This window comes from Heterodontus francisci, chromosome 18 (genome assembly GCF_036365525.1).
Source record: "Heterodontus francisci isolate sHetFra1 chromosome 18, sHetFra1.hap1, whole genome shotgun sequence".
NCBI lineage: Eukaryota > Metazoa > Chordata > Chondrichthyes > Heterodontiformes > Heterodontidae > Heterodontus > Heterodontus francisci.
The window spans coordinates 75231768-75518309 of NC_090388.1; the positions used below are offsets into that span (position 1 = coordinate 75231768).

General features: G+C 44.8%; 1 protein-coding gene across 4 annotated transcripts; it reads right to left on the bottom strand.

Annotated features, from left to right (window-relative positions):
* Positions 1–2223: 2223 nt before the first annotated feature.
* On the bottom strand, positions 2224–238937 carry tmtc1 (transmembrane O-mannosyltransferase targeting cadherins 1). 4 transcript variants are annotated; one of them, XM_068051004.1, is made up of 21 exons: positions 238507–238937; positions 219911–220088; positions 213468–213541; positions 212036–212212; positions 173687–173768; positions 159163–159266; positions 156593–156782; positions 125229–125350; positions 110477–110644; positions 105827–105940; positions 104873–105016; positions 74066–74174; positions 61769–61871; positions 56608–56743; positions 47251–47395; positions 43501–43638; positions 39635–39757; positions 37071–37148; positions 36251–36408; positions 9706–9873; positions 2224–2415 (listed from the first exon to the last, which is right to left on the bottom strand). In XM_068051004.1, exons 1-20 carry the CDS (start codon positions 238797–238799, stop codon positions 9828–9830), a joined length of 2682 nt encoding a protein of 893 aa, XP_067907105.1. In that variant the 5' UTR covers positions 238800–238937; the 3' UTR covers positions 2224–2415; positions 9706–9827. The 4 variants fall into 4 exon arrangements, with proteins under 4 accessions (XP_067907105.1, XP_067907106.1, XP_067907107.1 ...); XM_068051005.1 differs by lacking the exon at positions 2224–2415 and adding an exon at positions 6227–6401; XM_068051006.1 differs by lacking the exon at positions 2224–2415 and adding an exon at positions 12194–12248 and having other exon boundaries at positions 9819–9873; positions 238507–238936.
* Positions 238938–286542: the final 47605 nt, after the last annotated feature.

Sequence of the window (286542 nt, forward strand, 5' to 3'; positions counted from 1 at the left end):
TACTTGTATTTTTATATCTGTCAGGACGACTACTGTGAGATCGCCCTCTCATACTACTGAAGGCTCTTTCTCTGGTAAGTGAGAACACATGGGAATTTGAGGTACAAGGTACCTCGTTTACTTCTATCAGCTACTCAGATTCGGAGATTTTGTAATTAATCTTGATTAATAGTGAGGAATGAACCTGAATAGTTTAATTGCCATGTTTTATACCATCATCAACCTTACCATGGCCTTTCCATTCGCTGTGACCCTCTCTTTTATAATACACAAAATCTCCTAAATTCAATTCTGTCTTAGATGGTCTTATACTATGCTTCCGAGCTCTCCAAATTTTCTCCAAGACCTCAGCCTTGATGAAGGACCATCTCCCTGCATGTAAAACATTCAAATGTGCAGAAAAAATGGAACTAATTGTAGTACCTTCTAGAGCAGAAGGACTATCGCACAGCACAGAAGGCAATTTGGGATTTCGCCTATATTCTAGTTGATAGGGACTATACAATCCAACCATCTGAAGCGAATTCTTTGCATGAGCTGCCCATGCCAGGGTGATGTCAACTTACAGGTTGAATGCTCAGCTAAAACGTTATGCATCATTTCGTCAATCACTGCATGATTCCTTTCACTGAGTCCATTGCTGAAAGGTATTCATGACGATAATGTACATGTTTTCATGATATCTCTGAACTTGTCATTATCAAATTCCCCTCCATTATCAGTCAGAAACTTCGCTGGTGTCCCAAGTCCAATCCCTATCCATTTCTCCATGATTTTATCTATAATAACCCTTTTATCCTCCCTAAGTATTATAGTAGAAAAACGAAATCTGGTCATCGGGTCTGTAAAATGTATAATGAAAATATTTATTTCTTTGTCCTATACCTTTAAATCCATGGCAACTACCTCTTTAAAGTCACGTGCCAATGGAAGGCTTACAATAGGATGTGGAGGTGCCCTCTGATACTTTTTACAGATTTCACACTTCTCACAAAATCTCTTCTATTAACTTCTGTTACAACCAGGTGTGAAAGGTGTCTAAGGGTCTGTTACTGTCTTCACCTAGTTATTGTAACAGGGTTTAATTTTAAATACACTGTGTTTTGAGCTCCCCTTTTTGTGAATCTTTGTTCACAGTTTTCCAATTATAAGACAAAGAAACCAATTCACACAGGCTTTCTCAGGTTTAAAGAAGAAAGATGAAATGTTATTAAAACTTAAAACTTAACTCTAATATGGTTCACGCCTACGGATATATGACGCGCCCACACTAGCATGCACACGTGATATACACATGCAGATAGGAACAGAAAAGAGAAGAAAAAAATAAGGTGGAACAGTTTGAGGCAATATCTTGTTACGGTGCTCCGAGCTCACTGTTTCGTCCTTTTGTAAGTCGTCTTGCTTTTTGTTGGGGCCCAGTAGTCTTCCTAAAACTTTGTTTATGTAGGAAACTTTTCTGTCTTTGAGCTTCACAAGTTTTTACAAGAATCAGTTCCGTGGGAAAGAGATTGAAGCAGGCAGGAGAGAGATCTTCTTGCTTCAGTTCCAGGAGAGATCTTTACTCCATGAGCACATGGCTTTGTCTCTGTTCCAATTCCTTTGTTGGGAGTTCAAATTCAAAAAAACTCCCAGGTTGCCTAGCAGGTTAGTCATGTGACTAGCTCCTTGTATGAAACAGTCTCTCCTGCGAGGTTTGTGGATATTACCTTAGCAGTCTCTGGAATGCTAGCTCCCCTCACCTTCAACATCTGGTAATCAAAAGTTTATTGTTGGTTGAATGAGTCAGGGCATAGCCCTTTATCCCTTGTTCCAACACTGTCAGTTACCATGGATTGTAATTTTAAATTTTAATGCTCATGTGGCGAAATCATGTGTGCCTCAATCTTGGCAGGTGGGGGGTTTGCCTGACACCTCATATACCTTCAGCCATACCTGCATCCTTTAGCAGGATTTTTAATCTTTGACAAGTAGGGTGAGAAAATTGTCTACGTAACTTTAACACAATTTGCTTTTTTTTCTATCTGACTTTTATTCACCTGATGCCATTGATACTTGTCTTACACGCTGATGAGAAACATCAGGTTTTGTTAAGTGGATACAATAGTGTCCTGACCGGGTAAACTGCAGATCCACTGACTTTCCAAAAATAAATAGCTTATCACGCTCCACATCACCATTATATTGATACCTGCGCCCAGTATCTGGACCATTTCAAAATCTGGCGATCATTGAGTCCTCTATTCATTGCGTTACCACAGAATGTCCCATTTGTTACACCAAGGCTGCAGGAATTGACAGCTTCCCCAGGAATAGTTTCAAGGCAGCATGCATCTGATCCAGGGTCTCCCTCTCTGAGAACTGACCACCAGTTAGAACCAGGAGCATGTCCATATGCGACACCTGAGCATAATCCTGCAATTTAAACAGCAGCCATGAACCAGGAATTGCCAAACTGAATTTCCTCAATCTTTTATACAGTCTGTTAAAGTCCATGATATACTCCTCCATTGAATGACCATCTGTTTTCCAAAATCTATAAAAGTCTGATCATGCTTCATAGGCATTTAATAGATCATCTTATAAATGTCATCCAAGAACTCTAATAGAAGATCCAAACCTTCATCAAATGATGTACATTCAGCTCACAAAATATTTTACTTCTGATTTTACTTCTTGTAGGAAGTGACAATGCCAAGGCCATACCATGCTTTCTCTTTGGTAGGACGTAACCCATATTCACATATCCACTTCACTCTTCCATTGGTCATATGGTTCAGACTCTGAGAACATTGGAGGGTAATCATACCCTGACAATTTACACTTGCTTTCTGCCATTTCTCACAATGGCTACTAGGATTGTAGCCTTCTTTCTGATTTTTTTTTCAGTTTCCAAATTTCACCTTTAGGCAGCCTTTCACTGCCACCATTCTGGAAAGCCAGTTGGTGAAGGATAGAACTGGAGCCAATCTTTACTCAGTCTTACACTTATTTACAGAGTGAAACATTACAGGCATATATCTCCTAACTCAACCAGACCACAGTTTCAATAAGTGTCTCATCATATGTACACAAATGAAACCACAATTAATGCCCACCACCTGCATACAATTAAACACAATTATTATGCAATTAACAACATGGAGGTCCAAAATGACAGTGCTGGTGCCAAATTAGCAATGTCATAATCTGCCTGCTCTGCTTGCTCCTAGCGGATGTTAGGTGCGGATGCACTATTCGCTTTACCGGTATAGTGTTGGGTTCACCACTTGTCAGAAATGTACATGCATGTCACGGATGCCATGTTGGATGGAACCTTAATAACCCTCTTAGTGTCAAAAAATGGATGCTACCATGCCCAATTTTGCCACCTTTGTTTTCTTTTAAAAATAGGACTTTGTACCCAGTCAAAAAAGTAACCACGATGAAAAGAGAAAATTTTAAAAAAATTATTCATTCATGCGATGTGGGCATCACTGGCATGCCCTGCATTTATTGTCCATCCCTAATTGCCATTCAGAAGTTGGTAGTGAGCCGCTTTTTTGTGGTGCATGTACACCACCGTTCTGTTAGGTAGGAAGTTCCAGGATTTTGACCCAGTCACAATGATGGAACGGCAATATATTAACACGATTGATAACGGTTACTACATAAAGCTGCACACGGCAGCACTTCATATTAATAAAGCACACTGCAAGCTGCAGTGACCACAGGGTTGGTGTTTGACTGCACTGCGTGACAGAGGGCTAAATGGAGGCATGAGTGACATCTCTTGGCAGCCAATTAAATAGAAACAGAGACTTGGAGGCTGCATAGTTTAACTGACTTGTTAGTAATGTTGTTTGATGTTGTATAATGCACTCGTCATTTTACAGTGGTACAGTACTGTGAAGGGTGATCATTTGTCCTTCATGTATTGGGGGTCTTAAGCACAATTATGCATTTCTAGTTGTCTGATGCAGGGAAGTTGAAAATAGAAAAGATTTTATAGAATACAAAAAATGAGGCTGCACACAAAACAATGTTCAAGTATTTAATGATGCCCTGCACCTTGGAGAAGGCTGCAATCCTTGCAAACTCTTCCACTTGCTCTGCCTGCATCTGTCTAACACTAGGAATTGAGATAAAGTTATCTCTTCTTGCATGGAGGGCCTCAGTGAACTCCCTTATGCAGCAATGTATTGCAAACTATGAGGTATTGCTAATATCTCCAGCAGAAGCCTGGAAGGAGCCAGTGACATCAAGCTCATAATCATGGTCACCTTCACAGCCACTGACAATGCATTCCTTGCCCTTCTCTGAGGTTGGAGTTGTGGCTGCAACAGTTAGCAGATTTCAATGAAGCAAAGAAGTCTTAAACATTGGATGTCACCGAAGTTCAGGTGGAAAACTGCCGATTCTCTGTCGATATGCTTTATATCTGGTAGCACCCGTTTTTGGACACCAGGAAGGCTCGTAAGGTTCCAAAATGCCGTCCGCGACATGCACCCACTGCGGATTTTATTTAGCATTCTGTTCCAGTGTCTGCAGTAAGTTTTTGATATTGAAGTTGACACTTAATGAACAAGATGATTATTATGCATTTCAATTGGAAAACCAATGGTAGTTATTTTTTTTAAAAGGCACCACCCAGCCTGCATTTCTCTTTACGACAATTAGAACTTGTATTTATGTAGCACCTTTAAAGTATTAAAATGTCCTGAGGTGCTTCACAGGAGCACTGCAAAACAAAATTTGACACCGAGTCGCATAAGGAGGTCTTTGAGCAGATGACCAGAAGCTTGGTCAAAGAGGTAGGTTTAAAAGAGCATCTTAAAGGAGAAAAGAGAGATAGAGAGGCAGGGAGGTTTCGGGAGGGAATGCCAGAGTTTAAGGCCTCAGCAGCTGAAGTCATGACCATCACTGATGGAGTGATTAAAATTGAGAATGCTCAAGAGGCCAGAATTAGAGGAGCACAGATACCTCAGAGGGTTGTAGGGCTGGAGGAGATTATACAAATAGGGAGGGGCAAGGCCATGGAGGGATTCAAAAACAAAGATGAGAATTTTAAAACCAAGACATTGCTTAATGTAGGTCAGCGAGCACTGGGGTGGTAGGTGAATGGGACTTGGTGTGTTAGGACACAGGCAACAGAGCTTTGGTTGACCTCAAATTTATGGAGGGTAGAATGTGGGAGGCCAGCAAGGCGTGAGTTGGAATAGTCAAGTCTAGAGGTAACAAAGGCATGAATGAGGGTTTCAGCAGCAGAAAAGCAGGGGAGGAGTCGGGCGATATTATGGAAGTGGAAATAGGTAGATTTAGTAATAGTAATAGTATTGATATGCGGTCAGAATCTCAACTTGGGGTCAAATATGACACCAAGATTGAGAACAGTCTGGTTCAGCGTCAGACAGTAGTCACCAGGAAGCGGGCTGCAGTCAGTGGTTAGGGAGTGTAGTTTCTGGTGGGGAACAAAGGCAATAGCTTAAGTCTTCCTCATATTTAATTAAAGGAAATTTCTGCTCATCCAGTACTGGATGTTGGATAAGCTGTCTGACAATTTAGAGAAGATGGAGGAGTTGAGAGAAGTGGTGGTGAGGTAGAGCTGGGTGTCGTCAGCATACATGTGAAAGCTAATACTCTGCTTTTAGATGATGTCGCCAAGGGGCAGCATGTAGATGCGAAATAGGAGGGGCCCAGGATAGATCCTTGGGGCCTCCAGAGGTAAGGTGCGGGAGCAAGAAGAGAAACCATTGCAGGTAATACTCTGGCTATGATTAGGTAGATCAATATGTAACCTAGTGAGTGCAGTTTCACCCAGCTGGACAATGTGGAGAGGCATTGGAGGAGGATGGTGTGGTTAATTGTGTCAAAGGCTGCAGACAAGAGGACAAGGAGGGATTGTTTACCTTTGTCACAGCCTCATAGAATGTCATTTGTGAATTTGATAAGAGCCGTTTCAGTTCTGTTGAAACCCCATTGGAGGGATTCAAACATGGCATCCGGGGCTGATAGGCACGGAATTAGGAGGCGACAACACACATTCAAGGACATTGGAGAGGAAAGGGAATTTTGAGATGATACAGTAGTTTGCAAGAACAGAGATCAAAGGCTGGCTTTTTGAGGAGAGGGGTGATGACAGCAGATTTGAAGGAGAGGGGGACAGTACCTTAGGAGAGAGAACCGTTAACAATATCATTACACAGGAATGTAGACAGTTGTGTCTCCCACATTGTTACATATTTAATAATGACAGCCACTGTTACCCAGTTTTCAACTCAATTAAATTTTAACATTGTGGTAAAAGGTCCCAGCATTATATTTCAAACTACATTTATGGCTCCTCAGTTGTCTGGGTGGGAAAATCCATTTTAAAAGGGTCCATGTGTAGCTGCCAGTACCAGTTAGGCCTGCTGGTGGTGCTGTGAAAGGACACATTGGCTTCATTAATAGAGGAATAGAGTACAAAAGCAAAGAAGTTATGTTAAACTTGTATAAAACAGTGTTTCAGTCTAAACTGGAGTATTGCATCCAGTTCTGGGCGCCACACTTTAGGAAAGATGTGAAGGCATTGGAGAGTACAAAAAAGATTCAAGAGAATGGTTCCAGGGATGAGGAACTTCAGTTAGGTGGACAGATTGGAGAAGTTAGGAATGTTTTCCTTGGAGAAGAGAAGGTTGAGAGGAAATGTAATAGAGGTGTTCAAAATCATGAGGGGTCTGGACAGGATAGATAGGGAAAAGCTATTCCCATTAGTGGAAGGATCGAGAACAAGAGGGCACAGATTTAAGCTAATTGGCAAAAGAAGCAATGACGACATGAGGAAAAACTTGTTCATGCAGTGAATGGTTAGGATCTGGAATGCACTGCCTGAGAGCGTAGTGGAGGCAAATTCAATCGAGGCATTCAAGAGGGAATTGGATTGATATCTGAAAAGGAAGAATGTGCAGGGTTACAGGGCAACGGCCACGGAGTGGCATTAGGTAAATTGCTCTTTTGAAGAGCCAGCACAGACATGATGGGCTGAATGGTCTCCTTCTGTGCTGTAAAAATTCTGTGATTCTGTAATTCAAACATAAATTGGATAGATTTCTTTCAGAAAATAATATTATTGGATACACTATGGAAGTACTTTAAAACATTATATATGGTAGGGGTAGCACGCTTGGCCAGAATAGGTGAATTTGGACCATGATTCCCAAAGTTCGCCACTGAGTTTTTCCTCGCGTCATGTCTGGGACTGTTGTAGACTAATTGATGGGGATTGATTGCAAGGATTAGTCAAAAACTTCATTATCATTGTACCATTTGACTACTAGGAGGTGCAAGGCGAAGTAGATGGACCTTCGTCTTTGTCTAGCAATTCCTATATCACATTCCATTAATTCCAAGAACCAACACAGGTTTAATGTTTTTACTGATATAACTTATTGTGCACCACAATCCTTCCTAAAATATGAATGGGTATAATGCTCAGTAGTATTTGGGAGGCATCCAAGATTAAATGTAGTTTTGGATATAAAAGTAAACAACATGAGAACTTTAAAAAAAATCAGCAGCACTCCTGTGCCAAGATATTTTACTGGCTCCATGCAGTCTCTGGTTTGGTCCTTATCTAGGTTCTGTCTGGAGCCCCAACAGCTGAACTAACAGCCTCTATACATAAAAAAGATTGACTGTGGCTTGCCCTGGAACCTACCCATCTTCTGCAGAGTGTTTTTTAATGTCACCACTTCCCACTCCACCATTTGAGAAGCTTCCCAGAAATTAACCTCCCTCCCCCTTCTCCACCCAGAGACTTTGCCAGTTGCACAGATCTCCAGCCAACTCCCTTCTCCTCCTGATGTGGGTTGTCAACTATTGACTGCACCCTTCCTTCATGCATCCCACGTGCAGTGTCCCACAATGCCTCATGCCCAACCTCCACATCCCATGAGATTATTTGCAGATCCACGCCCAACCCTCCACATTCACTTGTCCTTTCCTCTTCCTCTATCTCCTCCTCCAGATTTTGCCCTCACCCCCTCCCCTTACCCCTCTTTCCCTTTTGTCTCTCCACCTCCTCTCCTTCATCCTTCCCTCGCCCTCCTTTCCCACCCAACCTCCCTTTCCCTCCATTCCTTAGTGACAGTGAGCACCAGTCTGAGCAGCATAACATCAGTGGGGCATTTACATACTGCACAGCTCTTTCTGATAAATTTTAATATGCATTCACAGGTCGCTCTCTCTCAGTGATGTAAAATGGATGCCTGGATTTCTGACAAATGATCCAGCTTTGGGCAGGTCAGTACAGCAAGTTAGATTTTGGAAAATCGAGTTCCTGGTGGCCAAGCAGCCTTGGTGATTTTAACTGCCTGCACACACCTGGTTTCCAACAGACATGATAGGGTTAAAATCTGCTCCTCTTATTTTGAAAGCTCAATCGAAAAAGATCTTCTGAAGGTTGCCTTGATTTGAAGGAGATTTTAAATGATTCTGTAGCTACTTTGTGAAGCCTTTCATGCGGTAATTGTGGCTCAGAGACAAGACATTAAAGCCATTTCAGACATTCTGGGATGCAATTAATCTACATTGTGTAGAACAGTACTTGTAGATAAAAATGAGCAAACACTGAATACCATCAGGATTTATCCAGTGCTCAACAAATCATCGGTGTAAAGTGCAAAGAGCAGTGGGAAATTGCAGAACTGTCAACATCAGGGAGATGTTTAGGATGACATTTCATGTTCATTAAGTAGGAATAAAGTTGGCTGCAAGCATATTGAAATGTATACAGCAACATGTAACAAAATAAGATACATTGCTAAACTGATCACAAATAAATCCGTATGCGTGCCAATTGGGAGCTTTGCATTGGACAACCCTGGTTATGGTATTAGTCAAACTAACCAGCATCTTTGTGTACATTTAGTCAATATAAAGGTATACAAAATTATGAGAGACATAGATAGGGTAGATAGAGAGAAACTTTTTCCCTTAGCGGAGATGTCAATAACCAGCAGGCATAGATTTAAGGTAAGGGGCAGGAGGTTTAGAGGGGATTTGAGGAAAACATTTTTCACCCAGAGGGTGGTTGGAATCTGGAACACACTGCCTGAAGGGGTGGTAGAGGCAGGAACACTCACAACATTTAAGAAATATTTAGATGAGCACTTGAAACGCCAGAGCATACAAGGCTACCGGCCAAGTGCTAGAAAATGGCATTAGAATAGATAGGCTTGAGGGCCAGCATGGACACGATGGGCCAAAGGGCCTATTTCTGTGCTGTATAACTCTATAACTGTATGACTCTAATTTAGTGGGAATAGGGTTGAGGGAGCAGGAGGTGGGTCTCATGACAAGATAAGCTTGGAGGGGGCATAATATGAGATAGAGAGAAAGTAGAGAAAAATGTGAGTTCAGGGTTGGGGCAGTGAGGAACTTTAGAGGAACTTCATCCTAGTGAGCTAGTGGAAAGAAGGGCCCTGGCTGAGGCAGCTGATCAGTTGGTCGTGATCTTAGTTTAGAGGAGGTGATGGTATAGTGGTAATGTCACTGGAGGCCTGGGCTAATGCTCTGGGGACATGGGTTCAAATCCCATCTCAACAGATGGTAAAATTTGAATTCAATTAATAAATCTACAATTAAAAAGCTAGTCTAATGGTGACCATGAAACCACTGTCAATTACTGTAAAAACCTATCTGGGTCACTAATGTCCTCTGGGGAAGGAAGTCTGCCTTTCTTACCTGGTCTGGCCTACATGTGGCTCCAGGCCCAGAGCAATGTGGTTGACTTTTAAATGCCCTCTGAAATGACTTAGCAAGCCACTCAGTTAGAAGGCAGCTCGCTACCACCTTCTCAAGGGCAATTAGGGATAGGCAATAAATGCTGGTCTAGTCAACAACGCCCACATCCTATGAACAAAAAAAAAAGCTCAGGGTTAATTCATTAAGTCATAATTCACAACAAATGTACTTTTCCTTAAGAAATAAAAACTCCATGGGAATAGTGATTCACTCATTACTAATAAGAGCAGTTAAAAAGAGTATAAGATTAAAGAAAGAGGCTTACAATGTTGCCAAAAATAGGAAGTCTGAGGATTGAGAAAATATTTTGTCCAGCCAAACATAACCAAGAAATTAATGGAGCTGCGATGAAGAAAATAACTGAGTGATTAAAATGTCCAGCAGTGGCTGTCAGTTGTAAACAATCTCAAACTGACTGAGAAGTGTGGGGCACGGATACAGATAAAAGAGTTTGTGCCATCTAGTGATATTAGAAACATTTAAATCAGACCTCAGCTACAGAAGAACCACATTGGCTACCCTGCCCAAGATGATGGAGTTTTGTTTGGTGATGTACGAATATCAAAATGAATACATGATAAAGTCACAAGAACATAAGAATTAGGAGCAGGCGTAGGCCATTCAGCCCCTCGAGCCTGTTCTGCCATTCAGTAAGATCATGGCTGATCTGACAGTGGCCTCAACTCTATTTTCCTGTCTGCCCCCTTAATAACCCCAACTCCCTTGTCGATCAAATGTCTATCTAACTCAGCCTTGAATATATTCAATGATCCAGCCTCCACTGCTCTTTGGGGAAAATAATTCTACGGACTAATGACCCTCTAAGAGAAAAAAATTCTCCTCATCTCCATCTTAAATGGGGGACCCCTAATTTTTAAACTGTGTCCCCTAGTTCTAGACTCCCCCACAAGGGGAAACATCCTCTCAGCATCCACCCTGTCAAATCCCCTCAGGATGTTATATCTTTCAATAAGATCACCTCACATTCTTCTAAATTCCAATGACTACAGGCCCAACGTGCTCAACCTATCCTCAGAAGATAACACCTTCATCCCCGGAATCAGTCGAGTGAATCTTCTCTGTACTGCTTGAAATGCACATTTTCACATTTTCCCACATTATACTCCAGCTACCAAATTTTTGCCTTCTCACTTAACCTATCTAAATCCCTCTGTAGACTATTTATGTCCTCTTGACAGCTTACTTTCCTACCTATCTTTGTATCATCAGCAAATTTAGCTACTGTACATTCGGTCCCTTTATCCAAATCATTGATGTAGATTGTAAATCGTTCAGGCCCCTGTGGCACACCGCTAGTAACAGCTTGCCAACCCAAAAATGACCCATTTATCCCTACTCTCTGCTTCCTCTTAACTAACTAATCCTCTGTCCATGCTATATCCAAGTTATAAAGCCTAACAGACCATGTACAAAACTCGTTGCCTTGGGCCAATGCATTTAATCTCTGCAGATTAACGGCTGTGCAAAATTTCTCTATTTTAACAAAACCTTACAACATACAAGTAAACCAAGAAGTTATGGTTAGATGGCCTTGAGCTTTGGTTTCAAGAGCCTGTGGCCTCAAAACTCCAAGAATCTGTTCTTCTGGTGCAAGTGCAGCAGGCGGAACCCCTGTTCATCCTAGCAGTAAATCCCAGGGACGGAATCATTTGCATGGCCAGAGTGGGCATGCCAGTAGCATCCACCCTGAACCACTAGCTACAATGCCAGAATGGTGACATATTGCCCCAAGTGGAGAGGAGGCCCAGTGAGACCCTTTGAATCCTCTGCTGTCATTGGACCAAACAGGGCTCTTTGCGAAGGGTCTGATTACCTTTCCCTCGTAAAGATTTGGGGACTGTTAAGCTCCTCAGCTGGTCCCACACCAGTGTTCAGCTGGTATATGGCCTACAAAGGGCATCAAGGCCAGAATTTCCCAGGTCACCCAGGGACTACATACTCATGAACCCTTAACAATGGTGGAGGATTCGCCCCCTAGCCCCATAACCATCAATCCCCACCACACTTGGAATTTAAAAGGCCAGTGGCGGGATCACAACATCAAATGTCTGCCTACCAGGTAGAAATGAGATCTTCCACCTTTTTCAGCCCCAAGAATTTCAGACCCTGTGTGTTTAGGAGGAAAGGATGCTGAGGGCAACTGCAAAAATTGTAAGTAGCTGATAAAAAGGTAAGCTAAGGATCCCTCTTCAGGTGACAGAAATGCTGAAGGGATGGTATATTTAGATACATTTCACATATCATCGCCCTGTTCTGACAAAGGGTTAGACCTGAAACGTTAACTGTTTCTCCTTCAGCAGATGCTTTCTGGCCTGCTGAGTATCTCCAGCATTTTCTGTTTTCATTAAAGTCAAATGGCTGCCTTTTCCTATTTTTATGACTGTTTTAAACACTAAAAGTATCCAACCTTGAAAACGTATCCTCTTTTGAAAACACCCAAATTGGGTCAATTCCTGAGAAAGCTGTTGAAGAATAAATGGAGAATATTAGCATTTTGCAAATTGGTATTAGCCTATTTTATATCTCGATACTTCATTTGGAAATATAAATGGAGAGAGATGTAAAAGGAGATACCAACTGGTTCTCACCCAGTTCAAGAACTACCCCAATAGCTTTAGCTTTCCTTTAATTTATTGACTCATTATCCCTACGGATTTACTTTGGGGGAATTTTAACCACAAAAATACAGCCGGTTTGGGTCAGGTGGGTGGTGTGAATTAAAGTCTTAAAAGTCAGAATTCTGACCCAAACCCGCCTCCAACCTGCCCACTTCTGGCTTAATCTGGGGCGGGAAGGTAGGCGGGCGACCGCCTCGCTCCAAGGAGGTGGGTTCGCAATTTAAATATTATAATGAGGCTGTGAGATTCATTGTTATTCAGTTTAAAAAAATTTAACTGTGAATGACCGAGTTTCCTGAGCCTCGGAATTCCAGGCAGTTACATCCAGGCAAGGACTGCGGATCCAGATGAGTTCCTTTAAAGTTACCAGCTGAGTCCAGCATTCCCAACAGGGCAACCCTCATAATCTGGCACCCTCCCCACACTTTCCACATGAGGCCTTCAACCTTCCCCCACTACCCCCAAGACCTCTGATCCCCTCCCAGGCCTCTGACCTCATCCCCACTTAGGCATCCAAACCTCCTCATGCCACCTCCAGGGCTCTGACCACCCCCCTGAGGCCTACGACCCTCTCCCCAAGACTACCAGTTGGCCTTCAATCCCTCACCGCACCGCATCCCCCGGGCCTTGGACAGATCTGCTAACTCTCGTGCATAGATTAGTGAAGACAAATGTAGGTCCCTTACAGTCAGAAATGAGGGAAATTATAATGGGGAACAAAGAAATGGCAGAACAATTAAACACATACTTTGGTTCTGTCTTCACAAAGGAGGACACAAATAACCTCCCAGAAATGTTAGGGAACCAAGGGTCTAATGAGAGGGAGGAACTGAAGGAAATCAGTATTAGTAAAAAATAGTGCCAGGGAAATTAATGGGGTTAAAGGCTGACAAATCCCCAGGGCCTGACAATCTACATTCCAGAGTACTAAAAGAAGTGGCCCTGGAAATAGTGGATGCATTGGTGGTCATCTTCCAAAATTCTATAGACTCTGGAGCAGTTCTGACAGATTGGAGGGTGGCAAATGTAACCCCACTATTTAAAAAAGGAGGGAGAGATAAAACAGGGAATTACAGACCAGTTAGTCTTACATCAATAGTGGGGAAAATGCTTGAGACTATTGTAAAGGATGTGATAGCAAGAAGACCTGGAAAGTATAAATGAGATTGGACAAAGTCAGCGTGGGTTTACGAAAGGGAAATCATGCTTAACAAATCTACTGGAGTTTTTTTGAGGATGGAACTAATAGAATAGATAAGGGAGAACCAGTGTATGTGGTGTATTAGGATTTTCAGAAGGCTTTTGATAAGGTCCCACATAAGAGGTTAGTGTGTAAAATTAAAGCACACGGGATTGGGGGTAATATACTGGCATGGATTGAGAATTGGTTAACAGACAGGAAACGTAGAGTAGGAATAAACAGGTCTTTTTCCGGGTGGCAGGCATGTGACTAGTGGGGTACCGCAGGGATCAGTGCTTGGGCCCCAGCTATTCACAATATATATTAATGACTTGGGTGATGGAACTAAATGTAACATTTCCAAGTTTGCAGATGACACAAAGCTGGGGTGAGGGTGGGGAGATGTGAGCTGTCAGGAGGATGCAAAGAGACTCCAATGTGATTTGGACAAGTTGAGTGAGTGGGCAAATGCATGGCAGATGCAGTACAACGTGGATACATGTGAGGTTATCCACTTTGGTTGTAAAAACAGAAAGGCAGATTATTATTTGAATGGTGACAGATTGGGAAAGGGGGAGGTGCAATGAGACCTGGGTGTCCTTGTAAACCAGTTGCTGAAAGCAAGCATTCAGGTGTAGCAAGCAGTCAGGAAGGCAAATGGTATATTGGCCTTCATTGCAAGAGGATTTGAGTACAGGAGCAAGGATGTATTACTGCAGTTATACAGGGCCTTGGTGAGACCACATATGGAGTACTGTGTGCAGTTTTGTTCTCCTTATCTGAGGAAGGATGTTCTTGCCATGGAGGGAGTGCAAAGAAAGATTTACTAGGCTGATTCCTGGGATGACAGGATTGACATATGAGGAGAGATTGGGTCGACTAGGCCTATATTCACCAGAGTTTAGAAGAATGAGAGAGGATCTCATAGAAATCTATAAAATTCTAACAGGATTAGACAGGCTAGATGCAGGGAGGATGTTCCCGATGGCTGGGGTGTCCAGAACCAGGGGTCACAGTCTCAGGATACGGGGTATGTCATTGAGAACTGAGATGAGGAGAAATTTCTTCACTCAGAAGGTGCTGAACCTGTGGAATTCTCTACCGAAGAAGGCAGTGGAGGCCAAGTCATTAAATATATTCAAGAAGGAGGTAGATATATTTCTCAATGCCAAAGGGATCAAGGGATATGGGGAGAAAGCGAGAACAGGGTACTGAACTGGATGATCAGCCATGATCTTTTTTGAATGGCAGAGCAGGCCCGAAAGGCCGAATGGCCGACTGCTCCTATTTTCTATGTTTCTATGAATTGATCGCACGAGATGCAATTTCTCAGTCAAATTCAACCTCTCTCACAATCTCGCAAGAGGGCTCTGAAATCTCAGAATTCTTTATTAGTTCTTCTGCACATGCACACCCATTTTGAACAAAGACCAAAGAACAGTACAGCACAGGAACAGGCCATTCGGCCGTCCAATCCTGTGCCAATCTTGATGCCTATCTAAACTAAAACCTTCTGCACTTCCAGGGACCGTATCCCTCTATTCCCATCCTATTCATGTATTTGTCAAGATGCCTCTTAAACGTCTCTATCGAGACTGCTTCCACCACCTCCCCCGGCAGCAAGTTCCAGGCACTCACCACCCTCTGTGCAAAGAACTTGACTCGCACATCCCCTCTAAACTTTGCCCCTCGCACCTTAAACCTATGTCCCCTAGTAACTGACTCTGCCACCCTGGGAAAAAGCTTCTGACTATCCACTCTGTCCATGCCACTCATAACTTTGTAAACCTCTATCATGTCGCCCCTCCACCTCTGTCGTTCCAGTGAAAACAATCCGAGTTTATCCAACCTTTCCTCATAGCTAATACCCTCCAGACCAGGCAACATCCTGGTAAACCTCCTCTGTACCCTCTCCAAAGCCTCCACATCCTTCTGGTAGTGTGGCGACCAAAATTGTACGCAATATTCCAAGTGTGACCTAATTAAGGTTCTGTACAGCTGTAGCATGACTTGCCAATTTTTATACTCTATGCCCCAACCAATGAAGGCAAGCATGCCGTATGCCTTCTTGACTGCCTTATCCACCTGCGTTGCCACTTTCAGTGACCCTGTGGACCCGTATGCCCAGATCTCTCTGCCTGTCAATACTCCTAAGGGTTTTGCCATTTACTGTATACTTTCCACCTGTATTAGACCTTCCAAAATGCATTACCTCACATTTGTCTGGATTAAATTCCCTCTGTCATTTCTCCGCCCAAGTCTCCAACCGATCTATATCCTGCTGTATCTTCTGACAATCCTCATCACTATCCGCAACTCCACCAACCATTGTGTTGTACGCAAACTTACTAATCAGACCAGCTACATTTTCCTCCAAATCATTTACATATACTACAAACAGCAATCGTCCCAGCACTGATCCCTGCGGAACACCACTAGTCACATCCCTCCATTCAGAAAAGCGCCCTTCCACTGCTACCTTCTGTCTTCTATGACCGAGCCAGTTCTGTATCCATCTTGCCAGCTCACGTGTGATCCTGTGTGACTTCATTTTTTGTACCAGTCTGCCATGAGGGGCCTTGTCAAAGGCTTTACTGAAGTCCATGTAGACAACATCCACTGCCCTTCCTTCATCACTCATCTTCGTCACTTCCTTGGACACATGCGCATTCGATCGATCACACAAGGTATGAGCCTGGACTCAGGACAGCCAACTGCCGAAGAAACAGCAAATGCGACCTTTGCTGAGCTTAGAGCCTGAAGTTACCACAGATGTAAGGGCTAGCATTGGAATTTGACAAACTCAGACTGGGATAAATCATTGTGAATTGTAGCTCCATGATTTAATAAGCCTTGGGATACCTTCAGCAATGAAACTCCCATTGTATAAAGATACCAAATACTTCTCTCATCACTGGTCACATAGGTTGCCTCATGGTACCTAAATGCTGTGATCTATAGTTCAGGATCTTCAAAATCTAATCCTGTATCTGATCAATTTTGTAAGAACCATTTTAACCATTATCCTGTTCTTGCCAAACATATAGTTGGGATTATTATGTGGCACCAAAATCATATAAACTGCAATCCATTATATATTTCAGGAAGTGTTTCAGGTGCCAGGTTGTAGTATTTAAACTTTTGTATCTCCTTGTCTTTTATTTGCAATGCATATTTTTGTATTTTAAAAATGTATATTCTTTTTTCTTTTTTTTCTTTCTTTTGGGCCTCCTTATCTCGAGAGACAATGGATACGCGCCTGGAGGTGGTCAGTGGTTTGTGAAGCAGCGCCTGGAGTGGCTATAAAGGCCAATTCTGGAGTGACAGACTCTTCCACAGGTGCTGCAGAGAAAATTGGTTGACAGGGCTGTTACGCAGTTGGCTCTCCCCTTGTGCTTCTGACTTTTTTCCTGCCAACTACTAAGTCTCTTCGACTTGCCACGCTTTAGCCCCGCCTTTATGGCTGCCCGCCAGCTCTGGCGAATGCTGGCAACTGACTCCCACGACTTGTGATCAATGTCACACGATTTCATGTCGCGTTTGCAGACGTCTTTATAACGGAGACATGGACGGCCGGTGGGTCTGATACCAGTGGCGAGCTCGCTGTACAATGTGTCTTTGGGGATCCTGCCATCTTCCATGCGGCTCACATGGCCAAGCCATCTCAAGCACCGCTGACTCAGTAGTGTGTATAAGCTGGGGGTGTTGGCCGCTTCAAGGACTTCTGTGTTGGAGATATAGTCCTGCCACCTGATGCCAAGTATTCTCCGAAGGCAGCGAAGATGGAATGAATTGAGACGTCGCTCTTGGCTGGCATACGTTGTCCAGGCCTCGCTGCCGTAGAGCAAGGTACTGAGGACACAGGCCTGATACACTCGGACTTTTGTGTTCCGTGTCAGTGCGCCATTTTCCCACACTCTCTTGGCCAGTCTGAACATAGCAGTGGAAGCCTTACCCATGCGCTTGTTGATTTCTGCATCTAGAGACAGGTTACTGGTAATAGTTGAGCCTAGGTAGGTGAACTCTTGAACCACTTCCAGAGCGTGGTCGCCAATATTGATGGATGGAGCATTTCTGACATCCTGCCCCATGATGTTCGTTTTCTTGAGGCTGATGGTTAGGCCAAATTCATTGCAGGCAGACGCAAACTTGTCGATGAGACTCTGCAGGCATTCTTCAGTGTGAGATGTTAAAGCAGCATCGTCAGCAAAGAGGAGTTCTCTGATGAGGACTTTCCGTACTTTGGACTTCGCTCTTAGACGGGCAAGGTTGAACAACCTGCCCCCTGATCTTGTGTGGAGGAAAATTCCTTCTTCAGAGGATTTGAACGCATGTGAAAGCAGCAGGGAGAAGAAAATCCCAAAAAGTGTGGGTGCGAGAACACAGCCCTGTTTCACACCACTCAGGATAGGAAAGGGCTCTGATGAGGAGCCACCATGTTGAATTGTGCCTTTCATATTGTCATGGAATGAGGTGATGATACTTAGTAGCTTTGGTGGACATCCGATCTTTTCTAGTAGTCTGAAGAGACCACGTCTGCTGACGAGGTCAAAGGCTTTGGTGAGATCAATGAAAGCAATGTAGAGGGGCATCTGTTGTTCACGGCATTTCTCCTGTATCTGACGAAGGGAGAACAGCATGTCAATAGTCGATCTCTCTGCACGAAAGCCACACTGTGCCTCAGGGTAGACGCGCTCGGCCAGCTTCTGGAGCCTGTTCAGAGCGACTCGAGCAAAGACTTTCCCCACTATGCTGAGCAGGGAGATTCCACGGTAGTTGTTGCAGTCACCGCGGTCACCTTTGTTTTTATAGAGGGTGATGATGTTGGCATCGCGCATGTCCTGGGGTACTGCTCCCTCGTCCCAGCACAGGCATAGCAGTTCATGTAGTGCTGAGAGTATAGCAGGCTTGGCACTCTTGATTATTTCAGGGGTAATGCTGTCCTTCCCAGGGGCTTTTCCGCTGGCTAGGGAATCAATGGCATCACTGAGTTCCGATTTGGTTGGCTGTATGTCCAGCTCATCCATGACTGGTAGAGGCTGGGCTGCATTGAGGGCAGTCTCAGTGACAGCATTCTCCCTGGAGTACAGTTCTAGGTAGTGCTCAACCCAGCGGTCCATCTGTTTGCGTTGGTCAGTGATTATGTCCCCCGATTTAGATTTGAGGGGGGTGATCTTCTTGATGGTTGGCCCAAGAGCTCTCTTCATGCCATCATACATTCCTCTGATGTTTCCGGTGTCTGAGGCCAGCTGAATATGACTGCATAGGTGTTGCCAGTAGTCGTTTGCGCAACGCCTAGCTGTTCTTTGTGCAGTACTTCTGGCTGCTTTAAGTGCTGCGGATGTTAAATCGCTGGGGGCTTTCTTGTAGTTCAAAAGTGCAATGCGCTTAGCGGCTATGACAGGTTCCAGCTCTTCATTATGAGATTGAAACCAGTCTGCATTTCTCTTCGCACTTTTGCCGTAGGTGGTCAAAGCTGACTCATAGATGGCGTCTCTGATGTGGGCCCACTTGGTCTCAGCATCCCCTGTGGGAGTGTTTTGAAGGGCTGTTACAAGTGAATTTAGAAATTTTTGTAACAGCTGTGGGTGAGAAATTCTGCTCGTGTTGATGCGCGGGTGGCCCTTCTGCTTGGAATGATGCAACTTCTTTGGTCTGAGTCTAACCTTGCTGCACACCAGGGAGTGGTCGGTGTCGCAGTCCGCACTGTGGAAGCTGCGTGTGATTTGAACACTGTTTAAGGCGGCTCGCCTTGTGACAATGAGGTCTAGCTGGTGCCAACGACGTGATCTTGGGTGCCTCCATGAAACCTGGTGACAGGGTTTAGTGTGAAAGAACGAGTTGGTGATGCAGAGGTTATGATAGGTACACAACTCAAGCAGTCTCTGCCCGTTCTCATTCATCCTTCCAACGCCATAGCGCCCAAGGCAGGAGGGCCATGAGTCATGGTCGGCCCCAACCCTGGCATTAAAGTCCCCCAGCAGGAATAGGTGTTCAGTGTTGGGGATGCTGCTAATGATGTTATGGAGTTGTTCATAGAACTGGTCTTTAGCTTCAGGTGCGGAACAGAGTGTTGGAGCATAGATGCTGAGTAGGTGTACTGGACCAGAGGTGGTGAGCAGTCGGATGGACAGTATGCGTTCCGAGCCATTTGAGGGAGGCTCTATCATGCTGAGCAAGGAGTTTCTGATGGCGAAGCCCACTCCATGCTGTCTTGGTTCTTCAGGATCCCTGCCCTGCCAGAAGAAGGTGTAGTCTTGCTCTGCTAGAGAGCCACTCGCGGGGAGGCGAGTCTCCTGAAGTGCTGCAATGTCCACATTGAGTCTACTGAGCTCGTTGTTAATGATGGCGGTCTTCCGAGAATCGTTGATTTGTGTAAGGTCTTCCGACAGGCCAGGACACATAGTTCTGACGTTCCAGCTTGCAAAGCGAAGGGCTGGTACCTTCTTTCCTTTTTTCATGTTGTTTGGTGCGGTGTATCAGTCCACCTTTCGGGCAATGACCCTGAGCTCCAAGCACCCATTGAAGCAACAAATAATGTTTTTCCATGAGTTGTGTCAGGTGTAGTCACCTGTAGCAACATCAGTTTCCTTCAACCACTTTTCAGACTCTGCTCGTACAGCACATGCCTGGATATGACCACCTCAGCGGGGTTAATTAAAGCTTCTGCCACAAGGACTGGGATAACAGGGAAAGGGCTTGCACTGATGCAGCGCATTAACTTGAAGTAGTTCACAATCTATTACTTGCTGAATTTAAGTCTTCCTTTTTAATGTGGGTAAATATGGTGGCCAATTGGGCACAGCAAAGTCACACCCCCATCAACTGAGAGAACTGAATGGATGTTGGTATTGCTAGAGAGAAGAATGTTGACCAGATGAACTCCCCTGTGCTTCTTCGAAAACAGGACTGGCACAAGACCGTCATGTTGACCTGAGCAGATCTCATCAGAAAGACAGCACACCATTCCCAAATATTGTGTGGACGTATAAGCCAAGTTTTCAAAATTTGTAGTGCTACACATGCGCCAATTGTGGCTTCTTAATAGTTGCACTACTGTGATTCAAGCTCCAGGTAACACAGGCAGCAACCAGCTTCCCGCCCTAGGCTTGGTAAAGCAATGTGTTTTGGCAGGTCTCACTTCTGCCTTCCTCTGTAGTCAGCTGTTTGGAGTCTAGGCCCAGGCGCGATGGGAGCAATCAAGTTTGTATGCTCTGTCCTGAAATAGGTGCGCAGAAGGACTGATATGTCTTGCAAGTTGTCACTCCAACTGGTTTTAGGAAGCTTTCAGCTATAGAACTGTCAATAAAAATAGAATATATCACAGAAACCTACCTCATTCACCAACTCCACAAACTAGAGATACTAGGCTGGAAAACATGACCCTCTGTGCGAAAATTAATTCCACCCTTGGGAGTGGCTGGGAAGCAGGGGGTGGGTGCATAGAATCGGGAGGGAAGGCAGTGGGTGGAGTGCCCATCGCCTTCCCTTTGGCCTTCCTGCCCCGAAGCCAATTGAGGCCCTTTAGTGCCCAATTAATAGCCACTTAAGGACCTCATCCTGCCACTGCTGGTATTCTACCTGCAGCGGAGGGGCCCTATGCTACTTGGGTAGACCACCCAGTAAAAGCTGGTGACCTCCTTGAGGGCTTGGTGCAGTGGGGTGGGGGGAGGGGCCTCCTGATCAGGCACCCTATGGCCCATGGAGGACCCCATGGTGGCAAGGGACTCCCCCTTCGAAAAGGCCCCCACTTCCCTCAACAACGACCCCCTCACACCACGCCCCCAACCACACCGGGGCCTGACTGAACCTGGTGAACCCTACAAACTTACTTTCATTCCGGGACTGCCTCCAGTGTTACTGTTCATGGTTACTGCTCCCAGTGCTGCTGCTGGGACTGAAGAGCTGCCAGCCATCCAATTGGCTGGCAGCTCTTGGAGGCGAGACCGCCCCCTTCAAGGGACAGAAGCCACAACACCAGGCAGTTAACTGCCTGATGGGCCTGCAATCGCATCGGGGCTTCTGAAAATGGCCGCGGTGGGGTTGCCTTCGGCTTTCCAGCTGGTGAATGGGGCCACTGCTGCGATCATTAAAATCAGCCCTCTGTCTGTTGAGGCAAAATGCACCACAGGTAGGATTTTTAAAACGTTTTTGTAAAGCGTTTTCAGATGCAGTAATGTAGTTTTTTTTTAAAGCGCTCTGACCTTTTAGAGATTAATTAAGCCACTAATGAGGTTTATAAACCAACTGTCAATCTATTTTGGTTTATGTTTGAAAAAAAACCTCATGATTTTTATACCAAACCTCTTGATTTTTAAGAGTTTGTCACTTAATTTATGAGACAGTGGGATTGACATGTCTGCTCCAACCCCTTTCACACGCCTCCAATTCCCTTTCCAGACCTCTGATTCTCCCTCCAGACCTCCAAGCCCCCCCTCCACCCCACCCCCACCTCCAATCCCCCTTTCCAGGCCTCCAATTTCCACCTTCGCCATCCACCCCAACCAAGGCCTCCAACCTCCCTACTCCCAGGAGCCTGGAATAGGCAGCCCCCCAAGATTGCACCCTCACACCTACCACAATTGACCACCCCCAGAATGGACCCTCCCTCTCCAAGATCACCCATTCCCCCATGTATGGACCTACCTAGTCCTGCAGCCTCCAATGACCTTTACCCTGTCCGGCTACACATGGTGTGAGAGAACCCCAACTTCCAGGTTTTACGTCCCTTACTGACACCCAAGATCACCCTACATCCCTTCCTTCCCCATCCCCCACCACTCCCAACAGATCAGGATATCAGCCTGGGATATTCATTTAGGCTTCAATAAGGCTCCATCTCTGATAAATTGTCGGATGGAAGCATTCAAACATTAATGAATCTGTACCAATTGTCATTAGTCTAGACTCTAGTATCATAAAACTTATCAATAAAATCTCAGGCTGAAAAATCTTGTTATGTGTTAAGATTAAATGCAAGAATGAGATAGGGTTATAAGATTAGCCACGTTCCGTTGAACTGCTTTGATGTTCCAATGTGAAATGAGTCAGGACATAATCCCAGGCCTCTATCTGGATGAAATCCATCAGTCAATAGATCATGGCTAAACCATTTTGTGATGTAAAGAGGTTGGCCATAAAGTAGTTCAACCCTGAGGGTGTGGTAAGCGCAGAGTGCACTTGGGTTCCTATGATCAATGGTGAACTCCAATATGTTCAGGTCAAGAGTTGTAAGATATGTTGTACCTTTTAGCCTGGAAATCCTTTCTACTGAATCTATGCAGCAGCTGCAGATCCAAACATCCCTTCAACTGCTACTTTGGGAAGTTGGCAAAAGGACATGCCCCGATTGGCACTACAGGACACTGTGCCCATAGAAGGGCAATTTGTAATGCATGGGAGGAAAGCAAATGTTGTGTGCCAACACTCAGAGAAACTGGGAGCAGATGAGGAAGCAGAATGTGGCATCCTGATAATAAATCCGCCAAAGTAAGGCAGCACAACCTTTCTCCATACCATGTGGCAAAGTGCCCTCTCGACCAGTAACATCTCAACTGTGGCTGCATACAAATCCATCAGGCAACCTTGCGAATTGTTCAAGGCTTTGCATACCTGGTGGTCCTGGTGTAGGCTACTGCAACTTAAACCTGAAATTTTGTCACTGGTAAATCTGTAAATGTGTACCCATAAATAAATAAAGACTTTCATTTATATAGTACCTTTCACAAACTCAGGACATCCCAAAGTGCTTTCCAGCCAATGAAATGTTTTTGAAGTGTACCCACTGTGGCAATGTAGGAAACAGCAGCAAATCCGAGCACAATAAGCTCCCACAAATGAAAAAAATAACCAGATCATGTTTTTGGTGTTTTTTGAGGGATAAATATTGGCCAGGATTCACGAAGAACTCCTCTGTTCTTCTAAATAGCCCCGTAAATGTAATGTCAACCTGAGAGGACAGAGGAGGCCTCAGTTTGGTATCTTATCCAAAAGACAGTACCTTCAACAGTGCAGCACTCCCTTAGTACTGCGTAGAATGTCAGTATGGATTATGTGTTCAAGTCTCTGGCAGGGAATTTGAACCTGCAACATTCTATTGCAGAAGCTGGAGTGCTACCACTGAACCATGTCTGACAACAGAAAGCAGACTTCCTTGAAAGTCTAGGTGCAGGATGCACCAGCTTACATGCACAAAATGGGATAGATGAAGGATGAGCACTTGAGTGTCACACTTTATGTTCTTCAAACTTCTCAAGGCTATTTTCAGGAGACAGTAGTGTTGTGGTAGTGTCACTGAACTGGTAATCCAGAGGCCCAGGTTAGTGCTCTGGGAATGTGGGCTCAAATCTCACCATAGCAGCTGGTGCAATTTGAATTCAATTAATTAATAACAAAAATCTGGAATTGAAAGCTAGTCTCAGTAATGGTGCCAAAAAACTATCGTCAATCGTTGTAAAAACCCATCTGGTTCACTAATGTCCTTTAGGGAAGGAAATCTGCTGTTCTTACCTGGTCTGGCCTACATGTGACTCTAGACCCACAACAATGTGGTTGACTCTTAACTGCCCTCTGAATGGCCTAGGAAGCCACTCAGTTATCAAGGGCAATTGGGGATGTGCAACGAATGCTGGCCTTGCCAGCAATGTCCACATCGCATGAAAGAATAAAGAAAAGGCAAAGTAAAGCTGAAGGGAACAAACCTGTACAGGATGTATAACAACTATATGTAGCACTGAGTCCTTTTGCAGAAGTGATGCCAGAAATCAAAGGATGCATAATGCAGAGGCACTGGGGCAGAGTGAAGCTGTAGGCCTCCCCCCATCTCAGGGTTAATACCATCCCTTTTCTGTTACTGTTCGTCTCTTAGTTCACTCACAGGATCATGATACATTGTGTCTTGCCACGTAAGCACTGTTTGAAGGGATGGCTTCCAGCCCGAGCAAGCCTTTTGCAACAAACTCCTCATTGAGTACTTTATGCTAGAGCACTTTCGACCAACCTGAAAGTAGCACATGGTGTGAATTGAACAGGGAACCAACAAAAGGAGGCCCAATCTCTTTCCAAGCTCCTGCACACCCATTCTACACAGGTAGGAATGATCCCACCAACCAAAAACCCCATCCTTTGTAGTGCTTTTAATGTAGCAAAACATCCCAAGGTGCTTCAAAAAGGAGGAGGGATGAAGGCAACAAACTCAAAGCAGGAACAAGGTGACAAGTTGGGGGAGGTTGCACAGTTACATCTTTCAAAAGCTTTTGAAGGTGGGAGAGAGATCTAGCAAAGGTTTGGAAAGAGCTTTGCGAGAATATTCCTCCATTGGTAGGAAAATAAATCTCGTACATGTCGTACAGTAAAGACACCTCTAAAATTCCCACCACACCACAGTGTCTGGGAACAAAAAGGACAGAACTTGCATTTATATAGCTCATTTCATGACCTGAGGCCATCCCCAAAGTGCTTCACAGCCAATGAAGTACTTTTGTGAAGTGTAGTCACTGTTGTAATGTAGGAAACATGGCAGCCAATTTGCATACAGCCAGAACCCACCAACAGCAATGCAGTGAAAGATCAGATTATCTGTTTTAGATGCTGCTTGTGTGTCTTGGAAAGGGAAGGGATAAGCAAAACAGAGGGCATGCTGGAGTTGCAGAGAGAGATAAGGCAAAATCTGGCAGAGCTGCCAGACGATGGAGGAGTCCATCCATGCCATGACTGCTGCCATGTCTCAGGCTTAAGAGCACAGGTTGGCGACCCTCATGGACAACCAGATCCCACAAATCCAGAACTAGGGGGTCACTGTTTAAAAATAAAGGGTCACCCATTTAAGACAGAGGTGAGGAGAAATTTTTTTTCACAGAATGTTGTGAGTCTTTGGAACTCTCTTCCTCAAAAGGCAGTGGAAGCAGAGTCTTGGAATATTTTTAAGGTAGAGGTAGATATATTCTTGATAAGCGAGGAGGTGAAAGGTTATTGGGGGTAGGTGGGAATGTGGATTTGAGGTTACAATCAAATCAGCCATGATCTTGTTGAATGGTGAGGCAGGCTTGACGGTCTGAGTGGCTTACTCCTAATTCATATGTAGACCTGTGCTGACCTGCACACCATCGCCTCGGCCATGAGCTTGATGCAGCAGTGGCAAGGCAAGAGAAGCCTGGATACTTCTGCAGTTCCTGGTCATAGAGTCATACAGCACTGAAACAGGCCCTTTGGCCCACCGAGTCTGTGCCAACCATCAACCACCCATTTATACTAATCCTACATTAATTCCATATTCCCTACCTTCCCTCAATTCTCCTACCACCTACCTACACTAGGGGCAATTTACAATGGCCAATTTACCTATCAACCTGCAAGTCTTTGGCACGTGGGAGGAAACCCACACAGGTCACAGGGAGAACTTGCAAACTCCGCACAGGCAGTACCCAGAACCGAACCCGGGTCGCTGGAGGCTGCGGTTCTAGCCACTGTGCCACCATTGGTCCTTCTCTGGTGAGCAGGGAGGCTCAAGACAGTCTTCAAAGGGAGAAAGACAGGCTGACAGCCACATGTGGGGGCTGCCCTCAGGGTCCTCTGAGTGTGGACACTGGTTCCTCAGCCACTCCACCAGTGAGCCCAGCTCTAGCAGCTGCGATGCCTGAGGAGAGTACTGCACCAGTCCAGGACACCCCCCAACCCAGGCGCCCGGAACCTTCCAGGCCTTAGCCAGCCAGAGGATGCCCACAAAAATCATTATGGGCCAAGGAACAGCCTGCCTTCAGCCCAGCAGCTGCCACTCCACCATGTAGGAGCACCCATAAACAGATTAAAAAGAGCACACAGCAGAACTTTGGGTTTCATTGGTGTACCACATACACTTTGTGTTAAATAATTGAGAGATCCTATGTTCAAATAATTAGGCTTCATTGTCTTAAAGTCATGTACCATTATGCCTTAGTAGTGAGATGTTAACCTCACCCTTCCCCCTGAGGGTTATGCCAATGTGACCACAGCCCTCTTTAACATGCAAATATGATGACAGCCCTGGTTAACATGCTCTCCTATGGGCTCAAGCACACATTGCATCAGCTTGCAAGACAGGGACCACAAATGGAAAAGACACAACAGAGTTCAGGTATTTAAGGTGAGCCTTTATTTCACTCTGTGACTGGACACCAGGATGGCTGCAAACGAGCCATTGTGAGGTTGTCTCTTGCCTTCTTTGTGTGTTGCTCTACCCATCTGGCCTCCTGCTTTGGCACCACAGGATGTGCCATTTCTGTTGGTGGAGTCGCTGATGGACCTCAGAGCCTAACCTTGGTGATGGCCCAGCCTCTGGTCCTGCAGTGTGAGCAACAGACCCATCACACCCCAGCATGCCAACCCTATACTGATCCACCGATCCTCAACCCCCCAAACGCACATTTCAGCACCTTGTAGAGCCCCCGGTACCCCAGACCCCATTGCAGAGCCTGCACAATGCAGTCCCACATTGTCCTCCAAACTCCTCTCTTCCCCTAAACAGCAGTGCTCAAGGATGCCTACCCATCGCACCAATGTGGCCTCTCACCTCTGTGCCACCAGGTTTCACTGGTCTTGAATCCGGAGGCACGTGAGTGCCTCCCACTGTCCACAGAATCACTCACCAATCATTAAATTGCTTTTAATAATATTTAAATACATGTAAATCAGCATTTCAGCAATTTTAAAATAGGTTCCCATGGCATTGCGGCGACAATGCGCATTGTGCTTTCCCGCCACTGACAAAATCTGGAACCAATATCACAATGCTGGATTTCCGAGTAGATATCTACATTGTAATTCTCCGGCTCCCCCCACCCCCATTCCCGTTCTTGATGGCTGCACAAAATTCAGCCCATAGAGTGCAAAAGCCAGAAAGTTAGACTAAATCTAAACTCCTAGATGAAGTATTGTGTCCATTTCCGAGCACCACGTTTCAGGATGGATGTGAAGAGATTTACTAGAATGGTTCCAGGGATGAGAGATTAGTTATGTGAATTGACTGGAAAAGCTGGGTTTGTTCTGAGAGCAGAGAATGCTAAGATGAGAGTTGATAGAGGTGTTTAAAATCATGAAGGGTTTCGATAGATTAAATAAAGAGAACTGTTTCCAATGGCTGGAGTCAATAACGAGTGGGCAAAGACTTCATGTGATTGGCAAAACAAAATGCAAGAAAGAGGAAAAACGTTTTTACACAATGAATGGTTAGCATTTGGAACAAACTGCACGATAGGGTGGTGGAAACAGGTTCAATAATAGCCTTCAAAATACTTACAGGAGAAAATTTGATACGGGAAAGAACAAACAAGTGGGACTAACTGGATTGCTCTTCAAAAGACCTGGAACAGACTCCATCAGCCAAATATCTTCCTTTTATCTGTACTATTCTATGATTCTAGGAGGAGGCCCTCTGGACTTGTTCTACCATTTTATTAGTAATGGCATCTCTCCATCTTTTTAATCCTGATACCTGACCATTTCTCCCTATCCCTTCATACCCTTGCTTTCCAATTACGTATCTATCCCCATTCGATCAATCTATTCTGCAGCTTTGGCCATTATATTCGCACAGCCCTGTGTGTGAAAACATTTATCCTGGGCTTGTTAAGATTATGTTTCCTTGTCTTGGATCCGTTTACTTTAATGTCTTGTGGCCAAAATGCTTCTCCCCAGTTAGTCTAATGAAAAGAATCTTGAAATTAGTACACTTGTGGTCCTTTTTAAAAAAAAAATTACACCTCCATTAGGTTTTGCAAGCCCTCCATTCTATTTTGTTCCTACAGCATTGGTTTCCATGTGATCCTTGACTTTTGACTGATCTTTTTTACCCAATCTGCAATATCCCAGCTCTTGCTCCATTCTGTTGATTTTTGAGTTCAAGTTATTTCACCTGAAGTCTACTGTAATCAAGGTAACTGTGGAGGAAGATTTTCTATGGCTCTAATAAAATGGGCCTCTTTCTGTGCCTTAAACATTCTATGATTCTATCATCACAACTCATTTGCATCCTTAGCAGGCTGAAAATCCCTGATTTCCTCAGTACTGACTCTCTTGACATTGGGGATCAATCTCCTGGCTCTTCTCTGTCAGTGCTTGAACACCTCTTTGGTCCCTTGGCAACCAGCACTGGATGCGGTGTTAAAGGTGTGGCCTGACTAAAGTTGGATCTACTATCCTACACTCGATTATTCTAATGGTCTACCATCACCCATCCTCCATAAACTTCAGCTCATTCAAAACTCTGCTGCCTGGATTCAAACTTGCACCAAGTCCCATTTACCTATCAGTGACCTATATTGGCTCCCAATTTACCAATGCCTCCATTTCGAAATTCTCATTCTCGTGTTCAAATTCCTCCATGTCGTCACCCTCCCCTATCTCTGTAATCACCTCCAGCATTACAACCTGCTGTGTTCCCCCAACTGTAGTATCCCAATTTCCTTTGCCCACCCCATTGGCAGCTATACCTTCAGTTGTCTAGGCCCCAAGTTCAGGGATTTCCTCCCTAACCCTCTCCATCTCCTTTAAGATGCTCCTCAAAAGCTACCTCTCAACAATCCTAATATCTCCTTCTTTGGCTCAGTGTCAATTTATGGTAGATTACATTCCTGTGAAGTGCTTAGGGATTTTAATTGTGCTAAGGCACTATATAAATGCAAGTTGTTGTTGTTGTCTGACTTATATTCTTCTGTTTTGACAATGTAGTTCATCATCCTATTGGCTCTTATTGCCCTTGATGCATTTAGCACCTCAGTTACAGCATGTTATACTCTCAGTGGCACTGCATGATAGAAGGCATACTGAGAGAATCTACCAAAAGAACATCGAAATAGTTATGTTTTATGGGCTTATAGCTTTATAAGGAACTGTCTTATGTATTCTTGAAACCGTTGTGTACAAGTGACCATCAAATAGAACATTGATTATCTGCATGATTTGAATAATTAGGCAAATTGCCCAAAATGTTGGAGGAGAATTTTAATATGGGTAAATGAAAGATAAAGAATTTAATCTGTTGGTCTTTACTGCTTATTAATTTACAGTTGAAAAATTCATAGTTGAAGCCATGGTTTGATGATATTGGCTCCACCACTTTCCAAAGTCAAGGGGACAAGAAATATGTTCAATAAGCCAATTACAATTATATTAGTTTCTGTACAACCTGATCTCCCCCCACTACGAGCATACTACAATGACCCAGATATCAGGTGTACAGAGGTACATTCCAGTTTAGAGGGAAAGAGGGCTTATAGAAGTGGGCTTTGGAGCTAAGTATGAAAAAAGTTTCTGAAGCAGCAGCCGCTGATCTGTTCTCCTGTTCTACTCACTGTGACTTATAAAATTAGCATGCTTGCCTCTGAGTCATGAAGGTTGTAGGTTCAAGTCCCATGCCAGAGACTTGAGCACATAATCTTGGTCAGCACAGAACTGCAGTAGTGAGGGAGTCATTAAACTGAGGCCCTATCTGCTCTGTCAGATGAATGTAAAAGATCCCATGGCACTATTTCAAAAAATACTTAGGTTCTCCTGGTGGCTGGCCAACATTTATCTCTAAAACAGCCTATTTTCTCATGTAAATTTGAGGTCATTCAAAACTCTGCTGCCCATATCCTTATTTATGCCAAGTCCCGTTCACCCAGCACCCCTGTGCTCATTGACCTACATTGGCTCCTGGCCAAGCAATGTCTTGATTTTAAAATTCTTATCCTTCTTTTCAAGTCCCTGCATGGCCTCACCTCTCCTTATCTCTGTAATCTCCTCAAGCCCCACAACCCTCAAAGATATCTGCATGCATCTATTTCTAGCCTCTTGAGCATCCCCTATTTTAATTGCTCTGCCACTGCTGGCTATGCCTTCAGCTGCCTAGGCCCTAAGCTCTGGAACGCCCTCCCTAAAGAATTCCGTCTCTCTATCCTCCTTTAAGATGCTCATCAAAACCTACCTCTTTAACCAAGCTTTTGGCCATCTACCTTAATATCGGCTTATTTGGTTCGGTGTTGAATTTTGCTTTATAACACTGCTGTGAAGCATCTTGGTGTGGTTTAGTATGTTAAAGGTGCTAAATAAATACAAGTTGTTGTTGTATCTCATTGCTGTTTGTGGGACCTTGTTGTGCACAAATTAACTGCCACATTTCTTACAACTGTGCCTGCACTTCGAAAAGTACTTCATTGGCTGTAAAATGCCTTGGGATGTCCTGAAGTCGTAACAGGCCCAAGAACCAAGAACTGGTCAACATGAAACTAAGTGATTTAGAGCTTTATGTGAATTGCCACAATGCGATTATCTGAAAATGATTTATGCCTCATCGTTGCGAAGTTTACACTGCTGCAAGAGCCACAAAGCCACTTAAGAACATCGGAATTGCTCGACGAGAAAAGATCAAGCTCCCTCTAGTTCGTCTTCTACTATCCTGGTAGTCGCATCATATGGCAATAATGGAAGTGTTGTCTAATCATAGTAATCAGCCTTATCAATTAATCTATGACAGACCCAGATGTATGCGAATTGGCTGTCATGTTTCCCTACATTATAACAGCAACTACACTTCCAAAGAACTTTGTGCACCTTGGGACATTCTGAGGTTGTGAAAGAGGTTAAATGCAAGTTCTTGCTTTCCTTTCTAATACAGAACAACACCATTTTTTATTGGAAGAATCACTTTGGTATGCCACTATGTGTCAAGGATTTTATTTTCACTTTACTATTCCAAAAATCAGAACAAGGTTATCAGCAGAGATGTACAGGTGTGATGTCAGAAAGGAAACTTCAATAATTACACATGCAACCTAATTCATACCAATTTGTAGCACTGAATTAAAGGATTTATTGGGCTGGGTGCTTCCTTAGCACATTGCAGTGGGTATTTGGTCTTGTTAATCATAGAAGACATTGCATGTAGCCTTATTGTCTACCTGCATACCATGTTGAGAGAGAAAAACACAGAATTCACTTCAATGGATTGGTGCCTGATGGCAAGACTTTATAGGACATCAAATAAGAGTTTCGGTACTGAAGTTATCCTTCATTCAAACCTACACACAATGGGAGTAGACAGACGAATGAACAGTTTCACTGTTCAAGGTATAATGTACATTCATGACATTAACTGCAAACACTTTGTAAATTAAGGAAATGGAATGAACACGGTTTTATGGGAAAATCTATTCATGCCAAAGCAGTTCATATAGAATGCCCTGTGCAATCTCCAGTCTCTTTCAAATCTGGTGAGATTATCAATAAATATTAGCAACTTGTTATCAGCAGTGAGACAGAGTTCAGTGCTTGAACACTAAGATAGGTTCCGGTTTTTGCATAGTGAAATAGGGCCCACTGTGACAGAGCCTAGAGACTGAACACTGGGATAAGGTCCAGAGGTATAGGATCCAGAGACTGAACAGTAGAATAGGGTCCAATGGTCGAATAGTGAGAAAGAACAGAAGAAATAGGAGCAGGAGTAGCCATCAGGCCCCTTAAGCCTGCACAACCATCCAATAGGATCATAGCTGAACTTCTACATCAACTCCACTTTCCCACCCTAACCCCATATCCCTTGATTCCCTTAGTGCCCGAAAATCTATCGATCTCAGTCTTGAATATATTCATCAACTGAGCATCCAGAACTATCTGGGTAGACAATTCCTAAGATTCGCAACCTTTGAGTGAAGAAATTTCTCCTCATCTCAGTCTGAAATGACCAACCGCTTATTCTGAGACTACGATCTCTAGTTCTAGGCTCTCCAGCCAGAGGAAATAGCATCTCAGTATCTACCCTATCATGTCCTCAAAGAATTTGATACATTTCAATGTGATCATTCTTCAAACTCCAGAGATTATTGGCCCATTCTACTCAATCCTTCCTTGTAGAACAGTCATCCCATCCCAGAAGTCAAACTGGTAAACATTTGTTGCACCCCCCTCTGAGGCAAGTATATCCTTCCTTTGGTATGGAGACCAAAACTATACACAGTACTCCAGGGGTGATCTCACCAAAGCCCTATATAATTGCAGCAAGATCTCCTCACTCTTATTCTCCAGCCCTCTTGCAATAAAGGTCAACATACCATTTGCCTTCCTAATTGCTTGCTGTACCTGCATATTAACTTTCCCTGATTCATATACAAGAACATCCAAATTCCTCTGAATACCAACACTTACTGGTCTCTCACCTTTTAAAAAGTATTCTGCTTTTCCACTATTCCTACCAATGTGGATAGTTTCACACTTTCCCACATTATACATTATCTGCTCATTCTTGCCCAATCACGTTATCGGTCTATATCCCTTTGCAGCCTCTTTACATCTTCTTCACAGCTTACTCTCCCACCTAAGGGTCAGTGATTGAACAGATTTTTGCCACAAATTAAGAAACTATCTACTTTGGAATGTAAGTTAATTGAGATATTGACTGAGAACAGCAATGGTTTATAATTATGAAGTTCACCACATCAGGTAAATTCAACATGGTGTCACAATTAGCTTTGCATTGTTTTCATAAAATTTGATTTCTAGAAGTCTTTCACCTAATGGATTTAAACACAATCTTTGTAATAATATTATAGTGCATCACACTCCCAATTGATGGACAGAAACAGGCAAATTCCTGTAGAATTCCTGGGAAATGCAGTGAATTAGACACAAACATTTCACTTTTATGAATCAGGTATAAATTTCCGGACCGATGGGATGTTTGCCACCCACAGACGTCTCACATGAAATGAGACTTAGCTATTCCATTCCAGTTCCCAGAGAACCTTCACATAATCCTCAGTTAAAACCTGTGATGCTTCTCATTTCAAATTTATAAAATGTTTGCATTTAGAATCAACAGGCTCAATGCACATTTAATGTATATAATGCACACCAAGACTTCAATATCTTCTTTATATCTTGCAATAATAACATATTATAGCTTTAATACTTGTTATTCATAAATAAATTATAGATTTTATGTAAAAATAGAGATACTTAAAAACTTGTTTGCAGTAGAACTGCAGTTTGGATGGCAGGAATCAGAGGTCACAACCTTTTTTTTTATTAGAGATACAGCACTGAAACAGGCCCTTCGGCCCACCGAGTCTGTGCCGACCATCAACCACCCATTTATACTAATCCTACACTAATCCCATATTCCTACCACATCCCCACCTGTCCCTATATTTCCCTACCACCTACCTATACTAGTGGCAATTTATAATTTTTGATTATATAAGAAATCTAAACCCTGCATGAACCCACAATAGTCATTTGTTTGCCCACCAAATGATTAATTTTTCAATTGTTGCCATTTTGGTCTTAACACAATGTTAAGATTTCGAGTTGTGCTTTTGTAAAAATGCCAGATTTGATACCTGAAAGACTGGCGTGGATTTATAGAACAGAACGGGAGTCTGAAGTGCGAAGAGAACACGATGGGGTCTGTGTGGGGAATAGGTGGGTGGCTGGGTAGGCTGGTTGAGCGAGGGAGGGAGGCTACAGGGACATGCAGAAACTGGCATGGTCCACCTCAGGCATTAATCAGGGAATGACTTCTGCAGTGTCACAGTGCCTGGAGTAAGCTGTGCCAGCATGTTCAATTACAATGAATCGCAAGCACAATTAAGGTCTGGAATGTACTGCCTGAGTGTGTGGTGGAGGCAGGTTCAACTAAAGCATTCAAAAGGGAATCAAACTGTTAACTGCAAAGGCAGAATGTGCAGGGTTATGGGGAGAAGGTGGGGGAATAGCATTAAGTGAATTGCTCATTCGGAGAGTCGATGCAGACACAATGGGCCGATGGTACAGCACCATGTGCTGTAACAATTCTGTGATTCTGTGAAACCCTATTTAAAAGGGCTGTCATAGACTGAGGATTGTTACCATGGAAATTATGTAAGATCATGTCAGATCCTAATTATTATATCGCCAGCACTTTAGGGAGATGTGAAAACAAAGTTTCCTTAACAATGAGATGTTCCTAATGCTCTAATATCTAAAAGAAGCCAATTAGCAATGATCTTTTCCCCCTTTAAAAAACTAATTCTGCTAATTTTCTCCACTCCCCTCTGGAAGCTGCTGACCACTTGCCTAGGCACAATTCTACAGGTGCTTTCCACAAATCTTGCCCAATGGACATTTATTCAAAGAGTAAGCAACAGTTAGCTTTTCATCCACTTGGCATCGAGAAAGAGCCCAATCCAACCCTCCCATTCACACGCTTCTAGTGGGGTCAGCGGAGAGCAATCAGGAATGTAAAAGTCAGATTTTTCCCATCTTGACCAGGGCTGCTGAAGCTCCAGACATTGACCGGGTCTCTGCCTTGAAGAGAAATAGTTTTGCCCTTTAATTTTAAGTACCTAGAGGACAATATAACCCATTCGTGACAATGTTGTCAATTATTTCTTTAAAATAATAAATAATATTTCTTTGTACGCATTCTGTTACAGAGACCTCAAAATGACGGGGTAACTTGTGAAAAATCTATAATATTGCTGATATCACTAAAAGAATGGACATCAGGGACCATGGTCCCATTTATTGCACAATGAACAGATCAGGACAGCTGTTCAGCTCCTCGTTGCTCATTCAGAATGGCCCTACAGTTCCTTCATCAGGTTATCCAATCCTTTCCTCAACAATTCCAGGGTTTTCCCCTTCAGTGCCCTATCTGGAAATAGAACCCTCTCTTGTTTCTGATATCAATCTTAAATTTATCTCCTCCTGTGTAGACAGTGAGCTCAGTGGGTTCTACGACTTGCAATGCCATCTGTCCTAGTGCTGATGTCAAACCAAAGTCCCCATCACAACGCAACCCGTGGCTAAGATCTTCACAGAGCCTGCACAGGAAGCAGACCCTTTGAGTCTTACTATTTTTATCATCCCGCCTATCAACATGCCCCTTTCTGCTTACATGGGCTTGTTATCTGCCTCACTATTCGATGACGAATCTTACTCCTAACATTTCTCCTGTGTTGACTTTCCCTGACAAGAAACAATCTTGATTTTCTGAGGATAAACGCAGACACACTGTACATTGTGATTTATATCGGATGACTTTTGTAAGTAATGTTGCACTCCTAACAAGCTTCAAGGCTGCATGCTACTCATTTTTGTACACGCACAAATGTCCAGTTGGTCTATACAAAAGGAGTAGAAAGACCCACACTCTTGTTGATCAGCTTGCTTTGACACAAACTGGAGCGAAGAGACCTACAGTGGAATTCTTTGTTTTAACTAGCTTCTGACTATTCGATTTTGTTTGATAAATAATAATTTATTTTTTGGTAAACATTGGGACTAATAAATTAAGTTTTGGCAGACTTTGCCATGCACAAAACATAAGAAACATTGCAGGAAGGGCTAAAGTGGATGGTATTGGTTTGGTTCCTTGGGATCAATGGTGGCTGCTTCAAGTCATTTTGGACAGCACCAAATAAAGAAAGGAGTTAAGTAAATGAACCCAAGAGGCCGGAGAAGTTGAAATTCACAGTCGCACTGCAAATTTTTGAGCGTTGATAAGTCACACCAACTTCTGGCTATAAGACCACATTCATGATCAACACTTCTTGGTTATCTTCACAGTAGGAAGATTCTTTTGTTACTTCAGTCGCCCGGGACTCTACGAGAACCAAATTACTTTCCCCTTTTTTTACGTCATGTGAAAGTTGAGAGCAAGCCATTCCTCTGTCACCTTGTGCTTGGTTCATGAGGGCTCTGGTCACCCCTCCTCTCGCCTTGCAATCTCTTCTCTAAACGGTCCAGTTTGCCGAGGTTTTCTCGCAGAATCTTGCTATTCGGCACAAGCTCTAGGGCTTTCTCGTAGTACGCACGTGCTGCTTTGTAGTCACCCTGCGAGATTAGGACATCAAGATGGGCATTAAATGAAGCCACAGATTAGGAACCAAGCACACACATACAAGGAGAAATTGTAGTCAGGCAGGTATTGCAAGCAGCTAGTAGGCCCGATGTAAGAAAATTATATATATAGTTGGTGATCTACTTGACTTCCAGTCTCAAGCTTTTACCCAATATCACCTGCTGTCACATCCTAAATATAAAAGCCTACCTTTGATGTTCAGCCAGGGTTCTCACACATTTAACTTATTGCACACACAGCACTGTCGGTTCAACATCATCTAAAACTGTCCCTTTATAAAATCTCAACCAGAGAAGCTGCTGATGCTGAAACTACCAGGCTGGTGCTGGAGGGGGTCCTCCCCTGACGTTAAGACTGAGGTAGATTATTGGCCAGAGTAGAAGCTTCACTCGGCATCTAGCCAAGCTGTATCGCATTTCCTCTAACTCATAAGCATCCACATTCGCACACACGCATACACAAAGTAACGCACACAAAGAAAATCTGCATTTGACACCTATTCAACAGGCTTTCAAGACAACAGAATGACTGATGGGGGACTTGCCGTTTGCAAAGCACCCATATTTGATGCAGTTTTATTCAGTCAATTAAGTAGCATTGCCAAGTTGAGGTAAAGGACACTTTTTCTGCTGACCTTTATGTGCCGGATCCCTCCCATGTTCATCCAAGCCTGCGACAGATCTGGGCTCAACTCCACCGCCTGCTTATAGCTCTGGGCATTTAAAACAAAAAAAACATACAGAACCCATTTCAGAAACAGCAAAATATTCAACACCAGGAAACGTTTTGAAACCCTTTTCTGCTCACAAATATGGGAGAACAGCAAAACCGTGAAAACTTGCTTCCCCTTTTCCATGTAATACAACAGTGTAGCTATTGCCAATTTTTCAGATTTACACAGTTACCTGCATAATGGTTTATTGGACTATAAGGCTTAAACTTTAGGCTGATAATTAGGGATGCTGATCTTTTTCTTTTGTTAATACTCTTTCCTCCCTCTCTGTCAGCTCATGCTGGGGAACTCCCTCTGGTCCGTCACCCACCTGCCCTTGTGTGAGTGTAGAAAGGGCTGTGCAACTGCTTGGGGCATCACAACTAGGCCTGACCTGCACCTTAACCAATGCTTCCACATATTCACGTACTAGCAGGGATAACTAGATAGTGACCGGAAGCATGAAAAGTTTGCTCTTCCTAAGGGTTCAGTCAGGGCAATTGTCCCCACTTTGACGGCCAATTCAGAGTAGGTTTCTCTTGCGTCACCGAGAAATTATCCTTTAGTAAGTTGACAGTCTTGGCTGAGTGGTAGGCCTCGGGCCTCTGAGATCAGAAGATCAAGGATTCAAATCCCATTCCAGTGACTTCAACATAATATCTACGCTGACACTCTCATGCAATCTTGAGTGAGTGCAGCACTGTTGGAAGTGCCATTACTTTGGATGAGATGTTTAACCGAGGCCCTGCCTGCACTCAGGTGGACATAAAAGATCCTATGGTATGATTCGAAGAAGAGCAGGAGTCCACCCTGTGCCCCGGCCAATATTTATCTCTCAAACAACATCACTAAAACAGATTACATGGTCATTATCACACTGCTATTTGTGGAAGCTTGCTGTGTGCAAATTGCCTGCCATGTTTCCTACATTCCAACAGTGACTACACTTCAAAAAGTACTTAATTGGCTGTAAAACACTTTGGAATGTTCAGAGATCATGCAAGGTGCTATATAAATGCAAGTTTTTTTCAGTAATAACAGCATTGTGTACATAGGATTTCATTCCTGAGGCTGTTTCATTGGGCTGGATTTTGTGTAGGATTCAGGCCTCCTGGCGCCAGGCCGAAAAGGTGGGGGGAAACCACCCCCCCCACCCCACCCCCCCGTCTGCCTTTATGTGCCTGCCCCATCAAATCGATCCTCTGGTCTTTTTTTCATCAAAGTTTCACGAGGCTGGAACCCTGTCCCTTTAAAAATGGGGATCCCACCTCCATGAGCTGCTCAGCACTATCGGAAGTGCCACTTGAAGCGATGACCACTACTGGTACTGCAGAGGCCTCAGACTCAGGCCCAGCAGTGGAACCCCGGACAAGAGGTAGGTGATGCAGGGTCGCCGCAGACAGTCCAGAAGGCCCAGGTGAGAGGGTGGTCCATGCAGTCCACCCGGGAGGGGGGGGCCCTCTGTGGGCCACAAATTGCCCACGGAGGAGGGATCACCCCCCCCCCCCCCCCACCCCCCCACACAGGATGCACCTTGTGTTACAAGGCAACTTCCCTGCGTGGTGGAGGCCCCACCCGCCACTGGTAAGACCCCAGCGGCAACAGCAAGAGGCCCTTCATTGCCTGTTAATGGGCCTCAATTGGCCTCTGGGCGGGACAGCCGTTGTCAGCCTATCCTGCCCCCAGGAAGATCATTTGGTGATGGGCAGGCGATGGGTTCTCCGACACCTGCCACCTATCACGATACTCTGTACACCCCCTGCCTCCAACCCCACCTCAGGGGGGCCCATAAAATCCTGACCACTGTGTCTACTATATCTGCAAAGATTAAAATGGCTTCACAGTTCCCAAGATGGCTTATCTGGTGCAGGCAACTGAACCCCATGGACAAAAAAGGTCCCAGGCCCAAATCTCAGTTAACGGACTTCAGTGAAGGGTAATGTTAGAGGCGGCAGGGATTTAAAAAAAAAAGACTTGCTTGGTTTAATGTCTCATCTGAAAGATGGTAATTCCAACAGCACAGTACTCCCTCAGTACTACACTGGAGTGTCAACCTTGATTTTTGAATTCAAGTCCTGGAGTGACTCAGAGGAGGGAAAGCTACCAACCGAGCCACGGCTGACCAAGTACCCACACCAAACCTGCATTAGAGCAAGATCTGCCTAACAATTGACAGTGACACCTAATGAAAAGTGTGCAGCTTTGAATGATGAGTGCGGACAGGAGTGAACACAGCTGTAGTGCCCTTCATGGCCTAATAGCCATCCAACATCTTAGAACCCCACGGGTTGGATAGCAGCCTACACTTTTTGAGTTAACTTTTTCAGGACAAGAGAGGGGGAAAGCACTGGGAAAAAAAAACTTTTAGCAAAAAAAAAAGGAGCAGTTTTAATACATTTTATGTATTGTACATTTGAGATCCAACTAATAATAATGTAACTTTCTATCAGAGTCTGAACAGCATTTCAAGGTGAAATAAACGGCACCTCAAATGCCACATCCAGCCGATTCAGCTCCCTCAAAAGATTTCCTTCTGAAAAATAAAGTTCCGCAAGGATTTTTGGGTCTTTGGGCTTCATTTGGACGGCCCTTTTTACAGCTTCAAGTGCCTGGTGTGAAAGAATAAGAGATTGTGAGCACTCATTCATTTGTCATCTAAGAATTGAGAAAATACAAAATCAACTGTACAATAAAGAATCCAAATTCTAAACACACACAGGCACACACACAAACAGACACACACAGGCACACACATAAACAGACACACACAGGCACACACACAAACAGACACACACAGGCACACACACAGGCATGCATAAACAGACACACACACAAACAGACACACACACAAACAGACACACACACAAACAGACACACACAGGCACACACATAAACAGACACACACAGGCACACACACAAACAGACACACACAGGCACACACACAGGCATGCATAAACAGACACACACAGGCACACACAAACAGACACACACAGGCATGCATAAACAGACACACACAGGCACACACACACAGGCATGCATAAACAGACACACACAGGCACACACACAGGCACACACACAAACAGACACACACAGGCACACACACAAACAGACACACACAGGCATGCATAAACAGACACACACAGGCACACACACAAACAGACAGACACAGGCATGCACACAGACACACACACAAACAGACACACATAGGCACGCATAAACAGACACACACAGGCACACACATAAACAGACACACACAGGCACACACACAAACAGACACACATAGGCACGCATAAACAGACACACACAGGCACACACACAAACAGACACACACAGGCACACATGCATAAAGACAGATGCAAACTCACATGGAGACACACACATGCACCCTTGCAGACATACACACACACAAACAACAATAATAACTGAACTGCTGAAAACTGAAGTTTTCAAAGACATCTATTTATTTTCATCAGGATAACAAAGGGTGTTTCTTGACACACTCCACAGAGTTCATGACTGTAATTATTTTTCTCATCCTCCAGACAGGGTTTGCCCCTCACGTTTGGCGGGACTGAGAGTTCCAAAAGTATTGAGAACCCCCAGCCTCTTCCTCAAGTGGCTCTGTGGTGAGTATCAGCAGGCTATTTGGCCATGGAAGGAGAGATCCCACAGCCAAGCCCCATGTCAGCACTGCAGCCTCACAGCTCCAGGGACCCGGGTTCAATTCTGGGTACTGCCTGTGCGGAGTTTGCAAGTTCTCCCTGTGACCGCGTGAGTTTTCGCCGGGTGCTCCGGTTTTCTCCCACCACCAAAGGCTTGCAGGTGATAGGTAAATTGGCCATTGTAAATTGCCCCTTGTGCAGGTAAGTGGTAGGGAATATGGGATTACTGTCTTCTTCTTCTTTGGCCTCCTTATCTCGAGAGACAATTGGTAAGCGCCTGGAGGTGGTCAGTGGTGTGTGGAGCAGTGCCTGGAGTGGCTATAACGGCCAATTCTAGAGTGACAGGCTCTTCCACAGGTGCTGCAGAAAATTTGTTTGTCGGGGCTGTTACACAGTTGGCTCTCCCCTTGCGCTTCTGTCTTTTTTCCTGCCAACTGCTAAGTCTCTTCGACTTGCCACACTTTAGCCCCGCCTTTATGGCTGCCCGCCAGCTCTGGCGAACGCTGGCAACTGACTCCCACGACTTGTGATCAATGTCACAGGACTTCATGTCGCGTTTGCAGACGTCTTTAAAGCGGAGACATGGACGGCCGGTGGGTCTGATACCAGTGGCGAGCTCGCTGTACAATGTGTCTTTGGGGGTCCTGCCATCTTCCATGCGGCTCACATGGCCAAGCCATCTCATGCACCGCTGACTCAGTAGTCTGTATAAGCTGGGGATGTTGGCCGCCTCAAGGACTTCTGTGTTGGAGATACGGTCCTGCCACCTGATGCCAAGTATTCTCCGGAGGCAGCGAAGATGGAATGAATTGAGATGTCGCTCTTGGCTGACATACGTTGTCCAGGCCTCGCTGCCATAGAGCAAGGTACTGAGGACACAGGCTTGATACACTCGGACTTTTGTGTTCCGTGTCAGTGCGCCATTTTCCCACACTCTCTTGGCCAGTCTGGACATAGCAGTGGAAGCCTTTCCCATGCGCTTGTTGATTTCTGCATCTAGAGACAGGTTACTGGTGATAGTTGAGCCTAGGTAGGTGAACTCTTGAACCACTTCCAGAGCGTGGTCGCCAATATTGATGGATGGAGCATTTCTGATGTCCTGCCCCATGATGTTCGTTTTCTTGAGGCTGATGGTTAGGCCAAATTCGTGGCAGGCAGCTGCAAACCTGTCGATGAGACTCTGCAGGCACTCTTCAGTGTGAGATGTTAAAGCAGCATCGTCAGCAAAGAGGAGTTCCCTGATGAGGACTTTCCGTACTTTGGACTTCGCTCTTAGACGGGCAAGGTTGAACAACCTGCCATCTGATCTTGTGTGGAGGAAAATTCCTTCTTCAGAGGACTTGACCGCATGTGAGAGCAGCAGGGAGAAGAAGATCCCAAACAGTGTAAGTGCGAGAACACAGCCCTGTTTCACGCCACTCAGGATAGGAAAGGGGTCTGATGAGGAGCCACCATGTTGAATTGTGCCTTTCATATTGTCATGGAATGAGGTGATGATACTTAGTAGCTTTGGTGGGCATCCAATCTTTTCTAGTAGTCTGAAGAGACCACGTCTGCTGACGAGGTCAAAGGCTTTGGTGAGATCAATGAAAGCAATGTAGAGGAGCATCCGTTGTTCGCGGCATTTCTCCTGTATCTGACGAAGGGAGAACAGCATGTCAACGGTCGATCTCTCTGCACGAAAGCCACACTGTGCCTCAGGGTAGATGCGCTCGGCCAGCTTCTGGAGCCTGTTTAAAGCGACTCGAGCAAAGACTTTCCCCGCTATGCTGAGCAGGGAGATTTCACGGTAGTTGTTGCAGTCACCGCGGTCACCTTTGTTTTTATAGAGGGTGATGATATTGGCATTGCGCATGTCCTGAGGTACTGCTCCCTCGTCCCAGCACAGGCATAGCAGTTCATGTAGTGCTGAGAGTATAGCAGGCTTGGCACTCTTGATTATTTCAGGGGTAATGCTGTCCTTCCCAGGGGCTTTTCTGCTGGCTAGAGAATCAATGGCATCACTGAGATTAGGGATTACTGTAGGGTTAGTATAAATGGGTGGTTCTTGGTCGGCACAGACTCGGTGGGCCGAAGGGCCAGTTTCAGTGCTGTATCTCTAAATAAATAGATGTCCAGACATGCCCACTTTCAGAAGGGGATCAAAGGCGATGAAAAGCAGGAACCCTTAATTTTGGAATTGAGGCCGAAACCAAGTATTGCACCATAGCTACCATCCCAACTGACAAAAAGGATAGTACAATATTATAATTAACATCTCCTACTTGTGGAGGAGACAAAAACTAGGGCTATAAAAATAAACCTATAGGAAATTCAGGAGAAACTTCTTTACCCAGAGAGTGGCTTGAATGTGGAACTGGCTACCACATGGAGTGGTTGAGTTGAATAGCATAGATGCATTTCAGGGGAAGCTAGACAAGTACGTGAGGAGATCAAGGAAAGGAGGATATGCTGATAGGGCGAATAGGGTGGGAAAAGGCTCATGTGGAGCAGAAATGCCAGCATTAACCCTAACAGCCTGTTTCTGTGCTGTAAACGCAATGTAAAGTTTATGTAAAACGCAGGATCTCATTACATTTTCATAAAAACACTGAAAAAGCTGTAGAGGCTGTTCACCTCATTTCATAAGCTGGCAAGCAAGTGTGTGCTACGATACCCTTGGAAATGTTTTAATAAGGATTGGCTCTTACCTCTTTCAAGTTGCCCCTTTTGCTATAGATAACAGACAAGAGGCGTTGACACTCCAGGCAGTCACTCCTTTCACTCGCTACTTGGTTAATGAGTCGCTCAGCTTCGCTGGCTCTGCCAGCCACAGACAGGACCTGGGCCTAACAAACATGTTAAGGAGACGGGAGTCAATGTGCAACATTCCTGACTTGGAAAGTAGTGCAAGTGTTGGTAACAGCCTTTGGCAAACTCAGGCAGCAACTACACAGGCAAAAGAGAGTAATTATGAGATCTACAACAGGGTTCATGGTTTGACCAGTCCTGAGTATGAACTACAACAACAAAGGTGGCCTATTTCAAGGCTTTGCAATCTGACCCACACTGACTCTAGCACTGGGATGCACTTCTGCTCAGGAATCAACTTCATACAACAAACACTTGGTATAATTTAAAAAGAAAAGAAAAGCAAAGCTTTCACTTACACAGCACCTGAATGTAGTAAAATGCCCAAAGTCACTTCTCAGGCATCAGACAAAATTCGACACCAAGCCACATAGAGATAGTAGGATGCGGACTTGGTCCAAAGAGGTAGGTTTTAAGGAGTGACCTAGAGGAGGAGATGGGGTAGACATGTGGAAATATTTATGGGGGAATTCCAGAACTGAGGACCTTATTTTTTGTCTTTGATTTTTGAATTTGAGAAAACTGGTTCCAAGATTTTTGAAATAAGCATTTTGATCAATTAAACTGTGAGGTTTTTTATCTCTTCTTATACCCACAGACCTCTGATTTATTACAACTGAAAGCATTTGGATTGTATCTCACAAATTGGTAGGTTCAGTTACTGATTTTATTGGTGCATGGGAACATAGGAATTGCGAGACAAAGAAAGACTAAAGTCCATCATCTAGGTCCCCTCTTCTACCATCCTGGTAGTCACATGATACAATGATAAGCCAAGCGATCAATCTCTCTCAATTGGTCTCCAACAGACACAGATATGTGGTGGACAGCTTTGGTAACCACAGATCCAAAGCCATCTGTTGCACCCTAGCACATTACACTCACCACATGCCATGTCTCAAATTATTCACGTGCGGTATCCCAAATTGTTATTTTCTGAAATGATCTGAATGCATCAACATTTTCTGCTCCTGCCATCTCCCTAGGGAGCCTGTTCCATAGATTAGCCTGAAATTTTAACTCTGTAAGTGGATAGGTTTTGAATGAGTTAAAATCTCACCCAATGTTTTCACAGATTAGTTTTGAATTTACCCTCCCCCTCCCCAAGTCTATTGTAGGCCATGTCCTCTGGATATACTGTTCTGGACAAAATGAAACAGTGTGTCATGATCTATCTTAGCTCATCCCTTTCGAATCTTAAAAACAGTAAACTGTCACTTCTCAACCTGATTTCCACTGAGAACATGTTCTAGTCACATAATTGCTCCTCAGAGACTAACCTTTCCATCCCCTCAATCATTCCAGGTGCTCTCTTCTGTATTTCTTTCAATAGCTACAGTATCTTTACTCTGGTGACCAGGACAGTAAACAGCATTCCAAGTGCGGTCACACCAATAATTTATAAAACGATCTTCTTTAAAAAAAAAGAACTTCATCTGATTTGCTTTACTCAATACATTGCCCAAAAATTTATTGTCAGTCAGTACTCCCAAATCTCTTATCTTCCTTACACTTTATTTTCTTTCCATTAAAGTGATTGTCCTTTTTGGGAAGTTTCATTCTCATGTGAAGCACTTTGCATTTCTCTCCACAGAATTCCATCAGCTGCCAGTCTGTTAAATTCCCAAGTATATTCAAATCCTCCTGTAGCTTATCCTATTCAGCTTTGGGAGAAATTGCTGGTCATGTTTGATTGGTTGAATCTTTTCATGCTTTATTTATTCCTTTGAGATTTTGCTGCTGAGTTCTGATTTGTTGCTGTTTGATAAATGAGCAAATCATAGAGGTGCAATGTCCAAGTGGGAGCCAATTAGAATTGTGCAATGGGAGAAGTGCAGCATTACAAACAGGAAATGCCACCATTTTGTATTACGTAGTTGTCCTTCAGCACAGCTCATGAGCAGTCAGAGGATATGCTGGTTTTGATCTTCTGTGGTGTTGCTCATAGCTTGTGAGAACATGCCCTGTTCGGAGGAGGAATTATGGGTTTGGAAGGGGTGTGGAAACAGTTAAGGGAGCTGAGCAGTTGTGGGGGTAGTGAATTGTTTGGGAAGTACAGTGAGTGAGTGATTGAGGGAGGAAAGTAGTGTGTACTCGGGGTACAGGCAGGAGAAGAGAAAGTGAGGGGTCAAGGAAGATAGAGAATATTAGTGATGGAGAGGTCCTTGGGAATTAGGGTGATGAGGACTTGAGATGAGCATGAGAATTAAGGTTGTGACTAAGGCAGGGCAAGTGAACATTTAGGAATAGTGAGTGGGGAGTGATTAATTAGTATTTAGAAGGAGGGCAGTGAAGTTGAAGTTTGAGTGATGGGAATGAGGCTGTTGAGGGGGTGAGTGAGCAGGTGAAAGGAAGGCAGGTGCACTTGGAAGGAGTGCATATTTCAGGTGGCCAGCAGCGCCACTGGGAGTGATGGCCACTGCTGGTATAGCAGAGGCCTCAGGCCCAGGCAAAGCAGTGGAACCCTGGAACAGAGGTAGGTGAGGCGGGGTCACTGGGGCCAGCCCAGAAGGCTCTGGTAAGAGGGGGTGGGGGAGGGGAGTCCTAGGTGGTAAAGTTGTTCCCAATGGGGGTCCTCCATGGGCAAGAAATTGCCCACAAAGGAGGGTCCACCATTGCACCCCCCCCCCCCCCCCCAACGCCTCATTTTAAAAGGTGTCCTCCCCATGTAGCGGAGGCCCCAAATCCCAGTGGCGGCATGAAAAGGGTCTTAATTGGCCACTTAAGGGCCTCAATTGGCCTCTGGGCGTGAAGGCCATCGTCAGCCTTTCCTGAGAAGGTCGCTGGGCGATGGGGAGGCAACGGGCCCTCCGTCCCCCTCCTCAGCACCACCCTTCACAATTCTCTGTGTCCCCCACCTTCAACCCTGCCTCAGGGGGACCCATAAAGTCTCGGCTGATGTCTACCTGGCTGGCTGGCATTGCTGTGCCATGAGCTAAAAAAAAATGTAATAACTTGTTTTCAAATCATTGTTTTAAAAAAAAACTCATAAGTAAGCAGAAGTCAATAGAAAAGAAAATCGAGCAGGCTGCATAAGACGAGCTCCAGATTTGCAACTGCCTGGTTTGCGTTATTGTCCAAAATCAATTTCCCCCAGCAGTCTTTTACCCCAGTTGTGGGATAGCTCTGCGCTCCTTAATGCATCGTGGAAACTTCTGCACAAGCTCAGACAATGCCATCTACCTGAAGCAACAGAATGATGGCAGGGTTACCAACTCTGGTTGGACCTATTCCTGGAGTTTCATCACTGACCTCTCTCCAATCACCAAGCACACTCTAACAACCTTTCTTCCCATCCCCAAAAAGTGTTCAAAGAAAATTTTAAAAAGCTTTTTTAACCCTCCGATAACTTTTCTCCTGAGTTACTCACAGTACTGTCAAGACGATTAATTGTTGATACCTGGAGAATCCTGGAGGTGTGGCTACATTAAGTGATAGCTCTGCAGACAATATTAACTTCAAGCCTAGGCTTTTAGGAAGAGATTCACGCCTTAATCTAATAACATTAACAAGGCTATCCAAAGGCTGAAATGTATTTTACAGGTTCAGAGTAAGTTTCACATTCATGTTTCCTTCTGCATTGTACATACCACCGCCAGCTGTATTTCGCTGTTTGTGGGCTGCATTGTGATGGCCTCTTTGTAGATACGCAAGGCCTCCTCGTACCTCCCTGTGTTGTAATACAGAGCCCCCAGTGGAGACAAGACATCCACAGTCCTGGTCACATCTAGTGCTCTGTAAACAATAATAGAACAGCTTCAACATGTGGACAAACTCTCTGATACATCTTTTCTATCAATATCTGAGGCATCCATCTCAGGACAACAGTCTGGTTGTCAGCAGGAGAGGGAGCAAAGCACAGCAAGCTACCAGCTTGGCTGCCTCCCGGTCCCGCCCCAGTTCAAGGGTCAAACCGTTCAAGTGGGACTTATTATGGAAGTCACTGTGAGGGCAGTAGGCTGGAAATAGCCACTTTAACCATCGCAGATTTGAGTGAGGGGCCTACCATCGATGGTCAAGACCTTTGTGTTCAGAACAAGCAAGACTCACCAAAGCAGTGGGTTTCATTTTTTCCGAATGTTCTTAATTGTCAAGGTTTCTTATGGAAAACTGGAGTCAAATCGCCCTTTTTCCTGCTGTGTTGTAAACAGAAACATTCAGCAGGCCAGGCAAGCTCTGCAGAGAGCAGACAAGTTGGAGAAATTACAGCATTTACAAAAGGGACTGAAAGGTGGCGGAGAAAGGATGCACACACACAGGCCAAGAAATACAATCAAAAACACAGACCAGACACAGCAAGGTATGTGGACATCTTAAAAAGATATGGATAGGCAGAAAAAAGGACTTGCATTTATATCGCACTGTTCACAACCATAGGACATCTCAAAGCGCTTTACAGCCAATGAAGTACTTTTGAAGTGGTCACTGTTGTTACGTGGGAAATGCGGTAGTTAATTTCCGCACAGCAAGCTCCCACAAAACAGCAAGGTGATCATAACCAGATAAACTGTTTTTCTAATGCTGATCGAGGGATAAATAGTGGCCAATACACTGGGGGTAACTCTCCTGTTCTTACTAGAAATAGTGCTGTTATGAGCTCACAGGACAACAGTCCTGCTTGTACTGTGTCTTAATTGAACTGCCTGCTGATGGATGCCTGCAGTGAGCGCCTCATTGTAGAGGTCACATGACTACAGCAAGCCAGGAGGCACATTAGTACAGTATTGCATTTCTATCCCAAACATCCCCCTTTCACACAAAAAAAATAAAAATTGCATGTATTATCATTGACACTGAGTTGCCCAAATTACCCACTATGCACACAACTGTTCTCATGCATTAGCAGTTCATTATTCTTGTCAGTCTCCACATATGCATTGCACACAGTCTTTAAATCCTGCCGATCTCTTAATGATGTTCGTGCAGGTTGTCATTGGCTGTTCATCTGGGTGATTTTCCTTCTCCGTGGTGTGTCATTCCTCTGTCCCTTGTTGCCACGGTAACTGTTGTTCAATTTCTATTGTTGGGGATGCTGTGGACTTCTGGGACTGATGGTTGATGTATGGTCTGCGCAGATGGTGAGTTTACATCTTTCTGATTGGCCGTCTGCAGTGACGGAACAGCTTCTCCAGTGGTGTGTGTGTCTCTGCGGTTGCGACGGTATATCCAGTTGTTCACTTCCACTGCATACGATAGAGGTGACAACTACTCTACGCTGGTCCCAAGTTGCCACTTGGGCTGACTCTTTGTTGAGAGCATTGGAAGTTTGTACCCTGACTAGCTCTCCAATGCTCAATTCTGGCAATGGTTTGGCAGTTTTGTCAAAATGAAATTTGGCTTTCTGCCGTTTCACTTTGATTTTGTCACTCACGCCTTCATGAAGCAGCTGAATTCTTCAATCGTGAACTGAGGGCGATTGTTGGTCATCACAACGTCTGGAATGCCGCAATGATCAAACTGTGCTTTCAGGCATTCTAAAATCTCACCGGTAGTCATTGAAATCAGTTGGTCTACTTCCCAGTAGTCAGAATAGTAGTCTACAGTGACAAGATAATCAGTTCCTGTGAGAGCGAAGAGGTCTACTCCCAGCTTCATCCAAGGTCTGTCTGGGATGTCATGTGTCATCAGCGGCTCTTTAGCTTGCTTAGCTTGGTACTCGTTACATGCACTGCACTAGCTGATGGGGTCCTTGATTTCATTGCCCATGTTTGGCCAAGAGAGCACTTCTCTTGCCTGCCTCAGACTCTACTCAATTCCTTGGTGGCTTGCATGGATGTGCTTTAGCATCTCTCCTCTCAACTCCTTAGAAATAATGACTCTATTTCCTTAGTGCACGATGCCATCTTGGGCTGCCAATTCATCTCCATATGCCCAATACGTTCTTGTAACCACTGGAGTGTCCTTGATGCTTTCAGGCCATCCTTTCATCACTACTTCTTGCACCACTTGGAGAGTTGCATCTTGCTGGGTAGTTCGCTTGATTTGAGCAAGGCACGTGTCAGTCAGATTCAGTGTCTCTACTGGGTTGATAACTTCCAGAGCATGTCGAGCTGCAGCTTCACATTGGATCTGGACGATTTCACACTCTGTTGTAGCATCCTCTACTTTCTTCATAGGGAGTGCTGCTCTCAACAGCATGTCAGCGATGTACATCTGTTTTCCTTGCTTTTATGTTACATCCAGATGATATCTCTGTAACCGGAGTAACATACATTGCAGACACTTTGGAGCAGATAGTAGCAGCTTGAGGAAAATGCTTTGAAGCGGCTTGTGGTCAAGACTCGACTGTCACTTTGTCTCTTCCAAGTAGGTATTGATGAAAATGTTCACAAGCAAAGACAATGGCCAGGCACTCTCTTGATCTCAGTGAAGTGTTGTTCCGTTTGCATTAATGCCCTGGATGCAAATGAAATCAGTTGTTCTTGCTGCTTTAGGGTTGCTCCAAGTCCTGTCTCACTGGCATCACAGTGACGTTGCTGTCACTAGTTGCTTAATTTTAGTGAACGCTGCTTCTTGTTCTGTGTCCTTGCACGTCCTTGGCAGTGAGTTGGCATAATGGTTACACTCTGACAAATTGGGCAAGAATTTTGCTGAATAGTTGACTAATCTAACAAATCGATGCACTGCTTTTACATCTGTTGGTTGCCGCATTGCGGCTACCGCTCTCTCACATTTTCAGAATCTGCGCGAAGACCTTTTGCTGTCAGTACGTGACCTATGTACTTGACTTCGGGCATCTTTAATTGCAATTTTTTTTCTTGTTCAGCTTCAGGTTCATTTGGCGAGCTCTGTCCAGCAGTCGCACTAGATTTTGATCATGGTCGCCAATGGCTTCTACCATTGAGTCTCCACATCCATAAACTAACAGTTCATCCACTATAGCTTCCACTCCAGGAAGATCACTATCTCATGCTGTCTGCGTGATACTCCTCTGGAGCCATGGAAATGCCAAATTACATGCCCAACCATCTGTATCTCCTGAACAGCGTCCAGAATATAGTTAGAAAGCTGCTGCTTTCATCCAGCTTCGCTTGCCAGTAACCATCCTTCGCATCTAGGGTAGTGAAGATTTTTGCCTTTGCAAGTTGTGGCAAAATTCCTTCAATGCTTGGCATGGGGTAGTGAGATCTCTTCAGAGCTTTATTTAGATCCTTTGAGTGGATGCATACTCTCAGCTTTCCAGGTTGTTTCACTGCTACCATGCTGTTAATCCATTCTGTAGGGGTTGACACTTTCTTGATTATTCCCTTCTTTTCCAACTCTTGTCTTTCAGGCTGGCCTTGAGGGCAGCTGGAACTTTCCTCCACAGATGGTGAATTGGTCTTACCTTCTCATCTACTTCGAGATGATATTCTCCAGGAAGACATCCTGAACCTGTAAATACATCATTGTACTCCTCTAGGATCTGTTCTGCAGTCAATAGTTTAGTGTGCTGCGACACATTGCAAATCTCTTTTTGCACATTGAGGGTTACCAGTCCAAGCTTTAGACCTGCTCCGGCTGAGATGAGTGGCTTTTCCTTGCTGTCTATGATCTGGAACTCCAGATCTTCATTCTTAGTCATTGCATTGGGCTCTCAGAGTAACTTGTCCTCTTGGCACTAGTATGGTGCCATCATATAGCCTCAACCTTACCTTCGATGGCTTCATTTGTGGATCGCCATGTTGACCCACTTCACATAGGTCTCTGAAGGTCATGATGTTGCATGATGCACCAGTGTCTGACAATTTATGTTGACTTCATGTTCTCCTTCTACAGTCATCATTCCAATGGTCACAAACCATTCATCACCTATCGAATGAACCAACCTGTTGTATGGTGTATAGTGATTCGTCAGAATCTTTGCCTGATATCTTTCTAGTGGCCATCTGTACCTGCTTGTTGTGCTTCCTTCTAGCCAAACACTTGTGTGCAAAAATAATTCAGCTTCTTGCAGTGAGAACACTGCTTTCCCCACACTGCACATGCCTTCTTTTCCTTTGTGTGATGTCCTTTGCAGTATTTGCATCCTGCTCTGTGTCAATGATCTTTCTGCCCTTTCGGCCTGGAATGTCTATCAGCATTACGCAAGGCCTGGTCTGTTCTGCCATGAATATGCTCGAGCTGCTGATTTACAACCTCAGCACTTCTGCACATGTTGATCGCTTTCCTGAGAGTAAGTTTCTCCCCTCTCAGTAGACGTGATCTCACTGCTGCACTTTTTGTGCCTAATGCAATCCTATCTTTAATTAAATCATCTTTGAGTTTTGCAAATTCACAAGATTCTGTGAGCTGTGTTATTGCAGTCACATACTGATCAATGGACTCTTTTTCACCTTGGACCCTGATATTGAGCACATACCGTTCAGAAGTTACGTTCACTTGGGGTTCAAAGCGTACCTTCAAGGCGTTCAAAATTTCTGCAGTCCATTTTTTTTTGTTCTTCGAAGAAATTTATGGTGGAATACAGTTTGTAACAGTCTCTCCCCAACAGTGATAAAAGTGTAGCTACTCGGGTTTGTTAATTAAATCTGTCACAATTTTGTAATTTTGCCATTGCGAGTTGAAAAACTCCCAGTCCTACTTCATAGCACTTTTCATTTCGATTGACGCTGGGAGAGGAAGATTTGCAGCCATTGTATCTTACCCAGTGCTTTCAACACTTCTGTTCCTTTTCTATGGCTTCCTGTCGCTTTTAGCAGCTTTCATCACTTCTGCACATTCCTGTGTTCCTCTTTTAGTAGCCATGTTTCTTTACAGCGCTTCAACACTCAATCTCAGCTCCACTCTGACACCATGTTACGAGCTCACAGGACAACAGTCTTGCTTGTACTGTGTCTTTATTGAATTGCCTGCTGATGGATGCCTGCAGTGAGTGCCTCATGGTAGAGGTTACATTACTACAGCAAGCCAGGAGGCACATTGGTGCAGTATTGCATTTCTATCGGAAACAAGTGCTGTGGGATCTTTTATGTCCACCTGGGAGGGCAGACGGGGTCTTGATTTAAGGTCTCATTTAAAAGATGCACTTATGACAATGCAGTACTCCCTCAGTACTGTACTGGAGTGTCAGACCAGATTGTTGCACTTAAGCCCTGGAGTGGGACTTGAACCCATAACCTTATGACTCAGCAGGTGAGAGTGCCACCAACTGAGCCACAGCAGGTAAGAACAGGAAACGTTTTATTCTTTGCTCTCTTGCTTTACGTCTTCTATGCTCATTTCACTTCTGCCATTTAACTATCTCCAGTTCTTCACTTAAGCACTTTGTCTGTGTGTGTGGGGTGTGTGCGCTGGGTGAGTGTGTGATGTGTTTGTGGTGAGTATGTGCTGTGTGTGTTGTGATGGGTATTTGCTGTGTGATATGTGTGGTTTGAGTGTGATGGGCGCCTCCCCCTTCCCTTTCAGTCCTTTGCTTAGTGCTGTCCACCTGCCATTTCTTCCCATTCTGTGGAAGGGGCCCAACTGATCTGTTAACTGCTTCGCAGTTGGTGACTGACCTGCTGAGTGTTTGCAGCATTGCCCATTTGTTCAGATTTCCAGCCATTGCAGCAGTTTGCTTTTGTTTGTTTTCCTACTTATTTTTCTTCAACAGCTTGGCTTCCATTAGTCAGTATAAACCCAGAAGGAGTTTAATGAACCAGCACCCCTTTCAAGAATCGTACTATTACCTTTTCAGTGTTTATCTATTGCTGTGGGTTTTTAAAAATCTCTCTCATTTCCTTTCTCTCCCACGTGGCCATGCTCTAGTACCTAGGCCATGAGGACATCCTTTATCTTTGGGCCCTGACAATGAGTGCCAGCATGTGACAGGGCCTGACCCTGTCCTCTGCTGCTGTCCGCATGAGTCTGGACCCTGGCCAGTTTTATCCCTGCACCAGGGCACTGAGGCTAATTGTAACAATTCCTTGGCTGAGATAAGTGAATGCAGCATTGATTGTGGACCTAAAGCTGAGACACTCCTGACCTGTTTGGGCCAGAGAAATTGAGGGAGTGGGGGAGCCTTGTATTTTAAAGAAATTTGTTTTGGAATGACAATGTTGTGGATACCAACAGGGAACTCATCGCCAGGAATTTCCTCCAAAGAGCAATGGAAATTGATAACGCCATTCTAATTCACTCCTTTCTGAAAGCACTGGCTAAATGTTTAGTTTAGTTTAGTTTAGAGATACAGCACTGAAACAGGCCCTTCAGCCCACCGAGTCTGTGCCGATCATCAACCACCCATTTATACTAATCCTACACTAATACCATATTCCTACCACGTCCTCACCTGTCCCTATATTTCCCTACCACCTACCTATACTAGGGGCAATTTATAATGGCCAATTTACCAATCAACCTGCAAGTCTTTGGCTTGTGGGAGGAAACCGGAGCACCCGGAGGAAACCCACGCAGACACAGGGAGAACTTGCAAACTCCACACAGGCAGTACCCAGAATTGAACCCGGGTCGCTGGAGCTGTGAGGCTGCGGTGCTAACCACTGCGCCACTGTGTCGCCCGCGGCAGTTATGAATGGAATTGGTGTCAGCATACAGTTGGAGGCAATTGAATTGCGTGTGGAAATGGTGTTCCATCCGTGAGGAGCACTGACAGGCCCAACGAAGGAAGACTAGTCCTAGAATGGGTGAGGTTATGAAAGTCCGAAGAGGTTCTTTCCTACTGTTTGGGGGGATCGGGAGAAACTCTGGAATTTTGTCTTCAGAAATAATAAAAGGGGCTGGATCGAGCTTGTGTTGCAGAGGTTGTCAAAGGTAGAGAAGCAGAATTGTGTCAGTGTTTGGCAAATACAAAAATAATTGTTTGCCAAACTCTTCTGATCAAAGAAAGCAGCTACTGAAAACACTTGCTGTGTTTATATCACATGATAGGCTGATGAGCAGAAACACAGTGTCTGGAACTTCAGTGTCTGGAAAGTATCCCAAGTTCTGTCAGTTTGCTGGTAACATTACTTGAAAGAATTTTCATTTTTTTGTCAACAATTATATGACTCCCTGAAGCTAGTGTTTCATATTCCTTCTTTGTGTTTGATGTATCCTACCTATGGCTCTTTCACAATATCATAGCTACACAGACTGAAAACTCTGAAAATGATGGCTCCTTCAGTAAATGAGGCATCTGTACCAGTAGATCCCAGGTTCAGTTCCTGGTCCATGCCAATTTAGTTGATCTAAGCCAGTCTAGCTTCTCCTAGGGAATGATCCCCTGCGGGCACCCAGTCCAAATGGAGGGTGCTACTTGGTTAATCGACTGCAGAGAGCATCATGGCAGAGACTGACCCTGTCCTCACCCAGCCTTCCAACAACTTAGTAAAAAGAAAATCCTGAGAATTGCATGTATTCACATCTGACTGTAAATACACATAAGCCAAGGCTACATTTATTGCCCATCATCAGCTGCATTGAGGTGGTGGTACAGGACCTTCTTGTTTTGTAGGGATTGTTTTGAATAACTGAGAGATTCATTGGGCTACTTCAAAGGAGTCACACTAACACAGTCTTTAAAGATGCTGACCGACTGATCTGTTGTGTATTTCGTGTTCTTGTGTTTCATATTAAATAGGTGCTGTCTCCTCACTACCCAAATCACCTGTAGGCCCAGTCCAGGTGGCAATCTCCCTTCTGTGAAGAACATTTGTGAACCAGTTGGGTTTTTATGACACTTTGGCAATTTCCATAGCCTTTATTTTGATGTAAGCCAGTGAATTACCAGATTTATTGAATTCAATTTCACCACCTGAAATGGTAGGTTTTGAACTCATGAGCACCAGGCCTGAACCATAAGCACTAGGCTACCATAGCCTACAAAGGTTTCATTATCACTGTAATTTATAAAGGTTCCCAAAAAACTGCGCATCAAATTTGTCGTGACAGTTCCGTCCAAGGGTTTTTATCTGAAACATTAAGCTTTTCCCGTACAGATACTGCAGTGTATTTCCAGCACTTTTCATTGTTGTTTTATATTTCCAAGGGCCTGCAGTTTCGGAGCACTGTCCTATTTAGAATCCTGTCAGGAGGCTTGTTCTAAGCAAACCCCATGAAATTTTGCTGTACTTTTGGTGCACTAATTCTGCGCTATCTTTAAAAAAAAAAGAGGTGACATTTTTTGGTGCTCATCCAGGCGAGGAAGGTTTGTGGGACACTTGCATTTCAGGCTTTGCTATCAGCCACTCCAGGTCAGGGTTAGATTCAGAGTCAAGCTTCCTCTGCTCTGATGCCATGCCTCTGTCCCCCCCCACCAAACTCAGGGCAGAATCCTTTGCTGTACTAATGTGGCAGTTTTGTATGAAAAGAATGCCAGCACCGTCAAATGAATGATGGATAATTTGCATTTATATCGTGCCTTTCATGACTTCAGGGCTTCCTAAAGTGCTTTACAGCCAATGAAGAACTTCTGAAGTGTAGTCAGTGTTGTAATGTCAGAAACACAGCTGCCAATTTGCACAAAGCAAGCTCCCGTAAAGAGCAATGTGATAATGACCAGATAATCTGCTTTTTCGTGATGTTTGTTGAGAGATAAATATTGGCCAGATCACCAGGGAGAACTCCCCTGTTCTTGTTTGAATTGTGCTGTGGGATCTTTTACACCCACCTGAGAGGGCAGACAGAGCTTCAGTTTAACGTCTCACTCACCATATAGCCAATAGACAGTTTAACCTCTTGCAACATTTCAATTTCCTCGCAACCACACTCTTGTTCCTCGGGTGACAATTCAATACAAACGAAGGGGCAGTTTTGTACTGTGACCCCTGTCCACCCAGAGGCTGCTCAAATCTCATGCCTGACCCTTAAACCCAGCCAACACGAGAGGATTTTCACCCCACCCTCTGATTCTAAGCAAGGTCAACCAACCACACTAACTGAAATGCCAACCAGAAGCTGATTCAAAATCCCAAATGGATAGAAGTGAATTTTCCCCATGTTTCTGCCAGAATTTCACTGACATCGCAGTTTGTTGGCACCCTTACCGTTTGTACCAGGTTTCGGCCTCCTTGTTCTTGTTAGCTGAACGCAGCAGTCTACCGAGATTCACCATAGCAACGTAATGTTTGGGATTTAGCCGAATGGCATGCATGTAATGGCCTGAGGCTCCATTCCCATCTCCTGCAAAATGCAATAAATTCCAAAGATCAGCAGATAGGCAAAAACAGTTCTTATGATGTGGAATGTACTGCCTGAGAGAGTGGTGGAAGCAGATTCAATTGTAATTGTCAATATAGAATTGGATAAATCATTGAAAAAGAACCATTTGCAGGGCGAAGGGGAAAGAGCAGGTCATTGGGACTAATTGGATAGCTCTTTCAAAGAACCGATATAGGCACAATGGGATGGATGGCTTCCTTCTGTGCTGACTATTGACGTGATTCAGCCAAGCTTTTTAGGAGAAGGGTCAATAACCTTTCAGCAGAACTGACATCAACCTGAAAAATGTTAACTGTTTCTCTCCACAAATGCTGCCTGACCTGCTGTGTGTTTCCAAGAAATCATGGTGTTTTGGAAGGTTTGTAATCCAACTTGAACTAAATGCAAATCTTCCATAACAAACATGCAGAGAACCTCCAACAGCTCTATCAAGGGGCCTTTTAGTTCAGTTTGGCCATTCTCCCAGCTGAAAGGATTGCACACAATGAGCTCACATTTTGATGTACCAACATACTGTGCCAAGAACCCTGATTGTGATTTTATGATTTAGATTCTTTGTTCAGTGAATTCCTAGTTGTTGCTGGATTATTGGGAGGGAAGAGCTGAGAGAACCTGAATACCTCCCTACAAGCCACTTCAGGGCACTTTCACTTCAAAGTTAGAAATTGAGCCATTCACAGAGGGGTCTGGTAGCAGGCTTGCACTCTCTCCCTTTGGGTACATGTCTTAGGACGTTAAAAAGAAGCAGAGGCCTCTTCAGAAGTGTGGGCAAGGAAGTATGTTAAAACGTCACCACTTCTGTTAGATATTGGACTTTCACCACTTGGACCCGGGTTCAAAATCCAGCCCAGGCCAATGGGATGTAAGTCTCCAGTCTTCTGGCTGCAAGGGTCTTATGTGAAATGGGTTTGGCCAAGGTCAAACCAGCTTGAAGCTAACATGGGCCCACTGCCCAAAAATGGTATCAAATGGAACATAAGAAATAGGAGCAGTAGGCCATTAGGACCATTGAGTCTGTTCCACCACTCAATAAGATCATGGCTGATCCGATTGTGACCTTAAATCCACTTTCCTGCCTGCCCCCCATAACTCTCGACTCCCTTGTAGATCAAAAATCTGTCTAACTCAGCCTTGAATATATTCAATGACCCAGCCTCCACTGATCTCTGGGGAAGTAAATTCCAAAGATTAACAACCCTCAGAGAACAAATTCCTCTTCATTTCTATCTTAAAAAGGAGACCCCATATTTTGAAACTGTGGCCCCCAGTTCTAAATTCCTCCATGAGGGGAAACATCCTTTCAGCATCCCCTCAGAATCTTATATGTTTCAGTAAGATCACCTCTCATTCTTCTAAACTCCAATGAGTATAGGCCCAACCTGCTCAACCTTTCCTCATAAGACAACCCCTTCATCTCAGGAATCAGCCTAGTGAACCTTCTCTGAATTGTTTCCAATGCAAGTATATCCGCTTAAGTAAGGAGACCAAAACTGCAGTACTGTAGATGCGGTTTTAAAAATGCCCTGTACAATTGTCGCAAGACTTCCCTACTTTTATACTCTATCCCCCTTGCAATAAATGCCAACATTCCATTTGCCTTCCTAATTACTTGCTGTATCTGCAAGCTAACTTTGTGATTCATGCACAAGTACACCCAGATCCCTCTGTACAGCAGTATTCTGCAGTCTCTCTCCATGTAAATATTCTGCTTTTCTATTTTCCCTGACAAAGTGGACAACCTCACATTTTCCCACATACTTCATCTGCCACTTAACCTATCTTAATCCCTTTGCAGACTTGTTGTGTTCTTCTCAACTTGCATTCCTACCTAACTTTGCATAGTCCACAAATTTAGCTACAATACACTCAGTCCTTTCATCCACATCATTAATATAGATTATAAATAGTTGGGGCCCCAGCACTGATCCCAGTGGCACTCCACTAGTTACAGTTTGCCAACCTGAAAATGCCCCATTTAATCTCGACTCTCTATTTCCTGTAAGTTTGCCAATCCTTTATCAACGCTCAGATATTACCCCCAATACCATGAGCTCTTATCTTGTGTAGTAACCTTTTATGTGGCATCTTATTGAATGCCTTTGGAAATGCAAATACACTAAACCTACTGGTTCCCCTTTATCCACTCTGCTTGTTACATCCTCAAAGAACTCTAATAAATTTGTCAAACACAATTTCCCTTTCATAAAACCATGTTGACTCTGCTTAATTATGTTGTGATTTTCTAAATGTCCTGCTACTACTTCCTTGATAATGGATTCTAGCATTTTCCCAATGGCAGACATTAGGCTAACTGGTCTATAGTTTCCTGCTTTCTGTCACCATCACGCCTTCCACCTGCCCCATGCCCTTTCTTGAATAGGGGCGTTACATTTACAGTTTTCCAATCCACTGGGACCTTTCCAGAATCTAGGGAATTTTGAAAGATTACAACCTGTGCATCCACTATCTCTGCAGCCAGTTCTTTTAAGACCCTGGGATGCATGCCACCAGGTTCAGGAGAATTGTCAGCCTTTAGTCCCATTAGTTTTCCGAGTACTTTTTCTCTAGTGATAGTGATTGTTTTAGGTTCCTCCCTCCCTTTTGCCTCTTACTTTTCTGCTATTCTTGGGATGCTTTCTGTGTCTTCTACTGTGAAGACAGATACAAAATAATTGTTCAAAGTCTCTGCCATTTCCTTGTTTCCCATTATTAATTCCACAGTCTTATCCTCTAAGGGACCAACACTTACTTTAGCTACTCTTCTCCTTTTTATATATTTGTAGAAGATTTTACTATCTATTTTTTATTTCTTGCTAGTTTATTCTAATTTCTCCCTTGTTTTGATCATTATCTGTTGGTTTCTAAAATTTTCCCAATCTTCTGACCTACCACTAATCTTCGCAGCATTGGACACCTTTTCTTTCAGTTTGATACAATCGTTAACTTCCTTGGTGCATCCTTCTCGTAGACAATGGACAACCTCACTCATGAATCACTGATGTGGGAATTGGAACAATATAACACTGGTACAGTAAGGACTGGTCTCCAGAAGGTATAACCAAGACATATTGGAATAGAGGAGTGATTGCTTTCAAGGGGCTTGTCGACACTCACTCTCTAGCTTCCCACGTGACGATTGGTGACTTGAGCAAGATACTGGAGCAGGTCTGCAGAATACCTCATCTTCAGACAAGGAGTGAAGACAAGTCCCACCCGATGATAATCCCATTTGGTACGTGTGTTACAACCGAGGTGGGAGGAGTGCACTGTTTTTTCTAGTTCCACTTCTCCACAGGTCACAACATATATTTTTTTAAATGTTTACCCAGTTACTGATGCAGTCAATCATATACTCTACTCTTTAGCCCAGAATAAAATACACCAACCAGGTTTCTTTAATAAACAAAATTATCAGTTTATTCAAGAATAAGACTTAACTAGTAACGCAAAGTATTAACACATAGATTGAAATATGAAAGTTCCCTTTTTTAAATCTCCCACGCATAAACACTGAAAAAAATACAGAAATTCTCTCTGCAGAGGTCTGTTACAAAAAAAAACAGAAGAATACTTTAGCCAAATACTTGCTAATTCTTGAAAAAAAAATGGAAAGATGTCAGTTGTCCCTTTTTGGTCTGGTGTCCCAAATACATGTAGACGGCTGTCACTGGGATCTTTTTAGAACAGTTCTTTTCAGGCGACGTTGTGGATCAGTTTGGCAGGCTTTCCAGGAGAAATGCAGCATCAGTTTCTTTATTTCTTGCACTTGATTCTCAGGAAGTTCTCAGAGATGGAAGAAGATGAGTTGATTGTGGCTGGTCTCTTGGCTGGTTTTCTCCAACTGCCTTCAAAACAGTTCACACCCCAACACACTGTCCAAATCAAAACTAAAAACAATGGGCTGACTTTTACCAGCCCCCCCAAAGTTGGGGACTGGGGATGGGGGGGGGGGATCTGGAAAATTCTTCTGGCAGAGGCTGCCACGGGCCTCCACGCCAGAAAAGCCCTGCCCCATTTTTTGATGGCAGCGAGGCCTTGGGGCAGCCCTACAACTGGGCGAAAAAACCTCATTAACAAATTACCTTTCCGTGACAGCCATCCCATGCCAATATTCCGGCAGGTGGCCAGATGTCCCACGCCTTCGGATCTCCGTTGGAGATCTGAGGCGGGACACTGGTGGGGAGGGGGGAGCAGTGAAGTTTACAGGGTGGCTGTGGGGGGGGGGGGCGGGGGGTGTGCAGGGAAAACTGTCAATTTGCTGAGGAGATGGTGGGAAGGGGTTGAAGGGCAAAGATCTGTACGTTTGGGGGTGACAGGTCAGGACTGGCAAAACAGTGTTTTCGGGTGGGAAATTAAAAACTTGTTAGGTCATTAGGGGGGGTGGAAGAGGGGCTTCATTTTTTTTGATTGGGAAAATTGAAGACAGTTGCATTTCACTTTAACTATGTAAATTCCTTGTAAGGGCTTGAAGCCCTTAAAAAATGGTACCAGCACCTGCGCGGTGGCACCGGATGCCATTGCCGGGGACAGATCTCCCACCCCCTCAACATCATTGGGGGCGGCCGTTCTGTTCCCTCCATGTAAATGAGCCGCCATGCGAAATATCACGGCGTCTCCATGGTGCCCGTCTTGCAGAGATCAACGGTGAGCTTTTAAAATTGAGAATAATATCTCAAGAGTCAAGCCTCCTAACCCCTATAAATCTTGACCTGTCACTTCTCTGTAAACATTTTCCCCAGGTCACCAAGGTTTATGTTGTTTATTGCTTAAAGCACATGACTTCCAGCAAGGCTGTTTTTAAATAACATCTCAGTGTCCTTTCAATTAACTAACAACAACAAAGCAAAGTCCACCTTCTATGAAATTTTCAGCCTTCTAATGAATCCAACTCCGCAATTTAAATACAAGTCCTCAAAAACATATACTTAACAAAAAATATAGAAGCGCTTTCATAACATGTCAGATAATAATGATTCCATTGCTTACCTCTGTCAACTAAGAAGACACCATAGTTGTTGTGTAGGTCTGAGTTCTCGGGACAGTTTTCAATGCCTCTCACATATATGTCATCAGCCTCTCCAAATCGCTCCTTTCAAAAGATGGTGAGGGGGCAGGTGGGAAAGTCATCATTATTTTACAACACTTAACATGATCCATAGATTATAAGCTTCCATCTTTTCCAACTGTTCAGCTAGTTAAGACAATGACTAGCCTGGGTAGATTGCAAACTCATTCCCTGGTCTGTACTCAGTAAGCACTACCTCAAGTTAAGTAGCGAGAATATTATATTTAGGCTCAGGCTGGGTACAGCCCTGGGTAAGGGAGGGGAAATTCTCACTCCTAATCCTCACCCTGATTGAAAGTGCACCTGGATGTCTTCCGAAGACAAGACTGGATGAGACTGTGAGCTCCCTCGTGATGAAATAGCTGCACTAGGGCCACAGCCTCAAAAGAGCACCATTTCCCCAGTACCTTCCATATTCTTGCTATCTGAGTAAAATTGCCAACTTTAGTAATACAGGGATAGGCACCAAGATGTTGCACCATCTTGCACCAACAGACATTTGACAAAATTATTGACTCAGCCACGGACATGGGAGCAATTAATCTGTGTATAAATTGTATAGCCAACCTTATGCCATCAAAACATAGTCCGATTTAAAACACATTTCTCCCTATTTAGTGAGATAGTTGGCATTGTTTTTGCTGGAACAGGTAGTCAATGTTTGCCCGCACACTTGAGAGATGCAGAGAATTCGGATAGATGTCCATCTGTCAGGAGTGATTTTGATCTCTTTCTCCTCTCTCCTCTGTGTACAGCCCTCTCCCCCGTGTCCCACTCTCTCTACCCCTGCTCCCCTCTCCCCCTCCCTCTGCACCCCTCACTGCTCTCTCTCTCTCTCCTCACCCCACCTCCCTCTCTGCCTATAAAAAAAACAACTTGCTCTGGCTCAAAGCAGTCTTACTTTCCAGTTCTATCATTTGTTCCTGTGCAGACACAGACAGGGAGCAGCTGATTGACAGCTCCATTCTTCCCAGCGAGTCCCGCCTCCCCTGCGCCATAATTGGACAGAGGTCCGCGAGCCAGCAAACCGTCTGCGCTTTTGATTGGAGGGCCGGATACAAAACTTTGGTGGGCTGTTGGAACTAGCCCGTGCCCCAATCCTTTGAAATTACTTTCGCTCCTGATAATTATAAATGTCTTGCTCCAAGCCTTTAAACTTGTTCTCAAATTTTTTCCACAGACACTGATGTCCGAGTACAGACACATTGACGACTCCTGGTAATGAATTAAGTTGAAGAAACTTGCCAAGCTCACTTCACATGAGACTCTTACAACTTAAAGTTGCTAACTTTGGTTGGACACATTCCTGGAGATTTCATCACAACCTCCCTCCTGCAACTAACCCGCCCCCTGCACGCTTACCCATTGGCTGCCTGACAAGTCTATGCTTTTGGCGCTCTGCCTTCTGACCTGATAGGAAAGCAAACAGACTCTTTTGTTACTTAACTGAATGATTTATGTTTTATTCAGGCAACAGTTTTATTCCTATCTTCAACATTTTTTTTAGCTAATAAATGGGCTTAGTATCCACAGAGTGTCATTCTAACAGGAATACATGATATCCAGGTAATAATAAGTGCCAGAATCAGAACAGCCAGCCTGAACCCGGACACCGATTAACTAGTACATTGTTGCCTGCAGTAGCAACGTCTAGTGCCACTGTAGGCAAGTACAGACAACTCCCACCAAAGGCACATGCGTTGGATTCACCATCTCCTCCACCTAACCCTACAGGCCAGTACAGCTCTGCACAAGCCTGCTCTTGAAATCGGGGCGAGCCACTGCCGATATCGCAGCTCCCAGCCAGGACTTCCGACCAGGAATGAGCAGGAATTCATGCCTAGGATGTGGGCATCGCTGGCAAGGCTGTCAGTTACTGCCCCATTCCCAAATGCCCTGCACAATTGTGTGGCTCAGCAGGCTGCTCCAGGGGCAAGTTAAGAGTCAACCATAATAAAAACAAAATACTGCAGATGCTGGAAATCTGAAATAAAAACAAAAAAGTGCTGGAAATACTCAGCAGGTCTGGCAGCATTTAAGAGTCAGCCATGTTGGTTGAGGGACTGGAGTCAGATAGTTTGGACTGGGCGAGGATAACAGGCTTCCTTCCCCGAAAGCAATGCCCATGAAAATCTTTTCCTGAACCAAATCAGCCCCAATGTTTATAAAATGGGCTTTAGAATTTGCATGTGATTCATAGAGAGAATGGATATAATCTGAGTGACAACTGCAGTAGAGGAAATGGGTGCTACTCAGGACCATGCACAGTACTGCCTACTATAGAGTCATCACCCCCTCCTCAAAAAAAAACCCTTCCATCCTTACAAACTACAGCCTCCAACCTTCCTTTCCTCTCCAAAGTCTTTGAATGTGTTGTCAACTCCCAAATCTGTGCCCATCTTTCCTGGAACTCCATGTCTGAATCCCTCCAATCAGGTTTCCACCCGCCACCTTACTGAAATGGCTCTTAGCAAAGTCACAAATGATATCCAATGTGACTGTGACAAAGCTAAACTATCCCTCCTCTTCCTGTTTGACCTGCCTGCGGCCTTTGAGATGGTTGATCACCTAACTGTCCTCCAGCACCTTTTCATTGTCACTCAGCTGGATGGGACTGCACTTGTCTAGTTCCATTCTTATCTATCTAATTGTAGCCAGAGGATTAGCTGCATTGGCTTCCCTTCCCACTCTTGCACTGTTATCTCTGGTATCCCTCAAGGATCTATCTTTGGCTCCCTTCTATTTCTCTTCTACATGCTGCCCCTTGGTGACATCATACAAAAACACATCAGTTCTCACATGTACACTGACGACACCCAGCTCTACCTCACCACCACCTTTCTTAACTCCTCCACTGCCTCGAAATTATTGACTGCTCATCTGACATTCAGTATTGGATGAGCAGAGTTTTCCTCCAATTAAGTATTGGAAGAATGAAGCCATTGGTTTTGGGCCCCACCACAAACTTTGCTCCCTAGCCACTGACTCCATCCCTCTCCCCTAGCAACTGACAGAGGCTGAACCAGACTGTTTGCAACCTTGGAGTCATATTTGACACGCCAAAACTAAGACCGCCTATTTCCCCCTTCATAACATTATCTGACTCCGCCCCTGCCTCAACTCATCTGCTGCTGAAACCCTTGTCCATGCCTTTGTTACCTCTAAACTTGACTATTCCAATGCACTCCTGGCCTCTCTCCCATGTTCTAGCTTCCATAGACCTGAGGACATCCAAAATACTGCTACCCACATCCTAACTCACACCAAATCCTATTGACCCATCACCCCTGTGCTCACTGACCTACACTGTCTTCCAGTTAAGCAACGCCTCAATTTTAAAACTCTCATCCTTGCTTTCAAATTCCTCCATGGCCTCACCCCTCCCTATCTCTGTATTCTTCTACAGCCCCACAACCCTCCAAGATCTCTGCACTCCTCCAATTCTAGCCTCTTGAGCATCCCTAATATTCATCATTCCACTATGTCTTCAGCATCTTAGAGCCAAAGCTCTGGAATTCCCTCCATAAACAAGTCTGCCTCTCTACCTTGCTTTCCTGCTTCAAGACACTCCTTAGAACTTAGTTCTTTGACCAAGCTTTTGGCCATTTGCCCTAATATCTCATTATGATGCTCGGTATCATATTTTAGAAGGCTCCTTGGGACACTATTACGTTAAAGCCACAATATAAATACAAGTTGTTGTTGTAACAATCCAACTGTCCCACTCCAGTTGATGTATTTATACCTGAGCATCTTGCACCCTTGGTAAGCACAATCCATATACTACAATTTCAAATCACTGCAATGTAATAATTATTTGTAACACTTTAAACAAATTCCCTATCACCTCCAATGGTAGGACTGAATTTTCATGGGCACCGGAAAACCAGTTTTCTTACACATGCAGTTTTATTTCATAACGTGAATGATTAGATGTCTTGGGCTAAAGCAGTCTCAACCCATTTGCAAATTCTGCATTAGAAATCAAGATGATGGAAAAGCCTCAGAGAAGTGAGTTTAATATTTGAGTTTTACTCTGAATCAGTGCAGAAGAAATCACAGCTGACCTATGGTGTTTGTTCACACTCAAGGTGTGGCGAAGCATATAATGGGCAATCGATACCTACCACCCATTTTCCACCAACATCCAAAGTTCAAACCAACCCTATAGTTTCTAACAAAGTGGGGGGTGGGCAGCCACCAAATGACAAACCCACAGGCACTAAGACAAATTGTTGGTGCCCTTGCGTGTCTTTGGCTGAGATTAGCACAGACCAGGACTGTAATCTGAGGTCTTCCAAACTTTATCACTCCTCCCTATCTCTGTAACTTCCACCAGTCCAATATCCTTTCTCCAACCCTGGCCTCTTGTGCATCCCCCACTTTCTTCACCCCACCACTGGCAGATGTGCCTACACCCTAAGTTGTGGAATTCCCTCTCTAAACCCACCGAAACTCAAGGGATTGATCCACCGCTTTAACTTGTAGAAGTGAAGCTTCTGATCTATGCACATGAGGTTTATTTCACTCCTGAGACAGCAAACAGCAATAAATAAAGCTTTTCAATATATCACTGAAAGTACTCCTGAAAAACAAACTCAAAATTGCAACAGGACATAGATGAACTAGCAGAATGGGCAAACAAGTGGCAGATGGAATTTAATACAGCGAAGTGTGAGGTGATGCATTTTGGCAGAAGGGATAGGGAGAGGCAATATAAACTTAATGGCACAGTTCTAAAGATTATGCAAGGGTGCAGTTACCTTGGGGTTCATGTGCATAGATCTTTGAAGGTGGCAGGACATATTGAGAATATAATTAGCAAAGCATATGGGATCTTAGGCTTCTTAAATTGAGGTATTGAGTACAAAATAGAGAATTGGTTAGCTAACAGGAAACAGAGATTAGGCATAAATGGGTCATTTTTGGATTGACAAGCTGAGATGAGTGGAGTGCTTACAGGGATCAGTACTGGGACCTCAACTATTTACAATTTATATCAATAGCTTGCATGACGGGACCGAAAGTATGGTTGCTAAATTTTCTGATGACACAAAGATAGGTAGGAAAGTAAGCTGTCGAGAGGATATAAGAAGTCTGCAAAGGGATACAGATAGGTTAAGTGAACGGGCAAAAATTTGGCAGATGGAGTTTAATGTGGGAAAATTTGAACTTAATCGCTTTGGCAGGAAGGATAGCAAAGCAGCATATTATTTAAATAGAGAGATTGCAGAACTCTGAGGTACAGTGGGATCTGGATGGCCTGGTACATGAATCACAAAAGGTTGGTATGCAGATACAGCAAGTGATTAGGAAGGCAAATGGAATGTTGTCGTTTAATGCAAGGGGAATGGAATATAAAAGTCTGGATAAAAACAAGAAATGCTGGAAATACTCAGCAGGTCTGGCAGCATCTGTGGGGAGAGAAGCAGAGTTAACGTTTCAGGTTAGTGACCCTTCTTCAGAACTGGCAAATCTCTCTCAATTCTACAACCATCTTCCTTTGCACTAGGTATGATTCCAACCAGCGGAGAGTTTTCCCCCTGATTCCTATTGACTCCAGTTTTACTAGGGCTCCTCGGTCAAATGCTGCCTTGGTGTCAAGGGGAGTCACTCTCACCTCATCTCTTGAGTTCAGCTCTTTTGTCCACCTTTGAACCAAGGCTGTAGTGAGGTCAGGAGCTGAGTGGCCCTGGCGGAACCCAAACCGAGCATCACTGAGCAGGTTATTGCTAAGGAACTGCTGCTTGATTGCACTGTCAATGACACCTTCCATCACTTAACTGATGATTGAGAGTAGACTGATGGGGTGGTAATTGGCTGGGTTGGATTTGTCCTGCTTTTTGTATACAGGACATACCTGGGCAATTTTCCACATTGCCAGGTAGATGCCAGTGTTGTAGCTGTACTGGAACATCTGGCTAGGGGCGCGGCAAGTTCTGGAGCACAGGTCTGCAGTACTTTTGCCGGAATCTTGTCAGGGCCCATAGCCTTTGCAATATCCAGTGCCTTCAGTCATTGCTTGATATCACGCGGAGTGAATTGAATTGGCTGAAGACTGGCATCTGTGATGCTGGAGACTTCAGGAAGGGGGCTGAGATGGATCATCTACTCAGCACTTCTGGCTGAAGATTGTTGCAAATGCTTCAGCCTTATCTTTTGCACTGATGTGCTGAGCTCCTCCATCATTGAGGATGGGGATACTTGTGGAGCCACCTCCTCCTGTTAGTTGTTTAATTGTCCACCACCACGACTGGATTTGGCAGAACTGCAGAGCTTAGATCTGATGCATTGGTTATGGGATCGCTTAGCTCTGTCTATCACATGCTGCTTATGCTGTTTGGCATGCAAGTAGTCCTGGGTTGTACTTTACCAGGTTGACACTGCATTTTGAGGTATGCCTGGTGCTGCTCCTGGCATGCCATCCTGCACTCTTCATTGAACCAGGGTTGGTCTCCTGGCTTGATGGTAATGGTAGAGTGGGGGTTATGCCGGGCCATGAGGTTACAGATTGTGGTTGAGTACAATTCTGCTGCTGCTGATGGCCCACAGCGCCTCATGGATGCCCAGTTTTGCATTGCTAGATCTGTTCGAAATCTATCCCATTTAGCACAGTGGTAGTGCCACACAACACGATGGAGGGTATCCTCAATGTGAAGATGGGACTTTGTCTCCACAAGGACTGTGTGGTGGTCACTCCTACCAATACCGTCATGGACAGATGCATCTGCAGCAGGCAGATTAGTGAGAATGAGGTCAAATATGTTTTCCCCTCACCAACTGCCGTAGACCCAGTCTAACAGCTATGTCTTTTAGGACTCGGCCAGCTCAGTCAGTAGTGGTGCTACCGAGCCACTCTTGGTACATTCTGCGCCCTTGCTACTCTCAGTGCTTCCTCCAAGTGGTGTTCAACATGGAGGAGTACTGATTCATCAGCTGGGAGGCGGGGGGTGCGGTCGGTGGTAATCAGCAGGAGGTTTCCTTGCTCATGTTTGACCTGAAGCCATGAAACTTCATGGGGTCCAGAGTCGATGTTGAGGACTCCCAGGGCAACTCCCTCCCGACTGTATACCACTGTGCCATCACCACTGGTGGGTCTGTCCTGCCGTTGGGACAGGACATACCTGGGGATGACGATGGCAGTGTCTGGGACATTGTCTGTCAGGTATGATTCCGTGAGAATGACTATGTCAGGCTGTTGCTTGACTAGTCTGTGGGACAGCTCTCCCAACTTTAGCACAATCCCCCAGATGTTAGTAAGGAGGACTTTGCAGGGTCGACAGGACTGGGTTTGCCGTTGACATTTCCAGTGCATCGGACGATGTCAAATGATCCATCTGGTTTCATTCCTTATTGACTTTTTAGTGGTTAGGTACAACTGAGTGGCTTGCTCGGCCATTTCTGAGGGCATGTAAAAGTCAACCACATTGCTGTGGGTCTGGAGTCACATGTAGGCCAGACCAGGTAAGGACAGCAGATTTCCTTCCCTAAAGTACATCAGTGAACCAGATGGGTTTTTGCAACAATTGACAATGGTTTCATGGCCATCATTAGACTAGCTTTTAATTCCAGATTTTTTTTTTTTATTAATTGAATTCAAATTCCACCTACTGCCATGGTGGGGTTCAAACCCATGTCCCCAGAGGAATACACTGGGTCTCTGGGTTACGAGTCCAGTGAATTCTTAACTCAGAAGGAAGTCAAAGGGTATCGGGGTAGGCGGGAAAGTGGAGTTGAGGCCACAATCAGATCAGCCATGATCTTATTAAATGGCAGAGCAGGCTTGAAGGGGCAGAACGGCCTACTCCTGCTCCAAATTCGTATGCTTGTACAAAAGCAGGGAAGTTATGCTGAACCTTTATAAAACTCTGGTTAGGGCACAACTAAAGTATTGTGTCCAGTTCTAGTCACCACACTTTAGGAAGGATGTGCAGGTGCTTGAGAAGGTACAGAGGAGATTCACCAGATTTGTTCCAGGGATGAGAGATTTTAGCTACAAGTGTAGGTTGCAGAAGCTGGGCCTGGTCTCCTTGGAGGGGAGATTTGGTAGAGGTGTACAAGACTGTGACAGGTTTAGATAAGGTAGACAAAGAAAAGCTGTTCCCATTAGGTGATGGTACAAGGACTAGGGAACACAGATTTAAGTTTTAAGGCAAGACATGTGGGGAAATATGAAGAACTTTTTTTACACAGCGAATGATAATGATTTGGAACTCGCTGCCCACAAGGGTGGTGGAAGCAGAGACAATCAATGACTTCAAAAGGAAACTGGATGGCCATTTAAAGAAAATAAACTTGCAGCGCTACGAGGATTGAGCGGAGGAGTGGGACTGACTGGATAGCTCTGTGGGAGATGGCATGGACTTGATGGACCAAATGGCCTCCTTCTGTGCCGTAAATAACTCTAAGACTCTAAATGTGTTATTAATAAGACTAGAGTAGAATTTAAGATTGGGAGCCACTCTTAAATATATTGGTTTAGATATTAAGCAGAGTAGGTCTGGAATAACTTTAGAGAATGTTACTCCCATCATGGTTAATCATGCTAAGTTATCATAGAAAGATGGTGATACATCTAAAGACGAGACAGGGCTACTGCAAAGCTTGATTGGTCAATTAAACCGGTTGTGCACTCAGACTAGACCTGATGCTAGTGTTCATCTGTTGGAGTTAAGTACTATGATGAAACACCCAAAAGTAGAGAAATGTTTTAAGGGCAAATAAAACATTAAAAAAACTGAAGAAATGCGTACTTAAATTCCCATCCTTAGGTGACCCAAAGAATATGAAACTAGTCATTTTTAGTGATGCTTCACATGCTAATCTTGCTGATGGGTATTTGGTTTCATAACATTTTTGATGGGTTTAAGTGCGAAATGTTGTCCAACAGCTTGGGAAGCTAAGAAAATAAAAAGGGTTGTTGGAAGTACTTTAGCTGTGGAAACACTGGCTCTTGGAGGCAGTGGATATGGGGTTCTATTTGTCAAATATTTTAGGTGATATTCTGTTCTAGGGGTGTACTGAAGATAAGATACCTATTGAATGTTATGTAGATAATCGTTCTACATGCAAGTCAACTATCTGACTGTTTTATGAGAAGAAATGCTTGTACAATGGAATTGTTATGGGTCCTAGTGGAGGGGCATCTCACAATGTAATGCTTTATACTGAATATGAAATTCATTGATTTGTTTTGAAATGTTTGTGCATGTTAAACTCGAAGTTTTATTTAAAGAAAAAGAAGGAAACATGTTAATTGGGTTCAATCATATGCAGGTGGAGGGATGTACCTGAGTATATGTAAGGAGACACTTATTGAAATTGGGTGAAGGCTTCAGTGAGGAACTGCATATTTGTAATAAAAACAGAAAATGCTGGAAATACTCAGCAGGTCTGGCATCAGAACTTCTGATAAAAGGTCACAGACCTGAAGCACTAACTTCGCTTCTCTTTCCACCGATGCTGCCAGACCTGCCAGGTATTTCAGCATTTTCTGTTTTTATTTCAGATTTCCAGCATCCTCAGTGTTTTGCTTTTATTTGCATGTTTGTAATCTTTTTTAGTTTGTAAAATGCAAGACTGAGTAAAGACTGACTCCAGCATAATCCTTCAACAACAAGCTCTCTGGAATATAACAAAAGATGCTATATAAATGCAAGTTGTTCTGTGTCTCAGTATTGTACCAAAGGTATCTTCCCCCACTTGACCAATAGGTGGAGCCATGTTTCATAGTATTGGCGTGAACCATCTGAGCTTGTGCCTGGAGTCAAAAAGTGTCAGTCACGTTAAAGCTGCCCTTTCAGGCAACATTTGAATCTATTCCCACCACCCTTTCAGCCAGTGCAGTCCAGATTAAAAGAATCTGCTGCTTAAAAAAAGTCTTCTAGTTCTTTTGCCAATTAATTTAATTTGCGTCCTCTGGTTACATACCCACCTGCCAGTGGAAACAGTTTCTCCTTATTTATTCTATCAAAACCCCATATAAGTTTGAACACCTCTATTAAATCTCCCATTAACCTTCTCTGTCAATCCAGCTTTTCTAGTCTCTACACATATAAATAATGATGACAGTACTCAAGCACTCCACTAAAATGCAGCTCTCGAAGAGAAAACAGACAAATAAAGCCAGCAGCCCAAGGACCTCATCAGGTAGCACAAAGCATCAAATTTACCTAGGGCTGTTAAAGCTTTATGGGCCACATCGGTACATATCGTATAACTTCAAGAACTGCACATGCAGTTTAAATGCATGTCCCACTGAATTGCGTAGCTTACAAGCTGCTGATACTAACAAGTCTTATTGTCCCGAGTTGGGATTTATCCACTAAAACAGCCTTTTCCAAACTTCCAGGCCTACAAGGTTCGCAGGGCAAAACAGCCAATCTCAGTACAGGTATGAGCAGATTTCCACAAGTAACGAGGCCCAGACTGAAAGAGCTCAGGTGTTGCACAGGGTTGGCCCAAAGCATGAGGATCCCTGACTTCACTGACATTAAGAAATAATTTACTGTCAGTGTATCTGCATAAAATCAAGACACTGAGAGCACACAATTCCACCAGAGCACACACACGCAGTAATAAACTTGTATATTCACAGATTATTAAGACAGGTTGACAGTATGGGTGCCACCATATCCAATGGCCTGACAGTAGATTAACAGGATAAGTGGTTCCATAAGATAAATCAGTCTGGGTCAGTGAATCTGGGGTCAAAGAGGTGGTTTATGCTGGTGCCTCAGGAGGAGCTTGGTGACAAATATAAACCCTACCAACAGAAGCAGAGACTACTATATTTTTCCTTGATGTAGCCAGAAGGACATTGATCTGGGAAAGATCTGGTGGCCATAAATAAAAGTGAAAATTGCTGCTTTGAAACAACTTATGCAAGTAAAGTTCTGTACTTTCTGCTCCTGAAGTATCAGAGTGGCCAACATTTGGAATCATCTTCCAGTTGGTGAGTGAGAACAAACACCTTCAATTCATTCTAGGTCCAATTGGACAATGTGCTGAGGGCGGCACAGTGGCGCAGTGGTTAGCACCGCAGCCTCACAGCTCCAGGTACCCGGGTTCGATTCTGGGTACTGCCTGTGTGGAGTTTGCAAGTTCTCCCTGTGTCTGCGTGGGTTTTCTCCGGGTGCTCCGGTTTCCTCCCACAAGCCAAAAGACTTGCAGGTTGATAGGTAAATTGGCCATTATAAATTGTCACTAGTTTAAGCAGGTGATAGGGACAGGTGGGGATGTTTGGTAGGAATATGGGATTAGTGTAGGATTAGTATAAATGGGTGGTTGATGGTCGGCACAGACTCGGTGGGCCGAAGGGCCTGTTTCAGTGCTGTATCTCTGATCTGATCTGATCCAAACCAAGTTGATTTTTCTTAGATGAATGAGCTAAGGGGGGGGGGGGGGGGGGGCCCATTCATTGGTACCTTAATTTCTGATCCTTGTAGGAAAATAAATGCTGCGATTTCACAAAACCAGGGGCCTCTGAAAATTCAGGAAAGGTTTCGTCTTGAAGTCGTTCTGAATAGAAAGGGATTATAACGAACAAAAATGGAGGAAGGGAACTGTGAGAGCCGAGGAAAGCAGTGGCAAGGCTGGGCACACATGCAAAAGAAATGGCCATTTGTTTCATAGCTCATGGTGATAAATTCTTGGTGTATAAATTTAAAGTTATCAGAAACACACAGTCCTCTTTGAGTGACATGGGGAAAATGGCGGAGGAAGAGGTGGGGAAGGGAAAGTAATCAGAGTGTCTTTGGAGTTGCAATGGTTCAAATATTCTACATCTGAAGATTAAGGATTGGAACAATAGTCAACCCTATCTGGCAGACTTGCTACTCTGAGTCCTGAGCCAGGTAGCACAGGCACTGTTGACAATCGACCAGACAACCTGCATGCCTATGTCCTAACAGATTGGACAAGCAGCAGAAAGCTTACCCGTGTTCTGTGCTGGGCAGGCTGTACGGTTTTAGCTGGTTACATTTCAGTAGCACTCACATGCATACAAGGGGCTTCCTAAGCCTTGGCCACGTTGGGTGTGTCCCTATGGAGGAGTAAGTGCATGTACATAATGGGCAAACAGAATTTCTACTAGTGTGGGTTTCTCAAGAACTTGGCTGGGAGACTTGTGGGCAGAGTGACGTGTTCCCAACACAAATAAACAAATCAGAAACAAGATAATCAATAAACTCTCTGCTCCAATTGCACCATGAGCTCACCTGTTCAGCCAGTAGAGCTGCAAGGCTGGAGTAGGCGTCTGCAAACTGGGGACCAAATCTAACAGAGTCACGTAGTAACTGCTCAGCCTCAGCCACTTTCTTCTGCGATCTGCAAGATACGAAATGCTTTGTAAGAGGTTTGCCTTCATCAGTATCATCAGGTGTATGTATCTTTTTAGCGAGCAGTGTGAGCACCACTGTTCAGGTTCCTGCTAGTCCACAGGACTGGGTTTAAAGTAGGTGCTGGGCATCCAACCCTTGACAGACACTAAACTACTTACGTTCCCATAGCACTCTTCATACACTTAAGAACTGGTTTTCAATTTTGAAGTCATAAGAGAGTATTGGAACAAGAATAAGAGAATGTGCAAGAGATAGTGAGAGTGAGGGGGGCACAGAATGGGGGAAGAAAGAGGGGATGAGGGAGGAGGGATGGAGTAGGAGGCTCCAGAGTAAACAGTGAACCCCACATTAGGCTACAGTCAGAGACACCCTTCTCAATTATTAGCACAGGAGTCATGACGGTTGTTTTCCATCTTACAAGGGGGAATATTTAAGCTCTGAATGTTACCTTAAGTTTGATGTTTCTCTTTGTTACTATTTACTTATTTATTTACTGTTAACTTGGATTTGATTTAGAACATGGTGGCAATATCAGCAATCTGTAGGGGTGCTCCTTAGTTATCATTACACTAAGGCTCTATCCCAGATCTCTTTAGCCAAACAGGGGATTGTTTAACGGGGACCTATGATCTCACATTACTGGGGAGAGAGCTGTCCAATAAGATCATCATTACTAAATAAGAATTTGTTACATCAGATCTATCCTTCAGATGAAATGCTGCTGTCAATTAATTACATCAACCGGTCCAGGAACTGAAATAACAATGATATTGACATCAACATGGATCCACCCTGCAGCTCCGGTCGATTTCAGTGAGCTGTCATTCTTCTTGTGTAAAGTAGACATTAGAGACTGTCACTGAAGAAATTGCTTCACAGTCTCAGGCCACTTCTCTTTCAAGACTCAACCAATGATTTTTACAATGGCTTTGATCTGTCATTTAAACAGTTGAAGAAATGGCACCTTATTATTTCAACTGTTAGGTGTATCTGCAATGATTCCTGAGAGACTCATCCACTGGCACCAGTGGAAGTCTTGGCTCCAGTAACAGCTATTTTAATATGAAAATATAACTCTTTTTTTGGAAATACAAAGCTTATTGGTCTGTGCATCAAATTGCATCTGGTCTCACTTGCTGAATCCCCATCAACATCCTGGGGGTTACCATTGACCAGAATCTGAACTGAAGTGGCCATATGAGCAGGTCAGAGGTAGGGAATCCTGCGGCGAGTAACTCACCTCTTGACTCCCCAAAGCCTGTCCACCATCCATAAGGCACAAGTCTGGATGGGTGCAGCTCCGACAACACTCAAGAAGCTCGACACCATCCAGGACAAAGCAAACCACTTGATTGGCACCCCATCCATAAACATTCACTCTCTCCACCATCAACCTACACTGCAGCAACATGCCAAGCCTCCTTCAACAGCTTCCGCGACTTCTACCACCTAGAAGGACAAGAGCAGCAGATGCATGGGAACACCACCACCTACAAGTTCCCCTCCAAGCCTCACACCATCCTGACTTGGAACTATATCACCGTTCCTTCATTGGTGCTGGGTCAAAATCCTGGGACTCCCTTCCTAACGGCACTGTGGGTGTACTAACGCCCCAACGACTGCACCAGTTGAAGAAGGCAGCTCACCACCACCTTCTCAAGGACAGTTAGGGATGGGCAATAATTGCAGGCCTAGCCAGTGACGCCCACATCCCATGAACGAATAAGAAAAAACTATTTTGTCTCTGCACCTGGTTATCAATTTGTTGCTGATTTGACTACATCAACTTTATCAACTCTTGACTTTAAATTTAGTTTTACCCACATTATGGCTTCTTTCTACTACCAACATATTTCAAAGTCTAGCTATCTTGATCTAGCACGTAGCTTTGCTGCCTATGTTTCCCCGTTTCCATTCACGTGCACATTTTGGTTCTCGCTCGAGACCCAAGCACATCACTTCTATTTCTCCTTTTCTCGCCAGTTTCCTTTTTCCTCTTTACCCCTCCCCGCCATCATGCCTCCTTTCTTTTCTCTGCTGTCAGGTAATCAATCCTCACAAATCCCTATTCTTCAGTACTCATCATCTTTCCTAGTCTCATGCTGCCAACCCAGGCTCCACTTCCTCGTAAATAGTCCCGCTGTGCCTCTCATGGCATCTTCTGAAAGTGCCACCGAGGTACTCATTGCTGCCTCCTTGCGAGCAGCAACCCCGATTGCCTCATCCCAATCTCTCTATGCCCTTCATGCCCTTCTGCCAGGGCTAATCTTGCCAACCTCCTTGCCATCTCTCATTCTGTCATCACTCCCAGCTCCGTCCCTGTGGAATCTGCCAGTATATCGGCTATCATTGTTTCTCGCTGTATCTCCCTTCAAAATGTACGTTCACTTGACATCCATGAGCTTATTGTGGATGATGACATTGACATCAAGGTCCTTGGCAGAAACATGGTTGAGGGGTGATACCTTTCCCCTTAATCAAACTTCCCCACCTGGCTATACTTTCCAGTATTTGCCCCACTCAAACCGCTGTGGTGGAGGTGTAGCCTGTATCTTTAAATCACACCCTTGGTCTGACTATTCTGGCAAATTCTCCTCCTTTGAGCATCTCACTTTGTTCCACCCTTCACATCCCTCATTTAAAATCTTTGTTCTGTACCACCCACCCAAATATCACTCCAAGATTCTCCCTTATATATCTTCTCTGCTTTCCTCCTTTTGGCTCTGCTCTGAATGACTTCTCATCCTCAGGATTTCAGCTACCATCTCAACTCTTCTTGCTTCCATCCTCTGAGTTTTACTACCCTCCTTTCCTCCCTAAATATCTCCCTCCATATAAACTCCCCTACCCATATTCACAGACATATCATCTCATGTGACCTTGCTACTCTTGCCATCACTGACCAGGCAATCTCTGATTATTTCCTTGTATCATTCTCTACTCCACATTCCCCTTTTCCCTCCCAAGCCCACCACATATCCATACCATTACCAAGAATGGCCACTTCCATTTCTGACACATTGCTGAACTCCAACCCTGTTTCAGCTCCTATGCTGCTGAAAATCTCATCCCTGCCTTTTTACCTCTAATCTTGACTATTCCAATCCTTTCCTGGCCAGCCTCCCATCTTCCACCCTACATAAACTTGAGTTCCTCATATCTGAACTCACTCCAAATCTCATCCATCCATCACCCCTGTGCTTGCTGACCTTCATATGCTGGCTCCTCTTTTGGAAATGACTCCATTTTAAAATCCATCATGCTTATTTTCAAACCTCTCCACTGCCTCACCCCTTCCTATCTGTGCCGCTTCCTTAAGCCCTACAAGCCTTCAAGATCTCTGTGCACCACCAATTCTAGCCTCTTGTACATCCCTGATGTTACTGGCAGCTGTGCTTTCAGCTGCCTGGGCCTCAAGCTCTGGACTTCCCTCCCTAAACCTCTCCTCCTCTCTACCACTCTCTCCTCTTTTAAGATGCTCCTTACAACCAACCTCTTTGGTCATCTGTCCTGATTTGTCCTTCTGTGACTTGGTGTCTAAAATGTCATTTTTTAAATTAATATCGCTCATTAAGCGTCTTGAGACATTTACTACAATAAATGTGCTATATGAATGCAAGTTGTTGTTGTTAGTATATCTGTTTGGCAATTTATAGCCTAGGCCAAGGTCTGCAGTGCAGTGTTTGTTCTATCACTTTCCAAAGTCAAGGAGATCACAAATGGAAACCAGGTATGAATAACAATACAGCGCCAAGTGAAACCCCTGGACTTGCTACAATGACTCAGATATTGGGGAAGTAATGGCTGGAATGCAAGGCAAGGAAGATATCAAAGGTCAAAGCTCAAAAAAATGACGCATTTCAAAGATTAGGGGGCATGATGTCAGAGAACAGACACCAATTATGAAATGGAGGGACTTCGGAATGATCTGGTGATATGGGAGAAGAGGGTGAGAATTGCAGCAAGTAGCTTGTTGAGATCATGGAGATAGAGTGAGGCAAGGCCACACAGGGATACAAATACAAGGCTAAGGATCCTGAAATCAGCCAAGCCAAATAGGCCAAGGAGCAACGCTTCTATGTTTTGCACATGTTTCAAGTAAAAAGCATTTTAATTAAAATAGACAGAAACAGGCCAATTCAATGCTTGTCAACCTTTATCCTCCATGCGAACTAGAGGACTACTAAACTGCAACACAGCTCCAAGATGCAGCGCCAGAATTATAAAGCAGACGATCTATTTAGAATCCGAAGTCAACTAAAGATTGAGGTGAATCCAAAGTGTATGTGGTCTTCGAAACATCGCTTACTAGTTTTCTGTTAACAGCAAACTGTTTGGCATAAGCTGAGAGAGGGACTGAGGGGTGAAGTGGATTACGGCACCGCCCTTTGATGTCAGGTGATGTTGTTGACTGGCACTAAGCGACAATTTTGATTAATGATCAGTGGAAGCTTCCCCCTGCATCTAGCTCTGAGAAGTACTTGACAAAAGTGGAGTCTATTTTACCCCCTCAGTGGCATCTCTTTTCTTGAGAAACAAAAATCATAAAATATTAATTTGAGAAAGAGCTGATGTTATGAGAAACTTTTGTTCCAAAAACAATGCACCTGACTGGTGTGACATCCAAAGCATACCCACACAGTTGTTATATATACTAAAGGTAAGTCATGGCACTAAAAGTAAGTCATGGCAGGAGAGCTCGTACCTGTGATATGCTCCTCCTGCGCTTTGTGGGAAATCAGGGACGCTTCAAGTGTCCCTGACGACCGTGTGCAGGAAGTGTATCCTTCTGCAGCTACTGGCTACCCGCATTACGGAGATGGAGCTGCAGGTGGATTCACTGTGGAGCATCCACGATGCTGAGATCGTCGTGGATATCACGTTTAGTGAGGTGGTCATACCGCAGGCAAATGCTGCAAAGGCAGAAAGGGAATGGGTGACCACCAGGCAGAGTAAAGGCAGGTAGTGCAGGAGTTCCCTGTGGTTATCCCCCTCTCTAACAGATCTACTACTTCGGACATTGTTGGGGGAGATGGCTCAGGGGAAAGCAGCAAGAGCCTAGTTCATGCACCATGGGTGACTCTGCTGCACAGGAGGGGAGGAAGAAGAGTCACAGGGCTATAGTGATAGGGGATTCAATCATAAGGGGAACAGACAGGCCTCTTTGTGGCCGCAAGAGAGACTCCAGGATGGTATGTTGCCTCCTTGGCGCTAGGATGAAGGATTTCTGAGCAGCTGCAGGGCAGACTGAGGAGAAAGGGTGAGCAGACAATTGTTGTGGTAGATATTGGTACCAATGACATAACTAAGAATGTAGGATGAGGTCCTACAAGCTGAATATAGGGAGTTAGGATGTAAATTAAAAATTAGGACCTTAATGGTCCTAGTGAGAGCAAAAATAACAGGATATATCAGGTATATCAGATGGCTGGAGAAATGGTGTAGGGGGAGGGATTCAGATTCCTGAAACATTGGGGAAGGTGGAACCAGTACAAGCTGGACGGGTTGCATCTGGGCAGGACAGGGGTCAATTTCCTCGGGGGGGGGTTGCTAGTGCTGTGAGGGAGGCTTTAAAACTAGAATGGCAGGGGGATGGGTAACTGAGCAGGGAGACAGAGGAGTGGGAAACAAGGATAGAAATGAAAGACAGAAAGATAAGCAAAAGTGGATGGCAGAAAAAACAAGGGCGAGAAACAAATGGGGCCATAGTGCAAAATAAAGCTAAGATGACTAACAATGTTAAATAGACAAGTCTAAAGGCATTGTGTCTTAATGCGCAGAGCATTCGCAATAAAGTAGATGAATTAACAGCACAAATAGATATAAACAGTTATGATATAGTTGCGATTACAGAGACATGGCTGCAGGGTGACCAAGGATGGGAACTAAACATCCAAGGGGATTCAATATTTAGTAAGGACAGGCAAAAAAGGGAAAGGAGGTTGGATAGCATTGTTAGTAAAGGAGGAAATCAATGCAAGTGAGGAAGGATATTGGCTCGGAAAATCATGATGTGGAATCTGTATGGGTGGAGCTAAGAAACACCAAGGGGCAGAAAACATTGGTGGGGGTTGTCTATAGGCCCCCACACAGTAGTAGAGATGTAGGGGATGGCATTAAACACGAAATTAGAGACGCATGCAAGAAGGGTACAACAGTAATCATGGGTGACTTTAATCTAAATATAGATTGGTCAAACCAAATTAGCAATAATACTGTAGAGGAGGATTTCCTGGAGTGTGTACGTGACAGTTTTTTAGACCAATACGTTGAGGAACCAACTAGAGAACAGGCTATCCTAGACTGGGTATTGTGCAATGAGAAAGGATTAATAAACAACCTTGTTGTGCGGGGTCCCTTGGGAACAGCGACCATAACAAGATAGAATTCTTCATTAAGATGGAGAGTGAAGTAGTCGAATCCGAAACTAGGGTCCTGAATCTAAATAAAGGAAACTACGAAGGTATGAGGCGCGAGTTGGCCATGGTAGATTGGGGAACTTTACGAAAAGGGTTGATGGTGGATAGGCAATGGATAATATTTAAAGAACATGTGCATGAATTACAACAATTATTCATTCCTGTCTGGCGCAAAAATAAAGTGGGCTCTACCGTGGCTTACAAACGAAATTAGGGATAGTTTTGGATCCAAATAGGAGGCATATAAAATTGCCAGAAAAAGCAGCAAGTCTGAGGATTCGGAGCAGTTTAGAATTCAGCAAAGGAGGACAAAGAAGTAGATTAGGCGGGGGAAAATAGAGTATGCAAGTAAACTTGCGGGGAACATAAAAACTGACTGTAAAAGCTACTATAAATATGTGAAGAGAAAAAAAAGATTAGTGAAGACAAATCTAGGTCCCTTACAGTCAGAAATGGGGGAAATTATAATGGGGAACAAAGAACTGGCAGAACAATTAAACACATACTTTGGTTCTGTCTTCACAAAGGAGGACACAAATGCCTCCCAGAAATGTTAGGGAACCAAGGGTCTAATGAAAGGGAGGAACTGAAGGAAATCAGTATCAGTAAAAAAAATAGTGCTAGGGAAATTAATGGGGTTAATTTAAGGCTGACAAATCCCCAGGGCCTGACAATCTACATACCAGAGTACTAAAGGAAGTGGCCCTGGAAATAGTGGATGCTTTGGTGGTCATCTTCCAAAATTCTAGACTCTGGAGCAGTTCCTGCAGATTGGAGGGTGGCAAATGTAACCCCACTATTTATAAAAGGAGGGAGAGAAAAAAAAATGGAATTACAGACCAGTTAGCCTTACATCAGTAGTGGGGAAAATGCTTGAGTCTATTATAAAAGGATGCACTAGCAAAATACCTGGAAAGTATAAACGGGATTGGACAAAGTCAGCATGGGTTTACGAAAGGGAAATCATGCTTAACAAATTTACTGGAGTTTTTTTGAGGATGTAACTAGTAGAATAGATAAGGAAGAACCAGTGGATGTGGTGTATTTGGATTTTCAGAAGGCTTTTGATAAGGTCCCACATAAGAGGTTAGTGAGCAAAATTAAAGCATATGGGAATGGGGGTAATATACTGGCATGGATTGAGAATTGGTTGACATACAGGAAACAGACAGTAGGAATAAACGGGTCTTTTTCCAGGTGGCAAGCAGTGACTAATGGGGTACTGCAGGGATCAGTGCTTGGGCCCCAGCTATTCACAATATATATTAATGACTTGGGTGAGGAAACTAAATGTAACATTTCCAAGTTTGCAGACAACACAAAGCTGGGGGGGAATGTGAGCTCTGAGGATGATGCAAAGGGGGCTCCAATGTGATTTGGACAAGTTGAGTGAGTGCAAATGCATGGCAGATGCAGCATAACGTGGATAAAAGTGAGGTTATCCACTTTGGTTGTAAAAACAGAAAGGCAGATTATTATCTGAATGGTGACAGATTGGGAAAGGGGGAGGTGCAACGAGACCTGGGTGTCCTTGTACACCAGTCGCTGAAAGCAAGCATTCAGGTGCAGCAAGCAGTTAGCAAGGCGAATGGTATGTTGGACTTCATTGCAAGAGGATTTGAATACAGGAGCAAGGATGTCTTACTGCAGTTATACAGGGCCTTGGTGAGACCACATCTGGAGTATTGTGTGCAGTTTTGGTCTCCTTATCTGAGGAAGGATGTTCTTGCCATGGTGGGAGTGCAAAGAAGATTTACTAGGCTGATTCCTGGGATTGCAGGAATGACTTATGAAGAGAGATTGGGTTGACTAGGCCTATATTCACTAGAGTTGAGAAGAATGAGAGAGGATCTCATAGAAACCTACAAAATTCTAACAGGACTAGACAGGCTAGATGCAGGGAGGATGTTCCTGATGGCTGGGGAATCCAGAACCAGGGGTCACAGTCTCAGGATACTGGGTATGTCATTTAGAATCAAAATGAGGAGAAATTTCTTCACTCAGAGGGTGGTGAACCTATGGAATTCTCTGCTGCAGAAGGCAGTGGACGCCAAGTCATTAAATATATTCAAGGAGGTAGATATATTTCTTAATGCCAAAGGGATCAAGGGATATGGGGAGAAAGCGGGAATAGGGTACTGAATTAGATGATCAGCCATGATCTTTTTTGAATGGTGGAGTAGGCCCGAAGGGTCGAATGGCCTACTCCTGCTCCTATTTTCTACGTTTCTATTAAACATTGTAATGCTTTGGTGATAGCCTTGCAGTCACACTTTTACAGCTCTATTGAGCCCCCGTCCCTCCACCATTGGTTACAAGTCTTCACCCATCACAGCCTTCTGCTCCCCAAATCTCTAACAGTTTACTCATCCGCACCTCTTTGGGACTCCATTGGTAACTGGCCTGACCTCCTGATCAGTGACCAATTCCCACCTGGTTAACCTTATGAAGCACTCTGGAGATAGTCATCTACTTTACAAAGGGCTGACCTGCTCCAAGTTAGTATGGGATGGAACTTAGCAAGCAGTGCACTTTTTGACTCAGGAGCCAACTGTGAAATACAGGCCAGCTTATGTAATGGTGTGAGTTATATACAAGGTGCCAGTGTAAATAATCCTTCCACCCCCACATATCCTCCTTCACTTCTCCCAGCCTTGACATTCAGGTCAGTGATCTCCGTTTATGGAGAAACAGGAATCCAAATGATACCCCCTCACTTTAAACTTGGCAGTTGGACGTTTCTTATTTCAAATAGCAAATTTCCCTCAAAGGTGGTGCTAGGGTCTCCACTGACAAAAACACAACTCAATGCAAGTGCTCTTGATTTGTCCTGTGTTATCATATTGTTCCACTGTCCAGGGCAATTTAAGTTGCATTACTAGCTAGAGCAGATGCAAGGAATTTTACTTTGCTTTGTCAGCAATTGGAATAGCATCATTAAGAGGCTAATGTTGAAACATTCCCAATTCGATATAAATTTCTCTATTTTTAAATTCTCATGTGGATTTCCCAAACCTAGCTGCCCTGAGGTTGTGGGGGTGGACCACCCTCCTGACCTGCTACAGTCCGTATTGTTATTCTTTGGACCAGTTTGAATGGCTTGCAAGGCAACTACAGAGAGCAGTTCAGAGTCAACCACGTTGGTGTTGGACTGGAGTTACTTATAGGCCAGAGCAAGTAAAGACACCAGGGTTTCCTTCCTGAAGGACAATAGTGAATCAGGTTTACACACCAATCTGACCACTATACACTGGATAATTTTTAACTGATGCCAGCTTTAATATTTCCAGATACTGCAATGCCTGCCCTCCTGCCAAACACACTCGGCAAAACTGGGAAAGGCTGTAATGCAGCTCAGCGCGGATTGGTTTTTACTGAAAAAGGCAGGTTTTAGTTTATTGGGAGAGGAGGAGGAGAGTTGGCGAGCATAGCCACACCTGATGGAAAGGAGCCAGGTTTGCATGCAGACTCAAGACTCAACAACTGGAATCATTCCAAGCTAGGCTTCGAGTCCCATGGACCTGGTGAACTGACACAAAGCTGGAGGGAGGGTCATTGTGTAGCATATTTTACACCTTGCAAGGGAGGAAAACAGAAAATCCTGTCAACACACAGCAGGTATCTGAAAGACGGAAATAAACATACTGGGTTGGGCAATGCAACAAAATCATTTGGCATTTTTAATTCAGTTTTCCCACTCTGTTTCCATTTAAGAGAGAGAACAATCCATCGCCCACATCCCATTCAAAACACTACACACAGCTGCATACATTCATGGTATGTTTTCATGCAGACAGGATTCACAGACGACACATGTCCTTCTGTGATCATCTGGATCATACGCTTTGTGGCGTATTTGCCACGTAGGTTGCCTTGAATGAGTGGCAAAACTGGCCTCATCTGGGAGACAGGATTCCTGAAAATTCGAGCACTATCTGATTCTTCATTGTGCGAATGCTGAGTTCATTATGCACCCTACTTTAATTTAATTCTAATTCCCCTCCCCTTCTCTTATGAAGCTACAGTTGCCAACACTCCAGCATTCTCCTGGCATCTCCAGGAACTGTGAACAAACGGGACACAAGTCATTAAAAACAAAACTTTTTTTCTTCTCATTTTCTTTGAATGCTTTTGTTTATTATGTATAAAAATATTGGAGATGGGGAAAACAGGCTGTTTGATGGACAATCTCGAATCATCCAACTGTGTAACAAAAGAAGCTTTTCCCTTCCCAATTAGTGCAGGAAGGTGATGAACTGCAAGGATGGACATGTTGCCGACCAATGGCGGAGGTGGAGCAGTTGGAGGTGGGACATTCACTCAAAGCTGTTAAACTACAACTGAAGCACTGTTCCATATGTGGCAGCATCTCACTTTTCAAGTGAGAGATCATAGCCAAGCCGGTCCCGGTCTTCACCAGGTGTCCTCACCCACAATATGGACTTTGAGTATGGGGTCATATTTTAAGTAAAAAGAACTTCCTCCCCTTGGCTTTACTTCCCCTTGAACTGAGTGATAATAAGGCTCTTGTTCCCCGATTTAGAACATTTACTGGCAACTCTTGTGGTACATTAATGGTTTGCAACACATCTGCTTTTCACAAGTTCAGATTCCCAAAGTAAGGCTAGCCACAAATGGTTTGTGTATCCCAGCAACCAATTGATCTGGCTGGTTGCGTGCTTGAGCTGATGACAAACTATGCAAACATAACGCAATCAGGACTATACTGCAGGCTGTTAAGAATGGGCTTTTAAGGATGTTATATTTTTATATCAAAAAAGCATAAGAATTCAATGAGATCTGACAGATGTAAGACAGAGCCTTTATTACAATGCTACTTTGTTGCTGCAGAAGGCAAGAGGTGTTAGTACCAAGGATTGAAGCACTTTTCCATTTTCATAGAATCATAGAATGGTTACAGCAAAGGTGGCGGCCATTCGGCCTGTCATGTCCATGCCTGCAACAGCAATTCACCTAGTCCCACTCCCCTGCCTTTTCCCCATGGCCTGGGAATTTCCTTTTGAAGTCGATCACTATCCTCCTCACAGTTCACAACACTTCAAAGTTGCGTGTCATCCGCAAATCTTGAAATTGTGCTTTGCACACCAAAGTCTAGGTTATTAATATACTTCAAGAAAAACAGTGGTCCTAGTACCGACCCTGGTATATATCTTCCTCCAGTCCGAAAAACAATTGTTCACCACTACTGTTTCCTGTCACTCAGCCTGCTTTGTATCCATACTGCCATTGTCCCTTTTATTCCATGGGCTCTAACTTTGCTGAAATGCATGCTATGTTGCACTTTATCAAATGCCTTTTGGAAGTCCATGTACACCACATCAACTGCATTACGTTTATCAACCCTCTGTTACCTCATCAAAAGACTCAATTTAGTTAAACATGAGTTGCTCTTAAATTCATGCTGACTTTCCTTAATTAACCCACATTTGTCCAAGTGACTGTTAATTTTGTCTTGATTATCATTTCTAAAAGCTTTCCCACCACCAAGGTTAAACTGACTGGCCTGTATTTGCTGGGCTTGTCCTTACAGCTCCTTTTTGAACAAGTGTGTAATAATTGCAATTCTCCAGTCCTGTGGCACAACGGCTGTATCTAAGAAAGATTAGAAGATTATGGCCAGTGTCTCTGCAATTTCCACTCTTATTTCCCTCAGTATCCTCAGATGCATCCCATCCAGTCCTGGTGACTTATCAACTTTAAATACAGCCACACATTCGAATAACTCCTCTATCAATTTTTAACCCATCCAGCGTCTCAACTGCCTCCTCTTTCACTATGACTTTGGCAACATCTTCTTCCTTGGTAGTGACAGATGCAAAGTACTCTTTTAGTATCTCAGCCATGCCCCTGCCTCCATGCATAAATCTTTTTGGTCCCTAATCAGCCCCACTCCTTTTACCACCTTTTTACTATTTATCGAAGACTTTTGGATTCCCTCTTACCCTCTAATGGTAGCTGCCAGTCTCTTCTCATAGTCTTTTTGTTGCTCTTATTTCTTTTTTCACCTCCCCTCTGAACATTCTATATGCAGCCTGGTTTTCACATGTATTGTTCGTCTGACATCTGTCATACACATCCTTTTTCTGCTTCATCTTACTCTCTATCTCTTTTGTCATCCAGGGAGCTCCAGCTGTGTTTGTCCTCCCGTACCCCATCGTGGGAACGTACCTCGGCTTTACCCGAATTATCTCCTCTTTAAAGGCAGCCCATTGCTCCCATGATAGTTTTGCTTGCCAATATTTGATTCCAATTCGCCTGGTCTAGATCTGTTCTCACCCCATCGAAATCAACCCTCCCCCAATTAATTATTTTTACTCTGAATTGCTCCTTGTCCATTTCCTAAACTAAACCTTATGATGCTATGATCATTGTCTTAAATATTCCCCTACTGATACCTGATCCAACTGTCCCCGCTCATTCTCTCGAACCAGATCCAGCAATGCCTCCTTTATTGTTGGAGGTAAAACATACTGATCTTGAAGATTTTCCCAAACAAACTTCCGAAACTCGTTCCCCTCTCTGCCCTTTATTCTATTACTATCCCAGTCTATATTGGGATAATTGAAGTCCACCATTCAAACTACACTATAGTTTTTGCACTGCTCTGTAATGTCCTTGCAAATTTGATCCTTTATATTTTTCCCACTAGTTGGTGGACGATAGAATACACAATTGTGTAATGGTGCCTCTATTGTTTCTTAGCTCTAACCAAATTGATTCTGTCCTTGCCCCAGCTAGGCCATTCTCTCTCTCCAGCACAGTAATATTTTCCTTTATCAATACTGCCACCCCTCCTCCTTTCTTTCCTTCCCTATCTCTCCTGAACACCTTCTATCCAGCAATATTTAGCACCCAGTCCTGCCGTTTTCTGAGACAGGTCTCAGTTATCGCCACAAGATCATATTCCTATGTGGTTATCTGCGCTTGCAGCTCACCAACCATATTTACCACACTCCATTCACATACAAGCACAGTAAACCTAATTTAGACCTTACTGCATTCTCTCTTAATCTGACTCCAGCTATCCGCCTCTCCCAATTCTTTGTGCACCTTGTTTTGACTCTCTGATGTTACCAACCCCCTGCCAAATTAGTTTAAACATTCCCCAATAGCACTAGCAAACCACCCCGCAAGGACATTGGTCCTGGCTTTGTTCAGGTGTAACCTGTCCAGTCTGTGCAGGTCCATCTTGCCCAGAGCTGGTCCCAATGTCCCAGGAATCCAAAGCCCTCGCTCCCGCACCATCTATCCAGCCACATGTTCATCTGTTCCATCTTCCTACTTTTACACTCACTAGTGCATGGCACCAGGAGTAATCCAGAGATTACTACCTTTGAGGTACTGCTTCCTAGTTTCTTTCCTAAAATCTGCCTGCAGGGCCTCATCCCTCTTTCTAATTATTTTGTTGGTACCAATATGTACCACGACTGCTGGCTGTTCATCCTTCCCCCTCAGTGTTCTGCAGATGCTCAGTAACATCCTTGACCCTGGCACCAGGGAGGCAACATAACATCCTGGATTTATGTCTGTGGCTGCAGAAATGGCTATTTGTTCCCCAACTATCGAATCCCCGATTACTATTGCTTTTCCAACCTCCCTGCTACTCCCTTGTATAGCTGAACCAGCCATGGTGCCATGGACTTCACTCTGGCTGCACTCCCCAGAGGAACCATCACTCTCACCAGTATTCAGAACTGAATGCCAGTTGGAGAGAGAGATGCATTCAGGGGACTCCTGCACTACCTGCCTGGTCCTCCTGACTGTTTGGTGGTCATCTATTCCCTCGCTGCCTGCACACCCTTTAGCTGTAGGGTGACCATATTCAGAAAAGTGCTATCCGCAAAACTCTCAACCTTGCGGATGCACTGCAGTGATGCCAGCTGCTGCTCCAACTCCGAAACCCGGAGTTTCAACTGCTACAGCCTCAACTCCAGTTCCACCCTTCCATTTTCCTCACTAACCATCTTGAGGCCTCTCTTGCATGAGGTTTCCAATTTAGGCCCATGCCCAAAGTGAACTACACCAAGACTAATAGCTGGAAGAAGAGGAGGAGTGGAGTATTTTCTCTGCTTCAGCCTCATTTGCAGTGTGGGAACTTGCACTTAAATAGTGCCATGAATGTAAAAGCAAAACAGTCCAAAGGTACTTAGCAGAGGCTCAATGCAAAAAAATGAATGCCGAGCAAGTGGTGTGGAAAAGGGAGAGGGAGTGCAAAAAATGCCAGGGTCAGAGGAACGGGGATTTTGAGGGGAGAAGGAAAAGAGTTGAGGGGCTGAAGGGAGTACAGAGATGAGGAGGGGCTGAGACCATGAAGGGATTTAAACTCAAGGATGAAACTCGAGGCAGTGGAAACCAGAAGCCAACGTTGGTCAGTAAGGACAGGAATGATGGATGAGTGGAACATAAGATATGGGCCACAGACATTTGGAGGAATTGAAGTCTACAGTATGGAAGGCTGGTCAGGAGAGAATTGGAATAGTCGAGTGTGAAGTGATAAAAGCATGGTAAGGGTTTCAGCAGAAAATGGTCTGAAATAGAAGTAGAATTGTTGATGTTATGGAGGTCGATATAGGCAGTATTTGCGATGGATAGGTGTGACCAGAAGTTCAGCCTCGAGTTGATTAGGACATTAACCATGTAAACAGTCTGATCAACCTGAAACAGCAGCTGGCGTTGGACGGGGGGGGTGAAACCAATTACAAGAATGCAGAGTTTGTGGCTTGGGCTGAAGATGATGGCTTCAAACTTTCCAATGTTGAGTTGGAAGAAAACACTTTAGTCAGCCAAATCAGACAACACAGAGGCTGTGGAGCAGACATAAGAGGTGGAGGAGAGGGAGAACAGGGTGTCATCAGTCTTATATGTTTGCTGACGTCACCAAAAAGCAGCATGTTAATGAGAAAGGGGGGGGGGGGGGAAAGATAGTTGGGGGACTCCCGACATAATATAGTGTGAGAAGAGAAGCAACTATTGGAGATGCTCTCGTTACAATCAATTAGAGAATAGAGTAAAAAAAACTCTCCCTTATGTTGCATTGCCTGCAATTCCTTTCCCCTGTCCAAACATAGACACACATCATGGGAAACCTGAGCTCAAATATTAGAAGAACAAGTCAATGATGTGCCAAGTTCTCAGCTGCAGGCTCTGACTCAACAGTTTCATTCATCCAGTTACTGCAAACAGAGGAAACACACCCCAGTTTATCTAGGCTGTATTTGAGATTGGCCCCAGTAATGTAAAGCCAGAGTTTCACCCACTGCACCATACAGTCCCTGTTTCTTTTATTCATTCATGGGATGTGACAAGGCCAGCATTTATTGCCCATCGCTAATTACCCTTGAGAAGGTGGTGGTGAGGCACCTTCTTGAACTGCTGCAGCCCACATGGTGTAGGGACATCTGCAGTTCTGTTAGGGAGTTCCAGGATTTTGACCCAGTGGCAGTGAAGGAACAGTGATATAGTTCCAAGTCAGGATGGTGTGTGGCTTGGAGGGGAACTTGCAGGTGGTGGTGTTCCCATGCGTCCGCTGCCCTTATTCTTCTATATGGTGCAGGTTGTAGGTTTGGAAGGTGCTCGGTTATTACTATGGAGGTTTTTATGATTGTGACAGATGCTGCTAAACATCGCCAACAGCAAGGAAAAAAACTACTTAATAAGCAGTCTAAATCAAGTTATAATTCTGCATTAAAATCATAAACAGATGGACCTCACAGCAATACTGGATTGCAATTGGCTGTGAATCAGTCCATGCGCAATATCACCTTCACGAGGGATTCCTCATACTTTCTGGGCAAAGTCCTAAAAGCTTTTCTTATTTCCCTCTCTCCTCCTGAATCTGCTAATTCACATGGAGTAACGATAACACAGATTTCAGGTGCGTGAAGGCATCAGCCATGACGTCACAGGAAAGCTGGAAGGTGATTGGTTGGTGAGTCACTGCTATTAGGGAATAGCTCTAAATAGCTGGGTAGGTAAATAAGGTAAGAAAGCTTTTTTTTCCATATATAGTAAGTAGTGTTTTTTTTTTGAGGGAGTTCTGTAGTAATGAGGACCAGGGAAGAAGGGACCTAGAGTAATTGATATTATTTGATATTAAGATGTTCCAAAAGATTTAATTTAAAGGGTTAAGTCATGGCAGGAGAGCTCAAAGCTGTGGTGTGCTCCTCGTGCTCCATGTCGGAAGCCGGGGACATTTCCAGTGCCGGGGACCAGCATGTATGCAGGAAGTGTCTCCAGCTGCAGCTCCTGCAAGCCCGGGTTTCGGAGCTGGAGCGGCAGCTGGGGACATTGTGGAGCATCCACGAGGTGGAGTGTATCGTGGATAGCACATATAGAGAGGTGGTCACACCGCTGGCTCAGACTCCACAGGCAGGAGGGGAATGGGTGACCACCAGGCAGAGCAAGTGGACTAGGCAGGCAGTTCAGGAATCTCCTGTGGCTATTTCCCTGCAAAACAGATATACTGCTTTCGATACTGTTGGTGGGAATGGCCTCTCAGGGGAACGCAGCAACAGCCCAATTCGTTGCACCACGGTTGGCTCCGCTGCACAGGGGAGTAGTAAAAAGTGTGGGAATGCAATAGTTATAGGGGATTCAATTGTAAGGGGAATAGATAGGTGTTTCTGTGGCCGCAAAAGAGACTCCAGGATGGTATAATAAAAGCAAAATACTGCGGATGCTGGAAATCTGAAACAAAAACAAGAAATGCTGGAATCACTCAGCAGGTCTGGCAGCATCTGTAGAAAGAGAAGCAGAGTTAACGTTTCGGGTCAGTGATCCTTCTTCGGAACTTGGAGAACAGTGGTAGAATCGGGCAGAGTCAGCACAGATTTACGAAAGGGAAATCATGCTTGACAAATCTACTAGAATTCTTCGAGGATGTAACCAGTAGAGTTGATGAGGGGGAGCCAGTGGATGTGGTTCCAGCATTTCTTGTTTCTATTTGCTGAGCGGTTCCAGCATTTCTTGTTTTTATTTCAGATTTCCAGCATCCGCAGTATTTTGCTTTTATTTTAGTGGTTTATTTGGACTTTCAGAAGGCTTTCGACAAAGTCCCACATAAGAGATTAGCGTGTAAAATTAAAGCGCATGGGATTGGGGGTAATGTATTGCGATGGATAGAAAATTGGTTGGCAGACAGGAAACAAAGAGCAGGGATAAATGGGTATTTTTCCGAATGGCAGGCAGTGACTAGTGGGGTACCACAGGGATCGGTGCTAGGACCCCAGCTATTCACAAAATACATTAATGATTTAGATGAGGAAACTAAATGTAATATCTCCAAATCTGCAGATGACACAAAACTGGGTGGGAGGGTGAGTTGTGAGGAGGATGCAGAGAGGCTTCAGGGTGATTTGGACAAGTTGAGTGAGTGGGCTAATGCATGGCAGATACAGTATAATGTGGATAAATGTGAGGTTGTCCACTTTGGTAGCAAAAACAGGAAGGCAGATTATCTAAATGGCTATAAACTGAGAGAGGGGAATATGCAGCGAGACCTGTGTGTTCTCGTACACCAGTCGCTGAAGGTAAGTATGCAGGTGCAACAGGTGGTAAAAAAGGCAAATAGTATGTTGGCCTTCATAGTGAGAGGATTCGAGTACAGAAGCAGGGATGTCTTGCTGCAATTATACAGGGCCTTGGTGAGGCCACACCTGGAATATTGTGTGCAGCTTTGGTCTCCTTATCTGAGGAAGGATGTTCTTGCAATAGAGGGAGTGCAGCGAAGGTTTACCAGACTGATTTCTGGGATGGCAGGACTGACATATGAGGAGAGGTTGAGTCGGTTAGGATTATATTCGCTGGAGTTCAGAAGAGTGAGGGGGATCTTATAGAAACCTGTAAAACTCTAACAGGACTTGACAGGGGAGATGCAGGAAGGATGTTCCTAATGGTGGGGGAGTCCAGAACTAAGGATACGGGGTAAATCTGTCAGGACTGAGATGAGGAGAAATTTCTTCACCCAGAGAGTGGTGAGCCTGTGGAATTTGCTACCACAAAAAGCAGTTGAGGCCAAAACATTGTATGTTTTCAAGAAGGAGTTGATATAGCTCTTGGGTCTAAAGGGATCAAAGGATATGGGGAGAAAGTGGGAATAGGTTACTGAGTTGGATGATCAGCCATGATCATAATGAATGGTGGAGCAGGCTCGAAGGGCCAAATGGCCTACTCCTGCTCCTATTTTCTATGTTTCTTTGACTGCATGCATCCAATATGATTTGCTTTTATGTAGAGCTGCAAAACACCATGTTACGACTGCCATAGATATGGACTTACATTGGGGCGGGGGTGGGAATGGGGAATGCCAAATAAAGAACAGTGGAAAAGTAATCGGAGAGGAGGGATTACAGGATGCTAATACACTGCTGCTCTCTCAAAATTGGACCAGTTAAGTTAAATCACATGTCGGGGGCTTCTCCACACCAGAATCAGCCTCTCTTGCTCAACCACGAGAGGTTCTTATATCATCTTCAACAACATGTATTAATATAGTGCCTCTAATGTTGAAAGGCACCCGAAGGCGTTTCACAGAAGCATATGGATAAAAAATGGACACCAAGGAAAAGAAAGGTATTAGCTGGGTGACCAAATCCTGGTTGAAGAGGCAATTTGAAGCTCAAGGAATGTCTTCAAGCAGGAGAGAGAAGGAGCTTAGGGAGCTTAGGCAGGGCCCTGTTGGCTGAAGGTAGCAATGCCAATGGTGTGGCAAAAAGAGTGTGGGAGGCACAAGAGGCCAGAATCCCTTGGGAAATTTCACAATCATGGCTGCCGCTCCTGTGGCTATGGAAACCAACTGCTAGTATTGTGGGCTGGATTTCACCAATGAAACACAACTGAATGGGCATTAGCTGATGCAACATGGAAAGGTGCTGCTGGCCACTAATGGGGCCAGGATAGGGCTGCATTGCCCAATGATAGCTGTTCAGCTCCAAAGCTGCAGAAATTAGGAGGAGTCATTCGGTGCCTCAAGCCTCTTCTCCCATTCAATTACGCTATGGTTGATCTGTATCTCAACTGCACATACCCGACTTTGCTCCATATCCCTGGATGCCCTTACCGAACAAAAATCTATCAATCCCGGTCCTGAAAATTTCAATTGACCCAGCATGCACAGTCTTTTGGGTACAGTGTTCCAGTTCCATTATTCAATGTGAGAAAAAGTGCTGCCTGATTTCACTCCTGAATAGCCTGGCTCTAATTTGAAAATCATGACCCCTTCTTGATTCCCTATTAGAGAAAACAGTTTTGCCGTATCTACCCTACTGGATCCCTTTATCATTTTAAACACCATAATTAGATCCCCCTTAAATTTCCTAATCAGGTTTATGCAACCTGTGCTCATAATTTGATCCTTTAAGCCTGGAATCATTCTGGTAAATCTGCAGAGTGCCCACTTCAAGACCAATATGTCATTCCCGAGGTTCAGTGCCCAAAAATCAATACTCCAGATACAGTCTGACCAAGGCTCTGAACATATGAAACATCACTTCCAATTTCCGTGCACATTGGTCAGACAAAGGCCTTTTCTGTGCAACTTTGACACTAGTTCATGGTATTTGCATCCCAAAGTTTATTCTTTTCCTTCCGGCTCTGCAAGTTCTTCCATTGAGTCATAGCCAGCAGGAAAGACCCAAGGTCCATCCATGGCTTGTGCCCAGTTGGTTGCTGTCAGTCTGGGTAGTAGCGGGGGCACTAAAGTTGGCCTCAGTGCCCCTGGGGTAGGGCAGGGTTTCTGCTGATGACAGCTACCCAGTAATCCAATAAATGTGTGCGTGGATGTTGAGTGAGCATCAACAGCACTGGGCTCAGCCCTGATACTCCCCATCCCACTGCTCAACACTCTGCCAGCACTCACCGTCAAAGCTCACACACGAACAGCAGCCAGCTGGGTGAGGTGGCGGTGGGCACCTAACCCTCATGGAATGGTACGCCAGAAAATTATCATTGCCTACAGGAGGGGACAGGCAGACAGGGGAGAGTACTGGCAAAAATATTTGCTATTCATTTTGACAACCAGATCAAATTCACCACTGATGAGACTCTGGCTATAAACAGGACACAGAACAACTGTCCCAAGAGACACTCATAGGCAGCGCTCCACTGTTATTTATTCAGTACAAGTCTGTGTCAGCTACGTCAGGCTTCACCACAAATGAAGCAGCTTTAGAACATCAGCCTCAACAGAACAAGTGAAAGCTCACATCCAGTTGTAGTCTGCAGATGTTCCAAAGTTGCTGCATTCATGGGATTTTGGGGTAGGGCGGGGCGAGTTTGGGGGCAGGGCTGAAAGGTGGGGGGGGGGGGGTTGGGGATCGACAGGACCTGAATGTGTCTGAGTGATCAGCATGGGCATGGTACCCAAGGTGTAGTCTAACCAAAGCACTGTACAGTTTCAGCTTGGCATCCACTAATTTTGCTCTATAGCCATATAGATCAGCGTTCGAGTTGCCCTGATAGTTGCTGCTCCACAGAGACTGGTCATGTTGAGTGTCAAGCGCAAAAGCCCCTGGTTCTCCTTGATCCCTTAGCTATTTCAGCATTATTCACAAATCTCTTGTATTGACTATTTTTCTTCATACTTTACACGGATCTCGTTTCATCTGCTATTTATCTGCCAACTTAAAAAGATTTGCCTTTATACAGCATCATTCACAGCTTCAGGATGTTCCCAAGTGCTCTACAGCCAATGAACTCCGTTATGAAGTGTAGTCAATGTTGTAGTGTAGGAAACACAGCAGCCAATTTGCATAAAGCAAGTTCCCACAAACAGCAAATGAAATAAATGGCAAGCTCATCTGTTTCAGTGATACTGGTTGGGGGATACCGCCGCTATCTACCCTGCTCCTCCTCTTTAGTGGTGGGAGGGCTTCAATGTCCTTCTGAGAGAGTTGACGGGGTCTCGGTTTAATGTCCCATCTGACAGTGCAGCATTCCCTCAGTACTGCACTGGAGTGCCAGCCTGGATTATATGCGCAAGGTCTGGAGTGGGAATTGAACTGTACTGACTCAGAGGCAGCAGTGTTACCCATTGACTCACAGGTGACGCCTGTGGGGACAGGGGGGAGGGTAAAACCATCCAGGGAACAAGCAGTATAAATACTTGCTTTGTTAGCACAGGACGTTGTAGATAAACACCAACAAAAATGCGATTTCAATGCTAAGTCTCTAACATCTGTTGCCCTTCTGTAAAGATGTACAAATAGCCAGGGTGACAAGGGACTGTTTTGTGGGCTGTTAGCCGCTTTTCAGTGAATGAAATGAGTGGGTGACTGGAGAATGCTGGAATCAATTCGAGCACCTGAACAAACAAAACAACAAGCAGAAAATCTGCTGTGGGCCATGTTCAAAATGTAAGCAGAAGCTGGGAATAAAAAGCCAGCCTAGAGTCTTCTCTAAATAAAACATTCCAAGAGCAAAACAACTTCTTTCATATTTGTTTCTTCTCTAGCAAGGTTTGCTCCTCTGCTCCTCCTCCGGGTTACAATTCAAAATGAGCCCAATGCCTTGGTGCCCAAGAGGGTCCTATTCAGGTAAGTCCTGATGGTAAATGTTGAACTGGCATTTTGGCCTTGAAACGCAGCCACACATGCGCTTCTGGCGTGGACCAACGAGAAGCGATCAGAAGCAGAAAATTTGCTGATTTTAACCCCCACTGTCTGTCTGTCACTGTTCATATTTTCAAATCCCAGAGTCAAACAACTCCCTAAAATAGCAGTAAAGATGGAAGGAATTCTGTTGACAGCAGCATTTTGGACACCCTCAAGCTAAGGACAGTATAAAGACGGTCTATAAATTGGGTACAAGTTTAAAGCAGAATGTCTCTGGCCTCTAGCACATTCCTGAACATAAATAAATTTCGGCCTTCCATATCTTGCCTCCCATGAGCCAACACTTCTACCCCCTTCAGTCACTATACGCTATGTTCATTCAGATTCTCCAGCCACATCACAGTAAAGGTCAATGGACAGTCAGTACCATAAACTCTGGCATAGTGATTCATACCACTTTACACACTCATCGTCAGGTGTCCTGAAAATCCATGTGTATCCATGCTGGCTGAGGTACCCACCAGAGTTTGGCTGAGGGGCTCAGACTGAGGGTAGGGTTTGAATCAGTTGCTAACTACTGTAAAAGCCACATTACTGAACAGAAGGCTAAAAGGAACAGAAACCAGCTGTGAGTCCACAAATATTTCAGTGGATGTACAATGAAAAAATAATGATCACTTTCATTTACCTGGTAGATAGAGAGAAAGCATTTCCTCTGGTGAGGTCCAGAACAAGGGACATGATCTTAAAATTAGAACTAGGCCATTCAGGGGTGATGTCAAGAAGCACATTTTTCATACAAAGGTTTGTGGAAAACAAACTTTCTCAACAAAAAGCTGTTGGGGCTATTCTGGCTGGGAGACTTAAACGTCCATCATGAGGAATGACTCGGTAGCACTACTATTGATCGAGCTGGCCGAGTCCTGAAGGATATAGCTTCCAGACTGCGCCTGTGCTGGTGAGAGAACCAAAAGTAGGATAAAACCTATTTATCTCAGCCTCACAACTCGACCTGTTGCAACTGCATCTCACCATGAGAATATTGGTAGGAGTGTCCTTGTGGAGACGAAGTCCCATCTGCACACTGAGGTCACCCTCCATTGTGTTATGTGGCACTACCACCATGCTAAATAGGATAGATTCAGCACAGATCAAGCAGCTCAAAACTGGGCATCCATGGGCCATCAGTAGCAGCAGAATTGTATTCCACCACAATCCGTAACCTCATGGCACGACAAATCCCTCATTCTACCATTACCATCAAACCACGGGACCATCGCACTTTCAATGAGGAGTGTAAGAGAGCATGCCAGGAGCAGCACCAGGCGTACCTAAAAATGAGATGCCAACCTGGTGAAGCAACAACACGGGACTACATGCATGATAAACAGCAGAAGCAGCATGCTGTACACAGAGCTAAATGATCCCACAACCAATGGATCAGATCTAAGCTCTGGAGCCCTGCCACATCCAGTTATGAATGGTGTTGGACAATTAAACAACTAACTGGAGGAGGAGGCTCCCCAAATATCCCCATTCTCAAAGATGGAGGAGACCAGCACATCAGTGCAAAAGAAAAGACTGAAGCACTTGCAACCATCTTCAGCCAGAAGTGCAGAGTGGATGATTCATCTCGGCCTCCTCCTGAGGTCCCCGACATCACAGATGCCAGTCTTCAGCCAATTTGATTCACTCCGCCTGATATCAAGAAACAGCTGAAGGCACTGGATACTGCAAAGGCTATGGGTACTGCCAACATCCTGGCTGTGGTACTGAAGACTTGATCTGCAGAATTAGCTGCGCCCCTAGCCAAGCTATTCCAGTACAGCTACAACACTGGCATCTGTCTGACAATGTGGAAAATTGCCCTGCTATGTCCTGTCCATAGAAAGCAGGACAAATGCAATTCAGCCAATTACCGCCCATCAATCTCCTCTCAATCATCAGCAAATTGATGGAAGGTATCATTGACAGTGCTAACAAACAGCACTTACTCAGCAATAACCTGCTCACTGATGCTCAGTTTGTTTTCTGCCAGGATCACTCAGCTCCAAACCTCATTACAGCCTTCGTCCAAACATTCACAGAAGAGCTGAACTCAAGAGGTGAGATGAGAGTGACTGCCCTTGACAACAAGACTGCATTTGAGCGAGTGTGGTTTCAAGGAGCCCTAGTAAAATTGAAGTCAACGGGAATCAGGGGGAAAACTCTCCACTTGTTGGAGTCATACCTAGCTCAAAGAAAGATGACTGTGGTTGTTGGAGGCCAATCATCTAAGCCTGAGGACATCACTGCAGGAGTTCATCAGGGTATGTCTTTAGCTGCTTCATCAATGACTTTCCCTCCATCATAAGGCCAGAAGTGGGAATGTTCGCTGATGATTACACAGTGTTCAGTTCCATTCATGACTCCTTGGATAATGAAGCAGTCCCTGCCCTCATGTAGCAAGACCTGGACAACATTCGGGCTTGGAACGATAACAGGTAAGTAATATTTGCACCACACAAATGCCAGGCAATGAACATCTCCAACAAAAGAGAGTCTAACCATCTCCACCTGACATTCAATGGCATTACAATTGTCAAATTCCCCAGCATCAATATCCTGGAGGGGGGGGGTGGGGGGTGGTCACCATTAACCAGAAACAGGACAGCCATACAAATACAGTAGCTACAAGTGCAGATCAGAGGCTGGGCATCCTACGAGTAACTCACCTCCTGACTCCTCAAAGCCTGTCCGCCATCTCCAAGGCACAAGTTTTGAATGTGATGGAATACTCTCCACTTTCCTGGATGAGTGCAGCTCTAACAACACCATGAAGCTCAACACCATCGAGGACAGAGCAGCCCGCTTGACCATCACCTCATCCACCATCTTAAACATTCACTCCCTCCATGACTAAAGCGCAGTGGCAGCAATGTGTACCATCTACAAGATGCAGTGCAACCCACCAAGACTTCTTCGGCAGCACTTCCCAAAACTGTGACCTCTACCACCCAGAAAGACAAGGGCAACAGGCACATGGGAACACCACCACCTCCACGTTCCCCATCATCCTGACTTGGAAATATATTGACGTTCCTTCACTGTTGCTGGGTGAAACTCCTGGAACTCCTTATCTAACAGCACTATGGGTATGCCTACACCACATGGACTGCATTTGTTCAAGAAGTGGGTCACCACCACCTTCTCAAGGACAATTAGGGATGGTAATAAATGCCGGCCTTGCCACGATGTTCACATCTCATGAATGAATAAATATAAAATTGAAAACTTCAACACTGAGATTGGCAGATTTTTGTTTGGTCCAGGTATTAAGGGGTTGTAACCAAGGCAGGTAAATGGAGTTAAGATCCAGATCTTTCATGATCTAACTGAATGGCAGAACAAGCTCAAGAGGCTGAATGGCCGATGCATGCTTCCACGTTCTTAAATGGCCTGGTTGCGTTTTACTTTTTATCCAATTTTGTCTCGTAAGTCTGCTTAGCTCTGATCTTAAAACAGCATGACAATTTTCATTTCCCATATCAGGGCTCCTTGTGCCTCGCAACCACTACTCACAGTTCATATAGGAATGAGTGACACTGCTGAGAAACAGTCACACTGTAAAAATGAAATGACACCATCGGCAAAATGACATATAGTTTCTCCTTTAGGGAACCTGAGCATAGAGACAGAAATGTTATTAGCTGATGCTGCAAATGGATAGACCACAAAGGCAAGCACAACCTGTATAAAAGTTCTTATATCTTACACATCCTTTGGATCTAATTTCAATCTAGCAATGTTATAAGAACCCAATATAATGCTTCCTCCAATGTATTTTGGATGCCTGGTGACACTCTTTAAACTTCCTTCAAGCCCGAGGTGTCCAACTCTGAGTGTGAAGACCTACGGAACCAGCTCCACACATCAGCGGCTGGGGAGAGGAGGCAGTTAAGCTGATGGCACATTGTAAAACTCCAGAAATTGAATTCTTTACATTCAAGAAAGAAAGAACTTGCATTTATATAGTGCCATTAACAATCTCAAGATGTCCCAAAATGCTTTACAGCCAGTTAAGTACTTTTGACGTGTAGTCACTGCTGTAATGTAGAAAACATGGCAGCCAATTTGCACACAGCAAGATCCCACAAATAGAATTGGAATAATTATCAAATAATCTGTTTTAAGTGATGTAGGCTGAAGGATAGATATTGGACAAGATGCCAGGATGAAGTCCCCTGTTCTTCAAATTTATTCCATGGGACCTTTTACAAGGCTCTGAGAGGGCAGATGGGGCCTCAATTTCATCTGAAAGACAGGTAGGAGAAGCACAAGTCTGCATCAGAGGCCACTCCTCCAAGGTACAACTGCCTTAATTCCAAGTATACTCAGGGGCTGATCATGATTTCCTACACAGGCCCAGCAAAAACCTAACACAACAAACTAGCAGCAGTCTCCAGGCAGACCTCAGTCCAAGATAAAAAAAAATAATTCCCCAGGATAGCAAAGAAACACAATAGACGCCCAGAGGAGTTGTAGCTTTTCTGTTAATTACTACCTTTAGAAAGGAGCTGAATGATTAGCTGCTGAGAATGGGTTTGAGGGCTTGGAGCACTAATAGTGCTGTTTTTTATTTAGAGAGATAGGAGAAATTCATTATCAATTCGTACTGGGAGCAACTATGTGAGTGGTGCCTGTACACCATAGGAGATATCTCACTAACAATTGGGATTTGGAGCTCAAAGGGCTGGGTTTTATTTACAAGTTGATTCTATAACCATGGCACCTCCAGATAAAAAGAAGGTAGTTTCTCTGATGGCCTAACACAGCACTGCATGGCATAACAATGAGTTGCACAAACTGGAAGATCCTAGTTCAATCCCTGGTCTGTACTAAGTTTATTGATTGGTTCCGGGACACCAGTTGGAGCCGGAGGCTTCAAAGAAAAGACAGCCATGATTTCTATCTCTGAGTTGCTGTCTCATGACCCGGGTGCAAGTTCGATGAGACGAGAAACGGGCTCTGGCAAGCTACTCGCCAAAGCTCATCATCAATACAGAATGGCAAGAGGGTTGTTGGGGTCTGTGGAACTGTACCCAGCTTGAGTGAGCAGAGGACGGGTAAAACTGGTAGCTGACATGGTTCAGCAACAGCCATTGTTTGTGAAGCCAAGGTGCCCAAGATATTGCTCCTCAATGAAGTTGAAATCTCCCTGAAGACCCACTATGGGTATGTACTCCTGTACAGTGTCCTCCTCCTTCAGCTGCTCCTCAATATCTCCGCTCTCTCCTGCTTTACCCTCCTCATCCACCAGTCCCAAAGGCAACCCTATCAGACCATCCATGACTGCAGTAAAATTTGACTGTTTCTTAACTGGGGTAGAGATCGTATCATATAGATGATCAGTATATTTATAGATAGCACTTGATCCATGAGATCTCCTGGACTGGGTTTGATCATCTGAGGAAGTTGTAGAGGAATTTTCCCTAGCATTTTTCCCTTATTTATTGTCCTGGGTTTTCTTTCTCTGTGTTTTTGCCTCTTCCAGGAGATTATATGGCAATGAATGGGAGGCAAGGAAGTTTTTAGTCATGATGTTCCAACCATTATGAGTGTGGGCCAGGTTTGATGGACCAGCTCGCAAGCCTTATTCTGCCTGCCAATTTTGTATGTTTATAGCCTGTGTGTACTGGATGAGCCTTTTAAATAGCACTGTTGTAAGGACCTTCCTGCCTGTTAGTGCCATAGGTTGCTGGGCTAGTTTATCACATGGCGTTGGGACAGACCTATATCACAAAAGATTTCCTACAACAAGGGTAAGCCACTAATTTGAATACTTTAGCGACATAAGTAGTTCTGGCTTGCACCCTGGACGCCTACAGAGCAGCCTGATCCAATATAGTGGGCAGTGCACAATACTGGATGCTTAGATGCTCTTTTGCACCTGAAACTCGGCACAGTGGCGCAGTGGTTAGCCCTGCAGCCTCACAGCTCCAGCGACCCAGGTTCAATTCTGGGTACTGCCTGTGTGGAGTTTGCAAGTTCTCCCTGTGTCTGCATGGGTTTCCTCCGGGTGCTCCGGTTTCCTCCCACATGCCAAAGACTTGCAGGTTGATAGGCGAATTGGCCATTATAAATTGCCCCTAGTATAGGTAGGTGGTAGGGAAATATAGGGACAGGTGGGGATGTGGTAGGAATATGGGATTAGTGTAGGATTAGTATAAATGGGTGGTTGATGGTTGGCACAGACTCGGTGGGCCGAAGGGCCTGTTTCAGTGCTGTATCTCTAAACTAAACAAAAATTCCTAGGTCTGAGTGTCATCTGTCTCCAAATGCACAGCCAGGACATTAGTATACCTTTATAGTAAGGAGTTAGATAATGTGCCCTTATACTCAACCATGTATCTCAATATCCTGTTAGCTTTTTAATTGTTTTGTTACACAGCATATAAATTGAAAGCAACAGGTTTATATTTTCTCAGACCTTTACTAAGAAATCTCCCTTTATAAATCATTTCTCTTGCACCTCACCATTTCTCATTTACAGCCCCATTTCCCTTCTGGTTGCAATCTTCGTCTAGCCCACTTGGATCCCTCAATTCCATCTCTGCCTCTTTTTTTAAACTGCACTTTGCAGATCAAATCATTTCCCCCCAATAGCTTATGGCACTCAGTTTCCTTTGTTGAGACAGCAGTTTTAAACACCATCTTGACTTGGAACTATATTGACGTTCCTTCACTGTTGCTGGGTCAAAATCCTGGAACTTGCTTCCTAACAGCTCTGTGGGTGTGCCTACCTCACATGGACTGCAGCGGTTCAGGAAGGCAGCTCAACACCACCTTCTCAAGGGCAATTAGGGATGGGAAATAAATGCTGGCCTTGTCAGCTATGCCCACATCCCATGAATGAATAAAAACTCAGCCTGCATTTACATCGAAACAGCAATAGGCCATTCAGCTCGAGACTCTTCTGCCATTCCTTTAGATCATGACTAAACTGTACCTCAACTCCATTTACCAGTCTTGTGCACAATGAACGCTTTTGTCAGTGTACCTGCAGAGACATCAGCTTGTAACATTTTCCCCCATATATGTGGAAGGAATTCAATTTTCCCTTCTCCATGCTCCAGCAATGGAATTTTACACGAAGGCTCCAGACTGTTCTCTGTCATGGCTACTGCACTTTGAAGGCTGATAAGATGAGGCAATTTGTATTCAGTCAATGAGAAAAAACAAACACAACTGTGAAGAGGAACTGAAGTGAGGAGGCAGAAGCAGTCTTCGTGCCAGTATATATTACACACTAGTGAGATCCAAATTACATGACAGAAAATAGCTAGTCAATAAGCAATAGTGACAGGCCCAACATCAGCAATACCTGTGCTAACAAATCCGACCTGATTTTTCAATCGGAATTTCTGACAAACACCCTGAGATCTCACTATGCTTGGGTGGGTGCACCTTGGAACACACAATGAAAGTCCAACATCATAAAATCATTCAGAACAGAAAGAGGCCATTCGGCTCATTGTGTCTGTGCTAACTCTTTGAAAGAGTTATCCAATTAGTCTTATTCCCCCTGCTCTTTTCCCACAGCCCTGTAAATTTTTCTTTTTCATGTTTGTATTCAATTCCCTTTTGAAAGTTATTATGACATCTGCTTCCACCACCTTTTCAGGCAGTGCCTTCCAGATCATAACAACTCGCTACATAAAAAAAAATACTTATCTCCCCCTCTGGTTCTTTTGTGAGTCTATTGTCTGCCCACCACAAACACAAAGACTGGCAGTAACAAGTAACTACCAGCCAGTGCCATAAAGTAAAATGGCAGCACACAATGGGTGCTCTCCAAAGTTTGCACTGCACATGGGCAGGCACAATGTCTTCCTTCATGTGGAACATGCCCACACGCGTGCAGTAACTGTCCAAATTTCAGAGGCAATCGGAGTCTTGATGACCAAGTATAACTTTGCCTGCTCATGTGAGTTGCCACTGCTGGAGTGCTTTTATGGGCAAATACAGTCGTGCAATATCATATAAAGTGCAAGGCACACTGACGCTCTGAGTTTCAGAACTAGAGTGTTGCTAACTGCTGCTAGTAATAACACCACTCGCATGAGTGAAGAGCTAAAGGTTGGCACACTTCATACCATCCTTACTACTGTAGAACGAGGACAACCAAATTGTCAGATAATTCTGCCAAAACCATCTTTATTCTATTTCCTCAACAACAAACTGGGATTTCACAATACACAGCCTTCAAACTCTCAGGATCTCACTGTTGCTGAACATGAGCAAGTTTTGGGGGAACCAGTGGAGTGGAAGCTGCTCCTTGATGGAGCATTGGGAACTCAATTCTAAAGAAAACTACCTCTAGAAAAAATTGTCATGATCTATCTGGCTTGCAATGGATTCAGTTCGCAAAGGGTCAAATGTTCAGAGGCACTGATTATCCAGGATATTTATTCAAATCACTGGTTGGATCATCAGGGAAAGTTATCAGTTAACCAGCTTGCATATTCATCTAACAGCCCCCATCTTACGTCATTGTTGCATTAGAAATTAGACAATAAAGAAATGGCCAGTTAGTGAGGAATGTGAAGCCCACTTGCAGGAATGACCAGTGACGACGAAATGTTAATGCAGATACAAAGTTTGTCACTGCGATGTTCCAAAACCCTTAGGAGCACACGTCAAATCTTTGTACTTACTTCAACAGGTTCCCCAGATTGAAGAGCGCACGGTTATGCTGAGGGTTCAATTCCAAAGCCTGTCTATAATGGACTTCCGCCTCAGACATGTCCTTGGTCAATGTGCCAAGGTTGTTCAGTGCGCTGGCGTGATGTGGGTACAACCTGGAAGAAAACAGATTGAAGATCCCAACAGGGAACATAAGAAATTCATTATCAGATACAACACAAAAACGTCACGGGAAATTTATGAATAATGACATGTGCAGACATTTAATCTGCATCATTACCTATTCAAAGAAGAGCACTTCCATTCTCCTGGCCCTCTGACTAATATTTCTCCCTCAGCAACGCCGCTAAAAATAGATTAACTGCTGAGTCATCTCCATTGCTGTTTGCAGGACTGTACCCTGCACAAAATAGCTGCCGTGTTTGGCCTACATAACAAGAGTGACTGCCCTTCAAAAATAATTCAACTGTTAAGTGCTTTTGGGCATCCTGAGTTCTTGATAAAGTGGGAGAGAAATTTAAGTCTTTCTCTTTTCTCCAAGGTTTTGATCTCTATGTTTTCTCCAAACTTTCCCTTTCTCCCTCTTATCTGCAACCAGACCTGTGTTACACTGTCTGTCTGGTATGCCACATATGCTAGACCTAAAACCAATCTTTTGATAACCAGACACAAAGCAGAAAACAAGACAGAGTAAGTAATACTCTGCTCTGCATCTGCTAAATGGCACCAGGCCACCTCATTCCTAAACAGAAAAAGGTGTAGCTATGGTAACTTTTATACTGCCCTTCATCAGGAAGCACAAAGGAATTGGACTATGGCCAGGCAGTCGCTCTACACGACAGACTTTGAACACTGAGCCAAGCCTCTTCAGCAGGAGACTGTCCTTTTGTTCCAGGAAATGTTTCAGGTCTGCAGACCAAGGGTTAAGCAAATAGAGCAAGGAAAACACGGACCTCGCTGCTTACCTCAGTGCTGTTTTGTAATGATAAACTGCTTCATCATGGCGACCGTAGTCTTTCAGAAAGTTGGCATAGTTGTAGTGCACCTTGGCATTAAGGGGTAAAGTATAAACTCCAGACCTGTAGAGACAGACAGGGAAAAAAACCCAACCAGAATTACAGCCTCAGAGTGATTTTTGGTGTGGACACAAGCTAACACCTCAATTTTTTCCTGTAAATTATTTTAAAGATATTTTTTAAGGTTTGAAGGCAACATCTTGGACACCTTCACTATTCTCTTCCCCTTCTTCCTGTTTTACCTTATTCACCATACATTACTACTGCAACATCAGTGGTCTGGAATTTATACTTCTGCTGCCGTAATCGATGGTGGACGAAAACAATGGTGGCCCACACGTGCTTTAAGTGCAACGGCTCCTTTGAATAGCCGGGGCAGACCGCCCACCCCGATGACATGGAAGGGGTGGGGGGGGGGGGGGGGGGGGGGGAGTGGGGGTTCATCCCCAGCAATGGCGTCAGCTGCCTTTGCACAGGTGCTGACACCATTTTTAAAGGGATTTGAGCCCTACCATTACATTCGAATATTTAAAGACACATTGATGTAAAACTGATGTTAAAAAATTAAATAAATTTATCTTGCCCCTCTCCCAACACCCCCAATAACCAGAGAATTAATTACCTGCCCTCTCTGCCACCAAAACACTTACCTTGTGCTCCTGACCTTCCTCCCCCCCCCCCAAAAGTTCATAAACGTTACACTCTAATCCTTCTCACCATCCCCTACACCAATGATATGACTTTGATGCTGCTCCCCACACCCCTCCCGCACTGAGAAAGGTACCTGCACCCCCTCCCTGCAAGTGTTCCGCCTCGGATCCCCGGATGGGGATCCGAAGGCGCAGGAGTGCCGGCCACAGTCTAATTTCCTTTCAAAATATCGCACTGGGACAGACAGTGGGAGCGTAAAGGTACTTAATTTGCTTATTTAAATTAATTTACATATTTAAATGGGGATCCCGTCGCCGAGCGGTGGTGGGGCCGCCACGAGGCCTCACCGCCACCGGCAAGATCGGGCCAGGCCTTCCCAACGTTGAGGCCCATGGCAGGCCTCTCCAGGAGGCATTTTCCGGCCTGCCACAACCCCTGATATCGGGGGGGGGGGGTGGGGGGGGGTGGTCTGTAAAATTCAGCCCAGTGTGTGTGCACCAATGAGCAACGTTATCCAGAAAAGGCAGCAGCAATAAATAAATGACAGCTTTGGTAATTAACGGGGTCATCTTTGCAGATCCTCCATCTTCTTATGAGAAAGACCCATCCAAAATCTTACGATGTGAAGCACAGTCCAACTGTTTGGGGATGAGTGTGTAAGAAAGAACATGGAGGGCTTACACCATGTTGCCGACATTGCATGAACAAAGAAGGAATTCATTTGAGCCATCCCAGTGGTTCAGAGATGAGGTCTCCATTCCAAAGCATTCAGATCATGGCAGTCCCAGGGTTCAATCCCCAGTTTGAGCTGAGTCACCTGACCTCAGTTGGGGCTGCTGTGGAGATGCAGCAATTGGTCGCAGCTCCTTTGGGTTAGGGAGGACAAAGGTGGCCAAGGATCCCATTCCTCTTCCTGCTTGAGGTCTACATGTGGGTGTGAACACCAGGTGTGAACCTCATACAGTCTCCCGCAGCTGTCAATGCTTAAATGAAGAACTGAAGGAGCCTACGCTTTTCAGAAGTGATGAGAAAGGGAGAAAATTATAGGGAAGAAGCTGCAGAGGCCATACTTAAGTGTGCACTACTTCTTTAAAATTACAGTTTTACTTTCAATGAAAAACATTACCTGCATATACAATGTTGTAAGATGGACATAAACAGGCTGTCAGGCCTATTAAATCTGGCCATTGATTTTCCCCACATGGCCCATCCAGTCCAATCCCACTCTCCTGCGCACTCCCCATATCTTTTAATACTCTTTTTCAAGCAACAGTCTAATTTCCTTTCAAAAGAATGTATGGACTCTGCTTCAATGAGGTCGCACGGCAGAGAATTCTACCATCTAACCATCCTCTATGTAAAGGCAATATTTTCCTTAAGCTTCTTTGTAATGCTTTTTGTGATTGTCGTAAATTCAAGCACTCTTGTTAGTGCCTCAGTGACCAGTGGAAACAGCTCATCAACTGTTTACCTGATCCCCATCTTTCACAATCTCTCTCTGGTCACTCTCTTAACCTTCTTACCCAAAACTGGAAATTATCTCTCCACCTTCAACTCCTTCCTCCCTGCTGAGTTCTCTGCTCTGCAACAAGACGTGTGTGAAGGTCACTGCCTCCAGATCCTACATCTTAACTGTCCCAGTGCCAGCCTACCCTCATTTACTTACTTAACTGCTTACTGTTGGGGACATCAAGACAAGGTCAAGATCAGGAGAAAAGAGGTCATGTCCTGTTCCATAACTTTTACATCACTGACTGGGTTATGTTGCAGTCCATCACTTTTCGAGCATTTGGACTTCTGCCTTTTACGCTTACAAATCCTATTTTCTTATTTTTGCCATATCGCACACCTAGATATAAACACAATTCCACAGCCGAGTTTTCTTTTTGGCGACTTAATTGGGACACTTTAAAACCAGACAGGTGTGGTCACAGTGCAGGCAGCTATTCTTCTGTCTCTCTGATGCCTGCTGGCACTTCTAGAATTTTCTGCCATAGGTGACTGCGAAACATGAATACCAAGTACAGGTTTATGACAGGGAAAAGCTTGTACAACACACTCCCAATCAGCATGAGATGTGAGCATCGCTGGCAAGGCCAGCATTTGTTGCTCAGTCCAAATTGCCCTTGAGAAGGTGGTGGTGAGCTGCCTTCTTGAACCGCTGCAGTCCATCTGGTGTAGGTACACAGTGCTGTTAGGGAGGGAGTTCCAGGATTTTGACCAAGTGCAGTGAACGAATGGCGCTACAGTTCCAAATCAGGATAGTGTGTGACTTGAAGGGAAACTTGCAGGTGGTGTTCCCATGTGTCTACTGCTCTTGTTTTCTAGGTGGTAGAGGTTGCAGGTTTGGAAAGTGCTCTGTCAATACTGTGGAGGTTTTACAATAGTGACAGATGCTGGTACAAACTGCTGCCACTGGACGCCGACGGTGGAGGGAGCGAGTGTTGAAGGTGGTGGATGGGGTGCCGATCAAGAGGGCTGTTTTGTCCTGGATGGTGTCGAGCTTCTTGAATGTTGTTGGAGCTGCACTCATCCAGGTAAGTGGAGAGGATTCCATCACACTCCTGACTTGTGCCTTGTAGATGGTGGACAGACTTTGGGGAGTCAGGAGGTGAGTTACTCATCACAGAATTCCCTTCCTCTGACCTGCTCTTGTAGCCACAGTATTTATGTAACTGGTCCAGTTCAGTTTCTGGTCAATGGTAATCCCCAAGATGTTGATGGTGGGGGATTCGGCAATGATAATGCCATTGAATGTCAAGGGGAGATTGTTAGATCCTGAATGTCATCCAGGTCTTGCTGCATGTGGACACCAACTACTTCAGTATCTGAGGAGTGGCGAATGATACTGAACACTGTACAACAGATCATAGTCATAGAGTCATACAGCACTGAAACAGGCCCTTTAGCCCACCGAGTCTGTGCCAACCATCAACCACCCACTTATACTAATCCTACATTAATCCTATATTCCCTACCACATCCCCACCTTCCCTCAATCCTCCTCCACCTACCTACACTAGGGGCAATTTACAATGGCCAATTTACCTATCAACCTGCAAGTCTTTGGCTGTGGGAGGAAACCGGAGCACCCGGCGGAAACCCACAAGGTCACAGGGAGAACTTGCAAACTCCACACAGGCAGTACCCAGAATTGAACCCGGGTCGCTGGAGCTGTGAGGCTGCGCTGCTAACCACTGAGCCACTGTGCTGCCCTAATCATCAGCGAACATCCCCACTTCTGACCTAATGTTAGAAGGAAGGTCATTGATGAAGCAACTGAAGATGGTTGGGCCTAGGGCACTACCCTGAGGAACTCCTGCAGCAATATCCTGAGGCTTAGGTGATTGGCTTCCAACAACCACAACCATCTTCCTTTGTGTTAGGTATGGCTCCAACCAGTGGAGAATTTTCCCCCAATTCCCATTGGTGTCCAGCTGAGGAGGAAATGGGGGGAATTGGGGGGCGGGGGATCAAATTATATGAAAGTAAATTTTCCTCTATGCTATGTTATGACACGAGCTGCAGCTATGCTCCCCCCGGCTTAGGCAACAGTGAAGCCGCACAAATGCCACCAGTACCATCCTACCTACATCCAAATCAGCCCAACTCTGGAAGATCTGCTGTGTTCAAAGCAGGGCACACTAACAGACAGAAATCCCAGCCGACAAATTTCCAGTGGGAATCATGGCATGAAGGACAATCAAGCCGCAAGTAGCTGAATGGGTTTGGAGGCAAGTTCACTCTTTTGGATCATAGATCTCACTGCTACCATTTCACCCTCTGTTAAAAAATCTCCGCTTAAACTATATCTTTATTAGTGTGCTCCCTCTGTAAAAGCACATCCACTCAAAAAAGGCCAAATTTCCCTGTGCTCGTCTCCTTTGTGGAGAGGTCCAGGTAACATGTTGGCTCTTTAACAGTCAAGCCTGATCAGCCCCCTCTCACCTGAACAGAGATTCTCTGGAGAGCCACACCTCATTCTGCTTCAGGGTCTTCCAGAAGAACAGTCCCAGAACAAGCAAGGTGGATACGGTGATGACGCTAGCTCCCCATTTACTGAGAACTCCACACAATCGGTTCAAGCCATGGACGACAAGGATGCAGTATCCCATACTGAAGTTAAAAGGGGGAAAAAACACATGACAATACTGGAAAATGAGGCCCCCCCCCCAAAATATGTCACAACTTCTAACAACGTTTACATTTTACAACAACAACCTGCATTTATATAAAGCCTTTAACGTAGATAAACCACCCAGGGTGGTTCACACAAGCATAATTGAATTTAAATGGATGACAAGTCAAAGAATGAGCTGTTAAAAGCAATGATGAAAAGCTTGGTCAAAGAGATGGGTTTTAAGGAGGGGGAATGGCGGAGAGGCAGTGAGGATTCGAAAGGGATATAAACTGTAATTGAAAGCACATACTGAAATAGTCTATGAAAGCATAGAAAGTGCTTCACTTGCAGACATGCACTGATGAATCAAACTGTGAATTACAAAGCCACACAGAGCCAAGGCCGGATTTCTTCAAAAAAGTTGCACGCGTGTACAAAACAGATCTTCCAGAGTATGCAGAAGAATGAATCGCGCGTGAAAGTGAAAAATGGTGTTGTAAAAGGAGCATGATATTTAGCATCACCGCCCCTGTTAATGAGAGGTGAAATCGCCAGAAATCCTGCTCATGACTGCCATCTGGGAATTCTGCTCGAAGGACACAAGGATGGATGTTGGTGGAGGGCAAAAGCAAGTTCAACCCGGATATCTCTCCACTATCGTAGTGTAGCTCAATATCTGTCCTCATGGATGGACAATGGTCAGCCATGAAATCAGGCCCCAGCCTGAGACACATCCCTCAGGAAAGGAGGGGAAAGTAAACACCCATTTTCATTACTAAATCATTCAGAAACATTCAACAGTTCCATGCTACCACCCAATTAAAATATTAACCATTAGAAACTGACTGCAGAACATTTACAAGTAATACAGATTTGGAATGAAACTGGCAAGTGGCCAACATTGTCAAACCTACAGGGGCTCAAGGGGAATGAAGTCCGGAGAAGAAGCTTCTTATTCCAAGTACACATCTATTTTATGGGATAATATAACATGCTCAGTCGAATTTGGTCACGTTTTGGAACAACACCAGTGGACAGCCTCAGGTCTGGTATACCTCCCTAAGAGGCCACTCCGGTACAGTCACTGACAGGAACTATCGAGTTGTATCCCAGATTAGCTCCACAGCAAAAAGCTCCAGGCCCCATCATCATGTCAATGAAAAGAAAGACATACGTTTATATAGCACTTTTCCCGACCACCGGATGTCTCAACGCACTTTACAGATAGTAAAGTACTTTTTGAAGTGTAGTCACTGTTGTGATGCAGCCAATTTGCTCACAGCAAGCTCCCCCAAACAGCAATGTGATAATGACCAGATAATCTATTTTTGAGATGTCGATTGAGGGTTAAATATCAGCCAGGGCACCAAGGATAACTCCCCTGCTCTTCTTCAAAACGGTACCATGGGATCTTTTACATCCACCCAAGCAAGCAGATGGGGCCTCAAATTAATGTTGCATCTGAAAGATAGCATCTCCGACAGTGCAGCACTCCCTCAGTACTGCACTGGAGCGTCAGCTTGAATTTTGCGCTCAAGCCCTGGAGTGGGACTTCAACCTGGAGAGTTCCCAACTGAGCCACGGTTGAAATTCCTTTAAAACTTAAAAGCCACCACACCCCAGGAAGTGACAACAACAGCCAGTGACATCAGCAGAGCGGCCCAACAGGGAGCAAGCAATGACAGGATCCATGGCAACAGCAACAATTTTACCAGAATGCCTCATAAAATTCAGTGATGTCAATTATTTCACCTAGAATGAGAATTAAGAAAGAACCTACATTTTTACAGCACCATTTATGATCTCAGCCCTTCCCAAAATGCTTCACATCCAATGCAAACAGCAATGGGATTAATAAATTTGTTTAGATGTGGTTGATTGAGGGAGGAATGTTGGTAAAGACACCAGGAGAACTCCCCTGCTCTTCTTCGAATATTGCCATGGGATCTTTAAAATCCGCCTCAACAGACAGATCATGCATTGGTTTAATGTCTCATCTGAAGTGCAGCACTCCCTCAATGTTGCAATAGAAAGTCGGCCTATACTACATGTTCAAGTCCTGGATGGGGATTGAAGTCCATGGTCTCAGTGTATGAAGTGAGCACCATCACTGAGCCAAGCTACCACACTGAAAAACAGTACTCATTTGAGACTCTCCTCCTATATCCTTTAAGATTATGAGTGTGTTTCCTGTCCTTATCTTCTCTCTAGTCACTTTTAATGAAATGCTTTTTTAAAAATTGCATTTCATTCTGCTGGGTGTGGAGGTGTCATGCAGGCCCCCACCTGCCAAGAATGAGGCATATTAATTTTGTCATATGAACATTGATTTTAAACTGTTGTTGGTGTGAAGAAATGACTTGTTTGAAGATCACCAGACACTGGGCTGGAAGGACATTTGCATACTAAATGATGCTGCTTGTGGAGACAAAGGACTATTCCCTGCTCCAATTAACCCAAATGGATTTTGATCACTGGACATTGAAGGTGTAAGGAAGTGCATTCCAGGCCCTGCTAAGATGATACAATCCACAGAGCCAGGACCAGCTAGTCACATGACTAACTGGCTGGTCCAGGTTTTTTGAACTAGCCACAGGACAGTTTGAATTCAGGAGGCAGTGTGCAACTGAAGCTGGAACAAGGAAGCCCCTCTCTCTCTCTCGCTTTCTCACGAGCCACCGGACCCACAGAAGACACATAAACCTCAAGAGAGAAAAGACTCCTACATCGGAACAAGCTGAAGTGTGAACTGGGCCCCAACGAACTGCAAGACTTACCGATAACCAAAGACTCCACATTGAACTTAAAGGGCTGTAACTACCAGATATTGCTTCAAACTTTTCCCCTTTATAGCTTCTACTTTTTCTGTCTCTATCTGCGCGTGTGTTTATCGTGTATGCATGCTAGCTTGGTCACTTTACATATTCGTAGTCGTTAACTGGATTAGAGTTTAAGATTAATAAACTTCTACCTTTCTTTGTTTAAATCTAAGGAAACCTGGTTGATTTCTTTGCCTTACAATTGGAGCAGTGAACAAGGATTCACCGAGGGGGAGCTAAAAACACAGTGTTTTCAAATTAAACCTGTTACGGTTAACCAGGCACAGGCTGAGAGGGAACCCCTAGACCCCTTCTCACCTGGTCGTAACAGAAATATGGGGACAACTGTCCTGGATTTGACCCACAGACAAACGATAGAAATTGGAAGTGGGAAGTCAAATTGATCCCAAACAAAAAGAGAAAAGATTTCAATACAGGTTTTCTTATGGTTGTGTGTGCTAGAATACTAACATGCCTGCGACGGAACCTAGTAGCTGTCCAAGCCAGGGGAAAGTAACTTGAGATAAGTTAAATGCACTGTCTATTGAGGAGTTGAGGGAAATGGCTGAGCAGTGTGGGATCACTGAATATGGAAAGGCTAAGAAGTCTGCACTCCTAAGACTAGTGGTCAACCATTTTTCCCTTGAATCTGAAGAAGCAGCACCAGGGTTAGAAATAGACCCAGATGGGGTACTGCTAGCAGATACAACTGGAAAAATAGGAAACTTGAATTAGAAGAGAAAGAGAGAGAGAGACAGAGAGAAAGAAAGAAAGAGAGAGAGACAGGAGATAGAGAAAGAGAGGAGAGAGAGAAAGAAAGAACCTTCCAGAAAGAATGCAAAAAGAGAGAGGTGAAGCAGCTTGAGTTAACTAGGGAGCGACAGAGTAACCCCAGTGAAAGCATGGCCAATATGGAGGAGCGTAATTCAGGGCTGGCTACAGAATTGTTAAAACTCCCAAATGATCCCAAAATTCAGTGAGGGAGACGTGGAGGCATTTTTTGTGTCTTTTGAAAACTGGCAAGGCAGTTAAAGTGGCCAGCTAAGGCTTGGACTCTGTTGTTACAGAGCAAATTAGAAGGAAACGCCCATGAGGTTTATTCGGTGTTGCCAGATAAGAGTTCATCAGATTATGAACTGACAAAAAATGCTACCCTTGGGGCATGAGTTAGTACTGGAAGCCTATCGTCAAAAGTTTAGAACCCTCAAGAAGCAAGCTGATCAAACTTACCTGGAGTTTGAGAGAAATAAGCAGCTGGCTTTTGACCAGTGGCTGAGGGCTCTTAAAGTACAGCTCAGCTATGAAAATCTCACAGAAGTAATTTTGTTAGAGCAATTTAAAAACTCTTTTCCACTCTCCATAAAGATACATGTGGAGGCTCATAAAGCCCGGCAGGCAGCAGTCCTGGCCAATGAGTTTGCTTTCATTTACAAGTCAGTTTCCAAGGGGAGAACCTTTCCTAATCACCCCCACAAATCGGAAAAGGACAAAGGGTGGGAAGATGTTAGAAGCCCAAGCAGTCCTGGGAGGTGAAAGAAAAGCAGGAGACACAGGGGGCCCTCCTCCAGCCAAAAAGGAAGGTGCTGTGAGCGACAGTGAGACCCAGAGACCTGTTGGCTTCCATTGTAATAAAGCAGGGCATTTCAGAGCTGACTGCTAGAAACTAAAGGGAAAACCTGTAGGGTTAATTAGGGTACACCCACTCAGTGAAGAACAGAACCTGATGGAAAGCATAGCAGAACTAACTGTTGCCTTAACTTCCGTAAGAGTGAGACCCAAGAAGCTTAATGATGCAAGTGCAGGAAAATTTAATAGGATTCCTGAAGGTTATAAGGGCAAGCAAGCCCATAGTAATTCTCAGGGACATAGGAGCCACTAGATCCCTTTTGCTGGGAAAAGGCCTGACCTTTCCCCTAGAGAGTGCAGTAAACAGCAGAATGGTGGCGAATGGTATTGGAGGGCAGTGTATGCCTGTACACCGGGTGCACTTGGAGTGTGACCTAGTTTCGGGACCGGTGACCATAGGGATTGTCGCTAGTTTGACAGTGGACGGGGTTGACCTGCTCCTTGGTAATGATCTGGTGGGGATGAAGGTGATAGCTTCCCCATGGGTGAAAGAGAGACCGCAGGAGGTCAGAGAGACAGGGCAGTGGCAGGAGACGGTCCCCTGCAGTTTCCCTGAATGTGTAATGAGCAAGGCCATGATCAAACCAGCTCCCCCAGAGGAGACTGAATTGGCACTGCAGGGAAATGACCACGAGGTCTGTCTGTCTGAGACTTTCTTTGGAAAGTTAGAAGACGCAAGGAATGAGTTAAATGGATTTTCCCTAGCTAAGGCTCAGCGAGCCGACCCAGTATTGAGAGAGTTAGCAAAGGCTGCCCAGTCTGAAATTGAAGCAGAGGGAATCCCTGATTGCTACTATTTGAAGAATGAGGTACTGATGAGGAAATGGAGTTCTCCTCACAGACCTGAAAGCAAGGAGTGGACAGTGGTTCACCAGTTAGTGGTGCCACAGAGGTACCGGAGAGAAATATTAAGATTGGCCCATGAGATTACAATGGCTGTACATGTCAGTTTACGAAAAACTGAAGCCCTAAGAAAGCAGTTTGACTGTCACAAACTCCACAAAGATGTGATGGAGTACTGTAGGAGTTGCTACATGTGCCAAGCTGAGGGGGAACCCCAACCTACAGTGAAATCTGCACCCCTAAGTCCTGTATCAGTGTTTGGAGGACCCTCCAGCAGAGGGCTGGTAAACTGTAAGGGACCCCTGCCGAAAACAAAAGGGGACAGGCAGGCACCAGGTTAGAAAGGAACAGGGAAAAGGCGACCAGGAGGGCAGGTTAAAGAAATCCGGGAAGAATCCCAGATGAAAACCCCTACAGTCCGGTCAGTCAACCCCGAAATATTTGAAAAGTTAGACCCCTCATCCTGCTATGTAAATGCAGGAAGTAGAAGCACCCCACCAGAGTTGCTAACAGCATTTACAGGAACCTGCAGAGACAAAGAAAGTCCTCAAGAGGGCAGAGAAACCATGAGGGTGATGTCTCACCTAGCTGAAGTGCCACAGGGGAGTGCAGCAGAATCTGGACGAATACCTGCAAGCAGGAGTGTTCCAGAGGACAAAGGGAAGATTAGCAAAGAATCCTCCCCCACAGTCAGAAAAAAAGGGAACCAGCCATTCCCTAAGGTGAAAAGCTCTTGCATGACTCATCAAAGCACTGAAACAGAGTTCAGAATAGAACCGCCCACTGCCGCCGCCCCTGAGCAGAATTCCAACCTAGGGCTAATTAAATCTAACCATCGCCACCACCCACCAGCCACCACCCCCACCCCAGTCCTCAACAAGAACAAGGACATCTTAGGCAGTCATAGAAATGTGCAAACTGAAAAAAAGAACTTCCCCAAAAACCACGTTTATTGAGATGCCAAAAAGGCGGTTTAAAGCAGCAATGTTACTCAGAAAAGTCAGGTTGTAACAATTGTTCAGGTTCTAAATGAATGAGAGAGATGCATGTGTGTTTCCTGTCCTTATCTTCTCTCTAGTCACTTTTAATGAAATGCTTTTTTAAAAATTGCATTTCATTCTGCTGGGTGTGGAGGTGTCATGCAGGCCCCCACCTGCCAAGAATGAGGCATATTAATTTTGTCATATGAACATTGATTTTAAACTGTTGTTGGTGTGAAGAAATGACTTGTTTGAAGATCACCAGACACTGGGCTGGAAGGACATTTGCATACTAAGAGATGCTGCTTGTGGAGACAAAGGACTATTGCCTGCTCCGATTAACCCAAATGGATTGTGATCACCAGACATTGAAGGTGTAACGAAGCATATTCCAGGCCCTGCTAAAATGATACAATCCACAAAGGCAGGACTGGTTAAACCAGCTGGTCACATGACTAACTGGCTGGTCCAGGTTTTTTGAACTAGCCACAGAACAGTTTGAATTCAGAAAGCAGTGTGCAACTGAAGCTGAAACAAGGAAGCCTCTCTCTCTCTCCCTTTCTCTCAAGCCACCGAACCCACGGAAGACACGTAAACCTCAAGAAAGAAAAGATTCCTACATCGGAGCAAGTTGAAGTGTGAACTGGGCCCCAACGAATTGCAAGACTTACCGGCAACCAAAGACTCCACATTGAACTTAAAGGACTGTAACTACCAGATATTGCCTCAAACTTTTCCCCTTTATTCCTTCTACTTTTTCTGTCTCTATCTGTGTGTGTGTTTATCGTGTATGCATGCTAGCTTGGACGTGTTACATATTCGTAGTTGTTAACCGGATTAGAGTTTAAGATTAATAAACTTCTACCTTTCTTGTTTAAATCTAAGGAAACCTGTTTAATTTCTTTGCCTTACAATTGGAGCAGTGAACAAGGATTCACTGAAGGGGAGCTACAAACACAGTGTTCTCAAATTAAACCCTGTTACGGTTAAACCAGGCACAGGCTGAGAGGGAACCTCTAGACCCCTTCTCACCTGGTCGTAACAAAGACAATATTGTACTGTGAAATGGTCCTGGAAGATTTGAAGACTGTACATTTCTTTATCAGCAGTATGGAAGATTTCTAGCAAAGTCAGTTATGTGAAATCAGTAAATTTGCTGTATGATACTGATTAGGGAACCACCACATCTGGGTCACAGTAAACATCAAAATCTGTACTACAGATCTTGGACTACCCGTGAACATCACCAATGCTGGTTTGCTATTCCACACTCCACTACTCCAATCCTCTCCCATCACCCATTCTTCATTCCCCATAAACTTCAGCTCATCCAAAACTCTATGCCCATATTCTAATTCGCATCAAGTCCCATTCACCCATGTTACCCTGCGCTCATCAACCTACATCGGCTCCTCATCCAACAACACCTCAATTTTAACATTCTCATGTTCAAATAACTCTATGGCCTTTTCCTCTTTATCTCTATATTCTCCTCCAACAACAACTTGCATTTATATGGCACATGTAACGTAGTAAAATGTCCTAAGGCACTTCACAACAGCGATTTCAATAAGAACATTGACATTTTTGACTTTAAGCCACATGAGATACTTTACCAAAAGCTTGATCAAAGAAGTAGGTTTTAAGAAGCATCTTAGGAGAGAGAGAGAGAGAGAGAGAGATATTTTGGGAGTGAATTCCAGAGCTTGGGGCCAAGGCAGCTGAAAGCATGGCCGCTAAAGGCATCATGATTAAAATCACTCTAAGGCCAAAATTGGAAGAGTGCGGAGATCTAGAAGGCTCGTAGGCTCGAGATATAGGGAGTGGTGAGGCCATGGAGAGATTTGAAAAGAAGGATGAGCATTTTAAAATGGAGGTATTGGACTGGGAGCCAGTGAAGGTCGACAAGGACAGGGATGATGGGTGGATGAGATATGGAGCAAGATACAGACAGCAGAGTTTTATATGAGCACAAGTTCATGGAGGGTGGAAGATGGGAGGTCAGCCAGAACAGCACTGGGATAGTCAAGTCTAGAGAAGGAGCAGGAGGTGGGTCTCACAGAAAGATAAGGTCATAGAAAGCACTGCAGGAGATGGGATAGAATCTAGGGAAAGATGTGAGTTCAGAGCTTGGACAGCAGGGAACATTTAGGGAAATTTGTCCCGATGGGCTAGGGGAAAGGAGGAAAGTGGCAGAAGCAGCAGAATGGATGGTTTGCTCTTTGTGGCAAAAAAGTCCATGAATTCCTCGCACTTATTGTCGGAGGTTAGAGTAGAGGAGGCAGGGAAGGGCGGTTTAAGACGACAGTTTGTGGTGAAGAGAAGCCGTAGATTACCTTTGCAATCGTTTGAGTATTGAGAAGATTTAGTGATAGAGAGCACAATCCAATAATATAAAATCAAAATACTGCAGATGCTGGAAATCTGAAATAAAAACAAGAAATGCTGGAAATACTCAGCAGGTCTGGCAGCGTCTGTGCAGAGAGAAGCAGAGTTGATGTTTCAGGTCAGTGACTCTTCTTTAGAACTCAATCCAATAATGTTTGAAGCGGTCCAGCCAGATTTGGCGATAGATGGCTAAATCAGTTGCTTGCCAAAGATGTTCAAATCTGTGTCCCTCGGATCTAAGGAAACAGAGATTGTGGGGTGGTGGGGGTATATCAGAGGAATCACTCGGGTGAGAGAGAAATAATTCAAATGGGACAAGGACATTAAAGATGGTGGAGAGGCTGTGATTTACCAAATCAGTAGCTGCAGAAACGACACAATGAATTGTAGGCCAAAATTTAGATCATTGGGAATTTGAAAGTGCTGTGCTAAGTAACTTGAGGGAAAGCTTTTTCCAGAGGTGGACACAGGAAGAAGTGGGTTGGAAGGAGGATGGGGAATATGATTAGAGAGTGATGCAAGAAAATGATCAGGGATTACCTTATCCCGCAGCCCAAAAACCCGACTCAAATCATGCGTTCCTCCAACTCTGCCCTCTTATGCATTCACCAATTCCTTCCCCCACTATTGGTGGCTGTGCCTTGATCCGTCTACATCATAAGCTTTGTAATTTCCACTATCTCTTCCTATGCACTGCATTTTAAAACCTACCTCTTTGATCAAGCTTTTGGTCACCGGTGCTAATGTCTCCTTCTTTTAGTGTCTGTCAGTTTTTGTCTGCTTATAACCCTGCGAGGTGACTTGGGAGTTTTTACTTTGTTAAAAGTGCTTTATAAATGCACGTCATTGTTGCACTGGGCAATATACAAAGGTTTAAACTGGGTGTAAGTGTACTCCACATACTGACATACAAAAGGTGGTATTAGAGTACAAAAGCCTGGAAGTTATGCTAAACATATATAAAACATTAGTTCAGCCCCAGCTGAAGTATTGTGGCCAATTTTGGGCGCCACAGTTGAGATAGGACATGAAAGCTTTGGAAAGGGGATAGAAGAGATTTACTGGAATGGTTCCAGGGTTGAGGGATTTCAGCTACATTGACAAGAGTGGAGAAGCTATGGTTGTTCTTCTTAGAGTAGAGGAGGCCAAAAGGAGATTTGATATAGATGTTTAAAATTCTGAAGGGTTTAGACAAATTAAACAGAAGGCACAGTTGTAAGGTAATTTGCAAAAGAACCAGACATGAGGAAAAACTTTTTTACACAACGAGTGGTTAGGATTTGGAATACACTGCCTGATAGGGTAGTGAAAACAGATTCAATAGTCACCTTCAAAAAGGGAATTGGATAAATGCTTGAAGGAAGAAAAAGATTGCAGGTTATTGGAAAAGAGCAAGTCAGATGGATGGCTCTTCGAAAGAGCCGGCATGGACTCGATGGGCCAAATGACCTCCTTCTGAGCTGTACTCTTCTATAATTCTATAAGCCCAGTGCAAATGACTGTCCTCTCCCCAATGGAGTGCAGACTGTTGGACCTTGGAATGAACAGAATCCACCAGCCGACCTTCCATTAAGGGTTCACTGTGGGATTGTGACTATATTTTTGGACATCAAGCAGCAGGTAACAACTTTCAATTCTTTAGGTAATGGTCTCCCATGGAGCTCCCTATAAGCGTCAACTTCCCTCCAACAAGTGATTCTTTTCACAAAAATCTTCAGGTGTTACTTTGATTACCCCAAAACTATTATTGGCAAGTAGCCTGCAACATTTGAAGTACTCTGCTATCACGGTAGGAATATTCCTCACTATATAATAGTACTCCAAGCCTCGAAACAAGTAAACTACAACAGTAATGGTCAAAGGTGAAGGCCCAACTGACTGCTGGATTGCTTTGTACTGTCATTGTCCCAATCTTCTACTTATCAATAATTCAACATTTGGCAGATTGTGACTGTCCAACCAGTCAGTCGCTTCAGGATAATGGAGTTAGCACATATAATGTCACATCCTTCAGAAGGTCAGTGGTAACCATAGCAACAGTGCAGATTTGTGGACTTAAGTTTAGAGAACTGTCATGTACCTTCAGATGGCTAACTGATGAATATCATGGGTGCAACCTGGCAGAATTTGCCTAACCATCCATTCTCGTGGCTGCAAGAGGTGACGTGGGGTGGAGGTGAGGGGCAAGATTTCAAAAAGCTCCTGTTTGGGTAAAAAGAACAAAGTGATTCCTGACAATGCAGTGGCTCACTGACACATGCGCAGCTACATCTTGCCAGGGCTAAGTGACACATGCGTGGGATGACATCATCGCGCAGTGCCAACGTCATCGCATATCCGCGCCTGGTCCGTCTTCGCACATGTGCGATAAAGCGTCATCGGGTATCCAGCCCCTCACTCGGCTGGAGGGAGCAGCTGAATGGGAGACTTTGAGACTGAAGCTCTCCCCCCTCAGCAACTCGCTCCAGGCCTCGACGCTTCTTCCCCTCAGCCGCTCGCTCCAGACCTCACTGCTTCCCCCCACTCCCCTGGCCGCTTGTTCCTCACTTCGCACCACCCTGCTCTCCTGTCACTCGCTCCCCGTACCCCCCTCCCCCTCCAGCCGCTAGCTCTAGGCCGCGCCGCTTCCCTCCTCTCGGCCACTAGCTCCCACGTCACCTCTTGTGGCCCGCCTTGCTTTATCGGGTGGCGCATGGAGAACGATCAAATGTGGGAACGAATGGGTGAGAGAAGGGAAGAGGCACAGCCTAGAGCTAGTGGCTGGAGGGGCGGAGGTGTGCGGGAAGCGAGCAGCCAGAGAGTGGGGAACAATTGGCCAGGGCAGTGGGGGGAGCAGCGAGGTCTGGAGTAGTGAGGTCTGGAGTGAGCGGCTGATGGGGGGTAAGCGGCCGGGGGGAAGAGGGGGAGAAAGCTAGTTGCTGAGGGGGGAGAGTAGCCAGTGGGGCAGGAGCTAGTAGCTGCATTTGGGTGAAATCAGTCTTGTTCAGTCATAGAAACGAATCATAATAATGAATTGGCAGTGCATTTTATACTCTGCCCGATTTTCTTTTTCATCGATCAGGGTGCCAATTCACTATCTTCCAATGGAAAATCAATCATAAAATTCCTTTTGTATTTAATAAGATTACTGGAATATTAAATGGATCTGAGGATTATAGTTAGTATCCTGTAACTACATAGTAGCATATTACTGGGCTTCCACCCAACTTAATGTAAGGTTAGTTTGCTGGAACAATCTAGCCAGAAGCATTTCCTGTGATAAATTGAGCAGCGCCATCTTTAATCCTGGCAGCTGCCTGAACGTCGCAGACACTGAGGTTCCAGCTGAAGAGCCTGCATTTGCGCATGTGCAAGTACTGCGCCACCTAGTGGTTGCGTTGTCAGCAAACGCAGCCTAAAAAGAAATCAGGAGAGACAGGAAGGCTCATTCTGCCAAGTGCTCAAGCATCATTCATCATTAGAAGCAGGAGACATCTGTGAAACAGCAAAGTTAAAGATTTATGTACTCAAATCTTTGAAGAAGACAGGTCAAGTTGAGAAACTCTTTTAAAAGGCATATGGGATCATTGGCTTTATTAATAGAGGAACGGAGTACAAAAGCAAAGGAAGTTATTCTAAACCTTTGTAAAACACTGACCAGACCTCAGCTGGAGTACAGTGTTCAATTCTGGGCACCACACACTTTCGAAAGGATGTCAAGGCTGTGGAGAGGGTGCAGAGATTTATTAAAATGATACCAGGGTGGGGAACTTCGAGTAATTAGAGAAAGACTAGAAAAGTTGGGATTATTCTCCTTCGAACGTAGAAGGTCAAGGGAAATTTAACAAAGGTGTTCAAAATTACAAGAGGTTTTGATAGACTAGATAGAAAGAAAGTGTTTCCAATAGCAATGGGGGTCAGTATTCAAAGCATACTGATTTAAGGTAACTGGCAAAAGTATCAGAGGGGAGAATACAATAATTTTTATACGTAGTCAATTGTTAGGATCTTGAATGTGCTGCCTGAAAGAGTGTTGGATGCAGATGCAATAGTAACTTTCAAAAGTGAATTGGATATCTACTTGAAAAGGAAAGATTTGCAGGATTATTGGCAAAACGCAGGGAAGTGGGATGAATTGCATAGCTCTTTCAAGTAGCTGGCATGGGAATGCTGGGTTGAATGGCCTCTTTCTGAGCTATATTATTCTATGATTCCATAACTATTAGGCCAGACAATGGTCTTGAAACTGTTAACTAAAGGTACTAGAGGCACTCGAAAGGAGATCTGTGACCTTAGAGTTATATCCTTCCTTTTACTGTGTGCAAGGTTTCTGTTGCATGGTTAATAGGTCTTAGCCACGACTTTCTTAGTGAAGTCGGATGACCGCCTGTTTGCCTTTGATTCCAGGCTGTAAGAGGGTAGATGTTCTCATGATGGACAGATTAAGCATTTTAAGAAAATAATGAAAGGGAACTGAGAGAATCAGCTGGGGAATTCTGGGATCAGCACATTTGGCAGTGGAATTCAGAGACTGTGCATTGAAGGGGGAAAGGACAGAATAAGGATGAAGACAAGGTGGCAATCACGTAGCAACAGTGTGCTCACAGCTCCACGCTTTGGGCTTATGGTCCATTCAAGAGCTCATCCGAGGAGACAGGCTACTCCCCAGGTTCTCAATTGATTGCTGTTCCAACAGGCAAACGACCACTAGAATGAAGCCTGTGCTTCCAAATTACTAAAAGCTAGTGCACAGAGGTAAAAATTAATCAAAAAGGCTAGTGGAATTGCAGGCTTTATCTTGAGGGAGCTGGAACATAAAGGAGAGGAAAGTAGGCTTCAGCTATACACTGTCTTGGTCAGACCCCATCTGGAATATGCGTTTGGGCACCACACCTCATGGAAGTTATATTGGCCTGGGAGGGAGTACAGTGTGGATTCACCAGAATGACAACAGGGCTCAAAGGGTTAAATTATGAGGACAAGTTGCATAAACTTAGCTTGTAGTTTCTTGAATTTGGAAGGACGAAGGGTAATCAAATCGAGGTATTCAAAATAATAAAATGATTCAACAGAGTAGATACGAGAAACTATTTCCTCTGGTGGGGAATCCAGATCACGAGGGCATAATTTTAAAATTGGAGCAAGATCGTTCAGGACTAAAATCAGGAAACACTTGTGCACACAAACTGTAGTAGAAATCTGGAACTCTCCTGAAAAGGTTTTGGGTGCTGGGTAATTGAAATGTTCAAGACTGAGACTGATGGATTTTTGTTGGGTAAGGGTATCAAGTGATTCTGGAGAAAGGGAAGGTAAATGGATTTGAGGTATAGACCCACCACGATCGAACTGAATGGCAGAACAGGCTCAAGGGGCTTACTGGTCTACTCCTGTTCCTATGCCTCCAATTTCTGCTGTGAGAATCCACAAGGAATTGAGTGCCAGACACCATCAGAGTCATGGAATTCACCTCCTTTATAATTTAAAACCTAGGAACAAAAGTAGGCCATTTAACCCCTCGAGCATGTCTGCCATTTAATAAGATCATGGCTGACCTTTGACCTAACTCCATATGCCCTGCTGTTACCTTCTGCCAACTCCGTGCAGTCACACTGACATTCAGTAATCAGCACAATTGACCATGGGGCATGCAAAACAGATGACAAAGTCATTGTAAACCAAACCCTGCAGTTCCTTTGAAACAACTCTAGAAACGCCACCCCACCCCCACCCTGCTATCCGCCCTCCCATGTTGTCACTGTGAATCTTTCGCCAAACACTATTGCCACTGTGTTGACTGATGTGGAAATACCTTGACAAGGTTTGAATAATCTCTCCGTCACATCGGACAGCTCGGGTCACACACAAGTGGCATTGGGTAACCAGAGGCCTGTTCCCTCATGGCTCGTTATATGGAACGCGTCAACAACTCATCAGGTGGTCCTTACCTGGGCATGTACAGCACCCGCTCCGCCACCACGAACCCCACTCTGAAAAAGAGGTTGCTGGCGGGAATGAATGGGAAGACCAGGAACAGCAAACCCACTAAAACCTCTCTGTGCTTCAGTTTCTGCAGAGGGAGGGGGGAAAGAGGAGAAAAAACTGTCAATTCATTGATAAATTTGAGAACTAGTGTGTAAAAATAAAGATGCAGCACATCAATTTATTCAAATAAATCAAATACAGTCTTCTTTGTAAAACAGTTACTGTTAAACTCCAGATTAACAGTCACATCATCACAATGAAAGATGATTTTAAGGTAAATACTACCTCAGTGAGATGATTGATGCAGTCTCGGAACACCATGGAGGCAGACGAGGAAGTCAGTGCTGATAACTTACACCTGAAGCCGGCTTAAAAAAGTTATGAGGAACTTGCATAAGCCTGGTTTGTATTCCCTTGAATTTAGCAGGTTGAGGGGTGATCTAATTGAAGTGTTTCAAATGATACAGGGTTTCAATAGACTAGATGGAATGAAACTATTTCGTCTGGTGAGGGAGTCAGATCAAGGTTGGGGCCTCAGATTAAATTATGTGCTTAAATCTCTAGAGTTGAGCTTGAACCCATAGCCGATGATTCAGTGCTACCACTGTGCCAATGCTGGCAATCCTAAAAAGGCTTTGCTTCTGTTTGGTTGGTCCACAAACCTGTCAGATCCCTCTCTTTGAAGACAAGACTCTCAACTACATTCATAATCCAGACAACCCATTGCAATGCCTCCAAAGGTTTCTGTCCCAACAACCAAAGTGTACCAATATATTCTCCTGTAATGTATAAACTCTAAAATGACTTCACATCATACACATATTCTTTTACCTGAGTAAGAAATACAAACAGAATATGAATCATGGCAATTTGGACAAATTACTGAGGATGAACTGTACCTTGAACTGCATGTGAAGACAGAATTGGCGGTAGTGGGGCAATAATTATAAACTGTCATGACAAGTGCTATGCTGAATGATGATTTTTTAATCCATCGCTTGGAAACCTAAATTAAGCTTTAAAAAAGAAACAGGAGACAAAAAAATCTGATAAAAGACCATTGCTAGCAGCTAAAATGGCCACTGCAATTTGCATCTAAATACACTACATACCAATGTATTGAGGTGGAGACGTAGGTCTGGTAAATCTCCCACCAGAACAATGGCTTGTGAATTTTGAATGAGCTACCTGCCTTGCCTTCATTAACAAGGCATTAAAGGCAACCGTGGAATATTAACACTGGTGGAGATGAGTCACTCAATGGGTAATAGAGACAATGGGACCTGACAGAGATTGGGAGTTCTTAGACCTGATCCAATTAAATTGCAAAAGAGAGAATACACTGGGCAATCATGTGAAAGTCTCTCCATCTGTGAGAAAACCTGCAGTTCCTCCTCTCTCAGGCAGACAAGCACCTAAGTTTGACCATGTAGAATCCAAGTGGGGTGTGTCTTTCTCTCTCTCGGCGACCTGGCAAGTTTGAACGCTGCCTGCTGGCTGCAAAACATCCAAGCCTATCACTGTTGCCGACAGAGACCCTGGGCAGAAAACCATCTGCATCACTGTCTCCAAGAAAACCCTGAACCAGTTGGCAACCTCTACCAGCCAGAAGCTTCAGCACCACGAGCCAGAAGACAACTGAATTACCAGACTCTACAGATTGTATATTCCTTTGTATTGTTCCGGACTCTAATCCAACCAATCTATTCTTCTTCACTCTGTAACCTATTTGTGAGGTACCATAAATTAACCTTTTTCTTGTTTAAACTCAAGAAAACCTGTCCGATTGGTTCTTTTATGATCATAGCACATAAAGGTTAAACACTCAGTGAATTGGTAAGCACATCCACTGTTTGAAAGAAACAAACCCTGTTGCGGTCAAACAAGGAGAGGGGCAAGAGGGGAGCCTTTCAACTCCTCTTCACCTGATCGTAACAAAACTATAACTGCTTTTATTGAATTAAACTTTAACATTGGGCTGAACAACTGGACTACTAGTCCAGTATCATAGCCATTATACTACCATGACAGTTTTAATACTGCATGCCTATCACTGAAGCCTTTGCCCTCACCTAGAAAAACCATTAACTTGAATTGAAGTATTCTTCTGGTGAGGCTGAGGGGTTAAGAGCATTCAGTTAGTGCAGAGAATACCCTGCTGTAATGCACACAGTCAAAAAACAATTATTTTCTGAACTGCAGCCATGATTGCTAATGACACAGCAACAAAATCCAAACTGCATCTACCAAATTAATTTCGCCCACCCCTGCCACTGCCAAAAAAACAACTAGCTCATGTCAAAACTTGGGCACATTGGAGCAATGGTTTTTGGAGAGCAGCACCATTCTCTTCATGGCAGCAGCTGACGGACCCTCAAAAACACGGCAGTCCGGGACCAGATAAGCCAGGCAGGATTTAATATTTCAAACTGCAACCTAGGGGCGATAATGTAGTGATTATGTTACTAAACTAGTAATCCAGAGTCCTGGACTAATAATCCAGAGAACACAAATTCAAATTCCACCATGACAGTTTGAAAATATTAATTCAGTAAAACCTCAGTACCAATGACCATGAAGCGGTCATCAAAAATCCAACTAACTCACTAATGTTCTTCAGGAAAGGAAACCTGCTCTCCTTGATGGTCTGGCCTTTGTGACCCTAGTCCCACCAAATTATAGTTGACTCTTAACTGCCCTCTGAAATGGTCTCGCAACAAGGACAACTTGCATTTATGTAGTGCCTTGAATGTAGTAAAATATCCCAAGGCTCTTCAAAGAAGTGCTATCAAACATAGTTTGATACCGAACCACATAAGGAGATATTAGGACTGGTGGCCAAACGTTTGATCAAAAATGCAGGCTTTAAGAGCGTCTCACAGGAGAAGCGAGGGAGAGAGACAGACAGCGCGGTTTAGAGAGGTAATTCAAGAGCTTAGGGCCAAGAGAGAGAGTGGAAAGGGGGAGGTCATGGAGGGATTTGAACACAAGGCTGAGAATTTTAAATCTGAGTTGTTGTCGAACTGGAAGCCAATGCAGTCAGTGAGCACAGTGGTGACTGTCAAACAGGATTTGGTACAAATAAGTCACTCCATTGTATCAAACCATTACAGCAGAGTAAGGAAGTGCCACACCACCACCTTCTTAGGACAATTAGGGATAGGCAATAAATGCCAGCCTTGCATGCAACGCCACATTCCAAAAATTTTTTTTTTTTAATTTTCTGCTTTTACACAAACCTTCAGGTTGTGACCAGCTCCAGCTCCAGGATTTTGTTGTCTCCGTTAATTGACTGTTAAGGATACGACAAAGGAACTAAGGAAATTGTGATATCTGCAGCAAATATTTTTTCTTCCTATCTATATGTCACATCATGCCAAGAACAGAAGGACATAAATTTAAGATGATCACCAACAGAACACAGTGAGAGGTTCAGGGACTTCCTTTTTGAGATATGCAGAAGAATGTAGTTAGAATAGGGGGTGCCCTACCAGAAACCAGTGGTGGAAGCAGTATCCATAACAAGGAAGCTGAGAAACATTTGAAAAGAGATAGTGGAATAGTGATAATGTCACAGGACAAGCAATCCAGAAGCCCAGACTAATGCTCTGGGGACACAGGTTCAAAACCCACTGTTATGACCAGGTAAGGAAGGGTCTCAGGCTCACCTCTCGCTCCTTCTCTGGTTTGGCCATATCAGGGTTTATCTTTTTAAACACAGTGATTTTAGCTTACGACCTCAGTGAGCCCTTGCTCACTGCACTCCAACTGCAACTGCAAAAGAACTAATCAGACAGGTTTTCTTGGGTTTAAACAAGAAAGAGGTAAGTTTACTTACCTTATGACTCTAAACCGGTTAAAATTACTAAAATACGCGACGCATCCATGCTCACATACATAAGAGAGGCACACATACACAAATAGATAGAGGTGAAGAAAAAACTGGGAGGTTGAAGTAGAGTTGGTAATAAATGGAAAACAGATACTGTTCTTAATGTCCTGGATATAATGTCCTCAACTGAAGTTAAGGTCTTGGAGTCCTCACTGAGGCCACGTGCACAATTCCAGGCTTGTTTCTTTGGTACCAGAAGGCCGAAGAGAGGCTTTGTCTGTAGTCTTGAAGTGTAGAAGCTGCCACTGTGGTTTTCCTGGGACTTTGCTGGAGAGAAAGAGAGAGATGTCCTCCCCTTGAGGTTCAGAATTGCAGTCTGTGCATAATTCTGTGAGGCATAATTCAAAAGCCTAAGTCTTACACCAACAGATAAGTCAATGTGACCATCTCTTTGTTTGAAACAGCAGCTTCCAGAAGGTTGTTGGATTTCGGAGTCTTTCAGACATAGTCGGTGAGGGGTGGAGTTTGACTCTTACCAAGTCAAAGTGGTGTCGATGTCTTTTGATTACCCCCATTGTCAAAACCGATCTTGCGAATTGAATCAGGGATCACTCCCATTGTCTCTCTATTCATCTGTCTCTCAGCCAGCCCTTGTCCTCTCAGAATGCAAATGTGCAACCATTTTTTCAGCTGTTCAGTTCTGCTTTTTTTTCTTTTAAAAAAGTCATTTCTAGTGTCCAGTAAAAGATTCAAGCACTGTTCCATATGACAAAATTAATATGCTTCCATTTGGCAGGTGTGATTTCCGTCACACCCACCATAACAGCTGGTGGAATTTAAATGACAACGGCACAACCAGCCCTGTCAACCTTGCAAAGTCCTCCTACCATCTGGGGGTTTGTGCCAAATTTGGGAGAGCTGCGTGCTGAGGTTCTATCTGTCCCCGGTGTTGCGAAGGATGGGCCTGGTCACATTGCCGCGGAACGCACCGTGCAGTTGGGCGGCGCCGTACCACCTATCCTTCGTGGAGCAGTTTCTGTGGGAAAACACCTTTGACCACCGGTCCATCAGGCAGTGGTCTGCACGGAATGTCCTCAAGGCCCTACGGGAAAAGGAAACGGTGGATCCTGTCGGATGGTTCCCCGAGCAGACCGTCAAAGTCATTTGGCGGAATGCCTCATCACCAGAACTTTCAAACAAGCACCAAGACGTAGCTTGGCTGGTGGTGAGAAGGGCCCTCCCCGTCAGATCCTTCATGCACACCCGAAGTCTCGCCCCCTCCGCACAGTGCCCCCGCGTTGGCTGTGGTGGGGAAGAGACGGTCGCCCACCTCCTCCTGGAATGTGCCTTTGCAAAGCAGGTGTGGAAAGAGATGCAGTGGTATTTGTCAAGGTTCATCCCAAGCAGCTCTGTAACACAGGAGTCTGTGCTCTACGGGCTGTTCCCAGGGACGCACACCGAGACAAACATCAACTGCTGCTGGAGGACTATCAATTCGGTGAAAGACGCCCTTTGGTCTGCCCGAAACTTGCTGGTCTTCCAGCGCAAAGAGTTGTCCACCACCGAATGTTGCAGACTGGCACATTCCAAGGTCCAGGACTACGTGCTGAGGGACGCACTAAAGCTTGGGGCAGCCGCAGCAAAGGCTCAATGGGGAAAGACCACAGTGTAAGGTTCCCCCACCAAGCTGGACTGAGGGGCTGGATCAATGGGAAACCCCTCGAACTGTATCGTTAATATTCTCAATTGCTGTAAATGTAAAACTGTAATTGACATGACAATTGTGAAACGGAAGGGTTGTGAAGAAACTCATGACAGTATTGAAGGAAACTGATCTCCCTTGCAATGTTTGTATTTTTTGGTGCTGTTTGGAAACTGTTTGGCAATGTAATTTTTACAGATTTTTATGAATAAAGTATATTTTGGAAAAAAAAAAAATTTGGGAGAGCTGTTCCACAGACTAGTCAAGCAACAGCCTAACAGTCATACTCACAGAACATATTAATACCTTACAATGTTTGGGCGGCACAGTGGCGCAGTGGTTAGCACCGCAGTCTCACAGCTCCAGCGACCCGGGTTCGATTCTGGGTGCTGCCTGTGCGGAGTTTGCAAGTTCTCCCTGTGACCGCGTGGGTTTCTGCCGGGTGCTCCGGTTTCCTCCCACAGCCAAAGACTTGCAGGTTGATAGGTAAATTGGCCATTATAAATTGCTCCTAGTATAGGTAGGTGGTAAGGGACTTGAGGGAAGGTGGGGATGTGGTAGGAACATGGGATTAATGTAGGATTAGTATAAATGGGTGGTTGATGGTCGGCACAGACTCGGTGGGCCGAAGGGCCTGTTTCAGTGCTGTATCTCTAAATAAATAAATAAATAATAAATGTCCCAGACACCACCATCACTGGGTATGTCCTATCCCACCAACAGAACAGACCCACTAGAGGTGGCGGTACAGTGGTATATAGGTGGGAGGGAGTTGCCCTGGAGTCCTCAACATTGACTCCAGACCCCATTAAGTCTCATGGCATCAGGTCAAACATTGGCATGGAAACCTCCTGCTGATTACCATCTACTGCCACCCCACCCCTCCATCATCAGCTGATGAATCAGTACTCCGCCATGTTGATCACCACTTGGAGGAAGCCCTGAGGGTAGGAAGGGCACATAATGTACTCTGGATGGGGGACTTCATTGTCCATTACCAAGAATGACTTGGTAACACCACTGCTGACCGAGCTGGCCGAGTCCTAAAACATAGCTCCTAGACTGGGTTTGTGGTACGTGGTGAGGGAACCAACAAGAGGGAGAAACCTACTTGACCTCCACCTCACCAATCTACCTGTCGTGGATGCATCTGTCCATGACAGTATTGGTAGCAGTGACCACCGCACAGCCCTTGTGGAGACAAAGTCCCAATTTCACATTGAGGACACCCTCCATTGTGCTGTGTAGCACTACCACCGTGCTAAATGGGATAGATTTCGAACAGATCTAGCAACTCAAAACTGGGCCATCAGCAGCAGCAGAATTGTATTCCACACAATCTGTAACCTCACAGCCCGGCATTACCATCAAGCTGAGTGACCAACCTTGGTTCAATGAAGAGTGCAGGAGGGCATTCCCGGAGCAACACCAGGCATGCCTAATAATGAGGTGTCAACCTGGTAAAGCTACAACACAGGACTGCATGTATGCCAAACAGCGGAACAGCACTCAAGAGGTTCAACACCACCCAGGACAAAGCAGCCTGCTTCATTGGCATCCCATCCACAAACGCACAGTGGCAGCAATGTGTTCCATCGACATGATGCACTGCAGCAACTCATCAAGACTCCGTCGACAGCGCCTTCCAAATCTGCAACTTCTACAAACTAGAAGGACAAGGGCAGCAGATGCATGGGAACACCACCAACTGAAAGCTCCCCTCCAAGCCACAAACATCCTGACTTGGAACTATACTGCTGCTCCTTCACTGTCGCTAGGTCAAAATCCTGGAACTCCCTTCCTAACAGCACTGTGGGTGTACTTATACCTAATGGACTGCAGCAGTTCAAGAAGGCAGCTCACCTCCACTTTCTCAAGGGCAATTAGGGACAGGCAATAAATGCTGGCATAGCCAGTGACACCCACATCCTGAGAAAGAATGTTTTTAAATGTTCGCTGGGCATTGGAGTGAGATTGAGCAGATAGCTCTCTTGGAGAGCAAAGGCATATTGACCAGAACAGTCTGTACTGTAAAACTTGAATGATTCTATGCCCATATCCAGTTACTTAGTGTACACATTCCAAAACAGTGCAATAAGATTTCATCATCTCTGAGCTCAGTTTCATTGAGCAACAGCAGTAAATGTCTCAAGGTTGAAGATATTTATTTTTGGATGAATATCTATTTTCACGTTATGTTTTTTGCAGAAGTCACCCGCCAACCACGACCGGTCTCGGTGACAGCTCCATCAATCATTTATATTTGGCAATCTGCTTGGCATTAAAATCTTCAGGTTCAGTTCAGCCAGACTTGGCAGTTAGCCTCAACTATTGGTGGAGACCGTGAGATGTTTGTTATCATTTCAGCAGGTATAGCTCCCAGTAACTGGCTCTTATTACAGGAGCAGTGCAAAGCCTCTTGGTGAGGTGCTGGCATTGAAGCTTGAAGATTCGATTTCAGCTCGAGAGACTCCGCAGATCCGTTATTGACATTCTTGGGCTAGCTCTTGAAGATTTAAGATGTACCCCGTCACAGTTCATCAGTGGCGTTCGTCCACAATCAATTAAACTGACAGAATTACAGCTGCCTTTTGAGACTGTGGTCGCCTGGGATGGGGTTGATTTAAGAGTGAATACTGCATTAAACAGAGGCACTTTGGTACAGCCTTCAGTGCTAAGCCATATTTCAAGTATCTGCAGCATTTACTACTGGACAGTTCTGTTTGCCTCTGGATAATGGAAATATTGTCTTCCTGATACTGGTTTGGTTTATTTGGCGTACACACCACCGCCCACCCACCATTGGTTGTATCATGCCCATCCACATTCCCCACATTCAAAAGCCTCCTTAACCCGTACCTCTCTGACTAGGCATTCAGTCACCTCTTCTCCCCATTCCCCAGAGTCCCACTTCCCTTTCTCGCTCAGATCGTTCAAACTGGGGAGGCGGTGGCATAGTGATATTGTCACTAAACTAATAACCCAGAGCCCTAGGTTTGTGGACTGGGGACATAGATTCAAATCCCACCACAGCAAATGATAGAATTTGAATTCAATTAATAAATCTGGAATTAAAAAGCTAGTTTAGTGATGACCATGAAACTATTGCCGAATGTCATAAAAACCCATCTGGTCAACTAATGTCCTTTAGAATTAGAATTAGAATTAGAATATTACAGCGCAGTACAGGCCCTTCGGCCCTCGATGTTGCGCCGATCATCTGACCTACACTATTCCATTTACATCCATATGTCTATCCAATGACCACTTAAATGCACTTAAAGTTGGCGAGTCTACTACTGTTGCAGGCAGGGCGTTCCACGCCCCTACTACTCTCTGCGTAAAGAAACTACCTCTGACATCTGTCCTATATCTTTCACCCCTCAACTTAAAGCTATGTCCCCTCGTGTTTGCCATCCTCATCCGAGGAAAAAGACTCTCACTATCCACCCTATCTAACCCTCTGATTATCTTGTATGTCTCTATTAAGTCACCTCTCCTCCTCCTTCTCTCTAACGAAAACAACCCCAAGTCCCTCAGCCTTTCCTCGTAAGACCTTCCTTCCGTACCAGGCAACATCCTAGTAAATCTCCTCTGCACCCTTTCCAAAGCTTCCACATCCTTCCTATAATGCGGTGACCAGAACTGCACGCAATACTCAAGGTGCGGCCTCACCAGAGTTTTGTACAGCTGCATCATGACCTCGTGGCTCCGAAACTCGATCCCCCTACTAATAAAGGCTAACACACCATATGCCTTCTTAACAGCCCTATTAACCTGGGTAGCAACTTTCAGGGATTTATGTACCTGGATACCAAGATCTCTCTGCTCATCTACACTACCAAGAATCTTCCCATTAGCCCAGTACTCTGCATTGCTGTTACTCCTTCCAAAGTGAATCACCTCACACTTCTCCGCATTAAACTCCATTTGCCATCTCTCAGCCCAGCTCTGCAGCCTATCTATGTCCCTCTGTACCCTACAACACCCTTCGACACTATCCACAACTCCACCGACCTTCGTGTCATCCGCAAATTTACTAACCCACCCTTCTACACCCTCATCCAGGTCGTTTATAAAAATGACAAACAGCAGTGGCCCCAAAACAGAACCTTGCGGTACACCACTAGTAACTAAACTCCAGGATGAACATTTGCCATCAACCACCACCCTCTGTCTTCTTTCAGCTAGCCAATTTCTGATCCAAAGCTCTAAATCACCTTCAACCCCATACTTCCGTATTTTCTGCAATAGCCTACCGTGGGGAACCTTATCAAACGCCTTACTGAAATCCATATACACCACATCCACGGCTTTACCCTCATCCACCTGTTTGGTCACCTTCTCGAAAAACTCAATAAGGTTTGTGAGGCACGACCTACCTTTCACAAAACCGTGCTGACTATCGCAAATGAACTTATTCTTTTCAAGATGATTATAAATCCTGTCTCTTATAACCTTTTCCAACATTTTACCCACAACCGAAGTAAGGCTCACAGGTCTATAATTACCAGAGCTGTCTCTACTCCCCTTCTTGAACAAGGGGACAACATTTGCTATCCTCCAGTCCTCCGGCACTACTCCTGTCGACAATGACGACATAAAGATCAACAACAACGGCTCTGCAATCTCCTCCCTGGCTTCCCAGAGAATCCTAGGATAAATCCCATCTGGCCCAGGGGACTTATCTATTTTCACTCTTTCCAAAATTGCTAACACCTCCTCCTTGTGAATCTCAATCCCATCTAGCCTAGTAGGCTGTATCTCAGTAATCTCCTCGGCAACATTTTCTTTTTCTACTGTAAATACTGACGAAAAATATTCATTTAACGCTTCCCCTATCTCCTCTGATTCCGCACACAACTTCCCACTACTATCCTTGATTGGCCCTGTTCTAACTCTTATCATTCGTTTATTCCTGATATACCTATAGAAAGCCTTAGGGTTTTCTTTGATCCTATCCGCCAATGACTTCTCGTGTCCTCTCCTTGCTCTTCTTAGCCCTCCCTTTAGATCCTTCCTGGCTAGCTTGTAACTCTCAAGCGCCCTAACTGAGCCTTCACGTCTCATCCTAACATAAGCCGCCCTCTTCCTCTTGACAAGCGCTTCAACTTCTTGAGTAAACCACGGCTCCCTCGCTCGACAACTTCCTCCCTGCCTGACAGGTACATACTTATCAAGGACACGCATTAGCTGCTCCTTGAATAAGCTCCACATTTCGTTTGTGCCCATCCCCTGCAGTTTCCTTCCCCATCCTACACATCCTAAATCTTGCCTAATCGCGTCATAATTTCCTTTCCCCCAGCTATAATTCTTGCCCTGCGGTATATACCTGTCCCTGCCCATCGCTAAGGTAAACCTAACCGAATTGTGATCACTATCGCCAAAGTGCTCACCTACATCTAAATCGAACACCTGGCCGGGTTCATTACCCAGTACCAAATCCAATGTGGCATCGCCCCTGGTTGGCCTGTCCACATACTGTGTCAGAAAACCCTCCTGCACACACTGGACAAAAACAGACCCATCTAAAGTACTCGAACTATAGTAGTTCCAGTCAATATTTGGAAAGTTAAAGTCCCCCATAACCACTACCCTGTTACTCTCGCTCCTGTCGAGAATCATCTTCGCTATCCTTTCCTCTACATCTCTGGAACTATTCGGAGGTCTATAGAAAACTCCCAACAGGGTGACCTCTCCTCTCCTGTTTCTAACCTCGGCCCATACTACCTCAGTAGACGAGTCCTCAAACGACCTTTCTGCCGCTGTAATACTTTCCTTGATTAACAATGCCACACCCCCCCCTCTTTTACCCTCTTCTCTGTTCTTACTGAAACATCTAAATCCCGGAACCTGCAACATCCATTCCTGCCCCTGCTCTACCCATGTCTCTGAAATGGCCACAACATCAGGATCCCAGGTACCAACCCATGCTGCAAGCTCACCCACCTTATTCCGGATGCTCCTGGCGTTGAAGTAGACACACTTTAAACCAAGTTCTTGCTTGCCAGTGCCCTCTTGCGTCCCTGTAACCTTATCCCCTACCTCACTACTCTCAACAGCCTGTACACTGGAACTACAATTTAGGTTCCCATTCCCCTGCTGATTTAGTTTAAACCCCCCCGAAGAGCACTAACAAATCTCCCCCCCAGGATATTGGTACCCCTCTGGTTCAGGTGAAGACCATCCTGTTTGTAGAGGTCCCACCTACCCCAGAAAGAGCCCCAATTATCCAGGAAACCAAAACCCTCCCTCCTACACCATCCCTGCAGCCACGTGTTCAACTCCTCTCTCTCCCTATTCCTCTCTTCGCTAGCACGTGGCACAGGCAACAACCCAGAGATAACAACTCTGGTTGTTCTCGCTCTAAGCTTCCACCCTAGCTCCCTGAATTTCTGCCTTAAATCCCCATCTCTCTTCCTACCTATGTCGTTGGTGCCTATGTGGACCACGACTTGGGGGTGCTCCCCCTCCCCCTTAAGGATCCCAAAAACACGATCGGAGACATCACGTACCCTGGCACCTGGGAGGCAACACACCAACCGTGAGTCTCTCTCGTTCCCACAGAACCTCCTATCTGTTCCCCTAACTATGGAGTCCCCAATGACTAATGCTCTGCTCTGCTTCCCTTTTCCCTTCTGAGCAACAGGGACAGAATCTGTGCCAGAGACCTGCACCCCATTGCTTACCCCTGGTAAGTCGTCCCCCCCAACAGTAATCTGCTGTCCTTACCTGGTCTGACCTACATGTGACTCCAGACCCATAGCAATGTGGCTGACCCTTAAATGGCCTAGCAACTCACTCAGTTCAAGGGCAACTATGGATGGGTAATAAATGCTGGTCTAGCCAGTGATGGTCACATCCCACGACCGAATAAAAAAAAATCTTCCTGTAAAGCATCTGGGAAGGTTGGTTCACAAGAAAGATGCCAAGTAAGTGCAAGTGGTTGTTATTTACTCAGCCTAATAGAAGCTCTGTCCTTTTAAGAAATGAGGAGTAGACCATTCAACCCCTCAAGCCTGCACTGTCATTCAATACCCCATCATGGCTGATCCTTGGCCTCAACTTTCTCCACCTTCCTGCCCATTCCTGGAGCTGAGCTTCACTGGTCCCTCAACGCCATGGGTTGCAGCACGGGGGCCGGTAAAATGCTGCGGAGAGAGGCCCGCCTCAACCCATGGTATTGAGAAGGACCCGCTGAAAATTACTGGCGGCGGGGGGCCTTGGTGCAGCCCCCTAGCTGCAAGGTGGCGGCACCGCAGTTAGCATATGGTAAACGGTACTTACCTTAGCTGATAATGCAGCTCGCCACCTCTCCACTGACACTTCCTGATTTTGCAATGAACGGCCGACCATCACGGGCCGTCCCATTCACGATTGGAAAAGCCGGCGAGTCCACAGAGGCAGAAGGTTTCATGGCAGAAGGTAAGTTTTTTTTCAGGGGTCTCACTCTGCATTCCTAAAGGGAGGGGGGAGAGGGCATTACAGGGGTCTCACTCTGCATGCTGGAAGGGAGGAAGGAGGGGGGGATACACAGGGATCTCACTCTGCATTCCTAAAGGGAGGGGGTCTGGGACTACTGGAGGGAAAGCTCTGCTGGTATGAAGGGAGGTACCGTGTACCATCCCTCCGTTAACAGTGTACGCTCTGTGTTTGTTTGTGTTTGTGAGGGAATAATGGCACACTAGGCACCCTGTGTCAGGGGAGGGTGCCAGAAAGGGCAGGAGCTTTAAGGTTTTATGGATGGTGGGGGCAATCATTCAGCTGATAGAATCTTGATTTGGTCATGCTGTGCAACTCTGAGTGTTGGCCAAGATGGGCAGTGCCATGGCACACCACATAGTTGATCCAGGAAAGCAGCTGATGTACTCATCAACACCAATCCATGCCCTGTTAGGAACCTTCGAATACATGCAGGGTTCAACTTTATTTATCACATGGAAATAGGTATGGCTCATCCTACATTGTGTGATCCTCTGCTCGTGAGGATCCGTATGCACCAGAAGCAATACCAACAGGCAGGTGTGATCCACGCAGAGGCCCCCGGTTGTGAGCAGCAGCCCCCAAGGGGAGCTCGCCATTATGTTTGCCATGCATCTACAGGCCCCACATGACATGCCATCAGATGGCAGAGCACCAGTGCCAGAGGAGATTGCGAATGTAGAGAGGGTGGTGACACGTCTCTATGCCCTGCTTAAGGATGACCTGCAGCCCATGGACTCCGGTGGACACCCCATGCCTTTGTTCCTCATAGTGGCAGCGGTTCTCAAGCCTGACACCTCTGCAGCTTTTTAGGGGCCCACCAGAGATCTTTGTGGGGTCACACAGTCGGCAGTGCACCCCTGCATCAGGGAGGTCACCAATGCCCTGCACCGGAGGGCCAGTGAGTATGTCCACTTCAGGACGGACTCTCACAGCCAGGCCCAGAGGACCATTGGTTCTGGCACCATTGCCGGAGAACCATAGATTATCATGTTCATAGACTGCACTCATGTGGCCATAATGCCTCCAGCCAGGCTACCACCTGTAGACGTCATCATTAAAGGAGCTCCCTCAATCTAGGTGAAGCTGGTATGTGAACACCGCAGATACTTGCAGCGAATGTGTGACCGCTTCTCAGGCAGCTGCCATGACACCTGGGTCTTACGCTAGTCCCGGCTGCCACCGCTGTTCACTGAACTGGCTCAGATGGAGGGGTGGCTTCTTGGAGATAAGGGATATCCTTTGCAGACATGGCTCCCGACACCAGTGAGAGACTCCACCATTACTGCAGAGAAGAGATACAACGCCAGCCACTGAGCTACATGAGCCACCACTGAGCAGGAGATCGGCATGCTGAAAGAGCGCCTTCAATGCCTGTATGGATAGGGTGATGCCCTGTACTATGGGCTGAAAAGGCCAGCACCTTGCTTTGCTGCTCTGCACAACTATGCACCCAATAGGGGCCAGGCCTGGTATGATGAGGAGAGACGTCAACAGGATTCCTCCTGGGACTATGAGGACGCTGAGGACCTACAACATGAAAGACGCATGGGGGGGCAGGTGGCACCCAGGCTCTGCATGCAGGGCTAGCAGTGAGCTAGGAATGTACGGCAGTGGCTTATCAGACAAAAGGCTGCCTGCTCCATAGGAACCGACATGAGCTCTGCAAGCCACACATCACCCTCACTCACCTGCTGTGCACCAGTCCACATCTGCAGCATCCCTCGGTAAACCATTACAGGCAGCAGCCGACTAAGCCAATGTCCATGTCACTGCATCCGTGGAGACACTCATGAGTAATGGTGGCATGCCAATTATGTTATTGCATATGTTGGCTGTCCTGAAGGGCCAACGGTGCAAAGGGATGTGACATTGGCGCTACATGCTGGCACACATCATTCACACAGATAAAAGGACACACATGTTGGTGAGCAACATTTAGTGAAAGATATATTTGCATTGCTGTGACACCTGTGCATCCCCATTTGTGTCAGTGTGTCAGCGTGATGCCAATATAATAACCCTCTATAAGAACAAGGGTGACAGCAGTGACTGCAACAACTACCGTGGAATCTCCCTGCTCAGCATGGTGGGGAAGGTCTTCACTCGAGTCGTTTTAAACAGGCTCCAGAAGCTGGCTGAGCGTGTCTACTCTGAGGCACAGTGTGGCTTTCGAACAGAGAGATCCACCATTGACATGCTGTTCTCCCTTCGTCAGATACAGGAGAAACGCCTTGAACAACAGATGCCCCTCTATGTTGCTTTCATAAATCTCACCAAAGCCTTTGACCTCATCAGCAGACGTAGTCTCTTCAGACTACTAGCAAAGATCAGATGTCCACCAAAGCTACTAAGTATCATCACCTCATTCCATGACAATATGAAAGGCACAATTCAGCATAGCGGTGCCTCATCAGACCCCTTTCCTATCCTGAGTGGTGTGAAACGGGGCTGTGTTCTCGCACCTACACTGTTTGGGATTTTCTTCTCCCTGCTGCTCCCACATGCGTTCAAGTCTTCAGAAGAAGGAATTTTCCTCCACACAAGATCAGATGGCAGGTTGTTCAACCTTGCCCGTCTTAGAGCGAAGACCAAAGTACGGAAGGTCCTCATCAGGGAACTCCTCTTTGCTGACAATGCTGCATTAACATCCCACACTGAAGAGTGTCTGCAGAGACTCATCGACAGGATTGCAGCTGCCTGCAACGAATTTGGCCTAACCATCAGCCTCAAGAAAACGAACATCATGGGACAGGACGTCAGAAATGCTCCATCCATCAATATCGGCGACCACGCTCTGGAAGTGGTTCAAGAGTTCACCTACCTAGGCTCAACTATCACCAGTAACCTGTCTCTCGATGCATAAATCAGCAAGTGCATGGGAAAGGCGTCCACTGCTATGTCCAGACTGGCCAGGTGAGTGTGTGGGAAAATGGCGCACTGACAGAGAACACAAAAGTGCGAGTATATCAAGCCTGTGTCCTCAGTACCTTGCTCTGCAGCAGCGAGTCCTGGACAACGTATGTCAGCCAAGAGCGACGTCTCAATTCATTCCATCTTCGCTGCCTCCGGAGAATCCTTGGCATCAGGTGGCAGGACCATATCCCCAACGCAGAAGTCCTCGAGGCAGCCAACATCCCCAGCATATATACCCTACTGCGCCAGCGGCGCTTGAGATGGCTTGGCCATGTGAGCCGCATGGAAGATGGCAGGAATAGCAAGGAAGCATTTACAGCGAGCTCGCCACTGGTATCAGACCCACCGGCTGCCCATGTCTCCGCTTTAAAGATGTCTGCTAACTCGACATGAAGTCCTGTGACATTGACCACAAGTCGTGGGAGTCAGTTGCCAGTGATTGCCAGAGCTGGCAGACAGCCATAAAGGCGGAGCGAAAGAGTGGCGAGTCGAAGAGAATTAGCTGTTGGCAGGAAAAAAGACAGAAGCGCAAGGGGAGAGCCAACTTTGTAACAGCCCCGACAACCAATTTTATCTGCAGCACCTGTGGAAGAGTCTGTCACTCTAGAATTGGCCTTTATAGCCACTCCAGGCGCTGCTCCACACACCATTGACCACCTCCAGGCGCTTACCCATTGTCTCTCGCGACAAGGAGGCCAAAGAAGAAGAAAAAAGAAGTTCTCTGTAAACCTCTGTAAGACCTGTTATGGTCTATTGAAGTCTCATGTCCTGGAATGTGCAAATTCAAGATTATTCACCCAGGTGCAGCACGCCTACTAGAAGGAATGTTACACTCGAGTGGGAGAAGAAGATTGCAACTTCACAGGACACTGGGACACAGTATGTGGCAAATAAGTGGAAAGTGCTGGGATAACTCAGCAGGCCAGGCAGCATCTGTAGAGAGAGAAGCAGAGTTAACTTTCAGGTCTGTGAACTTGGACAAGTTAACTCTGCTTCTCTCTCCACAGATGCTACCTGACCTGCTGGATTTCTGCAGCATTTTCTGCTTTGCTGTCAGATTGACAGCAGTCCCACTCTTCAGCAGTCAGGTAAGTATTCTTGTTGACGGTTGTCAGGAAGCAGGTGCTGGGGCGCTTAAAACAGGGCCCCAGCACCTGCTGCTCAGTTGTCAAAAACCCTCTCACTGCGTCGAATGTCCCGCCTCTCCCCACGCAATATGGGGAGGGCGGCTCAGCTCCGTGATTCTAATGAGCCCCCCCGAACGGAATATCGCGGGGGCTCTGCAGCAGCTGCTGAATGCAGGCACCCCACTGAGTTGACAGGGCGCCGCCACGCAGCACGGTGCCCAAATAAAATTCAGCCCTGATATCCCTTGATTCCCTGAGAGAACAAAAACCTATCCATCTCAGCCTTAAATATATTAATCAATGGAGCATCCACAACCCCCTGGAGTAGAGAATTCCAAACATTCACAACCCTTTGAGTGAAGAAGTTTCTCAGTCCTAAATGATTGGCCCCTTATCCTGAGACTGTGTCCCCATGTTCTGGATTCCCCAGCCAGGGAAACAACCTCTCAGTGTCTACCCTGTCAAGCCCTTTCAGAATCTTGTATGTTTCAATGAGATCACCTCTCATTCTTCTAAACTCCAGATAACATAGACCCAATTTACTCAGCCTCTCATCAGTGGACAACCCCCTCATCCCACGGACCAATCTAGTGAACCTTCGCTGTACCGCTTCCAATAAAAGTATATTTTTCCTTAAATATGGAGACCATAATTGCGCAGGTATTCCAGGTGTGGTCTCACCAAAGCCCTTCATAATTGTAGCAAGACTTCCTTATGCTTGTACTCCAATTCACTGGCAATAAAGCCCAACATGCCATTTGCCTTCCGAATTGCTTGCTCGACCTACATGCTAACTTTCTGTGTTCTTTGTACGAGTACACCCAAGTTCCTCTGAACATCAACATTTACAAGTTTCATGCCTTTTAAAAAATATTCTGCTTTTCTATTCTTACTCCCAAAGTGAATAACCTCACACTCACCACATTATTCTCCATCTGCTACTCTGTTGCCCACTCACTTAACCTGTCTATATCTCTTTGCAGCCTCTCTGTGTCCTCCCCATAGCTTACATTCCCGTCTAGTTTTGTATCATCTGCAAACTTAGAAACATTACTCTCCGTCTCTTCATCTAAGTCATTTATATGCTCAGCAATGATCAACAATATCACAAAGGTCACCAGGGTCATCAGGAGAGACATATACCAAAAGGAAAGAGAGGCAGGTAGGGGACAGACACAGAGAAAGAGAAACACAAAGACAAAGAGAGACGTGCACACAGACACACACTGAGAGAAAAGGAGAGAAACATACACAAGGAATCAGACATACAGACACAAAAACAAAGAGGGAAAAATGAAAAGAGAGAAACACGAACAGACACAGACAGACAGAGAGAGAGACAGGGAATACATTTCCACTGACTGATCACAGATTACACACCAACCTGTGATTGTGAAAGCCTTAGAATCTATGTTGTTTTGCCACTTAAGTGATATTTTGCTTGAAGGAATGTGAGGACCCAGGTCTGCGAATACCATCTGCCCAAATGTTGACTTCCAGATCTCAGCCTTATTGGCATTTTCCCCCAGGGAAGGAGGGAAGAGATATCACTCTGTGCTAACTTCAACCTACCTCATGGTGCCAGGCATTAAGATGAAGGCTGGAGAGCTGGTTGCCTGCCCATCTTGTCAGCTGAGGATGACGTAGCTTTGGGACATTTGGTGGAAGGTGAAGGAAGATTTTACACCCTATGGAAAGTGGGCTTGAAACCAGAATTTGCTAATAGTTTCTGATTTGCCAAAAAGTCTTTAATCTGTTTATAAAGGGGGTCCCATCATATACACAAACTGAACCATGGCTACCAGGATGGTTGCACATATTCATGACTTAGGGTTATTTAACATGATTAAATTAGTAGCAGTAGTAGTATCCCTTGTACTCAAGCATAACGTGCAACAAATGAAGGGAGTACAAGTTAATTGTAGATGGGTGCATTGATGATTATGCAGGCCAGTACCATGCTAGGCATCGTCTACTACAAACTTCACATAACCACATTCTTGAAGAGTTCTCCTGTTGATCCATCTGACACTGCCAAGTCTTCCATCTCTCACATCTTAACTCCACATCAGCACAGCATTGTAGTTCAAATCCTTTTACTCCTTCTAAGGGAATTAAGGGATATCAAGATAATGTGGAAAGGTGGAGCTCAGGTAGTCGATCAGGCATGATCGTATTGAATGGCAAAGCAGGCTTGGGAGACGGTGGCATAGTGGTATTGTCACTCAACTACAATCCAGAGGGCCAGGCTAATGCACTGGGGACACGGGTTCAAATCCCACCATGGCAGCTGGTGGAATTTTAAAAACTTAACCAATAAAATTATAGGCAAGGGAATCAAGGATTATCGGTGGTAGATGGGAGTGTGGAATTCCAAACACAAATAGATCAGCCATGATCTTATTGAATGGCGGAACAGGCTCAAGGGGCTGAATGGCCTACTTCTGCTCCTAATTCGTATGTTCGAAGGGCTTAATGGCCTACTCCTGCTCCTTTTTCTTACGTTCTGTAAGATTATTAGGTTACTAAAAAGGTCACTAACCAGAATACTAATTGTTAAAATCTAGCTATTATAAACTAACAACTGATTTATTATTATAAACTAACATTTAGCTTTATTAGAACCCCCTTTGTAGTGTGATAAGTAAGAAAACGTAGGAAATAGAGCACACTACAGACAAGATGTCGAGGTAGAGGGATTCTGGAAGATTATGTCAAGTTTCAAAATGCTTACTTGCAGTAAAAGGGTAAGACCTTGAGAAGAAGACAGTGAAAACAGCTTTGTGAGAACAAAATGCAGATTTGTCTCATAATGAGATAAGGAACCTTGGAATGTAAAAGCATGGAATAGTCAAACCGAAGGGGTATTGCCTGTGTAAATCCAAGAAGTTAGAAATAGCCAAAGAATGATCCTTGATTGATTAAGAAAGGCATCCTTTAAACACACAGCCAAAGATGATTGGGGGAAGGGAGGGTTAATTAGAAAGCAGCAAGGCTAGAAGAAGCCTCGACTTTGTTCCTGTACGGCAGAGAATTTTCAAGAGACAAGACAGAGAGACCGACCAAAAAACTTGAAGACCACAAGTTGCAAGAGAAAGAGTCGTGCATTCTGTCATCCAATCTCTAATACGGGTAGTTCCTAAGTTTGTGACAATGGTTTCTCTGAATACTTAATGAACTTGTCCTTACCTTTATCTCAATAAAGTCAATTCACAACAAAGCTTTTGCTGCCAAGTCTGTTCCTGCCTTAGAAGGGGGCATTACAATCCCACTATCTTATTTACTCTTACAGTTGTTATGTTCTTTTTTCACTTCAACACGCATTGGCATTTGTCAGTGACCAGGGATCCTCTAAGCATCAACGACCCTGTTGGACTACTTCAAGAGAATTTTCAGTGTGTCCCTTCGACACCTTTATTATCTACCTTGCTTTCTACCATTATACACCAGCTCTCCATAAAGCACCTGCACGGAACCCATATGTTATCCATCCAAACATCATGCTCAGCCCAACAAAGCTGAGCATCAATTACCTCGATATAGATGCTGCAATATTATCAGTTTGAATTTTGGTAATGGCCCCACTAAATTGTGTTTCCAGCTTGCTCAAACTCCTGCTTGTAATCTGATCAAAGTTGATACTGCACTTGTTTGAGGAGCTTTTACTGGTGCCATGGTACACGATTGCTTGCTGCTCAGATATATATCTGGCAATGACTCAGTTGGTTAAACCAGTATATGAATAGTTTTCAGCCACACAGACCATGTTCAATCCTGGGTCCATGACATGTTCACCAATCTCAGTAATGCATGCTACAGTTGACCTCAGAACCCTTGGATTAGGGAGATGAAACTCAGCTAGATCTCCAGTTTGACATCCAGCAATATTACACAAGGACAGGATTGAGCTCGGTTAGAGGTAAATTATCTGCCAATTCTCAATGTCAAAGTTCATAACAACAACTTGCATTTTTATAACACCTTATGTAGAATTAGAAGATCAAGGTGTTGCCGGATGGAGCCAACGTAGGTCAACAAGCACAGAGGTGATGGATGAACATGACTTGGTGTAAGTTATGGATATAGGCAGCAGAGTTTTAGATGAGCTTAAGTTTACAGATGGTGGAAGATGAAATAATAGAATGGTTATAGGACAGAAGGAGGCCATTCAGAGCATTGTGCCGTGCCATTTCTCTGCAAGAGCAACTCAAACATAGAGCCAGCCAGGAGAACAGTGGAATAGTTGAAATAAAAACAGAAAGCGCTGGAAATACTCAGCAGGTCAGGCAGTATCTGTGGAGAGAGAAGCAGGGTTAACGTTTCAGGTCTGTGATCTTTCATCAGAACTGGTGAAAGTTAGAAAAGAATTAGATTTTAAGCAAGTGAAGGGATGGGGGCAGGTTGAGGGGGAAGAGAACAAAAGGGAAGATGTGTGATAGGGCAGAGGGCAGGAGAGATTAAATAACAAAACTGTCATGGGACAAAGGCAAAGAGCGTGTTAATGCTTGGGGTGAAAGACAAAGCATTAGTCCAGAGAGAGTGTTAATGGCAGAGTAAATGAGCAGCTCTGTCCACATGAAAAAACAGGCACATGGTTAAAAAATAAAAGAAAATAAAAAAAAGAAAAATATAAAAAAAGGCCAGTTATGCTCTGAAATTGTAGAACTCAAGATTGAGCCCATGTTGGCATAAGAGCAGGGGGGAGTGTTGAAATGACAAGCAACCAGAAGCTTGGGGTCATGCTTTCGGATTGAGCGGAGGTGTACTGCAAAGCGGTCACTCAATCTGCGTTTGGTGTCCCCAGTGTAGAGGTGATCACATTGTGAGCAGTGAATACAGTATACTAAATTGAAAGGAGTACAAGTAAATCGCTGCTTCACCTAGAAGAAGTGTTTGGGGCCTTGGATGGTGAGGAGAGAGGAGGTAAAAGGGCAGATATTATACCTCCTGCGATGCATGGGAAGGTGCCGTGGGGAGGGGACGAGGTGTCAGGGGTAATGGAGGAATGGACCAGGGTGTCACGGAGGGAACAATCCCTTCAGAATGCGGACAGGGAAGAGGAAGGGAAGATGTATTTGGTGGTGGCATCACGCTGGAGGTGGCGGTAATGGCGGAGGATGATCCTTTGGATGTGGAGGCTGGTAGGGTGAAAGTGAGGACAAAATACTCCTTCCAGGTGAAGCAGTGATTTACTTGTACTTCCTTCAATTTAGTTTACTGTATTCGTTGCTCACAATGCGGTCACCTCTACACTGGGGAGACTATATGTAGATTAGGTGACCACTTTGTGGAACACCTCCGCTCAGTCCAAAAGCATAACCCCAAGCTTCTGGTTGCTTGCCATTTCAACACACAGAATCACAGAATAATACAGTGAAGAGGCCCTTCGGCCCATCGAGTCTGCACCGATGCATTAAAACACCTGACCTGTCCACCTAATCCCATTTGCTAGCACTTGGCCCATAGCCTTGAATGTTATGACGTGCCAAGTGCTCAGCCAGGTACTTTTTGAAGGATGTGAGGCAACCTGCCTCTACCACTCTCCCAGGCAGGGCATTCCAGACCGTCACCACCCTCTGGGTAAAAAAGTTCTTCCTCAAATCCCCCTTAAATCTCCCGCCCCTCACCTTAAACTTGTGACCCCTCGTAACTGACCCTTCAACTAAGGGGAACAGCTGCTCCCTATCCACCCTGTCCATGCCCCTCATAATCATGTACACCTCGATCAGGTCACCCCTCAGTCTTCTCTGCTCCAGTGAAAACAACCCAAGCCTATCCAACCTCTCTTCATAGCTTAAATGTTCCATCCCAGGCAACATCCTGGTGAATCGCTTCTGCAGCCCCTCAAATGCAATCACATCCTTCCTATAAATGTGGCGACCAGAATTGCACACAGTACTCCAGCTGTGGCCTTACCAAAGTTCTGGACAACTCCAACATGACCTCCCTGCTTTTGTAATCTATTACTTGATTGATAAAGGCAAGTGTCCCATTTCACCACCCTATTAACCTGCCCTTCTGCCTTCAGAGATCTATGGACAAACACGTTAAGGTCCCTTTGTTCCTCGGAACTTCCCAGTGTCAGGCCATTCATTGAATACTTCCCTGTCACATTACTCCTTCCAAAGTGTATCACCTCACACTTTTCAGCGTTAAATTCCATCTGCCACTTTTCTGCCCATTTGACCATCCCGTCTATATCTTCCTGTAACCTAAGACACTCAACCTCTTTGTTAACCACTCGGCCAATCTTTGTGTCATCTGCAAACTTACTGATCCTACCCCCCACATAGGGGACAAACAATAGGGGACCCAGCACTGATCCCTGTAGTACACCACTGGACACTGGCTTCCAGTCACTAAAACAGCCGTCTGTCATCACTCTCTGTCTCCTGCAGCGAAGCCAATTTTGAATCCACCTTATCAAGTTACCTTGCATCCCATGTGCATTTTCTTTCTTGTTAAGTCTCCCATGTGGGACCTTGTCAAAGGCTTTGCTGAAATCCATGTAAACTACATCAACTGCACTACCCTCATCTACACACCTGGTCACATGCTCAAAAAATTCAATCAAATTTGTTAGGCATGACCTCCCTCTGACAAAGCCATGCTGACTATTCCTAATCAAATTTTGTCTCTCCAAGTGGTGATAGATTCTCTCCTTCAGGATTTTCTCCAATAGTTTCCCTACCACTGACATGAGACTCACTGGTCTGTAGTTCCCTGGCTTATCTCTACAACCTTTCTTAAATAGTGGGACCACATTAGTTGTTCTCTAGTCCTCTGGCACCTCCCCCGTGGCCAGAGAGGAATTAAAAATTAGGGTCAGAGCCCCTGCAATCTCCACCCTGACCTCCCACAGCATCCTGGGACACAAATCGTCCGGACCTGGAGATTTGTCCACTTTTAAGCCTGCCAAAACCTCCAATGCCTTGTCACTCCCTATGACAATTTGCTCAAGAACCTCACAGTCTCTCTCTCTAAGTTCCATATCTACATCCTCTTTCTCTTGGGTGAAGACAGATATAAAGTATTCGTTCAACACCCTACCAATGTCCTCTGGCTCCACCCACAAATTTCCCCCTTGGTCCCTAATGGGTCCTCCTCTTTCCCTGGTTATTCTCTTCCCATTGATATACTTACAGAATATCTTGGGATTTTCCCTACTTTTACCAGCCAGAGCTTTCTAATAACCCCTCTTTGCTCTCCTAATTGCTTTCTTAAGCTCCATCCTACACTTTCTGTACTCCACTAATGCTTCCATTGATTTGCTCTCCTTGTATTTGCTAAAAGCCTCTCTTTTCCTTCTCATCGTACCCTGAATACTTCTGGTCATCCATGGTTCTCTGGGCTTGTTGCTCCTACCTCTTACCCGTGAGGGAACATGTTGGGCCTGTACCCTCCCCATTTTCTTTTTGAATGCCCCCCACTGCTCTTCTGTAGATTTCCCAACAAGTAACTCTTTCCAGTCTACCTTGGCCAGATCCTGCCTTATTTTAGTAAAATTCGCACTCCCCCAATCCAAAACCTTTTTTTGCAACTTGTCTATTTCTTTCTCCATAACAAGCTTAAATTGTACCATGTTGTGGTCAGTATCACCAAAATGCATCCCACCAACACATCAACCACCTGTCCGGCTTCATTCCCCAGAATTAGGTCCAGCACTGCATCCTCCCTTGTTGGATCCTTTACATATTGAGCTAAAAAGTTCTCCTGGATACATTTTAAGAACTCCACGCCATCTAAGCCCTTAACACGATGACTATCCCAATTAATGTTGGGAACGTTGAAATCACCTAATATAATTACCTATTATTTTTACACACCTCTGCAAATTGTGCACATATTTGCTCCTCAATTTCCCACTGACTATCTGGGGATCTATAATAAACACCTCACAATGTGGCTGTCCCTTTTTTATTCCTAAACTCTACCCATAAAACTTCATTTGATGCCCCCTCCAAGATATCATCTCTCCTTACTGCAGTAACTGACTCCTTAACTAATATTGCAATGCCCCCTCCTCTTTTACCCCCTACTCTGTCTCGCCTGAAAATTCTATATCCCGGGATATTGAGCTGCCAATCCTGCCCTTCCCTCAACCATGTCTCCGCGATGGCTATTATATCACAATTCCACGTGTCAATCATTGCCCTTAACTCATCCGTTTTACCTGCAATACTCCTGGCATTAAAACAGAGGCCTTCCATCCTAGTCTTACTCCCTTGAAACTTACTTCTGCTGTATTCCCTCTGACTTGTTCGCTTTCCTGTGTTTAGCTGTGTCTCTATTCTGCTAGGAGTCTGCATCCCCTCCCCCTGCCAAATTAGTTTAAACTCCTCCCAACAGCACTAGCAAACCCGCCAGCAAGGATGTTAGTCCCCCTCTGGTTCAGATGTAGACCGTCCCGCTTGTACAGGTCCCACCTTCCCCAGAAACGGTCCCAGTGGTCCAGGAATTTAAAACCCTCCCTCCTGCACCAACTCTTAAGCCACGCATTCATCTATGTTATTCTCCTATTTCTATACTCGCTAGCACGTGGCACTGGGAGTAATCCAGAGATTACAACCCGAGAGGTCCTGCTTTTTAGTCTGCTGCCTAACTCCCTGAATTCTTAATGCAAGACCTCATCCCTCTTTCTACCTATGTCATTGGTACCAACATGTACCATGACCTCTGCCTTATCACCCTTCCCCTTCAGGATGCCCTGCAGCCGTTCAGTGACATCCCAGACCCTGGCACCAGGGAGGCAACACACCATCCTGGAGTCACGTTGACGGCCACAGTAGGCCTATCTGTTCCCCTGACTATAGAATCCCCTATTACTATTGCTCTTCCTCTCTTTCCCCCTTCCTGTGCAGACAGGCTGCTTGCGGTGCCAGAAGCTTGGCTCTGTCCGCACTCCCTGCAGGAACCAGCCTCATCAGCCTCCAAAATGGAATACACTCCCCTGCTCTCTTGCCCACATTTCTGTCCTTGGCCTGCTGCAGTGTTCCAGTGAACATGAACGCAAGCTCGAGGAGCAGCACCTGATCTTTCGATTAGGCACTCTACAGTCTTGCAGACTCAACCTCGAGTTCTACAATTTCAAAGCATGACTGGCCTTTTTTTTATATTTTTCTTTTTTTTTTATTATTTTCTTTTATTTTTTAACCATGTGCCTGTTTTTTTCATCTGGACAGCGTTGCTCATTTCTCTGCCGTTAACACTCTCTCTGAACGAATGCGTTGTCTTTCATCACAAGCATTAACAGGCTCTTTGCCTTTGTCCCAGGACAGCTTTGTTATTTAATCTCTCCTGCCCTCTGCCCTATCACACACACCATCTCTTCCCCACCATCTCCCCCACCCCCTTCACTTGCTTAAAACCTCTTTTCTAACCGTTGCCAGTTCTGATGAAAGGTCACAGACCTGAAACGTTAGCTCTGCTTCTTTCTCCGCAGATGCTGACAGACCTGCTGAGTATTTCCAGCAGTTTGTTTTTATTTCAGATTTCCAGCATCTGCAGTCTTTTGCTTTTATTATATTGGAATAGTTGAGTCTGGAGGTAACAAAAGCATGGATGAGGGTTTCTGTAGCAGATGGGTTGAGACAAGGGCGATATTACACAGGTGGAAGTAGGTGGTCTTGGTGACGGAGAGAATATGTGGTCAGAAGCTCACGGTCAAATCAAACACTAAGGTTGCTAACAATCTGGTTCAGGCTCACATATGAATAATGGTCACTTGAGAAAGGGCTTTTGAAACTGTACCTGTATCGAACAGCACTGTGGGTGTACCTACCTCACATGGACTACAGCAGTTCAAGAAGGCAGCTCACCACCACCTTCTCAAGGACAATTAGGGATGGGCAATAAATGCTGCCCTAGTCAGCAATGCCCACATACCATGAATGAATAAAAAGCAAAATAAAAGTCAGCAACTTCAAGAGAGGAGAGGAAGATACTGTCAGAAAAAGAAAGAAAAAGAAAGAAAAGGATTTACATTTGTTCTTCAACTCAAGTTCAACAGCATTCAGGACTGCAGGCAATATCATTATTTGTCTTTCAATAAATAAGCAGCATTTGCAATCTGCAATAATCCTCAGCATGTGGAATATGGAGATCCATTAGCTCAAGTTCCTTACTAAAGTTGCACATTTATATTGTGCACCAGCAGCTAATGAGAAAGACAGTAATTGTACGCCAAGAACAGAATGAGAAAGCTGCAGGCTTTCCATTTCCAATCATTGCTTCCTTATTTATTATTAATGAGAGGTTCTTTACCAAATTACATTTCTCAGGCAAGTCCATTTCCGACTCCTTTGTAAATGCTTCTCACTTTGTCCTTAGTCAATTGTTGAGCTGCCAATGAAGAACTTCAATAAGGCTTTTCTTTCGTGTGGATTGAAATATGAGGAGAGATGAAGGAATGCACTCTTGTATGAAGGTAGTAAAGAAGCTATTAACAAAGCACCATCAATAACACAGCTAGTACTTTCCAACATGGCATATATGTGTATTCTATCACACTTTCGCTGCTAAAAGACAATTGTTATTGCAGTACAACAACAGTCATGCTTCCGTTGGTAAGGAAGTGTGTAGCTGATCCTTACAGACAAGAAGTTTTGATCCTTGGCTTGTTCTACCTCTGTAACCTCCTCCAGCCCTACAATCCTCTGCAATCCTCCAACTCTGACCTCTTGTACATACCCTACTTCCTTCAACACACCACTGACAGCAGTGCCTTCAGTTGTCTGAGCCCCAAGCTCTGGAATTCCTTTCATAAACCTTTCTCCCTCTGTCTCCTCCTTTAAATCTTGCACTTTGACTAAGTTTTTAATCACTTGCTCTATGGCTCCTTCTCAGGCTCATGTCTTTGTCTGATGATGCTCCCGTGAAGCACCTCCGGTCATTTTACGACATTAAAGGTGCTAAAAATCCAAGTTGCTGTTCTGAGTTACAAGATCTCAGCTGGGATAGCAATTTAAATACTGCAATTGGTCTCTGTGCCCCTAGACAAAGGAAGAGGTGCTGGGGAGAAGAAATCCTCCAGGGTTCCTGCTGTCAAGTGACTTCTGATGGAAACTAAATGTGTTGCAGACACAGGGTAAGGACCGGTTCGGGCCGTCTGGCTACCAGTGTCAGCTGTGACTCAATGGTAACTGACACCTCAGCGCAGTACTGAGGGAGAGCTGCACTGATAGAAGTGGCATCTTTCAGAATGATTTTGATTAGAGAAGCAATTACAGTGTGAGGAGGGATGATATGTTAGAAGGATCATCAATTGAGGCCATATGGATTGAGGTAAGGAACAAAAAAGAGGCAATCACACTGCTGTAGACCTAAACAATCAGAGGGAGACAGAAGTGCAATTATATAGGCAAATCTCTGAGAAGTGCAAAAACAATAGGGCAGTAGTACTAGGGAATTTTAACTACCCCAATATTAACTGGGATAGTTTAGTGTGAAAGGAATGGAGGGAACAGAATTCTTATGTTGTATTCCGGAGAACTTTTTTGGCCAGTATGCAACAAGTCCAACAAGGACGCAGTTCTGAACTTGGTTTTAGGCAATTAAGCTGGGCAGGTGGAAGCAGTGACAATGGGAGAGCATTTTGGTGGTAGTGATCTTAATTCAGTTATTTTTGACATAATTATGGAAAAAGACAGAGATAGAACAAGAGTTAAAGTTCTATACTGGGGGTAAGGCCAATTTTACTAAACTGAGAAATGATTTCGCGAAAGTGGACTGGAAACAGCTGCTGAAGGTAAATCAGTGTCAGAGTAGTGGGCGGCATTCAAAGGGGAGATTCAAGGGGTTAAGAGTAAACATGTTCCGACAGACAAAAAGAATGGGGCAGCCAAATCTAGAGCCCCATGGATGTCAAGGAGCTTACAGGGTATGGTAAGGCTGAAAAGGAAAGCTTATGTCAGACACCGAGGACTCAATACTACAGAAAGCAGAGAGGAGTATAGAAAGTGGAGGGGGAAATCAAAAATGAAATTAGGAAAGCTAAGAGAGGGCTTGAAAGAATATTGGCAAGTAAAACCAAGGAGAACCCAAAGATGAAGTTGAGGGGAGATTTGATTGAAATGTACAAAATTGTAAAGGGCCTATTTACCTTAGCAGAGAGGCCAGTGACTAGGGGGCATGGACTTAAAGTGAGTGGTAGAAGGATTAGACGGGAGATGAGGAAAATTTTTTTCACCCAGAGGGTGGTGGCAGTCTGGAACTCACTGCCTGAAAGGGTGGTAGAGGCAGAAACCCTCAACTCATTTAAAAGGTGCCTCTATGTGCACCTGAAGTGCCGTAACCTGCAGGGCTAGTGGGATTAGGCTGGGTGGTTCTTTTTTCTTGGTTGCCGCAGGCACGATGGGCCAAGTGGCCTCTTTCTGTGCCGTAAACTTCCTATGATTCTATGGGACATAAAACTGAGGCCTTCTTTGCCCTCTCATGTGGATGTAAAAGATCTGGCACTATTGTAAGAAAAGCAGAGGAGTTGTCCCCAGTATTCTGGCCAATATTTAGACATCAACCAAAACCAATGAAACAATTTTCCTGGTCATTTATCTCATTGCTGTTTGGGGTTCTTGTTGTGCACAAATTGGCTGCCATGCTACCTTCCAGTGCAGCACTGACTACACTTCAATAAATATTTCAATGGTTGTAAAGTGCTGTAGGACATCCTGAGATTGTGAAAGGTGCTATATAAACACAAGTCCTTCTTATTAAATTTTCTGCCAGCACTCTGTTAGGTCTCCTTCTTAAAGAACAACTACATGGGCAAAGCACTGGTGAGAACCCCACAGTCAACCCCAATGGGGGCCAACCACTTCAGATCGGGTGCTCGAGAAGAGAAATCTGACACAAAAATGTGCCTGCAATTCCAACATCAATTATTTCAAAATAAATACCACAGAATGCAGTCAAATGGTACTGCCTACCTGAATGTCAAGCTTTTAAATGTCATCAATAATTTGTATTTATATAGCAGCTTTAACATAGAAAACTGCCCCGAGACAATTTACAGAGACGAGAAAAAGGTCAGATAAAAGTGGCGTGGAGCTGAAGGAGGAGATATTAGGGTGGCTGACCCAAAGCTTGGATGGGTTTTAGGAAGGGCCTTAAAGGAGGATAGAGAGGTGGAGATGTAGAGAGGTTTAGGGAAGGAATCCAGAGCACAGGGGTCAACAGCTGAAGGCATAGCCACCAATGGTGGGGCGAAAGGAGCTGGGGATACGCAAAAGGCCAGTGGAAGAGAAATGGTGAATTCTTGGAAGGACATGGGGTTTGAAGGATTGGAGGAAATGACAGAGATAGAGAAGGATAGAAATTTGAAATTGGAGAAATGGTGGTAGGGGCAGAATCCAATGGAGGTGAACGAGGCCATGAGCGACGGGTGAGTAGAACTTGGTGTGGGATAGGACGTGGGCAATGGAGTTTTGAAGGAAACAAAGTTTTAAGATTGTGGAGGAAAATGGCAGAAGAATAAAGAAGGTTGTATCGTTCACCGCCCATAAATCACTGAGGTACATTTTAAAAAATTAACTCAAAACAATTATGTTTTAGACATCAAAGACTATCACCTCCAGCTAAAAACGGTACAATCATTCAGCAAACTCAAGAAGTTGGGTCATAACCTTTAAAGATGACTTCGTGACCCAGCTGTCTGCTTTTACTTCATAGTTGGAAAACAATTACTGGAATTATTTCAGAAAAAACATTTCCCTTCCCCTTGTGATATTAAATTACTTTTTTCCGATTTCCTAGCCAAAACGTATTTCCTTTATCATTTCCCACTTGCATTTTCCACTAACAATTAACCTGTGACAGCAGAACTGTCAAAAAAACGAGATGCTTTCATTCTATTCTGCCCAACGCAACAACTGCCTAAGAGATGGTGATTGCACATTAGCCACAGAACTTGAGCCTAGCTCTTAAATGCATTTAAAAGGTTTCTGCTCAGTGCAATAGAACTCATCTATTTTCCAAGTCAACTTGCACTTTGTTGCAGCATCCTCAGCATAAAGTACAACCAGAAATAATTCCAAAATTTGAGACAGCAGTTAGCAATGACGTCAAAAAAAAACTGACCCAACAGCCTAGTGGTTAGCACGCTGAGGTGTGTGTTGAGCTAGCTAAAGTTCAAGCACTCATTGGTTATGTTACTGAATCAGGAACCTAGAGACCCACACTAATAATCTAGAGAATGTGAGTACAGATCCTGCCATGGCTGCATAAGAGACTTCGCAACAACTTCAACGTTACCCTTGGGCATTTCGCACATACCTGTATGGACAGTAGGCAGTTCCAAGTCAACAGGACCATGCCCAGACCAAATACTGCAGTTGCCACATTCCGCACATCCCACAAAGACTCCACCAGTGGGATACTTCCCACTTGCCAGTCGTAGCAAAGGGTCATCGGTGCCAATAGCAGCCAGGCATTGAAGGTCAGCAGATAGGAGTATGTAAGAAATCTGTCGTACAAATAGAAAGAATGAACTTGCATTTATATAGCGCTTTCCACGATCTCACCCCAAAGCATGTATTTTTGACATGTAGCCACTGTTGTAATGTAGAAAATGTGGCAGCCAATTTGTGCACGGCAAGGTAATCTGCTTCAGTGATGTTGATCAAGGGATAAATATTGGCCTAGGCACTGAGAGAACTCCCCTGCTCTTCTTCAAAATTCATATGAGAGGATAAGCAGGGTCTTGGTTAACGTGTCATCCAAAAGACTGCACCTCCAAGAGTACAGATCTGCCTCAGTACTGGACTCGAGCATCAGCTTAGATAATGTGCTTAAATCTCTGACGTTGGGCCTCAACCAACAACCTTCGGATTCCCTAACAGCTATTAGATCAAACCCATTTATTTTTATCTGTGCTATTCATTCATCTATTTTGTTGTGATTTTTCGTGCATTCAGATAGAGTGCCTTTCGCTTTAATTGTTATCTTTTTTTCCCCTGATTTCTCCTTCCCTATTACCACTTCCTGGCCTACTCTGCTTATTTTCATCCAAATCACTATTCTGTTCCATAGCCTGTAAATTTCTCTTACTGCTTTTGAATTTACACTTCCTGAATCCTCCCACATTCCTTCCCCCACACCTCCTACCCCTCTCTCCCCTCGCTTTTCATTAGCTTATCTACCGCCCTAGTTATTTGATTCGCTAGGACGCTGGTTGAAGCATGGTTTAAGTGGAGCCTGTCCCAATGGAACATCTGCCTCTTTCCCCAGTATTGGTGCCAGTGCCCCAGGAATCAAAACCCCTGCCTTCCACACCACTCACCTTTTAATCTGTTTGTCCTTATGCCAGCTTGTGCATGACTCAGGTAAAAATCCAGAGATTATTACCTGTGAGGTTCTGCATTTTAATTTCGACCCTAGCTCCTCAAATTCTCCTGGCAGAACCTCATTCCTATGTTACTGGTTCCTACATGACCCATGACAACTGGATCCTCCCTCTTCCACTCCAAGTTCCCTTCCAGCTGCCAGGAAACCTCTTTAACCCTGGGACTTGGCAGGCAACATAGCCTTTGGAACTCCTGGTCATAGCTATAGAGAACAGTATGTATCCCCCAAACTATACTGTCCTCCATCACTACCGTATTCATTTACACTAACCCCACTTGAATGGTCTTCTGTACCATGGTGCCATGGTCACTCTGCAGACTTTGCTTTCATCCACAGAAGCAGAACCTCATATTTTTGGTTAAGGGCAAAGGCTGAGGCTCCTCCAGCAATGCAGCTCCAGTCCCCCGGTTCACAATCACAACTCCTGTCCCTGACCACTAGCTCGATCTGTACCATTACCTAACCTAAGGGGTGTGATAGCCTCCTGGGTTAAAGTGTCCAGGAAACTCTTACCCCTCCCTGATGTATTGCAATGCCTACACCTCAAACTCCAGCTCAACAACTCTCAGCTGAAGTTCCTTGAGTTACAAATGCTTACTTGGGTGAGGGAAGAGGAAGATGAGTCGAAGTTCTTTCTCCTGAACGCCACCCAGTGATACTTGCTAAACATTTATGGCTATGAACGTGGGGTTGGGGAGAAATGTTACTGCGACCTACCTGCAATCAAACCACTTGCTGGGACTTGCCATCTCAGCTCACGCACATGATAGTCCGCCTGGGTGAAGGACTGGAGAATTACAATGAAGCACAGAAAATCTACGGCAAAGGAGGAGGTCATTTGGTCCATTGCGTCTGTACCAGCCAATAAAGTCACAGCCTGTTGGAATCCTCATCAGTAATTCACCATTTTGAGAGGAAATGGAGAGTGGAGAAAACAGGTGGAAAGCGAAAGGGTGGGGGGGTTTGTTCAGGAAAAATAATAAATCAACACTTTGAGGTAGATTTTTGTTAAGCATTGCTGAAGCAGAACGTAGAAAGGAAAACTGGGCATGGAATATCTCATGTCTGTTAAACCATCTGCCCAACTTAAATGGAAGGAAAATCTGAATAAGTTCCATTACTGGTATTCACCTTCAAAAATGAGATTACCCAACAGCCTAGTGAGTAGATCCACCATGTGTTGCAGCACAAAGGTTCATATCCACTCTATGCGATGATAGCTGATCACAGTTGGGGCAACAAATAGGGGCCTAAAGGTTGGCCGTGGGACCCACATAGGCAGAGACTATCATCCCAACAGTCTGGGGCTAGATTTGAAACTAGAGCCCAGCAATTAAAAAGACAGTGTTTAATTTTCTGCATCAAGCAGTTCCCTGGTTTACTTGTGAGACTGACTCAGGAGGGAGAAGGAAAAGAACCGGACACTTTTAAATCTTGGTAGCGTAATTTTAAGAGAAGCTGAGGCCTTGAAGGTGGTGAGACTTCCGACAGCATCATACCTAGTGAGGAGGTAAGGGGAAAACGAAGCCGGGTTGTCCTGCTCTGAGAAGTTAGGCATGGAGCCCGCCATGATCCACACTCGGAAAAACAGGATGAGAAGCACCTAGAAGGAGAGACAGAATTAATGGATGGTGCCAGCACAATTTACATTAGGTGACACACAGTCAACGAGCACAACATAAACAGCATGCATCTTAATTTTCAAAGGTCTACAAAATGATCTAACTGGCAGCCATGGTTCAGTTGGTAGCAATCCTGCCTCTGAGTCAGAAGGCGGTGGGTTCAAGTTCCACTCCAGGGACTTGAGCAAAAAGCCTGGCTTGACACTCCTGTGCAGGACTGAGGGAGCAGCACCATTTTGAACAACAGAAGTGGCGTTCATCCCAGTGTCCTGGCCAGCATTTATCTCACACAAAACCTAATACTTTAGAAAGCCTAGAGGAGTATAGAAAGTGCAGGGGTGAAGTAAAAAAGAAATTAGAAAAGCAAAGAGAGGACATGAAAAATTATTGGCAGGTAAAATCAAGGATAACCCACAGGTGTTTTATCAGTACATTAAGAGCAACAGGATAATGAAGGAAAGGGTAAGGCCTATCAGAGATGTACAAGGGAACTTATGCATGGATGCAGAAGATGTAGTCGGGGTTCTTGGTGAGTTTTTTGGCTCTGTCTTCACAATGGAGAGGGATAATCCAGGCATTGTAGTAAAAGAGGAGGAGTGTGAAATATTAGGTACAATAAGCATAATGAGAAAGGAAGTACAAGAGGGTCTGAAATTCTTGAAAGTGGATAAATTGAGAGGGCCAGATGGATTGCATCCAGATTGTTAAAGGAAGCCATGGGGAAAAAACAGATGCGCTGAGTTTCATCTTCAAATCCTCACTAGATACAGGCGAGGTGCCAGAGGGTTGGAGGTTTGCGAACATTGTACCATTGTTTAAAAGGGTGCAAGGATAGGCAAATAATTATAGGCCAGTCAGTCTGACCTCGGTGGTGGGTAAATTATTAGAATCTATTATGAGAGATGGGATAAATTGCCACTTCGAAAGGCATAGATTAATCAGGGATAGTCAGCATGAATTTGTTTAGGGAAGGTCATGTCTCACGAACTTGATTGAGTTTTTTGAGGAAGTAACAAGGAGGATTAATGAGGGTAGTGCAGTGGATGTGGTCGATATGGATTTTAGTAAGATATTTGACAAGGTCCCGCATGGCAGATTGGTTAGAAAAATGAAAGCCCATGGGATACAGGGGAATGTGGCAGGTTCAATCCAGTATTGGCTCAGGGACAGGAAACAAAGGGTAGTAGTCGACGGATGTTTTTGTGAATGGAAAGTGGTTTCCAGTGGCGTTCCACAGGGATCAGTGTTGGGTCTTCTTGCTGTTTGTGGTATATATTAATGGTTCGGACATAAATGTGGGAGGCATGATTGGGAAATTTGCTGATGACTCAAAAATTGGCCTTGTAGTTCATAGTGAAGGGAATAACTGTAGACTGCAGAATGTTATCAATGTTTTGGTTGAGTGGGCAGAAAATTGGCAATTGGAATTCAATCTGGAGAAGTGTGAGGTAATGCATTTGGGAAGGACAAACAAAGCAAGGGAATACACAATAAATGGGAGGATATTGAGAGGGGTAGAAGTGAGAGACCTTGGAGTTCATGTCCACAGGTCCCTGAAGGTGGCAGGACAGGTAGATAGAGTGGTGAAAAAGGCATAAGGAATGCTTTCCTTTATTGGCCGAGGTATAAAATACAAAAGCAGGGATATAATGCTGGAACTGTATAAAACGCTGGTTAGGCCACAGCTGGAGTATTGCGTACAGTTCTGGTCACCACATTACAGGAAGGACATAATCGCTCTGGAGAGAGTACAGAGGAGATTTACAAGAATGTTGTCAGGGCTTGAACGTTGCAGCTATGAGGAAAGATTGGATAGGCTAGGGTTGTTTTCCTTCGAATAGAGGAGGCTGAGGGGTGACTTAATTGAGGTGTACAATATTATGACAGGCCTTATTAGAGTAGACAGGAAGGACCTGTTTCCCCTACTGGAGAGGACAGTTACTGTGGACACAGATTTAAGGTGATTGGTAGAAGGATTAGAGGGGACATGAGGAAAAATGTTTTCATCCAGAGGGTGGTGGGTGTCTGGAATTCACTGCCATGAACGGTGGTGGAGGCAGAAACCCTCAATTCTTTGAAAAGATACCTGGACATGCACCTGAAGTGCTGTAACCTGCAAGGCGATGGACCAGGTGCTGAAAGTTGGGATTACATTGGGCGGCTAGTTTTTTCAGCCGCGCAGACCTGATGGGCTGAATGGCCTCCTTCTGTGCCATAATTTTTCTATGGTTCTGTGGTTCTCAACCAAAATTACTAAAAAACGGATTATCTGATCATTATCACATTGCTGTTTGTGAGACTTTGCTGCATGCAAATTGGCTGCCATACATTAAAACAGTGGCTAACTTCATTGGCTGAAAAGCACTTTGGGACATCCTAAGTTTGTGAACGGTGCTAGATAAATGCAAGATTGATTCCTGAGATAAGAGGGCTGTCCTGTGGGGAAAGATTGAATAGAACAAAGAACAAAGAACAGTACAGCCTGCGCCAATCTTAATGCCTAGAATAGAATGGACCTATATTCCCTGGAGATTAGAAGAATGATAGGTGATTTCATTGAAATGTATACAATTCTTAGAGGTGTTGACAGGGTACATGTTGAGAGGCTGTTTCCCCAGGCTGAGGAATCTAGAACCAGGGCTTATATATAGTCCCAGGATCAGGGGTGGGTCATTTAGGACCGAGATGAGGAGAAATTTCTTCAGAGGGTTGTGAATCTTTGGAATTCTCTACCATTGAAGGTTGTGGATACTCAGTTGTTGAGTATATTCAAGGCTGAGATCAGTAGATTTTTACAAAGGGAATCGAGGGATATGGGAATAGTGCAGGAAAGTGGAATTGAGATAGAAAATCAGTTGTCATCTCTCTAAATGATGGAGCAGGCTCAAAGGGCCATATGGTCTACTCCTGCTCCTATTTTTTATATTCTTGTGTCCTACATCTTACTTCTCTTTTAGAAAATAAACACTATTTTTTTTCCTTGATCAGTTTAGAAACAGCGCTTAGGGGTTTAATTCTATTTTGACTCAATTACACACAATAGATTACAATTGGGTTAAAATAGTGCAGGCAGGCATTTAAGACAAATGTGCTAAACCACTTAACATGTCTTTCTTATGTGGTATGGTTAACGTTTTCCTATGGACATTCTGCTATATTGTAAGGTAACACTATGGAAATGATTCTCAAGGGCCAATTCCATGATTGTGGGGCAAGTGGACCCATGGTCTGGGTGCCAGCAGAGGCATAGTGGGGTACTGGCACTGCCATTTGGCAGCAGGTGAGCAGGGAATGTAACCTTGTCATATCTCTGCTGTCTGGGCAACCAATAGCTACCAGGTTCCCGTCACCTCAATCAAACTCTACAATTCCTCCAACCAGCACAATCCCTCTCCTCATCTCCGCAACCGCTTAGTGTCACAGCTACGATTAATTGTCCTTATGTGCGTAACAGTGGCCCCTGACTGAATTCAGAGCTGGTACTGCAGAGGTCACATAGGCTACAGCCAATCCATTTTTTTAAGTAATTGAAGTAAAATAGAACAGAATTTAAAAATCAATTGTTCACCCCATGAAGATTTTTGAGCTTCAACTATTTTATACTGTTTCACTTTAAGTGAAATTAGGGGGATAAATGATAAAATCTATATAACTGAAGCTGAACAATGCAGCAAAATCTAACTCAAGAATAAATCCAGTCTGCCTCAGGTTTCAGAATGCAAGTTCATTACTGAACAGCATGGGAGCCAAGAGGTGCCCGTTTTGATTAGATAAACTGTGCACCAAGTGAGGAGCAGAGAGAACATAGGAAGTCTATTGTGGGACTCAATTAAAGTTCATTTGCAACACATTCGGGGAACTACACACCCCTCAATGTGACACCGCCCTGCCCTGCTCCCCCACCCACCCCACAAATACTTGAAAATTCACAGATCTCAGAGTCAGTAGCACAGACCCTTCTGCTCACTTAGTACTGAAGGATAAAATCCTAGCTCTTGGATACTCCACCCTGCCTGTGCTATGCCTGCAGCTGTGGCTCAATTTTAGCACTCTCACTTCTTCGAAGTCATAAGGTCATGGATTCAAGAGACTTGAGCACAAAATCCAGGCTGACACTTCACTGTTGAAGCTGCCTTCTTCAGGATGCGATGTTAAATAGGACCAGTCTGGCTTCTCAGGTGGACGTTAAAGATCGCATGCCCCTATTCCAAGAGCAGGGGAGGTCTCCCACTGTCCTGGCCAACATTTATGCCTCAACCATTATTAAAATAGATGATCTGGTCATTTTCATAGTGCTGATTTGGGGCCTTGCTGTGTGCAAATTGGGTGCTGCATTTCCTACAGTGACCACACCTCAAAAAGTACTTCATTGACTGTAAAGCACTTTGTTCCTTTGAAGGGTGCAATATAAGCACAAGTCTTTCTTCCATCGTGTTCTCCTACGTTTCTCAGAAGGTCAGCTGTGCTCTGACAAAAGGCATTGAAGAAGGTTCAATGGTTTAAAATTCTGATGGAGGTGTAAGTTCTTCTGGTTTTCCAAAACTTAATTAAATTCCAGGTTTACTGGCAGACCGTGATGAAACTAAAATCACTGAGCAGAAAGGATGCATCCATCTGCAGGCCAAAGAATGCGCCTTACTGATTCGCCTGCTGTCAATGCAATTATTCATGGGTCAGTGGAAGATTTCATTACATCAAGAGGAAAGGATGGTCACAGATTCAATCTAGGGCCTGTGATGAGATAGCAAGTCTTACCTGGCAGCAGTTAGGGGAATAATAATTGTCTTCGTTTACAGTCAACTTTCTGATGGATAGGTAGACATCAGGGCAGGATACAATTGTTGGGTTTGGTGGTTATGCCCGATGGTTAAGTTGCCCAGTGAAGTATTGGAGGATAGCAGTATCCTAGCGAGGAGTCAACACCTTCAAGAAAGAAAGTGGAGGGGAGAAAACTGGTGGAAGGACTTAGAAAGCCTAGTTCAGCAGCAACCGTTATTATATTGTGAAGCTAAAATTAACCTCTTTCATGAAAGGGGCCAGCCTGACAGAAATGGAGATTGGTGGATAAGCATGGGCCCTGGCTTTTGATGGTCTCTTGGCCTGCTTTTATTGCCAAGTTAGTCTAGCCCCAGGGTTTCCCACATGACCCCAGAAACACAAATAGTGGCAATCGTGCATAAAAGCACCAGGTTTGACATATAGCTGCAAGCGAAATTTAGCTGAAATTGACTCCAACTAGTTTCCTGACCCTGCTCCAAAATACACCAGTCTCCCAACTCTAACCCCACCCCACTGAGAAGAACAATATGGATTTCTTTGGCCTATATAATGCTAATGAAAAGAGACTGCAGGCTCACCACTAGATTCCAAATGGATGTCAGTCAGCCACCAGGAGATGGGACAGTCAATTAAAGGGTCCCCCTGACAGTTGAACCTTCTGTTCAAGTGTTGGCACAGTAAGATGGAATTTCTGTAGTGCTTGAGCGACTGCAAATTAACTGCTGGATGAAGGTGCCGCTATGCTCCACGACTGTCAAAGAAAAGGAGATCCACCATAAATTGTGGCTCAGGACCATGCAACGTCTCGGGGTAAGGCACCATCGTCAGCTTACATCCAACACTATGAGATCTGAGGGCAATATCATCTGCATGGAACGTCTAGAATGCCAAAAGAAATACATCCTTATAATCCAGGAACTAACTCTCTCTCTCTCCGTGCTGAGTTTGTTGCTCACTGCACCTCTATAAACAAAGAGACCGATCAGAGGTCTTTAAGAATAATCTACATGTATACCTTTCGAGACGGAGAGGGGGCTAATTAACTTCAGTGTCTGGTAAGATCATCCCTGTACAGAACCTATCCTACTTGTGGTCTATTAAAAATGACCCCCTGAATTTATTCACCCAGGATAGGTATCCCAGTGACACTCACTGTCTAGGCTCAGAGGAGCTGCAAGGTATAGGAGGCAGTTTCCTTAAGTGGTTTACTTCAGTTTGTTCTGTAGCAAGTTTGATTCTTATGTTGCACAGCATCTTGCTTGTTTCTGTATTATTTTGTTTGAAAATAAATCCAGACAGCAATTTAGCCTTCACATAGTTGCTTAACAGCGTGCCGTTTTCCACTTTCCGAAAAGAAATGAAAACATGGCAGGCATTCCACGCATTCTCCAGTGATTATGGAATCATTGTTAGACCCGTGTTCCACCAACCCATATAGGGCAGAATGTACAGACATAGGCTTTGGCTCACAAAAGTTTGATTTGCTGTTGAAACTGCTGCAAAGCTGTGAATGCAATAAAGAGCCTGATAAATTCTGAACAACAATACTGATGCCCACCAATCTCCCAACAGGCCCCAACAGGTGCTGGTTTGCCACTGAAATGACTCCCATCAAGCTCCAGACATTCTCTGGTCTCCCAACCTAGCCCCACTGAATTGTAAAAGGCACCCAGATTTTTAAAGGGACAGAATCCCGGGGGTTAGTTTACAAAGACTGTACAGTAATACAGATCAAAGATTCATCTTGAGAATGAATACAAAAAAATCCTTCGCATCCTACTCAATTCTAGCCTTGTCTGACATTCCAACTTGACAATTCCCTTGATGGTGCCAGTTTTAACACAGTTTATGCAAAGCTCACTGAAACCATGTGCGGCACAGTTTCACCAAGGGGAGGAAGGAAAACAGGGCAGCAGCGAGCAAGAAAAACATGACCACTGCTAACCTAGAACCATCTCAATTTGTTCCATATGAACATACGAATTAGGAGCAGGAGTAGGCTACTCAGCCCCTCGAGCCTGCTCCATCATTCAATACAATCATGGCTGATCGGATTGTAACCTCAACTCCACATTCCTGCCTATCCCCAATAACCTTCCACCCCTTTGCTTATCAAGAATCTATCTACCCCTGTATTAAAAATATTCAAAGACTATACTTCCATTGCCTTTTGAGGAAGAGAGTTCCAAAGACTCATGACCCTCTGAGAGAAAAAATTTCTCCTCATCGCTGTCTTAAATGGGCAATCCCTTTATTTTAAACAGTAACCCCTAGTTCTAAATTCTCCCACAAGAGGAAACATCCTTTCCACATACACCCTGTCAAGACCCCTTAGGATCTTATAAGTTTCAATCAAGTCTCCTCTTACTCTTCGAAATTCCAGTGGATACAAGCCTAGCCTGTCCAACCTTTCCTCATCAGACAACCCAACCTTTCCAGGTATTAGTCTAGTAAACCTTCTCTGAACTTATTCCAACACATTTACATCCTTCCTTAAATGAGGAGACTAATACTGTACACAGTACTCCAGATGTGCTCTCACCAATGCCCCGTATAGCTGAAGCATAATCTCCCTATTTTTGTATTCAATTCCCCTTGCAATAAATGATAACATTCCTAATTACATGCTGCACCTGCATACTAACCTTTTGTGATTCATGCACTGGGACACCCAGATCCCTCTGATCTCAGAGCTCTGCAATCTCTCACCATTTAGATAATATGCTTCTTTTTTATTCTTCCTGCCAAAATGGACAAATTCACATTTTCCCTCTCACTTAACCTATCTATATCCCTTTGTACCCTCCTTATGTCCTCTTCACAACTTACTTTCCTACTTATCTTTGTGTCATCAGCAAATTTAGCAACCATATCTTCGGTTCCTTCATCATTTATATAAATTGTAAAAAGTTGAGGACCCAGCACTGATCCTTGTCACACAGTATTCGTTACATTTTGCCAACCAGAAAATGACCCATTTATGCCTACTGTCTGTTGCCTGTTAACCAGCCAATCTTCTATCCATGCCAATATGTTACCCCCTACACCATGAGCTTTTATTTTCTGCAATAACCTTTGATGTGGCACCTTATCAAATGCCTTCTGCAAATCTAAGTACAGGACATCCATCGGTTCCCCTTTATCCACAGCACATGTTAGTTCTTCAAAGAATTCCAACAAATTGGTTAAACATGATTTCCCTTTCACAAAAGCATGTTGACTCTGCCTGATTACCTTGAATTTTTCTAAATGCCCTGCTATAATGTCTTTAATAATAGCTTCTAACATTTTCCCTAAGACAGATGTAAAGCTAATTGGCCTGTAGTTTCCTGCTTTCTGTCTCCCTTTTTGAATAAAGGAGTTACCTTTGCTATTTTCTAATCTAATGAAATCTTCCCCAAATCTAGGGTCTTTTATAAAACTAAAACCAACACCTCAACTATCTCATTATCCACTTCTTTTAAGACCCTTGGATGAAGTCCATCAGGACCTGGGGACTTGTCAGCCCACAGCTCCAACAACTTGTTCAGTACCACTTCCCTGGTGATTGTCATTTTCTTGAGCTCCTCCCTCCCTTCCATTTCCTGACTTACAGATAATAGTGGGATGTTACTTGTATCCTCAATAATGAAGACCAGTGCAAAATTCCTGTTCAGTTCTTCTGCCATCTCCTTATTGTCCATTATTAATTCCCCAGACTCACTTTCTATAGGACCAATGCTCACTTTGTTAACTCTTTTCTTTTTTAAATATCTATTGAAACTCGTACGATCTGTTTTTATATTTCCAGCTAGCTTTCTTTTGTACTCTAATTTTTCCCTCCTTTTAATCTTTTAGCTGTTCTTTGCTGCTTTTTATATTCTGTCCAATCTTCTGACCTGCTACCCATCTTTTCCGCAATTATATGCTTTTTCTTTAAGTTTGATACTATCTTTAACTTTTTTAGTTAACCACGGATGGTGGGTCCACCCTTTGGAACTTTTCTTTCTCATTGGAATGTATCTATTCTGTGTATTCTGAAATATCACCTTAAATGTCTGCCACTGCATCTCTATTGACCTATCCCTTAACCAACTTTGCCAGATCACCATTGCTAGCTCTGCTTTCATGCCCTCACAATTGTCCTTATTTAAGTTTAAAATACTAGTCCTGGACCTACTCTTCTCTCCCTCAAACTGAATGTAAAATTCAATCATATCATGGCTGCTACCTAGAGGTGCCTTCACTATGAGGTCATCAATTAATCCTATCTCGTTGCACAATACCAGGTCTTGTATAGCCTGCTCTCTGGTTGGCTCGTGCTGTTCTAAGAAACTATCCCAAAAACATCTGTGAACTCCTCATCTAGGCTATCTTTTCCCATCAGATTTTTCCAATCTATATGTAGATTAAAATCCCCCACAATTATCGCTGTACCTTTCTGCCAAGCACTCATTATTTCTTCCTTTATACCCCGTCCTAGCGCGTGGTTGCTTTTAGGGGGACTGTACACCAATCCCACAAATTACTTCTTGCCTTTATCATTTCCCATCTCTCCCCAAACCTCTTCTACATCCTGGTTTCCTGAACTTAGGTCATCCCATTCTCTTGTGCTAGTGCCATCAGTAATTAACAGAGCCACCCCTCCACCTTTTCCTAGCTTCCTGTCCTTCCTAAATGTCATGTACCCTTCAATATTCAGGTCGCAATCTATGCCATTCTCTGTAATGGCTATCATAACGTACTTATTAATTTCTATTTGTGCTATCAGTTCATCTGTTTTGTTTTAAATGCTACGTGCATTCAGATACCGAGTGTTTAGTTTTGTCTTTTTATTATTTTTGTGACCTCTAGCCTTGTCTGCTGATTTACTCTTAGATTTGTACTCTCTGCCCCTTCCTGTCATGGTCTGTTTATCTTTTCCCATATTAATAACTTTCTCTCTTGCCTTGTCCAACTCTTTGATTTACCATATCTTCCCAAATTTGATCCTTTGCCCCCACTATTTAGTTTAAAACACTCTCTACTTCCCTAGTTATGCGGCTCACTAGAACACCCGTCCCAGCACGGTTCAGGTGTAGACTGTCCCAACAGTACAGTCCCCACTTTTCCCAGTACTGGTGCCAGTACCCCATGAACCTAACTTCACTTCTACCACACCAGTCATTGAGCCAAGCATTCATTTCTCTAATCTTATTTGCCCAGCTCCAATTTGCACATGGCTCATGTAATAATCCAGAGATTATTACCTTTGAGGTTCTGCTTCTTAACTAGTTCCTCATACTGACTATGCTGAACCTTCTTCCTTGTCCTGCCTATGTCATTGATACCTACATGGACCACAATGACTGGATTCCACCACCACCCACCCCCACCACTGTAAGTTCCTCTCCAGCCCCGAGCAGATGTCCCGAACCCTGGCATTGGGCAGGCAACACAGCCTTCTGGACTCTCGCTCTCTGCTGCAGAGAACAGTGTCAATCCCCCTCACTATACAGTCCCCTACTACCACTACTTTCCTTTTAGCTCCCCCCACTTGAATGGCTTCCTGTACCATGGTGCCATGGTCAGTCTGCTCATCCACACTATAGCCCTCGCTCTTATCCATACAAGCTGCAAGAACCTCGAACTTGTTGTTCAACTGCAAGGGCTGAAGCTCCTCCACTCCCACCTTCTTGATCCCCTTACCTGCCTGACTCAAAGTCACACCCTCTTGTCCCTGAACATTAACCAAAACAGATGACCCTATCTTAAGGGGTGTGACTGCCTCCTGGAACAAAGTGTCCAGGTAACTTTCCCACTCCTTGATGCATCACAGCTTCTGCAGCTCAGTCTCCAGCTCAATGACTCTGAGCCGAAGCTCCTCCAGCCACCAGTTACTACAGACGTGGTTGCTATGGATTGCCATGGCATCCAGGAGCTCCCACATACTGCAGCTGCGACGCATCACCTGTCCTGCCATCTTTATTGTGTTAATTTAATTTCATTTATTTTCTCTTAATTAATTTGTAGCTCCCCTCCTTACCAAACTCCCTTCTTCACACTCTGCATCCTCCAGCAGCACTCAGTGCAGACAAGCAGCACTGAGAGTTCCCTGAATGTATACTCTCTGTAAACTACGATGTCTCAGCTTTGCTAGAGCTCTGTTAGAGCTCAGAAACTAGTTTAACCTAGCTACGTTGTTAACTAGCTACAGCTACTCTCAGAGAGCTTGTTTAAAACTGTAAGAAACCTAACTTGCCTCAAATAATAATTTCACAACTGCCAAATGTAAGAAAAAACTAGAGTTTAGAGCGATTAACCCTTAAAATCCAGTCACGTACCAAACTTCCTTTCTCACATTCTGTGCCCTCCAACAGCATTCAGTGCAGACCAAGTCCGCTTCAACCTTACTCGTGAACAAACAACAACTTGCACATACATCGCCTGTTGAACGTAGGAAAAAACGTTCCCAAGGAGCGTCAAATAAATACGTACAGCACATTCACCCAATGAGTCTATTTGCTAGAGCAATCTAAATCCAATCTCACTGCTCCGTGTTCTCCCCAAGTTGTAACCAGCCTTTATGGTCACAAGAATACACTCTATTCCAATTCTTCCAGTTTCACCATAGTTTGACTGAAATAGGAACCAAACCATTTCAATTAATATCCACTTATTCCATTGTTTGGCAGCTCTGGGGTTTCATGGTGATGCAGTGTTCCATCTTTCGCAAAGGGGGAAAAAAAGAGCAGAAAGAAAGCAGTAACTATTGGAACAAGTGTGCTTTCTTTCAATCCCTCTGGATGGCTGAGTTGGTCAAGGCAAAGGGTAAATGAATATATTCCATGCATAATCTATGCTGAGTTAGATTCAACAAAAATGGTCTTAGTGGGCTTGGATAGGGAATGGTATGGGTGAGAGGTAGGGAAATCAGCAAGGTACCATGTTTAATTATTTCTCAAAGACCTTTAACTAGAAACAGAAGACAGGGCATCGATCAGATGTCCCCGAGATAAAACAGCTCGCCGACACTGGGTGGGCCAAGATAGGAAGAGTGGCCACATGGTAAGGAACTGATCGGCGCAGTAAACATCATCCCATCTTCCTCTACATAGCAGTGGGGAAGAAGCAAAATGAGGGAGGAAATTAGAACAAAAGAGCCAGCTTTGGTGGATTTCAGACGGGATTGAAGAATGACCAGGAATGGACAGTAACACAGGTACAATAACACTCCTGATCCATGTCCACATTCACAACTCAGCAGGGAGCAAGCTTCATCAGTGCTGTGATGGAGAGGGGTTGACAGGAGCCTGATATATTATGGCAGAAGGAAATCCTTGGGGAGATGGAATAGATTTGAAAATCATAAAATACCTTTGACCAGTAATTTACTTCTTGATAGAAGAAAAAAGAATTATTTCAGTGTAAACATGGTGTGACTCTATGGGCATTGAAAAACATAACAAGGAATTGCTTGAGATTTTAATGACCTTCCCTATTAAATCAAAGAGAGGAGCATGAGGACTATAGTTCGTTATTTGAAAAACATATGTAAGCCACAAGTACAAGTTCGACATCGGGCACCCCATATTCATGACTGAGGTTGATATATTTTTGTTAGACAAGCGTAGCAAGGGATATGGAACAAAGGTGGGTAAATGGATACACATCAGCCATGATCTAACTGAATGGGGGAATAGGCTTGAAGGGCTGAATGGCCTTCTCGTGTTCCTATGTCATGTAGAAGGTGCCAGTCTTCAGCTAATTCGATTCACTCCACGTGATATCAAGAAACGTCTGAAGGGCGCTGGATACTGCAAAGGCTATGGGTCCTGACAACATCCCAGCTGTAGTACTGAAGACTTGTGCTGCAGAACTAGCCACACCCCTAGCTAAGCTGTTCTAATACTGCTACAACACTGGAAATCTACCCAACAAAATGAGAAATTGCCCAGTTATGTCCTATCCACAAAAAGCAGGACAAATCCAACCCAGCCAATTACCGCCCCATCAGTCTACTCTCGATCATCAGCAAAGTGATGGAAGGGGGCGTCGCCAGTGCTATCAAGCAGCACTTAAGCAACAACCTACTCACTGATGCTCAGTTTGGGTTCCGCCAGGGCCTTTCGGCTCCTGACCTCAATACAGCCTTGGTCCAAACATGGTCAAAACAGCTGAACTCAAGAGGTGAGGTGAGAGTGATTGCCCTGGATATCAAGGCAGCATTTGACTAAGTGTGGCATTAAGGAGCCATAGAAAAACTGAAGTTAATGGGAATCGGGGGAAACTCTTCACTGGTTGCAGTGATACCTAGCACAAAGGAAGATGGTTGTGGTTGTTGGAGGTAAATTATTTCAGTCCCAGGACATTACTGCAGGAGTTCCTCAAGGTAGTGTCCTAGGCCCAACCATCTTTAGTTGCTTCATCAATGACCTTCCCTCCATTATAAGGTCAGAAGTGGGGATGTTCGCTGATGATTGTACAATGCTCAGCACCATTCGCAACTCTTCAGCTACTGAACCAGTCTGTGTCCACATGCAGCAAGACCTGGACAACATCCAAGCTTGGGCTGATAAGTGACAAGTAACATTCATGACACACAAGTGCCAGGCAATGAGCATCTCCAATAAGAGAGAATCTAGCCAACCCCCATTGACATTCAAAGGCATTACCATCGCTGAATCCCCCACTTGCAACATTCTGGGTGATTACCATTGACCAGAAACAGAACTGGACCAGCCATATAAATACTGTGGCTACACAGCAGAATTCTGTGGTGAGTAACCCACTTCTTGACTCCCCAAAGCCTGTCCTACATCTACAAGTCAGGAGTGTGATGGAATACTCTCCACTTGCCTGGATGAGTGCAGCTCCAACAACACTCAGGAAGCTCGACACCATCCAGGACAAAGCAGCCCGCTTGATTGGAACCCCATCCACCACCTTCAACATTCACTCCCTTCACCACCGACACAGTATGGCAGCAGTGTTTACCATCTACAGAAACCTCCTTTGACCACACCTTCCAAACCCGCGACCTCTACCATCTAGAAGGACAGAGAACACCACCGCCTGTAAGTTCCTCTCCCTATCCTCACACACTATCCTGACTTGGAAATATATCGGCGTTCCTTCACTGTTGCTGGATCAAAATCCTAGAACTCCTCCCCCCTAACAGCACTGTGGGTGTACCCGCACCAGATGGACTGCACTGGTTCAAGAAGGCAGCTCACCACCACTTCTCAAGGGGAATAAGGGATGGGCAACAAATGCTGGCTTTGCCAGTGATGCCGTCATGCCATGAAAAAATGAAAACGATGCAACTGCAGTTCACTACCATGATATAAGGGATGAGAAGCCCTGGTTAAGAGAGACTTAGAAAACTAAGCCTACAGGAGCAGATCAGGTTAAGGGTAGATAACACAGATACGATGGGCTGATTCACTTCTTTCATAATGAAAATTTCTATCATTCCATGAAAATCATAATCAAGTCAATTTTCTCCCGGGAAATTTGCTCATTAATTCTCCTTCTCCCTCCCCTTCCAATTTAAACAACTGCAATTGCTTAGGTTTTAATAAAAATGCCAAAGTAATCCTCACAAGGTCAAGAGGAGGTCAAAGGTTTGATGAATTTAATTTGCAGTTTCTCTCATACTTACATACACAGTTACAAAACTAGCTCTCTTCAGGTATGGTGCAGAGACTTTTAGGAGTCCTTTGATCTTGTCAGCAGATAGGTTTCTGAAATAGGAAAAAAAGAAAGCTTTTAATAAAAACCAGTCTGAGGGGGGAAAGGCTGACAAAACAAATAGGTTCAGCAACTGAAGTCAAGCATCTCTTCTGACGGGAGTTAAACCTGGATTCCAGGGCGCCTCCTGAGGCATCTTTCTGAACTGATTTGCCTGTAACTGAGCCATACAGATCAGACAGCCCAAGTTCGGCCCTGGTCAGTTCTTAGTTGGCTGATTTAACTGGGGACGTACTCGGAAGCATTTGCCTCTGCTGGGTAAGCCTGAGTTAGGGAAGGAAAGTCAGCCATGGTGCCAGTTCCTGATCACTGGTACACACAAGTGAGGACAAGGTCAGGCCAGGCTTTGATGCCCTTCTATGGTTGATACTATCTAGTTTTGTAAATGAAAAGTGAGTAAGGTATCGGAGGGTGTCCTGTGAACACTAGCAGGGGAGTCTCAGACAGTAATGGGCCTCCATGTACCCTATGGACCCATACCCTGTAGACCATTCTTGTGTGCCGTAAATGACCCTATGACACCAGAACAGCTCCCCTGCTTTCCCTTGAAATAGTGCCATGGGATCTTTTATATCCAGTTGGGAGGGCAGATGAGGTCTCGGTTTAAGGTCTCAGTCAAAAAGTCAAAAGATGGCACCTCTGACAATGCAGCATTCTCTCGGTACTGCACTGGAGTGTCAACCTAGATTTTATACTGAAGCAAAAACAAGAAATGCTGGATTCACTCAGCAGGTCTGGCAGCATCTGTGGAAAGAGAAGCAGAGTTAACGTTTCGGGTCAGCTGAGTGAATCCAGCATTTCTTGTTTTTGTTTCAGATTTCCAGCATCCGCAGTATTTTGCTTTTATTTTATACTGAAGCCTCTGACTCAGAGGTAAAAGTCCTACCAACTGAGCCATGGTTGACACATGTGGCAAGGGGCACACACTAATCTGTGTTCATTGACCTATACCTAGCAGGGCAGTATTGAATGTCAATGGATTTGTACTCTAGCAGGACTCGATGTTTTCAGAACAGGATTGCAGGAGAAAAGAAATGGGAATAAGATTTCACAAAAACCAATTTCTGGAGCTCTGCAAGATAAATTCAGTTAAATTTGACCTTTTGCCAAGCGGGTGTGCTGTCATTTTTAGAACATACAGTGCCTCAGGGAAACCCACATTAAAGGGATCGTTCACATCACAACGAATCATTTCCTTCAACCAAAGAGTTCAAGCGCTGGATTATATTGTTGCAAAACATGTCATCTGCAATTTTAAAAAGATACAGCAACACCAAAGTTACAGCATCTGGTTGGTCAGTTTTCTCCTCTCCTAAGATGCTGACTTGCTGGTGCACAGTACCACCAGTGCCAGTTTCCCACTGGCACCTTACCAAACTTTCCAATCGTCATGATGGTGTCGAGATGAGGAGTGCCAGGAGGCAACTCCACTGCAGAAGGCATCACAGCCAAGCCCACTCCTGTTCAATGACGACTCCAACAGAGGTCAGTGGAAGACAGTACAGGTACCAATGACCTGAAGACGCAAGACTGTCAGCACTCACCTGTTGCCTGAGCTTTTGTGACATAACCAAATAATATAAACAAACAGGTCTGATTAGCTATAATCTTCTTGGGTCATGCCATTCATATATGACAGGGCTGGCTCTAATGGCAAGGATATTACCAGAGACAATCTTGCATCAGTGCCATCAGTACCAGACTGGGAGAGATTCATTGGGTGCCTCCAATAGAGTAGCGCCAACAACAACAGCTTGCATTTATATAGTGCCTTTAACATAGTAAACCATCCCAAGATGTTTCACAGGAGTGTTATCAAACAAAATTTTAAACCAACCACCTAAGATATCAAGACAGGTGACCAAAGGCTTAGTCAAATAGGCTTTTAAGAAGCACATTAAAGGAGGCGGGAGTGGTGGTGAGGCAGGCAGATTTCAGGAGGGAATTCCAGAGCTAAGAGCCTTGGCAGCTGAAGGCACGGCTGCCAATGTTGGAGCGATGAATGTTGCAGCGCAGGTACCTCAGGGGTTGTAGGGCTAAAGGAGGTTACAAAGACAGGATTGGGCCAGGCCACGGTGGGAAATTGAAGACACAAATAAGAATTTTAGGCATTTCTGGACCAGGAGCCAATTTAGGTCAGCAAGTTCAGGAGTGATGGGAGAACAGAACTTTGAGTGAGCTAGGAGAGGGGTAGCAGATTTTGGATGAGCTAAAGCTTATAGAGGGTGCAAGGTGGGATGGCAGCCAGCAGAGTATTGCAATAATCAAGTCCAAGGGTAACCAAGGGATAGATGAGGGTTTCAGCAGCAGATGAGCTGAAGCAGTGGCGCAAACGGGTGATATTAGGGAGGTGGAAATAGGCAGTCTTAGAGATGGGGAGGATATGGCATTGTAAGATCAGTTTGCGATGAAATAGGACACCAAGGTTCTGAACAGTCCGGTTCAGCCTCAAACAGTGGCCAGGGAGAGGAATGGGGTTGGCAGCTAGGTAATAGAGTTTGTGACAGGGATCAAAGACAATGGCTTCAGACTTCCAGATATTTAATTGCAGGAAATTTCTGCTCATCCAATACTGGATGTCAGACAAGCAATGTGACAGATCGGGGCAGTGGGGGAGCTGAGAGAATTGGTGATGAGGTAAAGCTGGGTGCCAACAGCATATATGTGGAACCTGGCATTGTGTTTTCAGATGATGTCGTCGATGGACAGTAAGTAGATGAGAAATAGGGGCGAGGCAGGGGAATGCCCAAGGATAGATCCTTGGGGGACTCCAGAGGAAACAGTAAAGGAGCAGGAAGAGAAGCTAGAGCTAATTGGCCAATAGAAAGTGACCCCAAAGCTAAATAACTCCCATTAGTGACATTATCATGCACAAGTTCAGGCTGCAGTAGGCTGACTTGCTTACCCGAACAAGCCAGTAATATGCTTTGGCCATTGTTATCATCCCCAAATCTTCCTCTGACATTGCGAACAAAAAAATACAGAAAGGGAACTGGGGGTTCAGCATACCCATTTCCTTTAGCTTCCAAACACACATGCAAATATGGCAGACAAGGAGAAGCGTGACAAGAGTAGGAGATGGGGTTGTTACTAGGTAGTATCATAATACCAAACACTAAGGCACACTTGGGACCTTAGAACCTGGGGCCCACGTGGCTCCAAAACAGACCAAAAACATACCAACTGGCTATAGAGGCAACCAGAAAAGGTCTATCCTCTTCACAGGTCAAAAGTTCAGGAAAATTCTCCCCAAGAGAAATTCGAGAGACAATCGGTCCAGAGTTACTGTCACTCTTTGTAACAAATGAATACCTGTTTACCATAAGCAACAACCATTAACACCCCTTTAAAGATGTAGAACAACAAAAGCTTTGAAACTCCCCACACATCATTAAGATTATTAGCAGATGAACAGGAATAAGGTGTGACCACAAAGCTATTCTTAGCAGAATGTGCCACCAATACTATGAAAGAGAAGCACATTCTGGTAATTGAGGAAGTAACTCCCACTGCCTGGAATACGTCTGGGATTTGATAATGGGACTTTGAATTCCACTCACCCCAGTCGGAAGCACAGTGCTCTGATCTGAATCATTATTATTGCAGAGCATTTCATCAGCAATGTCATTCCATTTTCACTGTGTAAACTTGCCTGCAATCTCAAATCATGTGGTGCTGAGGGAGTGCTGGCTTGTCAGATGGGATGTTAGATTGAGACTCCAAAAGTCTGTTCCAGTTGCTCAGATGGAAGTTAAACAGCCCATTGCACTACTTCAAGAGCTAAAGTTATGCTGGAATTCTGGCCAACTTTCCTGCCTCTGTCAATACTACCAAACACAGAAAAACCTGGTGCAGAATAGCTGCCATCATCTAGTCTATCATTTTCTCCTTCTTCATTCCTACCAAACCCTGTGATTTCTCCCCCTCCCCGACCAACGCTGCAAAATCCATGGATACTCTACCCCAACACAAAAAGTACGGATAGCTCCTTCATCTGCATTGCTGTCGACTCCAAGGTCTCCCCCTCGGGAAGCTATTAAACCCCAATATCTTCACTCCACCCCATGCAACACTAACTTTGACTCATAGTGAGCAATGCCACAGAGATCTGAAATCAATGGGTATCGGGGGAAAACTCCGCTGGTTGGAGTCATACCTAGCACAAAGGAAGATGGCTGTGGTTGCTGGAGGTAAATCATCTGAGCTCCAGGACATCACTGCAGGAGTTCCTCAGGGTAGTGTCCTAGGCCCAACCATCTTCAGCTGCTTCATCAATGACCTTCCTTCAATCATAAGGTCAGAGGTGAGGATGTTCGCTGATGATTGCACAATGTTCAGCACCATTAGCAACTCCTCAGATACTGAAGCAGTCCGTGTAGAAATGCAGCAAGACTTGGACAATATCCAGGCTTGGGCTGATGTGGCAAGTAACATTCGCACCACACAAGTGCCAGGCAATGACCATCTCCAACAAGAGAGAATCTAACCATCCCCCCTTCACATTAAATGGCATTACCATCACTGAATCCCCCACTATCAACATCTTAGGGGCTACCACTGACCAGAAACTGAACTGGAGTAGCCACATAAATACCTACAAGAGCAGGTCAGAGGCTAGGAATCCTGTGGCGAGTAACTCACCTCCTGACTCCCCAATGCCTGTCCATTATCTACAAGGAACAAGTCAGGAGTGTGATGGAATACTCTCCACTTGCCTGGATGGGTGCAGCTCCAACGACACTCAAGAAGCTCGACACCTTCCAGAACAAAGCAGCCCACTTGATTGGCACCCCATCCACAAACATTCACTCCCTCCACCACCGACACACAATGGCAGCAGTTTGTACCATCTACAAGATGCACTGCAGCAACGCACCAAGGCTCCTTAGACAGCACCTTCCAAACCCACGACCTCTACCAACTAGAAGGACAAGGGCAGCAAATGCATGGGAACGCCACCACCTGCAAGTTCCCCTCCATCCTGACTTGGAATTATATTGCCGTTCCTTCACTGTCGCTGGGTCAAAATCCTGGAGCTCCCTTCCTAACAGCACTGTGGGTGTACCTACCCCAAGTGGACTGCAGCGATTCAAGAAGGCAGCTCACCACCACCTTCTCGAGGGCAATTAGGGATGGGCAATAAATGCTGGCCTGGCCAGCGACGCCCACATCATATGAATGAATTTTAAAAAACGTAACAGAAAGGTTTGATTTTGTCACACTTCAGATGTCACATTTCCAAACACTGCCAGAATGAACATCTATAATCTGTTTATGTTATTACGTTGTACATCTAGTACAAGTTTCCAGGCTCACACTTCATTGTCACACTTCAGAGAAACTGTCTAGGACCCAAAATACCAGAGTCAGATTGTCTGCAGTCAGTCACCTGATAGCTGAAGGTACTCACCCAGCATTTACTTCATGGCAATCAGACTTTGTAAACTTAAAAGGACATCCACTGCCCAACGTTCACAACACTGTAGAATAGCGCATCCTGTGACTTACCACGGACAGTAAACTAAGTCACAAGACAAGGAACTGCATACTAACAAGCCTGGTCATCACTGCTGCAGAATCCTGTGCATTTTTGGCACCTCAACAAGCAAGTCAGGCTGGGGACAGAAGATGCCAGGCTGGGACGAAAGGTGCCAGATGTGTAAAAAGTGCAAGGTGTGGATGGAAGGTGCCAGTCTGGCCACGTGTGAAGCCGTTCTGGAAACAACAGGAGCATGGAAAGTTTTTGCATTCCACCTTTCGAGTTGAGTGGCAGAAATCTACTAAACAAACAAGACTCAGCAAAGATGTTTGACAAATTCATTCTCTGCCCCTCCCCCAAAAAAGCAAGCGAGTTAGCCAAAGCCTCCAATATTCTTTTGTTGTCTCTCCGCCCTAGCTGGCGGCCATCGTTTTACACACTGCAATTTAAAAAGCACCTCACAATTCATTCTTGGTCCTCAAAGGAATTCAGAAATGAAGTCATGCTCACACCTGGATGAAGCAATTGATTTAATTAGACCTTTTTCATAGTCGGCAAGCAATGGGAAGCTCCGAGACTATAGCCCAGCCAGTAACCTTTGGAATTGCATAAAGAAATTTAACCACCAGCAGCATGCAAGTAGATTAAGAATCTAAACCCCAAGAAACAATAGAGTAGCTACTCTATAGAAAAGTGCCTGTCAGTTCGCCAACACAACACAATTACATGGTAATGTAAGAAACTGCAAGCACTGTGGGAACACTTTGACAGCAGACTCACTAATTAACTTTCACACAAAAACTTTTAAATCTCAGAACAACTCCTGTAAAGGAGAAAGTTTTAACATAGACACCATCCTACACTCAAGCATGAAATGCAGTGCTATCATTTATCATCAGTATTTCCTGCATACCCTTCAGTGCCGTACTGTAGAAATCCAGTATGTGACATGACTAAATCACTGTCATTTGTAACATAAACAGGTTTCATGGTATCTGCTGCAGTTGAGCAGGTACATTATGTCCATCTGTGTAGCATGAAGAGACATGGATGAACATTTAGAAAGTCAAGCTGCAATCACACACTGTGCCAAGTGACTATTAGGCCCATTATGCCAGTGATGGCTTTCTGAAACAGCAATCCATTCAGTCCCTTTGCCCTGCCCTGATAAATCTTTTCTTTTGTGTGTGCCCGGGGCAACATTTATTCCCTCAATCACCATCACGGAGAAAACAGATGATCCCCTCATTTACCTTATCGCTGTTTGTGGGAGCTTGCTATGCACAATTTGGCTGCTGTGTTTCCAACATTACAACAGTGACCACACTTCAAAAGTACTCCATTGGCTGTGAAGCACTTTGCAATGTCCTGAGGTCACAGATGGCACTATGTAGCTGAATGTTATATATGTAACTCTATCCTCGAGAGAGGATGCTGGATTGGGCACTGACAAAAGAAGTGAATGGCACTGTCACAACCATAACTACAAATTGCCCAGGCCTCAAAGGCAGCCAGATCAGGGTAGACAAATGGGGAGGACACCACTTGTATAACAGTAAGCTGCACAATGCCAACTGGAGAAGATAATCAGGAGAAGATAAATAGTTTCAGGGATATTGTGTGAAGGATTATTGAAATCAGTAGTCTCCAGAACCAGGGAGACCTGGACTGAGTTTCAATGCGCTTTGGTATAAAAGAAAACAGAATAAAAACCAGGAAAGAGTACAAATGGCCATCAATAACAAACTTTACCATGGTCCGATATCGAAGGTTAACTGCAGTACAAAATGGTTGTCCAACATATGGCCCTCCAAATGTTTCCATCTGGCCTGCAGATGTAAACTGTCAGAATGTCAGGCACCTCAACGGGCAACGACAGGTTTGTTAGGACCCCACTCCCGCACAACTTGGCTGCACCCAGCAGAGAGGCAGCGTTCGCAGTCTGCCTCTATTCTGCACATATATGGTGAGTGCACAGATGTGGAGAGCAGGGAGCGGAGGGAGTGGAAAGCAGGGAGCGGAGGGAGTGGAGAGCTAGGTGTGGAGGGAATGCACAGCAGGGAGCGGAGGGACTGGAGAGCTGGGAGCAGAGGGACCGGAGAGCAGAGAGTGAAGGGAGTTGAAAGCTGGGAGCAGTGGGAGTGGAGAGCAGGGAACAGAGGGAGTGGAGAGCAAGGAGGGGAGGGACAGGAGAGCTGGGAGCAGAGGGAGTGGAGAGCTGGGAACGGAGGGACCGAAGAGTGGAGGGAGTGGGGAATGGGGGGAATGGAGGGAGTGGAGAGCGGAGAGTGGAGGGAGTGGAGCAGGGAGTGACAGAGAGCAGGGGAGGGAGAGACAGAGAGAGCAGGGGGCGAGATAGAATTAGAGAGCGGGGGGGAGAGAGAATTAGAGAGCAGGGACGAGAGACAGAGACAGGGAGAGCAGAGGGGAAAGAGAGAATCAGAGAGCGGGAGAGGAGGGACAGATTGCGGGGAAGAGAGGGAGATACAGAGAGGGAAGAGGAAGAGAGAGACACAGAGTGGGGAGGGAGAGGGGGGGAGAAAGAGATCAAGATCTCTCCTGTCGGATGTACATCTATCCACAATACTCTTCATTGCTGCATCAAGTGTGCGGGCAGAGATTGAGTACTTATGCAAGCAAAAACAATGCCAGGTATGTCACTAAATCAGTTTTCAATATAGTGACCAGAAAGTAAGTCAATAAATTAGTCTTCTCATTTAAAGCTTCTTCACAGAAATGCACGTTTGTTGTTGTTTTGATTAAAAGATACATTTTTAATGCCTTTATCTTTCCAAAATTGTCATACCAGACTCCGATGTAGAACAAAAACTGTAATGTGCCCTAGAGCATGGTTATCTGACCCAAACCTGACGGAACCCGACAACCTGTGCCAGGTTCAGGTCGGGTCGCTTGCCCGGGTCTAGTATTCGGGCTTGGGTCGGGTCGGACACAGTGACAGCCAGGACGTCAAGGCGGGAAACACTCCGCACTAGTCTGCAGTGAGCGATTCCATCCAAGGTAGAGCACAACCTCTTTAATAAAGTTGATTATATTCCAGTGGTCAGGTCGGGTCGGGCGCGGGAAAAAATGAAAGGACTCGGGCCGGGTCAGATGAGGTTCTGTCGGGCTTGGGTCGGGTTTCATTTGCAGACCCGAGCAGGCCTTTAATGTGCCCCCCCTCCCGACCCCCACTCCCCACCAGGCGAAAAGGTTGGACCCCCCCTGAAGTAGAAGAAATCATTATTTTCACACATGTACAGTGCATAATAATACAATACCAGAAAATGGGCAAATGATGACTGGAATTGACTGGGTGACCAGCTCTCCCGAAGGCATACTGAATTTAGCCACTCAGTAGCTGAGACACACAGGCCAGGAAGATTCTAGGTGTGATTCACAATCTGTGCTTTGTTAGCTGATCTCTGATAGCACTCTGACTTCTGAGTCAAAAGATGTGGGTTCAAGACCCACTCTAGAGATGTCAGCATATCATCTTGGCTGACTCCAGTGCGGTACTGAGGTTTTGCTGCAATATCAGAGGTGCTGTCATTTAAAGGTCAGATGTTAGATCGAGGCCCTGTCTACCTGTACTTTACAAACAGGAGAAAACTTGCCTTGTGTCTTGGACAACATTACTGCCTCATTCAACACCATCAAAACCAATTAACTGGTTCTTTTTTCATTTACTATTTGTGGGACCTTGTTGCTTACAAATTAGCTGATGTGTTCGCCTATATAAACAACAGAGGCTGCACATCAGTTATAAAAGTAATTCATCGGCTGTGAAGTGTGTTGGGACCGGCTGAGGAAATGAAAGGGACTCCATAATCTTTCTTCCTAGGAGTGCTACAATTAATGTCAGTGCTCCAGGGTTAAGGAGAAGTGATAAACCATCCAGCTTTCCTTTCTTTCCAGCCAGTGACTCCTGCTGCAATACGTGGTTATTATGTCAGGACAGGATCAGGCTGGACTGCGATGCCCCTTGCGACTGAATAGCCCACTGACATTCGCAGTCACTTGAGCATTAAGCACCAGCCAAGAGTCTGCACCTTCAGATCAGCAGTTTCAAGCCCTCCACCAATCCCGAGATTGAAATTCCAGCAGCAATAGGTGAAGGCACCCAGGGACAGACTGCACAATTAATTAACGCCTTTTAAAATTTCTTATCTTGAAGATTCAGTCATTAGCTCCTGAACATTTGTGCCTGTGGCAACTCATTCACAGTTTATGTGCACTGGAAGATTACACATAACACTGCTCTAACTCTAAACATAGCCAAGCAGTAGAATGCAATTGAGCCAAAAATTAATGGAGGTTTCGTGATGGAAAAATATGCTCTTTATAAATAGACTGCCGTACCACTTATACTGCCCCTTTGTCGTCACATTATGAAGAGCTTCTGTGGATTCTGTTAAATAAACCCTTGCATTTATTTTTACATTTTTTTCTATCCTTTTGCTCCAATTTCGTCCCTCCAAAAAGTCCTTTGCTTGGACTGAGCTCTGTGGGCACCAGCTGTCGCCACAGCAACATTACCCAAGCAGTCACATGGAGGCATGCTCCAACACTGAGTGCTGGAAGGCTGTTCAACTTCTGAGGGCATATCACACCACAGCTTAACATATGCTGATTCCTGTCCACCTTCAGCGTTAACAGTGAGTCACGGTGGGAATCCTGACTGATTCCACCCTCATCCAGCAATGCAGAGGCCAGATTTAGTGCCCTAGACTGACTTTAGCCGAGGTCAACTTAACTCAGCATCGACTGGGGATTGAACTTGTGAACTTCCTGGCCTGTGACTCCTCACTGGGTAAACTCGCTGACTCATTCTGAAAGCCTACACAGCACTATCTTATTCCACAGTAAACTGTCGCTTTAACACTAAAGAAATACTTGCAGTCATTTAACATCTTTCATAAGCTCAGAGTGTCCCAAAATGCTTTACAGCCAATGAAGTACTTTTGAAATGAAGTCACCTTTACAATGAAGGCAAACGTGGCACACAATTTACACACAGCAAGGTCCCACTATCCTTTCCTTTTTTCCTTTCTTTTTGGCCTCCTTGTCTCTAGAGACAATGGGTAAGTACCTAGAGGTGGTCAGTGGTTTGTGGAGCAGTGCCTGAAGTGGCTATAAAGGCCAATTCTACAGTGACAGACTCTTCCACAGGCTCTGCAGGTAAAGTTGGCTGTTGGGGCTGTTACACAGTTGGCTCTCTCCTTACACTGCTGTCTCTTTTCCTGCCAACTGCTGAGTCTCTTTGACTCACCTCTCTTTAGCCCCGCCTTTATAGCTGTCCGCCAGCTCTGGCAATCGCTGGCAACTGGCTCCCACAGCTTGTGGTCAATGTCACAGGACTTGATGTCGCGTTTGCAAATGTCTTTAAAGCGGAGACATGGACAGCCAGTGGGTCTGATACCAGTGACGAGCTCGCTGTACAATGCGTCCTTGGGAATCCTGCCATCTACCAGGCGGCTCACATGGTCAAGCCATCTCAAGCGCCGCTGGCTCAGTAGGGTGTACATGCTGGGGATGTCGGCTGCCTCGAGGACTTCTGCCACCTAATGCCAAGGATTCTCCGGAGACAGCAAAGATGGAATGCATTGAGACATCGCTCTTGGCTGACATATATTGTCCAGGCCTCGCTGCCGTACAGCAAGGTATTGAGGACACAGGCTTGAAACACTCAGACTTCTGTGTTCTGTGTCAGTGCACCATTTTCCCACACTCTCCTGGCCAGTCTGGAAATAGCAGTGGATGTCTTTCCCATGCGCCCGTTGATTTCTTCATCGAGAGACAGGTTGCTGGTAATGGTTGAGCCCAGGTAGTTGAACTCTTGAACCACTTACAAAGCATGGTCGCCGATATTGATGGATGGAGCATTTCTGACGTCCTGTCCCATGATGTTTATTTTCTTGAGGCTGATGGTTAGGCTAAAGTCGTTGCAGGCAGCCGCAATCCTGTCGATGAGTCTCTGCAGACATTCTTCTTTGTGGGATGTTAATGCAACATCCAGTCAGCAAAGAGGAGTTCCCTGATAAGGACCTTCCGTACTTTGGTCTTCGCTCTAAGATGGGCAAGTTTGAACAACCTGCCATCTCATCTTGTACGGAGGAAAATTCCTTCTTCTGAAGACTTGAACGCATGTGAGAGCAGCAGTGAGAAGAAGATCCCAAACAGTATAGCTGCGAGAACACAGCCCTGTTTCACACCACTCAGGATAGGAAAGGGGTCTGATGAGGCACCGCTATGCTGAATTGTGCCTTTCATATTGTCATGGAATGAGGTGATGATACTTAGTAGCTTTGGTGACATCCAATCTTTGCTAGTAGTCTGAAGAAACCACATCTGCTGACGAGGTCAAAGGCTGTGGTGAGATCTATGTAGGCAACATAGAGGGGCATCCATTGTTCACGGCATTTCTCCTGTAGCTGGCGAAGGGAGAACAGCATATCGATAGCGGCTCTCTCTGCTCGAAAGCCACACTGTGCGTTAGGGTAGACACGCTCAGCCAGCTTCTGGAGTCTGTTTAAAATGACTTCAGCAAAGCTTTCCCCACTGTGCTGAGCAGGGACATTCCACGGTAGTTGTTGCAGTCACCCTTGTTCTTATAGAGGGTGATGATATTGGCATCGCACTTGTCCTGTGGTACTGCTCCCTCATCCCAGCACAGGCAAAGCAGTTCATGGAGTGCTGAGAGTATAGCAGGCTTGGCACACTTGATTATTTCAGGGGTAATGCCATCCTTTCCAGGGGCTTTTCCGTTGGCTCGAGAATCGATGGCGTTACTGAGCTCCGATTTTGTTGGCTGTTCGCCCAGCTCATCCATGACTGGCAGAGACTGGGCTGCATTGAGGGCGGTCTCAGTGACAACATTTTCCCTGGAGTACAGTTCTAGGTAGTGCTCCACCCAGTGGTCCATTTTCTTGCTTGGGTCAGTGATCGTTTCCCCTAATTTAAACTTGAGGGGGGGGAGGGGGCGCGATCTTCTTGATGGTTGGCCCAATAGCTCTCTTAATGCCATCGAACATTCGCCTGATGTATCCGGTGTCGGAGGCCAGCTGAATACGACTGCATAGGTGTTGCCAGTAGTCGTTTGCAGAGTGCCTGGCTGTTCTTTGTGCGGTGCCTCTGGTTACTTTAAGTGCTACGGATGTTAACTCGCTGGGGGCTTTCTTGTCGTTCAACAGTGCAGTGCGCTTGGCGACTATGACTGGTTCCATCTTTTTTTTTTAGAATTTTTAGAACATTACAGCGCAGTACAGGCCCTTCGGCCCTCGATGTTGCGCCGACCTCTTCAAAGTGAGATTGAAACCAGTCTGCATTCTGCTTCTCACATTTTCTAAAGGTGGTCATTGCTGAGTCATTGATGGCGTCTCTGATGTGGGCCCACTTGGTCTCTGCATCCCCTGCAGGAGTGTTTTGAAGGGCTTTTTCAAGCGAATTGAGAAACTTTTGTGACTGCTGTGGATAAGAAATTCTGTTAGTGTTGATGCGCGGGCGGCCCTTCTGCTTGGAGTGATGTAGCTTCTTTGGTTTGCGTCTAACTTTGCTGCACACCAGGGAGTGGTCGGTGTCACTGTCTGCACTGTGGAAGCTGCGTGTGATCTGGGCACTGTTTATAGAGGCTCGCCTTGTGACGATGAGGTCCAGCTGGTGCCAACAACGTGATCTTGGGTGTCTCCATAAAACCTGGTGACAGGGTTTAGTTTGAAAGAACGAGTTGGTGATGCAGAGGTTATAATAGGTACACAACTCCAGCAGTCTCTGTCCATTCTCATTCATCCTTCTAATGCCACAGCGCCTGAGCCAGGAGGGCCATGAGTCATGGTCGGCCCCAACCCTGGTGTTAAAGTCCCTCAGCAGAAACAAATTTTCGGTATTAGGAATGCTACTAATGTTATTATGGAATCTCTCATAGAATTTGTCTTTAACTTCAGGTGGGGAGCAGAGTGTTGGAGCATAGATGTTGAGTAGGTGTACTGGACCAGAGGCAGTGAGCAATCGGATGGACAGTATGCGTCCCGAGTCATTTGAAGATGGCTCTATCATGCTGAGCAAAGAGTTTCTGATTCCATGCTGTCTTGGTTTTTCAGGATCCCTACCCTGCCAGTCCAAGGTGTAGTTTTGCTCACTTAGAGATCCGCTCGCAGGGAGGCGAGTCGCTTGAAGTGCTGCAATGTCCACATTGAGTCTACTGAGCTCATTGTTAATGATGGCGGTCTTCCGAGAGTCGTCGATTTGTGTAAGAACTTCCGACAAGCCAGGACACATAGTTCTGATGTTCCAATTTGCAAAACAAAGGGCTGGTACCTTCTTTCCTTTTTTGTCGTGCTGTTTGGTGCGGTGTTACAGTCCACTTGTCAGACAATGACCCTTAGCTCCAAGCACCCATTGTAGAAAGTGGACTGTGGTGGGGCAGAACCTTTCTGACCGAAGGCTGCCCGGTTTGAGGCGGGCGGTAGCTGTCCAATCAGATCAGACGACCTCTCCCACCGACAAAGGCAACCTGTGGCACCCAATCCCTACGCCAATTGAGCTGGACTTAAAACCCGTAACTGCTGCCTTCTGTGTTGTTTTGGTCGCTGTGAGGCGACTATGGAGTGACCTCTCCATGGCACATACCTGGGCGGAATGTACGGAGCTTGTGAGTTGCCCAAGCGTCAAAACTCCCCTCTCGGCCTTCCTGGTGGGGTCCAAAGGAGTGCAGAGCACGACGTTTGGCACTGGTATGGCTGCAGGAACTGCTGGAAACATGCCAAAGGTGACACATGACCACCTTAAGGGCTCCGCTCTGGATTTACTCCCTTAGCCTTAGTCTCTCCCGAGACGCCCACAAGGCAGTGTGGTTGTTTGCTCGTATCCCTGAACAGGGGCCCTAACAAGTAGGTAAACAGACTAACACAGCAAGGTCCCACCATCAGTAATGAGTGATGTGGGTTAAGGGATAAATATCTGCCAGGACACCAGGGAGAACTCCTCTGCCCTTCTTGGAATCGTGTCATGAGATATTTTAGATCACCAAGAGGGCAGATGGGGCTTTGGTTTAACTTTTCATAGCACCTCCAATAGCACAGCACTTCCTCAGTCCTGGAGTCAGTCTTGAACTCACAACCTTCTAACACAGAGGGAAGAGTGTCACCAACTGAGCTACAGTCACATGAATGGTTGTTGTGGCATTCTGGTGCAAGGGCCTTTCAATGTCACTCCAGAATTCTGACAATGTGCTTGGCAGGAAACTAAATGGCAACTTTTAGAAGTAGACTTTTTGTTTCACCAATCCGGATATCAGAATAGCAATGATTGGAGATTTCATCTCAGACTGATGGTAATGCTTCAACTTTCCTGGAGTTACACCCCAGGAACAAAAAGAGGAGCCATTCATTCCAGCAGTACAACTGGCATGGAGCTTGAATGAAGCTGTAGTTCAAGAGAACTACCATGACTTGCACTTTCATTCATTCTAACTGCAAGGAACGTGGCTGCATCTCTTGCAATGCATGCAACAGGGAGGCCACTCTGCCACCCAAGCATTTGCCAAATCTGATGATTGCACACCCCCTCTCACCATTAAGGATTCTTTTTGGCTGAAGCAACTGGCACACAACATCAATAACAAAGTTCCCAGCCAGTCCCAGGATAACTGCATAGCCAGAGAGAGACCACTTTAGAACCTGTCAAGGGCAAGAAGGCTATCAAAGATCATGCCTCTCATATCCTAACTCACCCAGTTTATCATTCAATTGCATTTTGAATTATCCTAATGTTTCTGTCTTTCCTCCTTGCCTGGCAGACTTCAACCAGTTAGCATTCGATGTATCGGGTTGGGTTCTTCCACAATATGTTTTAAGTTTGTTTCTCACCAAAGCAAATGTGTCTCCTCTGTTCCTGCTAGTCTAACTTGCTACTTTCAGTCATATTCTGGGGTTCGAGCCCTCGTTGAGGCCTCTCCTCAACATTCTCCTCTCTACACTACAGACTTATTAGAGAATCAGTGCTTCTCTAATCTTTCCTTTAAACTTGAGATTACTCTTCTTGCTTTTCTCTACACTTACCCCAGTGCATACATGCCCGCTTCATCATACATATCCACAGATTTCTCTAGCGTTTCATCTAAATTTCGAAGCAAACATACAACTGGTATCAGCATCCAGTTAATTTCTGTAACTTAGAAACATGAGCTCTAATTATAGCCCAGTTCAACAGCCTGAGAATGTCTCCTGATGAGTATACTCATCAAAATATCGTAATACTGCAGATAGGTACTGCTGCGCGTGGTCTCCTCTCCCTGTTGTAGGGAGGATGAGAGATGTATACTCTATTTAAATGTGCCATCCGATCATCATTTGTTTATGATTAACAGTTAAACCCCCCTGAAGGAAGCTAATGAACCCAATAATATAGCAAGCTGCAGAAACATGTTGGAAACCAGAATTTTGGCTCCCTCTGAGCAAGTACTGAACACCCTTTGAGTGATTAACATTCTCAGCGATTCTGTTTTACTTGCACATTTCAACATCATCCCTGAGATTCTATTCATTTTCAACCATTTGCCGCTAAATACTTACATACTATTAATATCCTGCTGCGTGACCCTGAGGACTGGCTCTATCAAGATTATACACTGAACACTGGGACTTGATTTTAAGACTGATGATATTATGATTGCGAATCAGGAACAGGTTAATACTGCATTAGTGCCAGATTAGTTTCTAATAGAACAATTATCTTTATCGGGATTCAGTGCCAGTCCTGATGCTATGATCTACAATCGTTCATTATTTTGCATAATGCCCCAGCAACTCTCCTGTGGCATTGCTCGGATAAGTCCCAGGGTATGCTGCATCATAAGAGAAGGGCTTTAGCATGCAATGTTCAGTTGTCACTTCTGCAAAAGGTGGATCTGTGTCCCTTTAACACAGCAGCTATCATCAGGTAAACACATGCTCTGCTCACTAAGAGTTTAATTGTTGTTCAGTCAGGGAACTTTGCAAATTGTAAAATTCTCACCGTGTTCTGCTCCAGATTAGGAGCAGTCCAACATTAAGCAACGTGCCTTGTTATTCTCTCTTTCTCAAAGATTATTTTGAATCTGTAACAAAGTATGACATTTGGAGTGTTCTTTTTAATATATTACTTGGGAGGCTGTTCCATACACTGACCACTCACTCACTGAAATATTGTACAATTGTTATTTAAAACAAAGGGCTGAGCAATGAAGGATTATCAGTCAATCACAGCTGGAAAAGTCCAGATTAATCTTCAGAGATGATGCCACAAAACAATGTATTCATGGATTTGTATTCTAAATGAAATTGCATTGATGCTTTTTGTAAAGATCAGTGGTTGCTAATCTTGGGAGGATGAATATGATCTTGATGATCAACCTATCATTAAATGAAATAAAGTGATTTGAGAGTTACTTCCTTGAGCCAATCCTTTGGGCAAAACCATTCAGCAGTTGCGTAGAGGGAGAGGAGAAATCAAAGCATAGGTCATAAAGCACATCACACAATTTTTAATGGATCGTTACCTAGCAACAGCTCTTTCCATTCCCTCACCCTCTTACTTACAATACCACACACCTGTTGAAGTAGGATTCAGTGAGTCCCTCTGTGTATACAGAAAGGAAGAACTAGAGAAAGAACTTATTTTTATATAGCGCCGTTCACAAGCTCAGGACATCTCAGAGTGCTTTACAGCCAATTAAGTATTTTTGAAGTGTGGTCACTGTCACATGCCACTTATCAGCCCAAGCCTGGATGTTTCCAGGTCTTGCTGTATCCAGGCAATGATGCCATGTGACTTCATGGGGTCTGGAGTCAATGTTGAGACTCTCAGGGACACTTCCTCCTGACTGTATACCACTGTGCTGCCACCTCAGGCAGGTCTGTCCTGGCAATGGGGCAAGACATACCCAGGGGTGGTTATGGAGGTTATGGGATATTGGCTGATAGGTATGATTCTGAGATTATGACTATGTCAGGCCATTGCTTGACTAGTCTGTGGAACAGTTCTCCCAATTTTGGCACAAGCCCAGATGTTGCGGAGGATGACTGCAGAGACGACTGGGCTGGATGTCCAAATCCCATGCCTGGGTCGACGCTGGGTGATCCATCTGTTTTATTGGCAACAGAAAATCCACAAGGAGGTGCCTAGGTTTTTTATTTTCTCCAACATAAAAAGGGCATAAAAACAAAACAAAATACTTCACATTGTCCAGCTTGAAAATAACAATTTCAGATCCAAATGACTTCACAGGTGGCCTCAAACCTGCCAAGGGAGAAGGGGAAAGGATTTGTCCAAACAGCATGAGCTGCCAATAAACAAAACAACTTGTTCCTACAGCCAAATCTGTGCAATTCTCCAGCAGTCACACTGAAAGTTCTGCTCTGGCTCCACCTCTGTGTACAGCTCCAGTTGCCATGGCAAAGAGGCCATCCATTTCCCAGAGGTGGCACAGAGCAGAGCAATTCCAGATGTTAGAGGGATGACCTATAATCAAGAATGGGGCTTGCAGTCTACAACAGAAAACCATCGCAGGAAGAACTTCTGAGTCAGAATGTCATGGGTTCAAGTCGCACTTGAAAGACTTGAACACAAAAATCTGGGCCAACACTGCCAGTGCATCACATAGAGAGTGGTGCACTGTCAGAGGTGCCATCATTTGGATGAGTTATTAATTCAAGGCCCTGTCTTCCCCCTCAGCTGGACGTGAAAGTTCCCACAGCACTACGATCGCATTGCTGTTTGTGGAAGCTTGCTGTGCGCAAATTGGCTGCTGCGTTTTCTACATTAGAAAGAACTTAAGAACATAAGAAATAGGAGCAGTTACAGCACAGAATATACTTCAAAAGTACGTCATTGGCTGTAAAGCCTTTTAGGACCTCTTGAGATTGGGAAAGACAATATAGAAATGCAATTCTTCTTAGAGGGGTGCAAGATATTTAACAGGATAGCTAGGAACAGAACTTTCAATTAGGTCAAGGGAGAAGGAAGAGTGGGCACAGATTCCAACTGTGATGGGCAAGTTGAGACCAGAAACCAAGAATTACTCCTTCACATAAAGGATAGTCAACAACATGAAGGGGTTGCTCAGAAGGTAAGAAATAGCTGCTGCCACTGAAAGAATGAGATCAGCGACTACACTTGAAAAAAATACATAACTGGATGTAAAGCTCCTTGTACATCCCGATGTGTGAGGGGCGGGATATAATTGTCTTCTTTCTTCTTAAATGAGCCAAAAGATCTTCTTCATACCAACCTGCCATACTTAATTTTCCTTTTGCAGGTTGTGTTTGTAAGAGATGTTCCTGTATCCTCCGTGTTGAAGTACGTTTGCCAGCTCCCCCTCCCACAGGCTATGCATTGTGTTCTAAGTGCCGTTCCACACATCTCCCCTCTCTCATCTAAGCCTGTGACATTTAGCTGTCCAGTCCAAGTCGAGCAGGTTGATCCAAAGCAAAATCACTTGGCCTCGCACAGGTTATGCTCATCAGAAACATGCACACTTTCCTCTGAAAGTCAGCCAGCTCTTTAGATGTACACTTGTTCACTCTTGCAGAAGCATTGCATAATATACGACAAAGCATATCACAATACAGTCAGTCTGCTGGGACCTTCCTCACACACAATGAAACTCCTTTAACTGTCCTTCTGCTTTTTTCTGTTGTCCCCTTTGTCTATCTTCCAACCTATTCCCTCTCTCTTGATGTTTGGCAGTCCTTTTCTCACTGTGGTGTTCTCTCACCTTATTACATAGATACATAGAGAGATACAGCGCTGAAACAGGCCCTTCGGCCCACCGAGTCTGCGCCAACCAACAACCACCCATTTATACTAATCCTACATTAATCCCATATTCCCTACCACATCCCCACCTTCCCGCAATTCTCCTACCACTTACCTACACTAGGGGCAATTTACCATGGCCAATTTACCTATCAACCTGCAAGTCTTTGGCTGTGGGAGGAAACCAGAGCACCCGGCGGAAACCCATGCGGTCACAGGGAGAACTTGCAAACTCTGCACAGGCAGTACCCAGAACTGAACCCAGGTCGCTGGAGCTGTGAGGCTGCGGTGCTAACCACTGCGCCACTGTGCCGCCCATTGTAACTTGGCCATCCACAAATCAAACCTCACAGCTTCTTCCCTAACAACAAACACATACTTATATAGTCCCTTTAACATAGAAAAGTGTGCCTTGGTCCTTCACAGGAGTGTTACCAAACAAAATGTGACACCTAGCCACAATAATGGAATAGTAGGGCAGATGATCAAAAGCTTGGTTTTCAAGAGTACATTAAAGGAGGAAAGAGAGATAGAGAGGATTTGAGAGAGAATTGCAGAGCTTCAGACTTTGCCATCTGAAGGCATGGCCACCAATGGTGGAGCAATCAAAACTGGGATACTCAAAAGGCCAGAATTAGAGGACTGCAGAGATCTTGGAGGGTTGTGGGACTAAAGGAGATTACAGAGATCGGGACCGGTGTGGCCATGGAGGGATTTGAAAACAAGGATGAAAATTTTAAGATCAAGGTGTTGCTGGACTGGGAGCCAATATAGATCAGTGAGCACAAGGGTGTTGAGTGAACAGGACTTGTTGCGAGTTAGGGCAGCAGAGTTTTGGATGACAAAGGTTACAGAGGGTGAATGTGGGAGGCCGGCCAGGAGTGCATTGGAATAGTCAAGTCTGGAGGCAACAAAGGCACGGATGAGGGTTTCAACGGAAGATGCATGAGGCAGGGATGGAGACAGGCAACGTTACTGAAGTGGAAATAGGCAATCTTAGTGATGGCGCAGATATGTGGTCGGAAGGTCATCTAGGGGTCAGTTAGGACAGCAAGGTTGCAGACAGTCTGGATCAGTCTCGAGGGAGAGGGATGGAGTCGGTGGCTAGGGAACTGAGATTATGGCTGGGACTGAAGACAATAGCTTCAGTCTTCCCAATATTAAGTTAGAGGAAACTTCTGCTCATTCAGTACTGGATGTGAGGCCTGCTGAATGACAATTTGGAGACAGCTGAAGGGTTGAGAGAGGTGCTGGTGAGGTAGAGCTAGTGTTGTCAACATACATGTGGAAAGTGACACTGTATTTTCAGATGATGTCACTGAGGGACAGCACATCGATGAGAAATAGGTGGGGAACAGTGATAAATCCTTTGTGGACACTAGAGATAACGTTGCTTCCTGGCATCTGCCTCCCACCACCACCCCTCCATTCCTCTATTTCTCCAATGCCTTTCACACGTTGTTTCACTGATGTATCCAACATCTACTCCGCTACCATATCTAAGGCCGAGGAGTAACAGGAGGGTGGGAGAGGTGGAGATGGCCATGAGGAATGGGCTGGTAGAGTAGCTATTGAGAGAAAAGTAGGGCTAACGAGAGTCTAGGGAGTCTTCAAAATTGTTATTTTCTCCTTTTCTGACTCCTAACCTTGAAACTTCTGCTCAGAATCAAAAATCAAACCAGAGTAATAGCCCTGAGAAATAGTCAGAAATGGAGAATTCAGTCTTTGGGATAGTAAATGAAAACATGATGGTTTAGTAAAAGAAACTGGCAAAAAACAAAATTCCTGTCTATGGTACAACATCAGAAAAAGTCCAAAAGTTTATAGTTAACATTGTTGCCTCATCAGCTTCCGGTCATTTTCATCACTGGACAGCAATGGGAGGAGGGAAGATTTACAAACTGCAAGTCTTGGCTTGTTCTGTGAATGGCCAGGTAAAAGGAAAAATTCTCAAGTGTCATATGACACCCCTCCCCCTACCACTCCAATCTGTGGTGACTTTCTTTGGATTTAGATTGGAGTATGGGGGAATCCTTAAAATGCACTTCAGATTAAAAATAAAGAAGGGAGGGAGGGAGGGAGTGGCTTACTGTGATCACAACCAGCCCAATGTTCCAGCCCAGTACTCAGCTTCGGCATCCAGCACAGGAGTAGGCGCCTCCAAAAAAATGTTAGTCAGAAATGTAAGACAGAATATGGACAGCTCTCTGTGTAAGAGCATTTTATTGAGAAATATTTAATTTTTGGAGGGTTTCTGTTTTGCACATTGCCTGGGGGGAGGGGGGGGGGGGCAAGGGGTGGGAGAATCCTACATGGTGGTTCAAACAAACTTCACAATATTTGGAGCAATAGTGAGCAGGCTACTGAACATGGAGCATCATAATCATACTTGATCCAGTCCTCCATCAGAGCCAGCAGGCCTCACAGGTTAGCCATCAGGAGCAGGAATCTGGGCTGGTTTCCATAGAAATGTGGAGGTCAACTGTAATATTGACCCCTTCCTCAGTAAAATTCAGCTCATTTGGCAAAGGAGAAGGTCAATGCTGGGGCCTTTCTCACCAGATTGCTGAGCGACTGCAATCAGTAGGCCTGGATCTTCCCAATTTGCATCCAGGTACACCCATAATTTGGGGGCAAGCAAATTACGTGGCTTAAAAGATCACAGTATTTTGAGCGCGCGACAATACACCCATGTCTTCTCCAGCTTATACATCCATCCAATCAAAGCCTCTGTCCAAATGAATCTCCGCCTGCTAAACTGGCCATGCCTTGACTCTCAAATGCAACTTTCCTCCAACTGCGTTAGTTCAGGCGAGGTGGAGTGGGGGTGGGGAGGGGGAGTGGTCTCAACACTGTGACCAGATTTGATCAAAGTTTTCAGGATATTAAGGGGAACAGATAAGAGAGAAACTATGTCCATTGGTTGGAAAGTCTAGCACTAAGGAGCACAATCTAAAAATTAGAGTGCAATTAGGAAACACATCTTCACACAAAGGATGGTAGAACTTAAGTGTACGATTGATAGGTTTTTCTTATCCAAAGGTATGAAGGGATATGGGGAAAAGGCCAGGGATCTGGAATAGGTTACTGATCAGCCATGATCTCATTGAATGGTGGAATAGACTCAAGGGGCTAAATGGCCCACTCCTGTTCCTACATTCCTATTTTCAGAAACAGTAGGAAACAGAGTCATTTTACGGGCCTCTTAATTGCAATGTCTGGAATTTTCTGACATAATTTATGCTCACCAAGACCTGAGGTATATTTTTTATTTCCTTTAATGGATTTTTATGGCAAAATATGTCACAATAAAAATTATACGGCTTCCCTGATTGCAGGTTGTTAAACACACTGCGCTTAATGTGAAAGAGTTAAACAAGTTCAAACTTAAATTTTAAGACCCAAAGAAAAAATATGCTGGTGTTGGTTCAGCGCTTGCTTGGGCCCAGATTATTTAGGCTAATTTATGCCCAAATTCAGGTTCAGCTGTATTCTATTGAGACTGGGAGGCTACTTGGGCGGAACTTGACATTGGCAAAATGAACACATCTTTGGGTTATGCCGGAGGTGGAAATTCCGGGCCAAGTACAAGAACTTTAAACAGCAGTAACGTCCGAACAACAGGTGATGACCTGGGAGACCTCAACAAATCCCACAACGTCACAAGATACCATTTTTGATTGGCATCCTTCCATCTGAGATACGATGGGAATGCAGCCTCAGAACTTTGGTGAGGTGGGAGATGGTGGCATTGTGAAAATGTCACTGAACTAGTAATCCAGAGGCCCCGGATACTGCCCTGGGGACAGAGGTTCAAATACCACCACCACAGCAGCTGGTGGAATTTAAATGCAATCAATTAGCAAAAAAAACTAGTCTCAGTAATGGTGCCATGAAAATATCATCGATTGTTATAAAAGCCCATCTGGTTCACTCGTGCCCTTACCTGGTCTGGCCTACATGCGATTTCAGACCCACAGCAATGTGGTTGACTCTTAACTGTTGTCTGAAATGGCCTAGCAAGCCACTCAGTTGTCAAGGGCAATTAAGGATGGACAACAAAGGCTGGCGTTGCGACATCGCATGAAAGAATTTTTTAAAAATCATCTGCTGCACTTCTTTTGATGACTGAAAAGCCGATTCTGGAAAGGTAAAGTCTGCCACAAGTGTCACACATGAAGTTGTCCCTTGCCAGTGGTGTGAGATGTCTGCTGATGCCTTCTTTGCAGGGCCGGTGTCTCCTTTGGAGCTTCTTAAACCACATGCCATTGTGATGGCAAATTCCTGACCACAGCTGGTGTCACCATTTGCATCGATCATCAGTTAGAGTTTCCCATTTGTCGTGATTGATGTTGAGGACTTTCATGTCTCGTCTGACAGCATCCTTGAATCGGAGCTTTGGACACCCTGCTTGTCTGTTGGGACTGGCCACCTCTCTGTATAGCATATCCTTGAGGATGCAGCCATCTTCCCGCCTGTGCACATGCCCAAGCCAGCGAAGCCTTCTTTGTTTTATTTGCACTAGCATGCTTGGCATGTTTACCCTAGTAAGGACTGCTTCATTGGTGACTTTGTCTTTCCATGTGATGCCAAGGATGCGTCGTAGGCTCTGGAGATGGAAGCTATTGAGCCTTTATTTTGGTAGGTGTAAGATGTCCAGGCTTTACATACGAACGTACAAATTAGGAGCAGGAGTAGGCCAGTCGGCCCTTCAAGCCTGCTCCGTCACTCAATAAGTTCATGGCTGAACTGATTTCTCCACATTTCTACCTACCCCCGATAACCTTTCACCCCCTTGCTTATCAAGAATCTATCTACCTCTGCCTTAAAAATATTCAAAAACTCTGCTTCCACCGCCTTTTGAGGAAGAGAATTCCAAAGACTCATGAACCTCTGAGAGAAAAAATTTCTCCTCATCTCTGTCTTAAATGGCGACCCCTTATTTTTAAACAGTGACCCCTAGTTCTAGATTCTCCCACAAGGGAAACTTCCATTCCACATCCACTCTGTCAAGACCCCTCAGAATCTTATATGTTTCAATCAAGTTGCCTCTTACTCTTCTAAACTCCAGCAGATACAAGCCTAGCCTGTTCAATCTTTCCTCGTAAGACAGCCCGCACATTCCAGGTATTAGTTTAGTAAACCTTCTGTACTGCCTCCAACGCGGTTACATCCTTCCTTAAATAAGGAGACCAGTACTGGACACAGTACTCCAGATGTGGTCTCACCAATGCCCTGTATAGCTGAAGCATAACCTCCTTAATTTTGTATTCAAATCCCCTCACGATAAACAATAACATTCTATTAGCTTTTATAATTACGTGCTGTACCTGCATACTAACTTTTTGTAATTCATGCACCAGGACACCCAGATCCCTCTGCACCTCAGAGCTCTGCAATCTCTCACTATTTAGATAATATGCTTCTTTTTTATTCTTCCTGCCAAAGTGGACAATTTCACACTTTTCTACATTATACTCCATTTACCAGATCTTTTCCCTCTCACTTAACCTATCTATATCCCTTATGTCCTCTTCACAAGTTACTTTCCTCCCTATCTTTGTGTCATCAGCAAATTTAGCAACCATACCTTTGGTTCCTTCATCTAAATCATTTACATAAATTGTAAAAAGTTGAGGGCCCAGCACAGATCCCTGTGGCACACCACTCGTTAGATCTTGCCAACCAGAAAATGACCCATTTATGCCCACTCACTGTTTCCTGTTAGCTAGCCAATCTTCTATCCATGCCAATATGTTACCTCCTACACCATGAGCTTTTATTTTCTGCAATGGCGCAGTGTTTATCACCGCAGCCTCACAGCTCCAGCGACCCGGGTTCAATTCTGGGTACTGCCTGTGTGGAGTTTGCAAGTTCTCCCTGTGTCTGCGTGGGTTTTCTCCGGGTGCTCCGGTTTCCTCCCACAGCCAAAAGACTTGCAGGTTGATAGGTGAATTGGCCATTATAAATTGCCATTAGTATAGGTAGGTGGTAGGGGAATTTAGGAACAGGTGAGGATGTGGTAGGAATATGGGATTAGTGTAGGATTAGTATAAATGGGTGGTTAATGGTCGGCACAGACTCGGTGGGCCGAAGGGCCTGTTTCAGTGCTGTATATCTAAATCTAACCTTTGATGTGGCACCTTATCAAATGCCTTCTGCAAATCTAAGTACAATACATCCACGGTTCCCCTTTATCCACAGCACATGTAACTCCCTCAAAGAACTCCAATAAGTTGGTTAAACATGAATTCCCTTTCACAAAACCATGTTGACTCTGCCAGATTACACTGAATTTTTCTAAATGCCCTGCTATAATGTCATTAATAATAGTTTCAAACATTTTCCCTAAAACAGATGTTAAGCTAACTAGCCTGTAGTTTCCTGCTTTCTGTTCTCCTCTCTTTTTGAATAAAGGAGTTACATTCTCTATTTTCCAATCTAACGGAATCTTCGCCAAATCTAGGGAATTTTGGAAAATTAAAACTAACGCATCAACTATGTCACTAGCCACTTCCTTTAAGACCCTAGGATGAAGTCCATCAGGACCTGGGGACTTGTCAGCCCGCAGTTCCAACAATTTGTTCAGTACCACTTCCCTGGTGATTGTAATTTTCTTGAGTTCTTCCCTCCCTTCCATTTCCTGACTTACAGCTAATACTGGAATGTTACTTGTATCTTCAATAATGAAGACCGATGCAAAATATCTGTTCAATTCATCTGCCATCTCCTTATTAACCATTATTAATTCCCCAGACTCACTTTCTATAGGACCAACGTTCACTTTGTCAACTCATTTCTTTTTTAAATATCGATAGAAACTCTTACTGTCTTCATATTTCTAGCCAGCTTTCTCTCATACTCTAATTTTACCTTCCTTATCAATCTTTTAGTCATTCTTTGCTGTTTTTTATGTTCTGCCTGATCTTTTGACCTGCCTCCCATCTTTGCACAATTATAGGCTTTTTCTTTAAGTTTAACACTACCTTTAACTATTTTCATTCACCATGGATGGCAGGTCCCATCGTTGGAATTTTTCTTTCTCGTTGAAATGTATCTATTCTGTGTATTCTGAAATATCCTCTTAAACGTCTGCCACTGCATCTCTATTGAGCTATCCCTTAACCTGATTTGCCAGTTCACTTTAGCTAGCTCTGCTTTCATGCTCTCATAATTGCCCTTATTTAAGTTTGAAATACGAGTCTTGGATCCACTCTTCTGTCCCTCAAACAGAATGTAAAATTCAATCATATTATGATCGCTGCTACCTAGGGGCGCCTTACCTATGAGGTCATTAAGTAATCCTATCTCATTGCACAATACCAGGTCTAGTAGAGCCTGCAGTCTGGTTGGCTCCAAAACGTATTGTTCCAAGAAATTATCCCAAAAACATTCTCTGTAATCCTCATCTAGGCTACCTCTGCCCATCTGATTTTTCCAGTCTATATGTAGGTTAAAATCCCCCATGATTATCGCCGTACCTTTCTGACAAGCTGCCATTATTTCTTCCTTTATACCCTGTCCTACAGTGTGGTTAATGTTAGGTGGCCTGTAGACCACTCCCACAAGTGACTTCTTGCCTTTATGATTTCTCATCTCTACCCAAACTGCTTCTACATCCTTGTCTCCTGAACTTAGGCCATCCCTCTCTATTGCGCTAATTCCATCATTAATTAACAGAGCTACCCCTCCACCTTTTCCTCGCTTCCTGTCCTTCCTAAATGCCATGTATCCTTCAATATTCAGGTCCCAATCTATGTCGTCCTGCAGCCATGTCTCTGTAATTTCGATCAGAGTGTAGTTATTTATTTCTATTTGTGCTCTCACTTCATTTGTTTTGTTTTGAATGCTATGTGCATTCAGATACAGATAGTTTTGTCCTTTTATTATTTTTGTAACCTCTAGCCTTATCTGTTGATTTACTCTTAGATTTGTACGCTCTGTCCCTTCCTGTCACAGTCTGTTTATCATTTCCCATATTAATAACTTTCTCTCTTGCCTAGTCTCTACTCCATGATTTACCATATCTTCCCAACTTTTGCTGCCATACAGCAATGTCCTGAGAATACAAGCCTTGTAGATAAGCAACTACATAAGCATCCTGCATGTCAATTTGTTGTTTGTCCATTCCCGTTTTGTTAAGTTGGCCAAAATTTGTGGCTGCCTTTCCAAAACATGTGCTGAGCTCTTCATCAAGAGGTTGGCTATCACCGTAGCTTCAAGGTAGCAGAATTTGCTGACTGCTTCAAATGGTGTGTTATTGAGTCTGATCACAGGCGGAGATACAACACCCTGTTCCATGACCACAGTTTTCTTGACATTGATGGTGAGGGAAAACATGACACAGGCATGGGACAGACAATCCATGAGCCTTTGGAGCTGGTCTTCTGTCGGGGCAACTAATGCAGCATCATCAGCATACATAAATTCTCCGATCAGGACACGCCGCACTTTTGTCTTGGTTTTCAGTCTTGATAGGTTGAGGAGTTTCCCGTCTAATTGTGTGTGGAGGTACACTCCTTCCATGTCGGCAGGGAAAGAATAGATCAGGAGGACAGAGAAAAGATACAAATCGGAATAGGGGTTAAGACACAGCCCTGTTTCACCCTGTTCTTGAACTCAAAACTGTCAGTGATGGAGCTGTCGAACTGAATGGTGCCATGCATGTTATCATGGAAGGACCATGAGACTGTGAAGCTTGGGAGGACAGCCAATTTTCTCTAGTATCTGGTAGAGGCCCATCCTGCTCACAGTGTCAAATACTTTAGTGAGATCCGCAAAAACAAGGCAGAGTGGTGTTTGCTACTCTCTGCACTCTCTTGAAGCTGACATAGGGAGAAGATCATGTCTGCTGTGGATCTGCCTGCTCTGAATCCACATTGTGCCCCTTGGTATATTCTGTTGGCTAGTTAACAGCGCCTCGTTAGAATGACTCAGTGGCACTGAGGGAGTGAGCTGCCCCAGTAGTTGTTGCAATCCCCTCAATCGCCTTTGCTCTTCTAATAACATGATGTTTGTGTCACGCATATCGTGTGGGACAGAGCCTTCTCTCCAGCAGAGGGAGAGGTCATGGAGGCATGTCAGCAGGTGTGGCTTTCCATACTTGAGTAGCTCAGCTAGTATTCCATCCTTTCCAGGTGCTTTCCTTGCTACTAGGGAGTCAATGGCCTTTTTAAGCTCAAGTAATGAGGATTCTGCATCAAGCTCACACATGACAGGTAGCTGCAGAAGATCATCAAGCACAGGCACAGAGATATTCATGCCATTTTTATGATCCGCAGCTGAAAATGGAGCATCCAAACAAATCCCCAGGCATCCTTATATGTGCATATAGCAGTGGTTGCAGCATGTACATCACTAGCTGAATATGTGACTATGGCAGTAGGTACAGTATTAGATATACATGTGTACATGCCAGTGGGTGCAGTCTGTACATCACTAGATAAACATGTGTATATGCCAGTGGGTGCAGTTCTTGCAGCATTAACGTGCAATTCCTTGTTCCAGTATTTCTTACTCTTGTATGCTTTGTGACTAGGTAGAAATTCATCAATTCATTTTAGAAAATATATTTTCTTAAATTAGAAAATGATTTTGAATTGATGTGGTAATAAGAGAACAAGAAGAAACCATTCTGAGACACTGTACCAAATCATGGTGAAGCACTTTTTAACTGCACTATTTTACTGGGAGGCACTGAGCTTAAAAGGAGAATTCAACCCTACTTAAAGTGACATTACATCTCAGCCGGTTCCTTTCTATTGGATTACTTCCTTCTGGATAAAGATGATGAAACAAATTGAAAGGAAGTGTCATCTCTTCTTTCCCATGTCTTATGGGCTCTCTGTCATTTTTACTGATAGTTGTGTGACCAGAAACATAACAGGCTTTCTCTTTAGTTGCCTGTAACTATACATCAATTACATATTTTAAAAAAAGACATCACTGACTGTCCAGATATATGCATATCTGCATATGCAAAGAGTGGCCAAGTTGGGCAAGGCCCAAGAGGGTTGTAATGGACCAGTTACCTAGCAACAAATCACCAACTGCATGAGAGCAAGGTCCAGGGGTTGAAGAGAGCAAGAGAGAAGGACAAAATAGTTCCTTGTGATGAAGAATGAATAATTAACCTGGACAAGAGGGTAACCTTTGCCAGATTACCTTAAATAAAGGAGCAAGCATTTGCCAGCGGAATGCTCCAACCTTTACCTCCCACCTGGAATCTGTTTCTTGTTACACAAGTCCGTCAGCTTGACAAGAAACAGTCCCCCTGCAACAGGAACTGGCTTATTAGACAAAAGCCCAGTGCCAGAATATTTTTAATAAGGAAAAGCAAACAGAGCCTACAAGCACATTTTAAAAAATATCTTGAATTATATTTTACACTTAAAATTTCAATGTTTGTATGTAATTGTAATGCAAGCTCTATGAGCAGTGCTTATTGTTTTTGTAAATATATTTTCTCAAGAAGCAAAATGCACAAAAAGCCCGGAGGAAGAAAAAAACTACAGCCAGAATATTTTGCACTTTCGTCATAGATTAAACTGCACAGCAGGTAGTAGCAATTTAGCATGACTTTTTACCACTAGGCCGGCATTACTTGGTCAGATGTATGGCACAAACCACGCCACACATCCGCCAAAGTTACGGTAGCATAGTGACAGTAAAGTCAATGGTAACTCAGGGTAATGCTTCCTCAGATGCCAGGTTAACAAGCTAAGTCTCACCACAACTCAGCAGCATAGGGGTTGGAATTATAAAGGGGCTTAATATACGTGGCAGGAGAGCAATGAGACTCTGGTTTATGTATTCATTTCTATAAGTGATGAATTAAAGGGTACTTAGTGTAGTGGTTACATTACTCGACTGGTAATCTAGAGGCCTTACTAATAGAGAATGAGAGTTCAAATTCCACCATGGCAATTTGAATTCATTTAAAAAGACTCTATAAAAATCCAATTGGCTCCTGTAGGGAAGCTGCCAAACTCACCTGGTCTGGCCTATTTGTGACTCCAGTCCCTAACCAATATGGTTGACTCAGTTGTATCAAATGGGTAATAAATGCCAGCCTTGTCAGTGACACCCACATCCTGAGAATGACTAATAAATTCCTGACCCAGTGACATGAGAGCCACTGAAGTGTTAACAATCTTGGTGCTGGGGTCATCTCAATGTTTAAGGTCAAGTGAAGTGCTTCTACATTATCAAAAGAGAACTAAGAGGCTAATTACAGGGAACTAGACCCTGGCTCATTTACTCTCCCTCTCAGGCAATGGTGGTGCACAGCACTGGGAGACTGAACAATATACATTGCCAAAAGTGGATTATTTTAAAATGTAATCATCCTGGCAGCTAATTTACATACAGCAATATCCCACAAACAACAATGTGATAATGACCACATCATCTGTTTCAGAGATATTGGTTGATGCATAAATATTGGCAAAAACACCAAGCAGAACTCCACTGCTCTTATTTGAAATAGGGCCAATGGGATCTTCTATATCCCATCCATGAGGGCAGATGAGGCCTCAGTTTAACACCTCACCCCTAAAGACAGCACATCCAACAGTGCAGCTCTCCCACAGTACAGTGTGAGCCTCGAATCTGTTCTCAAATAGGACTTGAACTGACAAACCTGCTGACTCAGAAGTGAGAGTGCTACCACTGAACCACAGTTAACAGAGTCAAACTGTCTGAAACTCAAACACTACAGGAATCAAATGTAATGTTTTATGCTGCCAGTTCTTGCTCCTCTTCAAAAAAGACAGCAGCAAAGCTTCCAAATTTAGAGATGAGCAGCAGATGATGCAATTGCAATTGACAGACTATCAGCAACAGCTAACCAGCAATCCTGGAAAACTTGGTTAGGACCTTGGGGGAGGGGAGGTGGGGATATGGGGAGAAGAGGAGATGGTGGTCCAAAGCTTCTACATGAACAGTTGGTACAAGCTCAAAAACAATCCCAGCTAGACAAAGCCACTCATGTATACAGATTTAAATTGCTACCAGCGGTCCACTCCGTGCTAATCTTCGCTGCTGTGGGACCCACTTGTACATGGAATTCTAGGAACTGAAGCTCGAGTAGCTTCACACAAGGAGATTCAGTCAGGCCCTGGGCCGGGAGTCAAAAACATCAAACTTGTCTGTCAGAAACTCTGGGCACATTTCCAACCCTGGCTTTCCTCACTGCAAGACTCAGCACAGAACACAACACTGGTTCCAATGTTTGACCTTTCTCTTTTCCCCTTGCAGGGAAACAATCTCTGGTATTTCCTTCACATTCCTACTCAACATGGCTCTGCACAGCAGGGCAAAGGCAACAGGACTTCTCAGTAAGGCAATTAACTATCATTAAATCATAATGAAATGTCAAGTCTTTGGTATTTAATATAAGCTTAGCACTCAGTGGGATTACTGGACGTGAGGACAGGTCGTTATGCAAATATACAGCCTGCAAATCACAGAATCATAGAATAATGCAGCACAGAAGGAGGCCATTATTCTAATGTCCCTGTGCTAGGTTTTTGAAAGAGCTATCCAATTAGTCCCGTTCCCCTGTTCTTTCCCCATAGCCCTCCAAATATTTGCAATTCAAGTACTTATCCAATTCTGATTGAATGTTACTATTGAACCTGCTTCCACTACCTTTTCAGATCACAACAACTCGCTGTGTAAAAAATGTTTCCTCATGTCGCCTCTGGTTCTTTTGCCAATCATATTAAATCTGTGCCCTCTGGTTACCAATGCTTCTGTCACTGGGAACAGTTTCTCTTTATTTACTCTATCAAAACTGTTCAGGGTTTTGAACACCCCTATGAAATCTCCTCGTAACTTTTTCTGCTATAAGAATAACAACCAGCTTCTCCACATCGCTGAAGTTTCCATCCATGGTACCATTCTGGTAAATCTCTTTTGCACCCTCTCTAAGACCTTGAAATCCTTCCTAAAGCATGGTGCCCTGAAGTGAACACAGTGCTCCAGCTGAGACCCAACCAGTGCCAAGCATCCCATATGGTTTTTTTTTTAAACAGCCTTCTCATCTTGTCCTGGAACCTTTAAAGATTTGTGTACATACACCAATCTTCGTCTCTCTGTTCCTGCACCCCCTTTAAAATTGTACCATTTAGTTCAGATTGTCTGTCATTCTTCCTACCAAAATGTGCCGTTTCACACTTATCTGCATGAAATTCCACCAACCATGTGTCTGCCCATTTAACCAGTCTACGTTCTCCTGAGATCTGTTACTAATCTCCTCATTGTTTACTGAATTTCCAAATTTCATGACATCTGCAAACTTTGAAATTATGCCCTGTATACCCAAGTCCAGGTCATTGATTTATACCAAGAGTATCACTCCATGAGGAACACTACTGTCTACCTCTGTCCAGTCTGGAAAACTACTATTCACCACTACTCTCCAATTTTTGTCCCTTACCTAATTTTTCCATGAAAGTACAGAGGCTGCAAATCTAGTCTTCAAATATAGAACATACATATTATACAGTCTGGAAACATATAGTCTGTAGCCATACAACATACAAATATAAACCACGCAAATATGCAGTCTGCTAATATAAATCACTTTAGACTCAACAATGGTCTGGTAGGATGCCATACTAAGAAGTACAGACCAGAAGATGTCATGTCTGATATATGATCTCCATCGAGTTAGCTCATCTCAGTGAGATGGAAGCAGTTTATTTTCCATATTGTTATGACCGAGGCGGGAGCAATGCACTGTCAATTCAGTCCCATCACTCCACAGGTTACAGCATATTATTAAAGCTTTCCCACCCAACCAGAAAACAGCCAAATTAAACACTCTAGTAACCCCCAGAATAAAATAGACCAAACCAGGTATCTTTAGACAACAAATTAACTACTTATTAAAAAAACTAAATCTTAAACACTATTAAGATAAACCTATGTCGAAAGACCTTATAATTTCTTATTTTAACCTAACTCCCCCATATACACATATACATTCAAAACTAACAGTTAACCAGTTTTAAAAGTGATGTTTTTAAAAATTAGCTGTTTCTTAAGAATAAATAAATACGTCTTTGTGGGTTATGTTCCTAATGGATGAGGTACTCTAATGTGAAAATAATCAAATGCTACTCCACGCGGATTTGATGAACCAGTCCTTCAGTAGATAGGCATTCAAAACACTTCAGCTGTAGCAGACATCAAACAGTTCTTTCAACAATGAGCACAGCAATAGGTCAACTTGAATTTTAAAATCAACAGTTTCTCAGTCGAAACTTTACTTCGAATTCCAGCAAACAAAATCAGTCAAGAGAGATTCAATCTTGAAGCAAATACTTCCTAGCTTGGAAGTAAAGAAAAGGAGTTTTGCTACCTTAAGCAATACAAAATGGTCTCTTTAAAAAAAAAAGGCTTTTTCTCCCTTAGGCAATTAACTCGGCCTGTAGTTCCTTGTAGAATTTCTGCTGAGAGAATAGACAGCTCTTTTCTTCAGTCTCTCAAAACTGTTTCAGACCGGTTTTTACACAATTAAGTAGAAACATTATACCATGCGACCTCTCTCTCTCCTGCTGTGACCTAAGTAACAAGTGTAGCTGGCACACTGTGCCTAAGAAATCCAAAAGCTTCTCTCCCTGTCTTAAAGGCACACTGTTTCAAACAGAGTCTTAAAGGCACACTGTTTTAATCCAAGGAGAATATAAATACTGTGACAATATCAAATTATAACATTTCTGCATTAAACCCTTTCAACTGATTTTTATTGGCAGGCACATATTGCAAGTTTAAAATGAAATGAGAATGTAGTCTTCAGTCCTGGTGCCTAAGTTGCAGCAAATGCACAAACACCATTTCAGGTTATGCATATTGTCTGAGAGCTTTCAGGTGCTGCCAGACCTGCAAAGGGAAGTCATTACATGCATTACATCAGCGTGGTTTCTCCAGGCTTTGAAAATACCAAGTGTTTGCAGATGAGCCATCAAAATAAGCTTTGCTCTCTCTGCATGACCCAGGCAAATCAGTCATCATGTGAGGGGCTCACATTTGGGAGTCAAGCATGAGGGGTGACCCATTGCTTTTCAAGTGATTCTGTGCTCACAATGCTCCATAGTTCTGAAGTGCTGTGGCTTAGTTGATAACACACTTGTCTCTGAAGGTTGTGGGTTCAAGCGCCACTACAAAGACTTGAGCACAAAGTCTAAACTGACACTCCAGTGCCAGTCTTGAGGAAGTGCTGCACTCAGAGGTGTCATCATTCGAATGAGACCCTATCTGCCCTCTCAGGTGAACAGTACAATCCCAAGGCACAATTGGAGAACAGCAGGGGAGTTCCCTCAGTGTCCTGGCCAATATTTATCCCTCAACCAGCACCACTAAAAATAGATGCTCTGGTCATTCGTCATTCATCTCATTGCTGTTTGCAAATCCAGCTGTGTGCAAGTTGGCTGCTGCATTTCCTACATCAAAACGGTGACTGCCATTCAAATGTACTTCATTGGCTTTGGAATGTCCTGAGGTCCTGAAAAACACTGTAGAACCACATCTTTCTTTAATTCAGATCAATCGACAACTCTGCATTCAGAGCTGTCTTAGTCTGAGATACAGGCTGCAGAATGTCTGCTAAATCTCCAGTTCGGTGGCCTCCAAGGTGAGGTCGGAGCTGCATGAGGAAGGCAGCGTCTTACAGCTCATTCACATGCAAACAACATGCAGTAAATATTGCCTACTGCAAGAATGCACAGAGCAATTGCCATCTGCTATTAACAGCAGCTCTAGGCAGCATAAAATGCACAGCTCCAAACATTCACAGGCCCCATGCACAAGAACCAGGTTTACAACCTGATCACAAAGTACTTGGATCCTCAATAAAGGAACACAGGTTCTACCCTCTCTCAAAGCCCAGAACAAGGGGGCATAATCTTGAAATAAGAGCTAAGCTATTTATTCTCATTCCCCAAAAAGCTGTGGGTGCTAGCCCAATTGAAAATTTGAAAACTGAGATTCATAGCTTTTCGATAGCGAAGAGTATCAAGGGATAAAACGATGAAAAGGAAAGCCTTGAATTTATATATTGCCTTTCACGACCACTGGATGTCTCAAAGTGCTTTACAGACAATGTAGGAAACGTAGCAGCCAATTTTGCACACAGCAATGTCACATAACAGCAATGAAATAACGACCAGATAATCTGTTTTTGTGATTTTAATTGAGGGATAAATATTTACCAGGACACTGGGGTAACTCCCCTGCTCTTCTTTGAAATCATGCTATGAGATCTTTTACATCCACCTGAGAGGGTAGATGAAGCCCTGGTTTAACACCTCAGCTAAAAGACAGCACCTTCAACATTCCACTGACTGGCATGGAAGTGTAGTTTTTTTTCTCCTCTGTTTAAAAACTAAGGGGGGCAGTGCACCTTTAAGACTGACAGTTGTTCTCTCGCTCTGGGCACAGTGTCCCAGCAGCAAGCCTGTTTTCGAGGTAACAACAGGAGAGAGAGGGGGCCACCTGCTGTATTGTATTAGTTAACTGTGTAAAGACAGGCTAGAACCAGTTTGATCTGGAGACCAGCGAAGCATGCTCACTGAAGGAAGGATCTATCTCTCTTAAGAAAAATTGATCTACCAGCTATGTATTACCTAAGGAGGGAAAAAACCCCGGAAAGGAAATCTTTGTATTGTTGGAGTTGTAAATTCCTTTTTACTTCCAACCTCTAAGAAGTCTTTGCCTCAGGACTGACTTTCTGTTGCCTTTTGGTGTTTCTGGGAGTTCTGGAATTCTCAGTAAAGTTTCTACTGATAAACTGCCAGTTTTAAAATCCAAATAGACCTGTTGCTATACTCCTTGAAAGAAGTTGAAAGAACTGTGTGACGCCTGCTGCAACCAAAGTGCTTTGAACGCTGATCCATTTAAAGACTGTTCGTTGAATTCGCCTGGAGACTTCGACTGGCATCTGACTGATCGCCTCTGGGACACCGACCCGAACAGAGAACATAACCAACAAAGGCTTATAACCCAGTTATTTATTTATTCCTAAGAAGTAGCTCTAATTTTATTGAAACCAGTTAAACGTTGGTTTTTAAATATATGTGTGAGTGCATGAAGGTTAGGAAATAAGAAGTTATAAGGTCTTTAGAAATAGATTTATCTCAGTATTGTTTAAGATTTAGTTTATTAATAAATAGTTAATTTGTTGGTTAAAAATACCTGGTTTGGTCTGTTTTATTCTGGGGGTTAATAAAGTGTTTAATTTAGCTAATTTCCAGTAGATGGGAAAGCTTTGATAATATGCTATGACCGGTGGAAAAAAGACGAAGGTCTATTTGGATCAGCTTCTACCATTCTGGCAGTTGCACTATACAATGATAATGCAATCGTTGACTAATCACAGCAACCAATCTCTATCAATTAGTCTACTACAGTCCAGACATGAGCAATATGCATTGTGCTAGCAAGGTAACAGAGCTCCATTACTGGAAGTAGTACTGTAATATAACTGGGGTATGACACTCACAAAAGAACCACTGACTTTAAGAATCAATACAGCACTCAGTCCTAGCAGGTAATAACAGACAATTTCAACCAGGGATGTTATCCTGATCATTTAGCTGTTTCACAACTGTGTTTTTGACTTTGGTTGGCAACAGCTTCTGAAGGGCAACATGATGACATGAATAACTGGCAGTACCAATGCAGTAATTGTGGGTGCTACGTTCAGGGTTTTATTCAGGAGGACAGAAATTCACATGAAGGAATTAAATCATCGGGCTCTTGGCTTAACACATCTGTTTCCAGCTGCTGGATTGTTTGGTTTAGAAAAGGGGGTGTCACGGTTGAAAGCTTTCAAGATTGTGACGGGAACTTACAAACCTGATTCAGGCAAATTATCAAAAGTGGTAAAAAAAAAAATCTGAGATAAAGGTTAGAAAGGTGTGAGCAAGAAGCAAAGTCAGGTAGAAATAGATGGAGCATTCCAGAGAACGAGGAGAGAGGAGAGTTTGAAGATATGTTCAGAACATCAGAATTTGGGAATGACCCAAGAAAAAGCGAGACTGGCTTGTTAGCCCAAGTGCCTTTTCCCATTCCTAAAAGTTATGATATTCAGATGTCCGTTAAGGAGATGCCAGTGATTTTTTTCCAAATCCAAGCTGTGTAGGCCACAAAGATCCAACAACGTCATGATTGGGCTTCCCGACAACAGAGGACATACTTCTGGTTATCGCACCATAAAAGGGTTAGCATTTGATCAGAAACAAATCAAAAGCCAGAACTGATTCTGCTGAAGACAAAATTACTCAAAAGCAGCAAGATCTCTTTCAGTTCGCCACCTGCCTTGAATTGACATTTTCCATAGTGTCGCACTTATGGACATTGGAAGGAAAGAAATTCTGGAATTGTAGCATAAGCATTTGCTCCATCTACAGCACAACAGGTAAATGCTGACAACACACTCACATCTCGGACCATAAGCTTCATCCTCAGTTCCTGCCCACTGACACTGTAAACAGCGATAGTTGTATGGCTGTTGCCTGGCAAGGGAACCGAGATGAGCTTTGTCCTCTGATTCACCGCGATTAAGTTATTAAAAACAGTTTTTTATAGACTAATCAATAGAAATTGATTGCAATGGACTCCATTATTGTTCTATCACATGACTACCAGGATGGCAGAAGGTGAACTAGATGGACCGTGGTTTTTTTTCCGACTAGCAATTCCTGTGCTCTTACTTGATATTGGAGCCATAAAGTAATAGTTTGGATCCTGACACGTTTCAGCAAATGATACAAAGTTATTACAAGTTACAATGAATTTTCATTGTCATCAAAAAAAAATTAAAGACCATTCCTATCCCAACCCCAGTTTGATCTCGGACTTGGCAAAAATTGGCAAACTTTAGTGCAGTAGCTAATTTAATTTCAGTTTTGCGGATAAATATCTTTTTTTTTAAAAAAGCAAAGTATCCGCTACATGTGGAATAAGAAACTCATTAGAACTTACATCAGAAGTCTGTTAGAGCACAAAACCAGAAGGTCGTAGATAAGACACACTCCAAAAACAGTGATTCCTGTCTCCTTCACCAGCATCGCACAGGTACCCAGGAACAGGCTTAGCAACAGGAAGAGTGGAGAGCTGGTGGGAGGAAAATATTCCCCAATATAGCTACAGTTCACACTCCTGCAAAGAAGAGAAAGATTTTCAAATACCCAGTGCAACAGTTCAATTTATTCACAGCCACTTTACCTTATACAGTACTGTAATAAAGCAAAAAGCAAAAAAATAGCCTACAGATGCTGGAAAAGGATGGAAACGCACAATAGAACGATTCGACCAGCAAGCCCTTGGTTATCTTTCAGCCATCAGTTCTGATGAAAGGTCCACAACCAAAATTATGAACCCGACTCTCCGCTTAACAAATAGGTCGACTTCCAACACATTTGGTTCTATTTCATCATTTTGTCCCAATTACAAGTTTTTTTCTAATTGCTTTAATATTTGGTTAATGATTTTTTTTTAAAGTCAGGTGATCTGACCCAGCTCAGAAACACTTTCACTTCCTGAAGGGCTGCACACACAATGTGCAATACTCGAGTAGCAAGTCTCAAACTGGCAGGATTTCTCCCCACTCAGCAGGATAAACTGATGCACGCTCCAATAAGATCAGGCCTATTCCACAACAAGAAGTCAATTCACTTTTCAGGTAATATGTGAATGAACAGATTAATGATTACTGCATAAATCAACTTATTTCAGACAGCTCCTCGTAACATAGAAAAATAACTATGAATGCCACACGACCGATCAGCAGCCTAACTCCAGACCAGCATCCTCCCTCAATCAAGTCAGCAGTACGCATAAGAGCTTCACTGTCTGGGTGTGAAGCCTTTACCAACTCTTGCAGACTGTGCACTACTTCCTTAGCTGGTTGGGTGTCAAAAGCTTGACCTCTGGCCCACCCACAATTCCCAGCTTTCCAGAGATTTGCCAGTTGAGTTGCCATTCAAAGCCGACTGCTGTCTCCTAAGTTTCTACTTCCCTGACAACTGACCCCAACTGAGCTCCAATAAATGATGCTCTAACATGGGTGAGTATTACTAGGATATTTTCAAATGTGTTCACGAACTCCATTTTGCAAACTGAAATGAGTAGCAGTTTTAGTGGCTCACCCATCTCCTGTTTGGGGCCAGTGGTGTTCCAGTGACTCCAGATGGACTTTAAGAATTAATCTTGTGAATACTGAATTTGATTTCATATCAAAAATAAGATATAATTTAAAACCACCAATCACTTCCAGATAAATAGTAAAAACACAAAGCATAAAACACAATGTACAGAAACAAGCAAAAAGATTACTTGATATTTTTATATTATAACCCTACAGTTCTGCAAGTGGCTCATTAGTCTAACGGAGAAATGACACAGTTGTACGCACCTCAGATAGGAGAGAAAAGCCAATAGGAAGAGGACACAAGCTAACAAGTCTGCTCGCCCTACAATCCCCGTCACCTGGAAAACAAGAATCCCAGACATGAGAGTGCATCCACAAAGTCAAAATACTGCCAGAAGAAAAGGACTCCCCTCCCCTCCCATATTTCCCCTGCCACCTGGGAACAGTTCCACAACCAGCTGCAGGCTTCCAGAATCTCATCACCTACAAGTATTAACAAGGCTCCTGAGTGCAAGCCCCATCACACACAAAGCCCCATTCTGTTCTTTTGTCCACAAAAAGTGACTAGGATAGAATAGGAATCCTTGGTTGATTCATTCCCACCTACCCGCTCTACTCCCCATAGCCTATGAATTTCGGTGTTAACCATGGCTCAGTGCTAACACTCTTGCCTGAGTCAGAACAAAGCTGGCAGGTTCAAGTTCCACCCCAGAGATTTAGGCGCAAAATCCGGGCTGACAATCCAGTCTAGTACTGAGGGAGTACTGCACTGTCAAAGATGCCATCTCCCAGATCAGACATTAAACTGAGGCTCTGTCTGCCCCCTTAAGTGGCACTACTTCGAAGAACAGGGCTGTTCTCCCCAGTGTCCTGGCCAATATTTAACCCTTAACCAATATCAATAAAATATAGTATCTGGTCATTTATCTCATTGCTGCTTGTGACAAATTGTTTGCTGCGTTTCCTACATTACAACAGTGATTACATTTCAAAAAATACTTAATTGGCTGCAAAGCGCTTTGGAACTTCCTGAGATTGTGAAAGGCACTATAGAAATGCAAGTCTTTGTTTTTTCTTTTTAGTGGTAGTGCCCTAAAGGCCCATACCCAGGACTGGTTAAATGAGAACAGATTTAGGGATCAAGGGCAAGCACCTAGTGATGAGATAAGACTCAATGTCACACCTTGCTGGGCATTTTCTTACTAAGACAGTGAGGCATATCTGGAGAGGGAGAATCATTTAAAGAACTCAAACTCAAGACAACTTTCCTACTTTTCAAAAAATCTTACTTCATTTTTTTTTTGCCTCACCACATCATCTCACATCCTCGTCTCACACACCCTTCCTGGTCAAAGAAAATGCACAAAATTTCATACAACAGATGCTAAAATGCATGGGAAATAATTTTTATAAATGGCTGTTACATAGGGAATAAGTTACATAAGTAGATGCTGAAATGCATTGGGAATCATTTGCAGTAGCTAAGCTGTTTCAGCATGGCCCATTCATCCAATTCAACTCCGTTCATGCATGGTCACATGAAGTGCTACGGTAAAAACCTGATTGGCCCACGCTATTCAATGAACTAATATATGAACTACAATTTCAGCATTTGTCAAGAACAAAAATGTTCTTTCCTGGGTGAAGATCTCTGAAACTGCTTGGATATTGCTAAACTATGGGAAAGATGAGAGTGCCTAGACCGGCATCTGAATAAAAATGACCAAATTATGAGGCACAAGATGGAAGTTAGGAAACAACTGATCAGGTTTTACAGCAAATTAAATTTAAATTCCTTAAGTTTAGCATTGAAAGCAATGCACTACCAGACATAGCGTAAGAGAAGCAAGTCAATTCAACTTCCAGTAACACAATTTGTTATTAACTTATCTTTACTCTGAACCTACTAAGCATGTTATTTTACTGGGGGTGGGGAGTGGGGATTAAAATTATATTCAGTATCAAAAGCTTGCTGATCTAATTATGTTCATGTGCAGACATGCCCCTGTGTGTGACAGAGCATGCTGCAATGACAATATTGGGTATTAGGCAGGTTAAACACTGGCCTTTCATTTTTGGCACCCGAGATTGAAGCCAGCCCACAGTGAAAGTTTCCTCGCTGTTGGCTACAATGGCCCTATGTGAAGTAACTTAGTGTGGCCTCAATCCAGTTGCGGGTGGACGTGTCCTTAATTAGCAGTGTCATTCAGAGAAGGCTGGTGTGGGAAATGGAAAACTACTGGTAGTGGGTGCTTTACTGAGGTTAGTTGTTGGGCCAAACGACAAGGAACTTTATTCTGCAGATGCCTTTGCTTATACCCGACCTGGGTATACTTTTATTTATTTATTTTGAGATAAAGCACTGAAACAGGCCCTTCGGCCCACCGAGTCTATGCCGACCATAAACCACCCATTTATACTAATCCTACATTAATCCCATTACCCTCTCACATCCCCACCTTCCCATTGTAGGGGCAATTTATAATGGTCAATTTGCCTATCAACTTGCAAGTCTTTGGCTGTGGGAGGAAACCAGAGCACCCGGCGAAAACCCACGCGGTCACAGGGAGAACTTGCAAACTCCGCACAGGCAGTACCCAGAATCGAACCCGGGTCGCTGGGGCTGTGAGGCTGCTGCGCTAACCACTGTGCCGCCCAGCCACTGTGCCGCCCAGCCACTGTGCCACTTGAAGACTGAAATTGGAAGAGTCTCATTCACCAGCACCACCATTGTTCACCTTAGAAAGTGCAAAACGTAAAAAGGAATATAATTTTCCACCATGTCTTCCAAATTTTGCTCCAACCAAGTGAGGTGTGTGTTGCCCAGTGGCATATTAAACCTTCAACCAGCTGGGTTCATAGGAATATAGGAAATAGGAGCCGTAGGCCATTCAGCCCTTGAGCCTGCTCTGCCATTCAACTGGATCATGGCTGACCTTCTACCTCAACATCATTTTCCCACATTATCCCCATATCCCTTGATATGTTTAATACCTAGAAATCTATCGCTCTCTGTCTTGAATATACTGAATGACTGAGCCTTCACTGCCCTCTGAGGTGGAGAATTCCAAAGATTCACCACCCCCTGAGTGAAGAAATCCCTCCTCATCTCGGTCCTAAATGGCCTACACCTTATTCTGAGACTGTGAAACATCCTTCCTGCATCTACCCTGTCGAGCCTTGTAAGAATTTTGTATGCTTCAACGAGATCACCTCTCATTCTTCTAGATAATACAGGCCCCATCTCCTCACATCTTCCTCATAGGACAATCCCACCATCCTAGGGATCAGTCTTGTGAACTTCTGTTGTACTCCCTCTATGGCAAGTATATCCTTCCTTAGGTAAGGAGACCAAAACTGTACACAATACTCCAGGTGTAGTCTCACCAAGGCTCTATACAACTGCAGCAAAACTTCTTTACTCCTGTACTCAAATCCTCTTGCAATTAAGGCCAACATACCATTTGTCTTCCTAATTCCTTGCTGCACCTGCATGTTAGCTTTCAGTGACTTATGAACCAGGACACACTGGTCCCTTTGGACATCAACACTTCCCAATCTCTCATCATTTAAGAAATACTCTGCATTTCTGTTTTTCCTAACAAGGTGGATAACCTCACATTTTTCCACGATATTCCTTCTGCCATGTTCTTGCCCACTGACTTAGCCTGTCTAAATCCTCTTGAAGTCTCTTTGCATCCTCCTCACAACTCATATTCCCACCTAGTTTTGTGTCATCAGCAAACTTATTGTTGGTGCTTTTATGCCATCCATTTTGAAAATAGTTGCCACCATGTTCCTGACGGTGTTTAGCTTATCACATCGGCCAGTGGCATCATTTGAAGACAATATAGATCAGAAGTCACCATCTCCATCTTCACTCTATAAAGAGTTCATTCATTTAAGCTGGGACAGCTTTTGGGGCACTAAAACTGGGCACAGTATTGACGGGAAAATCAGGTGTTCTCAGTGACTCTTCCTGAAAAGTGCATGGGTAAAGACGTTGGATGAGGAATGGATCAACTGCAATAGTCTCCTTGATTCCATAGATTGCTAACACTCCTTCCAGACTGACACAGAACAAGTGGCTACTTGGCGATGGTGAGTTTACACAACAAAACCCATCAGGACCAGACAACTGATAACACATGTTTACACAGGTACCAAGTATACCCGGGTACAAGGAATAATTGATCACTGGGCCAGCAACCATTTATATGTTTGTCCATGTCCTTTGTGGTTGGCTCATATCAGGGTCCGACAATCAAGGCTCTCAATTTGACCATGTACCCGAGGTGGGATGGAATGTTTGGGTGTAGTCTGTCAGGCAGTTTCAATACCTTTGTAATAGAAACACAAAAACGTGGGCGTCCACAGCATAATATAGAAACAGATATATAGGGGGAGGGAGGGAGGGGGGGGTGAATGAAAATGATAGTTTGTGGGGTGGCATGGAAGAGCTGATGGCAGGACTTCAGGGTTTCATGTGAAAGAAATTGAATGGGGATTTTAACAAAATCTATTGCGAAATCCTGCCTGGAACACGTTGTTCCTCATCTGAGCTGGAACATAACCTCCCTGGGGTAGTGTCTGCTTGCAGCAGTTTATTTCAGAACCAGCACTGTCCTCAATTTTTATAAGGCCGAAAATGCATTGGTGAAAAATATCCCTGCCTATTGTCTAAGTCTCTACCACAGTTCCTCTCTTCCTATTTGCTCCTGCTAGTCACACCTCCTCAGGGTCACCTTGTACAGGGGCTTATTTTTATATATTGCCAAGCTTGAGGTGAATGCTTTCTACGCACAAACTTCACACTACGATGCACTCAGCAAGCAATTTGAAGTTGCAGAATTTAACTCCTTGCTTGTTCAGCTGTTTCATAGAGCTCAATCTGTACTGTTTGAGGGTCCAATCTGGGATTGCCCAAATCTTCAAAGCTCATCGTAATACATTTTAAATCTCTGCCTTCTGAGAGAGTGGCAGTATTTCTGGCAAAACAACTAATGTTTAATTCAACACCTGATTCCCTGCAGGTTTTGAAACTCATTCCAACCAATCAGCTCTGATTTCATCCAAAACAACAAAGGGGGAGAAACAAGGAGAAGGTCTGGAGATCTTTTTGTCACAAGATTTATACTAGGATTGAAAAATTAGAAATAAGCAAGGGCATGTTTCTTCTTAATATGACAAATTAGTTATTTGTAATTTTTAGGGAAAAATTCAAGATAAATTGTAAGATATATAGCAAGGCAGCTCATGCAGTGGAATGACATGTCAGCCCTAGCTCAGGGGTGGCAGACTCGCTTGATTCAAGACAGTCAAGGGTTTAGGACCTCACTCCAGACAATTTGAGTATAAATCTAGGCTGACACTCCACAGTAGCACTGAGGGAGTGCCGTGCTGTCAGAGGTGCCATCTTTCAGATGAGGAATTAAACTGAGGCCCCGTCTGCTCCCTCAGATGGTCATAAAGATTCCACTGCTCTACTTGTAAGAGCAGGAGTGAAGTTTGCACCCCCACCCACCCCCGATCCTCCGCCGGTGTCCTGGGACATTATTTATTCCTCAATCAACCAACACTCCAAAACAGATTACCTCCGCCTGCCACATTTCCCAACATTATAACAGTGATTACATTTCCAAAGTACCTCATTGGCTATATTTTGCTTTGGGTCACCCTGAGAACATGAAAGGTGCTACAGAAATGCACACTCTTTATTTCTTGCATTGTTCCACAGCGACAACTCATTGTGGACTGAATTTTCAACCTCCAAAGGGCCATCATGGAGAACATGGCCTTTTTTTTTATGCTGTCCTCTCCCATCCTGCCCCCACAGCAATCATGAAGACAAGCAAGCCTAAGGAAGAGAAAAGGCAATTTCTAACCATTCAATTGCCCTCTCCCATCCTACTCCTCCCATTATGGAATGCCCCTCATCGTCTTGTCTCACAGAGTATTCCAAACATTTATCACTCTCAGTCCACATATCCAGCAGAATAATTCAACATTACTTTTTATTGATTAAAACTCATGTCCCCTGGCTTTACTTTCTTGATTTAATTTGCAGTAAAACCCCATACCACTTTAACATTTTGCATACCTTAATGAGCACTCCCATCTTCTAGATTGAGAAGTTGAGCAACATACTGGTGGGATGAGGTTAGGGAGAAATCACGCCTAATCTGGAACAAGTACCTGCAGTGACTGCAAATTAACCACACAGAAAGAGGCAGCGTTTATGCTCCACACAAGCCTCCTCCCACATTACTTTATCGCACACTATCACCATATCCTTCCATTTCTTTCTCACTCATATGCTTATCTAGATTTCCCCCTAAATGTATCTATGCTATTTGCCTCATCTACTCCATAGAACCATAGAAAAATTACAGCACAGAAGGAGGCCATTCAGCCCATCGTATCTGCACCATGTGGCAGTGAGTGCTACATTCTTATTTCTCCTGAACTCCTTCCTGGATTTGTTGCTAACTATTGGATAAATGCTTGAAGCAGAGGAAGATACAGAGCTATGGGGACAGAGAGCAGGGCACTGGGATTAAGCTTTAGATTTCTCTGCAAAGAACTGGCACAAGCATAACCCCTTCTGTGCTGTAAACTTTTATGGGCCTATTTAGAAGGAATAAGCAGACTGTTTGCAGTAAATGCACTTTAGAATGCTGCTCCCAAAGATTTAGACAGTTACTTACAGCTTCGGTGTGAACAGGGTGGACAGCAAAGAGAACAGCAGCTAAGAACGCCAGGCGCCTGTCCCGGAACACAGCCTTGTCACACGTGTAAAGCAACAGTGACGTCACAGCGCAGTGAAGGCCCACATTGACCACATGGAAGTACAACGGAGTCATGCCACCCAACAGGATATTCAACCTGAAACACAATGCGTGCAAAGCAAAAGAAACGTGTCATTATTGCATAGAATCACCTCGAATTTTACAGCACCATAACAGGTCATTCATCCAACTAGTCTATGACGTTGTTTATGCTCTACACGAACCTCCTCCCCTCTTCTCATCTTATCAACATACCCTTCTATTTCTTTCTCTTTCATGTATTATCCAGCTTCCCCTTAAATACCTCGATGCTAATTGCCTCGACTTCCATGTGCTGGTGAGTGTTACATTCTCACCACTCCCTGGGTAAAGATTTACTTACTGGTAACTTATTCTGCCTGATCTCTCTTATTTTAACTTCCATAGGAACAGGAGGAGGTCATTCAGCCCTCGAGCTTGCATCATGGCTGATCTGCACTTCAATTCCATTTAACCATCTTAGCTCCATATCTCTTAATACCCTTACCAAACAAAAGCCTATCAATCTCAGTCTTAAAAGCTCCATTGGTCCCAGCATCCACAGCCTCCCTAGTGTTTAAGCTGTGTGGCCCATATTGAAACCATTCACTAGTAATTTTATAATATTACAATATAACATGGGAAAAATTGTTATTACAGTGTGACAGGAATGTTGAGTTCCTACTGCTAAATATTCTTGCTAAATATTCATGGGTTCAAGGAAATTACTCAGTTGGTGATCGCAGGGGAGAGGAAAGAGAGTCTATCCATGCTGGGGATCTAAGGGGCGAGGAGAGAGAGTCTACCCATACTGGAGATCTAAGGGGAGAGGAGAGGGAGTCTACCCATGTTGGGGATCTAAGGGGACAGGACAGAGTCTACCCATGCTGGAGATCTCAGGGCAGAGCAGAGAGAGTCTACCCATGTTGGGGATCTCAGGGGAAAGGGTGTCTACCCAGGCTGAGGATCTCAGGGGAGAGCAGGGAGAGTCTATCCATAATGGGGATCTCAGGGGACAGGAAAGAGAGTCTACCCATGCTGGGGATCTCAGGGCAGAGCAGAGAGAGTCTATCCATATTGGGGTTCTCAGGGGAGGGGAGAGAGAGTCTATCCATACTGGGGTTCTCAGGGCAGAGCAGAGAGAGTCGATCCATACTGGGGTTCTCAGGGGAGGGGAGAGAGAGTCTATCCATGCTGGGGATCTCAGGGGAGGGGAGAGTCTGTCTATGCTGGGGATCTCAGGGGAGAGGAGAGAGAGTCTATCCATACAGGGGTTCTCAGGGGAGGAGAGAGAGAGTCTATCCATACTGGGGTTCTCAGGGAGGGGAGAGAGAGTCTATCCATACTGGGGTTCTCAGGGGAGGAGAGAGAGAGTCTATCCATACTGGGGTTCTCAGGGCAGAGCAGAGAGAGACTATCCATACTGGAGTTCTCAGGGAGGGGAGAGAGAGTCTATCCATACTGGAGTTCTCAGGGGAGGGGAGAGAGAGTCGATCCATACTGGGGTTCTCAGGGGAGGGGAGAGAGAGTCTATCCATGCTGGGGATCTCAGGGGAGGGGAGAGTCTGTCTATGCTGGGGATCTCAGGGGAGAGGAGAGAGAGTCTATCCATACAGGGGTTCTCAGGGGAGGAGAGAGAGAGTCTATCCATACTGGGGTTCTCAGGGAGGGGAGAGAGAGTCTATCCATACTGGGGTTCTCAGGGAGGGGAGAGAGAGTCTATCCATACTGGGGTTCTCAGGGAGGGGAGAGAGAGTCGATCCATACTGGGGTTCTCAGGGGAGGAGAGAGAGAGTCTATCCATACTGGGGTTCTCAGGGAGGGGAGAGAGAGTCTATCCATACTGGGGTTCTCAGGGGAGGAGAGAGAGAGTCTATCCATGCTGGGGTTCTCAGGGGAGGAGAGAGAGAGTCTATCCACACTGGGGATCTCAGGGGAGAGGAGAGGGTGTCTACCCAGGCTGGAGTCATAGAGAGATACAGCCCACCAAGTCTGTGCCGACCATCAACCACCCATTTATACTAATCCTACATTAACCCCATATTCCCTACCAGATCCCCACAATTCCCCTACCACCTACTTACACTAACCACTGCGCCACTGTGCTGCCCAGATCTCAGGGGAAAGGACAGAGAGTCTATTCATGCTCTTTGGAACTCTGCCAACTGACAGGACTACATCTTCTAACTTAGCATCCCCAAAACCCACACAAGCTCCAGTAAAAACTAGGGAGACTTGACGCATTCAGCCCCTCTATTGCTTCACCATAGGAACTGGCAGCTTCTGGCTGGTCTATTTGGGAGTGCTCAGTATTGAAAACAGACTCACGTGGAGTCACTGATGCCTTTGGATTTATTTTTGCAGCCAGAACCAAAAACTAGACTGTCACAAATTAATTCAAATGGCTAACTTCTAATCACGCCTGCCCACCCCCAGTCTGTGCACCAGATGGTGTTGTGCTACATGTCAGCTGATAATAAGGATACCGACGCAACATAGGAGACAGTGAATTTCATCTCATTCAGACAGCATGTACGCAAACACTTCTTGTTATTTGCTGTATTTATAATGTACATCAGGCGAGTATTTCTTCTCCCCGCTGCTCTTTGACACATTGACATTTTCTTTCAGAAAATCGCCTGGGATTATGGAGCCAGTGTGGAGGGTTGTCTGGATGACAGAAGGCAAGAGATTGGACTTGCCAATTTTATGCTGTATTTTGTTCCAAAATGTTTCTCCTCTCTGAAGACTCTTCTCCTCTTAGCCATTGAATAATCCCCAGAGGTTCCTCAGTTTCTCCTCTAGCTTTTCTGTCTCTCCCAGGAGATTCCATGGCTGCAGGAGGGGAGGAAGTGAATCGTCATGATGCTCCAGTCATCATGAGAATGGAGCAGGTTTGATGGACCTGTTGGACTTTTGCCACCCTTTTCCTATATTTTGTATCTCAGGACAGGCAGAGATCAGGAGGGAAGTCTGCAATCTCTGGATGCAGGCTGCCCTATTCTCTTCTCTGCTCTGCCCAGACAATTATTAAATATCAAGCACAAAGGATTCAGACCAGCCTCCCTTTACGAGGGACAGACTGCCTTTAGGAAAAGAAGGCCTGCTGCACCACACGCTATCAGCTCAATGCTCCTTGTGCACCATTTGATTTTTGCCTGTGCAGATTTCCAGGTATCCACTCGTAACTTGCGCAGGTAACCAACCTTCATCTGTGAGCCAGGGTAGAACGCTTTGGCAGGCTATTCAACATTGGGGTTGAATACTGGCAGAGTGCCACTGGCACTCTGGTTGAAACCTGGTAAACGCAGTGCAGACCCCTCCAGGGTCCAACTCCAATCTCTGTCAGATTAATCCATTCACCCACATGGGCAATTACCTTTGCTGATATCATTTAATAAAAATAGTTCTTTCTAATAAGTTGCAAAATGGTTCAGCACCTAAGGTGTTAAGTGTCCAACCTGAGAGTAAGAAAACTCATATTCCCTTCCCTGTACCCTCCCAGGAGGAAGGGGGAACGGTGGGTTTTAAGCTATGGTCTGTAATATTCTATCGATAGAAACTCTGAAAAGGAAATATTCACAGGGCTATGGGGGAAAAGCTGGGGAGTGGGACTAATGATCAGATCACCTCCTGCCCAACAAATCTCAGAAATTTCTCCACTCCTCCAATTCTGTCCTTGTGCATCCCCAATTGTCCTCACCTCTCCATTGGTGGCCGTGTCTTCACCACCTAGGCCCTAAGCTCTAGAATTCCCTTCCTAAACCTCTTTGACCAAACTTTTGATTACCAGTCTTAATATCTCCATTTGTGGCTTGGTGTTTCATTTTGTCTGAGAACAGTCCTGTGAAGTGCCTTGGAACATTTTACTATCTCAAAGGCACGACGTAAATACAAGTGGCACAGTGGTTAGCACCGCAGCCTCACAGCTCCAGCGACCCGGGTTCAATTCTGGGTACTGCCTGTGTGGAGTTTGCAAGTTCTCCCTGTGTCTGCGTGGGTTTTCTCCGGGTGCTCCAGTTTCCTCCCACAAGCCAAAAGACTTGCAGGTTGGTAGGTAAATTGGCCATTATAAATTGCCCCTAGTATAGGTAGGTGGTAGGAAATAGAGGGGCAGGTGGGGATGTGGTAGGAATATGGGATTAGTGTAGGATTAGTATAAATGGGTGGTTGATGGTTGGCACAGACTCGGTGGGCCGAAGGGCCTGTTTCAGTGCTGTATCTCTAAACTAAGCTGTTTTGGTTGTTGAAACATGGATGTTTTTCAAGAAAGATTGGCATCTCAAATAATTTTCAGGAAAATGTCAGGACAATGGCAAAGTTGCAAGATAAATTAAATCTGGCTCCTCCTGTCAACAAATATCTATCCATTCTGCTTTTGGTCCAAGTAAGTCAGTTGTGTTTGGTGGCACGCACGTGGGATTATCAGCAATCCACAATGTGATGCTGAAACCTCAGATGGGAAATCAGAACACCACCTGAAACCATTTGCTACACACAAGAGCAAACATGTCCAGCATGTCAAAGAAACCTGCATCATTTCACAACTGAGTGTGTGTGCACGGATGGCACTGTTAGCACACCTGCTATAAAGTTCCCGACTGCCACAGATCACTTGTTCTCCTTTCAGAGTGTGATATGAGACAGTTCTGTTCTTTTTCAAAGGCTGCCCTCCCCAATGGGAATTGGGAGCTCTAAACCAACCATAGAAAGACATGCAATGAATTTGGTCATTTATAGGCTGGTTCCAGAATAGCCATCCATGAAAGTGGCTGGCTTATTGCAAAAAACCCAACTGGTTCACTAATGTTCTTCAGGGAAGGGATCTGCTACCCATAACTGGTCTAGCCTACATGTGACTCCAATCGCACACATTTGAGAAGCCCACTGGGACCAGCACAATACATGAAGCTCATAGCTGGACAAGTGTTAGCAATCACTTACTCTCAGGATGAGCAGCAAGTGTGTCAACTGACCAGCTATTCCCTTTTAGTGTTCAAACTGGGGCACCATGGTGCTCCATTGCTGCATGCACTCTGCGTTCTATGTCTGCCAGTTCTTTCCAAAGTTTTGAAGAGACAAGCAATTACCTTGCTACCAAACAATTAATCACTTTCTCTATCTAATCTTTACACTGCTGGTGTCTGTCACAAGGTTTTAATAATGCCTGATATTTGGAAAAAGGACACAATGCAGATTCTCTCAATAATCAAAAACCATTGCTAAGCCAGTTCATTAAAGGCTAGCAGGTAACATTGATGAATTGTCTAAAGTTACAGTGCCAATTCACAAGATAACACTTTCTGATGTTTCTTCAGTTGCAGATTACACTGATTTTCTTTATCTCTAGCCCACAAGGCCAGACCATGCTTAGCTTTATTGAATTAGAGATTTTCACCAAATTTGCTTCGAATATTTTCAGTTGTCACATCTATGGAGCAGGGAACTGAATCCCGTTAATAATTTGAGAGGTTTAAAGCAATCACACAATCAGATTTCTCCGAAACCTCAACACTGCCCTTTCAACTCATAACCAACTAGGTGAGAGACGCTTTCTTGATAACTTAGCCAGGGAAGGCTGCAACGTGAGAACAGGAGGAGGCCATTCAGCCCCTCTAGCCTGTTCTGTCATTCAATTAGATCATGGCTGATCTGTACCTCAACTCCATTTACCCAGCTTGTTTCCCAACGCTCTCATACCCTAACCCAACAGCTCAGCTTTAGAAACTCAGGACACACAATCCACCACAAAGTAGCTTATCTCAATAGGGGAGACCATGGGGAGCACTTTAAGTAACCTCAGCATTTGTACAGAAGGGACGCCAAGAAGTCTGTAAGGGCTCCAGCTCCTGACTGCAGACAGCACACATGTTGTCAAGGGAGGAAAGCATTGTTTAGCGTCGACTCAAAGGTGAAGGAAAGACAGTTGGTGAAAGCATTGGGTGGTAACTCGCATCTGTACCATCTTACACCAACAAGAAGTCAGTGCCCTCATAGTGAGGGATAGGGAGGGAATGGAGAGGAATGTCAGCAGCAGAATAGATAGAAAATATCTCTCTTTCACACACACAAACAGTGGACCAGCACAGTGACTCTCAGTTAACTCGGTGCCACCAGGAGATAATCATCACTACCAAAGCCTCACTAAGAGATCACAACTAATGTACTAATGACCAAATGGGCCAACGAAACTGATACAAGGAAAATAAAAACTCAATTATAATCCATATCATTCAAAATGGTCAGCATCAAGCTTATGGTAGTATGGTTGCAGCCTGTCAGGCACTGCTGTGTGATCTCTCTCCAGATCAGCTGGGGCAAGCACAAGGCCACGGAAGAGAGGCAAGCAGTCAGAGTGACCCTTCCAACCTTGCTGCTGAAAAAGAAGTTGGGACTGAGGACAAAACTTCTAGGTTAAGGTCCAGCGTCGCCAACAAAACCAAGGGCAGCAACATACAAGCATCAGATTTTATCCTTAAAGCTGACTGCCATAGGGCTCTAAGGATTCTCAAACTCTCCTGGGATCAACTCCAATACAGCCCTTCCAAAATCCTCTCTCAATTGGATCGGATGTACGGATTTGCTGTCTTCAGTGTATGTATGCGGCTTTGTTCAACAATTAATGATGGCCAGTGTTATAGTTAATGTTAGAGACAAGCTAAGAGAACAATCAATTCCTTTCCATGTGAAAAATCATTCAAGCTAATTGTCTTATTGCTGCATGTTAATTGTCTGCTCCAATTTTACTTTTCCCCTCCTTTTGATCTATCTTGATAAAACTTAAAAAATGTAAATCTTTCTAAAATAAAAGGATAGGGACAGAGGAAAGAGCAAGGCCTGTACTCATCCCATTTGTAGAGACTCCCAAAAGCTGAAGAGTTTTGTTTTCTTCAGAATGTGGGCATCAATGGCTAGGCCAGCACTTGTTGCCCATCCTCAGTTTACTTTGAGAAGGTGATGGTCGTGGACCTTCACCTGGAACGGCTGCAGTCTGTGTGGTGAAGGTAGTCCCACACTGCTGTTAGATTGGGAGTTCCAGGGTTTAGACCCAGCAGCAGTAAAGTTAATACAGTGAAATGACCCTAGAACTTGCACTGAAGCGTTGTCAAATGAAAATTGACACAGAGGCAAAGGACATTAGGACAGGTAACCAAAAACTTAGTTGTAAGGAGCGTCTGCAAGAAGATGCAGAGAGGAAGAGAGGTTTAGGGAGGGAGCTCTAGACTTTAGATGTTAGAAATCCCTTTCCTCCAATTACAACTGAGGTGGGTAATCTGTTTCTCATTATACATCATCTCATATACAGGAAGATTCTACATATGCAGCTTTTTTGGAAAAAAAAACACTGAAACCCAATCATATTAATGGCAGCAGCCACCTTTGCTCACTCTCCTGTCACGTTCCAGGCCTGCAGCTGACGATTTAATCAACACTGCTGCAAGCACTATCTCTGCTCAGTTTAACTGACAGAATAAATGAACAAGGGACAGTGAGGTGGCTTAAAGAACTAGACTGGCCAGAGCCAAATAACCAACCCAAAGGTTCAACAAAATTTGTGAGGAGGGAGGCAGATGAAGGAGGGATTATTGGAGATGACAGTGTGAGCCCACAGTAGCCACAGATAAGTAGCACGCACACTAAAAGTAATTGCAACCTTCATGTAATGGGATGTCACAGGGTAGTTTAAAAAGTGATTTGGATGATACTGAGCAAAGTATAGGAAGGGACAATGGGAGGGAAGAACACAGGAACAGATGTAGACTATTTATTTGCTCGAGTCAGTTCCACCATTCAATTAGATCATCACTGATCTGTATCATAACCCTATCTACCCACCTTCATGCCCCAAACCTTAATATCCTTATCTAAAAAATCTAGCAATCTCAGTTTGAAATTTTCAACTGAACCCCAGCATTCACATCTTTTTGGCAGAGTTTCAAATTTCCACTACCCTTTGTGTGAAGTAGTGCTTCCTGACATCACCCCTGAATGGCCTGGCTCGAATTACAAGACTATTGCCCCTTCATTCTGAACTCCCCCACCAGAGGAAATAGTTTCTCTCTACTTACCCTATCACGTCCTTTAAATGAAGAAATGGAAGCTAGGTTGTAGAGATGGATTTTGAGAGGAACAGCTTTTCAGCGAACAAAGGTCAGTCAGTAAGTCCAGAGTTGCAGTAAAGGGCGCAGACTGAATATCACTCAGATATATGAGGAAGACTATGGAAGGGATCGGAAAGAGATGATGATGATCTTGAAGCTGATAGGCTGCAGACCGGCAAGGACAGAAAGTGGGACTTTGTGGCAGGCCACAGAGTTTACTGAAGCTTGTGACAAGCAGAGGAGGGGAGGCTGGTGAGAGGAACATTTGACAAGTTTTTGAAGTAAAGAAGATGAGGATTGATATTTCAGCAGCAAAGGGAGAAAGACGGAGCCAATCTAGAAATGCTCTGGAAGTGAAAGAATATAGTGTTGGTGAGCCATTAAATGTGGAATAAGAAGCTCAGTGTCATGCAAGCCCCCCACCTGCCAAGACTGAGGTACACATTGTTTCACCACATGAACATTAAAACTTAAAATTGTGGCTGGGAAGAAAAGACAGCCTATCACAAGGAATTGCCAAGCCCCTGACTAGAAAAACATCAGCAGGCAAGCAGACAGTGTTGGAACAAGGGACCCAGTCCTTGCTTCCTCAATACACAGAAGAAGTGGTCAGACCAGTTTAGTCGCATGACTAGCTGGCTGTTGGTTTTTTGAATTTGAACTGGCCACAGAATTTTGAACTCAAAAAGCTGTTTGCTCCTGGACTGAGAACACTTCTCTCCTGTCTGCTCTCATCTCTTTCTGACGGAATGGAAGACACATTGAATAAACGTGAATTCAAAGAGAGAAAAGTCTCCTATGTGAACAAGGTTTAAGAAGAATACTGGGCCCCAACAAAAAGTAAGAGCTGTCTACAATCAAAGACTCTACCGCGAGCTGGAAACACAGAAACAGTAACAAGAAACCCCCTTCAGAGACTACCTCAAACCTCTCTACTTAATTTTTCTTCTCTTTTCTGTCCCTAAATGCATGTGTGTATCGGGTGTGCATGCTAGCTTGGACATGTTGTATATCCATAGGTGTTAACCAATTAGAGTTTAAGTAAGTTTAATAAATTTCACTTTTTTCTTTAAATCTAAGAAAACCTGGTATGCCCATTTCTTTGCCTTATAATTGGAAAGTGGTGTACAAGGATTCACCAAGGGGGGGGGGGGGGGGAGCTCAAAACACAGTGTGTTTAAAAATTAAACCCTGTTACAATAAGGTGAAGACAGTAAAAGACCCCTAGACACCTGGTTGTAACACTCAGCTAAAGGTCAGAGCATAGATGTTACTCAGCACCTGGGTTATCCAGAGTAGTCAAGCCAGCGAGACTGGGGGGGCGGGGTGAGGTTGGCCGGGGGGGGGGGTTAGAGACATACAGTTCCTCACAGTCTAACTCCTGACTCCAGTATCAGCACACCCTAGTCAAAGCCACCGAAATCCTGTCCAATCCCCATCCTGGTTCACTGCCCCACCTCCCATCTTTGCTCCTCCGCAACCTGCCCCCATGACACCACTGTGCAACGGCACATCTGTCCTAAAACAACCACATCTCAAACGGTTCCTTCACTTATACATACATAGTGTGCTTCAGGACTCTATCCTTAGTCTTCTCTTACAACAACAACTTGCATTTATATAGTACCTTTAAGTTAGTAATTCCAATGGCGCATCACGTGTGATATCAAAGAAAATCTGACTGAGCCAAATAAGGAGATATGAGGACAGGCAGCAAACACATCTTCAAAGAGGTAGGTTTTAAGCAGCATCTTATAGGAGGAGAGAGGGGGTAGAGTGGTAGAAAAGTATAGGGAGAGAGCATTGGCTGCTGAAGGCACAGTCACCAACGGTGGAGTGAAGAAAATCAGGGATACATAAGAGTCCAGAATTGGAGGAGTGTAGATAACTCGGAGAGTTGTGGGGCTGGAGGAGGTTATTGACATGGGGAGGGAGAGAGTCCATAGAGAGATTTGGAAACAAGGATGTGAATTTTAAAACTGAGCTGTTGCTGGATCTGCATCAAGTGTATGTCATCTGCCAGGAACATCAGCAAACATGAAGTCAGCTTCCATATGTACACTCCAAACAGCCAAATCCACCACCCAGTCACCACTGTCTCTCAAGATTGTACTTCTGGTCATCATGTCCTGTTGGGCAAGGCAACAATGTAAAGCCAACAGGTGAGCTCACATCTTTGTGCCAAATCTGGTCACAGACAGGCTGATCTCTTAGCTGCCTACACAAACCACAGCAGTGTACTTTCACCACCGCTGGCCTGCACAAGCCTCCACCAACATTGTATGTATGACTTATCACAAAGCAATCGGCTTGATGGGCAGCAACTCACAAAGGCTTCTTCGACAGCACCCTCCAACCGGTGGTGACCTCCACCACCTGGAAGGACAAGAGCAGCAGGTGCATGGTCACACCATCAGCCAGAAGCTACCCTCCATGTCATGCACCATCCTGACCTGGCCATATATCAGAATGCTTTTATCATTGCAGGGTCAAAATCCTGGAACTCTCAACCTAACAGCACTGTGGGAATGCCTTCTACACACGGACTACAAAGGCTCAAGATGGCTCACCACCACTTTGTCAATGGCAACTAGAGATGGGTAATGAATGCTGGCTTTGCTCTGGTATCGATATTCAGAGAATGAATGTTAAAAAATCAATTTTTCAAATCCTTCTATCTCTTCCTTCTCTCCTCCACCTCCCACAGTATAAGCAAGTCAGCAACAATGGAAATCTACACAATTACAGACCTACTTCTATAATACAAATAGGGTCTCAGGCACCAAAAAGCACCTACAAAACCTACAATGCAAACCATCCTTCTCTAATTTGACTAATTACTGTTTATTCAAATGAACAACAAATGGGTCTAGTAGTACAGATAAGTAGCTATTCTGGAGCTAATTCAAGTAATGACAAACTTCAGACTGCTGTTATCTTCCTCAGCACAATGTAACATTTAATTAGACAGCAGACTCGCAGGGCTGAATTGTTGTCCACCAGGGATTTTCAGTGGAGATGAATGTCGTCAGCGTGTTCAATGAAACTTCCCCATGCGAGCTGGCATTGTCAATGGTTTCCTCTCCTCAGGCACCGCATCTCTCTCCTTTTTCTCTTTCAAAACTGCTGTTCCTACCCCTTCCACAAAAAAGTCCACCCTTCACTCTTCCATTCACACCCACTTGCCCCATCATATTAATCAATATTGTAAACTGTTCCCTCTTTTCACACACTGTCCTCTCCCCTTTCAAAGCCACGTAATCACCTGCTCTTCTCAGAAAAAGCCATCCTCTGTCCTCACTCATCATCTCATCTCTGATCTCCCTTTCCTCTCCAACATGTTGTCACTTCCCAGATTCATCAACTCCGTGTTTGAATCCCTCCAATCATGTTTCCAACATTCTCAGCACTGAAGTGGTCCCACTCCAAGTCACGATGGCATTCTCTGTGATTGTGACCATGATGTTTGATGCATCCGTTGACTTCCAAGCAGTTGGCTATGTAAACAATGCAATGGAATAGAATTGCTGACCTTCAAATGTTTACTCGCAAGCTCGAGGAACAGTATCTCATTTACTGATTAGGCACACTACAGCCTTCCGGACTGAATATTGAGTTCAATCATTCCAGAGCATGGCTCGCCCTTTTTTATTTTTATTTTAGTTTATTTCATCATTCATTTTTTTTTAACCGTGTGCCTGCCCACTGTTTTTTTCATGTTTGTGTTTTTGGCTAGGCCTGTTCATTATTCCGTCATTTAACACCCTCTCTGCAGCACACTCTTTGCCTTTGCCCCATGACCTCCTTGTCAGTTATTCTCTCGGGCCCTCTGTCCTATCAACACCTTCCCTTTTGTTCCCTTCTCCCCCCCCACCCCCACTTTATTTGCTTAAAACCTATTACATTTCTAACCTTTGCTAGTTCTGATAAAAGGTCACTGACCTGAAACGTTAACTCTGTTTCTCTCTCCACAGATGCTGCCAAACCTGCTGAGTCTTTCCAGCACTTATTGTTTTTATTTAAAATGTTTACTGCTTTGTTTTTTAAAAAAACTTTCAGCATTGCCGAGATGCGTGCTTCACTTTTGATCTTCAAATAATTTCTTTTTAAACGCTTGTAATTCATAGAGCTTCAATATTTAAAAAATTTCACCTGTGAAGAACACCTTCTGAGGATCACAGCATTCATGCACAAAGTGACAGAGTGTTAAACACACAAAATTTATACACCAACAATACAACCTTGGAAAAATTATAGTCTTTTTAAAAATTCGTTCTTGGGATCTGAGCAACCCTGAGAAGACAGTGTGCATCGCCCATCCCTAGTTACCCTGAGGGCACTAACAGTCAGCCACACACAGTGGACTAGTCACAGACTGGGTAGGTGTGGCAGGCTCCCTTCCCTGAAGAATATTGGCGAATCAGTGGGCTTTTATTACATTCCAGCAACTTTCTGGTGCTCGCCCACAATTTGGATAGATTCCTGAAAAAAAGTAAATTTACATGGCTAAGTAGAAGGAGCACGGGAGTGGAACGAATTGGATAGCATTTTCAAAGAGCTGGCACAGACATGATGGGCTGAATGGCCCCCTTCTGTGCTGTAAGATTCTATGAAATTACCAGATTTGTTAAGTTAAATTTAAGTGGCCATCCTTCATGGCGTGCATTTCAACATCTGGTCTTCTTCTGCCATGCGCCTTCCAATGAACAGAACCAGCAATCTAGTTTGGTCTTATCGCCCGTCACAAACCCCATCCCACCCGCCACCCCCCCCCCCCACCCCACCATTCCCCACACCAGGAACACTGTGGTGTACTGCAGCATTCAAGCACAAACCTCCCAGATCAGCGAGCTAACTTAGCATCCATCAAACGAGCTGGGAACTTCTGGTTAGGGCGGTGCCTTTTACAATAGCAGCACAGTTCCAGTTTTGTTTTAACATCGCTTAAAAGTGAAAATAGCCCCAGAGAAGCCAAAACCCAGTTGTTTTACTTGGCACAGATACATCTAGATATTTTCTGTGGTTGCCAATTTTTGTCTCCGCCACCCCCCCCCCAAAAAAAAATAAAGGATCACTGGGTCTGAATAATTGCAAAGTTGCTAAATTCTGTGTAGACAAGAAGTAGGAAAACCTCACCTATTGCCTGTAGCTGACTTGTTTAGGACTGTTGGTATTGTGTCCTTTGAAAGTTAAGTTGAATTACATAGAATTTAAAGCACAGAATTAGCCTATTCAGACCAACTAGTCAATGCCGGTGTTTATGCTCCAGACAAGCCCCCTCCCATCCTACTTCATCTAACTCTATCAGCAAAACCTTTTAATCCTCTCTCCCTCATGTATTTATCTAGCTTCCCCTGAAATGCACCTACACTATTCGTCTCAACCACTCCATGTGATCGTAATTTTCATATTCTAACCACTTGAGTAAAGAAATTTCTCCTGAATTCATTACTGGATTTAATGTCTGTCCCTCAGCCTTCTCTTTTCTATTTCACTACAATTATGCAACTAATGGACTCCACAATATGCAGAACTATGGCCAACATTGAGCCTTACTTAACCTGCTGATTGCAGGAACTGGTTCTGGTTCTCGATGCAGGAATATACCCTTCTATACCTGGAGTGTATCCACAACAACAATAGGACAGGGAGAAACACACGAGGATGGACCACACTCAGGGATCCCTGAACTCATTTCCTATTCAGTTTATTATACCCCATCAGATCTATCATCATCTGTACTATATTAGGAATCTTCCTTGATGTTGTGTGGAACAGCAACCTTTTTGAAGTTGGCTGTCGTGCTTTATATACGTGCCATAAAGAGTTCTTTCTCACTGACTCCCTATCTGTCTTTTGCCTCTCCATATTACTAAGCATTCCATTTTGCCTAGGCCGCACACCAGCCTAAGCAAAAGGGACATTCAGCCCTTCAAGCCTATTCCGCCATTCAATTAGATCATGGCTGATCTGTACCTCAACTTCATTTACCTACTTTTGTTCCATATCCCTCTATAACCTTACCCAAGTAAAATCCATCAATTTCCATCTTGAAAATTTCAATTGACCCAGCATCCACAGCCTAATGGGGATTGGGTTTCAGAATTCCATTATCCTTTGTGTGAAGAAGTGCTTCCTGGCATATTGACATCCCTGAATGGCCTGGCGCTAATTTAGAGGGGCTTGTCTGGATTCCCTCAGGCATTTTTTTTCCGTATTTACCTTATTGAATCATTTCAGAATTTTAAACACCACTATTAAATCACCCCTTAAACTTTCATACTCAAGGGGACACAAGCTAAATTTATGTAACTTCTCCTAATAATGTAATTCTTTAAGTAATAATGCCAAACATTCATTTGTGTAACTCCTGAGGGGCCAGGTGACATGCCCTCCCTCTCTGCACTTATATTATCCCCGTGTTCTAGAATGAAGCACTCAGTCTCTGTTCAGACTGCTTTCCCGTCAGCAGTACAGACAATTCGCCAATACCTGAAAATCACACGGACGCATCCACTTCTAATCACCTGGTGTGTTCGGCACCACTAATGTGATGTGCCACCCAAAACCAGCTACAGAAATGCTATATCTTCAGGGAGTACATAATAAAAAAAAGACTGGATATCTGACAGTGAATTAGAGAATAACAGATACACAGGAGTAATCATAGACAGCAATCTCTTAGTTTCCAGTGACTAAGTAAAATACAAGGGAAATTACTATAATTTAAAATCCAATGAAGGGTCTACACCCAAAACTTTAGCCAATCGATTTTCTCGATAATAAAAGCAAAATACTGCAGATGCTGGAAATCTGAAATAAAAACAAGAAATGCTGGAAATACTCAACAGGTCTGGCAGCAGCTGTGGAGAGAGAAGCAGAGTTAATGTTTCAGGTCAGTGTATCTGATGAAGGGTCACTGACCTGAAACGTTATCTCTGCTTCTCTCTCCACAGATGCTGCCAGGCCTGCTGAGTATTTCCAGCATGTCTTGTTTTTATTCTATTTTCTCTATCTTTAGGTGCTGTACATTTCTAACACTGCGTTTTTAATTTCAGACTTCTGGTATTTACAGTTAATGTTTCTTTATGTCTCATGCTGTGTGCTGGTTGCAGCATTCCCTATCTTTCATACACAAAGACAAAGTGCGCCAAGTTTCATATTTGAGTTGTTTATGTTGATAGTTGTACACATAAAATTACAATTAAAGTTACTCAAAACGCAAACAATGTCACAACTACTAGCTTTACAGATATTGCTTCATTCCACTGGGGTCACACACTCTGCATCAAACATACTCGTCAATACGTACAGTACTGAAAAAAGTCAGTTACATTCAGTATATCAAGCAATTAACTGCCTGACCGGGAAAAAATATACCATGCCTTGTATTTGACCAGGACCAATCCCACCATACAAGCACTAGACAAAGTCCCACAATATAAAGACAGAAACAGCCTCACAATATAAAAACAAGGCATAAGTTATGATATCAAGTCAGATTTTTTTCTTTTGGGCCTCCTTATCTCGAGAGACAATGGATACGCGCCTGGAGGTGGTCAGTGGTTTGTGAAGCAGCGCCTGGAGTGGCTATAAAGGCCAATTCTGGAGTGACAGGCTCTTCCACAGGTGCTGCTGAGAAATTTGTTTGTTGGGGCTGTTGCACAGTTGGCTCTCCCCTTGCGCCTCTGTCTTTTTTCCTGCCAACTACTAAGTCTCTTCGACTCGCCACAATTTAGCCCTGTCTTTATGGCTGCCCGCCAGCTCTGGCGAATGCTGGCAACTGACTCCCACGACTTGTGATCAATGTCACACGATTTCATGTCGCGTTTGCAGACGTCTTTATAACGGAGACATGGACGGCCGGTGGGTCTGATACCAGTGGCGAGCTCGCTGTACAATGTGTCTTTGGGGATCCTGCCATCTTCCATGCGGCTCACATGGCCAAGCCATCTCAAGCGCCGCTGACTCAGTAGTGTGTATAAGCTGGGGGTGTTGGCCGCTTCAAGGACTTCTGTGTTGGAGATATAGTCCTGCCACCTGATGCCAAGTATTCTCCGAAGGCAGCGAAGATGGAATGAATTGAGACGTCGCTCTTGGCTGGCATACGTTGTCCAGGCCTCGCTGCCGTAGAGCAAGGTACTGAGGACACAGGCCTGATACACTCGGACTTTTGTGTTCCGTGTCAGTGCGCCATTTTCCCACACTCTCTTGGCCAGTCTGAACATAGCAGTGGAAGCCTTACCCATGCGCTTGTTGATTTCTGCATCTAGAGACAGGTTACTGGTGATAGTTGAGCCTAGGTAGGTGAACTCTTGAACCACTTCCAGAGCGTGGTCGCCAATATTGATGGATGGAGCATTTCTGACATCCTGCCCCATGATGTTCGTTTTCTTGAGGCTGATGGTTAGGCCAAATTCATTGCAGGCAGACGCAAACTTGTCGATGAGACTCTGCAGGCATTCTTCAGTGTGAGATGTTAAAGCAGCATCGTCAGCAAAGAGGAGTTCTCTGATGAGGACTTTCCGTACTTTGGACTTCGCTCTTAGACGGGCAAGGTTGAACAACCTGCCCCCTGATCTTGTGTGGAGGAAAATTCCTTCTTCAGATTATTCCCACGATTATCTGATTTGATACATTTTTCACTCCCTTCCTCTCAAAGCATTGACTGATTTTAGCGTGCAGTTCCGCTGGCACTGAAGACTCTCAAGTGCCTTATTCCAAAATGGCCTTTCGTTTTTTAAATGTGGGCCAGGAGCAGGAGTCTGCTGGCTGTTCAACTGTGGGATACCTCATGGCCAAATCTGACCTCGAAAGATACTGTGACCCAAACAGAGGGTGGAAACCTTGATCGATGTGCCCCACCCCCAGCCCCTAGTTACACCAGGATCGGTGAGGTTTGTTTTGGCTCCACAGACTGTTCTCCAGTTCAGAGGTGCACTGCCTTTAACAGCTGGCTCACAAGCAGAATGCTAGGAGTCTTATGACAGACACTAGAGAATATTGTAACTGGCATACCATTTGCAGTATCAGTATTTTCCTAAAACAATTCACTGAAGATATTATATAATACGAGTGCTAGTATAGTATGCAAACCAGGCACCTACCAGCATGGGTTAAAACATTTGTTTTTAATCACCAACCTAGATTTGCACAGCTGCCATTGAACAGTAGAAAATAATCATTAACAAGGTGATTAATATAATCAAACTGTCTCATTACTGCTTAACATTGTGCATTTCTCCAGCTCTGCCCCAAGCTCAGCAAGGATGCCAGAGCATTCTCCAAAAATAATGAGTTAGTGGTGAAAGTACTGGGAGGACTATTTTTTAAAAAGAAAAAAACAACACAATATTCACACTTGGAATAATAAATTATTGTTACAAACCGGCAAGATTAATTTCAAAAAGAAAAGTCATGGGGGAGGGCTGAAGAAATATTGATTTTAATTGAATCAAGTTACACTAAAAATATTGCAACAAAAAAAAACGAGAATTGGACTTTGGTGTGTGTTTTCTTTAGGTTAAAGCAAATGAAACTTGGTGGGAGAAAAAAACTTAAGCTTTCCAATAAATGTTTTATTAAACAGCTTGATCTTCTGTTCTGACCTTCGAGTCTCAGTTCAGCCTTTGAGAGCTGATAGAAGGGATCTAGTGTTGCCAAGTCTGGTTGCGTGCATTCCTGGAGGAATCATCAAAAGATCTCCAACAGCTCTGACAGTTAAAACAGCCTTTGCTTTCCCCATCTTAAATATTTTTAGAACTAATAAACAAAAGGGTTCAAAGAAAATGTTTTAAAAGCTCTATTTTTAATGCCCCTTCAACTTTTCTCCCAGCTACTGGAGGTCATAATTCCAGTGCTCCTTGACCTACCTTGGCTCCCGGTCTAACAATGCCTCAAATATAAAATTATCATCCTTGTTTTAAAGTCCCTCCACGGCCCTCATTCCTCCCTATCTCCGTAACCTTCTCCAGCCCTACAAACTGCATCTGGTCTCCTGCCCTTTTTACCATCCCAGATTTCCATCCTTACACCATGGGTAGTCGTGCCTTCAGCTGCCTGGGTCCAAAGCTCTGGAACACCCCTTCCTAAACCTCCACCTTTGCATCCATCTCTGCTCCTTTAAGGTGCCCCTTAAAAGCTGCCTTTGGGATCAAGCATTGGGTCACCTTTGGTAACATCTCCTTATGTGGCTCGGTGTTAAATTTTGACTGATTACTTTCCTGTGCAGCGTCATGGGACGTTTCACTACATTAAAGGTGCTATATAAATTCAAGTTATTGTTGACTCTAAGATAATCCTGGGGGTTGGCAGCCCAAGTACTAGACTAGGGAGAGGAAGAGGCAAACCTGAGTAAGAGAGAGTCTAGGGCGGGAGAGGGTAAGAGAGACTTACTTGAAGGTGAGGATGCAGAGGGGTCGGTATGATTTGTGACTGCTGTTGTCCCCCATGCTCTTGCCCCAGAAGTCGTTGTGGAAGATGCTCGGCAGCGGGGCGGAGGCTCGCAGGTCCGGGTTGTTGACGATCGCCCACACGTCGTCGTGCACCAGCTCTCCGGTGAGCCCGTTGCAGTAAGCGGCAGCGCACAGAGCCACACACAGCCCGTGGTACAGGCTGAGGGCAGGCAGCGAGGGACGAGCGCCCGCAGCCCCGGCCGGGGGCTCCCTGTCCTCCGCTCGCACTCTCATGTCTCACCGGGCATCGCATCCTCGGCAACCCGGGACAGGGAATGAGAGACACAGCCGCTCCACACTGCGATCGCCGGCCAGCCGGGGAACAGCGGCCGCCCACCAACGTACGCGTTCCGGGCGGGGCCAGGCTCAGCACAGGTTCCACCGTAACCCAGAAGGGAGAGACAGCACTGGGAAGACAGGCTGGGCTGGGCTGGGGGGGAAGACAGGCTGGGGGGGGGAGGGAGACAGCACTGGGAAGACAGGCTGGGGGGGGGGAGGGAGACAGCACTGGGAAGACAGGCTGGGGGGGGGAGACAGCACTGGGGAGACAGGCTGGGGGGGGAGACAGGCTGGGGGGGGGAGACAGCACTGGGAAGACAGGCTGGGCTGGGCTGGGCTGGGGGGGGGGGGGGAAGACAGGCTGGGGGGGGGAGGGAGACAGCACTGGGAAGACAGGCTGGGGGGGGGGAGGGAGACAGCACTGGGAAGACAGGCTGGGGGGGGGAGACAGCACTGGGGAGACAGGCTGGGGGGGGAGACAGGCTGGGGGAGGGAGACAGCACTGGGAAGACAGGCTGGGGGAGGGAGACAGCACTGGGAAGACAGGCTGGGGGAGGGAGACAGCACTGGGAAGACAGGCTGGGGGGGGGGGGTGGGAAGACAGGCTGGGGGGGGGGGGGAGACAGGCTGGGGGGGGAGACAGCACTGGGAAGACAGACTGGGGGAGGGAGACAGCACTGGGGAGACAGGCTGGGGGGGGAGACAGGCTGGGGGAGGGAGACAGCACTGGGAAGACAGGCTGGGGGAGGGAGACAGCACTGGGAAGACAGGCTGGGGGAGGGAGACAGCACTGGGAAGACAGGCTGGGGGAGGGAGACAGCACTGGGAAGACAGGCTGGGGGGGGAGACAGCACTGGGAAGACAGGCTGGGGGGGGAGACAGCACTGGGAAGACAGACTGGGGGAGGGAGACAGCACTGGGGAGACAGGCTGGGGGGGGAGACAGGCTGGGGGAGGGAGACAGCACTGGGAACACAGGCTGGGGGGGGGAGGGGGGAAAGACAGGATGGGGGGGGACAACACTGGGAACACAGGCTTGGGAGGGGGGAGACAGCACTGGGAACACAGGCTGGGGGGGGAGACAGCACTGGGAACACAGGCTTGGGAGGGGGGAGACAGCACTGGGAACACAGGCTGGGGGGGGGGAAGAGAGCACTGGGAGCGCAGGCTTGGGAGGGCACTGGGAACACAGGCTGAGGGGAGGGCACTGGGAACACAGGCTGAGGGGAGGGCACTGGGAACACAGGCTGGGGGGGAGACAGCACTGGGAACACAGGCTGGGGGGGAGACAGCACTGGGAACACAGGCTGGGGGGGGGAGACAGCACTGGGAACACAGGCTGGGGGGGGGAGACAGCACTGGGAGCGCAGGCTTGGGAGGGCACTGGGAACACAGGCTGAGGGGAGGGGACTGGGAACACAGGCTGGGGGGGGGGCTGTGACAGCACTGGGAACACAGGCTGGGGGGGGGAGCACTGGGAACAGGCTTGGGAGGGGGGGGAGACAGCACTGGGAACAGGCTGGGGGGGTGACAGCACTAGGAACAGAGGCTGGGGGGGAGGCAGCACTAGGAACAGAGGCTGGGGGGGAGACAGCACTGGGAACAGGCTCGGGGGGAGACAGCACTGGGAACACAGGCTGGGGGGGAGACAGCACTGGGAACACAGGCTGGGGGAGACAGCACTGGGAACACAGGCTGGGGGGTGACAGCACTGGGAACACAGGCTGGGGGGGGGGAGACAGCACTGGGAACACAGGCTGGGGGGGGGGGAGACAGCACTGGGAACACAGGCTGGGGAGGGAGACAGCACTGGGAATACAGGCTGGGGAGGGAGACAGCACTGGGAATACAGGCTGGGGAGGGAGACAGCACTGGGAACACAGGCTGGGAGGGGCACTGGGAACACAGGCTGGGGTGGCACTGGGAACAGGCTTGGGGGGCACTGGGAACAGTGGGGGGCATTGGGAATACAGGCTGGGGATGGGGCAGAACTGGGAACAATCTGGGGGCAGCACTGGGAACTCAGGCTGGTGGGACAGCACTGGGAACACTGTCTGGGGGGACAGCATGAACGCAGGCTGGGCGTGGACAGCACTGGGAACAGAGGCTGGGGACAGAGCAGCACTGGGAATAGAAGCAGAGGGCAGGGAAGCTCTGGGAACACAGGCTTGTGGGTGAGCACTGTGTACTCAGGCTGATGGGGACAGCACTGGGAACAGGTTGGGGACAGGGCAGCACTGGGAATACAAGCTGGAGTTGGACAGCACTGGGAACACAGGCTATGAGCAGCACTGAGAACACAAGCTAGGGGCAGGGGAGCACCAGGAACACAGACTGGGCAGAGGCAGCACTGGGAACATAGGCTGGGGGCGGGACAGTATACGGAACACAGGCTGGGGGCGGGGAAGCACTGGCAACACAAGCTGGGGGCGGGGGGGCACTTGGCACACAGGCTGGGGCGAGGTCAATGGGAACACAAGCTGGGCAGGGTACAAGGAACAGGCTGCAGGGGTGGCACTGGGAACACAGGCTGGGAGGAGCACTGGGAACAGGCTGGGGGCGAGGGCACTGGGAACACTGGCTGGGGGTGGGTGGCACTGGGAATACTGGCTGGGGGTGGGTGGCACCTGGAACACAGGCTAAGGGGACTGGGAACACAGGCTGGGGGCAGGGGAGCATTGGGAACACAGGCTGGGGGGAGGGGGCAGACTGGGAACACAGGCTGGGGGGCACTCGGAACACAACCTGTGGAGCCACTGTGAACACAGGCTGGGGGTCACTTGGCACACAGGCTATAGGGGTAATGGGAACATAAGCTGAATGGCGGTACAAGGAACACAGGCTGGAGAGAGGCAACTGGGTGAGGGGAGGCATTGGGAACAGGGTGGGTGGGAGCATGGGAACAGGGTGGGTGGGAGCATGGGAACACAAGCGGGGGCACTGGGAATATTGGCCTGGGGCACAGGCACTGGGAACACATGCTCGGATGCACTGGGAACTCTGGCTTGGAACACAAGCTGGGGGACACTGGACACATATTCTGAGGGGGCACTGGCACACTGGCCAGGGGAGAACTAGAAAAACAGCCCGGGGGGCACTGGGCACACCAGTAGCTGGGGATGGGTGGGGTTGCACTGGGAACACAGTCATGGGTGGGGTGGGATGAGAGAGGGAAGAGGTTCCAGGGAACACAGCCAGATGGTGGGCATTGGGAAAACAGCACAGTTGGGGTGCTAGGAACACACACACAGGGAGAGCACTGTCAACACAGCCAGAGTCATGGGGGGAGGGGGTGTGTTGGTGGTGATGCATTGTGAACACACAAACCATAGTAGGGTTGGGTGTGGCACTGGTAGCACACCCAGAGGTAGTGAGTACTGGAAAACACACCCAAAGGGGGCATTTACTGCGTGCTGGAAACCAAGCCCAGAGTGAGGAGGCTGAAAAATCACATCCAGAGGACTTGGGGCGATACAGTGAAGGTCATCTACATTATGAACACTTATGGGCGATCAGTTCAATGTGAGTTTACTTGCTTGTGGAGGAGACAGGCTTGCCATTAAAATTGGGTGAAAAATCATATGCTGGGGTTAGCAATTTACCAATATATTCTATAAAGTTGAAAATTCCAACCGCCTAGTCTCTCAACCCAGGTCCTGGACTGATTTCTGAAACAATAACTGGAGTGAGTAACAGCAAATGTGGGATTAGATCATTATAGTGTTGTTGCCAGCCTGATGCAGCAGAGTGCATAGTGCATAGAGCAAAGCACACAGTACACCAGCTCAGTGGGAGCCATTTGAGCCTATAAGACCATCCAGTATCTAGTGTGTCCAGTTACCGCACCAGCATCTCCTGGCTTTGTGTCAACATTGCCTGCTTTCCTATCAGCATCACCCATTTCTAAGTGGAGCAATATGAATAATAAATTTGAAATTTTGCTATTAACTTTATTTTGCCCTATTTATGGTTTAATATGTGCCTGTTTTGAGCCAACTCTCTTCCCTTCTCTCCTTAGGTATAGAATCTAGTTCCACAGTATCAGCAGCATTCACTGCTTCACTCAACTTTTGTAACCATTCTTAGGATCCAGGTGGCATTCAACGTCTGTCTCGATACTAAGTGGTTTACTAGACCACTGGAGGACATTAAGAGTCAACCATGTTGGTGTAGGACTGGAGTCATAGATAGTCCAGACATGGTAAAGATGACAGGCTTCCTTCCTTAAAGAGCATGAGTGAAGCAGTTGGGATTTGACAACAATCTGACAGCTTCATGGTCACTTTTACTGATGCAGCTTTTTATTTACGGATTTTTTTCGAACTGAATTCAAACTCTCAATCTGCCGCAGTGCACTATTAGTCTAGGCCTCTTGATTAGTAGTCCAGTAATGTAATCACTACACCACCGTACTTTTTATAGGAGGCAAGGTAGCCAGTACGAGCCAGCTAATTGGCCACAAAGGCAGTCGGCACTGTGCACTAATCCTCGTGTGTCCACATACACATTTCACAGCAGGCGTCACTGGACTGTGATCGGCAATGCAGGAGCCTGGCCCTCTTGGGCTAGGGAAGTAAAAAGTTATCAAACTTTGCCAGTATAATCACAGAGTTGTGGCAGAGCTCTCTGGTGGACAACAATTGCCACTGCATTGTACAAAAAAACTGCAGCCAAAACAGATGCATGTTCCCTCAGCCACACACACAGTCAGTCACAGACTGAGTTACAATGACAGAGTGTGTCACCAGTGACAGAGAATAAACAATAGGGATATGTTGGTTAGTGAAAAGAAACCATCCAGTTGTTTCCAGTTACAAGCAGTGCAGATGAGAATGAGTAATGGGCACTGGATTACAAGGCAGTTTATTTTCCACAGCCCACTGATCACATTGTTACTCATGTCAAACTGCCAACTAGTCTCTAACTATGGTGATGATGGAAAATGCAGTGTTGCAATAAGGTTACTGATTCCTGCCATGACTGAGACCCACTAGCTCCCACAGGAGCAAGTCCTGTGAGATTGGAGTAATATGCTCAGTTGTTTTTGCAATACCAAAGTCTCCCACTGAAGGGAATGGGATTTCTCTTACATCAGTACATCAGTGAGGACAAAGAGTGACAGACATAATTATCTATCGGCAAAGCACTTCCGGTAATTATTCATCCCACTGAGTGAATGCTGCACTGTTGGAGATGCCGTCTTTCAGATGAGACGTTAAACTGAGGCCCAGTCTGTCCTCCCCGGTGGATGAAAAAGATTCCACGACAATATTTGAAAAAGAGCAGAGCAGTTCTCCATGGTCTCCTGGCCAAGATTTATCCCTTAAACAACACCTAAAACAGATGGTCTGCTCATTCGAAGGTAGCTGGATAAACGCCTGACAGAGAAAGGAATTGAAGGTTTTGCTGCCTGCCCTGTTGACAATTTCCAGCATTTTCTGTTTATATTGTAAAAGGTTATGTTGATAAAGTTAGAAGAGGGGTGGAAGGAGGCTCATGTGGAGCATAAACACCAGCGTGGACCAGTTGTGCTGAAAGTCCTGTACCATTTTATGTAATTTTATGCAATGGTCTGGTTTATTTCACTCCTGTCTGTGGGATCTTGTTGTGTGCAAATTGGCTGCTGCGTTTCACACGTTATAACAGTGATCACACCTCTGAAGTATTTCATTGGCTGTAAAGTGCTTTGGGGCATCCTTAGGTTATGAAAAGCGCGATATACATTCAAATCTTTAGTTCTTTCACTGCTAGTGCACACAGCACAATATTAATAATGTGCTCTGCTGTAATTGAGTAAAGGAAATGTATTTCTATAACCTGAACTGGTGTGTGACTTTTCTTCAATTTTTTTTAAAATCCTGATGTCCATTCTCAGTCTCAGGTGAGATAATAATAGGACAACAACAATAATTGATTTCCACACAGCTGAGCTAGAGAAAGGAAAACTAAGCAGATATTCATTGAGCCTTGATGTTCAGCCTATGCACGTAGGCACCAGGATTGGACTTGGCTATTGTGGCCTCATGAAGTTGAATAGACAGCCACGAGTCTAGAGCTGCACATGAAGAACGTGAATGGCCGTGGTGGGATACTAGCGCCCACGGGACTGCTGCTAAATGAAAGTCAGCACCTTTCGGTGAAAAACTAAAAAGAAAGGGACTTTTCTACACCCAAGAGGTAATGAGTACAAGGAAAGCATTCCTACTCGAAAGGAATAAAGGAAGATTACACAGGAATAATGGAGGAAAGAATGGCCTCAGAGGTTGAATGAAGTGGTTGAACATTGTGTAGTATGATTGCAGGATTCCTAGTTTTCTCACATTAAGGGCTGGACTTTGTGCTGGAGGCGGGGCTCCTGGCACCGGGCCAAAAGGTGGGGGGAACCCTACCTGTGCCTTTTCGTGCCGCCCTGGAGCAATCCGGTCTTTTTAAATCAGTTTCAGGAGTGGGATCCCCATCCCTTTAAAGGGACGGGGATCCTGCCTCCATAAGCTGCCACCCAATCAGAGGCAGTATCAGCAGCACCACCGGGAGCAGTTGTCACTGTCAGTACTGCAGAGGCCTCAGACCCAGGCGCAGTGCTGGAATCCCGGACAAGAGGTAGGTGAGGCAGTGTCATCAGGGCCAGTCCAGAAGGCCCCAGCGAAAGGTGGTCTTGCAGTCCAAGGGGTCCGGGGGGTGGGTGAAGGGGTTCCCAGCAGGGATAGGCACCGACATGTTGCACCATGGATATTTGACAAAATTATTGACTTAGTCACGGATATGGGGGCAATTAATCTGTATATAAAGTGTATAGCCAATCTAATGCCATCAAAAGACAATCCCATTTAAAACACATTTCTCCCTATAAATAAAGTAGCTAAGCATACGAACAACAATGGAGAGCAGCATAGTATTAGCTAGCTGGCAAGCAAAATAGTATGTAATGCCAATACGAATTACTTTTGCTGACAGAATACAGCTAGTTACACCATGTTATGGGGTGGTAGATGGACCTTATCAGATGACCTCTGTGGATTCACACTGTCAGGAATGCAAATTCATCCAATATGTCATAAAACTCAAGGAGAGGATTGTTATTGTAGTTACTGAGGTGAGGCAGTAGAAACATCAGCAATAGGAAGATGGATCATTTCGCACATTGCTTTTGTCACAAGACAATTTAACCCATGATGGTCAATGTTTGTGCAACTTCTCCACCTGCTGTAATATGTGTTTGAAGACAGGGCAGCCAACAAAAGGGCAGTGATCTCCAAATCAGGGGAATTTTATAGGATGGAGCAGATAGCACTTCAGAAGAGTCATGTAAAACAGAAAAGTAGAATGGGCAGGAAGGGACAGAGAGATTAATGGTAGATAGCCAAGACTAGTTTATTCAGCTTGACAGGCTGTTAAACTAGGTCCTGGATTCCAAAATACAGAAACAACAGCCATGGACAAAATGTCATTTACTCACCAAAGCTAGTGACAAAATTAGATAAACACAATTACAAATAAAGTGTGCCCGTCAGTTCCTCCAATAAAGCGATTCTCTTAAATTCACATGTCTATATCTCAGTCTATCACTGTCGATTCCGATTTAGCTCTGGCATAATAATTATTAACAAAAAGCTTTTCTGCATCAAGTTGAGCAGTTGTTACTGCATGTATTATTCAGTTACAAAATGATTAATCATATGTGTAAGAGTGTACTCTAGACTAACCAATTTATGTCCAAGCCAAATCTCTTACCTGTTAGCAAAGGTGCACTTTTAAAGTAATGTAATTATATGATACAGTTACGACCGAGGTGGGAGGAGTGCAGTGTCTTTTCTAGTTCCACTTCTCCACAGGTCACAACATATATTTAAATGTTGTCCCAGTTACCAATACGGTCAATCATAGACTCTACTCTTTATCAGTTTATTATAAAACAAGATATAATCAGTAACGAAGAAAAGCATGAACACACAGAGTGAAATATGAAGGTTCCCTTTTACATTAGCCCCTCACACACACAAAAAATACACAGCAGTCAACTGAAAAAATAGCGATTTTCTTTTTAGAGCTCTGTTACAACAAAAGAGACAAAAAAAGAATATTTTGGCCAAGTACTTGCTAATTCTTGAAGAAAAAAGAGGCGATATGGAAAGATGTCAGTTGTCCCTTTTTTGAGTTTGGCATCCCAAATACGTGTAGATGGCTGTCACTGGGATCTTTCTAGAACATTCCTTTTCAAGTGATGTTGAAGATCAGTTTGGCAGGTTTTCTAGGTGAAATGCAACATCAGGGCTTTCTGGTAGGCCTTTCAGGAGGAATGCAGCATCAATTTCTCTATTTCTTACACTCACTTCTAAGAGCTTCTCAAAGAGATGGAAAGGCTGAGCTGGGGTGACGGCTGATTTTTAAAAACTCCTCTCAAAACACTGTCCAAACCCCAACTCACTGTCCAAAGCAAAACCAAAAGAGTCAAGCCTCCTGACCCCTATAAATCTTGACCTGTCACTTCTCTGTAAACATCTTCCCCTGCTGGATATTTAGCTGAAGACAGCTGACTTCCAAAAAATTTTGTTTTTCAAACAAGACCTCTCAGTGTCCCTTCAATTACCCCAGTGAAAAAAAAATCTATGGAATCCTTTTTGGTTTTCCCAAATAAAACAATGTCCATAATTCTAAAATACATGCATCCTCAAAAAAAAAATACTTAACAAAAAATATAGAAATACCATCACAACCATACAGAGAACTTTCAAATGACATTTGGCCACTCAGGTTATCTGGCCTCAAACTGGATAATAAATGATGCACATTGCAGTTACTGATCTTTGACAAACATATAAAACATGTCCTTTAATCCAAGTTGAAGCAAAGAAAATCAGTTAATGACTGTTTCTAACATGGTAATTGAAACATAATAAATGTTTTACTATGTCTTCCCCGACAGTTTTTAAAACTGCAAATGCAGTGTGGATTTTGTTACTGAATTGGAGACAGTGCATCATAGACTAAGGTTTATTAAAGCTATCCATTACATTGTACTTATTCTTGTATATGGGTCAGCAGCATTCTATTTTTGCCAATATCATTCAGCCCCATTACGCTGTACTCTTGTATACATGACAAATTTACAGCGCTGACATCTGGAGATTCCTTGGGTTTTCTTGCCTGTTTTCCTCTCAATACAAGTTCTGGAACATTGTGATTCCAACGGAATTGCAACATTTATATAGAAGTAAAAGTCCAGCAACCTTCAACATGTTACTTGAGCTTGTGTCCCAAGTGAAAGGAATGCATGCCAGAATTTAAAAATCAAGACATTCCCTAAGTGACTTTTGCCATTTTAAAATGAGTTTATATAACACAAGCCTCCAGCTGCTAAGTTATCCTAAAACACAAGGCTAAAGGTTTGGAGCTGGGATATCCAACCTTTTCCTGTGAGGTGGGGGGAGGCACATTACAATTTTTGTCTTACATCGGGGCCCAGTGAGACAATTTCAGAAAGATAAAGGCATTAAAAATTATCTTATTACTAATCAAAACAACATGTGCATTTTTGTGAAGAACCTTTACATGAGAAAATTAATTTATTGACTTACTTTCTCATCACTGTGTTGGACACTGATTTAGTGAGATAGCTAGCATTTTTTTTTTTTTGCTTGCACAAGTAGTCAATAACAGCCTATACCCTTCTTGGAGCAATGCGGAGTATTTCAGATAGATGTCAATCTATCAGGAGGGATCTTAATCGATCTCTCTCCCCCGCCCTCTCTGTGTCCCCCTCTCTGTGTTCCCCCCGTGTTGTCCCCTTCTCTGTGTCACTCCCTCGTGTCATCAGCCCCTTTGTGCCATTCCACCGCACCCCCCCCCCCCCCACCCCGCCCCGTGTCATGGACCCATCTCTGTGTTGTTCCCCCTCTCTGTCATCTGCCCTTTCTCTCTCCCTTACCTTCTCTCTGTTCCCCATTTCTCTTTCCCATCTCCTTCTGTCTTCCCCCTCTCTGTGCCCCCCCCTTTCTCTCTGCCTCCTCTCTCTCTGACCCCTCTCTCTCTTTTTCCCTTTCTCTTTGTCTCTGCTTTCTCGCTCTTTCCCCTCTCTCTCTGTCCCCCCTCTGCCCTGTCTCTCTCTGCACCATCTCTCTCTCTCTCTGATCCCTCTCTTTCTCCCCCCCACCCCCCCCCCCCGTCTCTGCTTTCTCTCTCTTTCCCCTAGCTCTCTGTACCCCCACCCCTCAACTCTGTCTATCTCTCTCTCTGTACCCTGCTTCTCTCTCTCTGCCCCCCTCTCTGTCCCTCTTTCTGTCTCTCTGCCCCTCTCTCTCTCTGCCCCCTCTTTCTCTGTCCCCTCTCTCTCTGTTTTCCCCCTCTCTTTATGCCCCTCTTTCTCTCTCTCTGCCCTCCTCTCTGTCTCTCTTTGTGTCCCCCCTTCCCCTTTCTGACCATTGCTGTGAGCTGGAATAGTGGTTTCTGAACTTTGGACAGGTTCATGGCTTTCTGGTGGGCTTTTAAAAAAGAGCAGAACTACCCGAAAGCCCCGAATCCATCCGATGTTCGGAAGCCACTGTCCCGCTCCCAACACCTGTCAGCTGTGAAACCATCACTTGAGTTTTTTTTAAAAGCCAGTCTGCAGAAGCCAATGGGAAATCTGTCATGCCTGAAATTACCAGTCGTGGACCTCAAAATGTTTTCCACAGACATTGGTGTCCGTGTACAGACACATTGCCAATCCCTGGTTATCGGTGGGGTCCTCTGTGGACCACAGAGTGCCCCTGGAGGAGAGCCCCCCCACCAAGACCACAGGGAGGGTGCCTCGTCTTACAAGGTGACCTCCCCACATGGCAGAGGCCCCAACGCCACTGGTAAGATCCCAGTGGTGGTGGGAAGAGGCCCTTAATTAGCCATTAATAAGCCACGTAAGAGCCTCAATTGGCCTTTGGGCAGAAAGGCCTGCGCGGCCTATCCTGCTTGCGAGAATATCGCTTGGTGATGGGGAGGCGTCAGGCCCTCTGCCCTGCCGCCCCCCCACCCACCCCACCACCACCCGTCGTGATATTCCGTGTCCCCCCGCCTCTGATCCCGCCTCATTGAGACACACAAAATCCAGCTCTAAGAGTGAGAACATTTTTCTTTCCTCACACTAGGACATATTTAGCACACAGGAGACTAGCATACACAGCTGAACTGGTCTTCTGCCCTCTGCCTGACTGATAAGTGATGCCCTCATGCTCAGTAATTTCTATCCCTATTTGGCCACTTTATCTTGGTGGAATGTCCATGGCATGGAGCCATCGGCAACAGTAACTGCTCCCCAGCACAAAAGTAATGTAACACAGAGAGCATGGCTATAAAATTGCAGTACAGCAGCAGCCTGACCCAGTTGCCTGGATGGTGAAAGATGGTCATTATAGAACATTCAAACTGCACCTACAACTTAATAACAATAATAATAATAATTTCTGCTCATCCAGTACTGGATGTCAAATAGGCAGTCTGATAATTTAGCAACAGTGGAGGAGTTGAGAGACGTGGTGGTGAGGTAGAGCTGACTGTTGTCAGCCTATGTGAAAACTAACACTGTGCCAGTGAAAAATAGCTTCTCAGAGTGAACAGGGAAGTGTAATTAATGTAGGCCTTTCTATTGACTTACATTCCCATGATCACAACATTATCTCTGAGCAATCACCTCTTTTTTAAATATACGCACACGTATCTCATTCCTTGTGCACTTTCTATCAAACAAAATAAATGAAAGGCTTGTGACAGGCGGAAGCAGCTACTTGGAATCTGCAGCAACTTAACTGTGTCTCACTCCTTCAGGGTTTGGCTAGGCTAGATCTTAACAATCGGAACTATTTACTAGGATTTAAAGGTGTCACAAATCAAGTGGGACACCTTTTTGTATTGATGTCATACTTGGCTCGCCTCTGAATCCAATCATTGTAGGTTGAAGCCCCAATCCAGAACTCGAGCACAAAATTCAAGGCTGACACTCCAGTGCAGTACTGAGTGAGTGCTGCAGTGTCAGAGGCACTGTCCTTCAGAAGCGACATAAAACCGAGGTCCCGTCTGCTCTCACAGGTGGACATTAAAGATCCTATGGCACTATTTTGAAGATGAGCAGGGGAGTTATCTCTGGAGTCGAATTTGGCAATATTTGCCAGTTGCCAATATTTATCCCTCCATCAACATCACAGAAACAGATTATCTGGTCATTGCCACATTGCTGTTTGTGAGAGCTTGCTGTGCGTAAATTGGCTGCCACACTTTCTACATTACAACAGTGCCTAAACCTTAGAAGTACTTCATTGGCTGTAAAGCACTTTGAGACTTGCAGTGGTCATGAAAGATGCTATATAAATGCACGTGCTTATTTTCTTTTTCTTTCTCAAGGTGTAGGTTCTCAAGATTCTCAACACAATGGAGGGAGTATGGTGGTGGGAAGGCTGGCAGCAGGAGGTCCACTGATGACATCTCCAGGAATATGTCCCAGCAGAGTTGGCAACCTTACTGGAAGCAGGTACACTTCATCTCAATTCAGCGAGCTGGCTTCCATTGATGGGTCAATCCCGACTGAGCCAGGGAAGCAGGAACTCCCAGCACAGAGATTCTTCAAGTCTAGGAATAACCTGCTGTTTCCCATTTGGTTCTGCCAGAGATACAGAAGCCCCCCCAAAAAAATTCAGCGTCATCTGAAAAGGCAATAGCGAGGGGAAAAAGAACTGCACGCTACAAATTTGACATAAAAACAGAATGTGCTGGAATTCCACAAAAGGGGCCATCACCATCTGCAATGAGTAAGGACACATTAACGTTTCAGATGGAACCCATGTCAGCACATTATTTTGATAGCCTTCAAGTCTTCTCCCTGTAGTTATTACTGACAATACTGCCAAAAACTCAAAGATCTGTCTTTGAGAGAGTACTGCAGGGCACACACACACAACCTCCATCTCACACTGTTTCTTTCAGAGTCTGCAGCAGTTCAAACATGTGTGCTTAATGTTGTCACGAGGCATATTTAACATATTGCAGCAATACATTTGGGAGAGAGAAACAGACCCTGCTTCATTCTCATCTCCCTGATCTACTGTTCTTTCATGCTGTGACCTTCTTCTTCAATCTGCCAGCTGACTGATACGAGAAATAAAAGAAAGGAATGAACTTGCATTTATATTGACCCTTTCATAACATCCCATAAAGCTTTACAGCCAATGAAATGCTTTGGAAGTGTAGTCACTGTTGTAATGCAGTCAATTTGCACACACGAGATCCCACAAACAGCAATGTGCTAATGACCAGACAATTTGATTTTGGTGTTGGTTGAAGGATACATATTGGTCGACAACAGGGATGACTCCCGTGCTCTTCTTCAAAATTGTGCTATGGGATGTTTTGTATCACCTGGAGGCAGACAGGACTTCAGTTCAACTCATTTGAAAGACAGCATCTTGGACAGAACAGCACTCCCTCAGTACTAACCCACAACCTTCTAAGGTGAGAATGCTACCAACTGAGCCAGGGTTGAAAGCTGGGATGATGCTCGGACGTGTCCCTCCCAACCTGACACTCTGCCTACCTTCCCCTCCTTGCTCAATGATAAGAATCACCATATCCTTTGCCTCGGTCAGGTCTTGCTGTGTGAACATCCCAGACAGTGTCACACAACTTGTCCTCTGCAACTATTTAAATCAGTCCACTTGAATTTCCTCCACTCCTGGGTGTAGTGGTGACTAGTGTGCGTGCAGTTAGGAAGGCGAGTGGTATGTTGGCCTTCATTGCAAGAGGATTTGAATACAAGAGCAAGGGATGTCTAACTGCAGTTATACAGGACTATGACACCGACCACTCCCTGGTGTGCAGCAAGGTTAGACTCAGACCAAAGAAGTTGCATCATTCCAAGCAGAAGGGCCACCTGCGCATCAACACGAGCAGAATTTCTCATCCACAGCTGTTACAAAAATTTCTAAATTCACTTGTAAAAGCCCTTCAAAACACTCCCACAGGGGATGCTGAGACCAAGTGGGCCTACATCAGAGACGCCATCTATGAGTCAGCTTTGACCACCTATGGCAAACGTGCGAAGAGGAATGCAGACTGGTTTCAATCTCATTTTGAAGAGCTGGAACCTGTCATAGCCGCTAAGCGCATTGCACTGTTGAACTACAAGAAAGCCCCCAGCGAGTTAACATCCGTAGCACTTAAAGCAGCCAGAAGCACTGCACAAAGAACAGCCAGGCGCTGCGCAAATGACTACTGGCAACACCTATGCAGTCATATTCAGCTGGCCTCAGACACCGGAAATATCAGAGGAATGTATGATGGCATTAAGAGAGCTTTTGGGCCAACCATCAAGAAGATCGCTCCCCTCAAATCTAAATCAGGGGACACAATCACTGACCAACGCAAGTAAATGGACCGCTGGGTTGAGCACTACCTGGAACTGTACTCCAGGGAGAATGTTGTCACTGAGACTGCCCTCAATGCAGCCCAGCCTCTACCAGTCATGGATGAGCTGGACGTACAGCCAACAAAATCGGAACTCAGTGATGCCATTGATTCTGTAGCCAGTGGAAAAGCCCCTGGGAAGGACGGCATTGCCCCTGAAATAATCAAGAGTGCCAAGCCTGCTATAATCTCAGCACTAAATGAACTGCTTTGCCTGTGCTGGGACGAGGGATCAGTACCTCAGGACATGCGCGATGCCAATATCATCACCCTCTATAAAAATAAAGGTGACTGCAACAACTACCGTGGAATCTCCCTGCTCAGCATAGTGGGGAAAGTCTTTGCTCGAGTCACTTTAAACAGGCTCCAGAAGCTGACCGAGCGCGTCTACCCTGAGGCACAGTGTGGCTTTCGTGCAGAGAGATCGACCATTGACATGCTGTTCTCCCTTCATCAGATACAGGAGAAATGCCGTGAACAACAGATGCCCCTCTACATTGCTTTCATTGATCTCACCAAAGCCTTTGACCTCGTCAGCAGACGTGGTCTCTTCAGACTACTAGAAAAGATCGGATGTCCACCAAAGCTACTAAGTATCATCACCTCATTCCATGACAATATGAAAGGCACAATTCAGCATAGCGGTGCCTCATCAGACCCCTTTCCTATCCTGAGTGGCGTGAAACAGGGCTGTGTTCTCGCACCCACATTGTTTGGCATTTTCTTCTCCCTGCTGCTCTCACATGCGTTCAAGTCTTCAGAAGAAGGAATTTTCCTCCACACAAGATCAGGGGGCAGGTTATTCAACCTTGCCCGTCTAAGAGCGAAGTACAAAGTACGGAAAGTCCTCATCAGGGAACTCCTCTTTGCTGATGATGCTGCTTTAACATCTCACACTGAAGAGTGTCTGCAGAGTCTCATCGACAGGTTTGCAGCTGCCTGCAACGAATTTGGCCTAACCATCAGCCTCAAGAAAACGAACATCATGGGACAGGACGTCAGAAATGCTCCATCCATTAATATCGGCGACCACGCTCTGGAAGTGGTTCAAGATTTCACCTACCTAGGCTCAACTATCACCAGTAACCTGTCTCTAGATGCAGAAATCAACAAGCGCATGGGAAAGGCTTCCACTGCTATGTCCAGACTGGCCAAGAGAGTGTGGGAAAATGGCGCACTGACACGAAACACAAAAGTCCAAGTGTATCAAGCCTGTGTCCTCAGTACCTTGCTCTACGGCAGCGAGGCCTGGACAACGTATGTCAGCCAAGAGCGACGTCTCAATTCATTCCATCTTCGCTGCCTCCGGAGAATACTTGACATCAGGTGGCAGGACCGTATCTCCAACACAAAAGTCCTCGAGGCGGCCAACATCCCCAGCTTATACACACTACTGAGTCAGCGGCGCTTGAGATTGGCCATGTGAGCCGCATGGAAGATGGCAGGATCCCCAAAGACACATTGTACAGCGAGTTCGCCACTGGTATCAGACCCACTGGCCGTCCATTTCTCCGCTTTAAAAACGTCTGCAAACGCGACATGAAGTCCTGTGACATTGATCACAAGTCGTGGGAGTCAGTTGCCAGCGATCGCCAGAGCTGGCGGGCAGCCATAAAGGCAGGGCTAAAGTATGGCGAGTCGAAGAGACTTAGCAGTTGGCAGGAAAAAAGACAGAAGCGCAAGGGGAGAGCCAACTGTGTAACAGCCCCGACAAACAAATTTTTCTGCAGCACCTGTGGAAGAGTCTGTCACTCTAGAATTGGCCTTTATAGCCACTCCTGGCGCTGCTCCACAAACCACTGACCACCTCCAGGCGCTTACCCATTGTCTCTCGAGACAAGGAGGCCAAAGAAGACAGGGCCTTGGTAAGACCACATCTGGAGTATTGTGTGCAGTTTTGGTCTCCTTATCTGAGGAAGGATGTTCTTGCCATGGAGGGGACTAGGCTGATTTCTGGGATGGCAGGATTGATGTATGAGGAGAGATTGGGTCAAATAGGCCTATATTCACTAGAGTTTAGAAGAATGAGAGGGGATCTCATAGAAACCTATAAAATTCTAACAGGATTAGACAGGCTAGATGCAGGGAGGATGTTCCCGATGGCTGGGGACTGCAGAACCAGGGGTCACAGTCTCAGGATACGGGGTATACCATTTAGAACCGAGATGAGGAGAAAGTTCTTCACTCAGAGGGTGGTGAACCTGTGGAATTCTCTACCGCAGAAGGTAGTAGAGGCCGTCATTAAATATATTCAAGAAGGAGATAGATATATTTCTTAATGCCAAAGGGATCAAGGGATATGGGGAGAAAGCGGGAACAGGGTACTGAATTAGACGATCAGCCATGATCATTTTTGAATGGCGGAGCAGGTCCGAAGGGCCGAATGGCCTACTCCTGCTCCTATTTTCTATGTTTCTATGTGTGCTGCCTCCATACAGTGATGAGAATTTGAATAGGCTGATTTAACTGGGTACAAATGACAAGTGGAGCATTTGGAAATTCAAACAGCGAGCTAGTCCTGACCAAGATAAAGGCAATTGTTTTAGATTAGATGATATTAACTCCCCCAATCCTCCACACACACACACGAGTATTAGTATTATTACCTCTCATTTTGGAATGGGGCAGTCCACCCCGAAATTAACACTGCTACCCCTCGTTTTGGATTAGGACATTACATCCCAATAGTAAGGCTTCTCCTGCAAAACAGCACCTATGTAAGTAAGACTTTACAAAAACTGCACTATCAATGCACTCTAACATTGCATAATGCTCATCAGTTCCGATTCCTCCTACTGCTATCAGTAACAGACCTGTAACAACCAGTGCTTGACCCCAGCCTTCTACAACTCAAAGCACTTCCTCCAAATACAACCCAACGTTAAGATGGGCAGAATTTAGTATCTAACCTCATTTTTATTCCTATTGAAGTCAATGCATCGGGAGAAATGTAAACAGGCTGCCGACTCGCTATTTCCATTTTTACATGAACCCATAAAGTCAAAATTTATGCCAATCATTTTGGAAAGGCTGTTCCAATATTACCTAGAGTTCTATGTGCATAGATTCATCATCTGCTGTCCTGCTTTGCCCTTTGGCTCATCACAAGTACACAAGGGATTCCTTCAGTTTCCATTAATAGTTCCTGTGATTAAATGCATGACAAGTTAAACAATATGTCCAGCATTACCATGCCAACATATTCTTCCATTCTCACTTTAGATGTAAGTCCTTCCATCATTTTCTCTTAAAGCAACATATTGGAAACCGAATCTGCAAACCAAAACAAAATGAAGTATCAGTTCAGGATTTGACAAGTGAAAAGCTGTTTTCAATGTTGAACACATAACTATGGAATATTGTAAGGTTATTTACCATCCCTCACCCCCAGCAGTCATTAGATACAACATCACACCTTACTAATAGATTTCATGATGTTACCCTTAAGTATTCACCAACTGAATGTGCAACTGAACAGAGTTCGAAAACCCACATGTTTCAATGGGGCTGTTAATTGGCTCATTTTCAGACCCAAGTGTTCACCCAGGATTCATGTACATGCTCTTTGAGCAGAGATGCTGAACTGCAATCAGGAGTGCAAAATCTGACCCATTTTCCTCTCCTTAACTTAGGGCACTGAGGGAAGTTGCCAGAGCCCAGCTGACTGTTAAAATTTAATTTATAATAGTAACAGTTTTTTTTTCAAAAAACAACTCGCAGATGATTAGCATAGTCATCAGCATCAATTAGAGGGATGAGGAACAACAATTTATATTTATATAGCGCACGGTGAAGATAATAAAATGACTCAGTGAGTTGCTATGATCTGGAATGCTCTGCCTGAAAGAGTGGTGGAAGCAGATTCAGCAGTAATTTTCAAAAGGGAATTGGAGAGATACTTGAAAAGGAAAGATTTGCAGGGAAAGAGCAGGGAAGTAGGACTAATTGGATAGCTGTTTCAAAAAGCTGGCAAATGCATGATAGGTGAATGCATTTAACGGAAAATAGATAAGTGCATGAGGGAGAAAGGAATAGAAGGATATGAGATAGGGTGTGGTGAAGTAATTTGGGCAGAGGGCCTTGTGAAGCATAAACACCAGCATGGACCTAATACAAGAGCAAGGTACTACAGATGCTGAAAATCTGAAATAAAAATAGAAAATGACAGGTACCCCCCCCCCCCCACCCCCTGCTCCACCCCACGTAGCAGCATGTCTGGCAGCATCTGTGAAGAGAGGAACAGAGATAATGGACTAAATTTAGGGTTCCCGAAAAGGGACGGGAATGGAGGTGGACATGGGTGAAAATACCAGCGCCAGCTGGCATGCCGGTTTCCCATTGCCATCCCAGTGCCAGTGACTTTCACCAGGGCAAGGGGAGGGTGGCCCCAAGAACCCGCCCGATCCGGTAATTATGATAATTACGGTAATTAAAGAGCCCATTGAGAGCCACGTTCAGATTTTGGTGGCAGCGCACAGGCTGCGTGTGGTGTCTGGAGCAGACCTGGTGCATGAAGGCAGGTACACGGGGTGGGGGGGAGGGGGGGGAGCCTGTTATGGCTGCCCCAACAAATTAGTTGGGCCCCATGAAAGGGAGAATGGCGCAGAGGAGAAATCGGCTATCAACAAGTGCCATCAAGTCAGCAGAAGTTGCAGGGAGAGTGGTCAATAAGCGCACAGGCACCCAGGAGGTCTTCCCAAATGCAATTGGGAGGCCATCTGAACACAAAGAAAGAAGCAGCTGATAATGGGAGCACAACTCTCAGACTTCGGGTCCAACGGTGATGAGGATCAACATCCTCCGCAGGAAGGGCAGAGTCCCGGGCATCAGGAGGGCAAAGGAGAGGGACGAGGGACAGGAAAGCAATGGAGGCCATATCCTTAACATAGGATCTACCGCTGAAGATGGAGCTACTTTGAGATGTCCGAGAACCGGTGCCAGAGGAGACTGCGTCTATCCAGGCAGATGGTCACAGAGATCTATGCCCTCGTCATGGAAGGTCTCATACCTCACAGCACTGCTTGCCATGCCCTGCCACTAGCCATCAAAGCCACTGTGGTCTTGAACTTCTTCACCTCTGGCTCCTTCCAAGGATCAGCTGCGGACCTTTGTGGTGTCTCGCAAGCGGCTGCACACCACCTGCATCTCATAGGTTACTTATGCCCTCTTTGCGAAAGCTGGGCAGTACATTCAATTCCAGAAAGATGGTGTCTCGCAGGCACAGAGGGCAGTGAATTTTGCTTCCATCACTGGATTCCCCTAGGTGCAGGGCATCAGCGATTGCACCCCGACCAGTGAGATTCATCAACAGGAAGGACTTCCACTTTCTCAACACTCAACTGGTCTGCAACCACAACAAAAGCTTCACTCATGTGTGCACTCATTTTCCTGGCAGATGACTTCTTCATCCTCTGGCAGTCCAGGGTGCCGCAGTTCTACAATCCACCACCCAAACAGCGTGGATGGATTCTCAGGGACAAATGTTACCCCTTGAAGAGATGGCTATTCACCCCTTTATGTGCCCCTGAGATGGAGGCACAAAAACGCTACAACTGAAGCCATCTGGTCACTAGGACAACCATTGAGAAGGCTATCGGGCTTCTGAAGATGCAGTTCCAGTGCCTGAACCGGTCAGATGGTACCCTGCAGTACACACCTGCGAGGGTCTTGTGCATTGTGATGGTCTGCTGCGTTCTCCAAAACATGGTCATTCATGGTGTGGATCTTGAAGACGGTGAAGAGCTGGATGTACATAGCTCATCAGAGGAAGAAGAGGAGCAGGATGTAGAAGAGGAGGAGGGAGGTGACCATGGCCGGCATGGGGCTCGAGGGTTTCATCATGATGTCATTAACATCAGGGATCATCTGATTCAGGCTTGTTTCAGCTGAGCCCCTCTGACCCAAGAGGGACAACATGGTACGCAACTCACTTTGAGCTGCCTGTGAGAAAATTTCCATTGAAGACGCAGCCTGAAACAGCTCAACTCTTACTACCAAGGAAGGAAGGACATCTGTCCAGAGGTTACACCGTCACCATTCATGGACCCTTGCTCCTCTTCACCATTTCATTCCTCTTCTTCTGTACCACCATTATTAAAAGACAAAAAGTGCCCAGTTATAAATGATAGACACTCCAGTGAGACATTCAGTGCTCTTTCCAACCCGGTGGCCTCCGCTCTCGGCCACTTCTACACGCTCTCCTTGTGGCCTTGGAGGAGGTGGAGGCAACCTGCTCACTTGTCTTGGCTTGCGGCTGCGATGCACGTAGTCATTGTCCTCGTTGTGGAGGTGCCAATGGGAGCACCTCCAGAGGCTACTGCACTGGTGTTATTGCAGGGGCATCCTCTATCACATGGCTGTGCTACACAGATGGTCTCTCTGTCAGAGGGGCCAAGGAGGCCGCTGATGATGATGGTGCTCCGTGAGCGGTGGCACCCTCATCCTCCTTGGTGACTGCCTCAACCATTGGCTGGCACTCCATTATGCTGGAGGGAACCACCAGCTGGGGCGCAACTGGCATCCCCTCTGGACATCACAGAGCCATCAGCACCACTGACCAGTCAAGGCTACATAGTGTGAATGTCAGTGCTCAGTTCCTGCATGCATTCCATGTGCTGCTACATGTGGCTCTCCATGAGGTCGGCCATTTTCGCAATGGAGGGGCTCAAGCATGCACTCAAAGTACAGAGCCATTGTGGCACATATGAGCTGGATGGACTTCTCCTTTCTCAGCCAATGCCTCAGGGAACTCCGACATGTTGGAGCACATCTGTTGCTGCTCGTCTAGGTAGAGCCTCCTTTCCTGTAACTCCTGAGGCCCTGCATCTCTGCCCAGCTGAGCAGGGCTGTGTCTGTCTTCCATCCTCCTAAGGGGAGTGTTCACATCTGCCTTGGCCACAGACACTTCCTGCTGCACATTCATGACGTTTTCATCACCCGGTGCCACCCTATCCAATCGCGTGCAAGGATCCACTGAAGTGGCTGTATCTGCCTGCGCTGGTGGAGGGTGCACTTGTAAGGCATGACAGTGTTTGGTCTGAGCTCTGCTCTGGCTGTGTTTGGTCAGTTAATAGTGAAGGAGTTGGTTTTATCACTTCTACATCAGCACTTGTGGGAAACACAGGAAGAAATCATGAGAGCTAGCCTTGGAGAGCAGAAGCCTCTGCATGTGCTAAGGCTTCCCGATGTAGAACAGTCCTTGGCATGCTGTTTGACGGGAGGGAGGGCAATGCACCCCCTGAATGGATACACTGAACTCTCTAATCACCATCTCCACCACAAATGCCTATTTTGCCTTGGTCTGTTTAAACCTAGCCTGATCTGAAGTCTCTGTTCCCTCCCCCGCGGCCGCTAACTGGCCGATCAACCTGCTCTCTTACCAATTAACAGTCTGCCCCCATAAAAATCAGCAGCCGGAGAGGGGGGTAAGGTTGTGACTGTTTCCCCCTGGGGGCGGGATTGAGATTCAGAAACAGTCCCGATGTCTGTTGTGTGATTGCCTTTAAGAGTGATGTCCTTTACGATCTTAGTATGCTAATGAGATAAGTACCAGGACACAGTTATGTGACTTGAAGCCAGAGTCATTCTGCAACTGTAACATCTCGAGGCAAGTTCTGTAAATAGTTAGCTCTGTACTGTATAATAGTTGGCTGTAATAAACCTGTTTGAGATCTTCTACCAACTGGACTCCATGTATCTTGATCTTGACACATCTTTATTCTTGATAAGGGGGTAAAAAGTTATTGGAGTAGGCAGGAATGTGGAGTTGAGGTTACAATTAGATCAGCCATGATCTTGTTGAATGGCGGAGCAGGCGTGACGGGCCGACTGGCCTATTCCTGCACTTAATTCGTATGTTAGTATGTTTGTAGCTTATTTATGTTACATCAGACAACATAAAAAGAACTCATTACATGGTGGCAGCTGTGGTGAGAAGACAGAATCTAAGATTGAAGACCACAGGGAAACAGCTTTAAAAACTACTCTTTCTACAGCTAGGAGAGAGAAAGTTAAAAAGAAATACTGGCCCAAACAGTAAAAAAAGAAGAAAACACTCTCCTCAAGCTGTAGAAGATGGAGCGCTGAACGACAGGCTACAAATCAATCACTGCGATTGGGTGAGTCACGGTCCCGACGGTCCAGGAATCCCCGTTGAAAAAAAAGCTTTGAGGTGCTTGCAAAGTTGATTTTTTTTAAAGGTTCAGTGAAAGCAAAAAATAGGGAAAACCCTATCCCTATCTCAGGCTGATCGATTGTTTTCAAAGGCTCCCCCAGGCTGATCAATGGGGAGCCATAACAGAAAGCACCCAACTGCAAAAGCACAGGAATCCTCCATTCACGCAGCTTGCAGCTAAAGCTTAAAAAAAATCATCAAACCACTCAAGCATGAAGACCTTTCATTCACTTAGCCAGAGTTTAAAAAACTCATAAAACCACTCAAGCATGGAGAATTGCCTATTGAACTGCTGTATAAATTTTCCCTAGCAGAGAAAATAGTGCTTGAAATGCCTATTGCACAACTGTGTAAACAGATAGAAGAGAGTACTGGCAAAGAAGCCGAGAGTTTTTTTAAAAAGGGAAAGCAGTACAGAGTCAGAGCAAGTCTTAAAGCAAGTTTTAAAGCAAAAGAACAGCAGGAATTTGGATACCAAATTTCCCAGCATTAGCTGGAAAGCCATGGATATCCTATCTGAGTTCCAGCTTTTCAAACAGAGATTGCAGTTATGCTTCACTGACCAAGTGATTACAGAACCAGAAAAACAGTCTGTAAAAATAATGATAGCAATTCAAAATGAGGGATTACACAGATTCAATACCTCAGGCTTATCTGACAAGGACCAGAAATATCCTGCAAAGATATGGAAAGTGCTAGAAGATCAGCTCCAATTATGAGTGAATTTTCAAATTCACCGCCTGGAATTGATGTCCTACAGGCAATAGCCACAGTAATCAATAGACCAGTTCGTCAATAGATACTCTAGGAAGAGCAATGAATGAGCTGTTGGACTGAATAATGAAGTTGGTGGTTGTATTAACACCCATTGAAGCATTTCAGAAATACCTCTTGGGGAAAAGAAAGATTCACAGCATTGATGCACTGCTGGAAGATGACAAGAAATACAAAGCCATTGTAGCTGCACAACAGCACCTGAAAGCACAAGGTGCAGCCAACAGCATCAGCTTGATAACCAGGTTGAAAAGAGCAAGCAAGCTGTGTGGTAAGTGTGGTTGGTCCCACTCATCACCAAGTTGTCCTGCATTTCGAGACCTGTGCAAGGCGTGTGGTGAAAAAGGACAGTGGGCACACCCATGCAGGAATTCTGGCTCCAAAGACACAGCCAGAAGTCACAGTCGGACACAAACAAACAGACAACAGGGCAACAGCAGCAAGGAAAGTGCCAGAGACTTGAATACACAGCAAAACAGAGCTGAGACAAGACCCAGACAAAAGTAATTGTGAACCTGACACATCATGTTGACGAAGTCAAACAACTGCTATCTTTCGCCACTATCAACATTATGTGCCCAAAGAAAGCTGGCAAACATACTCTCAGGGTCAAGACTGACACTGGCACTAGTGCAAATATTCTACCAGTCTGAATCTTCAACGATATGTACTGAAGTCGTTGGTAATCAATGATATAATCGACAACTGCCAAGTTATTTGCAAACAATGGGTAACCCATCACATGCAGTGGCACATTAACAATGCCATGCAGATACGGCAGTTTGGCATGGAAACCACAAATATTCTACCTAGTAGGCATGAGCAGACCAGCAGCGGCAGGACTACCAGTGTGTAAGGACCTCAACATCATAATCATCCATGATGTCACCAAGGTACTCATTACGGCAGAAGAGACCAAGGGTACCCACATTGAGTCTGTCCACAAACTACAACAAATGAACCCGGACAGGTTCGACGCCACAGGATATTTAAAAGGTGATGCTGTACTGCACCTCAGAGAGGATGCAATTCTGTCAATCGACCCTCCCAGAAAGTGCAGCATGCATGTACAAGAAAAGCTTGAGCGTGATTTAGATGACATGGAATGCAATAGCATCATATGTCATGTGCATCATCACACAGACTGGTGCAGCTCAATTATGTGCATACTGAAGAAAGTTGGAGCAATCAGGGTGTGTCTAGATCCGAGGCGTCTAAACCTCTCCCTAAAGAGATGCCTCCACAAAATTCCGACATTAAAGGAATTGAATCTCAAGTTCGTAGCAGCCAAATTCTTCTCCAAGTTGATGCCAAACATGGATATTGGTCGGTACACCTAGCTAAGGAATCTCAAGAAGTCACCACCTTCAGGACACCATTTGAGAGATACTGCTTCCAGAGACTACCCTTCGGTTTATCCGTCATTCAAGATCTGTTTTATGGACAGAATTATTAAAAAAGTGCCTGGATGTATATGCATTGCCGATGATATTTCAGTAATCGGCAAAACCAAAGAAGAACATGATCAAAATCCCCATTCCTTGATGGCAGTAGCTCGTTGCGAAGGGCTCATTTTTAACAGCAAGCAGTGCCAGGTGAATGTAAGTCAGATCAATTTCTTTGGCTCCAAACATTCCAGTTGCGGAATCCGTCCTGACCCAGGCAAAGTCAAAGATGTAAGGCATATGCCTACCCCACAAGACAAGGAAGATCTACAGAGATATCTTGGATTTTTCAACTTTTTGGCACTATACATTCCAAATTTTTCTGATGAAGCATCATCGCTTAGAGAGCTCCTAAATCAAAGATGTACCATTTCAATGGAAGGAGGACCATCAGTATATGTTTGAGTCTCTCAAAGAACCATTGTCAGCAGAAACCTGTACCTGCAGTACTATGATCCAAGAAAGAAGACAATCTTGGAAGTCGATGCCTCACAGAAAGGGCTAGGAGTGTGCATCCTACAGGCTGGCAAACTAGTTGTATTCCGGTTCAAATGTTTATCCTGAGCACAGTTCAATTACTCAAACATAGAGCGTGAAACACTTGCTCTGGTGTTTGGGATCACAAGGTTCCATACCTACTTGTTCGGTAAGCAGTTCACAGTGGAATATGACCACAAACCACTGGAGATAACCTGGTGCAAACCATTGATAAGCGCACCACCTCGACTACAGCGGCTCTTCGTGAAAGTACAGGGGTACGACTTCAATGTCTGCTACAAACTGGGTACCAAAATGGTCACCTTGGAGACTGCCAAACCCAAGCAAGAATGAAGAGGTTCCACTGGATCTACAAGTAGACAGCATGGACATCGAGATAGAAGATGCGCTCAAAATTGACCTATTGCATTTTGGTCAGCACAAATGTGACCAACTGCAATCAGAAACAGCACACCACAACAGAAGGCACTGTGGAGATTCATTATAGAAGGCTGGCCTGATATGGTAAAAGATGTGCCAGAAACCCTCAGATGCTTTTGGCCTTACAGAGATGAACTCAGCATCTCAAGAGGCGTCACTTTCAAGGGAAAACCAGTGATTGTGCACAAAACTCTCCGAGAGGACATCTTGTCACAACTTCACCAGGCCATATGGGCATAGAGCGAACAAGACGACTGGCACGAGATACTGTTTACTGGTTAGGGATCAATAATTTCATCGAAAGTTTAGTGAAGATGTGTGATGCATGCCAGGACCACCAGGCATAACAACTCAAAGAACCTCTACACCCTTACGAGATTCTGTCAGTCCCTTGGTCCAAAATCGCCATTGACATATTTTCTGTTAATGGAGAAGACTTTATTTTAATCACTGACTATTTCTCCAAATTTTCGATTATCAGACAGGTAAAAGACACAAAGCACGGTCGTCACAGCCACATTGAGTACTGTATTCAGTCTATTTGGTGCACCCGAAGAAATCATTTCTGACAATGGGCCACAGTATACGGGCAAACTTTTCAGGGATATGTGCCTGGGACGCAAACCATGTGACATCCTCACATTAGGTCTAATGGGCTCACCGAGCGAATGGGCCGCACAAAGCATTTATTCTAAAGTGTAGGACAACGAAACAAGATTTTCGTGTTGCCATGCTCCACCTCAGTGCTACACCTATGGATATGGGCTTACTGTCAAGAGCAGAGATCATGTTTGGCAGACAAGTGTGGATGACTCTGCCAAGCCATCATCTTTCCAAATTCTCTGAGATGCAGGAGACACTGCTCGAAAAACCAGGGTGAATGAACATGGTGCATGACTGACACGCAGGGGCGGAACTATCTCAGCTAGTTTTTTTTTAGTTTTAGAGATACAGCACTGAAACAGGCCCTTCGGCCCACCGAGTCTGTGCCAACTATCAACCACCCATTTATACTAATCCTACACTAATCCCATATTCCTACCACATCCCCACCTGTCCCCATATATTTCCCTACCACCTACCTATACGAGGGGCAATTTATAATGGCCAATTAACCTATCAACCTGCAAGTCTTTGGCATGTGGGAGGAAACCGGAGCACCCGGAGGAAACCCACGCAGACACAGGGAGAACTTGCAAACTCCACACAGGCAGTACCCAGAATTGAACCCGGGTCGCTGGAGCTGTGAGGCTGCGGTGCTAACCACTGCGCCACTGTGCCGCCCTATATATATAGCTACATATAGGACAAAAGATCAGGGTCATACACACCGCAATGAAAACATGGTTGCCTGCAGAGGTGTCTGGAGTGTCAGGTCATCTCCAGTGGGCCTAGGTCCTATGAGATTACAACATCTAGTGGAGCAGTGTTGAGAAGGAACCAAAGCCAACAAAGAGAGGTGTACAGTACTCCAATTGCACACAGCGAACTCAAGGGAGCACATTCCGACCGTGGGGGTGTGACAGATGAACAGGCAGCAGCCATTGCATGGGCAACATGTCTACAAACCCAAGACAACCAAGGGTGAAATCCACATCCTCAGAAGGTTATACCATAACCCGATGTGGAAGAGTTGTCAAACCACCAAAACAATATATGGACTCTTAAGCCTCTACATTTGAAAATTTCACAATCTCTATCCATATCTAAATAATTTTGTTGTTATCTAATTTTATGTATTTTTACTTTTAGCATATAAGACTTATCTTTGTAAAGAAAGGGGATGTTGTATGACTGCCTTTAAGAGTGACGTTCCTTTAAGATCTTAGTATGCTAATAAGCTAAGTACCAGGACGCTGTCATGTGACTCAGTCAGAGGTTACTTTGCAACTTAACATCTAGAGGCAAGTTCTGTAAATAGTTAGCCATGTACTGTATAATGCTGGTTGTAATGAACCTGTTTGAGATCTTCTACCAACTGGACTCCACGCGTCTCATTTATATTGCATCAGACAACATAAAAACAACTCATTACACGGTGGCAGCTCCTCATTACAATGTCCATTTCCCGCCCTGGAAAGAAAATCCTGCCCAAAGTTTCAGGTCAGTGACCCTTCATCAGAACAGACTGACCTGAAATGTTAACTCGGTTTCTCTCTTGAGAGATGCTGCCAGACCTGCTGAGTATTTCCAGCATTTTCTGTTTGGATACCAGCATTGACCTCTAGGATCAAATGGCCTGTTTCTGTGCTGTAAATTCCATGTAATATATAATTTTATGTAATGTATATAATACCCCTTCTCTGGATCTGTTTCCCGGTACACCCGAGTGTAGTCGTCTCCAGAGTTGCTTTCGGTAAACTCGTTTGTGCTGCCCCTTTAATAATGTGCCTCAGCTGACTTGGCACAGTTATTGCCTTGACAGTACTCTTTACCAATTCCCTCCTGCTCACAGCAGCAATCGTTTGGAAAATTGTCACCTCAGCAGCATTCATTTTTGGTCACACCTCTGACCATGAATACAGTCGAGAGGAGCAAACATCTTTAGTTTGATAAATCACTTGTAAGATATGAACAGATTCCAGTTCCTCACATTCCTGGGGCTACATTGCAGCATTTCTCAGCAGCTTTTCTTGCTTTCCATTTATCCACACATTAATAGTTGCATTACATTTTGCATGGAACATGTCCTGGGCAGTTAACAGTGGCAGCATCCACTTCCCAATCAGACACTATTGGTGCTAACCCTGGGCAATAGTCTCAATTGGGATTTATTGAAGAGTAGAAAATGCTATCTGGGAAGATAAAAAAAAAGATTGCCCATCTCGTCCAGCTGACAGCGTGGCTTCCAGTGGTAAAACCACTGTTTTATAAAATCTTCTCAGCTCGTTCTCTCTATTTGATCACAGTCTTCTAAACTTTCCTGTTTCATTTCTCCTGTCACAAGCCAATGCAGGCACAGGACCTAGTCATTAGACACACAGACTAGATTTTAAAACAATTGAGCATGACTCACTCAGGTGGCTTTACTTAGAACTTCTAGCCTGCCACCTCGGTCTCTGAGATCCTTCCTCTCAGAACTGAACTATCATATTTTCTCGTGTAAACGTCGACCCACCACATTCGGCTAAAAAATCTTGAATTTTTCCCACATCCTGTGGCTTATACATCATCCCTCCCTCACTCCGACACTCCCTCAGTTCTACACACACTAGCTGCTCTCTGTATGCTCAATGTATTATATTTAGGACTCATCACACCGTATCTCACACTAACTCATTGTTTCCCAGGAGCTCAAAACTGGATTTTTTTTTCCTTCCATAGAATTCCCTTCACCTGACAAGGTACACTTTTAGAATATTTATTTTATTTATTTATTTAGAGATACAGCACCGAAACAGGCCCTTCGGCCCACCAAGTCTGTGCCGACCATCAACCACCCATTTATACTAATCCTACATGAATCCCATATTCCTACCACATCCCCACAATTCCCCTACCACCTACCTATACTAGGGGCAATTTATAATGGCCAATTTACCTATCAACCTGCAAGTCTTTGGCTGTGGGAGGAAACCGGAGCACCCGGAGAAAACCCATGCAGTCACAGGGAGAACTTGCAATCTCCGCACAGGCAGTACCCAGAATTGAACCCGGGTCGCTGGAGCTGTGAGTCTGCGGTGCTAACCACTGCACCACTGTGCTGCCCTATAGGTATCATAAAGCCCCTATTTCTGTTCGTACTCTTCATAACCTTGCTGTTGGCTCTTCACCTTGATTTCACAATCAAAAATAAATATTTTTAAAACTTGACTTACTCTGACCTCACTTACTATGTTCTACAAAGTACCAGGGAGCAAAGGATAGAAAGCAGGAGACAGCAATGTTTTGGGATTGTTGTTAGGAAGTGCAAGGTGAGAAATAGAATCATCACCAAATGATTATGGGTGACAGAGAAAGAGATGAAGCATGGAGTAGGTTTTAAAAGCACGGGGTTTTTAAAAGCTTGCCAGAAAAGCCCAAATCTGTCCAAAGTTCAGAAACTGCTGTTCCCAATGTCAGGATCTGTCAGCTGTGAAACTGACTGAAGATTTTTTTTAAAACTGATCAACCATCTGCTGAGCGTTCTTGCTCTCTGCAACTGTCAGAGAGCGAGGGGGGGGGGCACAGAGAGAGAGAGGGGGAGGCAGAGAGAGAGGGAAAGAGGAACAGAGAGAGAGAGGGAGAGGGGGAGGCAGAGAGAGAGGGAAAGAGGGACAGAGAGAGAGAGAGGGAGAGGCAGAGAGAGAGGGAAAGGGGGACAGAGAGAGAAAGAGGGGGAGGCAGAGAGAAAGGGAAAGGGGAACAGAGAGAGAGGGAGAGGGAAAGAGTGACAGAGAGAGAGAGGGGAGGCAGACAGAGAGAGGGGGAGGCAAACAGAGACGGAAAGGGGGACAGATAGAGAGGAGGGCAGAGAGGGGGGGGGAGGCAGAGAGAGGGAAAGGGGGACAGAGAGAGAGGGGGGGGAGAGAGAGAGAGAGGCAAAGGGGCACATAAAGAGAGAGAAGGGGCAGAGAGAGAGAGGGAAAGGGGGGCAGAGAGAGAGAGGGAAAGGGGATAGAGAGTGAGGGAGAAAGAGGGACAGAGAGGGGGAGGCAGAGAGAGAGGGAAAGGGGAACAGAGAGAGAGAGGGGAGGCAGACAGAGAGGGAAAGAAGGACAGAGAGAGAGAGGGGGGAGGCAGACAGAGAGAGGGGGAGGCAGAGAGAGAGGGAAAGGAGGACAAAGAGAGGGGGGAAGAGAGAGAGGCAAAGGGGCACAGACAGAGAGAGAAGGGGCAGAGAGAGAGAGGGAAAGGGGGGGCAGAGAGAGAGAGGGAAAGGGGGGCAGAGAGAGAGAGGGAGAAAGAGGGACAGAGGGAGAGAGAGGGGGAGGCAGAGAGAGAGGGAAAGGGGGACAGAGAAAGAGAGAGGGGGAGGCAGAGAGAGAGGGAAAGGGGAACAGAGAGAGAGGGGGAGGCAGACAGAGAGGGAAAGAAGGACAGAGAGAGAGAGGGGGGAGGCAGACAGAGAGAGGGGGAGGCAGAGAGAGAGGGAAAGGAGGACAAAGAGAGGGGGGAAGAGAGAGAGGCAAAGGGGCACATACAGAGAGAGAAGGGGCAGAGAGAGAGAGGGAAAGGGGGGCAGAGCGAGAGAGGGAAAGGGGGACAGAAAGTGAGAGAGAAAGGGGCAGAGAGAGAGAGAAAGGGGAACAGAGAGAGAGAGGGAGAGGCAGAGAGAGGGAACGAGGGACAGAGAGAGAGAGGGGGGAGGCAGACAGCGAGAGGGAGAGGCAGAGAGAGAGGGAAAGGGGGAGAGAGAGAGAGAGGGGGGGAAGAGAGAGAGGGAAAGGGGCACATACAGAGAGAGAAGGGGCAGAGAGAGAGAGGGAAAGGGGGGCAGAGAGAGAGAGGGAAAGGGGGACAGAGAGTGTGAGAGAAAGGGGGACAGAGAAAGAGAAGGGGAGGCTGAGAGAGAGGGAAAGAGGACAGAGAGAGAGAGGGAGCAGAGAGAGAAAGAGGCGGGAGGCACATAGAGAAGGAAAGAGGGACAGAGAGGGGGAAAGAATGAGAGAGAAGCAAAGGGGCACAGAGATAGAGAGAAGGGGCAGAGAGAGAGAGAGAAAGGGGGACAGAGAGAGGGGGGCGGTGGTGGTGGGGGGACAGAGAGAGGGAAAGGGGGACTGAGAGGGGAGGCAGAGAGAGAGAGCGGCAAAGGGGCACATAGAGAGTGAGAAGAGCAGAGAGAGAGAAAGGGGGACAGAGAGAGAGAGAAAGGGGGACAGAGAGACAGGGAGAGAATGATCAATATCACTCCTGTCAGAATGACATCTACCCAGAATACTCCACATCACTACAAAAAATGCGCGGGTAAACACTGACTACTTGTGCAAGCAAAAAATGCCAGGTATCTCACTAAATCAGTGTGCAATATGGTGATCAGAAAGTAAGTCAATAAATTAGTTTTCTCATTTAAAGCATCTTTACAAAAATGCACTTTTGTTGTTGTTTTGATTAATAGCAAGATAAGTTTAATGCCTTTATCTTTCCAAAATTGTCTCACCGGCCCCCCATGTAAGATAAAAATTGTAATATGACCCCACCACCCGAAAAGGTTGGACAACCCTGGAGTAGAGGAAAGAAAAAGAAATCAAAGGTTCAAGGACAAAAGTGGACAGAAAAGCAGACTTGTATCTATAATTTCACTCAGGAATGTCCCAAAATATTTCCTAACCAATGAGTTGCTATGAAGTGCAGTAACTGTTATAATTTAAGTTGGCATTTTCACAAAAAAGATCCACAGCCTAGTTTTCCATTTGTAGTGGTGTTGGTTCAGGAGGGAAGAATGTTGACCATGATATCAGAACACTCTGCTCTTCTGTGAATATTGCCATGGGATCGTTACATCTACTGGAGCAGGAAGACATCTCCTATCCAGAGGAAAGCACCTCCAACAATACTGCACTCCCGCAATATTGCACTGGTGTCTGCCTAGATAATTTGCTCAAATTCTGGGGAAGGGCTCAAAAATGACCACCTCTGGATACCAGGAAAGAGTGATATCACCTGAGTCAACTTGACATTTTAAGGTGAAAGGTTGGTGGAGGAGTGGGGAGATGCAGGGAAAGAAAGAAGATAATTTTGGAAGTATTTCTAGTAAGAGGGGAATAAGTGCCTTGAACTTAGATTACATTGTTCCGGGAAGAATTATGAGCAGTGATTTAAGTACGGTTCCTCATCCATCGATATGTCCCGCCCAAGGCCAATTAAGGGCCTGTGGAGCATAAAATTCCCGGCGTAGCTCCCCAGGCCCGGCGGAGGTGGCTCGCCTCTGACTTTTTGGCCAGTGGGCGGGGCCTCCCACCCAATGTAAAATTCCACCCTTAGTTTCTGCCTGAACCATGAACTCTGGAAGTGAATTCCCCAGAGTCACAAATCCCTGCTTTAAGAAGTTTCTCGTATTCACACTTAGTGTGTTACTATTAAATTTAGCTATCCGTTATTTTAACCTGTTTAAAATGAAAGAGTTACTGTCTTTGTTGGAATAGTGGACACAACTTTAATGTGAACAGTCTAAGTAGTCATACAACACAGCACAATGTTCCATCATCCTGCCTTGTGCATACGTCTGTCTCTTCATTGTTGCTGGATCAGAATCTTGCAACTCGCTACCTGACAGCACTGTAGGAGTACCTTCACCATGTGGAATGTAACGGTTCAAGAAGCTGGCTCACCACCATTTTCTCAAAGCCAACTAGGGATGGCCATAAATGCCAACCTTGCCAGCAATGGCCACATCTCGTGCTGGAATGTATTAAAAAAATTGCCTTATTTTATTTTGTCCACAAAGCTGCCACTCATTGTTCTATCTAATTCATGAACTACACAAGTTTGTTACTATGGGTTAGGTGTCACCAAGGACTTCTCATTCCGTAATGTTGCTATCCTGAGGACGACATTTTAAACTTCATTTACCAGCTCAGACTCTCTTGAGACTAATGCACTCATATTTTAAGAAATAATAAATCTCCAGAGTTGCAGTAAGCTGAGAAAACAAAATTAGACAGTAAAATAAATACAAAATGCAAAAGAAATCAGATAAACATGGTTTTGTGAAACTACTAAGCATACAGAGATAACTGTTTAAATCTGTAAAATATCAGAACACATCCAACAAATCTCAAAGTGAGGCATAGAGAAATTATGTCAACAAAAGGGCAATGATGGACTTTGAGTTGTGTAACTAGATTTATTTTGTGGACTAGTGGCTCTGTTAGAAGCTGGATTGACATTGTGTCAACCTTGGCTCAGTGCACTTTTACACAGATTGCAGGGTATTCCTGGTAACTTATGCATGTTACACAGCTGCCATTCCAATTATGGTACTGGCACAAGATGGGGAGAAAGTTGCCCTTTTGTCTGCCATTTCAGCCCACTGTAGGTGCATGACCTGGGGAGAAAATAAAGGAATTCATGATCACATTAAAACATTTTTGAATCACCACACCTCTTTCTCAGTTGCATCCTTTAAGACAGAAAGGCATTAATAACGTCCTAAATTCAGAAAGGATAACCGCTTAGCCAACATCTCCGCCATGAAACCAAATTCATGGCTTTGTGAATGTTTTGTTATCGCAGTCATTGTTTGTGCCAGAGAGGCATTGGTATAGGGGGTGGCTTATAAATGAAAGACACTTGCTTTGCAAAGGTTTTTCTGGCAGAAAGCATTGGGTAAAAGCAGACTTCGATGGCTGAACAACATCAGTTATCAATATGGAAATTTATGTCAGGCAGCCAGTTTGGATCAAGTCCTGGAGTCAAAGTGGTGCTGGAGATGTAGAATTGGATGACTTTGGCAAACATCTGAAGCTTGATCCTCATGCCTGCTGATGTCATTATGTGGAAATAGAACATAGAACATAGAAAAATACAGCACAGAACAGGCCCTTCGGCCCACGATGTTGCGCCGATCCTTTGTCCTCTGTCAAGGACAATTTAATCTATACCCCATCATTCTCCTTTAATAGAACATAGAAAAATACAGCAGAACATAGAAAAATACAGGGAATCAAAGGGAACAGCATGTTGATGAGGAAAAGAACGCCAAGGATAAAGCCCTGAGGTAAATTGAAGATGACCAAGGATATTTAGGAGCAAAGGTTATTTGAGGAGGGACTGTGACTATATTGGAACAAGTCACAGATAAATGTGATACACACACTTTGAATTATATATATATTGTTACGACCAGGTGAAAAGGGGGTCTAGGGTCTAAGCCTTCACCTGGTCTTACCATAACTGGTTTAATTTTAAACACGTTTTTTTAACTCCCCTTAGTGAATCCTTGTTCACTAACTTCCAATTATAAGGCAAAGAAACTAGCCAAACAGGTTTCTTAGGTTTAAAGAAAAAGGATTGAACTTTATTTAACTTAAACTCTAATTTGGTTAACGCCTACGGATACGCAACCTGTCCAAGCTAGCATGCATATGCGATACACACGTGCAGATAAGAGACAGAAAGTAGGTCTTGCTTTTCATTGGGGCCCAGTATTTTTCGTAAACCTTGTTCGATGTAGAATACTTTTCTCTCTTGAAGTTCATGTGTCCTCAGTGGGTCCAGAGGCTTGTGAGAAAGAGATGGGAGCAGACAGGTGAGGTCTTCTCACTCCAGGAGCAAACAGTCTTGCTGAGTTCAAAAACTCTGTGGGTAGTTCAAAAACCCTGGACCAGCCAGTTAGTCATGTGACCAGCTGATTTAACCAGTCCTGGCTTTTGTGGATTGTATAACCTTAGCAGTCTCTGGAATGCTCTTCCTTACACCTTCAATGTCTGGTGATCAAAATCCACTGTGGGTTGAATGTGCCAGGGAATGGTCCTTTTGTCTCCACAACCACTGTCAGTTAGTATGCAAATGTTTTTCAGCTAAATGTCTGGCAGCCCTTGTAACAGGCCTTCTCTTCTTCCCAGCAACAGTTCAAAATCAATGTTTTGATCAGTTCTGATGAAGGGTCACTGACCTGAAACGTTAACTCTGCTTCTCTCTCCACAGACTTGCCAAGTATTTCCAGCATTTCTTGTTTTTATTTCAGATTTCCAGCATCTGCAGTATTCTGCTTTCTTAAGATCAATGTTCATATGACAAAATTAATATGCCTCATTCTTGGCAGGTGGGGGCCTGCATGACGATATATACGTAAATTATATACAAATAGTTTGCATATATATATTCATATACACACACATATATATATGCATTCAAATATTGAGAATGGATAAGTGTAAATAAAAATCACATTTTATGAGACTATTTATATAGAATATATATATTCTCAAAAACCCTACTGGATATTGGAAATTAAGTGATGGGGAGAAAAGTTTTGCAACCAACAAATCAAGGGTGAGTAGGCGATACACAAATTGAACACTCTTTTTCTGGGCACTGATGACAAAATGTAATTCTGGCAGTAGCTTTAGCCATACCAACTGCAAAAGGAAATCAATAAATGAAGGCTGGAATTTTAAGCTCCCCCCTCCCCCCAATTGCGGGTCAGGCAGCCGGGGGGAGGGGGGGGGGACTTCGTAAAATCAGGTAGGATGGTGGGGGCGCCAAGCTCGCTGCCTACCTGCCTCTGCTTATATTTTACCAGCAGCGGATAGGCATTTTGTGACCTGGGGAGGCTGCCAGTAAAACCTGGCACCCTCCCTGTGGCCACAATGAGGGGGTGGGGTCCCTCTTGATCAGGCACCCTGTGCCCCACAGGGCACCCCAGTGGCAAATGCTGCCCCTGCTGGAAGACCATCCCTTGCCCTGTCTGATGGGCCCTGGCGATCCCCAATCCCACTTACCTGCACTAAGGATCTGTTCAATGGCTGCTGCTCCAGGGACTGCTGCAATTCCAGCAGTGGCCATTGTTCCTGGTGGTGCTGCTGGGATTGAAGAGCTCCGGGCGCTCTGATGTATCGGCAGCTCTTTATCCTGCCTCAGAGGGGTGGAAGCCACAACCTCGGGCAATTAATTACCTGAGGACTGTAAAATACGGTCATGGCTTCCAGGACCGGCAGAGATGGGCTCGCCTCTGATTTTCCAGCCAGTGGGCAGGGCCACCACCTCCTCGTTAAATCCTGGCCTAACAGTGTATATAAAATACCTTGAGGTTTGTAAATTTACAGGACATGACTCATGAACTACAGAAATTTTGCATTCAATTGCGATGATTAGAGGTTCACAAATTACATTGTGCATTGCAATGAAGATTGTGATTGTCCTATTTATTCAGCTTCTTTTTGTAGGTAATACTTCACTTACTCGAATGAGAATGATGTTATATATAACACTGCCAATTTTGTTCTATATCTGAATGAGCAACGATTGGTGTAGAATGCAATGCTTGAAGAGCCTCAGGGTTCAGTCACTGAGCTGTAACACAGCAGCAATTTGCTTCAGTCCAATGCTGTCTTACAGGTGGAACATGAGCCCACTCTGCATATAGACCAATGCTCCAGGTGTCTCACCGTTGGGTCTAGAGAGATCCCTTTCCTCATAAAACCTGTGGCATTCTGTTTCTGTTAATTTTTGAATGGATGGTTCTCTAAATATTCATCAAAAAATACAGGAAATGGTGTAAAGGAAAGTCCTTGGCATTCCCTTCCAGGTTCTGGAGTAAGCTTTTTATAATTGCCAACACTGGCATTTAAGCTCATAAAATGTCCTTTCAATTTACATGCCATGTTCAGCTGGGTGGAGTTTCCTTCAAGCTAAAAGTGCACAAACAAATGAGGTTAAATTTATTTTTGAATAGCACAATGAAACATTAAGACACTGTGACTGCCTGAGAACGTCCAATTTCTGTTGCGGATATAAAGCTAGATCGGCAGTTGTTCTCTCTAGTTTCCTGTTCAATGAGATGCAAACAGGTGGCTTTCCTGACATGGCAAAATCAGGCTGACAAATCAGATACTTCCCACAAAAATACATCCCACTCACAATACAAGCAGAGAAGAGGCAGCATTGTTTAAAAAAAAAGTGGAACTGAAGTAAACTATTAAGAGAAACCGTGTGCGATCCACTCTTTGTTTATACAAGATCCCATGTCACATCATGTTCTGTACACACAGAAATTACCTGCAGTATGAAGATCAGATGATAATCCAGGCATTCTACCCCAACTCCTGCAACCCAGAGAAAGTGTAAGAGGAAGGAGTAGGGATCAACCCTAATCTGCTCATGTAACCTCCCAGCAGCCAGTTACTGGCTTCAAAGAAAATTGTTTGGCCCATCCTCTCTGCTGGGCAAATGTCACATGGCATTTGGAGGGACAGGGAAAGAGGGGCAATTGGAAGAAAACCAAAACTTATGATGGGGAGGGGAAATAGATCATCAATTCCAAAAGGACTACCCTGGCACCCATCGTTTCAGCCTGTTCTTAACAAAAGGAACTTATTTCTTTCTACCTCAACTAGCTTTCTCCCCTTGTCCAGTTTCTTTCTACCTATAACTATAGCTCTTCTGATGCCCTCTGCCATTTTTACACTTTCAAGGTCCTAATTGTCTCCTTTTCACCATGGATGTCCAATCCCTCTACTCCTCCATCCACCACCAGGATGGCCTGAACATGCTCTGCTTCTTCCCTGAATAGAGGCCCAACCAGTCCCCATCCCCCACCACCCACCTCTGCCTGGCTGAACATGTTCTTATATTGAACAATTTCTACTTTAACTCCACTCACTTCCTCCAAATAAAAGGTATCACTTTAATTTGTCATATGGGTCCTGGCTTTTTCATGGGATATGTGGATTCTTCTTTGTTGACCAATATGTACGATATTCACACTGACTTCAACAGCAACCTAGATTTCACTTCCTGTAAGGATTCTATTTGCTCCATTGCATCTGTTCTGCCAATGCCACCAGCCACACCGGTGCTTCGGATATGTCATCCTTTGTCCTCAACCAAGGATTCCTTCCACCATTGTTGACGAAGTCCTCGACCGTGTCTGTCCCATTTCCAGCATTTCTGCTCTCACCCCTTCTCCTCCCTCTCAGAACCACGATAGGGTTCCCCTTTTCTCACCTTCCACCCCAACAGCCTCCACAACCAACAGATCATCCTCCAACATTTCTGCCAGTTCCAGCAAAATGCCACCACCAAACATATCTTCCCCCCACCCCTCCCTTTTCATCATCCTGAAGGGACTGTTCCCTCCACAAAATCCTGGTCCCCTCTTCCATCACCCTCAACATCCTCTCCTCCCCTTCCCATACAAGTGTAGGAGATGCAACATCTGCCCTTTCACTTCCTCCCTTATCATCTACTGCCTCAAACACTTTCAGTGATTGACTTGTACCTCTTTCAATTTAATATATTGCATTTACTGCTCACGATATGGTCTCCTCTACATTGGGAAGACTAAATGCAGATTGGATGATCACTTTGTTGAACACCTTCATTCAGTATTCAAGTGTGATCTTGAGCTTCTGGCCGTCTGTCATTTTATTTCTCTGCCCTACTCCCCCCCCCACCCCCACCACCTTAGCCTGCAGTAATTTTTTTAGAAACTGTTACATCTCTGTCACAAAAATGCGCTAGGTTGAATGATGATTTATTTTCGTCCACTGGCTGGAAACTTGAATATTAAAGTGGAGACGAACCACTCAAATTTTACAAGCTTCAAACTCTGCCTGCTGACCGTGAGCACCGAGGCATATTCCCTGCTGCAGACTGTAGTGATCAGTGGTTTATTTGATTCACTTTTAATTGTATTAGTCTGTTCACCGATCGATGCTCACTGTGCTTAATGACTTAAGCCTGACGGGGAAGCTGTTGAGAGTAGAGAACATTCCGGAAAGAACAGACATTGCTGTCTCCCAGAGAATCATTGAATCAGCTTCCATCTCTTCAAACTGGAAGCCTCAGGACCACCGAATTCAGCATGAAGCCAGCCGAGTTACCAACCTCCACAGAATGTAAAGCTCTTTTATTTCTCTGGACTCTAATTCGACCAATTTATCCCTCTGCCACTCTGTAACCTATTTATGTGTGTGTGTGTGTGCGCGTGTGTGAAGGTTGGAGCATTTTTATTATTTTTATTTAGATCGGTTTAAATACAATAAAGTTACCCTCTGTCTTTGTTAAACTTGAGGAAACCTGTCTGATTGGCTCCTTTATGATCACAGCGGGTAAACAGTTGAACATTCACCAATTTTTAAAATTTTTTATTATATTTAGAGATACAGCACTGAAACAGGCCCTTCAGCCCACCGAGTCTGTGCCGACTATCAACCACCCGTTTATACTAATCCTACATTAACCCCATATTCCCTACCACATCCCCTCAATTCCCCTACCTACACTAAGAGCAATTTACAATGGCCAATTTACCTATCAACCTGCAAGTCTTTGGGTGTGGGAGGAAACCTGAGCACCCGGCTGAAACCCACGCGGTCACAGGGAGAACTTGCAAACTCCGCACAGGCAGTACCCAGAATTGAACCCGGGACCCTGGAGCTGTGAGTCTGTGGTGCTAACCACTGCGCCGCCCAAGTATATCCACTTAATTGGCAAGTATTTCCACTTAAAAAAGAAATAACTCTGCTGTGGTCAAACAAGGAGAAGTAAAAGAGGGCAGCCCTTTGACCCCTCCTCACCTTAATGTAAAAGAAATATGGCAGCTCGTCCTGTATTAATTCCAAAGACAAATGAGAAATTGAAAGCAGAAAAGCAAATAGGATGAGTCAGGGTACACAAGACCAGTGCAGGAAAAGGGGCTCTGATGGAAAGCACAGCAGACCAGGCTGTGGGTCTAGCAGTAAAACCCAGTAAACCTACCGCTGAGAATGTGGGAAAACTTAACAAAATCTGTGAGAGTTACCAGGATTTTGAGATTAAAGGAAAAGTGACCCCATACCCCTCCAGTGAGGCAAATAAGCCTAAAGTTATACTTAGGAATACAGGGGCCACCCAGTATCTTCTGCTGGCAAAAGGCATGACCTTTCCCCCAGAGAGTGTATTGAATGCTAAAGTATTAGTAACCGTATCGGCGGAAGATATAGGCCCATACCTTTGTATCGGGTGCACCTATTTTAATTTTTTTATTTAGAGATACAGCACTGAAACAGGCCCTTCAGCCCACCGAGTCTGTGCCGACCATCAACCACCCATTTATACTAATCCTACACTAATCCCATATTCCTACCACATCCCCACCTGTCCCTATATTCCCCTACCACCAACCTATACTAGGGGCAATTTATAATGGCCAATTTACCCATCAACCTGCAAGTCTTTCGGTGGTGGGAGGAAACCGGAGTACCCGGCGAAAACCCACGCAGACACAGGAAGAACTTGCAAACTCCACACAGGCAACCTCATTTCCGTGGAAGTTGTCTCTCGTTTACCTGTGGACGGGGTCAACCTGCTCCTTGGTAATGACCTGGTGGGGGCAAAGGAGGTCTTAGGGAGGCAGAATTAGGTCAGGGAGACAGAGCAGTTATGGGAAAAGGTCCCCGGCATTTGTCCTGACAGTGTAGAGACCTGGTCCATGGCCAAACAAGCTCTGTCAGAGCAGGCTGAACTGGCACTGCAGGCAGATGATCCTGCTGTCTGGTTATCCGAAACCTTCTTCAGGAATTTAGAGGAACCAAAGGAAGTGTTAAGCAGGTCTTCCTTGGTCGAGGCTCAGCAAGCCGACACAGTGTTAAAAAAGTTAGCACAGACTGCCCAAACTGAAGCTGAAGCAGAGGGAGTTCCAGAGTGCTGCTATTTACAGAATGAGGTGCTGATGAGGAAGTGGAGACCTCCTCACAGACCTGCAGACAAGAGTGGACAGTGGCCCACCAGGTGGTGGTGCCAAGGTACCACAGGGAAACATTGAGGATAGTCTACCAAGTTCCAATGGCTATTCATGTCGTATCCGAAAAACCCAAGCCCGCATAAGACAGCATTTTGACTGGCCACAGCTCCACAAGGATGTGGTGGAGTTCTGTAAAACTTGCCACACGTTAGGTTGTGGGGAAGCCCCAACCTGCAATAAAACCTGCGCCCCTAATTCCACCTTTTGGAGAACTATTCAGCAGAGTGCTGGTGTGTGTGCAGCCCCTGCCGAAAACAAAGGGGATGAATAAGAACAGGTCTGTCAGGCAGTCAGGAGAGAGGAGGGCGAAAGGGACAATGAGGTTGAGTTACAGGGAGGCCTGGAGGATTTCCAACTCAAACCCCCTACCATCCGGTTAGCTAACACTGAAATGTTAAGAGAGATTAGAGACCATACTCTCCTATCTAAACGCAGAACAAAGAAGATTTCTAACAAGGCTGCTCAGTGTTTAAAGAGATCTGCAGGGACAAACCAGGGTGCACAACTCTAGCCCTACACGATGTGGATGTAAGAGAGATCCCTCCCAGAAAGCAAAATCCCGATTGCCTAGGCCCCAGGAAACCGACCCAGGTTCAGGAAGAAATTCAGTACATGCTGAAGCACATACAAACGTATGAATTAGGAGCAGGAGTAGGCCACTTGGTCCTTCAAGCCTGCTCCGCCATTCAATAAGCTCATGGCTGAACTGATTACTCCACATTTCCACCTACCCCCGATAACCTTCCACCCCCTCGCTTATCAAGAATCTATCTACCTCTACCTTAAAAATATTCAAAGACTCTGCTTCCACTGCCTTTTGAGGAAGAGAATTCCAAAAACTCACGACCCTCTGAAAGAAAACACTTCTCCTTATCTCTGTCTTAAATGGGCAACCTCTTATTTTTAAACAGTGACCCCTAGTTCTAGATTCTCCCACAAGTGGAAACATCCTTTCCACATCCACCCTGTCAAGACCCTTCAGGATCTTATATGTTCCAATCAAATCGCCTCTTACTCTTCTAAATTCCAGTGGATACAAGCCTAGCCTGTCCAATCTTTCCTCATAAGACAGCCCGCCCATTCCAGTTATTAGTCTAGTAAACCTTCTCTGTACTGCCTCCAACGCATTTACATCTTTCCTTAATAAGGAAACCAGTACCTTACACAGTACTCCAGAAGTGGTCTCACCAATACCCTGTATAGCAAAAGGACAAGCTAATTGAGCCCAGTCAGAGCAGTTGGAGATCCCCAGTTGTGCTCATGCCCAATTTAATGTCTCAACGAGGCTCTGTATTGATTACAGGAAGGTTAATGCAGTGACCAGAGCTGACTGCTACTCAATTCCCTGCCTGGAAGATTGTATCGATACAGTAGGAAACGCTACCTACATAACAAAGATCTTCTTCTTCTTTGGCCTCCTTATCTCGAGAGACAATGGGTAAGCGCCTGGAGGTGGTCAGTGGTGTGTGGAGCAGCGCTTGGAGTGGCTATAAAGGCCAATTCTAGAGTGACAGGCTCTTCCACAGGTGCTGCAGAAAAATTTGTTTGTTGGGGCTGTTACACAGTTGGCTCTCCCCTTGCGTTTCTGTCTTTTTTCCTGCCAACTGCAAAGTCTCTTCGACTCGCCACACTTTAGCCCCGCCTTTATGGCAGTTGATGATAGTGACCTAGGGGTAGGTGCCGCCCTGCTCCAAGATGTTGAGTCAGGCATTGAGAGACCAGATGGGTATTTCTCCAAGAAATTAAACAGACATCAAAAGAGATACTCTACTGTGGAGAAAGAAACTCTGGGACGGTTATCGACTCTCAAGCACTTTGAAGTATATGTCCAAAATGGATATAGAAAGACCATAGCTTATACCGACCGCAATCCTTTGACATTTGTGGAGAAATTCAAAACCCAGAATGCAAGGCTATTTTGATGGAACCTGCTTTTGCAACCTTACCACCTAAAGATTACCCACATTGCAGGAAAAACAATGTGGTAGCTGATGCTTTATCCAGAGGCTACCTCAGCACAGAATCATCCTGAATGAAAACAAGACCAGAGAACAGTTATGGCAGTGTGAGATTGATAAACGAGTGCTTGAGGATGAATGTGTGCATACAGTTTTTTTTATTTTTACAACTTTATAATGAAATGCTCCCATCGTCGCATTTCATTTCGCGTGGTGTGGAGGTGTCATAAAACATGCTGGGTCGAATGTTGCTTTTTTAATCCACTGGCTGGAAACCTGAATATTAAACTGGTGGAGATGAACCACTCAAACCTTGCAAGCTTCGAACTCTGTGTGCTGACCATGAGCACCAAGGCATATTCCCTGCTGCAGACTGTAGTGTTCAGTGGATTAACTGATGTGTTTGATTGTAGTTAGCCTGTTCACCAATCGATGGTCTCTGTGCTTAATGACTTAAACCTGACAGGTGAGCTATTGAGAGTAAAGAACTTTCCAGAAAGAACAAAGAACCCCTCTCGAAGAATTCAGTCACATTGTTGTTTCCCGGAGAACCACTGAATCAGTGTCCAACTCTTCAAACCGGAAGCCTCAGGACCACCGAATTGAGCCTGAAGCCAGCTGAGTTACCAACCTCCACAGACGTTTTCCCTCTTTTATTTCTCTGGACTCTAATTCGACTAATCTATCCTTCCCCCACTGTAACCTATTTGTGTGCGTGTGTAGGTGAAAATTGGAGTGTATTTTATTATTTTTACTTCGATCGGTTTAAGAATAATGACGTTAACCTCTTTCTTTGTCAAACTCAAGAAAACCGGTCTGATTGGCTCTTTTATGATCACAGCATGTAAACAGATGAACACTCACTGAATTGGCAAGTATATCCACTTAAAAAAGAAATAAATCTGTTGTGGTCAAACAAGGAGAGGGAAAAAAGGGGAGCCCTTCGACCCCTCCTCATCTGATCGTAACACTAACATTTTGCAATTCTGACAAAAGGTTAGAGACCTGAAATATTAACTCCACAGATGCTGCCTGACCTGCTGCGTATTTCCAGCATTTTTGTTTATATTACAAACCTAGAGACCTGTTTTCTGTAATTAACTGAGACAATGGAGACAAATCATAAGACTTGCAGCAAACCTGGTAGTAATCTGAAATTGCCAGTATTGTCAGTTTCAGCCCTTTCAAAATCTGCTTTAGATTGTTTACACCAATCATGGCATTGTTGATTACTTGGCAATAGATTTTTGTGCTGTTTTCATTAGTTATTATGGAATAGCCAGCTGGCATTGAAGTCAAGTTATTTAAATCAATAAGAAGCATGTGTTTGTTGAAAATGAGCTGCATTTTTGTTACTGCTGCGACATTAGTGATAAAAGGATGGATGCCCTGAAGCATAGCCTCTGTTGTAGAACGACCATCCACCACACACAGTGTACATCCAGCCCCAGAATAATTTCCTGCAGCAGTTGGAGGACCAAAGCAGAATCAGGGCTAGTCTCATTCTAAAAGCTAGTCGAGTTTGCATTTAGCATTTAACTACAATTTACCATTAAAATTAAGTTTCTTTCAGTCTTTGTCAGGGATAATAAACAAGCTCCCTGCTGGAGAGGGAGCTACAGTTAGGCAATGAGGTAACTAGTTAGAACTGGTTTCTCTTGCTAGCAGTGCATGACTCAGATCTGTAAAATATCAGCTAGTATAAATAGGGGTGGTCTTGCTAAGTACACAAAGTAAGCAGACATGAAGGAAGCAGCTAGTGACTGAATGCAGCTTGACACAGAGTGTGAGCTTGGGATAAAACCAAAAAAAGTGCTGGAAATACTCAGCAGGTCTGGCAGCATCTGTGGACAGAGAAGCAAACTTAACATTTCAGGTCAGTGACCCTTCATCAGAACTGGCAAAGGTTAGAAATGTAATAGGTTTTAAGCAAATAAAGTGGGGGTGGGGCAAAACAGAACAAATGGGAAGGTGTTGATAGGACAGAGGGTCACAGAGAATAACTGACAAGGAGGTCATGGGGCAAAGGCAAAGACAAAGAATATGTTAAAGGTGTGGTGAAATACAAAGTAGCAGAGAGGGTGTTAAATGACAGAATAATGAAAGCCCCAGCCACAAGAAAAAACATGAAAAAAAGAAAAAAAAAGTGGGCAGGCACGTGGTAAAAAAAGTGTAATGATGAAACAAACTTAAATAAAATGAAATACAAATAAAAAATAAACAGTAAAACTAAAAAAAGGGGGCGGGGCAGTCATGCTTCCTTCCCATTTGTTCTTGTTTGCCCCATCCCCAATTTATTTGCTTAAAACCTATTACATTTCTAACCTTTGCCAGTTCTAATGAAAGGTCACTGACCTGAAACGTTAACTTTGCTTCTCTCTCTCCACAGATGCTGCCAGATCTGCTGAGTATTTCCAGCACTTTTTTGGTTTTATTTCAGATTTCCAGCATTTGCAGTATTTTGCTTTTATTTTAATGTGAGCTTGGGAATTCAGTGTAGGGAGGGAGGAGATGCTGCTCTGACAGAGCAAAAACCGAGAAGCAAAAGCATCAATTAGGTGGGCAGGCAGGTTAAAGCATACCAGAAATACAGGGTAACCTAAAGACAGTGGCGAGAGTTTGAAGAGCTTGGTGGTGGGTGGTGGGGGGTGGGGGGTGGTGAGTTAGTGGGTTCAGAACATTCTCAAGAAAATCGAAGTATGGTGCAACAGGAAGGAAGGTAAGTGATTTGCTGGTGAGTATTTTCTATTTATCTAAACCAGGAAACTTTAAATATAACATTAATTGAAATAAGAATGTAAGCACAAGCAGGACTAGAAGCATTAATTAAAATTTAATTACGAAAATAATTATTTAGTTCATTAAAACACAATAAGGATGGCAGGGCAGGTGATGTACTGCAGCTGTAGTGTCTTTTTTTATATTCATTCAGGGATGTGGGCATCGCTGGCTAGGCCAGCATTTATTGCCCATCCCTAATTGCCCTTGAGAAGGTGCTGGTGAGCTGCCTTCTTGAACCGCTGCAGTCCATGTGGGGTAGGCACACCCACAGTGCTGTTAGGAAGGGAGTTCCAGGATTTTGATCCAGCGACAGTGAAGGAACAGCGATATAGTTCCAAGTCAGGATGGTGCGTGACTTGGAGGGGAACTGCAGGTGCAGGTGTTCCCATGCGTCTGCTGCCCTTGTCCTTCTAGTTGGTAGAGGTCGTGGGTTTGGAAGGTGCTGTCCAAGGAGCCTTGGTGCATTGTTTGGACCAAGGCTGTAATGAGGTCAGGAGCTGAGTGGTCCTGGTGGAACCCGAACTGAGTGTCACTAAGCAGGTTATTGCTAAGCAAGTGCCGCTTGACGGCACTGTTGATGACACCTTCCATCACTTTACTGATGATTGAGAGTAGACTGATGGGGCAGTAATTGGCCGGGTTGGACTTGTCCTGCTTTTTGTGTACAGGACATACCTGGGCAATTTTCCACATTGCAGGGTAGATGCCAGTGCTGTAGCTGTACTGAAACAGCTTAGCTAGGGGCGCGGCAAGTTCTGGAGCACAGGTCTTCAGTACTATTGCAGGAATATTGTCAGAGCCCATAGCTTTTGCAGTATCCAGTGCCTTCAGTCGTTTCTTGATATCATGCGGAGTGAATTGAATTGGCTGAAGTCTGGCATTTGTGATGCTGGGGACTTCAGGAGGAGGACGAGATGGATCATCAACTCGGCACTTCTGGCTGAAGATTGTTTCAAATGCTTCAGCCTTATCTCTTGCACTGATGTGCTGGGCTCCCCCATCATTGAGGATGGGGATATTTGTGGAGCCACCTCCTCCAGTTAGTTGTTTAATTGTCCACCACCATTCACGGCTGGATGTGGCAGGACTGCAGAGCTTAGATCTGATCCGTTGGTTATGGGATCGTTCAGCTCTGTCTATCACATGCTGCTTACGCAGTTTAGCACGCAGATAGTCCTGTGCTGTAGCTTCACCAGGTTGACACCTCATTTTGAGGTATGCCTGGTGCTGCTCCTAGCATGCCCTCCTGCACTCTTCATTGAACCAGGGTTGGTCTCCTGGCTTGATGGTAATGGTAGAGTGGGGGATATGCCGGGCCATGAGCTTACAGATTGTGGCCGAGTACAATTCTGCTGCTGCTGATGGCCCACAGCGCCTCATGGATGCCCAGTTTTGCATTGCTAGATCTGTTTGAAATCTATCCCATTTAGCACGGTGGTAGTGCCACACAACACAATGGACGGTATCCTCAACGTGAAGATGGGACTTCGTCTCCACAAGGGCTGTGCGGTGGTCACTCCTACCAATACAGTCAAGGACAGAAGCATCTGCGGCAGGCAGATTGGTGAGGACAAGGTCAAGTATGTTTTTCCCTTGTGTTGGTTCCCTCACCACCTGCCGTAGACCCAGTCTAGCAGTATGTCCTTTCGGACTCAGTCAGTAATGGTGCTACCGAGCCACTCTTGGTGATGGACATTGAAGTCCCCCACCCAGAGTACATTTTGTGCCCTTGCCACTCTCAGTGCTTCCTCCAAGTGGTGTTCAACATGGAGGAGTACTGAGTCATCAGCTGAGGGAGGGCGGTAGATGGTAATCAGTAGGAGGTTACCTTGCCCATGTTTGACCTGATGCCATGAGAATTC

Bases quoted from the DNA above. Each gene is read 5' to 3' on its own strand.
- tmtc1 (XM_068051004.1), bottom strand. From the start codon at position 238,799: ATGAGAGTGCGAGCGGAGGACAGGGAGCCCCCGGCCGGGGCTGCGGGC. The intron at 36,409-37,070 runs GTCAGCAGAAAA...CTAATCTCGCAG, and splicing joins GAGGGATCCGGCACATAAAG to GGTGACTACAAAGCAGCACG. The intron at 9,874-36,250 runs GTGACAGAGGAA...TTTTGTTCATAG, and splicing joins CCTCATGAACCAAGCACAAG to GATGTGGGCGTTGTTGACTA.